A 288,358-nucleotide genomic window follows, 5' to 3' on the forward strand; every position below is an offset into this window, starting at 1 on the left:
ACAAGTTTGGATTTTTCTGGGATAGACATTTGGTACTTAACACCAATTATAAAAATCATCCCAATGGCAAAAAGCACCTACCATTGCCAGGAAAGTATCAGTGGGTTCTATGTACAATCCCTTTGAATCTAAGTTAAAGGAGTGGTTTAGATTTTTTGAAATCTAATATTTGAACGTCTAATGTATACATGTCAGACCCAAAAAGAAAACAAAACACCTACATACACTGCATTGAAGGAACATAGGAGGTGAAAATAGATACGTAGACAATTACATTATAGTAATATGGCAACTTTATCTAAGTTGTGTATAAAACAGGACTCAAGGAGTAAAGCACTTATGTCACTTTGGTATGTTAAAGCAGCGATTTTCAACCAGTGTGCCACAAGAATTTTTAAAACATGCAGTAATACGTGACTAGTCAGGAGCACTGGCCATTTTCCCCTCAGATTGTCAAATAAAAAAAGTGACAACAGCCAACACTGCAGCAGCCTTCTGGTGTGAATGAATAAAAATTATACCAATTTTTTTGTCAGATTGGCAAAAAATGTATTTTTTGGTCAGCTGCAGAATTTTAGTAATTAATGTATGCTGAGATGAAAAAGGTTAAAAATCACTGTTGAAGGTATCAGAGAGGGAGTGTCAACGCTGAGACTTGACGGATGAGAAGGAGTTGGTTGTTACCAAGCTAAGTGAAAGACAATGTGTAAAGGTTTGGTGGCTAAGAGGAGCATGAAAATAGGAAGTTCAAGAGAATGGAAAAGAGTCAGGGATCAAGTTTGAAATATCTAAATAATTAAACTGAAAATTAATCTGATAGGCACATATCTGCTTTCTTGACATTAAACACAAAGATTTTTTTTAGAAGTTTTTTGAGCACAAATTTTAAAAGCCTAGGCAGTAAATTTAAGACTGCTATGTTGAATTAGAGTCAACTCATTCTAAAAGGGTATTAGGAAGAGGGTATGGAACAGTGAGGGCAGGAACAAATGGAGTATTTTTTTCCCAGCAGCCTTGAAGACATTGACCATGTCTGTCTAGTTCATCCTAGTTTGCTCAATGTCTCTTAGTGAATGTTAAGATAGTATGTTTTGAATTAAAGTATTAAACAATACTTTAATAATCAAAAAGAAAAATCACATCTTGTATCCTTTTAATTAAAATAATGCTTTGATAATCATATCTACAAGTAAATCTTTTTGTTAGCCTCAAATTATTGTCAGGGTAGACAGAATTTTTATAGCCGTTGGTATATCTGGTTTAGATTGCATAACCAGTATTCAAAACATTGCACATAAACTATAATGGACGTTTAGATATAACTTGAGCAACAAAAACGATAATGATAATTCCTCTTCCAGGCTTTACATATCTTTATTTTATTTACATTGGCTTCAATTTAGGGAGAAGAACTTCTACAGAAGTATCACAAGGGGTCGATTTAAGGGAGGACTTCCACTGAAATGTTCATGCACATTTTTTGGAAATAATAGTCATGATAGTAATGTCCTTGGAAAAAAGTTTTTAATATCAACATACTCAGAATACATTTTTTATGAATACAATATGCAGTTATTTAATATATATTATAAAATAATTTTAGAAAGTTTTCAAACTTTCTAAATAGCAAAAGAATCCCATTTTCTGGCATAAAATTGAACCATTTTCTATATATTATACCAAAATTAAAATTTACCCATATTCTAGCATTGAGAAATAAGATAAAATACCAACATTATAAAGTGTACCTAGAAAAGATCAACGATGACTTCATAGACTATTCTTACAATATATATATATAAAATTTTATATTAGTTTTTTGGGAAACATGACTTGTCCTATTTTAATAACATGATTTACATATTTAACAGAGGGCTGTAATGCAGAATAGAAGATTTGGAGGCTGAAGACCAATGTTCAATCTAGAACTTCCTAGATTACTAGCACTCTATCCCTTCTGCCCGTTGGCACAATGTCTGAATGAATAAGTTACATCAGCACAGATTTCTTCAGCTATAAACTGGAGAATCCACCTACCACACAGAATATTTGTGAACAAGAGAACTCATGGGTGCCATAGTGCTTTGTTAACTTTAAGACGCTGAGCTAAAATGTTTTTAAAGATCTGAGTTCACAGTTTGTTATTTTGTAAAAATATCAAATGTCAAATACACTCCAGTACTTGGCTTTGATGTAGTATTTTATTTAGTTACATTTTCCTATTAACAAAGATATCGTTAACAACAAATTTGTTCATTGTTCGTTTTAAAGGGAAAAATGTCGTACAACTCATTAAAAAGACACTGTATGCAATTCAGGCCAACATCAGTGTCCTTTTACTTCCTTTGGTTAAGTCATTAGAAATCTGTTTGTTTGAAAAGTATTTCATTATAAGAAGGTCTGAAGTTTATGTTATCATTAAATTCCAATGCAACATCATTTACCAAAGCACTTCACACATATGTCTTTTATAGCATTTATCATATTGTATAATAAATAATATTTTTTCCCCTCAGACTTTGAGCAACTTAAGGGTAGAAAATAAAGTCCAATTCATCTTTATGTCAAGTTACTAGCCTTGGGCCGGTTCTTTATAGAGGTTAGTGCCTAAGTAGACATAGAATGAATGAACAGAAGATATGGGTTGTGTCCAGCAGAGGACAAAGAGCTATTATAATTCTGATTGGTTTATATTATATGGTCAAAGTGATAGTTGTTTTTTTCTATTACAAGACTAGTTTTAAGGTAGACATATGTATGTTAATGAAAGAATTTGATGCAGATAGAGTTTGGAACATGTTTTCAGGACAGTAACATGAAAATGACATGGGGAAAATACCAAACATTTTTTTTACTTTAAAATTACTGAGTGGTAGTTTATTCAGTGGTCTCAAATAATAATGAACGGAGATTAAGTAACTTTGCTAAAAGCTTGTTGTATTTCATAATGTTCTATTTTTGTGATTTTAAAAATGTTATATTAAGATACCAAGATATTATTGTAAATGGGAATTAGCCTACATTAATTAGTGTTTTGTTTTGTATTGGGGAGGAGTGGTGAACCACATGAGAGTCTGTATTTGGAAAGCATAGTTTTTATGTTTAAATGATTATTTGCCTAATTTACTTTGAGGTATAAAGTAGATATGGTCAAAGTGTTTGCTAATGATTATGACTAGGTATTGGTAAAAAGATAATTTGAAACCATCTTAGAAAAACAACATGTAATGACAGTTCCAAGGAGCTAAATCTAATTATTTAAGATAAAATGACTAACAAGGTTTACAATACAGGGTGGGCAAATGTAGGTTTACAGTTGTTCATATGGAAAATAATACAATAATTAATAAATAATACAAAAATAAATTGTTTCATGTACTCACAACTGTAAACCTACTTCTGCCTCACCTTGTGTACACAAAAGGATTTTCATAAATATTTAAGTGCCTTGTAATTAAAACAGACTTTTCCTACCCTTGCCTTTGTAAAATCTACTTGCTCAGGAGGCATTGCTTATTCAAAGAGGGTGCTAATAATGTAAAAAGACTGTTGGTAGGGTCCAAGCATAACAGCAATCTAAGCCCTAGCCGAGTAGCTCAGTTGGTTAGCATACAGGCCCGATATGGCGCCAAGGTTGCCGGTTCGATCCCTGGTCAGGGTACATACAAGAATCAACCAATGAATACACAAATAAGTGGAACAACAAATCAATATCTCTCTCTCTCATCAATAAATTAAAAAACATTAACCCAGCAATCAAAACAGTTGGGGAAAAAATTTGTTTTTTTTAAATCATCAAGTAGCATTTACCTTATAGGAAAGATTTATAGCAGTTTATGATTAGGCATATGTTACTTTCATATGGTGGTGTCAGAAAGCTTAAATCAGGATTGAATAACTTTGTATGATACATTAATAAAACTTTGCATGATTTGATCAAAGCTATTTGAAGGAAAGTATTCTTATTAAACGTTTATCTGGTGAAGTAAGGCAAATCCTTTAATTGGTCAAGTGGCAACTATAAGAATAGTACTGATATTCCATTTTGTAAAATAATTAGCACTTGTATAGCTTTATTCAGAGACACATGTATTTTTGTAGAGAACTATATTTTACTTCCCTTATGCAGTACGGTTGTTCTATTCTACTCTCACAAAGAAACGAGATAAACAGCAAGCTGAGTGGTTGAGCATTGACCTATGATCAGGAGATAGAGGTTCGATACCTGGTCAGGGCACGTACCTGGGTTTGGGGCTCGATCCCCAGTAGGGGACATGCAGGAGGCAGCTGATCAATGACTCTCTAATCATTGATGTTTCTGTCTCTCCCCCTCCCTTCCTCTCTCTGAAATCAATAAAGATATATTAAAAAAAAAAAAGCAAAGCAAGCTGGTGTGTAAGATAAATCGATTCCATTTTAAGTTTTAAGTTGTAAAGCTACAATATGCTAAGTACTGTTTTATAATTAAATTCTACTTTAGGTTTATGGGGGGGAAAAGCTTGAAAGTTTTGGTATCAATATACCTGAAGGCAGAGGGAGTTTCCTAACATGGAACTTAATTTGCTTAATACATCAATTTTGAAATTCCAAATGTATTGGTTTTATTTTGAGTAAAACAGTAGTATACAAGTAGTATACAGTTATTTTGTTTAATTAAAGTAAAAGCCAGATCTTGGTCTCTGCATTATTTCACAACATATTTTCTTAGAAGGTTGATATAATCGTTAACAGTTTTTACTAGTCTGAGGTACTCGAGGCCTTACTAGCCTGGATGACTCAAGGGTACTTCACATTCAAAAATATTTTCAAAATACTTTACAACCCATTTTAAAAGATAATATTCTTAGGACGGAGGGTCATGATTAGCTCACTTTTACTGTTAGAAAGGTACAGAAAGTTTAAATAAAAGAACTTGCCCTGTACCTCAGGCTTTTTAAAAACAAAGTTTCCAAATCACAGTGTCAATAATAATTAAATTAATATAAAATCTAGCAATTTTAAAGTCTTATTTAATGTTGGTTAACTCCTACTTACCATCTTACTTACAATGTAGTATCTCAACTTTGGTACACAAAAACATTTTTTTTGTTATATAAACACATTACTTGTCATAGACGTTTTTAAAAGTTGTTTAAAAAGGCAAAACCACAACATATCTTGCAAAATTTCCTAGCAAAATTTTAAAGTATGTAATTCTCATGTAAGGCACTTCCATGCTTTTTCAAATAAGTTTCATAAAGTTTTCCATTTTTGTAATCAAGTCTTCATAAGTTATACAGTAATGTTACTTCAAGTAAAACTTTATTAAGTGCCCAATTTTGGCATTATTTCCTTAAATATCTTTACCTTGGAATAAAGGATGGGCATCAAGATCTACGCAGGCTAATCTTAAATGAAAGTACTCTAGATTGGTTTTAGATTTAGAGAATTGGTAACATTTTATCTTGTTGGTCTTGTTCAAGAATCTGGAAATCCTCCAAAGGAAGACTGCTTAAGGCAGTTGGTAAAATGTGTTCGGATGTGCCCTTAGGTAATATGTTATTTGCTTCTAGATTCTTCACCAAGCATGTCGCTTTGATCCATCTTCGAGTTGCTCTGCGTTCTTTTTGTAGGCAAGTTTTCATTTTCCTTCTTAAACTTGCTATTTCTTTTTCTAGTTTAATTATCCTCTTTTTTGCCTCCATAGGATTCCTAAAGGCGTAACTGTGTTCAAGTAGCACTTGCTGACTACTAATGTTTGATTTTAAATTAGATGGTCCGGTTGGAGTACAAATGTTTTTCTTCAGAAGATTCCGTGACTTGAGTTTCTGGGCCAAATAAAATTAGAGGGTTGTACAGAAATTAAACAATATCACAAATAAATAAATTTTGTCCAGGTTTGTGTAACAGTATTTAAACTGCTCTTTTAAAAACTGATTTTAAAAGACAGAAAACCTCACCAACCCATCTCATGTAATCATGGATTCACGTTTCTAAACCAGCTGAATTAAATAACTCCAGCCACCTACTTCTTTTTGTTTTCCCTTTACTGAGAGATACAAACATTAGTTTGGAAACAGACAATGGACTTCCAAGGTCTCGTCCAAATTATTGATTTTATGGAGACTTTACATATCTTTTGCAATTTGCTCACCAAGGCCAATATAATGTATTTAGACATTTGGTTTATGGGATACTGACTTGATCTCTTTTTTAGGTAAATGTTATTTTCTCAGTATTTCAGACCTTGGGTCCTACTTGATAAAAATATATCCCCAAATATCAAACTCCTGAATAGATTTAGTACTTATTAATTGCTCAGTTACAGCTTCCATTCAAGGCTTTAAAATGTAGGCAGACATTTTTGCCCAAATCAGAAACCTGAGGACCCTTTTTTCCTTTTTCACTTTCATTCAATTAGTCATTAAGTCCTATTAATTTGACATCCTATATATCTTTATCATGAATCACCTCTCTAGTATTCTTTTTTAAAAATTATTATTAAATTTATTGAGGTGATATTGGCTAATGTGATCACATAGGTTTCAGGTGTGGGTTTCTATGTTTTAGGACCTGTATATTGTGCACTGTGTGCCCCCCACCCAAAGTCAAATCTTCTCCGGGCACCATGTATTAGGCCCCCTTCACCCCTACTCCCCTCTCTAGCATTCTTAATGCTACTCCCCACATCAGGTATATATAGTATCTAGCTTGAACATGTTAAAAACTTCTTTATTGATTCCCACCACATCTGGATCCTCACTAATCTGTATTCTGCCAGCAGAATAATTTTTCTACCAGATTTGATGTTTCTATACTGGCTGAATTCCTCCTTGCCTCCCCATTATCTAAAGAAAAAGAAATCTTTATATGGTATACTATGCTATTTAGGATTTTACCCATTCTGCCACTCATGATCTTGACTTGGACTCCAGCAATACTACACCACTTGTAGTTCCCAACTATATCATAACCTTATAACTTTGTGCCTTTCGTTCATTCAACAAACATTTATTGAAACACACAGGAACTTATTTATGAATTCTTGGGAACACAATGGTGAACAAATTGGACAAATATGGTTCCTATCCTCACAAAACCTACAACTGGCATGCCCTCTGCCTAGAGGAACTGGCAGGGACACTTTTTTGATCTTTACATCCTTAGCATCTGACTTAGAGTCTCACATAATGTAAAGTTCAGTAAATACTTGTTGAATGAATAAATGATCAAAATATCAAAAGTAAGGTATGCTTCAAGTTCAGCAAGTAGCTGAGTGTCACTGTGCCAGGCGCTATCTGAGTTGCTGAGGATCTGGAGTGAACAGGACAAAGTCTTGCTCTGTGGAGCGTTTCTCGTATCCGTGATAACCTGCTCTCGTATCCGTGATAACCTGCTCACCACAGTCTTCCCCACCCAAATATTAACTCATGCACACTTACAAATTCTTCTGTCACAAATAACTCAAGAAAAGCGGTTTTTCCTCTCAGAGGAAAAGATGCCCGTCCTCCTTTTCAAAGTTAACCTCTCTATTTTTGTTCATCCTACCCCTTTTTATTTTTTGGAGACCCTGTTTTTCTCAATTAGCTTTTTCCTTTCTGATCAGATCTTCCTCATCTATGTAAAATATTGTTTTAATACATCCATCCTGTACCTTAATTCTTTCCTTCCTTTTAAATATCACTTAGTAACATTTGATTATTTTGCATTCACCCTTCAACCCACTGGCTTTTGTTCTTATCATGCTATTGCAGTTGTTCTGCGCTGGGTCAAGAACCCTCTCCTAAATTCCAAACTCCAAGCTCAAGCCCAGCCTAAATGCTTGAGCTCTATGAAGTTTTCTGTTATACCTCTCTCTGAACTTACATTCTTTGGTATAGTTCTGGTATTCTTTGGGTGAAGTGTTCTTAAATAACTTGGCACACGTTTTGTATGTCATCTTAAAATCAGAGCAGAGTGATGCTAGATGTTTCATTACTCATGATTTCTCAGTTTTACCAATGGTTCAGTTATTATCAATTATTATTCAGTTATTATCAAATATTATCAATTATTACTGATAATAATTGGTAGTAAAGTAAAATTACAGTATAGGAAATTTGGATTAGGGAAAGACTTGAGCTCTAATACTGGCCTGCACCTTTACTGCACAAGAGGGAATTTTGCGACTTTCTTGAGGCATATCATCATATATGAATTTCAATATATTCTGAATTGTTCCATTTTATAAACAAAAAAAAAAAGGTTCTAAAAATGGGGTACAAAAAGCAACATTACCTACCATAGACTTTATATGAGTACAAAAATCAAAAATGGTTGGAACAGCATCCATTTTAAGTCGTCGGGTTTGTCCTGTTAGGTCAAAACAGGAGGCTTCAAAATGCTTTGAACAAAGAAAAGTGTGTTTTCCTGGCACAAAATTTTTGCGCCTAACCAGACGAACCCATTCTTTTCTTCTTTTAGGATCCAAAGGAAACCTTAAAAAAAAAAAAAAAAAAAAGGGCATCTCAAATTCCAACTAGCATACTTCTGGTCGTACCTAAATGATTAAAACATATTTTAAGTGGTGATGATTTAAAATGTCCTCAATTTATATAAAAATTTTTAAATTTCCAATATCCAGACACTGGAACAGAAACCAATTCGTGCTAATTTTTCTAAGTTGTAAAAAAATTAATAAAAAACTGACTTGAGTGATTTTATATTTCGGTGCTTTAAAAAGAGATCTTTTTTCCTACTCTAGTCCTTAACATGGGCAGTAAAAATAAACAAGATTAAATTGATCTAGGCCCTGGCTGGGTAGCTCAACTGGTTAGAGTGTCATCCTGATATGCCAAGGTTGCTGGTTCAATCCCTAGTTGGGGCACAATAAGAATCAACCAATGAATGCATAAATAAGTGGAACAACAAATCGATGTCTCTCTCTCTTCCTCTCTCTAAAATAAAAATAAAAAAGACTAAATTGATCTAGATTAAGCTTGCATAGAACCTTATAAGCAGGAGTAACTTCACATTGCACATATACATGGTCAAGACAAATCAAATTATCTACAGATTAAATTTTATCAAGGAAAGCCTAGATAGATTCTGGTATGCCTTCCTCTGTGTTCCCTCATTATGATACCACACTGTTTTGTAATTTTTCCATTTTAATAAATTTTCACAGAAAAGTAGATTATAAATTTCCTGAGGCCAGGAATCATTGTATTATTTTATCTTTTTGTTTGTTTGCTAATCCTCACCCAAGGATTCACTTTTTCCATTGATTTTTAGAGAGTGGAAGGAAGGGGGGGAGGGAAAGAGAGATACATGGATGTGAGATACATTGATCGGTTGGCATGTGCTCTGACCAGGGCTGGGGATGGAACCCACAACCCAGGTTCATGCCCTTGACTGGGAATCTTACCGGAGATCCTTTGGTGCCTGGGCCAATGCTCTGGCCACTGAGCCATGCTGGCCAGGGCTTATCTCTTTAACACTTAGTACAGTGCCTTGCAACAGTAAGGAATCAACAAAAATTTGCTTAATTAAAATGAGACAGAATATATAAATTAATAACTCACTGTATTACTTCCATGTAAATAGCACATATATATGTACATATATATGTATATTAAAAAACTATATACATCTTTATTGATTTCAAAGAGAAGGGAGGGGGGAGAGAGAGAAACATCAATGATGCAAGAATCATTGATTGACTGCCTCCTGCACGCCCCCTGCTGGGGATCAAGCCTGCAATCTGGGCATGTGCCTAGATGGTGAGTCAAACTTCAATCTCCTGGATCATAGGTCGATGCTCAACCACTGAGCCATGCCAGCCGGCCTAAACAGCATATGTTTTTTAAAAAATGATCTCTTAAGCTATGTAGTACAGTAGAAATCATAATTACAAAAAGTAAAATGCTGCTGACAAGCCCAGCAGGAATGCTTTTCCTTTCATATTTATTTCAAATATAAAATATACTAATATGTATCCAGTTAAGGAAGAGAAAAATATAAGGGACTGTCAAAAATTTTAGTGGTAACTGTGTTGACTGACTTGGAAACATAAGAATCAACATTCACATGTAACAACTTTGCATTCAGTTCTTTAAGATTGATTACCTTATCCTTTTAAGTATTAATTATGAACTGAATAGTGTTTAAAAAGAACCATTCATGTTAGAAGATCATGTGACTCAGAAGTCCCTAACTGAAGCTTCACTAGGTAACAGCTTTGGTTGTATCAGATATCTGGGGTTTTCTCAAATGACCAGCAGTGAGGGGCACAAAGAGATGAAAGCCCAGATTTACTAGTAAATACCTCCAATCTCTTGTCCCTATCCCCTCAACCCCAAACATATCCTGATCTGAAGATACTAGCATTTGTATGTCACTCTACAGTTCATGCTTTCATATATGTAAGTTTTTTCTATTTCATTAGAAACCTCTGATAAATGTATCTACTCTACTTACCCCTCACCTATTAATAAAATGTATTCTCATTTCAAAGATCTCTGTTCCAATATTCAATAGTTTGGAAGTACTTCCTGTGACCTAAGCTAAAAAAAAATCAAGCTTTACTTTATAAACACTAAACTTACTAATTTTTCTTGTTGGGGGCCTCAATAAAGACTCAGAATTTACAAACTAGGTACTATAACTGGATTATCATTTGTATAAGACTCTTCAGAAATATGAAGCTTTCAGATATTTAATGTTTTTAAGCTCTTTTTAAAACTACCTAATTATGAAATCAGTGCCTCGAATTGAACCTTAACTTGAACAAACTTTATTTCCTTCTTTAAGACTCAATTTAGGAATCCTATCTTCCTAAAGAAGTTTCTCATGATCAGAAGACTAGGTTAGATGTTCCTATATGATATAGGACTAACATCACTGTATTCTAATTGCTTGCTTTTCTTCCTTTTTTGAGAGAGGAGAGGAGAGAGAGAAACATCTATCAGTTGCCTCCTGCAAGTGCCCCAACTGGGAATCGACCCCAACATAAGGCTCCAACAGCCACATGGGCCAGGGCTAATTGCTTGCCTTTCTATCCCCACCACTAGATCATTAAATTTCTCCTAGCTGGGAACTGTTTTCCACTATATCCTGTTAAGTAAGCACTCAATGAACTTTTCCAAGTGAATCAATGAATAAATGAACTAATGGGGTTAGCTTAGCATTACTAAATAATGTTTAGTTATCTGTGTTTATGTAACAGTTTTATATTTGATTTTGGATAATGCTTTTATACAGCATCAACCATAACCATATTTTGCATGTGTTGTTTGGATTTTTCTTAGTATATTCAAAGGGTGGTAGATATTAGCTCATAGTTGAATTTAAGTAATAATAAATCATCCTGTAAATATTTAAAAAATAACATAGTGGTAACAGATAGATATATGTTTGTCTGCACCATAATAGAACCAGGCTTTCAGAAACATTAGATGTTTTGGAAAAAAATCACTCAACATTTTAAACAATGCTATTTTGCTTGGTTGGGTCTTTAATAAATGGCTGAATGCCTCTTATATTCCAAGCACTGTCCTAGGCACTGTCCCAAGCACTGAACACATAGTGGTAAACAAAACTGACCTACTTTTATGGTATCTACCTTCTACTAAGGGTATACTGTAATGAGGAAGATAAGAGGATTGGACAGCTTGATGCAGAAGAATGGCTGACAACATTGTCTCTCAAGTCAAATCAGGGGTTAATCTTGGTTCCTTTACATAATTAACAGCTAGGTAACTTCAGGCAAGTTATGCAACCTTTTCAGGCCTTAGTTTTATTATCTATAAAGGTACCATTATAATGGTATCTAGTGTGGTTCTAGGGATTAAATGAGACAGTTTATGGCAAATGGTAAATAAATGCTATTTGTTAGTATAAAAGTAATTACGAGGTCAAATGGCACCATAAAACAGGAATAGCTAATCTAGTCTGGAGGCTTTAGGATAGTAGGAATTAGCTAGGGGAATTAGCGTGGGAATAGTGAAGAATGTTATGACATGAAATGATGCCAGAGGGCTTTCTAAGTTAGAGTAATTTTGAACTTTATCCAAAATGGCATTGGTAAGCCACGATAAGTCTTATTTTATAGAGCTGACTGTTAACAGAAAGTGTTTTAACTGGCTGTTAAACAGCCATTATTAAAAATTAAATCATGTAAATTTACAATAAATTAAAAACAAAGGTAATACTAAAAACCCATTACTTCTTATTTTAGTATTATCAATACTTTTTTTTAAGTTTTTTATTGATTTCCGAGAGAAGGGAGAGGGAGAAATAGAAACATAGATGAAAACATCAATTGGCTGCTTCCTGCATGCCCCCTACTGGGCACTGAGCCAAAACCTGGGCATGTGCCCTGACTGGGAATTCAACCAGTGACCTCCCAGTGCATGGGACAACGCTCAACCAAATGAGCCACACTGGCAAGGTATATTATCTATTTTCTTAAAATTATTTATGTCTGGTATATCTGTATGGTAAATATGCTACATAGAATAGTGTGGCACTGTACATTTCTTCCCAACTTTATGATGTCATGTTGGTAGTTTGAAACCAGCCAGGGTAGGAGTATTTATATCATAGAAGTAGGGCAAATACTACAAATCAGGGCTTTCCCCTTCCCTGGAGATTCTGTTGTTAAGCATTTGGCAATACATTATTGATTACAGAAGAGAAGTTTGGAGTACAGGAATGGAAGTAGTGAACCAGCTAAGAGGTTGATATAATGATCCAGTCAAAAGGGAATGGGGAGAAGTCAAGGAAGGATGACCTTCCAGTTTCTGGGTAGATGTTGTTTTCATTTACTGAGAAAGGGCTTATGGGAAATGGAGTAGTTTGAGGGAAGGGCAAGCTTATTAGTACAGTTTGGATATAAATCTGAGGAACTGGAGAGAACAGGGAAATACTGAGACACTTGGCCTATAGGTCTGGAACTCATTAGAGAGTTGGACTGGAGATAATTGATTTGAGAAGCATCAACAAGTAATGTTAAGTGAGACCACAGGAACAGCTGAAATCTTTTTAATAAGGCCACAGAAGTAAGTGAAAACCACAAAATTAGTGTCAAGTAATTCAAAAGTAGAGAGTATTTCAAGGAGGAAATGATCACACGCCATGAAAAAGGAATGTAGGAGTGACAACTCATGTTAGCAAGAGCAGTTTCAGAAAACTATTGGTGAGACCTAGTCTGGAAGGGCTAAGAAATAAGAGAAATGAAGACAGTTACATTTAGGCAACACAAGTTGTACATGAGAATAAAGGAGGCTACCAATGTCTTAGGAGAGGAGTTAATTTAATATTGTTTGTATTTATAAAATAGAAATGTATTGTGAATAATGTTATATGGAAAGGAAGTATGCATGCTTCTGCATCACTGTGCTTCTCTTAAACATTCAGTATTATTGGTGCCTTGCCTTTTCCTTCTCTCATCTTCCAAATCAAATTATCAAATACAGTAGTATCTCCTCAAATATTTCTCAGATCTGTCCCACTTCTTTCCATCCTGTCATTACTACTATAGTCGAGGCCACTGGATGTCTCCCTTGTTTTATGACAGGCTCCTGTTTTTTCTCTATCAAATCTCACCTCTTCTAGTCTACTGCTGGTTGTGCCAGCAAAGAAGTACATTGTATAGTTCAGTTGACACTATAGCAGAATTCCCTGTGAAAGAAACAATAGGTAAGTGAATGTTCTTTAATAAGCTTCTTTATCATCAAATTCATCTCTTGATGATGCTTAACCAGCACTTTAAATAACACTATTCTCCACACTTCAACCAGAGGACTTTTTAATATGCACATTTAATCATGGCATTCTTTTAAAACCCTCCACGGCTTCTTAAGTACTAATGGATAAAATAGAAAATTCTTAAAGGAGCATATAGGACCAAATCTATGTCACCATTTGGTCTCATTTGAAATTTCACATCCTTTTAGAAGTGTTCTTTGACTTTACAAGGCTAAGTTAGTTCTTCCTGAATGTCTTTTCTGTAGCACTTATCTGTAATTATGTTTGTCTTTCTTTCTCATGACATGCTAAACTCCAGGAACATAAGAATTTTCTGGAACCCTATCACGCAAATAAGAAGTCGGTACACATTTGGTGGATGAATGAATAAAGCACTACATTTGCATGAAGTAGTTGAAAACAGAAACATCACAAAGATTTTTTTTTCAGTGGCAACTTTTAATAAGGGAGTAAACTTAGTCATCATGAGGTAGGGAAAAGGTCAAGGATATGATTTCCCACATTCTAAGATTGTATTAAGTTGTGAGGTATATAAAAATCAGAACTGTTTGCACTTAACCTTTTTTAAAATATGTTTTTATAGTTTTGTTTTTTTTTTTTTAGAGAGAGAAAGAGGAAGGAAAAGGGAGAGAACATCGACTGGTTGCCTCCTGCAGGCACCCTGACTGGGGATTGAACCCAAAACCTAGGTATGTACCCTGACCAGGAATGGAACGAGCGACCTTCCTGTGCATAGGACTATGCTCAACAGAGCCACACCACACCCTCCAGGGCTGCACTTAACTTTTTTAATGATTCTTTTTTTCAGTCACATGGCAGGCAGTTGCAGAGAAGGTAAACATTTACTTACTGTATATCATATAGTGTTCAAAGTACTTTCAAGAGTTCTGATTTGAGAGAGCTAACTAATTTTGATTGTTCTTCCTGCAAAGGAAGGGGAAAAAAGAAACTAGGTTCTTTTTATTACTCTGTTCTAGTAAGAACAGAGCTTATCTTTTGCATTTTCATTAACATCGCTGAATTCCACGATTATCATCCGTGATGACTCAGTTCCTCCGCAGAGTTACTCTGTGCGACTATTAGAAATCTAATCCTTCCCTTGTCAACTCAGCTAGTAAGGATTTCCTGATTTTAACGGGAACACAGTAGGCTTTAAGGTGATTGCCGACTTGAACAGAAAGATACCTTACGCGTCATTCATGTCAAGACCCGTCTAATACCTGGAAATAAAAGGGTAGAAAATCAAGGTAGCCTCCTGTCACTTTTACAAGGAGTAATCACCGTACAGAACTGGGATTTCTTTTTATAAAGTGAGTAAATCTTCCCCGAGGGGAGAGAAATATTGGACAGATTTGAGAAACACACAAAGGGAAAAGACTATAATGCTTCCCTGCTACCACCAGGGTAGTGAAGTTACGAGAATTAGCAGAATTCCCGGGTTCCTTCCACAAAAGCAATAACCTGGCAGCTCGCGCCCCCGCCCGCGCCCCCGCCCCGGTTACCTGTGGAAGCTGACGTTAATGTGCTTGTTGTAGGTAGCAGCACAGCCCGCCGCGGCGCAATTGGTCGGCATCTCCCTTTCCCCCTCATTCGGCGCTGTCGTGAGCCCGGTCTGAGGCGCCGTCTGCTACGCTTCCCTCGGGCGGGATGGACAAGTGAGGCGGGGAGAGGCCCCCCCAGCGGAGTCGTGGGAGCGGGGTGGGAAGAAAGGGTGTGTTTGTGTGTGCGTCGGGTGGCGGGGGTCGACCTTCCCTTTCTCTTTATTAATATGGCGGACTTGAGACAGCCGAGCCCTCGGTCCCGCAGCTCCAGTCGCCTTCTTTTGCCTTCACCAACATGGCGGGCACAACCCTACTCTCTCCCTGGCCCCCCAAAAGGTAGCGGGACTACTGCGTCTCTTTAACAGCCGTCCTCGGACCAATTAAAAAAGAAGAGGTATTACCCACCGCCCCGCCCCCCATCTCTACGATACTGTCTCCGGGCCGAGATTAAGAACAGGCCCGCCCGTTTCAACACGCACCCAGATATTCCAATCCAGAGTCTAAGGTGGGTGTGAGTTGTCGGCTAGAAGGACAAACCCTAAGACAGGGAAGAAAAACTACAAATCCCACTGAGAATCGCGCGGTCTTAATAATTATCGCGGGAACTGAGAGCCTTGTTTCCGGTGTGCCGCAGGAAGTGACGTCGCGGGCAGAGCCACTTTCAGGAGCCCTTTTCTCGCGAGGCGGAAGAAACCCGCTCGCGGAGGAGCAAGGGGGCGCTAGGGTAGGGAACTGGGTTGCGACAGTCCGGCGAGAAAGAGCTTGGGTGCCGGGAAGTTGGGGAGCAGAACCCGCTAGGTGTCCGAGTAGGGTAAGGCCGCACCAACCGGGTCCGTTAGAAGAGAAGGGACCGAGGAGGAAGCTAATTGTCGGGCGGTTCCCCGGACGGAGGGCTAAGGTTGTGTGGAAGGCGCTGCCCCCGGGATGGCGACCGCAGATACTCCGGCCCCAGCCTCCAGTGGCCTCTCACCCAAGGAAGAAGGGGAGCTAGAAGATGGGGAGATCAGCGATGACGATAATAGCCAGATACGGAGCCGGAGCAGCAGCAGCAGCAGCGGCTGCGGGCTGTTACCGTATCCACGACGAAGGCCTCCTCACCCGGCCCGGGGCGGTGGATCCGGCGGAGGCGGTGGCTCGTCGTCGTCGTCGTCCTCTTCTCAGCAGCAGCTGAGGAATTTCTCACGCTCGCGGCACGCGTCGGAGCGGGGCCACCTCAGGGGACACAACAGCTACCGACCCAAAGAGCCGTTCCGATCTCACCAGCCCTCCGTGCGGATGCCTTCGAGCTCGCTGTCCGAAAGCAACCCCCGACCGTCCTTCTGGGAACGGAGCCACATCGCCTTGGACCGTTTCCGCTTTCGAGGCAGGCCTTACCGGGGTGGGAGTCGCTGGAGTCGGGGTCGTGGAGGGGGTGACCGAGGAGGCAAGCCGGGGGGCAGACCACCTCTGGGGGGAGGACCGGGATCCGGATTCAACGGCAGTCAGAGCTGGCGTGAGCCCTCCCCACCTCGGAAGAGTTGTATCCTTAACGTGGCGGTCGGCCCTGGGTGTGTCACTAAAGTTTCCCTTTAGCGTCATTACTAGGTCTTTGAGATGAGTAACTTCTCTGAACCGTCAGAGCCGCTAATTTGTTACTTAAAGTAAGTTTTTTGGTAATAATCCCATGTGTCACACTGTAGTGTTTTTAAAGATTGTTTTATTGGGTATATTGTTTTTTAACATTACCGTGTCATGGTTTGGGGCCAAGCTAGTGGAATCTAAGACTAAAATCAGATTTGTAATAGTACATCAGAAGCCCACGTTTCATTAGCATTTGTTTTTGCTGGTACAGGAACGTTATATGTGAGGTCAACTTGGATTGTTAGAGGGGGCAAAATACATAGTTACAAACAATTTGGGGAATAGTGTTCTTTTATCATATTACACTTTGATACTGTAAATTACGAAATTTCATTCTGCCTAATCCTACCGTTTCTGTTTATGATTCTGTTTTTACCTTTCTTGATTTATTCTTAGATATTGGTGTCTTTTAAAGTGGGGGGGGGGAAAAAGACCATTGTTGGTATTACCTTCAGCAACTCTGTTAATTGAGAGGTTTTAAATTCATATAACTTCTTGGAAAACTTTACCTTCTTAAATTGTGTATTAGTTCACTTTTTTGACATTTTATAATTCTTAGTGCTGACAGATGTGGGTCAGAAAGAGAAGGATAAACTTAACAGCATTTTAATTTTAACAAATTGGAAGCCACGAGGATGTATGGGAAGGTGGAGATTGTGGCGAGGTTAAGAAGGAAAATAGCAAAATATCTGATTTTTGTTCCCTCTAACCTTATTAGTTATCTTTAGTATTCCTGAGTTTACTCAGGACTTAAACTGAAAAATTAGTCATCTGACGTTTTGCTGTTTTGTGATGGGTTGGTAGAACTATGCCTTGACTTATTCCATGATAACTACATAAAAGTGGTTTACTAAGCACTTTTATTACTGGTTGCAATTTCCATGGTTTAATGATTTTTTAATGTAGTTATTATATATGAAACTTACATATAATGACATTTGTTTGGAAGACGCTCAACATCATTTTTATAGTTTACTTAGAACCATATGGTCTTTTTCATATGTCATGATATAAAGGGGGCAAGAAATGTAGGTTTAGGTAAGAAGTAGCAGCTTCTGGTGCTAGTGGCGTGTAAAAACTTATTTCTGCAACCAAAAGTTGGGTTAGGAACATTCCAGGAATATGTCAGAGAAAATCATTAGGTATTTAACTTTTGAAGTTGGAAAATCTCTGTCTAAGATATTTATTAACCAAGGATTTGTTCATTGTCAATTCTGAATCTAAAAACAGAAAGGTATTTAAGCACATGTATGTATATTTTTTAAGAAAAGATGAAACTTGTAATTTGTATTGGAGAGACAGACTTAAATAAATAATTAGTTTAATTTAAAATGTTCAAATTGAAGTATGTAAAAAGTATTATGGGAGCTCAAAGTTTATTCTTATGTTATTCTATATTAGAGAAGAGGGTGACGAATGGTTCGCCTACCTCCTTCCTTTACCTTCCTTCTGTCCATTTAATATCAATTTGGACTGTCATATACCTTTATTAATTGCTAAGTTCATACCTTTTTATTAATAAATGGATATGAAGTTGTGGGGAAAAAGTACAGGAGGATAACCAGTCTGATTTCTGTAGTAACTTATCAGAAATAAGCTGTCTTGATGTTTTCCTTTTCACAGATGCCGCATTTAAGAAAAGGATGCTTGTTTTGATCCTCTGCTCATTGTTTTTCTCGTGAAGTATCACTAATCTGTCCTAGAGGTGGTATTCTTTTAAGATTTTGTAAAGGAAAACATAGTTCTCAGGCACTTTTGTATAATGTGAGCAAACAAAATTTGTAATACGAAATTTTATAAATTCAAATTTATTTCTTTTTTAAAAAACTTTATTGTTTAAAGTATTACACATGTCCTCCTTTCCCCCCAGTGACCCCCCCTTCACCCTCTCATCCCCCCAATTCAGATTTCTTTAAGACCAAGATTGAACTGAGTTTAATTCATATTTCCATTGTTGATTATAATAATGACATTTTTATTTTATAAATGTTACATTAAGAAAGAATAAGAGTTTTTCTGTGGCTCATTTCCATAATCCAGAAGTAAAGCAGCATAAGTACAGGTGGTTGGTGTTTTTTTTTAACTCCTTTCTCTATAATGATTAAGGTATGCTAAATGTAGCTTAAAAGAAATAGAATAAGCCAAATCCTATTGCTTTTCTTTTTTAAAAAAAAATATATATTTTTATTAATTTTAGAGAGAGAGGAAGGGAAAGGAGGAGAGAGAAGGAATCATTGATGTGAGATATGAGAGAGTCATTGATCAGCTGCTTCTTGCATGCCCCTTACTGGGGATAGAGCCTGCAACCTGGGCCTGTCCCCTGACTGGGAATTGAACCCATGACCTCTTGGTGCATGGAACGATGCCCAACCAACTGAGCCACACCAGCCAGTACCAGTACTTATTTTCATTTTCATTCTTTTTTTTTTTTTTTTAAATTGATTTGAGAGGAAGGTGGGGAGAGAGAGAAACAGTGATGTGCTTGGAATCGAACCCACTACCTTCCTGGCCTACGGGATGCTCCAGTCAACTGAGCCACGCCAACCAGGGCATTCTCATTTTTAATTTTTCTTAGTGTACACACTTAGTCTTAGCATATGTCTCCTTTGGATGACTACTGTTTTAAACTTTCAAATCTGATGAGAGCTAAAATACTAGGTCAGTGTTTCTCATCAGTAGAAAGTCATTCTATTTTCACCTGCAGTTGTAAAGGTTGACAGTTCTTTTTTTAAACCAGATTTCAGCTAGAAATTGCATCCTGACCAGCTTAAAATGAAATCCTTTAAGTGTTTGCTTTTAGTTGTCCTTTATAGACAGAAGTAGATTTCAGTCCTGCTGGGTAGCTTAGTTGGTTAGAGTGTTGTCTTGCTATGCCAGGGTTGTGGGTTCGATCCCCAGTCAGGGCACATAGAAGAGTCAACCAATAAATACGTAAATAAGTGGAACAACAAATTGGTGTTTTTTCCCTCTCTTTTTCCCCCGAACCCCTCGCCTCTCTAAAATCAATAAAATTAAAAATTAAAAAAAATAAGATTTCATTTAGCCTTGAAGATTAGTCAGTCAAAGTTATAACTCAGTGACTTTACCTCATTTTTCTGTCCTTTAGTTATTTTATTTCTTAAGAGTATTGAATCTTTTCCTTTTACAAATGTTTCCAAGGTTATGTTATTTTTAAAAAATTACTAGTGTCATGCCTTTATTTATTTACTTGTTTAATATGTTTTTATTGATTTCAGAGAGAGGAAGGGACAGGGAGAGATAGAAACATCAGTGATGACAGAGAGTCATCAATCGGCTACCCCCTACACCCCCCCTACTGGGGTTCAAGCCCACAACCCAGGCATGTGCCCTGACCAGGAATCAAACCCTGAACTCCTGGTTCATGGGTCAGTGGTCAACCACTGAGCAACACTGGCCAGACAGAGTTGTGCCTATAGATAGCTCCATTGAAAAGTGAGATGTAAATGCAGATAATTACAGAACTTATGTACAAAGAATACATATCAGTGGGGTGGGGTAGCAGATAATTTTTTGGCTTCACATAGGTGACATTTGAATTGGAGTCAATTTGAAGAACTGAAAAACCTAGGCACAAAGCTATGCATGAATTGTGATGAACAGGAAGGGTGAGATTGGAAAGGAAGTATGGGTCAAATCATGGAGGCATTGTATGAAACTAGTATTCTTTCAAGAAACTTGGCTCTGAAGAATAGAGATCAGAGAACCAAGTATTTACCAAAACAGTTTTGCTAGAACCATTAAGATTTTCAGTTGTAATGCTTGTTTAGTTTCTAAAATATATGGTATTGATACCCATTCTTGAATTGGTCATTAGGGAAGTTTAAAATGTTTGCAAGTTGCTTGTCCTGTAAGTTACTAAACAGAGAAGAAACATTTGGGAACTGTAATGCTATATTCTAGCTGATTCAAATGATCATATTGTATTAAAACCACATGAGGTACTTGTCTTTTCTCTTGTTAATTTGTAGGCTGGAAAAGTGAGGTGTAACAATTCTCATGTATAAATTATTTTGAATAAAAATTGTAGGTTGGAACTTTGTAGCCATTTCCAAGAAAAGTTGTGCTGTGTTTGTCAGTATGTTAGAGACAGAAATAACTGAGATAATTGGTTTAGGGGAAAATGTTTAGAAGATACTTTTTGAATACTATTTAAAAGTTTTATTTTTTATCATATAACTACTTTCTTTGTCTTAGTTATACATGTGTTGGATGTTGGTATAGTTGATAAGCTCTAAGATTGTTATGTATTAGGTTTTTAAGTAAATGTTTCTTATTCATAAATCAGTCTTAATAATTGTCAGTATTCATTTTTTATCTCTTATTTTTAAAAATTTGACACATGAGAAGAAAGTAATTAAAAACTTTCCTCCTGATTATCTGAAGTGTAAATTATCCACATCTGTGACAAACCATTCAGTTTCTCCCCTCTTCCTTCAGAAAGGAATCTAACATCAGCTCATTATGGGCTTTCCTGATACCTATAGAAAGAAGGATGTTATAACCTAACCAGATGGAATACCTGTGGATACTATGGGTAATAATTGACACTAGTGATTTTGTAAGTGGACTATTTATATGGATATTTGTTAAATTTGAAATGTGGGCACAGAATGAAAGTGGGCATTAGTAGCACATACATTAAAATGGAATTTAGTAATTTAAAAATATCACTTCATCTTTCTTGAAAAAAGGGAGATAATTCATCTGTTATTACTTAATGTGTTTTTGTTAAATTAACTGGAAAATTTTTGGAAACTGGTTTCCTTAATATGCTGTTCAGCCAAAAGTTTTGGTAGATCTCCATCAAGAAAAAGTTATTCATCAAAAAGTGAAAACTGTGGGGAAGAAACTTTTGAAGATTTACTTTTGAAGTATAAGCAAATACAGTTGGAACTGGAGTGCATCAATAAGGATGAAAAACTAGCTCTGAGTAGCAAAGAAGAGAATGTGCAGGAAGATCCAAAAACATTGAACTCTGAGGACCAAACAAGCACTGATAATGTCAGTATTACAAAGGACTCAAGTAAAGAATTAGCTCCTGAGGAGAAAACACAGGTCAAAACTTTTCAGGCATTTGAATTAAAACCACTCAGGCAAAAATTGACTTTACCAGGAGATAAGAACCGATTGAAAAAAGTTAAAGATGGAACAAAACTTTCCTTGAAATCTGACACTACTGAATCCAGTCAAGGTAATGGAATTAAACACTTCAATTAAGTAATAAGATTATTTTATCTCTAAAGGGGTAATGACCTATTTTGGTGGCATGCTTCATTGATATGATTCTAATAATTGTGAATTATTCTTGCACATTCTACACAGTCACACCATTGAATGATGATGTTTGTTTCATTCCAATCTTTTTTTTTTTTTTCCTTACTTGCTGGTCAAAACTTACAGTACAATTTTTAGTATAAGTAATAGTGAGCACGTTTGTTCCCTAACTTAAAGGGAATGCTTTTGACATTTACCATTAAACATGGTGTTTAAGTTTTTGTAAGTATTCCTTGTTGGGTAAAAAATGTTTTTTTCTTCCTTCCCCCTTTTGCTTGTTTGAGATTTTCAGCATGAAATGGATGTTAAAGTTTATCAGGTCTTTTTACTTCATTATTGAGAAGAGCATTCATCTAATTTTTCTCCTTCAGTTTATTAGTGTAGTGGATTATGTTAATTGATTTTGTAGGGTTAAACTACTCTTGTGTACTCGAGATAAATGCAGCTAGTTCATTGATATATCATTTTTATGCATCATGGATTTGGTTAGTTAATTTTTCTTTTTGTAAATGTATAGTTTATAATACAGTAAAATGTATCCTTTTTAAGTGTGAAGTTTTTTTAGTTTTGACAAATGCAGGCAGTTGGATAACCATCACCAGCCTCCAATTAAGATATGGAACAGTTCTATTAACTCCCACTGATTCTTCAGTCCCTCACTTCCCAAACCCTTAGCCCACCTGTTAACTGCTGATCTCTACTGTTCTTATAGTTTTGCTTTTTCAAGACTGTCATATAGCCCTGACTGGGTGGTTCAGTTGGTTGGAGTGTTGTCCCATATACCAAAAGGTTGTGGATTCGATTCCTGGTCAGGACACATACCTAAGTTGCTGGTTTGATTCCTGGTTGGGCTTTATACGGGAGGCAACAGATTGATGTTTCTCACATTGATGTTTCTCTTTCCCTTCCTTTCTCTCTAAAATCAATAAAAACATATCCTCTCATGAGGATTAAAAAAAAAAATTCATATAAATGGAATCATATAGTACATTGCCTTTTGCTTCTAGCTTCTTTCACTCAGCGTAGTGTATTTGGGATTCATCCATGTGGTTGTATATATTAGTAGTGTGTTATTTTTTGTTGTTGAGTGTTCTATTGTATGGCTATGCTACAGTTTGTTTATCCATTTCCTAGTTGGAGGGACATTAGAGTTCTTGCAGTTTCGGGCAATTTAAAACCTTCATAAATAAAGGTTTGCTAATGCTTTGTTTAGAATTTTTCATCTAGGTTTAAAGACTAATTTTTTACCCTTCTTTTGCTCTCCAAGATTTAATATAAGGAGGTGATGCTCAAAATGAGTTGGGGAATAGTTCACTTTTTATTTTCTGGACTAGTTCAAGATTGGAATCATTCCTGGGATATTTGATAAATCTTGCTGATTAAAGGGTCTGGATGCAGTTTTTTTCTGGGAAGATTTTAAACTACAGTGGTACCTCGGTTTTTGAACGTCTCTGTTGATGAACATTTCGGTTTATGAAGGCCGTAAACCCGGAAGCAAATGCTTTGGTTTTCGAACACATCTCCGTAGTCAGATATGCCACACGGCTTCCGCTGAGTGCAAGATCCTGAGGCCTAGCTGTAGGCTGTGTTGATCCCTCGGTTTTCGAACGTTTCAGAACTTGAACAGTCTTCGGGAACGGATTACATTAGAAAACCGAGGTACCACTGTACTGACTGTTCATGTTCTCTATTTCTGGTTAAGGCAGTTTATGTAAACTATTTTTCTAGTAATGTGTCCATTTCCTGTAAGTTGTAAAGTCTATAAAAAAATTATTCTTAAGAATCTCTTTCCTGCTTTAAAAATTATCTGCAGCATTGATAAACTCTTCCCCTTTTAAAAAATTTCCCCAGAAATAAGTCCATAGCTCTTAAAACTCATTCGTTTTCAGCCTCTTTCCTGTTAAGATCATTTTGGGCTATGAAGTTTCAACTTTAGCTACATCTGTTTGCGACATGTAAGTTTTTAAAATTCACTTCTAAATATTAAAAAAATTTTCTTTCTTTGACCCATAGGCTATTGGGAGTGTTTAACTTCCAAACATGAAGGTTTTCTAGCTGTATTTTTTGTTACTGATTTCTAAGTCAATTACATTGTTGGAGAATGAGATCTATATAATATCAGTCTTTTGAAATATTTGTATAGGCTTGCTTTATTTAGCATATGATTGAGTTTTAGAACTGTTCTGTATGTGTTTGAAAGAAACATATGGATTGTTATATCAAGGTTTTTTAAAAAAATACATCTTTATTGATTTCAGAGAGGGAGAGAGAGAAACATCAGTGATGAGAGTCATTGATCGGCTGCCCCCCACACGCCTCCTACTGGGGATTGCGCCCGCAATCCTGACATGTGCCCTGACTGGGAATCAAACCATGATCTGGATCATAGGTCGATGCTTAACCACTGAGCCACGCCGGCTGGGCTAGGTCAAGCTTTTTATGTTGTTCATATATCTTCCTTCACTTTTTGATCTGCTTGATATATTACTGAGAGGTTTGTTAAAATCTGCCACTATGATAGTGGTTTTCAGTGTTTGCTTTAAGTACTTTGAGGCTTGGGAATTGACTCACACTATTCTCATTATTATGGAGTTACCTTCTTTATTTCTATAATGTTTTTGCCTAAAAGGCTATTTTGTCTATATTTTTAGCCATACCATCTTTCTCTTGATAAGTATATATGCCTTGTATAGTATTTTTCATTCTTCCAGTGTTTCTGTATCCTCATGTCTCAGATTTCACTTGTACATAGTATAGAGCTAGGTATCATTTGTAATTTAGTCTGACAGTCTTGTCTTTTAACTAGAACATATAGTTCATTTACATTTTTTCATGGTTACTGATACTCGAATTTTCTTTGTTCCTTTTTTCTTTCTTGACACTCTTGTTTTTTTTTATATAATCTTTTTTACTTGTTTGAAAGTTAGTAACTAAGTTTCTGTTCTCATTGGTTCCTCTAGGAGTTATAACATGAATTCTTATCAATGTTTAAAATTATTCAGGGTCTTTACCCTCTCCCTGATATACAAGGACCAGAATTTGTCTGGCTTTGCCCATCTATTTAACACTTTCTTGGTTCACTCTTCCTTCTGTATCTAGAGTCACTTATGCTTCAAATACATTAAAAAAAATTTCCTTTCGCCCTGGCCAGTGTTGCGTGGTGGTTAGAGCATTGGCCCATGCGCTACAAGGTCTTAGGTTTGATCCCTTATCAAGGGCATGCATCTGGGTTGCAGGTTCTGTCCCTGCCATCAATGTGTGTCTCACATTGGTGTTTCTCTCTGTCTCCATCAGTCCGTCCCTCCTTGTCTCCCTTCTACTCTCTCTAAAAATCATTGGAAAAAATATCCTCAGGTGAGGATAAAAAAAAAAAAATTCCTTTAATGTGTGTTTGCTAGATGGAAAACTTATTTCTGTTTGCCCCCTTTTAAAAAGAATTTTTCTAGGTTTAGAATTCTAGGTTGGTTAATTATATTATCAACATATTGAAGATTTTTTTTTTGGTTTCTGTTGTTGATTTTGAAAAGTCAGCTATATTAATAGTTTCTAGTTGGAAGGTAGTATCTTTTTATGGTTGCTTTAAAGATCTTATTTTTGTCTTTGGCATTCTGTAGTTTAACTATGATGTATTGATCGTAGTTTTCTTTTTATTTATCCAGTTTGGGATATGTTGTGCTTTTTTTATTGGTTCTGGAAAATTGTCATCTCTTAAAATATTGTCCCTTTCTCTTTCTTTTCTGACACTGTGTAGATGTATATTATATTAAATCATCTCACTTTATCTTCCATTTCCCTTCATTTCTCTTACGTTCCCATCTCTTTATAACTCTGCTACATTCTCGGAAATGTCATTTGCTATATCTTTCAGTTCACTGATTCTCTTTATCTGTGTCTGATAAGCCTTAAGCTCTCCTGTTGAGTTTTAAATTTCAGTTACAGGTTTTATTTTATTATTTTTATTTTGTTTTCATATCACTTGCCTCCTTCTTTTTAGTTTTCTTTCTCCCCACTTATTTTTTCAAATGCATCTTTGTTTCTTTAAACATGTTAACCATAAGTTTGTTTTGTTTTGTTTTGTTTCTCTCCTTTGCCTGCTGATTTCTTGTGTCTGAGGTCTTTGTGGGTTTGATTTCTGATGTTTGCTATCTCTGCTGGTTCTTGTTTTTGGTACTTTCTTTTCTTGAACACTTGGTGATTGATTTTTTTGTGTTTTTTTTTAAATGAGGTGCTCAGTTTTCTTTGAATTTTTTTGGTGGGAATTTTTTGAGGCCTGGCACAAAGGTGGATTCCCCAGAGAGGATTTGCTTTTGTTGCTGCCAGGTACTTGAGTAGACTTTAGCTCTTGGACCACTTTATATTTGAGGTTTTCAGGGCCATTCATATAGTGTAAATTTGGTTGCAAACCTGAGTGGTGACTGATTTTGGTTACACATTCTTAGGGACATTTTTTCCCCCCTCCCCAGCTTAATACTATGATTCCAGAAGACAGTTTGAGAAATATAATCAGTGGGCTAGAAAAGACACATATAAGTGTCATAGAGTATAATAAGGAGTTGTGTATGGAAGGCTGCAGTAACAGAGGAGGATAAAAGTCTCCTCTTGGATTCAGGAAGTTTTCATAGTTATGGAAATGTTTGAAATATGTCTTGAAAAAATGAGTCTTTTCCACTTGGGAAGTCAGATGAACCGAATGAGCAGATGAAGTCACAGAACTTTTAAAGGATATTGGATTATGGTTGCAACGTGGGCTATATGATATGTTTCTAGGAGTGGTTGGATATGAATTTATGAAAGGATAGGTGAGATTGGATTACAAAGGGCCTTGAATATCTTTTTAAAGAACTTTATTTTATTGTAATTTATTGATATTAGAGAGGAAAGGAGAGAGAGAGAAAGAAATATCAATTTGTTGTTCCACTTATGTATGCATTCATTGGCAGTTTCTTGTATGTGCCCCGTTTGGGGATCAGACCCACAACCTTGGCTATGGGGATGATGCTCTAACAATCTGAGCTACCTGGCCAGGGCTTGCTAAAGGATTTAGAGTTTCTTTAAATATCAGGCGGGCAGTCAGATATTTTTAAGCAGGAAAATGATGTGATCAGATGTCTGTTTTAAGAAAATAACTGACAGCTGTGTAAAGAATTATTGGAGGAAAACTAAAAAGAATAGCACTTCTCTAAATAAGTTATATAGTATTTCTACTTGTGCATTTTCTCCAGTCTTCAGCAAGACTCAGTTCTGCAATCAAACCTTTAAATTATTGGTCAGCGTTTTTTTTCCTCCAATTTCTTCAACTCTTCTAAACCTTCATCATTTTTCAGGCTTTTTATCTCTATTGTCAGCCTTGGAGCGTGCTCTGTTTCAGGTGATCGCATTCAACTTCCAGCTTCTTACTTCCTGATTGTAAACTTATGTCCATACTGATTTTCACTTCAGTTCCTCCACTCTGAGGAAGGGGTGTCTTTTTTTATTCATTTTTTTGTCTAATAATTATTACTATTCTAGTGTTCTTTGAAGTATGATCAGTTTTGCTATAATGTGACACATGCATTCCTAAAAATCACTACATTGCAAAATTGCACAATAAAAAGTACAGGATTTATGAACAAAATGGAATTAGGGAAACAGCATTCAAAAACTTTGTCAGTGACACATGAAAAAAGTTAGGAACCTAATAAAAATGGTAGTGCAGCTGTATGTTAAATGGGTTAAAAAAAATGCTTGAAATACTACAGTAAATGTCACTTTACTTTGAAAAAGACCTAAAGTGTGCATGTGGAAGTGGAAGATTTTCAGCTTATGAATTACTGTAAAGCAGAGCAAGGAGATTGGACAGTAAACTATTACACCAGATGTGGATGAGTGTGGCTGATAACATACATGGTAAACTGAAGTAGTCGGTAGATGCTCAAAGTTTGGGGAGGTTTTGTATTCCTACATGGCTTGGATTACCCGGGGTTAGTTTTCTGCATTCTCTTAGTGTTTCTTGGGGACAAACCGCACTTAAGCAAACATGAAATTTGTGTTATGCTCAAATTATTTTCTAAAATATCAGTCATGTTGCAACAAATTCACATTTCCAAAACAAGCCTTATAGCAGAACTGATGTGATTCAAAATTTGGTGGTTGCCTCCCATTTTCTTTGTCTAGGGTACTTGTTTAGTAATTTCTCTATTTATTGAATAAATTGCCTGTTCTTTTACCTGTAGGTCTTAAGCAATCAAATTAGGTTGTTTGGAACACTGACAGATGGCATTATGAAGGGGGGAAAACTGGATTTGGAGTTTAGACTTCATTTGTGTCATCTTGTGGAAAGATTCTCTTAGTTTTCAACTTCATCTGTTTTAGCTACAAAAATGTATCTCAGTGTTGTTGTAAATGTACTGTAACTTTATTGGGAGATTTGTTGAGCAGTTATAGAATAGGTAATATGTAAATAAGATTTTGTAAATAACTTCTTCAGAAATCTGGCCCAAGGCTAGAATTCTAGAAGTATGTGTGGATGGATTTAATTTTGTTGATATTTAACAACTTCTGCTGATGCTTTTCTAGGTAGAGGACCATTTCTTTAATGTATAAATCCAATGCAATCTCTAAATGTTGAGTTCATTTCATTTAGAGGTCTGAATTAATAATCATTTTATTTTATCAGTATGTATTATCTATTTGGGAATGAAGCTTTGCTTGTTATCTATCTCTATAAATTCTGTTCTTATTTGAAATAATTATTTTTAGTTTTGAAATTGTTTTATCAAAATGGGCTTTTAATTTATTATTTAATACTTTGAATCACTTGCCTTCTAACTTTTAGAAATGAGGCCTGTATGAGAAGTTCAGTCAGATTTTCATTTTCTCTAACAGCAATCTTTTGCCTGAGAGATTGAGAAAATGAGACCCTTAATGAGACCCTTTAGAATAATTAATATTAGACATTATATAGCATTTTGTTTTAAGTTGATTGTAGCTTTCTTTTAGAGTGTTCAAAGTATGCTGTTTTATTTTAAAGGATTAGAAGATAAGGAACAAAATTTAACAAGACGACTTAGTGCCTCAGATATTCTATCTGAAAAGGTAAGATACTGCTTTGTGTGATTGGATAGCTCTGTAAGACTGACTGTTGTACTGCTTTACCCTGTTCTTTAGAAAGGAAAATTCTGTCTTCCTTTCCACTAATTTTCTTTCATCATTACTATATCTTTATTTGGACATAAGTGTAAAGATAAGAAAATCTGGAGACACATCTTAGAGTATTTTTCCACTGGGTTCAATTAAATTGTGTTTAAGTCTTATTTATTTCCTTAGATGATCTTTCTGTTTTTTGAAACTTAATTTTTATCCAGATAATTTTTTTTCAATTTTGAGGGGATTATCCTGTGTGGGAAAGCTTTTGGAGTTAGACAGACCTGGACCTGGTAGCCAATTCTAGCTCCTCCTCTTAGCTGACTGATGTTGTGTGAGCCTTTGCTTGCATCTGTTTTTCTTCTTTACAAAATGAGTTTTGTTTTTAAATCCTTACCTGAGGATATTTTTTCCATTGCTTTTCAGAGAGAATGAAAGGGAAGGAGGGAGGAAGGGAGGGAGGAAGGGAAGGAGAAACATTGATGTGAAAGAGACACATCTACTGGTTGCCTCCCACACAAGCTTGCAACCAAGGTATGTGCCCTTGATCAGGAATTGAACCTGAGACCCTTCGATGCAGGGGCCAACGCTGTAACCACTGAGCAACACTGGCCTGGCTTTACAAAATGAGTTTCATGTCATCTGTTCTTTGGGTTTGTTGTGAAGTTATGCAGGATAAAATATGGAGGCATCAAACACTGTGTTTGACATTTAATGGGCCCGTAATAACCCAGGTCTTTTCTTTGTTCAATTAGAGATCTGAAATAGCTGCAGTTTATTCAATTAAGATTTCAGCTAGTTTTTATGAGTAAATGGTAATGATGCAAAGATCCTAGGAGTTTTAGGAAAGAGGTGGTTCTGAATTTAAAGATGATAATATAACAGATACACACATATGCACACGGAATACGTGCATGTACATGCATATAGATGTGTATATGTTTTTTAATACCTTCACAACTTCATAAAGTAAGTTGACATTTGTTTTACAGGTAAGGTAAGATTTATATGGGTAGATTAAGTGACTTGCCTATATTACATAGGACTTAAGTGTTGGAGTAAGATTCAGTGCGCTTCTTGCTGATCAAGTAGCTGCTTTAAATAGCATATAGTTTCATGATAGAATCAGTGGTTTCTTTCTTTAATTCTAAAAGGAGTAGTTGCAAAAAGTAATCAAAGACTCAAGTCTCAATGGAACAGTGATGATAGCTTTACTTTAAACTCTCTAGATCAGCACTGTCCAAAATGGAATAGAATTTTCTACAATAATGGAAATGTTCTTTATCTGTACTCTTTAATGTGGTAGGTGTTAACCACATGTGGCTGTTAAGCACTTAAAATGATTAGTATGGCTGAGGAACTAAATTTTGTATTCAGTTTTGGTTATTTAAATTTAAGTAGCCACATGTGACTCATTGCTACTATGTTAGACAGTATGGCTCTAGAACTTTAGTACCAAGCAGTAGAATTTGGTATGTTTAAGTGATTTAGAGTAAAAAAGAATCATGATAAATTTAAAACTCATTTTTTACATATATTTCCCAATAGTGGAAAGGGTAACTATATCCTGGTTTGGGTAAACTGAAGTACTATTAGTTCAGTTAGGGATTTATGATAGTTCATATAAGGATGAATCCCGTTGGTACAGGATCTACTGTTTTCTTTATGCTTAATAATGAATTAAATAATTTAATTGGGTTTTAGGAAAATGTAATTACAATTTATGTATTAGAAAAAGTTATTAGATTAAGTCGGCTTTGACCTTTTTGAGTCTTAGACTTTTGATTTTCCCCTCTTCATACATAAAGGAAAAATGTGTACAATTTTGCATTTAACTTTAATGGATAGGGAGACCGAAGGACCAAACCCTTTACCTTCTTTCCCTGTAAACCCATATACTCCAATTAAGAACTTCTGTTTAGGTTGCCTGACATTTTCAGTTTTATTTTATCGAAAATGTAGAGAATTTAATTTGTAAAATTATCATAAAAAAGGTAGAATGAGAAAACAAGTTATTTCAATTGGAAAAAAGTTCTCAAACATTCACTCTGAATCTATCTTCCTATTGTAGCTTCTCTAAAGAAAAGTCTTGGGTGTTTAAAGTATTTTAGATATTCAGATAAATATCTATAGGTTTAGAACTTGTAATGTTCAAATATAAGCAAATCTTTACATATTTTTCCTTCAACACTATAGGATTATAAAATATATATATATTTTAATTTATCTTTATTGTTGAGAATATTACAGATGTCCCCTTTTTATCCCCACTGATCCCCTCAACCCTGCATCCATCCCACCCCCAGACTTTCCCCATACCAATGTCTGTCCATATAAACATATAAGTTCTTTGATTAATCTCTCCCCACCCACTCCCCCATCCCCGCCTTCCCTCTGAGATCCCTCAGTCTGTTCCATGCTTCTGTGTCTCTGGATCCACTTTGTTCATCAGTTTATTTTGCTTATTATATTCCACATATAAGTGAGATCACATGATACTTGTCTTTCTCTGACTGGCTTATTTCATTTAGCATAATACTTTCTAGTTCCCTCCGTGCCATGCCAAAGGATAAAAGATTCTTTTTTATAGCTGCATAGTATTTCATGGTGTAAATGTCCCACAGCTTTTTTATCCACTCATCTACTGATGGGCACTTGGGCTGTTTCCAGATCTTAGCTATTGTATATTTTTTAAAGTTCGCAAATTTGAATCTTGACTTTCAATGTACCAGTTCTCTGTATTACTTGTAAGGCTAATAAATAACCTGATAAGCACTTTATTCTTCATTCCTTATCTTTCCTGGATTGAGTTTTTTTTTTAGTTCACTGGCTTCGTTCAGATTTTCTTTCTTGTTTGGGAAGCCCAGTTAAATACTAATCTCTAACTCTTAACTTTTTTTTTTTTAGAATAGCTTATTGATTTTTGGAGAGAGAGACAGAAACATTATTGTGAGAGTGCAACATTGGTCGGCTGCCTCCTGTACGACCTCTACTGGGGATCGAGCCTGCAACCCCGGCGTGTGCCCTTGACCGGGAATTGAACTGGCAGCCTCCTGACGTGCATGACAACGTCCAATCAACTGAGCTACACCAGCTAGGGCTCCTTTTTTTTGTATTATCCTATTTCATCAGTTGTACCCTTCCCCTCAAACCCTACACATGAACATATACACAGATTGATCTTCTGTTTGTATTATAGGGATTGAATTAGGGTCTAGGGCTATGGTAAGTAATCTTGTTTCCTTATTTTATTTATATTTGCCATTTAAATATTTGCCTTAAAGCTAACTTTAAATTTTGATCACATAAAAGATTTGACTTGGTGAAATGTTTAGAGTCAGATAATTTAAAAATTGTAATTATTTTTTTTAAAAGAAACTTGGTGAAGATGAAGAGGAACTATCTGAACTACAACTTCGTCTTTTGGCTCTTCAGTCAGCCAGTAAAAAATGGCAACAAAAAGAACAGCAGGTGATGAAAGAAAGCAAAGAAAAGTTGACTAAGACGAAAAATATACAGCAAAAAGTTAAAACCAGTACAAAAACACATTCGACCAAAAAAGTTAGCACTACAGGTGATTATTTTTGTTAAATTCTTTTAAATGATTTTATACATCAGTATCGTGTCTAGATTTTAATTCAAAAAATTTCAAGTGTGGAGAATTATAGGGCTTTGAATGGAGGGCAGTCCTTTGTAAACAACTGAGGAATGTCTATATGTATGACTTAATGGTACTGAAAATAATTTTGAAAGCTCTTGCTTTCTTTTATCCTTCAGAAAATTCTAACTAATAGATACTGATGTTTCTACATTTTTCATTTAAAGCTAAACAAGCATTGAGGAAGCAGCAAACAAAGGCATGGAAGAAATTACAACAACAAAAAGAACAGGAAAGACTGAAAGAAGAGGATCTGCGGAAACAAGCCGAAGAAGAAGAGAGAAGAAAAAGAGAGGAAGAAATCAGAAAAATTCGAGATCTCTCAAATCAGGAAGAACAGTACAATCGATTCATGAAATTGGTTGGTGGAAAGAGGCGGTCAAGAAGTAAAGTAAGGAGTGCAAAAATATAAAAATCAAAACACTACTCAAACTTAAGTGTCCTTATTTCATAAATTCAGTCAACTAAGAAACATAAAATTCTTATGTTTGATACAGCTTGTTTTAGAAATAACTTTTGGGGAGGAGGAAAGGTAGGTTATAATTGAGAATGAGTCTTTTATGGCTATAGATATTAAAAACAAGAAATAAAACTAAAATGGTTAGCTAATCCTACATTTAGCTTTTTTATCATTTTCTAGTTAGAAGAAAGTAAGATTAATAAATTGTAGTGAGGACTTATTCTAAAAATGGCTGCTACCTAAGTATAGGGGAAGAATTTCATTAATTTTTCTTTATTTAATAATGTAGAGTTAGAAGTGTATCATGATTAATTGGTATATTTTAAAGAAAGTTAAATCAACATATAATAGTAGCCTTAGTGGCTATTTAGTTATCAAGCATTTGTGAGTCTTTAGTATATATACATGATTGATAATGACTGAAGGACTAATTATTTTCTATGGATGTGTCAGGAAGTATATTGGAAATTAAATATTGAGCTATCTAGTGCTATTATCAGTGCTAATTTTCAGAATTCTGAGCTTTGAGACTACATTTGTAAATGTACTAATGAAGAATAGAGGGGTATTAAGAGTAAGACCTCTATAATTCTAGGGAGTCAGGAGTTTTGTTTGCTTAAGCAAGGAATTTGTAAATAAGCTTCTAAAAAACACTCTGATAGATTCTTCATTTAGAGAAAAGTATTGTATTTGCACATTACTCTTACATCCATCTGTGTAGGTTTTGCTAGTTTTTCAGTTTGTTATAAAACATCTCAGTGAAACATTGGAAGAAGTAAAAAAAGAAACTATGCAAATACATCAACCAAGAGTTTCTAGTTTTTTTTTAATTCTCACCAGAGGATGTATTTTTCATTGATTCTAGAGAAAGAAGAAGGTGGTGGTGGTGGGAGAGATAAAGAAAGAAACACTGATTAGTTGTCTCCCATATGTACCCCCACCAGGGATCAAACCCACAACCCGGGTATGTGCCCTGAGCGGGAATTGAACCCACGACCCTTCAGTGCATGGGATGATGCTCTAACCAACTGACCCACACCGGCCAGGGCTCGTCTAGTTTTTTATACAGAGAGAGGCCATAAGTATTAACAGATTTTGATGTCATCTTATTTTATAGAGAAATAGGTGATTAGTTGCTCAGTTAACTGTGGAAGATTTCTTCTGCGTAGATAGTCCCTGCTAGCTTCCATTTTCTATTTGACAGTTGTCAGCCACCTGTCATGTACATTGAATTTCCCAAATCAGATGTGATAGGCAGGTCTAACTGGATCACCATGAGTTTTGATACTGTTTCCTAGAAAATAACTATTAATTGTTTTATAATTTTTAGCCTAAGAATGGTCTAAGAAAATGCTGTGAAACTAAATATCCTGTGTAATTAGTCTTCAGATCCTGACCTGAGACGATCCTTAGATAAGCAACCTACTGATAGTGGAGGAAGCATTTATCAATATGATAACTATGAAGAAGTTGCTATGGATACAGATAGTGAAACCAGTTCTCCAGGTACGAGCTAAAACTCTTAATTAAAACATTTGCATATTCATAATTATTAAATAGAAAATGGTCATGAAGCTACCTAAAACCTTGAAAGAAATATGTAATGAATGTGAGATTTGTTAGTGAATTGTTCATCCATAGGCATCATTTGGTGGTGTAAATACTTGGAGAGAAAATTTGGAGAGCAAATGTCAAATATGTAATGTTAACCTTTACTTTCCATTGTTTCTTCTGGATAGCATATAAATAGAAAGACAGTGTTTAAGCACCTAACTATTTGGTCTAAAAAGTGAAGATTTTAAAAGCAGATGAGAACACTGCTTTAAAAAAAGAACAAACCTTTGATCTCTGAAGTATCTTTAAAGCCAAGATATTTTGAATTTTAGTCAAAAGGATCTTACTTGCTTTTAGGCTTCCTTTTTCCTCCTTCCAGTGATGATACTTTGTAGGACTTTGGAGATGGAAAGTGATACTAGCGGCATCTCAGGAAAGACGGGTTAGAACTGGTCAGGGCTGTACCTCAATTAGATTACGTATTCTAAGATGTGACTGTAACCTGGAGAGCTAGAGACTTGCTTGAGTTGATAATCAGGAGTGAGGGGCTGTAAGATAACTATTCTCACTAATTAAAACGCATGAGACTGAGGCAGACAACCAAATGCAGTTGGCATTCAGAATTGAAATACTTATTTAAAAAACTATGTTTCGTTTATTTCTCCCTGTGGTTATAGTGTGAGACCAAATCAAACTAAAATCCTACTTTAGTGTGTGTAGACTAGAGACAAGGCAAAGTCTGATAGGGTAGGGGTAATGCATATTGTTTTTAGGCTCGTGTTTGATAATCCTACATGATAAGTTTTGATTAAATAATTTAACTCTCTTTGGTCAGTTTTTCATTTTCTTATTTCTAGGGTCTTAGAGATGATTCATAGTAATTCCCAGCTGTTGACAATATTAATACTCTGTATTTCTGTAAACTAATGTTACGATCCATACTTTTAAGAGTTTTGTAAAAAAATTATTATACAGAGGATGTATTTTCTACTCTTTGTCAGATTTTAACTTTTTTTCATATTTACTACAGATATTTATATTTTTAAGAAGTAAAATGCTCTAAAGGCCAGTGTATATTCAAATGGGCCACAAGTCAACCCCATACATGTCATGTGGGTAATGTCCATATTGACTTGTGAGACACCCGGGACAAAAAAGAAACATTAGTTTTTCCCTAAGGTTATATAATTATTGTGTAGCAAGAGTAGTTGGAATCTGCCATATTTTACTGAGTCTTAAAAAAACCACTGAAGATAAAATGCACATTTATTTTTATCTGCTACCAAGGAAGAAGAAATGCTAGTAATTTAACTGAGATGCATCAATAACTATTCCAAAATTATTAAAATGGGAAAAATGTACACTTTATTGATTAAACACAGTAGGTAATTGTTTTCATTTCTAGTCCTACTTGCTTCCTATACAACTTAAATAGTCAGTTTCTTCACTTTCTTTGATCCACATGAAGGGAAAAATGGAGTCATCAAATCACTGTTTTACTTTAGTTCAGGCACTTTGGCAGTTTCAGGGGAATTTTTTGTTTTATTCCTTAAAAAGTATATTTGTAAAAAAAATAGTGTTTTTAACCTTTCTTGCTCTATTCTGTGCTATTATCATTAGATGAAAATTAGAACAAAGTGAAGAATTTTGAGGGACTAATGTCAGCTTAAGGAGATGGCTGACTTTGTGGTTACATAAGGACAATTTTAAATAGGTGGAGGTGGTCTCTTGGAGATTAAAGATTTTATTAGAGATTAACAAAGTCTAATTTGCACTCTACCTAGATGCATTTGTATTTCTCCAAAGGTACCATAAATTTAATTCATTCATGTTGAAGTATTTCTGTTACTAAAATCTTACAAAATTTTTTTCAGCTCCTTCTCCTGTGCAACAACCATTCTTTACTGAATGTTCATTGGGCTATTTTTCTTCAACACCATCTATTTCTTTGCCTCCACCTCCTCAGGTTACTGTAAGTGAGAATTGATATTATTTCTAAGAAAATTTTGTTGCTTTGTGTCATTTCTAATTTATTTTGAAAAACTGGCATTGTAGTTAATGAATAAGGTTAGGGTTTGAAGAGAACTTTAAAAAAATCAGAGTTGTTTACCAAAATTAATAGCTATGAAATCTATGGACTAAGCAGTTGATTAGATTTTTTTCAAAAGAAAAAAATAGAATGTGGAGAAATCACAAAGTCAGAGTTATTTCTAGATTGAGAGGTCCCAGAGACCAAACTGGAACTTTGTCAATAGGTTAGAGGGAATCTTGCTGTTTCATAGTTCCTAGGTAGATATCTGGTGTACTCCTAGAAAGATTAAGATGAGGGAAATAGTACAACAAAGAGTGGGAGAGAAAACATTTTTCTTTCTTGAACTGTTTTAAAAGCCAAGAGTGATACTGGAAGGTCTTTGAAGCAAAAATATATATAAACTTGGGAATTTGGGTAAAATTAGTTTTCTTTATAGATACTCTCTAACAAGCTGGTTCTCAAGGATTTAAGTGGGTAGTGGTGAGTCTTTCTGACGTTTATTTCTTAAGATACTCTGTATTATATATTTTCCAGAATTCCTGGTTCCTTATTTTTGATTTGTAATTAAATATCATGCTCTTGGTTTTTCAGTATCTCTATGTGTTTTCAAGTAGTCATCTAGAGTGATAGAACTTATAAAATTTTTATATCTTTTAGATTGTTAAATAAAGATAATAGGAACGGAGAAGTTTGTATAATTATCTTGAAGTTCATAAACGTTTCAAATATTATTAATTTTAAAAACTATTCTTTTCATGGCCGAATACTGAATTCTGGGTTAGCTTTTGAGATTTACAATGTACTTACAGCTAAAATAATAATCTAAAGCTTACCTTTTTCCAATTTAATGATGCTCCACAGATAAACATTTGCAATTGGTAAAATTTGCGTTGTAATTATTATTTCTTCTTTTTTTAAAAAAACTAGTCTTTGCCACTTTTGAGCCAGCCTTACGTGGAAAGCTTATGTGTTTCTCTTGAACCTCTACCTCCTGTACCACCTTTACCACCTCTTCCACCTGAAGATCCAGAACAGCCTCCAAAACCACCTTTTGCAGATGAGGAAGAGGAGGAAGAAATGCTGCTTCGAGAAGAACTACTTAAATCTCTAGCCAATAAAAGAGCTTTTAAGCCAGAGGTAATTTAGATGCCTGAACCGCTAGGTGGTGCTCATGAGCTTAAGTTTTAGGCAGCCTTACTCTTTTCTGCTTATTTGGAATTCATTGGATTTATATGTGTGTGTTATATACACACACACACACACACACGTATATATACATATGTACACACACATCTGAATGTATGTGTGTATATGTATGTATGTATGTATTTATTTATTTATTTAATTCCTCACTGGAGGATTTTTTTCCCATTGCTTTTCAGAGAGGGTGGGGTGGGGGGAGAGAGAGATAGAAACATTGATGTGAGAGAGAGACATCAATTGGTTGCCTCCTGCTTGCCGACTGGGGCTGGGGATTGAGCCAGCAACCGAGGTACATGCCCTTGGCTGGAATTGAACCCAGGACCTTTCAGTCCATGAGCCAAACTGGCTAGGGCTCATTGGACTTTTATAAAGTAGGGATAAGTCTGGTACTAATTTGCTCAAGATTTTTAAAGATGATAGAATGTCTTTTTCTTTTAAAGTGTTTGATATCTCTCTCTTCCCTATTTAGGAAACATCCAGTAATAGTGATCCACCTTCACCTCCAGCTCTGAACAATTCACAGCCTGTGCCAAGAAGCAATCTGTCAATAGTCAGTATTAATACAGTATCTCAGCCTAGGATACAGAACCCAAAGTTTCACAGAGGACCTCGTCTTCCACGAACTGTGATCTCGGTAAAAAAACAAACAAAATGTTTAATCATACTGTTACTCAAACAGCCTGGGAGAAAGTTGTATGTAGTTCTGCTGTCTTGTTCCCCACCTCCTTGTTCATTTATATACACATACAAAGTCATATGTAAATACAAATTTATTTTTTATTTATTGATAGTGAAATGGGAGCAGCTTCTTCACTTGAAAAATGGTGGAGTAGTTTATGATAATGTTTTTGGGGAAGTATTATTTTCATCAGAGTGGTATGCTTTCCTCTGCCTTTCCTCAGATTTTTCCTATATAAATTATTCCGTTCAGGTTTCTATTCTAGAGTTAATTTTAGCAAATTGTATATTTTTATTTTACCCGTCTTTGTTTATACTTTGTTCATATTTTTCCAATTAATGACTGTACTTTAAGGATTTATTTATGGTGTTTATTAAGGAGATTGAAATGACAATTTTTTTCTGCCTTGTTTTCTAATGGCTTCAAAGTAAAATAAGTGGGGCAATGCCAAACTGAAATTTTGCCTCTGTTAGGTAAACCAACTTTAGTCACTTACCCTCTTTATATAACTACAAAAGCCAAAAAGTTTTTAAAATAATTATTTAGAATTACTTATTTTTACCTTGGTTGTAGGAGTTAATTTAAGATGATATTATGGTTCTTTATAGAAAGTTGGAGAAAATAAAACTTAATAAGGTGATCATAGTAGTGTCTTTAAAGATTGAGAATATAGAATATTGCATGTTTTTGGCATGTAATCAGTATTGCTAGAGTGGGACAAAGTCAGTTATGCAATGTGTCTAGAAGGAACCATAGACTGTCTACTTGGAGCCCATTATTTTTATGGACTGAAATTTCAAGAGTTTAAGTGACTTGTTCAATGCCATGCAGCTGATTGTGGTAGGGCCAAGAAAAGTATAGAGATACTTTTGTCATCAAGGGTAGCAAATATATTGTCTTTGCAGCTTCCAAAGCATAAATCAGTGGTTGTAACACTGAATGATTCAGATGACAGTGAATCTGATGGAGAGGCTTCCAAATCAACAAATAGTGTTTTTGGTGGATTAGAGTCCATGATTAAAGAGGCAAGACGAACTGCTGAGGTGAGTGCAATAATGAAAGATAAAAAGAAAGATAATTTATTGACAGCCATTAAAGTTTATTCTTTTTCCTGAAAAATTAGACCTCTTAGAGACATTGATTTTTAATATATTAAATGGTGGATATATTTTACTTGTATTATTAGGACTTTGTATGATAGAGTGAAGCATGTATAAATTTATATAGAGTTAGCTATTGATCCCCTTTATTTTTATTTTCAATTGACTAATCCTATTTTCAAAATAGTGGATAATTGTCTTCTGTACTAGGGAAATTTACTGTTTTGAAATTGTGTTATATTACCAGAAAACAGTTTTTATTTAAGTGTATGATCTAAGTGCTACTTTTATCCCTATTCTTACTGCAGCAGTTGTTTAGGTATGATTTAGTTCAATTATTTTCAAACTGTATTTCTTGACTTCCTAGTACATTATCTAGTTAATTTGGTGGTTAACAACCAGCTGGTGGAGGGCGAAGTGTGTAAAGGGCGTCAACTATATATGGTAATGGAAGGAAACTAAACTTTGGGTGGTGAGCACCCAATAGAGTATGCAGATGTTAAATTATAATGTGGTATATCTGGAAATTGTATGTTATTAACCAGTGTTACCCCAGTAAATTTAATTTAAAAAAGGAATAGAAAATAATGAAGATAGTTATTTCTAAATATATAAATGCACACTAGGTTGCAGTGTAAAATATATGTCTTAGTGTGGGATAAGTGAAAGCTGTTGATCTGGTTGACTTCAAATGTTTTCTAGCAAGCTTCAAAACCCAAAGTACCTCCAAAATCTGAAAAAGAAAATGATCCCATGCGAACACCTGAAGCTTTGCCTGAAGAAAAGAAGATTGAGTATCGATTGTTAAAGGAAGAGATTGCCAAGTAAGTGGCATTTTATGTAATTTGCTTTAAAGATATGTGCTGTTTTCAGTACTTAACTAAAGTTGTATACAGTTTATTGGCATTGGGAAATGAAAAGTTGGTGATTTTATTCAACATACAGAGTTAATATTTTTACAACTCACACAGGAGGGGAAGCCAGATGATCATCTATAGACTTGACTACAGTGATGCACTGGGATCAAAACAGCTTATAATAAGAGAAAAGTGAATAGAAAGGAGAGCTACACTATCATCTTTGAAAGCCATCTTGGGTCATGCATATTGGTCATCATTGTTATTATTAGTCAATATGATTAATATTTTTACTTTATGTTATGAAATAGAATACATCTTCAGAGGAAAATAATTTCAGTTTATTCTTTGGTATAATCCACCTGTCTTTATTATTTTAGTCGGGAAAAACAGCGTTTGATTAAATCAGATCAGCTGAAGACAAGTTCATCATCTCCAGCCAACTCTGATGTGGAAATTGATGGGATTGGCAGAATAGCAATGGTTACTAAGCAGGTTTCAGATGCAGAAGCAAAACTTAAAAAACATAGGTGAGCCTCGTCTGATTAAATACTGCATGTATCTAATGTACCTATGTTAGAGGGATTTCTTTTGTGGTGTATGTCAGTACTAAGTACACTATATGATTACAGATTCGTTTATACTTGGTAGAACTTTATAAGGTTATCATTTTGGTGAATTATACATTTACATAAAGTAATAGTATAATAGTTTAAATAAAACTACCAAGAGTTCAAAGGAATTTTTCCCTTCAGATTCATACATGGCTTATTTGTAATTTTCTTTAAAACTTCTGGCATGATTTTTGAAATACCTTCTTTGGAGGCATATTTTTATTGTAAAAGGTGGATTTGATTGGTGGGAATAATCATTACCTACTCTGTTTAATAAGACACATGGCCAAATATGGTGGTGTTATAAAGTGTGAATATAAAGTTGAGGATCATAAACCTCTTACATGTTTTGTGAAATTACCATGTTGTTTAAGTGGTGTTTCATAATTTTGAGAACATGTGTAAAAACTCACACATCGGCATGTTAAGATTAATATGTTGAATGATAGAATTTATTTGAATTCATTAGCATATTTTTGGGTTATTTATTTTACTGGGGTATGATTAACAGGTAACATAGTTTTAAGTGCACAACATAATGATTTGATAATTTGTATATTGCAAAATGATCACCTTGTAAGTCTAGTTAACATCCGTTGCCACAAGTAGTTACATAATTTTTTTTCTTGTGATGAGGGCCACTAGCATTTATTTGATAGAAAAAATCACATCATTTTATGGATAGACATTCTCCACTCCAAACAATAGGATATCATTAATTGATGGAGAGCAAACTGTTTTTAGGTAACATCAATACTTCTGAGCTTTGTTCTGTGAGTCTCCTTTTAGGTTTAAAAATATAAGGGGGAGGTTCTGTGCAGAGATGTTAAGACTTTCCCTGTCCTGTTTTTGTAACTCATTAACTAGTTCTTAAAATTTAAATCTTGATAGTGAAAAAATGATTACAGTGATGAATTAACTCCTTTTTAAAAATTTATCTTTATTGTTGAAAATATTACAAATGTCCCTCCTTTTTTCTCTCTCCATTGATCCCCTCCATCTCACATTTGCCCCACCCCCAGGCCTTCTCCATACTATTGTCTTTGTCCACGAGGTTATGCATTTATGCATATAAATTCTTTGATTAATCTCTCCCCACCCACTCCCCCACCTCCACCTTCCCTCTGAGATTCCTCAGCCTGTTTCATGCTTCTATGTCTCTAGATCTATTTTGTTCATCAGTTTATTTTGTTCGTTGTATTTCATGTATGAGTGAGATTATGTGATACTTGTCTGACTGCCTTATTTCACTTAGCATAATATTCTCCAGATCCATCCATACTGTCTCAAAGGGTAAGAGATCCTTCTTTTTTATAGCTGCATAGTATGCCATGGTGTAAATGTACCACAGCCGTTTTATCCACTCATCTACTGATGGGCATTTGGGCTGTTCCTAGATCTTAGCTATTGTAAATTGTGCTGCTATGAACATAGGGATGCATAAGTTCTTCCTAATTGGTGTTTCCGGTTTCTTAGGATATATTCCTGGAACTGGGATCACTGGGCCAATTGACAGTTCCATATTTAATTTTTTGAGGAAACCCCATACTATTTTCAATAGTGGCTGCACCAGTCTGCATTCTCACCATATAATATATAAATAATTCAGTGGTTTTTAAAACAAGCTTCAGTGCCCAGCTGGGCGTGGCTCAGCAGCTGAGTGTCGACCTAGGATCCAGGTGATCAGGGTTCAATTCCCGGTCAGGGCACATGCCCGGGTTGCGGGCTCGATCAATGACTCTCTTATCATTGATGTTTCTCTCTCTCTCTCCCCCTCTCCTTTCCTTTCTCTGAAATCAATAAAGATATATTTAAAAAAATAATAAAAATAAAACAAGCTTCAAAAGTTTATCGATCTATCCCTGGCCATTGGGTTCAGTGGTTAGAGTGTCAGCCCTTGCACCAAAGGGTCGAGCATTCGATTCCGGGTCAAGGGTTGCAAGTTTGATCCCCGCCTCCGTTGGGGCACATGTGGGAGGCAGCCAACCAATAGATCTCTCTCTTTCCTCTCCTCCCTCCCTCCTTTCTGCTTTCTGAAAATGGAAAAAAATATCCTCAGGTGACGATTAACAATAATAAAGTTTACCTATCTAGAGTTAATTAAGGAAAAAAGTGGAAATTTACAGCCTTATTTTTAACATTACAATCACCTTGGTATTATTCTTTATTTTTTAAATCATGAAAAAAAATTAATTTTGAGTGTTTTTACAAGGTAACACATCTCAGGGAGATAGTGTGTCTTCACTTCTGAATGATATTTGTGCTATCATATTTTATTACTTCTGTTATTTTATACATTACTAAAAAAGACAGGATGCTGCTAGCTGAACTATGATATGCCATAATGTTGAGACACATCCTGGTATTAGAGATCTGAAAGATGTGCTTTATAGATGAAATACTGTAATGAACGTAAGTTTCTAAAATTATCAATGAGAAGTTGTATTGTTTGTTTTAAAAGTAAGAAATTAAGTTACATTTATTTAGATTTTATTTCTTTAATAACTTTCATAAACAAATGAAAAGGTTTTAAAAATTCTTTGTCTTTCTACTCTCTATCGTTTCTATCACATAGTCTCTGTCATTATGATTCATTCTAGATGCCATTTGTTGTGACTGTTGAAATATGGTATCTTTCTGGGAAGAATGCTTTTTTTTTAAACCATAATATTTAGTAGTTGAAAAGATGAAAGTTTATATCCATAAATTTGTCTTTTGTCCTGTTTTACTTCTCAGTTCCAACCTTTTATCTGTATATTGTTTTAAAATTACACTTCCTTTTCCCCTTCTATGCTTGCTTTAGATAAAATGAGTTAGAGATTTGTAAGTTAATTAAATGTGCTTAATTATATTTATTAGATGTTTATTTGTATGTTTATTAGCATTATAAATGAAGCTAAACATAGCATTTTTCTGCCTTAAGTCCTCATTTTTCAGGAGTCATACAGGGTCAGATTCAGCCAACATTAAACGTTTACTATTAATAACATTTCAACTATAATTCATATTACTTAGATTTAAATGATTTAAAAAAAAAATCAGACCCATTTTATAGTTACTTTTATAAAATGTAACAGTGTCTATTTGAATACCTGTGTGATTGATGAATATGAAAGTATTAATCTTTTAAAATTCTCACCTGTGTATCCTAAATATATATTTAAAAATGATCTGTACCCGGGCTGGCATGGCTCAGTGGTTAGAGTGTTGGCCTTCACACTGGAGAGTCGTGGATTGATTCTAGTCAAGAACACATACCTGGATTTCAGGTCCCATCCCTGCCCTGAGTTGGGGCATGTGTGGAAGGCAACCAATCGATGTGTCTCTGTTATACTGATGTTTCTCTCTCTCTCTTCATCTTCCCCTCTCCCTTCACTCTTTCTAAAAATCAATGGGAAAAAAAATCCTCAGATAAGGATAAAACAAAAAGAGCTACTGCTTTGTAAATTTTTATTCTGATGGTGTTAGTCCACACTTGTTTAGAAAAATATTAATGAGGATTTTGTTACTTTTTAATTAGGATTCTATTGATGAAAGATGAATCTGTTTTAAAGCATCTAGTACAGCAAGAAGCTAAGAAGAAAGAATCTGTTCGCAATGCAGAAACAAAGATTGCAAAACTTACAGAACAGCTTCAGGCAACGGAGAAAATTCTCAGTGTCAACAAAATATTTTTGAAGAAGCTTCAGGAACAAGTAATGTTCTTTTTTAAATTAAAATATTGTAGTCTCATGTTTATTACCCATTTTTTATGGGCCAAATTTTTAATGAAGTAATGTTCTCCCTTGGGACATAATATTGGAATATTTCTGTTTTCAGTTGAATACCCTAAAGCTGCTATGTTAAAAAGAAGTTATTTCCTCTCCTAAGGTTTACATTTACATTTTCAGAATTATCCTATATTTTCAGATTCACAAAGTGCAACAACGTGTTACAGTGAAAAAAGCTTTGACTCTCAAGTATGGAGAAGAGCTGGCTCGGGCAAAGGCAGTGGCTAGTAAAGAAATAGGAAAACGTAAACTGGAACAAGATCGCCTTGGAGTAAGTTATTTGTAAAAATATTTTATTTTTGGAAAGCAGAACATTTTTATGAGGGTAAGAGATGTAAACTAACTCAAGTTTGTTCCTGCACATTCAAAAAGAATAAGATTAAAGCTTTGTTTTCAAATGATAGCCATATTTTAGAACCTTGCTTATTTTGTCTTAACTTTGTGTTTTTGGTTTTTATAGATCATAGATTAGCAAAACTGTTGGAGACTTATAAAACTCTGTTTTATTCTCGTTATTTAGTTTTATAATGTTGGCATTATATCGTAGGGATAGCACAATTACCTTACCAAAAATTGTTTATAAAATCATAGAGATATAAAATATTTATATCATTTTTCCCCCACAGCCAAACAAAATAATGAGACTGGACAATTCTCCAGTATCAAGTCCAAGAAAACATTCAGCAGAACTAATTGCTATGGAAAAAAGACGATTACAAAAGCTAGAATATGAATATGCTCTGAAAATTCAGAAACTGAAAGAAGCTCGGGCCCTTAAAGCAAAGGAACAACAAAATATTGCTCCAGTTGTGGAAGAAGAACCTGAATTTTCTTTACCTCAACCCTCACTTCATGATCTGACTCAAGATAAATTAAGTCTGGACACTGAGGAAAATGATGTCGATGATGAGATTCTGTCTGGTTCAAACAGGGAACGAAGAAGATCCTTTTTAGAATCCAATTCTTTTACTAAACCTAACCTTAAGCACACTGATACACCTAACAAAGAATGCGTAAACAAACCTAAGAACATGGTAGAAAAACCGGAACTTTTTCTAGGGTTAAAAATTGGTGAATTGCAAAAATTATATTCAAAAGCTGACAGCTTAAAACAACTGATTTTAAAAACCACCACAGGCATTACAGGAAAGGTTTTACGTGGCCAGGTAACTGAACATTTCATATTTCTTTAAAAATGAGGCATTCACCCTAGCCTTATTTGCCTTACGAAATTATTTTCTTTTGCAGGAGATTGCTGTGGATGTAGATTTTGTGACAGCACAGAGTAAAACAACAGAAGTGAAGCCATGCCCTTTTAGTCCCTACCACAGCCCTCTTCTAGTTTTTAAGTCCTACAGGTATAAAAGAAAGATTCAATGAACTTCAGTATTACTCCTGTGTTTTGATAGTTTAACTTTGCATATTTGATAATAATGAAAAAAATTAAATCATGGTCACAGAAAAATGAACTTGTTCTTTTAGGGAAAATAAAAATTAAGTATTTGTCATACACAAATCATATCAGGAAGTAAGGTTTAGCTTACACTTGGGTTTATTAATTCTTATCAAATTCTAATTTCTTGCTACTGGTGGAATTGTGAGTTCTGGATTACTGCCTGTTAGAGATTTTAGGAAAAAATGAGTCCTATGAGAAGTTTTAATTTTTGTTTTTTAATTTTAATGTTACTCTGTGTAAGGAATGCATTGGCTTTCATAAAATTGATTTACGTATTTCAGATGATTAATTTTGTGGGAGGTTGTCTTTGTCCAGAAGTTGTGAGACTGTTAAATGGGTGTGATTCAATTATAAAATTATAAAGCACCTACCAGGTAGCATAGACCTTTTCCCTAGTTTTTCTGTTGGCTGGTAATGTGTGTAAGAAATACTAATATTATATAGCATATTATTATGTGGTGTGAGAACACTATTTTTAAAATACAGAATTTTTGGGGTTTTGTTTCTTATTTCAGGTCTTTTATGTTCTGGGTATAAAAGTTTGTCACTACCACTTGATATTCTTTTTTTTTTCTGGAGTTAATTTTGTTACTAAATATTAGATACATAGTATGCTTAAAAGTATAGAAATTTTAGTTGGGAAGGAAAAACGAAAAATTTAAAAATTTTCTAGGGTATATTTATGGAGCATAATATGTCCACTGTTTTTTTTAGATTTAGTCCATACTATCGAACCAAGGAGAAACTTCCCCTGAGCTCAGTGTCATACAGTAATATGATTGAACCAGATCAGTGTTTTTGCCGTTTTGATTTAACAGGAACATGTAATGATGATGATTGTCAGTGGTGAGTAGTTTTAATTTGTGAACATTTTATGATCTAAAAGTCAGTCTTGGTTATTTGGGCTTTGTTATCTTACCTTTTCTTTTATCTTTTATTTTAGGCAGCATACACAAGACTATACGCTTAGCCGAAAACAGCTATTCCAGGACATTCTGTCATATAATCTGTCTTTGATTGGTTGTTCAGAGACAAGCACTGGTGAAGAAATTGCTGCAGCAGCAGGTTATTAAAGACCTCTTGTTCCCCAAGTGAATATTTAAATTTAGGCAATTTAAAAATTTAATGTTCAGTTCCTTAAACAATTTTTTATTTATCTTTATTGTTGAGAGTATTACAGTTGTCCCTGTTTTTCCCCATTGACCCCTTCTACCCCGCCCCAGTCCCCTGCCCCAGGCCTTCACCACACTATTGTCTATGTCCATGGGTTATGCATATTGCATATAAATGCTTGGTTAATCTCTTCCCACCCACCCCCAACAATATTCAGTTCTTAACATCTTTTAATTGCTATCATAATTCAGTACATTCACCTATGACACTTCATCTAGATCTGCTCTGTCCAGTACAGTAGTCACTAGCCATATGTTGCTATTCAAATTTAAATTTATTAAAATTGTACTCCATCAAGTCACATTAGCCACATTTCAGGTGCTTAGTAGCCACTATTGAGGTCAATAGCTCAACATGGTAAGGGCTTACCAGTAGAACAGTGCATATATAAGACATTTCTATCATTGCAGAAAGTCCTTTGCACAGAGCTTATCTAAACAGTTTAGTTTAGAGAATATATAAACATTTGTATAGAAATTTTAGTAATGAGGAGAGTTGGATGTTAAGATGTATGTAGTTTCAGATTCTGCAGTGAGTTAAAAAAGACTTCATATACTTTGATGTTATAAAAAACATACATTATCATCAGACATTATGAGTAAATATTGTTAAACTTTTCCCTAGATTTAGTGCCAGATATTAAAACAAGTCTTTTGGAAGTAAAGGAATTGGTGTTTATTAAATTTAGTGTTATCACAACCCAGAATGATTGTAAAGTCACTGATCTAATCATCCCCAATTTGGGACTTTAATTTTCACTTATTTAGTTTGTTTCAGGAAATATATATTTTTTCAACCCAAATTGGATACATGATGTGGTAAGATTTGCCATAGTAGTTAAGATGATATGGGTCTTGCCCTCTAGAAGCCATAGGTGTTTTTCTTTTTAATTCTTAAACTATTCTTCACGTCATACTCTTTAATTACCCTCTTTCCTGAAATCCATGTTTTTTATACTTTTTGTGAAGATAGCATTGGTCTAATTTCAGAAAAATATGTTGAGAAACTTTTTGGAGTAAACAAAGATCGAATGTCAATGGACCAGATGGCTGTTCTTCTCGTTAGCAATATCAATGAAAGTAAAGGCCATAGTGAGTATATATGTCTCTTTCTGTCTTTCACAAAAGGATATTGTAGTTTCTTTATGACAGCAAATTTTCTGGTATTATGTTCTCAGTATAAAATAAATAAATAAATAAATAAATATGTGTGTGTGTGTGTGTGTGTGTGTGTGTGTTATTTCTAATACAACAGAATGAATTTAGCTCTTTTTGAGTGTTATTTAGGTAGCCTTCAAAACTATAAAAACTAGGTGTATCAACTAAAAGTCTTTTGCTGTCTACTTTAGCACCTCCGTTTACAACCTACAAAGATAAAAGAAAGTGGAAGCCAAAATTTTGGAGAAAACCTATTTCAGAGAATAGTTTCAGTAGTGATGAGGAACAGTCTACAGGACCAATTAAGTATGGTAAGAAGTAATTTATTATGCAGGAATCATTAAATTGTGATGTTCCATTTTAGTAATCTTTTGGTGTATCTACTAGCCTAGTTTTTATTTTTCTATTTCTGTTTCTAAAAAACAGTTATGCCATTTGGCATTTAAGGCAATTTTGTAGTTCTTCATTATGCAGGACTGCCTGTTACGCTGCAGGGCATTTTGTATTCATGGTCCGTTAAATTCAAGGATTACTTTTTAGTAATCATGACAGCTTCAAACCAACTGCCTGGCTTGTGTCTTTTTGATGGCAGATGGTCTATTTTATTTCATCTTTAAACTTAGGTTTTCTGACATGCAGTAAGTAGTCTCACAAAACGAGTGAATAAATGAATGAACAGAGTAATATGTGAATGAGTGCCTGTTGTCAAGCACATCTTACATTATAATTTTAAGTTTGCATAATTTAATGGTTTACTATTTGTGGATTAACAAATACCTGATAGGTGTATGCTGTCTTGTGCTTATTTACATTAATGTAACACTTTTTCTCTAATTTAGATGTAGTATAATAAATCATCTTCATAAATTTTAACTTTCTCTTACAATTTAATGAATGTGAATTATCAGATGATGGCACTTACCGTAAAGTAGGGAGACCATACTTCTACTTGGCCCAACAGAGTCTTAGTTTATTTATACCTGTTGTCCTGGTGTAATATTTAGTAACACCCCCTTTCACTCTTAGAAGTGTCCTGGTTTGGACAGTAAATTATAGCTTTGCATAAAGCTATGAACTACTGCATGTCATTAGAATCTTTAGATGTTTAGATTATTTTAAAGACGAGGCCATTTTGTTTTCTTTTGTCTCTGGGTAAGAGAAAGTATGAAACTAATGATGTCTTTTTATAGCCTTTCAGCCAGAGAACCGAATAAAAGTTCCAGCTTTGGATACAGTTGTGACTCCAGATGATGTCAGATACTTTACAAATGAGACTGATGACATTGCTAATTTAGAAGCAAGTGTGCTTGAAAATCCTTCTCATGTACAACTTTGGCTCAAGCTTGCATACAAGTACCTGAATCAAAATGAAGGGTAGGCCCACTTCTAATCTTTGTGTAAACTATTGCACATTTATATTTTTGTGTTTGAGGTTCATTTCTTCTGTGGTAATCATGTTTCCTTCCTAGTATCGGTGGAGCCTTTGTTTTTTGACAGAGCCAGAAGCACTTTATTGTTTAAAAGCTAATAGAAAAATGTTTAAGATTAGATTTTGAGTTGTGTGCATGGCTCAGTGTATAGGTAATAAATTAGCTATAGTTTTAAACTGTAGTAGGCTCTTATTTCAAAGTAGGATTAGTAAAAACAATAAATTCTGAGTGGTATAAGGATTGATTATTAGGTTTTTTAAAAAGAAGTAGTGAAACAGGTTAAATTTTTTTGTTAATCTTCACTTAGAGATTTAAGCCTTGTCTAAGATCCTCTAAATTTTGGTGAATTGCCTTTTTTTCTGCATGTGGTGTTACATGTATGCAAATAAGGTAAATAGTATTTTATCTCACAAATGACAGCTCTTCTTGCATAAATGCATTTTCTAACTCCTACTTTTTGATAAATTTACCAGAAATAATCTTGTTATCAGGAATAATCTTTTATTATTGTAATTTTAAAATTATAGTAATTCATGTGTTTTTTTTTAATAGACTACTCTGGTTGTCTATCTTAGAACTTGGTATAAAAGCTTTTTTAATAAGGCAATGCTGCAGAATGCTAATACAGCTCACATACCTGAATATGGTGCTTATTTAAGGTGCCCTGTGTGTCATTTCCATGTTAATGGGATAAGTTACAGTGTTTTCTTTTCTGACTCATTTACTGAGTGAAGGCCAAAGAACTGTACATTATTTTATGAATAGGATCATGAGAGACAATTATCTTCTCCAAGAGATAGCAAGCCCTTGACCGTTGAAAAGAACTATTATATTGAAAGCTTTGATATTTTGTACTGGCAGTAGCTGGCCTTGAGGGAGAATTGTTTAACTTTTTTTATTCCCAGACCAGTGTAAATCATAAAAGGTATTGTGAGTATGGACATAAAGCACATTTGAAGTTGATAATTTAGTGGTTTTATAACACAGTAGTTTTATCTGGTAAATGCTAACTGAGCATCCATTTAAAAAGGAATTGTTGAGTCTGGGAAATGAACTGTTTTGAACAGATGTGACAGAAAATCCTAATCTACCTCTCTTTGTCATAGGTGACTAGTTTCTTGGTAGATTCTAGTAGAAAATGGAATTTAAAAACTGACTCAGTAGACTAGCCCAATTTAAGAGTACTTTCAAACATTAAGAAAAAAATGTTCCTGCTTTCCTTTTAAACATGCAGGCTATGTTCAGAGTCCTTGGATTCTGCTTTAAACGTTCTGGCGAGGGCTTTGGAAAACAACAAAGACAATCCAGAAATTTGGTGCCATTACCTCCGATTGTTTTCTAAAAGAGGAACCAAGGAGGAGGTGCAGGAAATGTGTGAAACAGCTGTTGAATATGCTCCCGATTATCAAAGTTTTTGGACTGTGAGTAGAAAAGATAACATAGTCCTCTGTGTGTGTTCATAACTCTTTGGATCATCTTAAATGTTGATATTTAGCTTAATAGATCATATGCTTTATTTGCATATAGATATAATACCTTTACTTGTGGTGTCCAGTAACCTCAAAACCGCTTCTCTGAGTCTGGATTAACTTAGACACTAAATAAGACAAAAATATTTAGTGAAGAGGTGATTGTTGTTAATTTTGTTGGTACAGAAAAATATATAAACATTTTATACTTACCTATTCTTAAGCAGTAATTATTATTCCTCACCCCAGGATATATTTTTATTGATTTTTTTTTTAGAGAAAGGAAGGGGTGGGGCATCGATTGGTTTCCTCCCATACTTGCCCTGACTGGGGAATGACCCTACAACCTAGGTATGTGCCCTGACCTGTAATTGAACCCCTGACCTTTTGGTGTATGGGAAGACACTCCAGCCAACAAAGCCACCAGGCCAGGGCTCTTAAGCAGTTTTAGTTTGGGCAAAGTTTAGTGAATTTTGTGCAAAGCATCTTAAAAAAATTTTTTCTTTAGAATTTCTTGTGCATGTAAAGCATTTATATGAATGCCAACAAATATATTCTCTGTCCACATTATTTATGGGAATATTCTTAATCTGTAATTCATACTAATAGTGAACTTTGCCAAGATGCAAAAATTTGATGGCAAAATAGGGTCTCCCTCATTCTCTGAGAGGATGGGATGTTTCCTACTCAGGTTTAAACTTAAAGCTATAATTAATCCACTTGTAAAATAAATATTTATTAATATCTGAACTTTTACTAGTTAAACTCAGAAGCTGTTAGATTCAGATAAACTTGCAGATAAATCTATTACTGTCAAATTATCACTTTCTTGCTTACTGAAATTCAGAACAAATAGATTTGTATAACATGGTATCTCTTAACGAATAAACTTGCCACTCTAACTTTTATTTGCCTAACACAAGTACTGAATAGATGTGGACAGTGAAATATGCTTGATTTTTGACCTGGAGCCTTGTACCAAAGATAATGCTCTTCTTGATCACCACAAGAATATTTAGTGCGTAATATTTTTCCTTAAAGTTGCTTGGTCTTTAAATGGCCTTTTAATTTCTTGATTAAGTCTTTTAAATTATTTATTTTGCCACATAGTTCTAATATGAATGGTACTTTCAAAAATTTTGTACACACACCTAAGTAGTGTACATTGTATGTGATCGTAAATGTGTGTTTTTGGAGATACATCATGATCTTGCTGTCATTTACTTACTGATTCAAGGAAAGGAAAGATAGAATTGTTTCAGTGACAGTTCTGAGAGTGTAACAGTATTGTTCTAGTGTTCATCTGATTTCACTTTCCAGCTTGTGGTAGAAGGGGAAATCTAGGTTATAATACTGGAAAATGAGTTTATGTATATTTATAATTATCCTTTTTGTAGAAATTGAAGATTTGATATGAGACAGTTTCTTAATGAGATGTGAAAAATCTGTAGTTTTACAGTTTGTTCTTATGAAGCAGGATTAATTGTATGAAACCCCTTTGGGCAGTTTCTGCACCTAGAAAGCACCTTTGAAGAAAAGGATTATGTATGTGAGAGAATGGTGGAGTTTCTGATGGGAGCAGCCAAGCGGGAAGCATCAGATATTCTGTCCTTTCAGCTTTTAGAGGCTCTTTTGTTTAGAGTTCAACTGCATATATTTACTGGACGATCCCAAAGTGCACTTGCACTTTTACAGGTAAATAGCATTTAATTATACTTTGTAGAGAATTTTAAAAAGGTCTAAAATATAGGTAGCATTGTTCAATGATAAGAACACAGGCTTTAGATTTGAATCCTTGTTTTACCATTTACTAGTAAGATGTGTGAAGCTGAGTAAGTTTATGATTGTTTTCTCATTTACTTAGTGGGGGTAATACCTTCTTTAGCGTGCTTACGAGGTTTTAATGAAAATAATGTATGTCCAGTACCCAACAGAATAAACTTCAGTGTTTAAACAATAAGGTAAAAAAATTAGTTCATTGTGAAAATCTATATGGGTGTGGAATTTTTGTTTGTTGGTTTATTTTTACTACTTTATCTTATCAGATTTTGAATAACAAGACACTTAAAATGTTCAAAATAAATTTACTCTTTTTTCATTAAGTATGTTATGAACCTTAGCATAGTAAAAGTTCTAAAAAGTTTTTGATTAAAAAAATTGGTGACTGAGAATTTTAACTTAGGTATTTAAGAACTACTCTAAAGAAATACAGTTGTTTATTCTTTGTTGCCTTTACCTTTGAATCTTAGGAATAGGAGTCGTTATTTTAAAAAACACTGAGATTTTTTTATTTACCTAGAATGCATTGAAATCAGCTAATGATGGAGTAGTAGCTGAGTACCTTAAAACAAGTGATCGGTGTTTGGCATGGCTGGCCTACATACATCTTACTGAATTCAACAGTCTCCCTTCAAAATTTTATGATCCATCTAATGCCAATCCTTCAAGAATTGTTAACACGGAACCATTTATAATGCCATGGCAAACAGTTCAAGATGTAAAGACTAATCCTGATATGTTGTTAGCAGTTTTTGAAGGTAAGTGTAAATGTTTATAAATTATTTAGAACATCAACTTATCCCTTTTTTTGGTTCTTCATAATTAAGTGGAACAGATTTACATATTGCAAGTTGTAGTTTTATACTTTATAATGTTTTAAAGATTAAGGATTAAATCAGAAAAGATGGGCATTGGCATCTGAAGGCTAGGAACTGTAACTACACTACATAATTAGTTTTTTTGATTATGGCAAAGGATATCAGCTAGGTAAGTTGATTATATAGGTTTGATGAGTTGATTGAATTATAGAATCAAATAATTCTTTTTTAAAAGCAGTTCATCAAAGTGAAAGTTAAATATTTTATCTTATTTTTCAAAATTAATATTTGATCCATCAATCAATGAATTTGATTGTTACTGTGTACTAAGTAATGTATCTGCTGAGGGACACATATAAGGTATAAAGCCTATTCCTTCTTGCTAAGAAGTATATAGCCTACTCCGAAGATAAAATCTATACATTTGACATAATTATTAACAAATGAGGCCAGATAATTGTGTCTTAGTATGTAGTCTAAATTCTATGCCTATTAGAAGAGATTAGGATCTGTGATTGATACAATTATATGGTATAGGCCATAAACTCAAAGGGAAGAGATTATTGTGGGCTGGTATGATCAAGGTAGTCTTCATAGAAGGATTTAGGACTAGATTTTGAAGCTCAACTATGATGTGAAATGGTGGCCCTCTTCAAAGATAGAACCGTTGTCTTACCTCTATATTTTCCAAGGGCCTCTAATGTCTGTCTGTGTACTACATGCTTTGTATAAATGTTTGTTGATAAACCAATAAAGAAAGGAAGAGAAAAAGAGACATTCCTTTAGGGGAGTTAAGTAAACAAAAAGCAGCAAGTAGATAGGAATTGGTACATTGGATTTGAAGGGATATATGAATAAGGAATAGTCCCCATTAAAGAGTTTTGTGCTGGAGAATAGTAGGAATTAACTTTTGTATGTGGAATGATACCAAATTTTCAAGAACTTTGTATTAGGCTTGATGGCAATAGAGGTTCTTTAAGAAGGAAAAAAATGTGCCAAAGACAAATGATGCTACAGGTAGGAAAGCCAACCAGAAACTAACTCATTCCTGTAACTGAGGTACCAAAAAAGTAACCTAGGAGAGAGACAGTATTTGTTAGAGACATTTGAAGTTAGCACATATAAATGCAGGAGACAGATTAAATGTCAGGGAAGAAGAGAAGAAATAGTCAAAGATGAATTCAGGGTCCTGAGACTGGGAAAAGGGAAATACATTAATAGAAAACTGGTAAATTGGAAAGACTGATTTTGGTAGTAGTAGTAGTATTTGTGAATGGTAATTGGTCATTCAATTAGAAATGCCTGTTGGCAGAAGGAAATAAGGAAGGTAAGGAAGTGGACCTTAAAGGTGGACAATTGTGGATAGAAAAATGGATTTGAAAATTAATTAACATAGAAGTTACTGTATTACAAAGTGCTTTACAATTTCTAATGTATTCTCTCAGTAAATTATTCAGTAGTTGAAACTATGAGGTATTTCCTCTGAGGAAATGTGCAAAAGTATAGCAGTGCCAGGCTGGTGTGAATCAGAGGTTGAGTGTCAACCTATGAACCAGGAGGTCACGGTTCATTTCCTGGTTAGGCACATGCCTGGGTTTCGGACTCAATCTCCGGTGGGGGCATGCAGGAGGCAGCAGATTGATGTTTCTCTCCCTCTTCCCTTCCTCTCCCTCTAGGATCAATAAAAACATTAAAAAAAAAAAAGATGATGGTGAAGCAGAGGGACAGGCCATCTTCTCCTATTGGTCTTTCAGAGTTTAAAGAACAGTCAAATAATTCATTTTATGTTTGATTTATGTTACTGTGATATTTTTGGATAGATGCGGTGAAAGCTTGCACAGATGAGAGCCTTGCTGTTGAGGAAAGAATAGAGGTCTGTGTTCCACTTTACACAAACATGATTGCTCTGCACCAGCTGCTAGAGAGGTAAAACTTAATTGACAAGCAGTTAACCTTGTGTTAAAAGTTGATTTTTAAAATGTGTATAGACATGTTTTTTTCTTGTTAAGGTATGAGGCTGCAGTAGAACTTTGTAAATGTTTATTGGAATCTTGTCCCATGAACTGCCAGTTGTTGGAAGCCCTTGTTGCTTTATATTTGCAAACAAATCAGCACGACAGAGCCAGGGCAGTGTGGCTTACTGCATTTGAAAAAAATCCTCAGAATGCAGAGGTTTTTTATCATACGTGCAAATTCTTCATCGTGCAGGTAAAAATGAAATGACTTAGAATGTTTAAATATGATGTTTTTATGTTTCACAATTTCTTAAGATGTTTCAGGCATCAGCCTCTCCAGGAAGCATTTCCTTGTCCTTTTGCCCTTTGCAAACTGTGTTAGATATTTCTTCTCTCTCTGCTATATAATACCCTGTGCATAGTTCTACCATTACACTTATTAAATTGCTTTGTAATTTTGTTTATAGCTGCTTTATATACTATGTTAAGAACTCCTTGAGGGCAAGGACCATGTCTTACTCAGATTTGGAGCCCCAACACCTAGCACAGTGCCAAACATATAATAGAAGCTTAATAGGGAATTGGTAGCTGCAACTTGAGACTGTGGTGCATTGGGTGTCAAGCTGTGTAATGGTTAGTTGAATTTAATTTGGAAATCAGAATATAGAAGTTATCTCTACCCCACCTACTCAAAAAACCTGATCTAATTAGTGAATTTTAAAGGGGTTTTTCCTCCCTTTAATTAAAACATTGTAAGCCTAATGTGTATTCCTCCTTCCTCTTTTTAAAATAGAACCGAGGGGATAATCTTCTTCCATTTTTGCGGAAATTTATTGCGTCCTTCTTTAAACGAGGGTTTGAGAAGTATAGTAACTTGGATCTGTTTCGGTAAGTTTGTAGAACTCTTGATTTGCAGAGGAATGAGAGGTAGTATAATTCAGGGGAAAGATTACAGATCTTTTGTGTGGATTGACTACATTTTAGACTGATTTTTAAAAAATACTTGAACACCCTCTTAGACTGTTATGAAGGCAGTAGAATTTAATAGAAATGGAAAGATGTAAAATGCTTTATATTCTTTGTATTAAAGACACTAATGTCCCTGGCCAGTGTGGCTGTGGTTAGAGTGCCGGCCCTGCATAATGGAAGGGTCTCGGGTTCGATTCCCAGTCAAGGGCAAGAACCTGGGTTGCAGGTTTGATCCCTCACCCTGTTTGGGGAGCTTGTCAGGAGGCAGCAAATCAGTGTGTCTCACATGGATGTTTCTTTCTCCCTCCCTTGCTCCCTTCCACTGTCTTTAAAAAAATCAGTGGAAAAAATATCCTGGGGTGAGGGTTTAAAAAAAAAGAAGGAAAAAAAAAAGACACTAAAGAAGGCTTATATTAACACCATGGTGACTCATTCTGCTTTTAATTTATTGTTGTTAATTTTAGCACGTAATACTATAGCATTGAATTATCTTGAGATAATAAGTGATTTTTTAAAAAATGAGTTTTAATTTATTTGATTGGTAATCTAAAGTGGGTTCAGATAATTTGCCTTAAAAATTAATAATTTGCCTTATACCTTTTTAATTCTAAAGAGAACTGCTCTAGCCTATGAAATATTGTTGAGTAAGAAGCTTTATATAGGATTCTTTCCTCAACCATCATTTTCTCAGTAACTTATGTAGAGCTCTGTATGCTTTGCTTTTGTTTCGCAATGAGTTCTTTTTCTAACAGCAGATCATGAAGAATGATTTTTTTTTTTAAAGTTCTCTTCCCTTCTCCATCATCATCTCTCTGTAGTGATCAGAAAACTGTTTTCCTAAGAGCCAGATAGTAAATATTTTAGGCCTATAAGCCATATGGTCTGTCACTGCTGGTCAGCTATGCTGTTGTAGCAAGAAAGTAGCCATAGACAACATATAAATGAATGGGTATGGCTGTATTCCAGTAAAACCTTATTTATAAAAACAGGTGTAGTTTGCTGATCCTAAATAGCAGCCAAAGGAAACTATTTTATCATGACATAGTCTGTAATTTTATGTTAGAGAGAAGGAAGGCCTAAGTTGAATATCTCCTAAAAAAGTTTCTTGCGGAAAAATAAGTGAAGATAAAATCTTGGTTTTATATATGCAAATGCAATGCTTGCAAATATTTTTCTTTTCTTAGGTGCTCCCTCCACCCACCCCCAATATACCCATGTTATATAAAAATATTTTCAAAAAAACAACCTACTTCTTTTTAAGTTGCTGATCCATTCACTGTAGAATATTTTGTGAGATCGCAGTTTTATTAGAGATTTGGCAAAAAGATTTCAGGGCAGTATTTTTTCCTAGACATGAGTCTTTACATCTGTCCTCTAAAATAATAGTTTACTGACAGTGATTTCAGTACTCATCCTGAAATTCTTTCTGCTGTGCTGTATCTAGATTAATAGCTTAGAATAAATTTCAAAAGAATAATTAAAATGCAGGTTAGTAGAGAAGAATTAAACTATTCTATAAGGAATTTAGAGATTGTTCAGCTTTCCCTTGCTGTTTAAATTAGATTGCTTTATATCTCAAACTCTGACACAGGATAAATCCAAAGCTGAACCAAACTTCTCAGAGACTTGCTGATTTTGGTCTCCTCTTGGACATGGAGACAGTTGGCTTAGCTTAAAAAAAGTTACCAGTTTTTGCTGTAGTAACTAATCAAAGATCTTCAGGTCATCTTTTTTTTTTTTTTTTTTTTAATATGGTTTTATTGATTTCAGAGAGAGGAAGGGAGAGGGAGAGAGAGAAACATCAGTGATGAGAGAGAATCATTGATTGGCTGCCTTCTGCATGCCCCACACTGGGGATCGAGTTGAAAACCGGGGCATATGGCCCTGCCGACTCAGCAGTTGAGCATCAACCTAGGATCCAGGGAACCACGGTTCCATTCCTGGTCAGGGCACATGACCCGGTTGTGGGCTTGATCCCCAGCAGGGGGTGTGCAGGAGGCAGCTGATCAGTGACCACTCTCTCATCATTGATGTTTCTCTCTCTCTCTGAAATTAATAAAGATTATATTTAAAAAAATAAAACTAAAAACAAACAAAACCTGGGCATATGCTCTAACTGGGAATCGAAACTTGACCTTCAGGTTCAGGGGTTCACACTCAACCGTTGAGTCACACCCGCTGGGCCTTCAGATCATCTTGATGTCAATTTATGAAGCAGAATAAATAAGTGTCAATAAACATTTGAAAATGGGTTGCCTCCAAATAATCTTCTGGTTGTGTACTAAGTCATATTATTTTATTAAATTTTTTGTGGAAATAGTCATAATTCATAATTCACCGAGAGTTACAAGAAAAAGGTATCCTGTGCTTAGGTTTTTTAGGTAATGCTAAAATCCTTATTTACACTGAGTGTGCATTTCTGTTAATTTAGGAAATCTTTTTTGAGTCAATTATTAGGAAAATGGCAGTAAGATAGTTTTGGGCATTGTCATACCTATTGATATAAAATTTTAAGTTTATATATATTGACAGTTTATTAATAGAAGTCATGTTGTCTAGAGGTTCAAAGTCTTATTTTTTAAGTTCATGTGTAGAAATTATAAAACAAAATACTAGGAACTCTAATATTTACCCAGTGTTTGATTTTATCATTTCCTTTTCTATGTAACATTTAGTATAAAGGCAGAAAGAGCTAGATGTTGTAATTGTCATGTGTTTCAAGTCAATTTGAAGGTTAGTAGATAACCATAACAGTTAACTTGGGGATTTAATTTACTGAAGTTAGCCCAGGGATAGTCTTTATATAGATTAGATTTGAAGTGACCTCTTAACTTAGTTTTCAGTTGAGAAAACTAATATCCTTAGAAGGTAAGTGATTAACTCTGTGATAATATAGCTAGTTATAGCCAAGTTGGGGTGATACCTGACTTCTACATGTCCCATATCTTCCCTTTCTTATAGCTCTTCTCCCACCCACTTTTCTCCAAAGCCCCCATACAGCCTCTCTAATCCATTAAAACTTACCCCTTGAAATAATTTTTAAATTCAATCTTTTTAATCCTCATTCGAGGATATGTTTATTGATTTTTGAGAGAGACAACTATGTGAGAGAAACATCTGTCGGTTGCCTCCCGTACGTGCCCTGACGGAATTGAAACCATGACCTTTTTGGTGTATGGGACGACACTCCAACCAGCTGAGCTACCCAGCTGGGCAAGATATATATTTTTTTAGATATTAAGTTTTGTAACTTTTAAAGAACTTTTTTTTTTTTTTTTTTTTTTTAACAAGAAAGCACAGATTACCCTGGCTGGGTAGCTCAGTTGGTTAGTGTCATTCCTATAATGCCAAGGTTAATTTTAGCAGGTTTGATCCCCGTCAGGGCACATATAAGAATCAACCAATGAATGCATAAATAAGTGGAACAACAAATTAATATGTCTGTTCTCTCTCTCTCTCTCTCTCTCTCTCTCTCTCTCTCTCTCTCTCTCTCTCTCTCTCTCTCTCTCTCCTTCTCCACCTCTCTCTCACTCTGTCCCTCTCCTCTTGTCTCTCCCTTCCTCCCTGTCTCTAAAAATCAATAAATAAAATAAAAAAAAAAACAGATTTTGTGGGACAATTTTAAATATTTGATTGTCTCATTTGTTATTTGTTTTTAAGTTTAACTAGATTATTGTGGTTTGTTTAATTTGGGGGATAGAATTAAAAAAATCATTTTAGGAAATGAGTTATTCGTCTAGGTATAAAATAATAAACATTCAGTGATGCTAGAGATGTGACCAAAGCAGTGTGGTATGCATGTAAAAATGAAGTCTCATTACCTTATGAAAATTTTTGAAGGAAATTTAAGTGGAAACTGAGGTTTTTTTAAATTTTTATTTTAAAGTATTAGTAGTTCATGTATGCATAGACATAATTTCAAACAGCATTTTCCCCCCCAGGTATCTCTTGAATATACCAGGACCACTTGACATTCCAGCCCATTTATGTAAAGGGAATTTTGATGATGAGATGTTTAACCACCAAGTTCCTTATTTGTGGCTGATTTACTGGTGAGACATTATCAACTGTGGAGAGAAATGTTGCTTACTAGGCTTGCATTTGTTATTTATTACTGAATTACACTGTGCTAAAATTAACCTGATGTTAAACTAATTGAAGCAAAATTGAAGGGATGCTAAGGTCTATATATTATTAAAGAAGAAAGATCAAAAGAAGGATTCCATTGTAATAATACCTGTAATGTTTAAAATACACTTTGTCATTCCTTTACCTAATAGAATTGAGCTGTAGACATACAATGTTTTCCTTCATTTTTTAAACAGCCTTTGTCATCCTCTTCAATCAAGTATTAAAGAGACAGTGGAGGCATATGAGGCAGCATTAGGGGTGGCCATGAGATCTGATATAGTGCAGAAGATTTGGATGGAGTAAGTTTAGTTCCTCTTAATAAGAATGGTATTTGAAATATGGGGATATGGTGGGTAAAGGGTGATGGGCTTTCTTGGTGAGAGAATTACTGGCTTAGTTATTCTAAATTATAATATTTTTCTTTTGGCAGTTATCTTGTCTTTGCCAATAATAGAGCTGCTGGATCCAGAAACAAAGTCCAAGAATTCAGATTGTTTACTGATTTAGTGAATAGATGTTTGGTTACAGTCCCTGCCCGATATCCCATTCCTTTTAGCAGTGCTGATTACTGGTCCAACTATGAATTTCATAATAGGGTAAGAACTTCTTTTTCTTTAGATGTTTGCACAAAAGAAGGGGACTTAAAAATGACAGCAAAACTCCTGTTTATATCAAGAGAGCTTTTCCTAGGACCACTTTCCTAGCATCTAATATTCTCTTTTTAAAAAAAAATTCATTGGGGGGGGGGGTGACATTGGTTAATAAGATTATATAGGTTTTAACTGTACAAATCTATGATACTGTTATTCTTGATCATGTTTACTACTGATCTCTTCTAACTCCAGAAAGAGCCCTTTACGGTTCAGTTAAGATACATACCTATTATGCTATATTTAAGAAAATTTAACATGAAGCAAAATTGAAGAGATGTTAAGGTTTAATACGTGTTAAAGAAGAAAGATCAAAAGAAGTAATTGTAATTATATCTGTAATGTTTTGCTTCAATAGTTGAAAATTTTACTGAATGAAAAATTATGTAATTTCACAGTGAATAAGAATGGGTTACACAGTGTAGCAGCTTTTTTTGTTAAAATTTTGTCAAGGAAATACAGCTATTCATACAGCATAAAAAAAGCTAAAGTCAGATGTTGTTTAGAATTTTAAGAGTAGAATCTGACTAATGATAGATTTATAAAATTCTGTGAACAATGCAAGGGTTTTTGTTTTTAAATTTTCAGAGGCCCTTTTCATTCCTTGTGGTGTAGGCTAATATAGACTAAAAGCTTACTGTAAGCTAAAACATATACATGTTTTATTTTGGGGGGCAGGGTATATTGCTAATCAGGATAACCAATTATTATGCTTTGTACTTCTATGCCGTTCTTTATCCCAGGATCTCAAATCACTTTATGGACATTAAGTCATTTACTCACGGGCATTCCATAAGCAAGATGTGGCAGGTATTATTAGCCCCATGACTTGCCCAGCTATACAGCAAGTAAAAGTAGATTCAGGAATGCAAACTCGGACTCCTGGCTTTTTGTCAGTGTTCTCAGTCCATGGCTGTCATTACTAGACCATATTTCCTAATTCATGTTCAGGAAATCACTAATAAAATTAATGGTAGGAACTGTAACTCATATCATCATACATTACTATAATTTATACATTCATGTTTTAAAGACCATTTTGTTTTTCTCATTAAAGCACATAGTTAATTGGATTTTTCATCTTGTTGCATTTACTTTTCTCCTCCCCTCAACCTTTGCAGGTTATTTACTTTTATTTGAGCTGTGTTCCAAAGACCCAGCATTCCAAAACCTTGGAACGGTTTTGCACAATTATGCCATCTAATTCCGGACTTGCACTGAGGTAGGAAAAAATAAAGTTCTTTTGGTTCTCAGCACAATAGTGTAGGTTTTTCATATAAAATGATTCTTAAGCTTGGTAAAAGCAATCTGTTCTTATACAACTTTAATATTAGAGTTGTTAAGCTACGTATTTAAGTCAGTATAAAAATCTGATTACTTCAGGAAACTGCAGGTTACAAGGGGGGGCATATAATTCAGTAAAGTTCATCTCTGTTTCCTAAGCATATACCATCTGTTCTTATACACGTATTACAAGCACCAAGAATGGTTTTACATGGCAAAGGAACATTATTTAAGAGATTTTTAAAGTGTTACAGAGATAGTAGCCAACTATATACAGGGGTAGGCAAAAGCTTAGGTTTCAACTTATGAGTACGTGAAACAGTTTATTCTTGTATATAATCACAGTCTGCATGTCTTTTTTCATATGAACCAGCTGTAAACCTACTTTTGCTCACCCCTGTATATATTTTGGTCACTGACTTATTTTCAGATAGGTCAGTTGATTTCAAATATTAGCATGCACCAGGAATGAAATGCAGGTTCCTGAACTTGAGCTCTCAAATCACATTTGAAAAACATTTATCTAGGGATTTCATACATTCAATTAGAAGATTTTTAAGCATTTTTTTGGTAGTTTCTCTTTTCTGATAGAGAAAACCCATTTTTACTCTTAAGAATTTTACTTTTTAATTCAAAAAGCTCTACCCTACATGCTCATACTTTGGCTTCTACTTGTGCAGTCATTCTCACTGCATCACTTGTGTCTTCTGTTTCTTAAGTTTGTTTTATTAATCAATCATAAGATACCTAAAATATTTATCAAATATTCCATTGTGTTTCAAAGTATTTACATTCCATTTGGCATGTATGCGGGAAAATGGTGTAAGAGATTGAAAAACAGCCCTGGCCGGTGTTGCTCAGTTGGTTGGGTGTTTTCCTATGCACCAAAACATTGTGGTTCGATTCTAGGTCAGGGCACATTCCCAGGTTGTGGGTTAGATCCCCGGTAGGGGGCATTGCAGGAGGCAGTAGATTGAGGTTTCACGCCCACTTCAGTGTTTTTCTCTCTCCCTAAAAATCAATTAAAAAAATCTTTCAAAATTAAAAGTTTGAAGGCCTGAGGCTTTGACAAAAATAGTCAGCGTTTTAGAATAAAAATTCTTAGAAAGCATGCTAATCTGTAGAAACTAACTACAGCTATTTGTATACAATGTGCAACATCACCTTTGGTAAAACTCATGAAATTAGGTGAAACAGGAAAATGTTGTTTTTGACTAGTTTCTGTTACGATAAGTGTTTTGGAATATTTCTGTTGCGATAAGTGTTTTTGGAATATAGGTATTTTAATTGTTAGTCTTCCTGGTAAAGGTCCACTTCTATATTTTGATACTTTTTATTTCCTTGTCTTTTTTTCAGAATAGAGAACTTAGGTATTAGTCATTGTACTTAATACATTTTAGCTCAAAAAACATTCACAATTAAGTATACTCTGTTTAATAAAGAGAGAAAAATACCACACAATTGCATTAATGTATCAAGTCATTATTTTAGAAAATTTGGGGGAGGGGTCACATGGAGTATAGTTTGGAGAGAATGCTTTAGTATTCTCTAGGACTACCTGGGCCTTATTTTAGTTTGTTGAAGATGGCGTGGGTCTTGACTGGACCTCTTGCTAGTTTGCATGTTCCTGTCCCAGGATAATTTTTGTAAGAGACATTCTACAAATACATGCTGAATAGTGTTGATGGTATTTAACTGACCAGAAATTGTACCTCATCAAACATTCTGTTCATAGAGCGTATTTGAGGCTCCCTACACTTGCAGTGCTTTGTTCATTTTCATGAATATACTTTGCAGGTTACTTCATCATGAATGGGAAGAAAGCAATGTTCAGATTCTGAAACTTCAAGCCAAGATGTTTACATATAATATCCCAACATGCCTGGCCACCTGGAAAATGTAATGCAACAATCATGTATATGTTTTTATAGCTATTGCTTTTATTTGTAAGGTTTGCTCCAGACAGGTAAATCTTAAATGACATCTATTGTTTTGATTTTTTTTCCTGGACAGATTTTAAATTTACTTTTGTTTTTGGCACTTGCTGAGATTTTACACTAAGAATGAGGGAGTGCTCATTAACAGTTGCTTCTAAACACAAAAGAGATAGAATTATAATTTTCCTTAAAGGAGAACATTTAGATAACAATTCTGTTATCAAACACGTAAATCTGTTACACACGTTTTAAGACCATCCCCTTTTGAAATTCGAGATTTCCTTTCCTTGTAGTGTGATGTTCCCTCTCTTCTTAAAGGTGATAGTGCCACGTATTTTTTACTAGTAATTATGAATATTTTTCTTGAACGTTATTTATGTTCAAAACACTGGTCTGCTTTATTCTTGTAAAGTTGATAAAAATTGTTGAATTTTTCTTTTCACTATAGGTTACCCTCCTTGGAAGTTTAGCCTGTTACTTTCAGGAAGTTTTGTACTCAGATTCCCACAGTCAGTATTCTGCCAGTGGTAGTATCTCATTTTGTTCAAAGATATATAAATTTTTCTTTTCCCTTTTCTATATTCCTTTTTTTTCTTAGAGCCATTGCTGCTGAGATTGTTTTAAAGGGACAAAGAGAGGTAAGCCATAATTGACTATCAGATGGGTCACTTTTTTTAAAAGCTGTTCTGCCCCTTTCATTGAGTTCTCAGTTTAAAAGGAATAAAGCATAGGAGTTAACATTCCAAGAGCTCTAAATGTTTGGCAACTCCCAAACCCAATGTAACCATTTGAATAACCATAATAATTATATTATGAAGTATTGTTTCAATAGTTAGGATTATGAAGGTGTTTTCATCATGTTTCCTGATGGAATTGTGTGTATATCTATCTTATAGGTCCACCGTTTATATCAGAGAGCCTTACAGAAGTTACCTCTTTGTGCATCACTGTGGAAAGATGTAATGCTTTTTATCTTTTATTTCATCTTGAAGTTTCCTATAAATTTTCTGCATGTGCCATATCCATTGATGTGGTAATGCTCAGAATCTAGCTAAGTCTTACCCCTGTGCTTCCCTGTCTTTTACAGCAACTCTTGTTTGAAGCTTCAGAAGGAGGTAAAACTGATAACCTGAGAAAACTAGTTTCCAAGTGCCAAGAGATTGGAGTCAGCCTAAATGAGCTCTTAAATTTAAACAGTTACAAAACAGAAAGCAAGAATCACTGAACACTGGGTGCACAGTCAGTTCTAAGTCCTTATAATAATTGCCAAAATTATTTGAATGATCCTTCAAGATTAGGCTGATCCCTGGCTAAGGTCTGTGTAATGCAGACACACATTACTGATCATATCAAGTCCCCTACAATATCCTACCCTCAAAATCGGAAGCAATGAACGTGACCCTCTTCGGTTGGATAAATGAACTTCCTGTTTGGTCTGCCTCTAGGCCCTGCCAGATTCTCATAACATCATGTACGTAAGTATAGTTCTTCAAAGTGACTGACATATATTTTAATTTTGCTTTGTTTTTGTTTTTATTTTTTTACTTTTCCCCTTTTATGTTGTGCTAGTCCTGATTCACTTGACACTCTGATGCCTGAGAGATTCTTGTTTGGGATTTAATTTCTAGGGCTGTGTTTACAGTAAAAAGCAGGCAGTCCCTTTTAGTTCTTCCTTTTTAAACCTTCTGAGATTCTTCATTTCAGGATTAAAACTTAAGCAGTCCACCTTAAGGAAAGTGTAACTGCCATGGCCACAAGTTTGCTAGTTGCACTTGAATGCTCTAACAGGGTCGTTTATTGCCCTTTCTACGTTCTGGACTCCTTGCCGAGACTGTTTAACTTGAAGATTAAAGAAACAATTGCAAATGCCAGTGCATCAGAACCTAAGAGTGGTCAAATATTATGTGCAATTTTTTTGTAATGAAATTTTAATTTATAATAAAGTTTAACAGTTTAAAGAACAGTTAATATTTGAACTGCTTTGTATTGAAATACTACTTTATAGTATTAAAATTGTTTATAAACAATATTTTTAATATAAGTTAACTTATTAAAAAATGTTGCTGTCTTTATTCACTTTCACACCCTGTGGGAAAGGGCTGAAGTAGGAGATAGGTATATTCACTATAACTATATCAATACTTTCTTATTTTGAACCTGCTGTCCCATAAAAACTCTTCCAGTGACTTTTTAATTTACGAGAAGATGGTCCTTTTCTCTTCTGAGCATAGTGAACAAATAGGTTTGCACTGACCACAGTGTTTAGAAAGTATCTCCCAGCTGTAGTTTGAATGATTTTCTTAGTGACATGCTGGCTTGTATTGAATATTAAGATGGCCAAATTATAAAGGAGACCTTGCTTTTTGTTTTGTTTTTAGCTTATATTGGGTTGTTTGCACCCTGTTAGAAAAATTGTTAATGACACACACATGCACACACTGTAATAAACCTGGTCCTACAGCTATAGTGCAATCTATTGCAGAGCAGCAGCTCCATGAAATACTAGGCAAATTTGTACATCTCTACACTTATGTGATGCTCAGTCAAAATAAAACCATGTTTGAGGTCCTTCTGTGTGTCTACCAGACATTGCATATTTGGCTAATAAGAGCTGTTTGGATATGTCAAGAATGGAACCCATTTGTCTAGTGTGTTTCATTAAATTAAAAAGAGGCTAATTGTTTTTTTCTAAAACCAAAGACATTTGGGTGGAAGATGGTAACCTCAGAGGGGTATTCCTCCGTTGTATGATTTAACTATTTAACCTTGAATGCTTTTCCTGCTCTTATTATTTGAAAACCATTTTAGGTGCTTGGAAAAATATTTCCAGTCTTTTCCCCTCCCCCGTATTCTAACAGTTTTGATGTTAGCTGAAATGTTGCAATAGTTTTTTGGAGACAGTGCTAAGTTTTGATTTTTTTTGTATATTCTAAAACCTCCCATTAGTTTCTTTAATAGTTCCATCAGCAGTAACTTTCGACCTTTTTTGAAAAAATAACTTCCATTGGTAGTTGCAACCCCCCTTCAGCCGTGCAAGCTGTACACTGTAACAACTCCAGGGGTAGTTGTACACAGTTAAGCAGACAGAGCCCCTAGCATATGTTAACCAGCTGTTTCTTTTTTGATCACTTGTCATATTGTTATTTAAAATCATGAAGCTATCTTACAGAAATTATATTGCCTTAAAGGGGCCTCTTATGTCACCTTTCCTTCCTGTCATTTTACAAACTCACTTTAACCTACACAGAAAAATAGCAAACACTGCTTAGGAGTGAAGTTTATGTTTCTGTCATCCTTCCATATTCAACAAGTAATAATTACAGTATTAAATAAAACTCGGGGTTAAAGTTGATACAGTTATTGTAGTAGCATGAGTACAATAGTTAACATGCTATATGACTGAAGTCTGTCTTTGAGCAGAGAAATAGAGTGAGAAAAGATCAGTCATTGAGGGCTACAGTCCTTCACACTCCACCATCCCTGCCACGGCAGAGAAAAAGCACAAAAGAGGCATTTTAGACTATGGGATTTATCTTTGATAAAGGAGGATTGTGGTGTATTTTTATGTGTTTTTCTTCATTTTAGAGAACAGCCTAATATTTCTATTTGCTTTTTAACGGAAAGTGGACCTTGTAACATTGTTGTCACTGGATTATCTAAGGCGGTTTGCTTTCAATTAAAGGGCGTATAAACCTACATCATAAAGCAAGCTAGAATCTCCAGGTGCAACATCTAAGAGCTAAAAGCACTAAGCAGACAAGCAAAAGGTGATTAAAGCTGACAACAAATGTAGAGGGACTTTATTGAAGATTGTAGTTCAAATATTTATTTTTCAAGGTTGTTGAAAAGTAGGAACATGTGGCTATAATACAAAGCAGGGCCAATATTGTTGCTTAAAGCTGTCTCATGTTCACAGATAAGTCATAATTTCCTTAAGTATGCTTTCCTGTCTGTGTGTTAACATTAGTGTGAGGGAAGAATGGGGAAATACAATTTTAGTGACCTTTCAGGTTTGAGGATTATGCCCCTCAGTACAAATTAACAATAATTATTCAGTGTGTTTTGGAACAAAAACAATTTAAGAAAAGGCAGGCTTCTAAGGAAAAAAAAATTTTAATCCTCACACGATATTTTTCCATTGCTTTTTAAGAGAGAGTTGAGGGAGGGAGAAGGGGGTGGAAAGAGAGAGAGAAACATCAATCGGTTGCCTCCTGCAAGGGCCCTGACTGGGGTGGGGGATCGAACCTGCAACCTAGGTACGTCCCCTTGACAGGGAATTGAATCTGGGACCCTTTGGTGGGAAAGCTGATGCTCAAACCATTGAGCCACACCAGCCAGAGCAGGAACATTTTTGGTACCGCTGCTTTTTTCCTCATGACTTCACAGTTTTATAGTCTATATTTTTCCAGGCTGTGGTACTTACTAATGTAGATGGTAAAACTGAGTTGAAGAAAGTATTTTCATTTACTTCTTTTTTGGGGACTCTCTTCCATATACCACCAGAAAGTCCCCTCACTTTCTATAGGTTTTCTTCAGTTGTGTGCTTACTATTTCAGGGGGCAGTGAAGAGCCACCTAAGGACATGCCGCCCCACCCTGCCCTCATTCCCATCTACCACTCCCGTCACCTTCCTCAGTAACAATAGCTACGCAGTACTTCTTGTACACTACTTGATTGAGATGCCTGCAATAAATGTGAAACATTTCTCATTTTTTTCCTCCTTGACATCTTTGAAGTAGGTAATGGAAAGCTGTATCTGTCTTTTAGAGATGGTAAAATGAGTATAGGCCTTGTCTCCACTTTTCATTTAGTGGCCTTCACAAGAGGGACCCCAAGCACATTTTCGGAGTCAGGTGTTTTCATTCGAGGATCAGTTTGAGCCCTGCTAGACACTTGACACAAAGGTGAATAAGGAGGTCCCGAAATCTAACAATAGAAGAGTACATGCAAGGGAGCATCTCCAAAGGGGCCCCACATTTGGGTTGGAGGTTGGGAAAGCCTTACTGGATGAAAGTGAATTACTGCCTAAGACACAAAATAGGAAAAACTGAGGCCAGTAATACATTTTCAAAAACTATTTGCCACTTACACCTGAATATTGTAGAGTGGTTTGCATATGTTTAGAAACCTGTACATTAAAAAAAAAGTCCCCCAAAACTTCTTTGGCTAATTCACTTACAACTGACTGACTGTAAGACATGATGACAGGTAAGACATGCAAAAACTCTATAGCAGCTGCATCTGTCCAGAAGAGAGACCTCTTGGGGCATGCTGAGCTTGGAAGTGCACATGAGCATGACTGGGTGGGAGGCATTCATATCAGGCCCCGTTTAAACAGCCTTGATGTAGAGAGTGGTATTAGTAGCAATCTGATGGCTGCTACTAGTTTTCTTCCCACCCCCCCAACTTCTTGAGTAATGCATGAATAAAATGCTACTTTCAACATTTACTAGTACCTACAACTTTTGCAGAGCCCTGTTTCAGTCCCAGTCAAAGCTACCAAGTTATAGTAGTATTGTCTTTAAGAGTCATGGCTATTTTTCTATCTATGTAGAAGCCACCTGGAGATGGCTCAGTCTTGAGTGCTTTAAAACTGATTTTTCCAAATGACACATTTTAGCCCAATACAAGAAATTTTTAAATGTTGAACTCAGTAATGCCAGGAATAAAGTAGTTCAGTTGGGGAGCAAAATAATTTGCAGGAGCTCATAGGAATATGTGCTTCCTGGTTTCATCAAGAAGGAAGATTCAGCCCAGCCCAGGGCTTTCAGTTGAGTGTAGTCCTGTGCACTAAGGTCCCTGGTTGCGTTTCGGGTCAGGGCACTTGCCTGGGTTGCGTGCTCAATCCCCAGTAGGGGGCGTGCAGAGGCAGCCAATCGATGTTTCTCATTGCTGTTGTATCTCTTCCTCAAAAAAATTGAGACATTAAAAAAGTAAAGATTCACAACTTCTGAGGCCAGTTTGATTGGTCTTCAGTGATGAGACTGGTGGGTCTGGATTTTTTCCTTCAATGTAAAAATACAACATTGCATAGAAAATAGTGAATAGGATGTTAAAACTACATGAGTCAGCTGTATCACACACAGCATAGAACAATGAGTGTTTTATTTCTATGCAAGACTAATACATTTTGGAGGCCACCCAAAGCATCAATGAATATGACTTTTCAAGGGCCATATTCTATGAATTAAAGTCTAAATCCAAACATGAAAACTACTTGCACAGCTGTTTGAAAAGAATACAGTGCACTTGCCCTTTCCTTGGTAATTTGAAAGCTTCAAGATGATCTACTCAGTCAAAATCAGAGATGGGTTTACTATGTTGTTTCGTCAATCAAGCAAATTAAATCTTGCAAGTGTTCTTTACCTAGTGATGTAAGCCTTATGAAAGAATGATAGCCAACAGCCTAAGGGGGGAGAACCAATTAGGAAGAGTGATAGAGGACTGGGAGCTGTTTGCGTTGATGGAGATAATCAGGGCATCTGCTGCCAAGACCAAAACAAACACTCAACTTGGCACATTGTACAGTAAAAAACGAGACTGCCTGTGGGTAGTGTTGGCACTTCCTGCTGTCTTGAAATGGAGCTGCAAAGAAATAGTTTCAGGAAATAAAAGGATTGTGAACCAATGTGAGTAATGAAAACATCTAAAAGATCTGGATATTAGATTTAGCTCCACTAACTAGCTTTGTAATCACGACAGGCTATTTCATTGCTCCTTGTCTGTCTCCACATCTACAAAATACGGAAATATGTGCACTGACCTCAGGGGTGTTGAGGGATCATATAAATTATCTTTAAAAATAAGTAATACTTTTAGTTTCAGGTCATTTTCCAAGGTTTTGAGAGCAAAGAGGTGCTACAAAACAATGTTTTGCCTTTTCTGGGCATAATCTCATTACCACCATTCGGAGCCTAACAACCCTCAAGCATGAGTTAGTTGCTAACTAAGAAACAGAATGGAGAACACTGCTATCTAAATTCAGTGGAGCATTCCTGGTGTTACTGTCTACAATAACAGGTAAAACTATCCATTATCAGCCCAGCTGGCTCAGGGGTTGAGTCTTGACCTACGGAACGAGCTGACGGCTCAATTCCCGGTCGGCACGCGTCCAGGTTTCGGGCTCAGTACCCGGTAGGGGGCATGCAGGAGGCAGCCCTTTGATGTTCCTCATCGATGTTTCTATCCCTATCCCTTTCTGTCTGAAATCAATAAAAACATATTAAAAAACAAAACTATCCATTAGCAGATGGCCTTAAAACTTTAAGTCAAAAGGGATCAATGTGAAGGTCTTACTGTAATGAGGCCCAACCTGGCAGAAGCTCTGGTCCCAGCGGTGGAAACGTAAAACGATGTAGAGCAGAGGATACTCGGTAGTACAGGGGTGCCTCGGCTTTCGAATGTGACCCGCTCCGGAAGACCGAGCTCTGAAACGTTCGAAAACCGGGGATCCGCAGCCGACAGCTGGGCCTCAGGATCTTGCCCTCAGTGGAAGCTGTGTGGCATGTTCGACTTCCGAGGCGTGTTTGAAAACCGAAGCATTTCCTTCTGGGTTTACGGCGTTTGTAAACTGAAATGTTTGCCAACAGAGACGTTTGAAGACCGAGGTACCACTGCATTCACTTTGGGTGGCTGATTAATGAGGTACTCATAAAAGCAGTGTGAGCTGGTGGGGGGTGGGGAAGACGAGTTACGGGTCGAAGTATCCAAGAGTAAAATCTGGGGCTTCCAGTGTGTTGCTAGGACTAACAAAAAGGAAAATGGCAGTGGCTTAAACAAGTAAAAATCCAAGTAGGTGGGCTAGGGCTGACGGGTGTGGCACTCCATGGTGATGAGACCTGGGAATAGTCTAGTGGCTCTGTCCTGTGTGACCTCCATTCTCCAGAGTGCTGCCACATAGGGCTCTGCTGTTCAGTCCTGCGTGTGGGTAAAAGGCTGAAGTCCCAGGGGCTGAAATTGAGCCCATGGTCAGCATATCAAGCATCCAAGGGCACGGTTGAGTTGGCCTGGGGGGGCCTTTTTAAAATTCACACTAAGGGACTACCCGGACCCCGAGTTCTGTGGGGAGGGTGGGCCTTGATGTGAGAGAGAGGCATCAATCAACTGCACGTGCCCTGACTGGGGCGGGGAACAAACCGGCAACCCAGGTACCTGCCCTTAACTGGGAATCGAACCTGGGACCCTTAGGTTCTCCAGCCAACCCTCTAACGACTGAGTCACAGTGGCCAGGGCAGGAGTTTTAAAATTTGAGGAGTTAATCAGGTAAGTATCAAACACAGGTGAGCTGCACATCCCTTCAATGAAAATGAAACTTTTTCTCCACTTCCCTTCCTCAGAGTGCTCGTCTGTAAAATGGTGTTAACCAAATACCCACAGTATACTTCCCTGTCAATCGAGGAAGCTTCTTTACTACACTATCCTGGTCTCTCAGCCCACTCAGTGACTTCTCCCAGGGGAGTAGGAATGATAAATCTTCCTGACGAGTTTGGGAAAGGATCTGGCCTGCTTGGGTAACCCCTATTCTCTTTTGTAAAAATTTGGGACTAGGAGCTGTCAATTCTGCTGCTCCATGGAATAACTATAGAGAGCCTGGTCTCCATGTGGGGAGGCTGTGGTCATCTAGAGCTGCCAGTATCTTGGGAAAGAAGGTGGCTAACTCTGGAAAGACCCACTTGCTGGGGTATTTAAGCCACAGTCTGCAATTAGAAAATGTGACAGGTTGATCATGTCTTATTTTTTATTTTACCTTTTATTTCTCACTTCTTTAGAATTCAGGCCAAGAGAAAGGGTGCTGCTTAGTGGAACCCTTCAAATCCACTATGAGGTTTGAGCCTTCAGCAATGTAGTATTTTGAACTTGGCAAATGACTGAAGTTTACAGAGGCTGTGTCCACAGATAAATGAATGTTTTTACGCAGATCGCACTGGTATTAAGCAAGTCTGGGGCATTTGAAAGCTGAGAAAAGACCAGGTCTTTTGGAAAACATGGAATCACAGAGCCTTCTAAAGGTCAAATTTGCAGTCCCCAGTGCTCCCAGTCAGGCGTCTTCAAGGAACTGTGATTTCTGAAGGGGGGGGCACTTTGTGAAGGTGTAAATAAAACTGCCTAGAAGATACCCAGCTGATATCTTCCCCTGAGAGGACAGCCATACTTCTGGTTGTTCACAGCCCTACTGGTTAAGCCTAAAGAATTGAATTAAAAGAAGAAAACATAGTGAAGGATGTGGGGAGAAATCATGTTCCTCCCTCCTGATGTTCCTCCATGTGTGGGGAGCTCTGTCATAGTAAAACTCCTGGGAGCATCCACCCTCTCACTGACTTTTCCTGCAGAGAGGCTAAGCAACATATCGGAATAGAATTTTGGACAGCGGAGGTAGGCGTTTTAGTTGGAGAGGCTTGCTCGTGAGTGACAATAACTTCAACAAAAAGCACTTCACTCTAGCTATAGTGAAAAAGGGAGTCAGTTGAAGGCATACGAGCAACATCATGGACATCTCTAAGAACAAGACAGTATGACCAGGCTACCCCAGGAAATGGAACTTTACAAAAAATCCATCTTTCATGGGGCTGTTTGCCTCCTATTTTTTCTGCTCACTGTATCTTTTGTTTTTCCCTGCAGAGTGGCTATTTCTGCTTCCCAAAACTTAAAAAAAAAAAAAATCTGATAGATGCTTTAACTTTTTAAAAATTGATTTTAGAAAAGGGGGGGAGGAGAGAGAGAGAGAAACACTGATTTGTTGCTCCAGTTATTTATGCATTCATTGGTTGATTCTTGTATGTGCCCTGACTGGGGATCAAACCAGCAACCTTGGCGTATCAGTACGACACTCTAACCAACTGAGCTATCCGGCCAGGGCCTCCCCAAACTTAAATATACACGTAAATTTTGGCTTTTCGTGGTGTCAGTGCTAGCTAAAATTCTGCTTGATTTTTCAGTTCAAGCACCCATCCCATCATCAGCTGGCTTAGACTGTCTTAGTGTCCTAATTCCAAATCCTTTGGCAATAGTGTCTGATTGACCTGGATTAAGCTAAGGAGAATTTAACAGGGGTTGTGGCTGGTGACCAATTGCAAATTTGGGGCATGCCCAGGCTGGACAAGTACCTCTAATCTGTCTCCTTTAGTAAGAAAAATCAAAATTAGTCACATATACAGAACAGGCCAATCAAGAGCTCCCAGACTTGTCTAAAAGATCCTTGCCCATGGTTGCCTGCAGAAGGAGGTGACCCTGGCTGGTTCCTTAAGATGGTCATGGTTTTGACCATGTGACCTTGACTTCCTCCTATCACCACCATCATTAATTGAATCAGAAGGGGTCATGTGGCCAAGAGATAGCCTATCCATTGTCTGGGCAGTGGCCTGAGATGGCCTAGCTCCCCAAAGCTCTGCCCTATAGGGACACTGATCAATCAAATTCTTTCCCTTCTAGAGCTGGAGTGGAAGCTACAGAAAAAGGCAAGGCAATAGTAGTGAGGGTCCTAAAGTGAAACCTTGGAGAGGTGGGGCCCTTTGAGGTGACAGTGGGCTGAAGTAATGAATAATACCAAGTTATAAATAAACAAAGCTATGACTTAGAGAAAAGCTACGGAACAGAGTTGGTCAGTCAGTAGCAACAGAAGTGGTTGAAGCAAAAACAGAGAAAAATCGGATCACTCTTGTGGTGAGAGATCCATAAACTGAAGGGATATCAACAATGCTCTATTCCTAGAGCTAGCCTTCCAATTCTCCAACACCACACTAAGGTCCGGAGGTCAGTTTTACTGTCCCTGTGTTCCCTTGAGACTCTTGTTCTTATTGCCACGAGTATTCTTTCAATTACTCTTCACTCTCTTTCATTACTTATGATCAAGGAAGCCTAACCAACCACAGTTACTGAATATGTTGCTTCAGTATTCTAGTATCTACAGCCTGGGTTTCAAAACGGGAAAGGAAGAAGAAAGACAAAAAGTGAAGTGAAAGACAGGTGTATAAGGATTTGAAACAGCTAAAGAGAAAAATTGACAAGTGGTGTGTCAACTTGGCTATCCATGCTCTTTGGGCTGGTACATTCTGTGACTTTGTGCTGTGACTGTTGGGCTTCCTTGGCCCACTTCTACTCTATAACTTTCTAAATAAACGTTCTCTTATATTTTGAGTTCTTGTCTCTGAATTCTTTCTTTGCCTAACTCAAGAACTGAGGTCCAATTTCACAGGTAACACTATATAACCTTAGAGAGCTGATATTGTCTCATCAGTAGCTACAGGGAAGAATCAGAGGTGGTCAAGAGCTGAAGTCTCTAAGAAGGGGTAAGTAAGTTCAAGGCCCAAGTCTTTATCTTTCACCATCACTGAATGGACTGACTGAATGCCCCTCACTCATGACATAGCTTTGTGCTCTAGGTTTCAGGATGTTGATTTAAGATTTTACTGCCTTTCTCAGCAATTTACTAAATCTCTAAAATTTCTTCTACAATTCTGACACTAATTCCAATGTGTAGATCCTCCCACTACCTCTTCAGATGCCAGTTGCAAGTCCCAGGTTGTTACCTGTGCCTCTGACAAACTGGCTATAGAAGGGATGTTCTAAAGACCCCCTCCTTGGGTTCAATTAATTTACTAGAGTGGCTCACAGAATTCAGAGAAACATTTTACTTAATAGATAGTTGGTTTATTATAAAAGGATATAACTCAGAAACAAAGAGATGAAAGAGATGCATAGGGCAAAGCATGGGGAAAGGGCAGGGAGCTTTCATGCCCTCTTTAGGCATGCCACTCTCCCCACATTTCCACGTGTTCACCAACTGGGAAGCTCTCCAAACCCTGTCCTTTAGCTTTTTATGGAGGCTTCATTACATAGGCACAAATGACTAAATCATTGGCCAGGAGGTTGCGGGTGGGATAGGGTGGATAGGGGAAGGGGTGAGACTGAAAGTTCCAACCTTCTAATCACAGGATTGGTTTTCTTGGCAACCCTTAGGTGACCTAGGGATTTCCCAAAATTCACCTCATTAACACAAGAGACACCTTCATGGCACTCAGCACTTAGGAAATTCAAAGGGTTTTAGGAGCTCTGTGCCATGAATGGGGACCCAAACCAACTATGTGTTTCATGTTATCCATCATAATATACCTTCCAAGAAGATTAACACAATAATTCATTTAAAACATTGAGAATTGAGAAGTCAGCCATTATATGATCTGGCTTCTCACTCACTATAATGGACTTCCTTTGGTATCCAAGACATCTGATGGATGAATCTTGCTTAGATGAAGCTCGGCTCTGCCTTCTTGACTCATTCACTAGCTGGTTCTTGTTCACCGAGAGAGTAATTCAGCTTACTCCATGGCTGCCTCTCAGGTTCTATTAAATAAAACCCAAGTTTTAATCCTAGCTCCTCATCTTTGACCTTAGGGGTCACTTGCTACTTTGACTCTCAATTTCTTCATCTGCAAAATGGCAAATCCTGCTTTGCTCATGTCATAGGGTTGGTGAGAAAGGGGAAAAAGACAGTAGCCATTTATTAAGTATTTACTACGTTCCAGGTGCTGTGCCAAGAACTTTACACACACTGAGTTATTAATACTCCCAACCCTATGAGAATGGTGGTATTTTTACTGAGAAAGTTGAGACTGGGTAGATAGTAGGTAGTAAGGTGGTAATAAAACTAGGATTTGAATGCAGGTCTGTCTGGCAGCAAACCCTTGGGCTTAACCATTTCACTATTTGGCCTGCTATGAGCTGGTACTTAAGAAAGCACCGAGTCAATTTCAATGATTCAAATATTTCAAATGTTTTCCTTTAGACTTTTTTTCTTCAGGCGAAATGCTTCGTTTTTTTTCTCAATTATTTTTTGGTGAGTTATTTCCCTACCCCATATCATTCGATTCACTGTCCTCATGGAGTGGCATGTTTTCAATGTCCCACTTAAAATGTAGTAACCAGAATAGGAAGTCATGTCCTCATGTGACTAGAGTTGGAAAACCCACATTCCACAATGCTTCCCGGCTCATCACATCTATTTTCCACCAGTTTTTGAATCCAAACAAGCTAAAGCGTTGTTATCATCTTACCCAACTGGCTTCAAGGGTCAGACACACTAGAGCTTGTGTTTGGGATGAATGAGTCACTGTAGAATCTAAGGTCAACATCTTCAGAAATGTTCACAAAAAGACACTGAAACAGGGGTGCCGTTGCAGAGCCCCTGACCGCTTCACTTACAAGGAAACACAACCATAACCTAACTACGTTAGGGCCTCTGTAGCCTCAGAGAGAAAATTGTTGGTGTTTAGTGGCTTGAAGGGACACAGTCTCTTTTCTTGACAGAGTTGACTGTAAAGTAAAACTTTCGAATTCTGAAGAACGTGAATGGAGCTAGAACGATCACAGTGAGCCCAGGCGAAGCTAGTAGGCCCCCGAGCTACATGTAATGATAAGATTAACAACAAAAAAAAGCAATACATTGTTATTTTTTCAGATGTTACAGCTTTTCTGGTTCTAAATGAACAAGGTGTTGCTAATTTTATTACCTTTCACTGCCATGTTTTTCTATTTTTGGCCAAAACAAAATGAAAAGATGTTTTCTACTTTGTATAAGAATGGTTTTCTCCAGTAACACTTGTAAGAAAAAGAATACATGTAATAACAGCCACTTAATGTATTTTTATATTAAAATGTCACTCAAAGAAGTTTGTTGTAGGTAACATATGAATAGTGGGACTAATAATGATGGGTTTTATTGATGGAACTGGTCGCATGATAAAGCAAAGGTAGCTCCGTTTTGAACGAGATCTTAGTTTATTTAGTAGGTGCCTTTCCTGAGAGAACTTTCTTGACCTCTGTGTCTAAAGTTACGAGCCTTCACTGTCATGCTCTTCCCTTTCATTTCCTTCATGTTTCTTTCAGATATTTCCTTGTTTATATTTGCGTATTGTGTAGCTCTCACCCACTGGAATGGACATTCCAGGCCTTGTCTTGTTATTCCACGTTCATAGAACACTGCACATGGTAGGCACGCAATTTGTGTTGACTGAATTAATCAATTCACTATTCCTCACCTGGGGATGTTTTTTTCACTGATTTTTTTTTTTAGAGGGAGAGGGAGAGAGGGAGAGGGAGAAACATGGATGGGAGAGAGACACATGGATTGGTTGCCTCCCACACGTGCCCCGACCGACGGACCGGGCCTTGGATTGAGCCTGTGACCCTCGTGGGGGGAGGGCTGAGGCTTTAACCACTGAGCAACACCAACCGGGGCAATGAATCCATTTTTGAAAGCATAAAAAATTATTAACCACTTACTCTAGGCTAGTCCACTAGTTTATGTTCTTTAGATTTTTTGTTTTTGCTGTTCTTTAGTCTGTCAATATTTATATCTTTTCTCCTTCTCACTGTAGATTTATTTATTTGTGAGTGTAATTTCAGTCATTCTGATTTACTGTATTATAGTGGAGAACATTTAGTAGACAGTTAACAGAGCAGTGTTTGGTGTGAGGTGTATTATAACTAATTTTGCTAATAAAGTAACAGAGGTTGGGGATTTTAAAGAAAGAAGTTTGAGTAGATTTGTTTTTTTTCCCTTTGAAAAATTAATTCACTGATTTTTTTTCTTGAGTGGGAACAAAAGGGGTGGGCTTCTGGAACATGTTCCTAATTTTGGGCACCCAAAAGCAAGTATGTTGAGAGGAAAAACTGAACTCCATTGTTCTGGAGGCAACTTTTGTATTTGCTGCCTAAGAGGAGTTAGATTAGGAGGAGTGAGACTGTGTTATAGTCCCTGTTTCAGCTGGAGACAGACCAAGTGTGGACTGTACAGGACTCCATTGGAAGCCTGTTAACTAGGGTAGGTTGAAGCATGTGGTTATATCTGATGGATGGGTGGGAAACTCAGCACTAGGTGCGCCGAGGGTCCTTAGTAAATATGGGTTGATCTTAATAATAAGGCTGGGCCTCCAACCAGTACTTGATGATTTCATTTTATAACCTGTAATGGCAGATCAGGAATCACCACTGAAGCTGGGAGGGTCTGGCCCAAGGTGTGTAGAAAAATCACTTCATATCGTATGTTTGGAAGATACTGAAGGGGAACAGTGTGTTTCTTTGTGCCCTGGGAGTCACATGTCCTTATGTTTTGACCTTGACATGGTCATGTAATATTTTTTAAAAAAAATTTTTAATTGAATTTATTGGGGTGACACTGGTTAATAAAATTATGTAGGTTTCAAGTGTACAATTCTATAATACATCATTTGTAGAAATATATATATATTTAATTTGCAAGTACATTTATTAAAGTTGGGGACAGTAAAACAAAGGGCTTAGGGTAGAAGCAGCAATAGGAGAACGCCTAGGTGAGGCTGGAAAGTGAGCCCAGGCAGGCTGCTGTTAGCTCACCAAAAGGTCAGAGGAAAAAGCAACATGTTTTCTTTAAAGAAAAAATTTATAGAAAAGTCATGTTCATATTAAATAATTTTAAGATTCATTTGTTATTTATGCATTTCTATTTTTTTTCTTTTTACATGGCACAAGAAATAGGTTCTGGCTATGAAATCCAATTTTCACGGAGGACAATCAACCTCACTGAGTCGTTTGTCACGACAAAATGGCTTATCAGCCACAGTTAAAACCGTCCAGGGTTTGGTAAAGGTATTTTGTTTTGTTCTTGTGAAAGATTTACTTCTTAAGGAAGTCCAAAATATCTAACATATTGAAGTGTAAATACTTAGCAAATGTATTTACACATCAAAAATAAAAAACACTTAGGAGACCATATATTTGCCTATAGGCTCAATAAAAGATTTAAAAATATTTTGTTTTATAGTCACATATTTTATTACAAGTTTCTTAATTTTATACCCAATAGAAAAGTAAGTTTGGAATCTATTTACAAGTACTATACATTTACATATATTATATACAGTTACTGAATTTAAAGAAAATCGGCAGAGAAACCCAATATATATGGAAGAATATGCCACTGTACATGGTTTATTATCATGGTTCTTTGTATTACTGAATCTTTACTGTAGTAATAAATACAGTTCTATTATTTACACATCTTATAAAACATCTTATAAATGTATTTTTTTTTTCAATTCCAAGTTAAAACATCTGATCAAAATAAACATGCTTATATAAAAATAAATCAACCTAACAGTCTTTTGGTTTGGATGTATTGAAGCTAATGTATTATAATAAAGTTACGAATTAATCCTTTGACCTTTAGTATTTAATAATTTTGCCTCTTAAAATACCTAACACATTTTAAATATGGAATAACCAGAGAAGTCATGTTCCGGACATCAAATGGGTTGATCCAAAGACAACACAGCTAAAACCACGCTAAATAAACAGGATAATATGTTACCAAGTCTCTGTTGAGTCCAAAGTGATTTCAGACATCATTCCTAGAGCTACTAGAGATACAAGTGTGGGAAGTTAAGTCGGTGGATTTAATTTATGTCATGCCTGCATTTGACCATTTACCTTAAGATGTACCTCAGTCTGAATCAATTGATAAAACCTCCTGTGAAAGATGTGCACTCATCCAGGAGAAAGAAAAAAAAAAATTCCCAGGTTGCTTCCCATCTTTACTAGGTACGTCCATTGCCGGCAACGGACTTTTCTTCTGAGTCTTGGGCACCAAGGAGTTAAAAATGAATGCGACAAGGCAAACCTCACCTGCAGAGGGACTGCCTTTGTGGCAATTTAAGGACTTAAGTTCATTTTCCTTTCCAAATATTTGTAAGCAGTTTTATTCCACCGAGGATGGAACCACCTAGAGCTGATAAATAAAATCCGGCGTTTCAAAAAAATGACATGAATGTGAGTTAATAAAGCCTTATAGTAGCCATTCATGGTGTGTGTGTGAGTGTGTGTGTGTGTGTGTCTGTGTGTGAGAGAGAGAGAGAGAGACATGGAAGGATCCTTTCTGAGGAAAGGCAGAGTAGCACTAAAACATCTCCATGTGGTCGCTGGTCATTAAAGTGAAATCCTATTGGCTACAACCTTTACCTGTTGGAACAAGTAAACCACCGAAGTAAGGGCCATTTAAAACCCTTATTTTCCTAATATCTCCAACCACCTTTTAGCTTGTAAGGCGTTTGGGGGGTTTAAAACCCCTTTTTGTGAGTAAGGGTCCCCCTCTTTAGACTGGTGCGTTGAAAAATAATTCCGTTGGAATCATGGAGAATCTTTTTTGAACATTTCAATCTGCCTTTTTTTTTTTTTTTTTAAGATGGGCTTACCGAAGTAGCACGACTGATCTAGCTCGTTGCTGAACAGGTGACACAGAGCAGCATCTAGACTTACTTTTCACTCTCCAGTCTCAATAGGTTTTCAGCTTTTTCACAGAGAGATTTAAAAAAAAAAAAAATCAAGTTTCCACTCAGCTCTTTCCAGCCGCTGCTCAGATAATACTCAACCTCACATTTTGGGGTTCCCCATTTTGGAAACCGCTCTCCCTCTTAGAGACACGGCACAAACGCCACGGACGAGAGATGACAGCCCTCGGCGGCCGCGCGCGCTGCGGGGGCCCCGCCCGCGGGCGGGCCGTGCGCTCTGCGGGCGCCCGCGGCGGGCACCAGGGCCTGCGTGGAGTCGCAGGAGCGCTTCTCCGCGTCGTCCGAGCTCACCGACAGCAGGCTCGGGCGCCTCGGCCGGGCCCAGCGCGGCGCAGGCTTCCCCAGCCCCCCCAGGTCCTCCTTGAAGTGGGGGTTGAAGAGAATGTACAGGAGGGGGTTGAGACAGGCGGGCAGCGGGCCGGCCACCAGGAGGATGAACTTGGTGACCTCGGGGCTGACGAAGGTGAGGTTCAGCAGGGAGGCGAAGGCCAGGAAGGCCACGGGGCAGTAGAGCGCGCAGTCGGTGAAGAGCAGCAGGGCCACGTGGCGCACCATGGCGCAGTCCCAGGCGGCCTCGGCGCCCGGCCTGTCCGCGCCGCAGTAGAGCTGCGTGTAGGCGACGGTCATGGCGAGGAAGCACAGCGCGTTGAGCAGCACCAGGGCCACCGCGTAGCCGGCGGCGCCCGGCTCCCCGGCGGGCAGCGGCAGGCAGAGCGGCGAGGCGCTGTACTCGCGGCCGCCCAGCAGCGGCACCGCGGCCACGGCGAGCGCGAGCGCGCCGCCCAGCGCCAGGGCGGCCCTCAGCCCCGCCGGGGCCGCTCTCGCGTGCGGCTTCCCCCGGCGCTTCCCCGAGCAGCCGCGCTCCAGGGCCGCCAGAGTCAGCAGGAAAACGGACGACTCCGAGGCAAAAATGGACAGGAAGCCCACGACCTGGCAGCCCGGCCCCTGCTCCCACCACGCGCCGTGCCGCGCGAAGCGGCCGAAGGTGAGCGCGTCCACGCCCGCCAGCGCCGCGCTCGCCGCCCCGGTCAGCAGGTTCGCCGCCGCCAGGAGCCCGATCAGCAGCTTGATGGGGGACACGCCCAGCGGGGCTCGGAACACGGCGCAGGCCACCAGGGCGTTACAGGTGAGGGCCAGGACGGCGATGGTCCACACGCCAATTCTGATCAGCCAGCTCCCCAGCAGGTATTCGCAGAGTTTGAAGGGGCCTAGAGGTCCAAGCAAGAAAAAAGACCGGGTATCAAATGACGGCTTAGGCTTTTGCCAAGTTACCTCTTTGTTTCTCTTACGGGGACACCGAGAGAGAGTGGCCCGTAATAGCCACAGCAACACTGTTTCCCTGTGGCGCGCTCCATGCGCTGTCTGCAGCCGCGGTCACGGCCGCCTCTGCGCCCTGCTGCGGTCGGCACACCAGGCGCTCGCGCCTCCAAGCTCTCCACAGAGACATGCGGCGGGGCGACTCAGACCACGTCGTTAGGGCCCCTGAACACAGCGGCGCTGGGCCCAGGCAAACAGCCAGGTCTCCTGGGCTTTTCATTATGGTTTTGTTTTTTTTTAAATTTTTTTATTCTGTAAGCAGAGAAGGAGAATCCTACGGAAATACCTCCTAACAATAACATTAGAAGAGGAAGTATGGGTAGTCTGAAGGCATGTTTCTTGAAAATCGTGTTTTAGGTTTAGAATGGCATTTTATGTTTGAGAGCAAGGGACATTCTAATTGTTGAAAAGAAAACGTTAACCTCCCCAGCTGTCTTTGTTTTCCAACTGGCCCACCCTGTTTCTGGGAATGGGACAATTTATGAAGTCCACGTATACAGATACTTTTTACTTATATATATAAACTGTTATTTGTTTTAACCAAATAGCTATTTAGGGAAGACTTAAAAGAAATCACTTTCAAAAAATCAGTGATTACAGGAAGCAAGACTGTTGCATACTAGTTCAGGCTAAATTGCTAATATCGTTTGTAAAAGTTACATATGCTTCTAGCTACAGTTTCCATTAACCTGAATCAAAAGTCTGCCCCCAAAATCTTATTTGTGAATGGAGACCAACTCCAATCCCATGGGGGGGGGATATGGAGGAGCCACAAAGGTGGCCCAGATTTTGCTTTGAAGTGTAGCTGAGCCAATGGTGGGAATTGCCGCCGAGGCAGTTCTGGTGTCTTTCTCACCTGGGGAAGGCGAGCATTGCACCGAATGAAGGGCTTTCAGGTCTTCCTCAAAGTCAAGCAGGAAATCTTCAAGATCACGCTCATCTGTAGGAATGAGAAGTCCTGGAATGATTAGTTCTGTCTCTCTTTTCAGGGGACCAAATACCAGGGAGGAGGTTCCTGGATTACCCTTGAGCATGAAGTGTCACGAAGGAAATGGAAGGTCGGACATCCTGCCCTTTTCTGGGCTCTGGCTTTCTTGCAAACTACTATAAAGTTGCCTTTGGATGTTCTACTCAAGCCACGATATGATATAGTATTCCAGGAAAACTAAGAGGAAAGGAAAATAACCTTGGACTCCTGGTCATAACATTCAAGCTCTCTCATTCTGTTCCTGTTCCCTGGAGCTCATGATGGCCCCAAATTGCAATGACCTAAATTAGAGAGAGGCTGTGGGCCTCTCCAGTGGAAGAACCATTTTAGCCAATTTTCTAACACTTACATAGATAGCTCCAGTGCAAATGTTCGGGGCTGTGTTCTCTGATAGTGCTTGGGTTAGTAAAGAGAAGTTTTGTGATCTAACACACTTTCCCATAGATGCTGATTTAATTGATCTGCTGCGGGGCTTAGGCATGAGTATTCTTTTAAAGCTACCATGTGATTCTAGGCCCAGGGTTGAGAATCACTGTCCTTGAAAATAAACTCCATGAAGAACCTTGTGTCTCTAGTTCACTGTGTACCTCTAGGCCCAGAACAGTGCCTGGCACAGAGTAGGCACTCTAATTGTTCTACCTTAGGTTTTAAGAGCATAAACTAAAGCAAGAACAAGTGCAAGGCACATGCTGTGGCCTAAAACAAAAAAGCAGAGGGTCAAAATGTCAGCTCCTCAAACTGATGTGTGTGCAGGAAGAAATGTGAACGTTATGTGCAGACAGACTGAATCATACTTGCTTGGGAATCAACAAATCATTCAGGTCCAAAGGAAGAAAAGCCAGTCTGTTTAGACTCTGTGCAAACATGCAAAGTTGGCTGGGGAAGGAAAATCGGGGCTGCCCAGAGTGCCTCCTCATTACCACAGGTGTGGTTTGAGGTGCATTGTTGTCTACATAAGTAAGGTCTCACTTTAAGGAAAGCCAAGTGCTTCACAGACATTATCTCATTTCACCTTCCTGACAGATACCCCTGTGAGCGTAGGAGGGGAGAATGTTTTGGAATTAGTTAGATAAGAGGTTGGATTCTTAAGCCCTTTTGCTGAAATATGGAAGCATCTAAACTGCCTATATTCTCCACATAAGAATGGAAACGGATTCTATTTTCTGGAGAAAAGAACCCAGAAGCATGTTTGAGAAAAGTAACCCCAGAGATGAGGCCCTTTTCAAAGTTTATCGATATCAATATTAATAATTACTCCATATTTATACAATATATGCTAAGGAAGATCTAATAAACATACGAATTAACAATGCACTTACAGAGAAGATGAAGTTTTAGAATGAATGCCTAAGGAGATTTCTCTTTCTCTGGGAGTTTTTAGAAAGTGGGACAGACTCCCAACTTGTTGGGGTGGTTACATAGGGAAGTGTCTGGAGTTCAGATGACCTGTCTGATGAGTTTTCAAGACCCTTCCAGACACAATTTCATCACCGGGACGGCTGGTCTTACCTTGAACTTGAAACAATCCAGCGTCTTTCTTAGGAAGATCGTCTGTACTGCTGTTGTCACCTTTATTCCATTGATTGGAAATTTTATAGACGTTCTCGCACACTCCAAATGCACAGCACTGGTAAGCGTAAGGCATTTCTATAACCCTTTAAAGGAATAAGTCCAAAGAAAAAGTAAACTGTTAAATACGTCTTCATCTGCTTTCACTCAATAACTCTGGTCTTGGGTTTCGGCCTTAATAAATAATCTAAAATATTAACTATGTGCACAAAGATGTTTATCACAGTGATATTTATAATAATAATGGCGTTATTAAAAATTAGTGCTATGAAATGCTACTAATTGCTAATTATTGCTATGAAATGCTACAAATGCTACTAATTATTTTCTCTACTTTTGTGTTTGAAAACTTTCATACTAAAAAGACCAAAAAATGACTGCTAGGAAAATTGTTAGCACCACTAAAAGGTGCTTATGATATGACAAAATGTTAAGTGAGGAAAACATAAAAATTAGCATCTGTTCTATGATTCTAACAATTAAAAATGCATTGGAAACAAAGTCTGGAAGGAAATAACATAAAAAGTTGGTTAGGGGGTATTTTCAGATTTTTTTCCCTCTTCTAATTTCCAAACTCTCTTTTGGTGTTATGGTTTTAAAAGTATATAAAAAGTGCCCTAGCAGGTTTGGCTCAGGGGTTAGAGCATCGACCTGTGGACTGAAGGGCCCTGGGTTCAGTTCCTCCCAGGGGCACATGCCTCAGTTGCTGGCTCGATCCCTAGTTGGGGGCACATGCGGGAGGCAACCAATCCATGTGTTTCTCTCACGTCGATGTTTCTCTCTCTCCCCCTCCCAACTCTCTGAAAAAGTAATGGAAAAAATATCCTCGGGTAAGGATTAAAAAGAATAATAATAAAAAAATAAAAGTATGTAAAAAGTACTTTGATTAAAAAAGTACACACATCTATATAATCTTTCAAGGGACTTCCTTTTTGATAATAAGCGTAACGGGTTTTAAAGAGCATTACTTCCTCAAGCAAATATTAATTTTGTATGTTTTATTAGAATACATACACAAGCCAGATGAAATAAAAATATAAACAGAGTACAATAATGTTAGAATGTTATTTAATTACATGTCCTAGTTTAGATCCCATGGATCAATGGTTTTCAAACTCCTTCCATGAACTCAGTGATTCCGGGAGGCATCTTTGAGAAAAGGAAATGTGGTCAGGAAGACCCTTTCTCCCACCTCGGGACTTGTCCTAACAGTGCCCCAGGGGCAGGGGACTTGAGGGCATGAAATACAATTTGAAAGAGTCCCATGACCTCATAAATTTTGAAAACCACTATAACATGTCTGTTATTTCACATGACCACAAATGTATCTTATTAGTTTTAATGACAAACTCACTTGAGTTCTGGAAAGTTTTCAGATGATATCAAGCTCTGTAAGGCATGATTTCCTGTTAATTTTAAGTGAGTTAAACCATGTAACCCAGTTACAGGAAAAGACGACAGGCGGTTGGACGATAGGTCCCTGCAAAACATCAAACAACAATTGGCTTTTAGTCCGTGTTAGCATAAAATGTTTATGTTAAAAAAGCAACTTAAAGATTTTTATGCTGTTCCATAAAAACTTCTAGGCAGAGTCCTCGCTTGTAACAGTAAAAGTAACCATTTTGGTTTTAGCTCCTGCTACCTTTTCTTTTTACAATCAGAATTGCAGGGGGGAAATGTTGTTATCGCATCCAAATTGGAATTTCTATATTCAAGCTTACTTTTGCTAGAGGAGGGATATCAAGAATGAAGTGGCAGGTGCTGCATCTAATTTGAAAAGCGATGCTGCCTGGATAAGTTAAGGGTGAGGGGGAAAATGTTGGGGGCTGATTCCCCTCCTTTCCCCCTTAACTTCTGTCTGACCGATCCCTTCTTTTTCTGTTAGACAAGGGAGGTAGAGGAAAGAGCAAGAGGCGGAAAGGGAGGGAGAGAAAGGGACAGAAAGCTTTTCTATTAGTCAAGATGGCCAACTATAAAATGAAAGCCCTTTAGAACTGAATTGACAGTTCTCATTCCGTTCCACCTGATTGCTCAGCAAAAATGGAAAACTTCACCTCAATAATGAGAACCAACTGTCACCCAGATCTTCAGTTATCCACATAATGACCCACGTGGCCTGGGACGGGGAGGGGGCTCCTCTCTGCTCTTACACGGCTCTGGTGTCGAGGACACCGAGGGCTGGGCAATCTCTACACTGCGGACTTAGACGGCCCCCAATTATTAAGATGCCTGCCATAAACAAGTAATAAAATACTCACAGCTTTCTTAGAGATGGCAAAGTAGAAAATGCATTGGGGTGAATAATGGCAATTTTGTTCCAAGCTAAATTCCTATTTAAAAGAAAAAGTGAGAGGATTACATAAAAAAAATAACCGTGTGAAGTATTAACATATATGTTTATTCTTCTAACAAAAATTAATTTTCATTCAGGGCAGGAACAATTAACTTATTAAAACACCCTTCAGATAAAGATATTAAGACTATCAAATGATTAAAGAGAGAACTTTAAAGCAACGTTGTTAAAATTAATCAAGGAAAATTATTCAGGTGGATATTTTAGTTTTTACTCTCTTCTTGCTAAAATGTTGACTTTAACATGGTTGTAAAATTTTATTAAGGCATTTCTAAGATGAGTGGGTGTAGGAGAGTGGGAAGAGACAGAGGTTCTTCATCTGACAAGCAAGTACATTTTAAGTTATAAAATGTCCCTGGGTATGTAATGAAGTTCAACAAGAATTTGTCTACATTGCCAGTGTATGCCAGGCCTTAATAGAAACAGAGATTCTTTCAAAAAAAATTCCCAGTAAAGGAGACATGGATTTAAATCCTTAACTGGGAAAGGAATAAAAAAGGGGGTTAGCATATCTTGGAAATAAAATCCTTTGATAACAAAGAAAATCTACAATTTATGGAGAAACGAAATTCCCTAACCCCTCCCCTCCACAGACATATATATTTATATAATGAAATGTAGATAATTTCACAGGCATAAGGACTTCCACATTTTAAAAAAGGAGCAATGAAGTGAAAATTTGTATTTTTAAAAATGCCTAACTAAAAAAGGTAATGGAAGTGTAGACATTTGAATAAATTGAAAGTTATCAGAGATCCAAGATCCCAGGACCTCCTCCAGGGACCAAACTGAAATTACAACTAAATTATAGAACAGTCAGCCTGAGTAACCAACTGAAGATTAGCTGAAGAGAAGTCTTATAACCAAGGATTTACAGAAGAGTCCACATCAAGACTGGAAGGAAGGGCAGAGAAGTGAAAAGGGCTGGCCCTGCTCCCATGGGCAGCGACTGAGAGTCTGCTGGTCTCACCCTGACAACTCCCTGAGGCCCTAGCCCACCACAAGGGTCCACAAGCCCCTGGCAGGTGGCAGCTAGAGTTGGTATACCCTGAAGCTTTTGCTGAGTGGCCCTCACACCCAGCCCTGGTGCTAAGTGTGAACCTTTATCAGCCTGGTGAACATTCACCCCTACCTGGTGACTCACTGAAGACGTACTTCACACAACTCACATACCACCAGGGGCTCTTTCAGTGACTGCGCCTCACAGGTAGAGGTGGACCTCAGAATTCTGAGACCTGCCCCTAGGCTCAGTGCTGGTAGAAGCCAGCCTTGGTGTTCACCTTGGCCCCTCCCATTCACACCCAGGCCCCGCAGAGGCAGCCATAAACTGTGGATCACCTCGTAGCTCCAAACAGACAGCCCAGGGCCCATTACAGGCAGCACCTGACATTGACCTGCACCAGAATCCCTCCCAAGAAGCTCCAGAACCAGCACACCTGGTGGAGGGCTTCAGACCACATCAGAGCACAACTCAATTAGCTCCACAAGCGGCACATCCACAGGGAGATCTTGGCAGGCACCAGACCCTGCTGGAATGAATTCCCGTTCATGGGGTCAGGCCCCTCACACCAGCTTGTCAGAGTCAATCCTCATAGTCAGCCAGCCTGAGGGTCAACAACCCCACCCACGAATGGGCCAACAGCAATCAAGACTTAACTACAATAGGAGGGCTCACATAAATTACACAAGGGACATTCCTAGAGCACCTAGTGCAGGTGGGCAAGGAGACTGTGCACTGAGCCCCACAAGGCACCTATTACATAAGACCACCACCCCAAGACTGGGAGACATAGCAATTCTACCCAACACACAGAAACAAATACAGAGAGGCAGTCCAAACGGGAAGACAAAGAAACATGCCCCATGTGAAAGAACAGGAGAAATCCCCAGAAAAATAACTAAATAAAATGGAGGCAAGCAAGCTACCAGATACAGAACTCAAAGCAGTGGTTATAAGGATGCTCAGGGAACTCAGGGGAAGAACGGATGAGTTCAGTGAGAACTTAAAGAGACAGTAAGCATCAAAAAGGACATAGAGTTCTGGCCAGTGTTGCTCAGTGGTAGAGTATCCCCAAGGGTCGTGGATTAGATTTCCAGTCAAGGGCACATGCCTGGGTTGCATATTTGTTCCCTGGCCCCGGTCGGGGCACCTGTGGGAGGCAATTGATCGATGTGTCTCTGTCATATCAGTGTTTCTCTCTGTCTCTCCCCCTCCCTCCCTTCCACTCTCTCAAAAAATCAGTGGAAAAAATATCCTCGAGTGAGGATTAACAACAACAACAGAAAAGACAAAGAAACCATAAACCAGAACCAGTCAGAAATGAAGAATACAATGTTTGAAATGAAGAATACACTAGAAAGAATCAACATGAGGTTAGATGAAGCAGAAGATCCAATGAGGAATTTGAAGACAAGGTAGCAGAAAACACCCAATCAGAGCAGCAAAATAGGAAAAATAATTTTAAAAATTGAGGATAGTTTAAGGGACCGCTGGGACAACATCAAGTACAACAACATCCGCATCATAGAGAGAAAGCAAGGGACTGAAACCCATTTGAAGAAATAATGACTGAAAATTTCCCACCGAGACCAGTCTACCCAGAGGCTATAATTTAAAATTGAAGGAGAAATAAGGAGCTTCCCAGAAAAGAAAAAGCTAAAGGAGTTCATTATCACCAAACCAGTATTACAAGAACTTTTAGAAACTCAGAAGAAGAAAGGAAAAAAAGAGAAACATAATTATAAGGAATAAAATGGCAAAAAAAGGTTCCTATCAATAATCACTTTACATGTAAATCAAAGGACTGAATATCAAGAAAATAAGACCCATATATATGCTGTCTAAAGAGACTCATCTTAGAACAAAAGACACAGACTGAAGGTAAAGAGATGGAAAAATGTTTCATGCATTGGAAATGTAAAGAAAAGCTGGGATAGCAATACTTATATAAGACAAAATAAACTTTAAAACAAAGAGACAAAGACGGACATTATTTAGTGATAAAGTGATCAATGCAACATGAGGACACTCTTATACCCTTATGTAAACATTTATACCCTCAACATAGGAGCAGCTAAATATATAAAGCAAAACTTTGTGAACATAAAGGGAGAGAGAGACAGTAACACAGTCATAGTAGGAGATTTTAACACCTCATTGACATTAATGGATAGATCTTCCAGACAGAAAATCAACAAGGAAACAGTGGCCTTAAATGACACACGAGATCAGACAGATTTAATTTACATCTTCAGAGTATTTTGCCCCAAAGCAACAGAATATACATTCTTTTCAAGTCCACATGGAACATTTTCTAGGCTAGACCACATGTTAGGACACAAAATAAGTCTCAACAAATTTAAGATTGAAATCATGTCAAGCATCTTCTCTGACCACAATGGTATGAAACTAGAAATCAATCACAAGAAAAAAACAGAAAAACATACAATATGAAGGCTAAATAACGTTACTGAAAAATGAATGGATTAACAATGAGATCAAAGAAGAAATAAAAAAGTACCTTGAGAAATAAAAACTCAACAACCCAAAGTCTATTGGACATAGTGAAAGCAATCTTAAAAGGGAAACTCATAGCATTACAGGCCTACCCTAAGAAGCAAGAAAAATCTCAAATACACAATCTAACCTTACACCTAAAGCAGGGGTGGGAAACGTCTGGCCTGCAAGCCACATACGGCCTGTGAAATTATTTGGTTTGGCCTTGTCAAGGCGACTGCAGGCAGGACTCAAAATTCAATAGATCTAAGAGCTTTTTTCATAGCTAATTTTTAAGTCGATAATTTTGTATGGCTCGTGAATGGTGTTATAAATATCCAAATGGCCCTTGGCAGAAAAAAGGTTCCCCACCCCTGACTTAAAGGAACTAGAAAAAGAAAAACAAACAAAACCCAAAGTGAGTAGAAAGAAGGAAACAATAAAGATCAGAGGAGAAATAAACAAATCAAAGTCTAAAAAAACAAAACAAAGAATCAATGAAACCAAAAGCTGGCTCTTTGAAAAGATAAACAAGATTGATAGACATTTAACCAGACTCATCAAGAAAAAAAGGGGACCCAAATAAATAGAATCAGAAGAAGAGAAGCAACAACTGACACCAAAACATACAAAGGATTATAAGAAAATGTTATGAATAACTATGTGCCAACAAATTGGACAACCTGGAAGAAATGGATAAATTCCTAGAAATATACACTCTTCCAAACTGAATCAAGAAGAAACAGAAAATCTGAACAGACTGATTACAACAAATAAATGGAAGCAGTTAATTAAAAAAAACTCCCAGTAAACAAAAGTCCTGGGGTGGATGGCTTCACAGGTAAATTTCATAAAATATTTAAGTAAGAACTATCACCCATCCTTCTCAAACTATTCCAAAAAATTCAAAGGAGGGAAGATTCACAAGCTCATTTTACAAGACCAGCATTATCCTAATTCCAAAACCAGATTAAGGCAGTACAAATAAAGAAAATTATAGGCCAATATCCCTAATGAGCATAGATGCAAAAATCTTCAACAAAATATTAGCAAACTGAATCCAGCAATACATTAAAAAGATCATACACCATGATCAAGTGGAATTTATTCCTGGGATGCAAGGTTGGTACAATATCTGCAAATCAATTAATGTGATACACCACATAAAGAAAATGATGTATAAAAATCACATGATCATATCAACAGATGCAGAAAAACATTGGATAAATTCCAGCACCCATTTATGATAAAAACTCACAGCAAGTGGGAATAAAAGGAACTGACCGCAATATAATAAGGGCCATATATGACAAAAACCACAGCCAACATCATACTCAATGTGGTAAAACGAAAAGAGTTCCCTTTAAGATCAGGAATAAGACAGGGGTGTCTACATTCACCACTCTTATTCAACTAGTACTGAAAGCCCTGGCCACAGCAATCAGACAAGAAGAAACAAAAGGCATCTAAATTGGAAAAGAAGTAAAGCTGTCATTTTTTTGCAGATGACATGATACTGTATATAGAAAACCCTAAACATTCCACCAAAAAAACTACTAGAACTAAAGAAATTCAGTAAAGTAGCAGGATTCAAAATAAATATGCAGCTATCAGTTGCATTTTTATACACCCATAAGGAACAATCAGGAGGGGAAACAGAAAACAATCCCATTTACAAATGCATAAAAAAATACCTAGAAACAAATTTAAACAAGGAGGTAAAAGACCTATACTCAGAAAATTATAAGATACTGAAGAAATAAATTGAAGAAGATACAAATAAATGTAAGCATATACAATAGGAAGAATTAACATCACTAAAATGTCCATACTACCCAAAGCAATCTATAGATTCAATGCAATTCCTATCAAGATATCAATGGGGTATTCACAGAACAAAAAGTCAAAAAATTTATATTGAACCACAAAAGACTCTGAATAGCCACAGCAATCTTGACAAAGAACAACAAAATTGGAGGCATCACACTACCTGATATCAAACTATACTACAAGGCTATGATAATCAAAACACCATGGTACTGGCATAAAAACAGACACATACATCAATGGAAGAGAATAGAGAGCCCAGAAATAACCTATGCCTATATGGCCAATTAATATTTGATAAAGGAGGCAAGAAAATACAGTGGGGTGAAGATTCACTAAGTGATGTTGGGAAAATCGGACAGATACATGAAAACAAATGAAAGTAGACCACCTTCTTATACCATACACAAGAATAAACTAAAACGGATTAAAGGCTTAAACATAAGACTCAAAACCATAAAACTAGAAGAAAACATCGGCAACAAAACTTCTGACATTTCTCTTAGTAACATTTTTTTCCTGATATATGTCCTTGGACAAGGGAAACAAAAGAAAAAATAGACAAATGGGACTACATCATGCTAAAAAGTGTTTTTTCAGCTATCAAACATTTTATTGAGTGTATTAGACATTCCCTCCACCGTCATCTTGACTGAAACCCTAAAAAGTGTTTGCACAGCAAAGGGAACCATCAACAAAATGCAAAGACAACCCACTGCCCTGGCAGGTGTGGCTCAGTTCGTTGGAGTGTTGTCCCGTGTGCTGAATGGTCTTGGGTTCAATTCCTGGTCAGGGCACATACCCTGGTTGCAAGTTTCAATTCCCAGTTGAGGCACATTCGGAGGCAACTGATTGATGTTTCTCTCTCACATCGATGTTTCTCTCTCTCTCCCGCTTTCCCTTCTTCTCACTCTAAAATCAATAAAAACATATCCCCTGATTATAATTAAAAAAAAAAGTGAACAAAAGAAAATCCACTGAATGGGGGAACATTTTTCACCAAAGGTACATCTGACAAGGGATTACTATCCAAAATTTATACAGAACTCATACAACTCAACACCAACAAAACCAAACAATCCAATTAAAAAATACCAGATGACCCGAATAGATACTTCTCCAAAGAGGACATATAGATGGCCAATAGACAAATGAAAAAATGCTCAATATCTTTAATCATCAGAAAAATGCATATTAAAACCACAATGAGATATCACCTCACATCTGTCAGAATGTCTATCATCAATAAATCCATAAATGACAAGTGTTGGTGAGGATTTTGAGAAAAGGGAACCCTCATCTATGGTTAGTGAGAAGGCAGATTGCTGCAGCCACTATGGAAAACAGTATGGAGAGTCCTCAAAAAATTAAAGATGAAACTTCATTATGACCCAGAAATTCCACTTCTGGGAATACATCCAAAGAACTCCAAAACACTATTTAGAAAGAATATATGCTCCCCTATGTTCATTGCAGCATTATTTACAATAGCCAAGATATGGAAGTCACCTAAGTGCCCATCAATAGACAAGTGGGTAAAAGGTGGTGGTACATATATACAATAGAATATTACTCGGCCACAAAAAAGAATGAAATTCTCCATTTGCAGCAGCATGGATGGACCTATTATGCTAAGTGGAATAAGTCAGTCAGAAAAAGATAAATGCCAAATGATTTCACTTATGTGTGGAATCTAAAGAACAAAATAAATGAACAAACAATTCAAACAGACTCATAAGCACAGAGAACAGACTGATGGTTGCCAGAGGGGAGGGCGTTGAGGGACTGGGTGAAAAAGGTGAAGGGATTAAGAAGTACAAATTGGTAGTTACAAATAGTCATGGGGATATAAAGCACAGCATAAGAAATATAGTTAATAATATTGTAGTAACTATATATGGTGCCAGGTGGGTACAGGAAACATTGGGGGAAGACTTTGTAAAGTGTTATTGTCTGACCCTTTCGCTGTTCACCTGAAACTAATACAAAATAATATTGAAGGTAAACTGTAATAAAAAAAATAAAGATATTTATTCTAAAAAAAGGAATCTGAATCTGCACTATTGGACTTTCCCTTTTCCATATATGAAGCCCTTTCTGAAGCCATATCACTCTTTTCCATTCTGCAGGAGAAAAGCACTGAAGCAGTGGCCTCAGACATGTCACCACTGTGTGAACTTGGCACCTTAACATTTCTGAGCCTGTTTCCTCAGTGAGACTATAGAGCTAATACTAACTGTAATACTAATTCAACAATATTAAAAGGTTTTCTAGGAAGCAAACACTTGTTTAAGGCACAGAGAACACAGCCAACTTCATGGAATTCTAGTCTTCGTAGACTTTTAAATTGGAATTCAGGTTGAGTGCGGCTGGTTGGAATGGACAGGACTTGGTTTCAAGATCATGGGTTATCCCCTTAGCTTCATTATGTTTCCTGACAAAGTGTTCTAATAAGATCGTATAATTCCTACATCTCTCCCCTTGTACCAACAAAATTAAGCGATGGTGTAGTCATTCTCCTGACTGGAGAAATCCTTAGGGAGGGAGAGGAAGCTGTCAGTGGGACAGTGGGTTATTATCTTGGTGTGGAGTGGTTGCTATAGTTGCTGGTATTGTAGTTGTTGCTTTCTAATCATCTTGCCAGTTTGTGATTAAGGTAATAATGTTATACTATGCTGACGTTCTGCTTCGGAAAAAAATGTAAATAGATATTTTCAACACCTGGACTATTTTTACAAGTAGATAATTATCTCCCTCCACCTGCTGGCTCGGTAGGGCAACAGAGCCAAGGCTGTTTGCTCTCATGGAAAGTTAGAACACAGCTCACTGTGCTGCTTTGATTCTTCCGTAGCAGAAAGGTAAGTCTGCAAAGAGCTGGAAAGTGCGTGTGTCTGGCAAGTAAGAGAAGCAGGGGTTTAAATGCACAATTTCCAAAAGGAAGCTTCACTCATCTCATTATAACTGATTGAAATTGAATGAAATTTTATTTAGTAAAGATGTGTGTGGAATTACTGGATGAGTATGGGGCTAAATATTACATGTATATAAATTCTGAGTAAATTAAAGTACACAAGGGAAGGTTTGATACTTAAACTCATTTATTGTTACTTATTTTTAATAAACAAAACCATATCCCTTTTATTTCTTTTATGTAGGTTCAGAGTTACATATATAGTAACACTTTGAGATTCAAAATTATATTTCTAAAAATATAAAATAAGAAAAAAAGCTCACATTTTAAATGTGTTTTCCCCTGAATTGTGTTATTCTGTATTTTTTATTTTTTAAATATCTTTATGCTGCTATGTATTTTCCAGGGTTATATTCCTACAGTAAGCATTTACAATTTTTATAATGAGAAAAAGATTGCACAAATAAATAAAAGTAATATATATGACTATTTATTTTTATAAATTACTTTAAATTAATTTATATGAATATTTTCAAAACAATGTGAACCCTCAAGATAGGCTTGGAATCACCTGATCTAGTTTCCTAAACTCCAGTCACTTGTACATGAACTTTGTGCTTTTTTTTGCCAAAATCTGTGTATGACCTTTATCATATATATATATTTTAAATCTTTTCTTTTTTTCCCCACTTCAAAAGCTTAATTAAAAATGAAATGTTATATCCCAGTCCTACCTGGAAAATGATCATAATTAGCCATGAAGAAAAGGAAAGCATAAAATAAATATAATTAACATAGTAATATTAAATTCCAGCCAAATGCTATTTCTTACTCAAAGGTTCTGATCCTGAGGTTCATTTTTTATTTAAAAGGAAAGATTAGCAGGAGTTTGAGGGGGTTAAAGATAACCTCGCATCATACTGTGAGTTTCTTTTTGTAATAATTAAAAATGCTGCCTGGCCGGTGTGGCTCAGTGGTTGAGCATTGACCTATGAACCAGGAGCTCGTGGTTCAATTCCCTGTCAGGGCACATGCCTGGGTTTGGGGCTCCATCCCCAGTGCAAGGCATGCAGGAAGCAGCCGATCAATGACTCTCATCATTGATGTTTCTCTTTCTCTCTCTCCCTGCCTTTCTCTAAAATCAATAAAAGCATATTAAAAAAATGCTAAAGTAGAATTAAAAAGGGAATTATATTATGAAAGTGTGAATCTATATTATGTAGTCTTAAAGCCCTGCTACTTACAAACATTTCTATGCTATTCTGTCTCCCATGCTTTGGGAACTGTTAGTCTAAACCAACTCAGGCAATGGAGTATTAACGCCTTCTAGAAGATCTCCAGAGTTGAAGAGTTCACAATTTTTTTGTTCATTACAATGACTATGGAGGTTACCATACATCCCAGTTTAATCCCAGTCCAACTTTACACTATTGTCCCAGTCTAAACATTAATCACAATCCCTTTGACACTCCAGTGTGTCCTGATTTGGGACAATTCACTATATAGAAAAATGAGCACCTGCTCTGCACCTGGCTCTGTGGTCATGACTGGAAATACAAAGGTGAGTGAGATAGTTCCCAGCCCCCAAGAACTCAGGAATGGAACAGGGCAAAGAGGGGAAGGGAACCACTTAATGACAATACAAAGTGATGAGAGTCACACACAGGGCTAGCCATATGCTGCTGGGATCACAGGGAAGGAGGACCAGATAAATGAAAGGAGCACCGCAGGTTCCTCAGTGGGAAGGTCAAGGTCTGCTAATCAGTGCTGTAAGAGCCAGAGTCAGCTCCACAGCGGCAGGCAGAGCTTTCCCTTTTAACAGTGTTTTAATTTGCGTTCCCACGTGGTCAGGGGACTGGTGTGGTAGGGATTAAAGTGGGGAAAACAAATGCAGTTTCTAACTCATATTCTTCATTGGTTCTAAGGCATAAGAAAACCTGCCCTGCCTGGTGAATCTTGTAATATGTAGAAATAGATAAAAATGCTGACTAGCTTTAAGACATAAATCAGATCATGCTATTTCCTCGCTTAAAGCCAACCCTTCACGGGTTGGTCATTGTTCTCAGAATAAAATCCACACTTTCCCATGGCCCACAGGCTCTGCCCTTCCTCGGCAGCCACACCTCCTGCCATCCTTACTCTAGCTCACTAAGCTTTGGCCACCTTGAAAAACGCCAAGTTCTTTCCCACTTGAGCGCTTGCCTTTACCTTGGCTGTTCCCTCTGCCTGGAGAACTCTTCGTCCAGTACTTTGAAAGTCTGGCAAATACAAAGGGAAAGCCCACCTGAGAAGGACACCAGCACAGAGGGAAGCAAGCAAAGCCAGGAGGTCTGGAAAAAAGACTCCTGATGATGCCACAGCGCGCTCAGGCCATCAGCTGCGTGAGGATGGAGACCTCCGCTGCTCCGCCCTCGGCTGAGCCCTGGTGTCTGGAACCCGCAGCAAGCTGGGCGCTGGCCTTTTCCCTCCCATTCATTGCTGTTGGGAGTTCCCGTAATAAAGTCCAAGTACTACATCTACACGCTTCTCAAACTGGAGGAAGCACAGCCCCGGTTCTCTGCAGAGATGACCAAAATAGAGTTTATTACGAAATTTGGAATAACGACTTTACTAAGAACCCACACAGACATGGAAGAAAAGATGAGCGGGGGAGGGGAGAAGGGCTCCAGGAAAAACAGGCCAGTCTCTCCCTCAGGTGGGAGCTGAGGGGTGGACCCGCAGCGAGGGCGGCCTCTCCTCTTGACTGCCAGGGGGCTCCAGGCCATCCTCCAAGCTCAGCAGGTATTTTGGATAAGGTGCTTCTGAAAGCCACGGAGATGCTGGATACCCTCCTGATGTGAATCCCGTGCAGAGACTGCTGTGACAGTTTGCACACCTCCATCACCCAGTGGACCAAGTCCTCTCACGCAGGGATCCTCGCACAGTGTGTATTTCTGGCACCGCTCTCACCCACAGCTGTTTGTATCCAGCCTCTGGCTCATCTCCCACACCTGGAGCTCAGCACCTTCAAGTCCAGCATTTAAAATGCAGGGAGTGTAGCTTGACCTCCCTCAGAGTCTTTGACAGTGGCCCTGCTTTGGCCGTCCACAATTTAAAAAATTATATTGGCTTGACTCTTGTCCTTTTGAGATGCTGCTTGTTAGTGGACAGCCCACAGTATGAGTTTTAGTAGGGCGCTGGATACCCTCCTGGCCGTTCCCTGCCCGCCCTGGCTGTGGCCAGAGGGAGAGGCTGGGGTTTCACCATCAGGCTGACCAGAGTTGAGGGAGTTTTCATTGTTGGTTCTTTCTGGGGCTACACCACCATTGCTGCTGCTGCTCCTGTGGGTGAAGGGGGAGCCCTCAGGGCCATGCTGGAGGGTGGGGTTGGGGGAGGGAGTCCTGGACTCCAGGCTGGCTGGGGGGATGGTCATCCTGGACCCCAGGCTGGCTGGGGGGATGGTCATCCTGGACTCTAGGCTGGCTGGGACACTGGCAGGCTCTTTGGTCGTCTGCCCTGATGGCTGAGCTCCCTGGGTTGGGAAAGGACTGCAGTTATTGGAGTCAGGGGAGGGGCAGGGCCTTACCCTAACGGTGCGGCCCTTCACCTTGGTTTTCGTGGTACTTAGGATCAGGTATGTGCCCATCACTTTGTCGTATTTTCTTCCTGTTACTGACTCCTGGATCCTGTCCTGTAGGAGGCAGGAAACCGCTTCTAAAGATCTACTGTCAGCAAGTACCTGCATGACCTCAGCCGAGTTAGTCACTTATTTCTCCAAATCTCCACTTTATCCTTTGTTAGAGAGTCCGACATCCTGTAGGGATTATATTTGCTCAAAATCCTATGATTGGTGTAGAGTTTCCTCTTTGCTAAATGTTGGTAGTTTTATATGCCCCTCACTGGTCTGAAGCAAAATGAAGTGATTTTAGAATTGAACTCTGAGCTCTAGGTACTACATTTCCCCCCATAGTTAAAGGTGATTTGGCCCCTTCACTCACTATCAGAAATTTGTTGGGGCAACAGTCAGTACATTCAAAACAGGAAGAAGAAGGTCTTCTGGTTGGGTTGTCTGTTTATGCTCAATCTCAAGGAAAGTGATTTCCAGATAACGCAGTGAGTGTTAGGATAGGCCTTTGCCACCCAGACTGATTTTCTCCAGAGACCTTCTAGGTCTTAGATGCACAGGTCAGGAGACAGCAGGTTGTTACCCTAGAGAGGCCCATAATCAGCTGCCTCCTCCTTCCCCAAGTCCTTTGTGGGAACCAATGTGATAGTGATTTAGTAAAAGCATAGCAGATAACAACCCTTTTTTTAATTCCTGGAAAAAAACAACATACCCTGGAACTTTCATATGAAAAAACTTTTTTTTTTTTTTAAGTTCTAAATATAAAACATACTTCCAGGTTTCATTGCATTTAACTTGGTCTTTTGTTGTTGTTGTTGTTAAATATGTCTTTATTGATTTCAGAGAGAGGAAGGGAGAGGGGGAGAGAGAAAGAGAGAAACATCAGTGATTAGAGAGTCATTGATCGGCTGCCTCCTGTGTGCCCCCTAATGGTGATCAAGCCCTCAACCCGGGCATGTGCCCTGACAGGGAATTGAACTGTGATCTCCTGGATCATAGGTTGATGCTCAACCGCTGAGCCACACCCGGCTGGGCTAATTTGGTCTTGATGCATGTATCTCCCTCCCTCTTTTAGAGGCATTTAATCCCTAGGGTCAAGTACCTTCAAACAGCCATGATCTCAAACTGACATAAAACACATGTTTTTTAAATAAAGGAAAAAGCCTGTTATAAGTCCCTCTCTATTCAACAAGTATAACTTCTTTAGAAAACTACAAAAGATGCCCAAATAGTCCTCTTTTTTAAAAAGTTAATTTTCTATAGCCACAGATCTGCAACAAGTTCATTTTGAACAAAAAAGGGGGGGTGCAGAAGAGGGGCTCTAAGTAGAGAAATTATACAAAGTTGTTTCTTATTTTTGAAGGAGGCAATAAACTTGACACATAGGCAATCACCTTGATGAGCAAACTTGTATAAAGTACCTGCTTTGTGCTAGTCATAATTCTGGGGCTCATGAAGATACAAGAGTACATGAAGTATCATAGTTCCTGATATGGTGTTCATGATATTACCTTCATTATTTTTATATATGTTTGAGGATTATCATAATAGAAAATATTTACTGATATCCAGCTTCCAATATTATATGACTAGAAGAAAAATTTATATTATATAGATAGCATATTATCTATAATATAAAATTATTTATTACAAAAATATGTAATAGTGGTAGATATGGAGCTACCTGTAAGTGGTACGGTAGAAGGAGAAAACATGCTGGCTTAGGAATAAAATGACAATAAAAAGGAGGTTCAATGTGGGACATGGTGAGATGACCATGGATCTTTAAGCATAAACTATCCTGAATGTAGCTGACGATCCCTTCCCAAATCGATACATCTGAATTATAACACCCTCAACTCCACCCACTTTATCAAGAGAATTAGAAATTGCTCCAAGCAGGTCTCGTTTTAAACAATAGGTCATAGCCCGCCGGTGTGGCTCAGTTGGTTGAGAATCATCCCATGCACCAAGAGGTCACCAGTTTGATTCCCAGTCAGGGCACATGCCCAGGTTATGGGCTTGATCCCCAGTAGGGGGTGTGCAGGAGGCAGCCAATCGATGTTTCTCTCTCATCAATGTTTCTATCTCTCTTTTCCTCTCTCTCTAAAATCAATAAAAACATATTTAAAAACATGACTAGAAGGTCAATAGGTCATAGAAATAACCTTTTGAGTTCCTGTTGGTCACTGACCAAATAAGTTCCTAATATTAGAGACATTAACTTATAGTGAAGAAGGAAATGAGCACGAAGGGAAAAACAGAGAGAGAGGAAGGGAAAAACAAGACAAAACAAGATGAGAAAAAAGAACCTGCCTTAGGCTGTGATAGCCATGCTCCTATCACTGAGTCAGAGATAGTTAGAGATGGATGAAACTTCCCTGACCCTCGGTCTCTGTGCAGACTTGCCTAACATAGCGTGATCTAGTTGCATGAAAGTTTTCTGACATGAGACTCATTTTCTCCCTGAGATCCAAAGAACTCAGTGGAATGATTCTTTGTGATCTGGTTGTATCCCACTGAGAAGAAAATTAACCTACAAGACTGCAGATGCCAACTGTCACCTTCACCTGTATTAATCAAAAGTGAGCACTTTGGCTCTGAGTTTTTCTAGGGAAGTGACATTCCTATTTATTACTCATCCAATGCTTGCACCTACAGCAAACTGACCCACTGAGAATGAATAATGGCAAGTTGAAATATTTGTAGATTTTCTGAAAAAGCAGGAAAGAAAAAAAATCAAGATGAACTATGACTTGCCCTTTGGTAGCCCTCTCCTTAGCGTTATTTAGTAGATAGAATATATACAGCCTTTGCAGACCCAAATTAATGAACAGTTGGATAAGATGATAAATGGGGTGGTGGTCTCTTTTACATTTTAGAAATAAATTATTTAATTAATAAACCAAAACAATGCTAAATACATTATTAAATATCTGCATAAATATTTTATGCAAATAATGATTGCATAAAACAATACAGTGAGTCAGTTTATGGAAACAATAAGTAGAACTAAAATACTGGACAACAATTGCAATGATATTTGGATACAGTCATCAGCATTAAAGGTTTATAAGTAGATAAGTTAATGAGAATTTTGGTTATTTTTAAGTAGACATAAAAATAGCTAGAATTAGTATAAAAATAATAGACCAAAAGTAAATAAATAAATAAATTAATGATAACATTTCTCTAAAGGAAAACTTGTCTTTTTTGTTTAAAACACTCAATTTACATAAATTGATGTAAGCCAACTTTTCAGGAACAGATTCACCACATACACTATATTCATATGTCACAAACTACCAGCTGCCAATGGCATGTCTTATATGTAAAGTGCTCCTGCACATGCCACTTTATATAGAAAGTCTTTTTTTTTTTTTTAAATATATCTTTGTTGATTTCAGAGAGAGGAAAGGAGAGGGAGAGAGAAAGATAGAAACATCAATGATGAGAAAGTCATTGATTGAGCCAGCAACCCGGGCATGTGCCCTGACTGGGAATTGAACCCCGATCACCTGGATCTTAGGTCGACGCTCAGCCACTGAGCCACACCCGGCCAGGCTATATAGAAAGTCTTAAAGTCACCTCCAGCCAGAAGCTGACTTCATGAAGGTCAGGAAACTTGGAGAAAAACCAAATCTTTGGGGGCTGGAGAAGAGGTTTAAAATGTCACTTTTAATAGCTATCTTACTCAAAATTTATTGTCATGCCCATTTTAATTATAAAAGATCACCAATAGAACCATCTTTTGCTTCTGCACAAATCAACTACTCAGTTCCGTAATGATAATAATAATAACAACTCCCATTTATTTAGTGTCTGTCAGGCTCTCAGATAATAATGACCATGTAATATATCATAATGCTTACAATAAGCCCATGATGTTTGTTTTATTATTACACATGAGGAAACTGCGGCAACACAATTAAATTAAGATCAAGATGATTTTTAAAGTAAACTTTTGGGAGGAGATTCTTAAAGGTGGATTTAAAATGTTTTGAGGAATGGTTTTATTTTATGAGGGTATAGTCTCTTAAGTATTAAGAAAAACTTTAAGAAATAAAAGGTTTTTAACAATATACCATAGTTTAAACATTGCATATGGTCATCATTCATCAAAATTACACTAACATCCAGTTTCAGGATGGAAACGTTACAACTGTCACCAAAAAAGAAAATGTTACTAAGTTTTTCCCCCCATTTATGGTTAATACAGGGGGCTTTCAATTATAAAATGGAATTTAATATTTATATGTCTTAGTTGTTTGAACAACAGAAGCATTCTGAGGACAGTTGTGCTCAAACCTTAGCTACTTATTAAAATGTAGATTTTCAGGCCCCACTCCAGAGATTCTAACTCATGAGGCTGTTGAGGACCTGGAATCTGCATATTTTAAAGTCACCTCCTGGTGATTCTTAAACATTTTAAGACACACTTTGAAGAGCTGTTAAGACTTCTGGTCAAGATGGTGGTGTTGGTAAATGTGATTCTTGAATACTCCCATAACCATATCAAAATTACAATTAAACTACAGAACAACCATCATTCAGAACTGCCTGAAACTGAGCTGAATGGAAATCCTACAACTAAGGATTTAAAGAAGAAGCCACATTGAGATGGTAGGAGGGGCAGAGCTGTGGAACAGGCTGGTCCCACACCCACGTATGGTGGTTTAAAATCGGTAGGGATATCTCTCCTGTGGAGGTACCCCCTGAGGAGTGAGGGGTCCCAGAACCACACCAGGCCCCCCAGGCCAGGGTTCCAGAGCCCTGAAGAGAAGTCCCTATAACTTCTGGCCGTGAAAACCAGTGGGGATTGTGGCTGAATGAGAGGACTGCTGAAGTCCCAGGCAGTTCCTCCTAAAGGGTTTGTACACAGACTTACTCTGACTCGCTCCTTCTGTGCTCCAGTGCTGGTGCAGCAGTTTGAAAGAAACTAAGAACTTACAGGGAGGAAACGAATTGTCCAGCATCAGGGCAAAGGCTGGGGGGAGGGGGGAGGGGTCCAGCTTCCTGCCAGACAAAAGTGCTGACAGAGGCGATTGTTCCTTTCTGAGACCCCCTCCACCCCAGGAGCTGGCAGGTGGGTACCATATCCGAGTCTCCATCAGCCTGGCTCACAATGTTCACCTTCCCTGGTGATTATCGGAGACCTTGTCCCACCCAACTGGTGGGCCCTCACAAGACATTTTTAGTGGCTTTTCCACACAAATGGGCTCTCTTGTCTCATGCTTCGGACTTTACTAAAATCTCTCAAACAAGCAGCATCTGGCCTCCATGTGCCTGTACCTCTGGCTAAGTGACCCCTGGTCCAGCACTAGCAGCATCTGGCCTTGGTTTGCAGCTTGGCCACTCCTAGGCACCTCCAAGCCCAGCACAAGTAGCAGCCATCTGCAGATTGCTTTGCAGTTCATGCAGAGTGGCCCTGAGTAGGGCACAGGGAGTGGATGATCTTTCATCTCCTGGGAGGCCCCAGAGCCAGCACACCCAATGGACAGCTTCAAACCATACCATATTACAGCCCTACCACCTCCATGAGTGAGGCACTCAAGGGACGGACTCCATGAGCACCAAAGCCCCACTGAAGCAAGTCTTGCTCTGTAAGGTTGACTCCTGGACAACAGCTTCTCTGCTGTGGTCACAGCTGATCCTTGAAGCTGATCAGCCTGGGGGTCAATCCTTTCCAGTGACACCAACAACAATCAAGGTTCAACTACAACAGCCGACACCACGGGCACACACTGGAGTCGCCAGCGGTTAGTTACCTACAAGGGAGCTTCCATAAGACTGTCAGCTGATTTCTTAGCAGAAACTTTGCAGGCCAGAAAGGATTGGCAAGAAATATTCAAATTGATGAAAAGCAAGGACCTACAACCAAGATTGCTCTACCCAGCAAAGCTGTCATTTGGAATCGAAGGACATATAAAGAAAATGCTAAAGGAGTTCATCACCACAAAACCAGTATTACATGAAATGTTAAAGGGTCTTTTTTAAGAAGAAGAAGAAGAAGAAAAAATGTATAAAACATGAACAATAAAATGGCAATAAATACATATCTATCAACAATTGAATCTAAAAAAAATAAAATAAATGAACAAACAGAACACAAACATACTCATATATACACAGAACATTTTGATGGTTGCCAGATGGGAGGGGAGTCCAGGGAGTGGGTGAAAAAGGTGAAGGGACTAAGAAGTACAAATTGGTTGTTACAGAATAATCATGTAAATAATAGTAAAGTATAGCATAGGGAATATAGTCAATAATACTGTAATACTATGTATGGTGTGAGACGGGTGCAAGATTTATCAGATGATCATTTAGTAAGTTATGCAATGTCTAATCACTGGGGTATACACCTGAAACTAATATAATGATGTATGTCAACTATAATTGAAAAATAAAAAATGATTAAAAAAGAAAAGAAAAACTATTTAACCACTAAAGAAAAAATGGGCAGGAAGAATTGTGTGGCCATTCCATCTTTGTATTCAAAACAATCCCTGACAATTTCAGGCCATAAACAGAAACACATTTTGTCAGCTACTCAACTTCCTCTTTATCAAAGTTTCAGGTCTGCTGACTGGCAGAGAGCAGATTACAAATTTACACTTTTGAATTAATTTCTGGAAATGATCATGAGCAAAATATTTGTCTTTTTATCGCAAGTTCATTCATGAAGGCCCAACAATATGCATATACAGTGAAAATAAATTATTAGGAAAAGACCCGAAAAAGAAAGGAAGTGCTTCATGATAGGGAAGGTGCTGGGAGGCAGTACTCACAGAGATCGGAGGCTAAGCAACTGCTGGAAAGTGTCAACCTTAATTTCATAGATTTCATTATGTCGCAGGTCTCTGAAATGACAGAGTTCCAAAGATTGATTTCAAAGTCACTGGTTTCAAAGATTAGTCTTCAGAGAACTTTTACAGAGGAATTACCTGCCCTCAATCAAAGAAACACATGAAATGTGACTATCAAGTGACATTTTAAAAAAGTTTGTTTGCTTTAAAAAAGAACATTATAAATTATACACTTAAACAAGTATTGCTTGTCTCTCCTTCGAAGCAGCTAGTTCCTTTGGGTGAACATAAAACTATATTCCAAATGCCATCCTCACTCAAACACTTTGAGGATACCTATCCTGGCTCTGCCTTCTGAGCCTTTCTTGTATTTGAGGGTCTTCAGAGTTTAAAATCTACCTTTCCAAGATCAATTATTTTTTCTTCCTGAATTGCCCAAAAGCATTCAGAGAAAAATTAAGTGGGAAAGGATAGATGGCTAACACTGTTTTGATCAAAACCAAAGTATGGCCCTGGCCAGGTAGCTCAGTTGGTTAGTGTCGTCCTGATACGCCAAGGTTGTGGGTTCGATCCCTGGTCAGGGCACATACAAGAAGCAACCAATGAATGCATAAATAAGTGGAACAACAAATCAATCTCTCTCTCTTTCTCTCCTCTTCCTCCCGCTCTCTCTAAAATCAATCAATCAAAGATAAAAACAAAAAACACCAAAGTATTACTATAAAGCAATAAGGCTGATGTTTTATGGAGGTGGCAATTTTAAGAGAGGAATTCTAAAATGTTTCATGTGTAAGTAGCATTTTTGGCACCTCAAATATGACAAATATGGCACCGCCTCTAAAGATGACTATTGTGAAACAAACATCCCAACAAACTCAAGTCCCCCATATTAAAAAACACCACTTATTGGATATGTAAGTTTAGCAAAATTCCAAAGCTCAAAGTTACTTCATTATTACACCAAGGTCAGGGAAAAAAAGAAAAGTAAAAGAATAGGTGGTTTAGTTATCGTACAATGCATGGTAAATAGTATTATCAATATTTCCCAGCTTCGCAGCCACTCTACGCAGTCATATGCGTGTGTGTAAGAAGGGAACACATCAAATGTCTCCCCTGTGAACCGCAGGGTAATGAAATCAGTGACCCCTGGAAATGTGAGTTTAGGATCTTATTTTTTGCTAGGTGACTTAGAGACTCTATAGACGTACATTTTCTGAAGCTTTTGGCAGACTGAAAAACTGGGTAAATCTTCCAGCAGGTTGTAAGATAGGTCTCTGAAAAACAGAAGGCACAAAAGGGAAAATCTGTTATGTATTAATCGTAAGGAAACATGCTCTGCTTCCCTTTCCCCTCCAAGATGATAGATCTGCCAAAGGCCGACACTGAACATTTCTCCAGCCTGACACGGAGCAGGTAGTCACCAGTATTATTGGATTAAGCAGAAGATTCAAATGTTTACGAAAATGTAACTGTTATACTTCTTTAATTGATTTAAATAATTTACCTAATAAATTTATTTATATTTTGTTAGTGATGATCTACAATGGTCTAGCTATTATCTTACTGAAATGAGTACAAATCAAATGAAATAACTGTGCCTTTATTTCTAAGAGCTGCTATATTTCTACAGCTAAAAGAATCACTGTTGGTTCTTTTCTAATTAACTAAAATAAAACCCCAACAACAATTCAAAACATAGCATTAACTTTGAAATCAATCACTATGGGAAGGGCAGGGGGTGGAAATCTAAGAAAGTCTTCAGCCAAAACTCAACAAATTACAGAATAACAAAACCATCTGGATATACTTAGAGTAAAATATAACTAATCTAAAACAAGCCATGGTAATTTGCAGAAAGCTTAAAAAAGAAAGCTGGTAGATAAAGTAACATAGATATATATGTAAAAAAATCTTGTTTCATATTTTAGAAGTTATCAGCTAATCAACACGTTTTCATGCCTGATTTTAATTCTTAAAACCAGATCACTGCTATGCAACTAAAAGAATCAATACTGTTTTCTAAGAGGCTTTTATGTTATTTTATTCTTTAATTGATCATTTTATCCTACATTTATTGAATAAATGGAATTTTTATAGAAATATAATTCATTTACTACACATAAATAGTTCAGGCAAAGCTGTTTGCAAACAAAAATTTGTAGTTTATATTAGAGGTTTCAAAGACCAAACCAAATAAAAAACAAAATAACAAAACCGTATCTCCCACCTACATATAAATATACCTGATTAACAATATGATATGCAATTTTGAAAAGTGAGTGAAATAAAATGGACACACATCTTATCAAAGCTGATAATAATCTGGTTCACTCATCTCCACAGATTTCAAGGGGACAAATCCTTCCTATATACCTCTTAGTAGAGGGTATGTAAAACCTTCTTCTACATAGAGACACAGTATCACCTCCTACCTAACTTCCACCTAATGATTTTCATGCTTAACACTGATCAAGCACTTCTTATATATAGATACCATGTTTATAGCTTTACCTGAACTATTTCATTTAATCCTTGTGGTCACTCTATGAGGGAGACACTGTGATTATCCCCATTCAATGTGAAGTGACTTGCCTAAGATCACTAGCTAGTAATTGGGGACAACCACACACAGCCAAGTAATTCCCATGGAGGTGAAGTAACCTGGGGGTGAAAACACTCATGTACAGTGAAATTTCCTCACGTAACAAGGTCCCAGTGGATGATTCGGCCTAAGAGGGGAGCTGTCAGACCTCTACTTCCAGAACCTAACGTAGACTGTAGTAGAGGCCAGACCATGAGTTCTAGTCTTAACTTCAACTCATTCTACTTGGTGACACACTGGCCAAAGCACTGACACCTTTCTCAGTTCTCTCCTTAAATGAGAAGACACCTGCTTTGCTGATCTTGCAGAGCTGTTGTGAAGGACACATCAATATTGTAGGTTTGAAGTGCTTTGAAAATGGCAAGATACTGCCATTCATGTATTTGTGTTTTCTCAGGCCTTGCTAGTTTCAACTTGAGGAAAGAGCAATGGTGCAAAGGAAGCGAGAAACAAGATGACGAATTAATGCTGCCTGAGAGTTTACAGTGTTCCCAGTGCTGGTATAAGTATTTGACATGTAGTAACTCATTTAATCCTCATGATGATCCTCATGGAAATAATTACACCGCTGTTTTATAGACTGGGAAACAGAACAGAGGAGGAATTAATAACTTGCTCAAGATACTGTACTGGTATATAGAGAGACTGGACTTGAACCAGAAAAACACACCCCAGAGCCTCTGTCAGTAACCAATTTGTCAGTCAGCCACCATTTATGCAGTTCTAGACCTGGGTGGCTTGCCATTTACTGTGTGGCATAGTGGAGACAGATGCAATTTAAATACTGGCTCCCTACTTATTAATTACAGGATGTGAAATCCTAGTCATATTATTGAGCCAGTTTCCTCAAGAAATAGGATAATTATACCTATTCTGGGCGTGGTAGGCACAATTCTAAGATGGTCCCAAGATTTCCACCACCTGCTGTACATACACAAAAGTACATACACTTTTGCCTAGTCATTCAATCAAACTGCTTGTATTTAAAATTTGGACTCTGCTGCTTTCTTGCAGTGTGACTTTGACAAATGCACTTAACGTCCCTAATTCTCAGGTTTCTCATCTGACCTGCACCTCCTGGGGCAATGTGGGGTGAAGAAGCGGAGACTAGCTCTGCCCCTTTCCTTCAAACACGAATGCCTGACTCCAAGGCCATCACTAGGGGTTACTGCAACCCCATGTCACTGAGCAACTGAGGTCCGAGGCGCCGTGGCCGGCTGCAAAGGGGAAGGCAGAGCCACCACAGCTGACGGTCCCATTCTTCCACTTAACATCTGTAGTGCTGCTCGTAGTTCTGCTGATAGGTAAAGCCTAGTGGGATCACAGGCATTCACCGGCAGCCGCAGATGGCTACTATGAGAGAGCAGGGCCATGGCAAAAGACGGGGCCCTTTCATTAAGTCCCAACAATGTTGAGGGGATGACAATAGGCTGGAGTGGGAGTTGAGGGAGAGGGCTGAAAATGGAAGGTCAAAACAAAGCTCTTCAGGTTCCTCTAAACTACTCTTTATACAACCTAAGAGGCAGAGAAAAAAAGCTCCAAGCCAACAGAAATAACATATGCAAACAGTTTAACCATCAGATGAAACATCAGAACATGGCATCCACAACTACACCGGAAGGATGTTTGGTTGCCTTTATCAAGGTTTGAGTGCATTCGATAGCTTAATTTTTTATTTTGGCATCCATGTGGGTTTTTAATCTATTTTTTTTTCCCTGCTCTGCAAAGCCTTTAGAGGGGGAAATGAATTTATTTGGGCTTGTTCATATCCATTTCTGGAAGGAAATGTGCTCCAGTTGGAACTCTAAGGGGAGACCGTTTGGGGTGCAGAGACGAAGGGTGCGCTGCCATCATTAGCAGGCTCCTAGCAGAGGCCTGCTTCCCTGGCCCAAAGCGGGAAAGGAGGCCTGACCTTCTGGAGACCTGTGAGGAAGGAACTTTCTCCCCTTTTAAAGGATCACTGAAATAATGTCTGCCACTTCACCCCTAAATGGAAGCTGCCTGTTTACACAACATTATTGCCTTACTGATACGCACAGCATTTGGAGATTAGGTAACTGATCACACACAGTTCGAGGAAGAGATGAGATCTGTGCTCCAGTTAAAGTCCTGTTGAAACACAAACCAAACATAATTCTTTTATTCAGGCTTCACGCAGTGACACTGATTCACTGACATTCAGACTGATCAGGCTTTAAAAGCAGCGTCTGTTCTGGTCAAAGTCAAGGGCCTTCTTAAGCACTTACAGACTCTCCAGGCTCGCAGTTCCAGTTAAATCAGGAAACTCAGTGATCTGTGAGGCACCATTCAAAGTCCTAGAAAGAAGGGTACATGAGTATTATTGGGAGAAGATTCTAGAAAGGGGTAATTTTTATTCCCATTTTCAAAGCACCCAACTTATAATACTCGTTTGGTTTTACAGAAACCCTACAAGTGGAAAGTGATATGTAAGAGAAAAACTCACAGTGTTCTCAGTTCAGGTAGATGTTGAAAAGCGGATCTTCCAACAAGCTGGATAGGGTTGTCATAGAAATGTCTGAAAAAAATCCAAACACCAATGTCTTAGTATAAAACTTGAATGGCAAATGAATTCTTGTTCAAACTTTCAACGAGTACATTAAATGTATTAATGTAATTTTGATTATACCACATTACATAACATTCCTGATTATGTGGTTTCAGGCAAACCTCAAAAGTGTTTTATCTCATATTACTAGACTTTTGGTAAGAAATCTATACTATATAAAGTTGGAAATTTCTGACAGCAAGGCAGATATGAGTGATAGTTACTGAGGAGAAAGGCATGTGAACTGATTGTCGACATTACTTAAAAATCTTCCTCTGCCTCCAACATCTGTGCACTATCCATTGAATGGCAAGAAGGTAATTCAAGGTGCTGGCAAGCATATCATTAATTAAAGAAAGGTGAAGCTCTACGTAGCTACATGAAAACTGTATCCTCTGATCACATCTTATCATAACACACAAAAGGAACTCAAATTATTTGAGAGAAAATGAGCTATTCTGGATTTTTTTATAATGTCAGAATTTTTTGGAATTAATTATTGTTCTAAAAGGTGAGACATTATTAGAACTTAAAATATTTTGTTGTACGGATGTTTTCAATGTAATGGTATTTGCACTGCCTGGTGAATGGGGTCCTAGAAATAGTTCTGAGAGGAGACATCTTTCCAGTTCAATGAAATTCAAAAAATACGTATTGGTGTCTACTATGCTCAAAGTATGAGGGTAGATACTGCAAGGCTTGAGAGGCTGATCCATTAAGGAGGCTGTCGTTGGGCAGCTACCAAGCATCTGGCATTATGCTACATGCTGGGAGTTTGAAGAATAATAACATGTCCTTGCCCTAAAGAAACTTGGAATAAATTGGGATAAAACAAATAAATAAGATTATTTCACTTTCTAGCTGACAAAGCGTTTTCAACTGATCTACCCAACAACTTAATAAGACCATAGTGTAGACACTTATTAATAGGATTTTCCTTATTTCTGGAAGAAACTGAAAGTCAGATACTTTGGCAAGTTCATGACTTCCCAGAGCTTCAATTTTCTAATTTGTTAAACTGAGAAAATACCACTTAGTTGTAGGGTTTGTGTGTGCAGTGACAGAGCTAATGCAGGCATAACACCCTGCACAGTGCCTGGAATAGAGTTGTCACCTAACAAATCTAAGGCCCCTTCTGTACTTCTACCTTCTGACCTCTTTTTTCCCCTTGGATTTAATAATCTGTAAGAGAAAGAGCTAGAGCTGAAATATAGCTTTTAGGGTTAAAAAAATGGAATTTTCCTCATAATATTACATTGTCCTTTATCTACACTATATGCTTATATGTTCATATGTATGTACACCGGGCAGATATGACATACACACTTGTATACATAAGGCAGAAGTATCACAAATACAAATAAGGAGCTATAGGGATCTCAGAAGGGAGTTCCCTCATTAGGAAAAACTTCATTGAAATGTCATTTGAAATGGACCCTGGAAAACAAAATTTCAATATGCATAGTGAGGGGACAGAACCATAGGAGCAAAGGAAATAAGGAAAGATTCATTCTGTGAATTTAGCTTAGTTTGTCTGGGTCATGTGTAGGGTATTTGAGTAGAGCTTTGGGGAGCTGGCCAGGAGGATTGGTTTGGGCCACATGGAAGGCTGTGAAAGTCAGGGTAAGGAGTGTGCACTTAATGTAAATAGACAATCCTGAGTCTCTGTAAGTTTCACAGCAAGAGGGTGACAATATGGATGCTGTGTTTTAAGAGAGATGACCCTGCCAGTGGTGGAGGCAAGGAGATGAGCCTTAGACGGATAAAGATCTAGAGGTAATGGCTGGCAGAGAGGTTGATGGCAGCTGGGATGAGAGGTTAGGCATAGGATGGGGACCAGAGAGGTAGAAATGAGGCCTGGGTAGCCTTTGCCTTCACAGAAAGTGGGAATCGGGGAGGGGGCATGGATGGGGGTGGCAATGACAAGAGACGGAAACAAAGGCAGAAGCAAGAAAAGGAGAATTTCAGGGAATTTAGTCAACATCAAATATTGGATAGGAGCACTAATAATTTGGGGGGCTGTTAGTGCTCCTTAAGCGGTATTAGCATGTCAAAAGAGTGATTAAAAAAACCCCAGTCCTGCAGCTGCTGGGAAAAAGCAGCAAAGGCAATGCAACTTGCCAACCTCTTACTACGTAAATATTCTCTAATGAGGACTAATGTTTACTGGCAATAAACTTTAAAACCCTTAGTTTTCCAACATACTGTCAGAACATTTCAGGAATGATGAATGGTATTATTATTATTATTTTTAGTTGTCAGGTCTAACTGGGACTCCAGGTCATTTGTGACAAATGCTACACAGTCCCAGAAAGCCTCTCAGTCAAGTTGGCACAGGATGGATATCTGCCAAAAAGTGCCCCTAGAGTCATGTTCAACAGCTGTCCTATTCTGTTCCTCCAAATTCAAGACCTCTCACCCATGACCTCAGTCCAATCCTATGTCCCAAACCTGCCAGGTGTCTTTTAACTAAGAGCCAGCCTAATACTAACATATTTTCACCTTCCTATATATCTACATATGATCAATCTTACATCTGTGCTAAATGTGAAATATAGAATTAATTATACATTATAGTTGTAAGTCGGTTTTGTGCTTTCATGGTACCTAAATCCTCACATACACCTTTCTAGAGCATATACTTATTTCTGGAATTACAACGTAGCTTGTAATCGTATAAGTGCGACTCAGTGCGTGGGCTTGACAATGAATGGATATACAGACAGCATTAAACAGTATTCCCATTCCCCGCCACCAACTCAGGCCGGAGGCTATTGTAAAGGACTCCTATTTGTATGTAATAATTTATATTTCTAGTATACTTGGGTTCATGTTTTGAATGACTAGGTGACCCTGACATTGATACTTTAAAAAATCAGTTTTATTCCTTAGAAAATAGAGAGAAGCAAAGCATTTCCTAAGATCACTGTGAAGTGAGACGACGCATCTGAAGATATGAAGCACAATGCAGTGCGTATCGAAGGCCCTAGAGAAAAAAGAATCTTTTCTATTATTTCAGCATTCAGCTAAAACCTGGCAAAACATCTCTCTCAATACCTCTCTATATAGAGTCTTACATTGACTGAGAAAGACCTTGGGCACGTATAGAACATTCATTGTGTTATATTTAAAGGAGCAACACATGCTCTATTTCAGGATGGAAAAATCAAAAAGAACTACAACCACTTACATTGTAATAAGAGAAGGGTTGCCTACAAATGCCTTCTCAGGTATCGACTTGATATTGTTGCTGTGAAATCCTCTAGAAAGAGAACAAGAAACAATTTATAGAAAATCATGTGCGGGGTAAAATTATTTAACAGTCCTCCGCCCTCCCCCCGTGGCAATAACCAGCACCTTGAGTAACTGGAGGCTCAGGTGAAATTCCTCTAAGCATTTTGAAACTTATGTGCCCTCCCTCCCTTACTCTCTAGAAGGAAAAGAAATCACAGGCTGTCATCTTGAAAGAGAAATAAAGAACCTGAAAATAATAATTGTGTTTTATGGAAACTTACAATCTAATGTTATATAAAGAAAATTCATCTGTTACTATCTGATAGAGCACCATTGTGACAACTTGAGACAGAGGGAACCATCTTCGGTTATGATCACCTTCCCGCCCCCATTTGAATTAGAAGAGAAAATTGACTTCAGCTGCAATAAAGTATCGATTTAAGTAATCTCCTTCTGAGGACAAAATTTCCTGAGCTGAAGGAAGGTGCTCAGTGAGTCTGTAATACATTGACTCTCCTCTGTCAGTGCTGTTGTCTGAATGGCAGAGGGGCACAGTCAAAGACCTGTGGGTCCTGTGTGGGCCTGTGGCTGGGTGAGAGGAGGCCACAGACAACGGTGACTTCCCAGTTAGCCGCAAGCCGGCTTTTCTGAGGCAGAACCTCCTAAATTTTTTTTTTTTTTTTAATACACAAGCCCCGCTGTCTACCTCCTTTTGCTGTGTGTCTCATTTCTCTCTGCCAGGAAAATAGGCTCTATGCTTATTTTCCTTTCCAAGTGTTAGAACATTGCTTACATAGGTTATTTTTAGATAAAATGAGAAACTAACTATAGTATGCGAAAGAAAATATATGCAACCTAATAGCTGAAGGTTAGCTCTATTTTAGTAAAATTGTGGGTTCTTTAAATTAAATAAGATTCATAAGTATTTAAAGAATGCGAATTAATGCATGTGAAAGCATCTAGCACTGTACTGGTACACCCATTTTATTCTATAAGTCTATGCAGCCTAGTAATGTTCTTCAAAATGCTCAGCAAATAACTGAATTACATTACAGTTCTGTACAAATCTATAAAGTATATAAACATTGGGAAAATACGTGTTAGGAAAGAAGTATGTCTTAGAGAAATATGCATATTTTTTCTAATATTCATATATTAGAGAAATCCATTATAAATTTAAAAAGATGATCTGATGTTGGCTGGTGATAGAATCAACTAAAGTATATTTCAAGTGTACTTAACTGTCACTTATATGAATTGACATTTTCTTTCTAATAAGTCACATTATTTTAAAATAAATTCACCAAGAATAGATTCTCCCATTAAACTTGTCCTAAATACTTACAGTTCTTTAAGGTTGGAGAGTGTCCTGATTGCAGTGGGGAATTCATCAAGGTTATTATAATTTAAATCTCTGAAAGTAAGTAAACAGTATTTTCAGTTTTTCATTTACAGATTCATATACATTTACCAGGAAAGTTAGCATGCTATGTAAATGGGTCAGTATCACTGATGAAAATTCTCATTCCTTCTTTTTATGGAGAGACTTGCTCGGCTTGCTGACCACCACCATTCCGCAAGTATCTGCGTTAAAATGGTCATTAGATCGATCATGAGAAATTTCAAAAAGTCAAGGCTCAATGGCACAGGGGCATTTCAAAAAAGGGAGGGGACATGGAGCAGTGCTGATGTCCAAGTAGGAGGGATACCTGGCCAGTGCTGGCAGCTTGCTAATGTGGCTCTTCCCCTGAGCCTAGCTCACTAAGCTGCCAGACTGTGTGCACTGCTCTGGGCACCTGAGTGAGTCACATGCCCTTTCTTGGTCCCACCGTCATTCTCTTTTCCCCCCATGCTTTTTAGAGTATGGCCTAAGGGGACATCTTGGAGACCTGCCTTGTCCCTGACTCCTGTGGAGTGCCTGTATCCCTCACAGCCTGAGGTCCAGGATGACAACCTGCTCCTGGAGAGGTTTATATGTGCAAGGTACTCTCAGGAAGGACATTAGGCCTAGGATTTTCTCAGGGACACAAATAGTGATTCAGATCAGAAGTATGATGTGTGTTTTTTTGTTGGTCTGTGAGGCAAAGCTCTGTATTATTTTTCAGGTAAAGAGATGGAACAGCCAAACAATCTCAAATCATTAATTTCTCTATTTGTTATGACACAAATGGCTTTTCAATTCCATTGCTCACAAGAGCTCTATAGATTTACTCCACCTTCTAGCTACATCTCCGTATGAAAAAGTAATTGCCTCCTGGTCTCTGGGAATGGCAGATTTCCCAGATGACATAGAAAAACCTTTTGGTCAGGCAATCAGATGTGGTTAGATCTTCCTCTGTGAAAAACTGCTATTTAATTTTAAGAGAGAGATAATTTAACTGAGTTAAACATGAATCAAGATTCCTACTTGTATGACACAAACCATCCTTAAGCTATACTGCAGGCAGGAAACTTGTGTCTTTTGTGGACATAAATTTTCTTCCTGTTTGTAAATCCCTCCAGATGCTCTGTTTTGATTAAAAAAGGATTGGGCCCTTATAAATTACTTGGATTTCTAGTGAGGGAAAGGAAAATGTTGGGAGTAACCAACTGATCCTCCTTAGCCCAGGGCAAGGTGAGGGGAGAAGGGGACAATGAGACTCAGGAGTTTCTCCTGAAATGTTTTATTCTGTAGAATTTATAAGCAATCCTGGGTCCTCACCTCATACATGGGGGGGGGGGGGGAAGAAAGGCTATTTCTGAAAATGCCCATCTTGTTTTTGTTCCTGTTGAGTTGAAAAGGACCGAAGGTGCTTTCCATTGCTGAGTCCCCCGCCCAGCCCTGTGTAGATAAGGGAGAAGTTCTACTTTTTCCTAGCAGCTGATGGAAACTGCTTGCCTATGCCATTAAGCTGACATCAAAGTCCTGCCTGGGCAAGTTCATCTTGGCATCTCCTTATGAGGATGACTCTTCCCTTCTGGGAGGAAACAGAGTGACTTAAGTAACCCTGGAAGGAGAGCTGTTAGTGCTGATTGCCTCAAGAAGACCACCAACGACAGATGGTCTGGAAGGAAATGAGAGGATCCAGACCTGGTTAGAAATTAAATGGATCATGTGCAAATCGTTAAGCTCTGTATGTAAATGAAGAATGGGCTCCAAGGCCACAGGAGAGGTGGTCTTTGGTCTTTTCCTTCTGCAGTCCCGGTGGGAGCCAGCATTGTAGATTCAGTGGCCCTGTGTGGTTTATTGCACTTGAGTATTCAAAACATGGGGGGTGGGGGCACAGCTGGAACCACCTTCCTCTCCCAGAACCCTCAGGACCCTCGCTGCCTGTCACCCCACCCTCATTATATCTCTCCCGCTCAACAGGGCAATGAAGAGCAGTTCCTCACCTGGGAAAAGGCTCGGCCAGGGTGTGGCCCATAAGAACTTCTCCAAGTGGCTCTGGAATACATTCTAGGCTATGGTAGCTGGCTGGGCTCTAATTTTATTCTAGGTAACAACGCAGAACTAAATTTTTGACGAATTCTTTGGAAGTAGAATACAGCAGTAAACGTGGACTTCACAGTCCAATGGGAGAAGGAAGCAAATCCCAGTTATGCTATCGACTAGCTATGTAATGTTGGGAAAATACTTAATAGCACTAGACCTAAGATGGGATAGTGATGCCTGCTCTCATAGGGTGCTCGTAGGATTAATTGGAACAAAGTATGCCAAATGCTCAGTGCAATATTTGACCATAGATATACTCAATACATGGCAGCTACCATCACTTTTTAGTCTTTGGATTTGCTTTCAGCATGAACCCTTGCTGTTTCCTCAGGGGGCACCTGTTCATCTCGGGTTGGAGCCTGGTCTGTATCCTCTCATTCAGTGGGGAGTGAGCCTGAGTCACAGCACAGAACTGATCCCTGACAGAATACACCTTCCCAAACAGTCACTGCTCAGTGGAAAGCATCTCCTTTAGCTTCTAATGATTCTAACCAATTTATCACTCTTTTTAGATCAAGATAAAATCTTAGTTTTGTTGCTTAGCTTTGCCAGGTGTGTGTTTGGGTGTAAGATAAAGCCACTGTGAGTATCTCTTTAAAGCTCAGGCAATTGCCCAAACCAAACAGCAAGTCTGACTTTAAGGCTATTTTGATCCCTTCAGAATACTCATGAAAACACTGAAAAAAGGGAAACAAATAAAAGGTCAACTCACAAAGTCTCTAGGCTGTGGAGCCCATCAAAGCATTTCTTTCCCAGAGAGTGGATTCTATTGTTATGGAGATGCCTGCAGGGGAACATTACAGTCAGGAAGGCACCCTGCACAGAGAAACTTAGGCACAACATTCTGATGCTTAAATCCAAAGAAACATATACTAAACAATGCACTAATTATATACAAGAAATGCTTTGTTTAATTTTTTTAAAAAAGGCTTCATATATACCCCATTCACTCTTACCATAGATGATTCCTTTTTTATTTTTTAATTTTTATGTTTTTATTGATTTCAGAGAGAGGAAGGGAGAGGGAGAGAGAGCTAGAAACATCCATGATGAGAGAGTGTCATTGATTGGCTGGCTCCTGCACGCCCCATACTGGGGATTGAGCCTGTAGCCCAGGCATGTGCCCTGACTGGGAATGAAGCTGTGATCTCCTGATTCATGGATCGACGCTCAACCACTGAGCCATGCTGGCTGGGCACCACAGATGATTCTATACCATAGAATTTAATAAGCAGTCACAGTTTTACTTTCTGGGTTTGAAATATCGGGGAGTGTCTCATAATATGAGCAACATGATTGATAAAAATAAATTCAGATTGTTTAGTGTAGTTGCTCAGCATATTTTCCCACATGGGTTATTTAGCATGGCTTTGGGATGTGGAGTGATAAGCAGAGATACTGACCGTCATTGAAAACGCAGGATGGAGGAAAGGTCCTAGGGTACTAAGCACATTTTCTTATTGAAGCTGATGGCTTATAATGGCTACATTCCCAGGGTAGGGCCACAGGTTAACAGAAAACAGCAATTTCAACTACAGAAAAAGGTGATCATATTTTTTGGCTGCCCAAGGAGATTAGTTATCTTGACGCAGGATTAGTGTGTATAATTATCACCTTTGGCTCAATGGTGATTCAGTGAGGTCAAAGTCAGTGAGAGCAACTGTGTGCATAACTGAAAACTGGACCAAGTCCCAAAGAGATTTTTGGAAAATTAGTTTAAGGAAGAGAGCATGAAAAAGAAGAGCTGGATCTCTCTAAATGCATTCTCTCTAGTGCAGCAATTCTCAACCGGTGTGCCGCAAGAATTTTTAAAACATGCCACACCTGACTCTTTAGTCAGGGGCACTGACCTCTTTTCCCTTAGACTGTCAAATAAGAAAACGACAACAGCCAGCACGACAACAGCCATTTGGGGTGAATGAATCAAAATCATAACTATCTTTTTGTCGATTGACGAAAAAAGTTGAAAATCGCTGCTCTAGTGGAAGACAAATTAAAGCTATCCAACTTCTGGTATGTCCATAGCATCATCTTTGTAAGTGAAATTCAGTTTAGAAATTTGTTAATATCACCAAAAATTTGTTATTTTTTCAGACTAATCTTCTTATTCTAATAAATATACTTTGGGTTCATGTGGGATCTATATAATATTTATTGGAGGATCTTCTACATGCAACACATGGGGAAAAAGGTTGAGAGGAACCTAAAAAAGTGGATAAATGCTGGCCAGCTCTCACAGTAGCACACAGCACAGTGCAAGAGACAGACATGCAGCCAGGTAAAGCAGGATGATTGGAGGCTGCGGTGGGCGGGTGGGAAGCGAAGGGAGAAATGGTGCAGAAGAGGCCTTGGTCAAAGTTCCTCCAGGAACTGATCTTACAACCTTGCAAGCAGCTGCTATTTTCCTGTATCAGAATCGACTGACATATTATACACGTGGGCCATATTGCTACACTCTTATAGAACACTGATTATTTTTCAAACTACTACCTGAGAATCATTTGGATTTACTAAAATAATGAAACCTAGACCTATGGGGGTGGGGGAACCATTTACATACATAGCTCACTGTTGGGGTCACCCTTGCTTCTCTTTCCTTGGTAGGGGTTCAAGAAGTATTTATTAAGTAATAAGAAAGGCATATTTCAATTTGACCTGAATTATGAGTGATTATCAGAAAAAAGGCATTTTTACTAACTTCGGTCACTGAACTTATTGTGATTACTTGTACAATACACAATGGGCAGAGGTCATATTTTATTACCTTTGAAAGTCCAGCAATGTTTGGCACTTAGCAGGTGGTCCATAAATGTTGTTTCATTGTTTTATACAATTAGAACACTTCTGAGTTGTTCTGGGGAGGGATTCAGGGAGTTTTCCACCCTTAAAATGTCCCTATTCAAGGTTTGAAGGGCCAGCACTTTAAGGTCAAGGTCTTACAGTGAATTTAGAAATTGTTAAAAGGGAGAGAGAGAGAGAAAAAAAAAAAAATCAATAGAACTTACAGAACTACCAGGCTGGAGAGGTTTCCAAAGGCATAGTCTGGTATGTGGTGTATTTTGTTCAGGGCCAAGGTCATGGCCTGCAGTGCCGATAAACTTCTGAAAGCCTGCACAGGGATTTCCGTCAGAGCGTTGTCATCCAGCCACAGGTGCCTGAGGGAATGCAGGCCACTGAAGCAGCTGGGGGGGACGTAGCTGATGTGGTTGGCATCCAGCCGCCTGGGGAAGAGAGCAAGCAGGAATGGAAAAGAGCAAAGCCCAGGCAAACGTGGGCCTTGCAAGAAAACCCTCCATGTGCTGATTAACATGAGTCAGACAGGGCTCGGGGCCCTCATGATCCGCCGATGTCTGGAGAATTTTGCTCTTTTGGTGGGCTCTTTCTTGCTCAAGAGGAGAGCGACTGCTTCTCAGGTCCCCATGGTGTAAAATTCCACGCTGTGCTTGCCTTTCAGGCTGTGGAGAGCAAGCTTTCACGCACGGAAGTTGCCTCCCCTCAGGTATAATGATCCAGGTGAGGATCTTTTAGTTTTCCTTTCTGACACCAAGAGAAAGACACCCTCTCCCCTCCCTCCCACCCCAAGCTAAATACAGGCCTTTGTATTTCCCGGACTGTTTGAACATACTGAATATACACTAATCCACTAGTTTGTTTATTAAGCTCTGGGAAAAGATTGTTTCAGTGTTTGAAAGGAATGGAGTAATTTTTAAAGGCTGTTCCAGGCCGGAGAGCCTAAAAACTGCTGGCTTTCTTGCCCATCCTAACCACTGGCATTGGGCAGATATTTGCTTTTCCTGACATTTTAACTGAATAATAAAGTTAACAGCATTCCCAGCTTTTGCTTCCTTTTTCCACACACCATTTTTTTTTTTTTTTTAAAATGGGAAAAGACGTCTAAATATAGATCTGGTTAATGAGCTGTTACAACTTTAGAGCCAGCAGAGGGAGTGCAATGCATTTATTTCGCCCTAATCCAACACAAATAGCAGCTGTAATTACAATGTCCTAACTTCTTGTTGAAGTGACCAGACAGATAAATAATTAACATTGTCAGGTGCATGAACGATAGAACCACCTTCACTCAGCTCTGCTTCCAACAGCCTCACTCATTTCTTTCTGTTCTGAAGGCTCACACATTTGTTTGCATTTTCCAAAGCTGGGATTAAAAAAGAAGAAGAGCTGCGTTTTAAGCAGCCCATGTATTAAGAAGGATTAGAAAATCACGAGTGGATTTTGAAAAATATTTTAGGAAGCATTTAAGACTAAACAGATGTCGGAAGCACACCAGGATCAGGAAATAATCCCCCGCACACCAAATTTAAACAGTTTAGAAATGGACAGAATTCTCTGTGGTAGGGAGCAATGGCAAGGGCCTCCTCACTTTTGGTCACCATGTCACTTCACTCGTCCTCTGGCTGCTACTTCTGACTGAATGGGAACAAGTGATGTCTTCAAGGCCGTGGGCTGAGTTTTGATAGTAATGGAGAGAAGGTCACTTGGACAAATTTTATGAGTTTGGTGTCACAGCCCACTCACGGTTAAATTTCCCATGGAGCAACTGTTACTGTAGGCAGCAGAAGCCCAGCTTCCAAATATCTCAAGGGTCTGTCAACGGATGGAGCTGGGAATGTTTAGGAAAACCCAACACCATCTCTTCCCCTTTCTCCAGCAACAACATGCTCAGGCCGTGTTCAAATAAGGTGTAATTTCATCAGGGGGTGATGAGGGGACTGTTATTGTTCAACTAGACATAAAGCACATATGTAAACTCTCCTTAATGACTGTGCTGATTAAAGGATGAAGACTTTATTTAAATAGTATGAGCTTCCGCGTTTTAGTTGACATGCTGTCTGATTATTGCCAGTCGCTTAGGCATCGAAATGACTAGTGGCTTCCAAGAGTCCTGAAAATGAGGACACTTAAGGTTGAGTGCAAACCTTGGGCTACACTTGTAGAAAAGGCTCTCTCAGCATTGAGTCATAGGCTTGTCTCCTTTGATATTAAAGATACTCCCGAAGTTTCTGCTGGATCTTGAAGTGACCCTTGATCACTTTCCAATGTTAATAAGCCCATTTCTCTGGATAGATATCTTTTATGAATTACTTTTCTCCCCCCAGAACAAAGATGTAATCTGACCTCTACACTGTAATCTTAGAGCAATTTGCTGTCTGACATGAAATGACTAAGACAGGGCAATTCTTCACAGTCCTAACACTCCGAGTACTAATACTCTCAGATCCGATACTCGGGTATTCTGAGTGCCACACTAAAACGTTTCTTTACCCAAACAGTTTCATATAAGAAGCTCCCAATATATGATACTCCTTCTAAATACAGTGTTTTGAAGTCCATGTCCACCTGGCCTCAGTGGTTCAAGTCTAATTCAGAGTATCGTATATTGTTCACATTGAGAGGCAGTCTCTGATTTAATCTTAACAGGAGATCCCCAGGCTGAACCAGCGCATGGAATTAATTATCCAGCCAGTCATACAGGTGGTTCTTACAGAACAAGGTTAAGACTGTGGACAAAGCAGCTGGCAGGGCACAACTTGTGTCTATTCTGTGAGCAAACAAAGAGCTCATATTATATCAGTCTGCTCTTTTGGGGCAGCTGGACATTTTCTATTCATATGCTTGGAAAATGCAATATTTAAGCAGTGGGGTATAAGAAAAACAACACTAGACAGAACATGAAAACACATAAAAATGTGGTTCTATAACATTATCAGAAGCAGCAAAATAATTATATTGTATAGCTCCATTTTAAGTGTTTCTTTGTTAGTATTTCTATTTCATGTAAGTCACAATGTGTGTATGTGTGTATGTGTGTGTAGGCAGCTCTGAATCTGTGACTTAGTGCAGAGATTTGGGATAAGAAATCTTGGGTCCAAGTCAGTATTGTAACTTTGTGAACATGTCCAGGTCAATAGACTCAGCTTTCGCAACTGTAAAATGGGGACGACACCTCTCTGTCTTATAGAGTTGCTTACGATTAAAGAAAATAATACAATGGAACTTTGTAAACTATAATGCACCTTAATGACCTTCAATTATTATAACTTGAAGCTGGTTAACAGTTTGTGTTTTTGTCTTTGGACCATCAATTCAGAAAACAAAAAGGTAAACTCAAATTTTGCCTTAGTCAAAAGTCAGTTAAATTCTAGGTTGTCAAGAGAATTTCGAAGTCGTCAGAGAAATGCAGACAACTTTCATCTCTCATAACAGAAATAATTAAGAGGTTCTGTAGTTATACTTAAGAGAAGCCACCTTTATTTTTCAGCCTTCAGTATAGTATTATCATTACGAGTGTGTGTGTGTTTTACTCCTGATACATTACTGAATATATCATCTTCTTTCTAAAGGCAAAGGAGAAGTGGTGACACGCGATACAGGTCACATTCTCATAGACAGTTCCTAGCAGTGACGTTGGCATTTAAGCATCTGTCCATCAATAATGTGATAGAGGCAGCACAAAACCCGCCCGCAGTTAGATGCTGCCTGCGGAATAAAACACCTGAACAAGGGGTGGCTGTGGAAGGACCACTCTGATCGCAGCGTGGAGGGGGAACTGGTGGGAAGGGGCCAAGGCAGCGGCAGTGATCAGGGTGAAAGGACAGCCATGGAGGGGAAAGCGATATGACGGATGCTAAGTAAGCGAGCCCGGCAGAACGTGGGACTCGCCAGATGCGGCCAGAGGAGGCAAGGGAGCTCTGATCGCTCCATGTTCCATCCTGGGCAGCTGGGTGGGTGGAGCCCATGTGAGAGCAGGGATGAATGTTACCCAGTGTTAGATAAACTAAAAATAAAACAGAACTGCATGTTCACTGTGAATGTAGTTCTTTAATATCAATGCATCCTATGTGATAAAGAGCTAGGAAGGTAACAAGCAAAGAAAAAAAAAGCCTTTAATATCAGGAATGGCAAAAAAAAAAAAAAAGTAATCACTCTCTTACCTTTTGTCTGAAATTTATGCATAAAAGATGAATTGTACAAATTTTCTTTTTAAAAAGAAATATTTTGACAATCTGCTCCACACCCCTGAAAGGAATTTTTTATTTCTCAATGGTATTATTGTAGGGATTAGAGAACCTATGACCTCATTCTTGCTATTGTTGTTCCAGAAAAATAGTCCTTTACATGTATCTTTCATACGATACTTTGCCAATGTTTCACACAAATGCATGTCTTTGTTTGAGAATGTCTTTGATGAGCCATTAACTACAAGAAAGAAAGAGTTAGTCAAAAGATAAGCCATTTATCTTGGCTAAATTCTTATCTGAGGTGACTGTAATAATGTCAATTATTAACATGGATGACTTGAGAAAAAAAAGCCAAGGTGTGAAGAATGTTGCAGCTGCTGGTATAATAGCATAGGAAGGTTCTTTCAATAAATGTGGGTTCTTTTCTATTATGAATCATGGAATCTTCATGACTGACATTTTTATATTTGGATGAGCATTTCTCTTCATAAGTTTAAAAGAAATGACCAATTCTCTTGTATATACATACGTACACTTGGTGAATAATTCATGAATAGTCAAAAGACCACAGTGATTTAGTTCAGTTATAAAATCTTAAAAAATAAAAGCACTTTCGATGATTATCTTACTTTTGCAACGAAATGAAATCGTGTAGTTCCAAGCTTGTGTTTAATACAATTTGACACTTCCAGTCAAGATGGAGGCATAGGGAACACAGCCTCCCACAGCCGCATCAACATTGCAGCTAACCTACAGAACCACCATTCAGAGCCGCCCGAACCGGGCTGAACGGCATCTCACACCCGGGGAACTAAGGAGGCCACGTCGAGCGGGGACGCAGACTGGGCTGCTCACACCCCCCCACGGGCTGGATAGAAGTCCGGAGGGATATCTCGGCTGCAGAGGTCCCCTCTGAGGAGTGAGGGGTGCCAGCTCCCCACCAGGCCCCCGCCCAGGGTCCCAGTGCCAGGAAGAGAAGTCCCCACAACTTCTGGCTGTAAAACCCGACGGGGACTGAGGCTGAGGGCTGCTGGAGTCCCAGGTGTTCTTCTTAAAGGGCCAGCACATGGGCTTACGTGGACTCCCTCCCTCTGAGGTCTAGCACTGGGGCAGTAGCTTGAAAGGCACTGGAGACATATGGGGAAGAACCAAATTGTCTGGCATCAGAGCGAGAGTGGGGGGGGGGATAGACAGCTTTCTCCCAGACGAGTGCTGGCAGAGGCCATTGTTCCTTCGATGAACCCCCTCCCCCCAAGCGGGCAGACTGGAGACATATCTGAGACTCCAACAACCTGGCTTACACTGTTTGCCTCACATTGGTGATTCCCTGGGGCCCCACCCCACCCAACTTTTGGGCCTACTCAAGCTGTTTCCAGTGGCTATTCCATTGAGTGGCCTGTCTTGGCTCATTCTTCAGATTTTCCTAAAATCTCTCAAACAAGCAGCAGCTGGCCTCAGTGTGCCCCATACCTCTCACTAAGTGGCCTCAGGTCCAGCACTAGCCGCAGTCTGGGTCTTGGTTCAAAGCTTGGCCTCACCTGGGCACCTCCAAACCCAGGAAAAGTAGTAGGCTTATGCATATTGCTCTGTAGCATATGCTGCGTGACCCCAGGTAGGGCATCAGCAGTGGCTGACCTTGCACCTCCTGGGAGGCCTCAGAGCCAGTGCACTTGGTGGCCAGCTTCAGACCACGCTAGATTACAACCCTACCACCTCCACAAGTGACACACTCAAGGGGTGGACTCAGTAAGCACAAAAGCCCCACTGAAGCAAGTCCTGCTTTATGGGGTGGGCCTCTGCACAGCTGATCCTCCACGGTGGTCAGTGGTGACAGCTAGTCCTTATAGCTGATCAGGCTGGAGGTAAACCCCTCCCAATGATGTGCCAACAGCAATCCAGGCTCAACCACAAGAGGAGGATGTACACAGCCCACATGAGGGGGAGCAACTAGGTGATTGGGAAGGCTGTGCCAAAGTACCCTGCAGAACACTTGTTACATTAGGCCACTCTACCAAGCCTGGGTGACATAGCAGCTTTGCCTAATACATAGAAGCAAACACAGGAAACAGGGAAGATTCCAAAACGAAGAGACAAAGAAATGTCCCAAGTGAAAGAACAGAACAAAACTCGAGAAACAGACCTAAACAAAATGGAGATAAGTAATCTACTAGATGCAGAATTCAAAACACTGGTTATAAGGATGCTCTATGAACTTCAACATCATTAAAAAGGACCAATCAGAAATGAAGGATACACTACCTGAAATGAAGAATAATTTATAGGGAATCAAGAATACAGTAGATGAAAATGAGAACCAAATCAGTGATTTGAAATACATGGAAGCAAAAAAACCCCACCACCCAGTCAGAACTGCAAAAAGAAGAAAGAATCCCCCCTCCCCAAATGAAGATAGTGTAAGGAGCCTCTGGGACAAATTCAAGCATACCATCATTTGCATAATGGGGGGGCTGGAAGGAAAAGAGAGAGAGCAAGAAATTGAATACCTATTTGAAAAAATGACAGGAAACTTCCCTAAATTGATGAAGGAAATAGACATACAAGTCCAGGAAGAGCAGAGAGTCCCAAACAAGATGAACCCAAAGAGGCCTACATCAAGACAGATCATAATTAAAATGCCAAATGTTAAAAACAGAGAGAATCCTAAAAACAGCAAGAGAAAAGCAGTTAGTAACCTACATGGGAGCTCCCATAAGACTGTCAGCTGATTTCTCAACAGAAACTTTGCAGGCCAGAAAGGATTGGCAAGAAATATTCAAAGTGATGAAAAGCAAGGACCTAAAACCAAGATTGCTCTACCCAGCAAAGCTATCATTTAGAATTGAAGGACAGATACAGAGCTTCCTAGACAAGAAAATGCTAAAGGAGTTCATCTCCACCAAACAAGAATTACATGAAATGTTAAAGAGTCTTTTTTTAAGAAGAAGAAAAAAAATAAAAATATGAGCAATAAAATGGCAATAAATACATATCTATCAACAACTGAATCTAAAAAACAAAATAAACGAACAAGCAGAACAGAAACAGACTTATAGATACAGAGAACATTTTGATGGCTGCCAGATGGGAGGAAGGTTGAGGGAATGGGTGAAAAAGGCGAAGGGATTAATAAGTACAAATTGGTTGTTATAGAATAGTCATGGGGATGTAAAGTATAGCATAGGGAATATAGTCAATACTATTGTAATACTATGTATGGTGTAAAATGGGTGCAAGATTTATCAAGATGATCTCTTACTCAGTTATGTAATGTCTAATCACTGTGATGTACACCTGAAACTAATATAATAATGTATGTTAAATGTAATTAAAAAATAAAAAAATGATTTAAAAGAAACAATTTGACAGGGCACCTTAAGTCTTTGCTATGGTGAAATTATATTATATTGGAACCAATGGATCATTTCAGTTGAATTTGTCAGGAGATCAGTATAATAATACTATCAGGGTAGAATTTTATCTATATGAACTCTTCTAGATTGAATTCATACTGATATATACAAAGTCTTCATTATAGTATGAGTCACTTTTGTTGTTAGTATTGTTTTTTTTAAAAAAAATTATGGAGTGGCCATAATGTGCAATTTTAATGAAATGTCCCACCCATATCCTAGGACGATATTAAGCTTATGAATATATATATATATATATATATATATATATATATATATATATATATATACACACACATCATGATTTCTTATATGGGAATTTCTGCTTTTATTTTTCTAACATTGTTCATCTTATTTGTTGGTAAACTTAATGTAAACCAGGAAGAAAAATTGTTCTTTAGGCTTACCTCTGAAAAGGTAAAATAGTTTTTTTCCCACTTCTCCAACTTGGGAAGAGATAAAGTCAGCAGGTTCACTGAAGTGCAGTAATTTTGAAACTAGTCAGCTGGCTTGACCAGCAGTCAGATGAAGCACCAACTGAACTGAACTTCTGTCTCTCTGGCATCACTGGGGAGTGCAAGACTCCAGTGAGAAATATATTGTACAGTCAATTTACATTAGGTTGCTCAGTTTCTTAGGGGTCACCATTGCTGTGAATTTTATAATGGAGATGATGTTTAGCCAAAGTAACATGAGCATTAACTTCTTCAGCTTCATTTTTCCTCATAGAAAACAAAGACCATCTTTTTGTCAGTGGCACCATTAGTCTCTTAGGTACCACCAGGGTTTGAAACCTGGGGGTCATTTTTGAATCTTCCATTGCCTTCCAGCCAATCATTCACCAAGTTCTCTCCATTTATCTGCATCTCCGAGACTCTCCATTTCCACTGTCTAGTTCAGTCTCTTATCTCTTCACACCTGTATTATTGCAACAGTCTCTGAGCTGGTCCTTTTGCCTTTGATCTCTTATCTCTTCAATTAATCCTGTAGGCTGCTGCCAGATCAATCTCTCTAAAGTTGTGCTTTAGGTCATTTCCCTGTTAAGAATCCTTAGTTCTTCCACATTACCACTCCTTTCACCCAAATTTCCCATTCTGATATTCAAAGCTCTCCATCCACCTTATCTTGCCAAACTTCTCTCTTATTTTTCTGACCCAGTCAAGTCTTTCTCACAGTTCTCTGGGCCTTGTGTTCATGAGCATCCCCTACCTCCTGCCTATCCAAGTCACATCAACTTAATATTATGGTTCTTCCCTGAACCCTACTTTTGAAGTAGAAAGTCCTCAGCTAAGACAATGGGAAAGTTAATTCTTGTAGATAGATCAATCCCAAACTCCCTGAAGAAACCACTAGGGTCTAACTCTCAGCTCCAAGAGGGCAGATAGGAAAAGCCAGGGTATAGAGATAAGAGTTTTCAGCCTGGAGATCAGTGAATACAGGCTTCGGTCAAAACTACGGGAGATTAGCTGGTCTTGAGCAGCAGTTTAGAACATCACTTAGAGGTTAAGGCTTCAGTTCAGCAAGTATTTCTACAGTGCTTTCTTTGCCTAGGTGCTGTATCTGGTGCTGGAGGTCTACAGTAAACCAGGAAGACATGGCCCCAACCTTTATGGGACATGTTTTTTACACAGTAGTCAGATAATCAAATCATTACAATAAAGTGTTGGGTGAAGGGAAATGCACGAGAGGAGGACCTAACCTGAATTTCACTTTTCTTTGAGATTCAGATCTGGATTTCAATCTATGTGTAATCTTTACTTAGTCATTCCTCTTCAAACACATGTGTTTAAGACTGAACTCAGTATCGCCCACCCCACCCTCCCCAAATATAGTCCTCTACCAGTGTTTCTTATCTCAACGATGGGCTTCAGTAATCATATGGTTATATAAACCAGACACTCGGTAATTATCCTTAATACCTCTGCTTCCTTCATTCTTCATAGCTAATTCATTGCCAAATATTAGTAATTTCATCTAAATATTTCTCAAATCCATCTCCCTTTCTACATCTTCGTTGCCCCAATCCTGACAAAGTTCTCCTTTCTCCCCTAGACAACTTTAGTCATCCAGATCTGATCTCGCCCTTTCCTGCCTAAAATTCTCCACTGGATGCCCACTGCTTTGACAATAAGACTAGAATTCTTGACATGTTCCTAATGGCTTTCAAAAGAGCTGGACCCCACCTGCCACACTAGGCTTCTTTTTCACTTCTCTCCATCTCATTCTTTCTCCTTCAGTCACAGTGACTTTCCTTCTGCTTTTTTTTTTTTTTTTTTAATATATCTTTATTGATTTCAGAGAGAGGAAAGGAGAGGGAGAGAGAGAGACTGAAACATCAATGATGAGAGAGCCACTGATCAAGCCCACAACAGGGCATGTGCCCTGACCGGGAATCGAACCCTGATCGCCTGGATCCCAGATTGACGCTCAACCGCTGAGCCACGCCTGGCCGGGCCCTTCTGCTTCTTGATGTGCCGGGTCTCCCCATGCCCCTCACCCTCAACCCCTGCCCTGCTGCAATAATTGGCACATGTAGTTCCCTCTGTCTGGAATGCTTGTCCTTCTTGTCTTAGTCTAATCAGCTTTTGCCTTTGCAATAGAGACAAGATACACTTTCTCACCTATAGTTTCTTCATCAGGAAAGTGGAGTCAAGTTCTACCTCACAGGTAATGAGGGATCGGACAACCCAATGTGTAGGGAAACACTAAAAAGAAGTGACCAGGCCGCACCATAAAAAATATTGTTGCCTTTTCTTCTTCAATGTATTTATTTCTGTCCCGCAGCATTACAACTTTCCTTTCCTTTCGTAAACCTTCACAAGCATATGTCTAGAGGAGCATGTGCTTCTGTCAAGCTCCTTCCTTTCCCAGGCATGAGTGTCTGTTGTCTGCAAGGGGTTCCCTGAGGGAAGCAAGAGAGTGTGCTGGGAAAATGGGCAGATCTTGGAGCCAGGAAGATAAGAATTGTCATTCCAGGCTCATTAGCCTGACTCCACTACAAGCCATATGACCTTGAGAAGGCCAAGCAACCTCTCTGAGCTTTTTGCTTCCTTACTACTAAGATTGCTAAGAGGACGAAGTGGGGTGGGGTGGATAACAGTGCTTAATAAATACTGGGGCTGCCGCTTTTGCAGCCATGGGGTTTAATCAGCTCCACAGTCCCACTCTGTTCCTGCAGGGTTCCCATACTCTGCTGCTTCCTGATGAGCCTTTTCACAGTTCACCACAGACCCCATCTACCCTGAAAAGGGGAAACTCTGCTCTTTCACGATTTGCCTTCCCATAGCAGCCACCCCTTAAGTTCCCCGCAGAGTTTAATCTACTTTCCAAAGTTAACTTTCATTTCACCTGACAAGGCTAAAAGAAGTTTACTTTCCTTCTCATTCCACAACATCTACGCTCTCTTTTAGGTACCTGTCTATCTGACATGACTGTCACCTATATGATTTACCACAGTCCTGGCAGACAACTCGATGTAGGGATCTTTCATGCATGAAGCCTTGTATGAAGTAGTCATATATATATTTTTCATATATGATTCTGAGGATAAAGCTCTAATTTGAACTCTCTTCTTATAAACATTGTGGAAAAAGGGCTTTGTCTCTGAAAATAATTTTCTTCTAATGTTTAAATGAGGTGGGGGGACAAGGCAAAGCTTCTCCTCATAACAACTCATTGGTTCCATGAAGTGAACTGTTAGTGTAATAGATAAAACCCCCGGCCCTAGAGCTTCCAAGTCCACTTTCATCCCACAAAATATGTTGGCACTTAAATAATAAAACAAAACAAACCAAAAAACTAGGGTGTATTTTTATTAAGTAGGCTTATAATTTCTCTTTCTGGAGAGTATTTGGTGGGAGGAATAGTGTCACTAATACTAAAACCATTACTTTTTTTTTTTAAACCCCTTTGATCCTTTAATCGTATCCTCTTGGCTACCTCACCTTGCTTTCTTTTTGTCTGCTCGCACCTCTTTGTCTTCTGTTACTTCCTTCCCATTCTTTATCCTGGGTGGGAAACCCAATAGGCTGCTGGATGTCAGCAGGGAGAGCCACTGGTTCTAGGCTTGCCTTCCTTTCCGCTCAGCACCGTGAGTGCCCCCCTCCCTCCTCGCCCATCCCTCTGGCCTACTTCCTCGCTGGGCTGCTATCAGCCATGCCCTCCTATGGGCAGTCTGGGGGAAGTTACTGACATTTCACAGGGCCCAGGGGTGGGGTCTGTAGCCTTGAAACTGATATCACAGTAAGGAGCATGGGCAGATCATGTTCCAGGCAGGAATTATACATTCTTCTTAGATTTTAAAACATAGTCTTATACTCTGAAGGTGAATATTAGCTAATTGGAGAATAGAGATAGTACTAAAGATATGTCTCATTCTCCTTTCATTTTCTATTTACCAAACTATTATTTTTGTGAGTATGCATACTCCACAATTAGCTTTGGTAGTGCAGGCTTGGAATAAAAACCAACGTGTATTAAATAATACTCTGGTTAACCAGATATGCCATTTCCTTTGATCATCTTGAGCTTTACTAATGACATGCCTGAAGATCATTAATGACGATCAGCAAATGAAACAAATATATTTTTTTAATAGATCAATTTCTTAACTATTAATACAAGGTGTGAGGGCATGGGAGGGTTAAGTTTTGCGTTTCCATCAAATCGCTGTAATCTGACCCTAGTCCTGAAATGACTATAATGCCAAACGTTTCTTGGTGAAATACAACTCACTGTGAATTCTGATTACATTTCCTATTCCCTTCCAAAAAAACAGAAAGGAAATTAAGTTATGTTTGATTACATTACAAAAAATCCAATTGGTGTCTGGGCAGTCGTGACCATGTCAGAAGCCGAATGTATATATTGTACAGGGGCCCGCTCTGGGCTACTAGGCTCTAGCACGTGGACTGGCCCTCTGATTCTTTAGCTGAGCAATTTGTAAGCATCAGGAGAGAGTTAAAAGAACACAAATGTACCTAACTTTTTTCATTATGAACAAAGCAAAAATATCTTTTGTTTACGCGGAATAAATGGAAAATTACCTCTCTTGAAACATGAGTACAATCTGTTTCTTCCTCACAGCAGAGTTACCAATTTCAATATATCAAGTTTCTTAAACTTTGCTCAATGAAGCCAAGTCTATATGAGTGGAACAAAGTATACCAATGATCTATTTCAGTAGTTCTCAATCATTTTTGGTTTGTAGGCCACTTTGTTAGTGTCACAGAACACTAAAAAAATTTGATTTCTCAAATGCATTGGCCATACAAATCACCTGAGGATTTTGTTAAAAGGAAGCTTCTAAGTAAGTAAGACAGAGATGCGGCCCAAGGTTCTGCATATCTTAGGAGGTGCTGATGCTGGTGGGCTGCGTTTGGATACCAGGGTAATACAGCAGGTGGTCTCCTAATGTTACCTGCTCTAGGCTGTCAGTAGAGTTAATAGGCAGATGTGAGCTGTTTCAATTAAACACCAACAAGGCAACCCTGTAACATTTATTTCATATTCCAAGTATGTTATTAGTTCACACTGGAATGCAAACTATTGATTTTATTATTATTTCATGTTTAAAAAGAGTTCAGAGAATATCTACATATCATCTGAAAGAATGATGCAGGACATCAGTTTTCCCAGTCTTCATCTAGGAAGCTCTTAACTATGTAATTAAATCAGTTAGAAAACACTAACATTCATATTTAATTGTTCTGGGGTGCAGCCTAGGCTTCGGGGCTCTCCAGATGATTCTTCTCCACAGCCAGGGCTGAGAAGCCCCCCTTCAGAAGTTACAAAGCCAGGCAAGTATTCAGGGTGATGCACCCATTGTCCTGAGCAAGGTGGAGTGCTCCTTAGAGAGCGCATGTATAATATAAGAAAAATAGTAACATTGAGAAAAATAGAGTGAATTCAAGAGAGAGAGAAAAAGGGAAGCATTGGGTAAAGGGTGAAGGTCTAAGGGATGCCACAGTCCAAGAAGAGCTGGGGAACTGAACGGAGGCCTCCCGGGTGTTGGCAGCATGGATGAGACGGCTCTCTCCCTTTGTTACATTGACACAGAAGCAGCACGAAGGCTTAAGTACAGGTGGAAAATGAATGGAGAAGGAATGCATGTTTGGAATGGTCATTGGACTCCAAACTAATGCTTAAAGGAAGCAGGAGAAGTACTATGAAACACCTTGAATCTGGGACAATAGTAAAATTTTAAAGGGGCTCACTGTTGCCCAAGCCTGCAAACTGGGTGGGAGGCTCCTTCAGTTGGTACGGTTTGATGTCTGGGTGGTTGGCGGTTAAGTCTATGCTTTTTGGGGTCAAATTTTAATCCTAGTATCAAAGCAGCACAAGAAACGTAAGTGAGAAAAAGTGGCACAGCAGCAGGCACCGCCAGCATTCAGTGCCTCGCGTGGCCTGCGCGCCAGGCGAAGGGGCCCAAACATGACATAACCAGCCCTGCGGTCCCGCGCGCGCCGGGCCCGGGGTCTATCCAGATGCCTCAGTTTGGATGTGATAAGTGTCATACTAGAAAGTTAACCCTTGGCTTTTTTACAGGGAGCACATACTTATAAAGTTTCAAAGGTAATTGTTTTTGTGAACCAGAAACCAAATTCAAGAGACACCTGGTGAATAGTAAATATCTAGACGGTAAGAAACTAAATCTGAACACCTTTATCAGAGAGGCACCACCCAGCTGGAGCGAACAAAAGATTCATGGTTTTCTCTTTCTCAAAGAGTTCACTTCGGTGTGTGTTCTCGTTGTGATCTTCTTTCAGCTGATAGTGGCTTTTGGTTACACACTCTTATCCTTCTATCTTCTGCCTGCCTCCCAGCTGTTTAAAGTTCCCATTGGCCACCGCTATTATCTTGCTTTCAATCCAGCCACGGGCCGTGGCCTTGCACAGCCCACGGGAGAGCGGTTTGCTTCTCCGACCGCTTCTTCCCTTCAGGAAAAGGCTCGCGCAACAAAGGGGAGTGATACTGTTCTGTCATTAAGGAGCTCCTGAAAATGCAGCAGACCTGTCCCATGCCACAAAGGGGCCCTTGTGGGCTTGTTTATCTATAGGATGGTGAAAACCTAGGAAGTCACTTTGTTTGCCTGGAGTGAAAAGCTTAAAATGGTCTCGAGCCCAGATTTGCTTTCATTTAGGGGGAAAAAAAAGATCAAAGGAAGAAAGTATCATCTCCAAATCTCAAGTTCCTCCTTCTCTCATGTCACCTCAATAAAAGGCATTAAGCAAACCATGTGTAATTATTAACCGGTGGACTTTTTACAGGAATTTTCAACTAGAGTCTGCAATATTTATTTGCCTTACTTATGCATTTATCTTCCTCATCATTCTAGATCAGAAGCCAGTATTTTGTTTGACAGATGAGGACCTCCAGTGTGAGCAAGATGAGAGCATATATCACACACGTGTATACTGGAAATCATGCACTATGTTGTAAACACTTACACATGCTGATGAGAGAGAGATTTACGGACCAAATAAATAAATACTCGTGGCATAGTCTTGCCAAATAATCACTGTAAACAACTGCTTACAACCCAAGCTCCAGAACATCTGATAACTAATTTTTATTTATTCAGAGGTTTTAAACCAGTGGATGGTGGAAATTCCCAATGGAAAAGTTGTGGATTCAGAGTACGGAACACTATCAACACTACTGCTGTGTATGTTTGTGTGTGTGTGTCTGTGTGTGGTGTGTGTGTTTGTGCATCTTTGTGTGATGTGTGAATCTGAGGGGTGTGTGTGTCTCTGTGGGATTGTTTATATGTCTGTGTGTAGTGAAGGGGAAGCTCTTGGGTTGTAGGCTTGTGCAGTAAGACTTTAAGAAATACTATTAGATCTTAGGTTATTGATTTGAGAATCTCTGATGTACATACAGAACTTAAAAAAAATTAAGTCTTTATTTGACTCAGCAAATTTCATTACAAAGCAGCAATTTATTCTAAAAACAGAATAAACTGAAGATGTGGAGATGTTTAGATGTCTAGATTGTGACACTTATTTTTCTAGATAAAAAGAGAAAGTAACATTCCTGATCTGAATTCAGGAATTTCAAATTACAGGGGAGTGTAGGACGAGATCCTGGAAGTATACGTTTTGTTCTGAGATACCAGCATATATAAGAGGCTTTTGACTGGAGGTGTTATGATTAAGCCTCTGCCCTGAAACCCCAAACTCCAACACTAGTCCCTCTCACACATATTGTTTAATGAGGATGTGAAGAACTGCTGCTCTAATGGAAACTCTCTTTCACAACTTATTTAGGTAGGGCTCCCAACCAAGGAATTTACTAAAATGGTCACTTGAACATTTCAATGTTTCTTCCCAAATTGATCCTGAGGACATTTTGCAATTTCATCTATACTTACAGGGATTGAAGGCTTCGCAAATTCTGTAGAGCTTCCGTGGGTACCTGCCTTAGGTGATTATTCTGCAGCATACTGCACATTAAAAACAAATAAAGAAAAATATTAAAGAAAGTTAACAATAATTAACAATAACTGGCCATAGCAGTGTCAGGTACTGCTTTAGGTGTCAGGGAAACAGCAGAGCGTCAGACAAACTGTTGGCCCTTGTGGAGCTTAAATTCCCATGGGGAGTGACAGATAATTAAAACTAACGAATGAGTATATAACATGAGACAAGTGATAAGTACTATGAATTAAAAAAACCAAACACATGGATTTGGGATAGATAGTAAAAAAGAGTGAGATTTTTATTTTAAAGGTGCTCATGGAAGGTCTCTCTTAGGAGCTGATATTTGAGTAGAGACCAGAATGGAGTCAGGGAGCGAATCATATGAATATCTGGGAGGAGCTACTGAGGAACTGGGAAGAGCACCTGCAAAGGTCCTGAGGTTGGGGCTTGCTTGACTTGTTAAAGGAGCAGCAAACAATCAGTTGTGACTGAGGAGGAATGAGCGAGAGCAAGAGATTGGGAGAGAGAACCTGCGGTCATCTCGTGGAGGACTTGCAGGCCATGATAAAGCTTTGTTTAGAGTGTGATGAGAAACTCTTCCTGAGGGTTTAAGTGGTAAATGATGTGATCTTATTTATGTTTTTAAAGGATCACTCTGGTGACTGTACAGATTAGACAAAATGAAAATAAGGATAATAGTAGGAGGCTATTAAAGATCTCCCTTTTTGCTCACGGTCATATTTTGATATAAATTACTTTTTTTGTGTGAAGTGTTTGCACTTTTGCTCACCTACATTCAACAATTCTTTTCAGAACATGGGGATTACAGAATGGAAACACTTGACAACAATGAAATAAAAATATATCATTGTTAATGGGAAAATAGCATGGAAAAAATTCCCATTAGATTCCTTATATTTTGCCACCTTATTTATAAAATAACACAATAATTATGCAGTCACTCCCATTCCCCTGAGTATTTCATGGTCCATGTAAGCCAGAGGCAGAAGATTGTTTTAGGAAAGTAGACATTTTACAGAAATTTTTCTGCTTATTAGGTCACAAACTTATATTTGGATTTCAGAAACAATTTGCCTGGTTCCCTCAATGTCACATTTGAAGCTTCTGTTCATTAGATGACTAGCTGGGACACAGCTTGGTGTCTAACTCTTGAGGAATATTTGCTGACTGTACCAGTTCTCAGGTTGTATTGGTGTCTGGTGTGATTAAGGTATGGTTGAGAGCATAGGTTCTTGAATCTGAATACCTCTTCCCTGCCACCAGCAGTGCGGCCTGAGCCAAATCACCCAATCTCTCGGTGTCTCAGTGACCAGTAATTATACTCCCCTGCCAGGATTTATTGTGACCTCCAATGAGTGAAAGTACATAGAACAATACCTGCCACATAGTAAGCATTCAATAAAAGTTGGCCCTTTTGTATGAAGTGATAAACTCCTTCTTAAAACTAATGATAGAGTGAGATTGTACTGAATGTGACATTTTAATTGAGGAAATAAAATCAGCAGCAACAACAATAGTAGCAGCAACAAAACCTATGTCAGTGCTTCTCAAACTTTAGGGTTCAGCAGAATCCACTGGAAGGCTTGTTAAGTCAGTCTGCTGGGCCTCACCCCAAAGTTTTCAGTTCAGTAGGTCTGGGCAGGGGCCAGAGAGTTTGTATTTCCAGCAAACTCCTGGGTGATGTCTGTGCTGCTGGGCAAGGCACCACAGACTGAGAAGCACCCTCGGCTATGCTAAGTATTTCTGACAGAATATTTTCACATGAACTTGAGGCTACATTGAGCTTGGAGATAAGTTCTAAGTTTTTAAGTCTTGGGAAGCAGATCTTTTAACCTTCCTGACCCTTGTCTTTTATCTGTACAATGGGAATAGAATAATATCTGATTAATAAAGTGTTTGATGATTAAAATTTAAGGGTGTTTATTATACTTTCATATATGCAAATATGAGCTCACATACAAATAAGATGTAAAAAATACTTGGAGGTCATAAAATTTATGCTTTTCTCACCATGGCTGAGAGTCTGTTTTCTAAGGAATATAATTGTTTCACTTGCATTCCAGTAGTTTTGCTCAAGTTAAACTTGAGTTCAACTAACATTTTATAAAATGGGAGTCTCAAAAAATATATTAATTCCTTACAAACAAAGTCAAGTTTTAGGGAGATCTCACACTTCACTGACCAGTTAGGGAGTTGAGAAAATTGTAACTTGAATCCATATGTTGCATAATTTACCTGAACATTAAAAGTTTACATTTCTATGTTATTTTATATTTTTCCAAGCAGTTTTAATATATTACATAATTTTAACTTCATAGAAATGTTTTCTAAGTCATTCATTATTGAGTGATGAATTTAATAATGATAAGATACAGATAATGAACTTAATGTCTAATCTTAGTAGTAGTGTGTTACTGGTACAAAGTGTGTAGTAATTGTTCTATGCTTTGCTAACCAAACAGTGAAACTATTAAAATGTGGTCTTCCTAAAATATTGTAAAATCAGAGAAGAGGATAGGAGATATTTAGATGGTTTTCCTTCACTGAATAGGTGCAAACCTTCTCAGTGGCTTTATATATTTGGCCTCAGAAAATGGAACTTAAACAAGCTTTATTAATGATAACTCTTAAAGCTACTCTTGACTTACCTCCCAACAATTTAATTTTCCAACTACTTCCACCAGTAAAACACCAAAAATATAATTAAAAAAACACACAATTTAAGTCCTGATCTTTCCCTAAGTAAAGAACTTGTTTAATTACTTTCAAATGACAAAACAAGAGCAAGTTATCTCCACTACATCCTTATAAGTCTCCAGTGAGTTAATTAGAAAATTCTATTTTTGTTTAAGATATTCCAGTGGGAGACGAAACAATTAAAGGGTTTACAGCACCATGGAGTGCAATTAAAATAGAAAGCGTTCCCAACCTGGCTGCTGATTTCTTTTGCAAATGCTCTTTTATTCAATACACTGAATACAAGCAGAATGTGCATGAACTGAATATGGGTTTAGCCACTTATAACTTCATTTTTTTCATTCACATATGGGGAAGAAAAGAAAATGAAACACTTTCTCTAGAGACAAAGGATGACTTCAGTTTCTTAATTTCTTTCCCTGAGGAGCTTTAAAATACTCACTATTCCATACAACATCCCCATGCTACTCTAACAGTACAATTTTTTGGTTACCTTTTTTGCCAAAAGGACTAAATAAGAATATGGACAGTGAGCGAAACAGAGGGAGATGAAATAATATGTGGAATGGGGACTTTGCAACAATTGATGGCTTGATTCTTACACATTCCCTCTGCCTAACTGTCCTGTGTTTAGGTATTAAGTAACTATCAAGGCCCTGTTCTGGGCCTATGTGGGAATGAGAAATTCTGGCTAATTGTGACCTTTCTATGGTTAGCTTTACCCATTGCCTCTACGTGGCTTTGGTTCTGGCAGTGGGTGGCAAGAAATGAGCCATTCCTTGACCGAAAGGCCTACACAAGAAAATGAACCTTTGTTGAGGATAGTCTGGGTCAGAATTCCACTGGACTGAGTAAAAGAACCAATAACTTATTTTTTATGAAGGTCAATATTTGCAGGGATAATAATTTTAAACATTAGTGGTCTTCTAGAGCTCACAGTAACAAGTTTGGATATAAAACAGTCCAAGCCAAGGACAGCTGTTGCTGTCTTCATTGTCCATCTCAATGGACTGTGTTACTATTATCTTTCTCTTCTTTTACCACATGCCCTCCTAACCCTCCTTATGCTGGTCAGGGTCCCAGACAGATATTACTTTTATTTTATCTTTCTCACCATGCTACAATACAATCAGTTATTTCTTTCTTCCTATGACTTTTGGATTTTATAAAACATTCGAGAGTTTCTATGAGGGTAAGGACAGGCCTGTCTTGTTCAGTATTTTGCCTCTAGCACTGTGGTTCTTACCCTGTTGGACCCAATTCTCCCTTTAATAATAAGTATTTTGTAATACTTCATCTACTAAACTTAGATAAAATTCATAAAAATATAACCTATCTACATACATCATTTCAAAGAGAAAGGTCAGCATAGTGTACTGCTTTGACTGTATTATAAAGAAGAAATGAAAGAACAATTTATAATGAAGTGATAAATGTATCACTTTATACATTGCTATGCTCAGATGTGACTGCCCGAGGAGACATTTTTCTGAATGAGTCAGATGTTTGTCTCTACTTTTAATGAATAAAGTTGGGTGTGAGATAAATACCATGATCAGAAGCTACCTTGTACAAGAACAAGAAATGAGAGTAGAGGGCAAGACGGATGCTAGAATAAGAACTGGAGTTAAGATGTATCACAGATGACACATATATTATAAGGAAAGAAGGAAATAACCCTTATTTAAATAACTATAACGTTCCAAGACAAATTACAGACGTAGTGGAGAAATGAGGAAATGTGACATTCTCACAAATGAACATGGATATTCTCACAAATAACTGTTTCTTATTGGTAAGAGTCATATCAAAATAATTATCTTTCAGGACAAGATAGGGTTGAAATATTGCAGAAAACATTTATCCTATCTCAAAATTCCATCATATGCTGAGGGAGCACTGGTCTCCGGCACTTCAAGAGGCCCTGGAGAATATGCCATCCCAAGAGAGGCAACGGAGAATCGAGGCTGAAATGGAAAGAAGTGTGTGTGTGGGGGGGGAACTGCCCACACAGAAGTTGGATACAAGAAGAGTTAGATTTTTAAAAAGCAACAGGACACCCCCAAATAAGTCAATCATTATATAATTGTCACAATATAGATTTTGCTTCAAAAATTTTAAAAGGACATAGTACAAAACATTTATAAAGTAACTTTTGTTGATAAAATTCAGTGAAAGCTCTGTGTTTCATGTTTCCCTGCTAATTTAATGATAATTATTTTTAAGAAGTTTTACATCTCCATGCTTCTATATCTTTGTTTTGTGGTATTTGGGGAATTTGTTCTACTGGTGCCAACAGCTTTTTCAGCAAAATGTGTGGTTAGAAATCATATAATATCCAGAACAGACAGGATGCAAAAGCTGAATTAATTATTCAACAATTTTGGGAGAATATATTTATTCCATTTAATTTTTCCTGTATAAATTATAAGTCTTATGCAGAACTCCCTGGAAAACCTTTCAGTATTTTTAGTTATGAAAGTATTACTGATTTACGCGTGGCGTGGAGAGACGGTCAGAAGCCAAGTACGATGCGGTGGATAGAAGTCTTCATGCTGGGCTGGGCTGCACAGCAGAGGGCAGCTCCCTGCATGTCTCTCATCTGGAAACCAAGACGCCCTCACAAATTTCCAAAACTCTATCGTAGGAAGAGCCACTGTGATTGAGAACCATTGCTCTGACACTGAAATACTTCCAAAATATCTGACAACTGAATTTGCTCCTTAGTTATTGATCTTTAAGTCAGCAAAGTAAAAGGAAGAGCGCACATGATTTTCAGGGGGCCTTGCTCCTCTCGAATCCTCCCCACCTTGACAGTGATGTAGCTAAACTGAAAAGTCCGAACATGCCACTCCCTTGCTTACATCTCCCTTCGCTCCTCACTGTGCCTAGAACATAATGCCAGGACTCCTTCTACTTCTCCAGGCTCTTTTCCAGATACGCTCCCCCTTCTCCTACCTGCTCGAGCCGCGGCCTGCGTGGAGGGGCCTGTCCGTGCCGGGTACTTCCTGCCACTGTGTCTCTGCGCGTATTGTCCCCTCAGCCATCCGCCTCATTTGTCTGGGTAATTCCTAGTTGTGCTTCAAGATTCAACTCCTAGGCCATCATCTCTTTGGGAAAACATCTATCTCTCCTAGGAAGCTGAACCTTAATCATCAGACAGGACTAAATTCTACAGTGGCCTACCCACAGTCTAGACACACTTTCTAGAAGAATCAGAGGTGAGCTATTTGTCTGTCTTGGACCCACTATCTTGATCCCTCAATCTACCACTAGATTATAAGCTCCTTAGGCCATGGACCACAAGTATTGATCATTGTATTTCCAGCAGTAATTTGTTTGATGCCACTTTGAGTATCACACTCCGCAGGCTTTGCTGAACCCTTGACTATGGAAGACCGGAGACTGCTTAGTTGGGAGAGGGTAAATGAGTGTCTAACTAAACACCACATTTCATTTTTTTTCTGGTGGAAAAAGTACATGTAAAAATGACAAGCCTGAGAGATAACCTATGATTTTCATTTTTAATTCATATTAATCCAAAGCTCTCTGAAGTGCTGAGGCAAAATATATTGTAGGAAGCAATAAAGTGTGTACAGAAGTATTCTGGGTAAATAAAACCTGCGGACAGGTAGAAGCCCACATTTTTTGTTTAGAATGCAACAGAGAATCCATTAATAAACATATAGCATTAGGTCTACAGCTTCCAAAATGAAGAAACATGGACAAGTCCAGAAACCCCTTGTTCTCACTGTATCATCAATCTGGATCATTTATTCAACAAAATTTCTTGAGTGCATACTATGATTCCGGCATGTTCTAAGAGCTGCGATAGACCAGTGGCCAAGAAAAATAACATCCCTAATTTCATGGGCATTTAATGTAGTGTGATAAATTTAGAAATAATTAGAGCCCTGGCTGGTGTGACGCAGTGGTTAGAATGTCCGCCTACAAACTGAAGGGTCTTGGGTTCGATTCCCTGTCAAAGGGATGTACCTGGGTTGCAGGTTCCATCTCCAGCTGGCAACCAAATGATTGTGTCTCTCATATCGATGTTTCTCTCTGTCTCTCTCTGTCTCTGTTTGTCTGTCTGTCTGTCTCTCTCTCTCTCTGTGTCTCTCTCTTCCCTCCCTCCCTTCCACTGTCTCTAACAACAACAACAACAACATCAATGGAAAAAATATCCTTAAGTGAGGATTGAAAAAAAAGAAAGAAATATGTAATTTGAAAATTTAAAATGTTATAAAAAAATTCATACTAAACTTGAGTAATTCAAGCATGAGAATTCAAAAATGTAAAATTATAATTCTATCTAATTATCATATCTAATGTATATCTAATTCATATTATATAATTTATATGTATTCACATTATATATTCACAATTCACATATAATTATAATGGCTGGAGATATATTTTACACGCAGACAAAGATACACATACACACACACACTCTAGCTCAGTATATCTGATTTACATTTTGTTAAGTGAATTAAAATGATTAGTTTCAGTATAATCAATTTAACAAGTATCCAAAATACTTAGTGGTACATAGGTTGACGCAAGAAATACATCACCTTGTTTGTCTTATCCAAACTTGATTTATGTGATGCGTTTAGAATGGCTCCAAATATTTTGCTGTGTTCATGGAGACAGAGGTGTATTGAAGTTGGTGCTATAACTCAGAATTCTACCACATAATGAATTAACATTAGGATTTGGCAATATGACAATTTAAAAATATTTCTGTTTAATAGCAAAAATAATTCAAGTATGAGGGGAGCAAACCCAATCACCTAAGCGACCAAAAATGGTTCTGCTGTTGAATTTGACCTTCAACAAATTTAATATTTAACAAATATTAGATTTATATAAAACTGCTTTTTAAATAGCCTATGTTTCCCCAAGGTGAATAAAATATAATTTCCATTAATCAGAAATATATCAAATGTTATATCAAAAGTTAGAGTTTATAACTTTTATCTCAAAGAAAGGAAATAAAATCAGGGTATTTTCTCTGAGATAAAATTTTCCTGTTATGACTTTCAACTTGCGTTACCTATTTTCTCTCCCTGGGTGCCCTTTTTCCCCTACACAGAATAAACTGAAAGAAAATTAAGCAGTGGGCGCTAGAAGAAGGAGCTAGTCAATAACAATGAGTTTCCTGATGAACAAATTGGGGAGTTGGACATGAAGTAATAGGAAAACCCACTTTTACAAGTCTCAGTGAATTAACATTTCTCAAACAATTACCTGGGTATCTACAATCACTAGGCTTTTTCACACCTAGTCACAACTGTAAAATAAACTTGGTATTTTTTAGCTGATCCTTAATCATAAGGAAACAAACTCTAGGATTTATCCCCTTGGTGAGCAAAATGATTCAAGAAACTCTCTTCAACTTCATAGCACAAAGGGAAATGGAAATACTCTTAAGTTTGAGTTAATAGGTTGGTTATTTAGAGGCAAACGATTTTAGATATTAAAATCAGGAAAGGAGAGATGAAGTTTTTTCACACACAAATCCAGCCAGGTGTAATACTGCTCTATGGTACCAAGGAAGGCAGACTTGAATTTAGATGAATTATCCCATGGCTCCAAACAGCTCATTAGAGGAACTTAGTCTTTACAACTTAATTAGCATCCACTTGTCGCTACAGTCAGAAATATAACAAATAACACCCGGTTTACTTACAGAACTTTAAGACTGTAAAGGCCAGCAAATGCTCCCTTGGGAATGGATGTCAAAGCGTTTCCGGCGAGACGTCTGTGGGTTTGAAGGGAGAGGAGAGAGTGAGCACAGTTCTTTTCATGTGGAATTCATTTAGCTGTTAAAAAATACAGTACAATTATGTTCAAACCACAAAACAACCATAAAAAACCTTGTTTGGTTATAGTTTGTGAAAAATTTCTGTAAATTTTCAAAAAGCTGGCAAAAGAAGTGCTTAAGAAGAAGTAGAATAAATTCCCTATTTTGCAGAAATCATTTAATAGCTTACACACACTATATACATAACTCTCATTTAACAACTTTTTTATACAAAAGCTAGGCAAGGGGAGAGGGAGCAATGGGTTATTATTAAGATAAGCGGGTGGGAGAAAGCTCTGCTGAGAGGGCATTTCGGCAGAGGCCCGAGCCAAGCAGGCATCCGTGTGAAAGAGCAGCATCGTCACAGGCCTGGGTGGGGTGTGCCTGGTGGGCTGGAGCGGAATGACCAAGGGAGAGGATGACAGGAGGCGAAGCTGGGGGGTGTCCAGGGCCATCCCACGCAGGGCTTTGGAGGCCATAATAGGACTTGGAGAAGGGGCAGTGATGTGACCAGATTTGTGTTTTAAAAGATGCCCTCTGATGGGGCCATGTTTTTCTTGTTTATTTGAAAAAAATTAAAATTCCTTTAAATTTTCTATTAGAGTTTATATTCAATGTTATTCTGTATTAGTTTCAGGTGTACAGCATAGTGGTTAGACAATCATATACTTTACAAAGAGGGGAGCTTTTTAGAGGGGAGTGTAGAGGCGAGAGTGGAAACACAGAAACGACTGGAGTTCAGAGGTGCTGGTGCGGGCCAGCCGTGGCAGAGGTAGTGAGAAGTGTGGGATTTGATGTGGAAGAAATAAAAATCCAACTGGTGAAACCACTAGGGTCAAGGGGAAATGTAGGCTGCCAAAAAAGAGCAACATTTTATACTATGGTTACATTAGAGACAACCCACAGGCATTTGATTACTAAGCACCATACATAATACTGAAGTAATGAATTGTGTGTGACCGTGATATAAAAGAGCTGCTTGTTAAACTAAGAGACTCAGCCTTGGTTGATGATCACAGACAGCTTAACCAATCAGACTAAACCAGCTAGTAGCTGTTTAGGTGCAGCCAAAAGGTTCCTAACAACCCTGCTCACAGTCCTGACTTCAGCGGCACGTTGCTGAGTTCCGGGACGTGGCCTTGGGCCGGGGACGTCACTCTTCCTGCTGCTGCTGCGTAAGCAGCTTGATGGCTTCTGGGACAATGGCTTCGCAAGCAAAAGGGAGAGAGTAAAATTTATTTATTTATTTGATTAGTTTAAATTAATGTTGGGGTAAATAACTTTCTGTTACATTTCCTGAAACATAACTCCCTTCCCATGAATTGTTTCTCTCTTCTGGGCAAGGACTTTGAGAGCCCTAAGACCGTGTTCAGAACTAATTTGGGGAACCAGTGACCTGTGTTATCAGGGGAGTTTGTCTTCAAGCAAAGGAATTGATGTGTTATTGGCTACTTGCTGGGTTGGTGGAAGATGTACCTCATTGACAAAAACAATTTAAGGAAATCACTGCCTTCTTCCCCTCTTATTTCTTTGTCATGGGGGATGGTTTTAGTAATTTTAAACTATAGGAAAAAACACTTTCAAATGAATACACAAACAGTGAGAATGCACACAAATCTTTCCTGTGACAATTTGAACTAACAAATCTCTGGGCAACTATGTTCTGACCCTAGAGACCTACATACAAATTGGCTGAGAAGTTGTTGTTTTCTCTCTGTTTCTAAAATTGTTTCACGGGATATCTCTGTCACTGTCTTCATTTCTACAATAAGATACAACTTAAGAAAAAGCTTTTATATCATATTAAAAAAATATATAAGACCTGCTCCATCTATAAGACCCATATTATGTCACAATTATTAGTTTTACTGACTTAACTGCCATTAAAAAGAAAAAAATCATTAAGTAGACACATTCCTCTTCAAATGATTAGATGCTTTAGTGCTGTAACAACCTACAAAAACATTTTTTTGAGAATCTATGTTTCTTTGGATCTTTAGGGTAATTTGGATCTCTAAAGGAAAGTAATCTAAAGGTTATTTATTTATTTATTTATTTATTTCTTAATTTATCTTGTAGCTTCAATTTGTGAAATGGAGGGACAAGAGCAAAGGAATCAGATGTGGGCCCTGATTCCTCCTCTTTGGACATTGCCTGGAGAGAGAGAAGTATGTGTGGATAAAATGGGGTGAGCACTGAGAGCAGAAGGGAGTGCTTGTCCATGCTTTCTGATCGGTACCCTTGTGTAAGGGACAATGGTCCAACATGGGCCCCCGAGGCCGAGTTCCAAAGGCAGAGTAGCATTTTCAGAGCCAAGCGAGAGGGCCAGGCCAATCCCACCAGCCCTCCCAGTCAGTTCTTGGGGGAACTCCTTTGACTTCTAGCTCTTAGTTGTTTTGTGTGTGTGTTTTTTTCTTTCCCTTTTTAGTTTTCTTTCTTCTCATCATGAATTTGCTGAGACTTAACACAGCCACTTTACTTCCCTGCATCTCATTTCACTTATTTAAAAAAAAAAAAAAAAAAGGTTTCTTCCACTAAGGTCTTTTTTCTGCCTTAAAACTGTTTTATGTTACATGTGCATTTCCTGCTTACCCGTGTTCTTTCCTCTCTCACCCTCCCTCCACTTGGCTTTTTTCTTCTTGTTTATTGTAAGATTTCTTTATTGCACACCACTAACATTTTATTTTGTTTTTAAAGTATTTAGTAAGACCGTAATGAAGCGGATGTGAGCAGCTAGTGCTCTGTGGGTGTCTGTGGTGACAGCGTTTGCTTCTGTGTGTGGCAGGGAAGGAAGGGAGGAGAGGCGCGTGGTGGGCAGGGCAACTTGTGGTCTCCGGTTCCTTCCATTTATTTATTCTTTATTTATTTATCCTCACCTGAGGATATTTCTTCCATTGCTTTTCAGAGAGAGTGGAAGGAAGAGAGAGAGAGAGAGAGAGAGAGAAACATCGATGTGAGAGAGACACATCGATCGGTTGCCTCCTGCACTGGCCCCAGCCAGGGTCTGGGGACAGAGCCTGCAACGGAGATATGTGACCTTGGTTGGAATCAAACCCGGGACCCTTCGGTCCCTGGGCCGACGATCTAACCACTGTCATACTTTATATCAGGAGATGGATCAGAGATTATTATTATCCACACTTTGTAGATAAAGATACCAAAGCTCAGGAAGGTTTTATGTAAAACAAAAAACATTGTTGCTTTCCAATTTCATGTAAATGTAATACAGTCTTGTCTTATGGAGCATGAAGCTATGTAACAACAGTGCTACTTAAATAATCAGCCGAATGAACTTGCATATGATTTAAAAGAAGACATTTCAGATTACTTAGCAAATTCATGGTGGCTCCTAGAAATTACTGCTTTATTTTCCAACTTTTACAAAGTACATGAGGGCACATATCCTAGATATGCTAAATTAATTTGTTCTAGAAATTTAGTGAGAGTTCACATCAGGCTTAGTGGTAGTCATTTTCCCTCTTTTCCCCTTCTGAAGATCTGGGTGACCTTTGTCTATTTCCAGTTTTCTGGTACTATTTTCCTTCTCTGTGATTTTCCAATATTAATTTCAGTTACTTTTTCTGAATTTCCTTTCACTCTTCTGTGTTATAATTCACCTAATTATTGTAAACTATCACTTAAACATAAAATTTCTGAAGTTTTTTTTAAAATTTTTATTCTCTTCTGGTGTCAAAATACTCCCATTTGAAAAAAAAATTCTCCTAAAACAAAGTTAGCAAAAACCATAATATTGTAATTAGGGACATTCAAAAGACAGTAAAATAAAATTTAAAAAACCAAACCAAATATAATAGTCAATTAGGATAGGCTATTCATGATTCTATTCAATTGATTAAGTGCTCTTGTTGTTTCTGGGACCATCACATTTACAGGTTTGGCTTTGGGTTTATCCACACAGAAGCCAAGTGTCTGGGTCGTCAGAGTGAGACACAAATAGGATGGACTCAGTGTCAGCTGTAACCTACTGATCTTGCGTCTGCTGGCAGTAATGCATCATTGTTGTAACTGACCAAGCCCACCTGTGGTAGGTTTTCTTTTATAAGATGCCCATGTGAGTCAGAAGGGCCCAGATACTCAAAGTTTAATCCTATGGAGTTCATCTCTGTAAGGTTTGCTAAAGCCTACTTAGCAGCTTGGATACAAAGATTATGACATTCCATCAACTCTTTTTCTTCCCACTGAAGAAAAAGTGTCTTTCCTAATATGCCTCAAGAAATTGCAACTTTCAAAAACTGTGGTATCTCCCCCCCCCGCTCCTCAATGAGTTAAGCATATTTAAGAGTTCAAATTCAGCCCCCAAATCTTACTTTCAAAAACAGTGTATTTATGACCTATCCATTTTGTTTTCACTATTAAATAGGATAAAAAAATTTAGATTTCAAGATTCAAGGGCTAAGCCCACTGGACTAAGTAAATGAACTCTTCAGGTCAACAGGGGGGATCCTTTCGTGGGCATATGACCTTATGGTATTTTTAACCACAGACTAATGAAGTTCAATTTTCAACTCCTTTCTGAAGTCTTCCTTAATTACCTCAGTCACAGTCAACTTTCCTTTAGGATAGATTCTATATAATGCTATCTATAAAGGTTAATTTTATACTCTTTTGAATGCTGTCTACCTGATTCGATTATAGCCTCCTAAGGTCAAGCATCTTACTGCCTTCCTAGAGTAAGAAGCTGAATCAATATTTATTGATTGATCATTTGCTTTTGTTTCCAAAGACAGTTGGCCGTAGTGCTACAGTTGCTTCAGGTCTGGCATAACTATTCCAAGCTGGCAGCCAGGTCATATTACATAACAGGCCAGGAACAGCTGGAGAACACTCCTTATGAAATTTAAATTCATCAGTTTCTTTGAGCCCTTGCAAAAGCCACGCACAGTGCTTCTGGACATATACATATTACCTACCTTTTATTAAACTATACATAGGTCCTAGGCACAATGTTAAGTACTTTCTCTACATTGTGATCTTTAATTATTATAATCATTTTAAACAAGTGACATGACTATTTCCCTTTCACAGATGGGAAAGTGAGCCTAAGAGAGGTCAAGTTATTTGCTCATGCTTACATAAAAAAGTTTCCACAAGAGAATTCAGTTCAACATAGCATTTTGGTTCTAAATTTTGGGTGTTTAAACATAACTTTGGTTAAAAGTAGGTTGGCCTGGAGCTTAGGCTGGTCTAAAACAGGGATAACACAAGGACACGAATGGCTGCATCCTTTATTATCCATAAGAAAACTGTGGCTCACTGCTTTTCATTCAAAGTCCTCCTCCCGTTGGCTTCCAGGTCCCGTACAACCTTACTGCTCTCACCACTGACTGGTTGTCTCACTTTCTTTTTCTTGCTAGCTTCTATTTAGTTTTTAAAATTTTTTATATGTTTTTATTGATTTCAGAGAGAGGAAAGGAGAGGGAGAGAGAGAGATAGAAACCAGCTGCTTCCTGCATGCCCCCTGCTAGGGATCGAGCCTGCAGCCTGGGCGTGTGCCCTGACCAGGAACCGAACTGAGGCCTCCTGGATCCTGCCTTGATGCTCAGCTGCTGAGGCACTAGCTTCTCTTTATATTTTCATCCTTCAAACACAGATGATCCTTAAGTCTCTGTCCTCACACCTTTTTTATGCCTTAGGATCCATAAAAAATTCAGAGCCCCAGGCCCCAAACCAGATTTAGTGAATCAGCTTCTTGGAGGAAGGTTAGGGAATATGCATTTTAAATAAGCAGCCCAGGGCGATTTTAATATGGGTAGAGAAGCACACTGGGAAACAGAGTCTATACCCTCTCTCAAGGTCCCCATCTGCCCCAGCACCTTCCACAATCACCTCTTCGTAAGATTCTCCATCATTATCTCTAGAACAGGCTCATCACGCTCCAGACTCACATTCTCACTGTGTTATTGACATTTGCAGTTGGATGTCCTGCTAGCACCTGACACTTGTTATATCCAGAACCAGGCACCCTCTTGCCTTCAAAATACTAGTTGTTCCCTTTGAATTTCCTGTTTCTATTGACTGTGCCTCTTCGGTCTCCTGGCATCTACTCTCAAAGCCTTACTCAGATCATCTCTGACCTTCAGAGCTCCCTTTCAGCGCCTACATTCAATCAGCTGATGAGTCCCTGACTGTCTTCCTCTGCTGTGATGCTTCCATATATCCCAGTGGGTCTCAATTCCCACCACCCAGGTAGACTTAAAAAAAATGATGTCTGGGCCCCCACTGAGACCCATTAAATGTAATCGGAACCTCTAGGAATAAACCCAGTTAATTAGTAGTTTTAAAAATGCTTCAGGTGATTCTAATGCATATTCAAGGTGGGAAACTCTGAAACAGTTCACACACAGTCTAATATTGATAAGTTAACCTAGAGACCTTCATGGTCTCCATCCCCAGAGTCAACGATTTAGTCATTAATTAGGAGAGGTGATTAGTTAATGGATTTTAACAGTTATACAAAAGAGATAATAAGAATCTGAACTAGGTGGCGACAAAATAAACAAATGGAAAGACCGTGTAGAATGATAAGCTTTAGGACTTTGAAACTGGCTGATTTGGAGGGTGGGAGAGAAAGAATGACAGACATGGTAATCACGAGCTTGGATAATCAGAATGCTGTTGGCAAGCAGGAAAGGCAGAAGAAGCTTTTGAGGAAGCTTCTGTCATTGGTTTTCAGAGAAAGTGGAAGGGAGAGAGAAACATTGATGTGAGAGAGACACATTGATTGGTGGCCTCGCAAGCCCGCAACTGAGGTACATGCCCTTGACTGGAATCCAACCTGAGACCCTTCAGTCCGCTGGGCGACGCTCTAACCACTGAGCAAACCGGCCAGGGCTAAATGCCAATTCTTGCCATCCTTCTCTTGCATCCCCAACCTGCTGAAAAAACTCTGGTGGAGCCCAGCAACGTGTGGTGTAACGAGCACTCCAGGTAATTCTCAGAACCACTAAGAATTTGAGAACCACTGTCCTCGAGTAGTGGTCCTAAAACTTTATCATGCATCAAAATCACCTGGAGATCTTTTAAAAAGGCAGTTTCCTGAGCCCAATCCCAAGTTTCTGATTCACTAGGATGGGGTGGGACACAGAATTTGCATTTCTAACAAGTTCACAGGTGGTGCAAGGCTGCTGGTCCAGGAACCATACTTCTGAGAATCACTGGTCTGTCTAGCAGTCAAAGACAAAAGAGATCTGAACCACAAATACTGATTTTGGGGTATTCTACATAGCAGAAATAGTTCAGATTTGAGGTTTCCTGCTCAGACAAATGCAATTGTCTCCTAACTGCTCTACAGCCTCCTACTGGGTCTCTCTGCTTCCATAATTCCCCAATATATTTTGCCTACAGAAATCAGAGAAATTTTTAAAAATTATAAATCCTATTTTTTCAATAAGCTGCATACAACCCTCTCCAGTGGCTTCCCATTGCTATTATTTGAATTTTGTATGTTGTCTGATTGGACCAACTTGATGTGGGCCTCTTCTCCAACCCCATGCCATGTCACCACCCCTCCTTCTCACTCTGCTCCAGCCACACTGATCTCTCAGATCCACAAACATGTCACATTCTTTCCTATCTCAGGGACCCTGCTCACACTGTTCCCCTGCCAGAACCACTCCACCCCAGCTCTTAGGGCCACCGCCCTTTCCCCATCCCTCCTGATCTCAGTTTAGATGTCACCTTCTTAGAGAGACTTTTCCTCCTGTAATCCCTTGGTAATTAACTGTGTTCGTGTCCTTCACACTCTCATCACAATCAAACATCATATGTTTATTATCTGTCTCCCCCACTAGGCTGCAAGCTCCCCCAGGGCAGGCATTTCTTGAATGAATGAATGAACCGTGGCAAGTCCTAGTCACTCTTATCTTCGCAGGGGCTCAATAAATACATGTTGAATGAATTAACTGAAAAGTACTGAGAAAAGATACAATAAAACTAAGTGCAGAAATTGGGGGAATGTCTACATTTTATAGGAGTTGGGAGTGGAGAAGAAAGGATGCTAAAGGGAAAAAGAACACAAGGCAGAGAGGTAGGGCACATACAGAATAGTGCCCTGGTTATTGCAACAAAAATGTTTATATGTTATAAAATTTATACACATGCACACATGTATACACATACACACACATATTCATGTACACAGTCATACACACATATATATGCACATACATACACACAGGTATCTAAATGCCTATAGCTTGTATGAATAGACATTTGGAAGCGAAGCAAAATAACTTCCATAAAATAACACTAGAGAAAAAAAGAGTTTCAGAGAAGCAGCAGCATTTATAATCAATTGCCAGATTTGTGAAGACAAGAGATTAAGCGTCGCCAAAGCCAAGGGGCAGGAAGATTATTCATGGGCATGAAGGTGTTTTCATCTTACTAACACAATCCAATGCGCAAATTACAGTTCACCAAAGTTCTTTCATCATTTCATTTGATCCTCAGAAAAAAATGTCTCAAAAGACAGGCAGGGCAGCTCTCACTCACTATTTTCAGCAATGTGATGAGGAAGGAGAAGTGACAAGCGTAGAGTGTGCTTTCAGGAAGTTCGGTGGTATCTCTCATTACAAATTTCATCTGCAATAATAGATACCTACTATTTATATAAAGATTCTTCAAGGCCAACCATAATATGAGCAAACAGGGCCAGGGAACAATAGTAACTTAGAAACAGACCTCCCTAGAGCGTCTCATGTTCCCTTCCTAAATCAAGTACTTGATTCCAATAGCATTAGAATCTGGGAATATTGTAAAATACTACTTGTAAATAAAGAACTTAGACTGTTTAAAATGGTAATGACTCTTTTTGTTTGCTTGTTAATCCTCACTGAGGATATTTTTTCCATTGATTTTTTTTTTTTTAGAGAAAGTGGAAGGGAGGGAGAAAGGGGGAGAGAGGCAGTGAGGGAAACATCTATGTGAGACACATCATTCGATTGCCCCCAACTGGGGCTAGGGATCAAACCTGCAACCCAGGTACATGCCCTTGACCAGGAATTGAACCCGTGACCCTTTGGTTCACAGGCCAAGGCTCTAACCACTGAGCAGCACCGGCCAGAGCACAACTCATTTTCCATCTGGTTTAATCACACTACCAACCTAAGTTTAATGGAACTGGTAGATGTCAGCATTAGGGACAATTAGCTCCTAACATCTGAACCACGCTCTAATGGACCAAGTGCACGACCTTTTATGTGTCCAAATAGAAAACATTAACATAAAGTCCCTAGTAGAATTGAATAACTAGAACTGGGGGAGATACTGTTGGAGAGAAAAGCAATTATTGCTCAGGATGTTAAAATTTGGTAAAGAACTATCTGCATTGGTTGTCTATATCTGTTAAAACTCATAGCTAGGAATAGCTTTTCCATCACAAGTCCTGGATACCTGGGGTTACTGCAAAAGCTCATGAAACAGGAAAAAAGGAAGTTACAAGCTTCTTGACAGCATTTTCATTTCACTAATACAATTCAATATATAAGTTAGTTTACCAAAGTTCTGTCATCATCACTTCATTTGACCCTCAGGAACACCTCAAAACACAGGCAAGAAGCTCTCTTATCCCCTGAGCCCAGGGAGGTCAAGTGGATGGTTAGCTAGTAAGTGGCGGAGTCAGGACAGCAAGGCGTCCTGGGGCTCTGCCTCCAACAGCGCAGTCTCACCGCACTCTGACCAGACAGGGCTTGGTTTTTAAAATTGTTTTTTCCTGCAAGAGAAAAGTCCTCCTTCTCACGTCAAACCAGCAGGACATTTTGCCTGTGCATGTCTGGTCACCTTGTAGATTTATACAAAATAAATAACAAATGAGACCTGAATGTGCCCAGACATGTGGCACAGGTAGTAAGTGTTCCAGAAAGTCAGGAGAGGGAGAAAGAGACAAGTAACTGTGACGGTTTTTCTTCTTCTTAAATATTTGCTGTAGATAGTCACATTCTTCAGGGTTGCAATGCATTTCTTTACACATTAAGTCAGTGAATATCTCTAGAGCTTTATTGAGTCTTAGAAGATTTTATTTTATTTATTTATTTATGTATTTAAGACTCAAAACAAATTTTATTTAATTTTTTCCTTTATATTGAATCTTCTGGGGTGACACTGGTTAACAAAACTATACAGGTTTCAGGTGCACAATTCTACAACACGTCACCTGTACACTGTACTGTGTGTCCACCACCCCAGGTCAAGTCTCCATCCATCACTATTTACCCCCCCGATACCCTCCTCCACCTCCCTCCCCCCCCCAATCACCACACTGTTGTCTGTGTCCATGAGTTTTTAAAAATATGGCCCTGTTGATAAGCTCCAGTGATGAATGAGGAATGAACCACGGCTGTCGACAGGGTTTAAAACATAATTAAATAAGTTAAACTAGGGAAATGATATACAAGGTGGCGCAAAAGTAGATTTACAGTTGTGAGTAGGCAAAACAGAGTTTATTCTTGTATCATTATTTATTAATTATTGTATTATTTTCCATACGAACAACTGTAAATTTACTTTGGCCCCATCCTGTAGCACTAAGAGGAAGAGTGGTAACTTGGATTTATTAACATTGATTTTTAAAAATTGGGTTTTGGGGTGGGAGTTTTATTAGTATTATTGACAGTCTTAGTAGCAGTTTTCTATTTAATAGATAAAGAGATAAAACATAGAGATGAGCTGAATAAACTGAATGAAAGAATACTTTCAGAACAATGCCTTAATTGTGATAACAAAAGATATATACTCACACACACACAGAAAATGACAGCCGTCTAAATGTCTGTATCTAGCTGTATGGTTGGTCATTTGTTAGTTCAGGGAGAATACTATATGAAACATGCTGCTTAATTATATGCATGTATATGTAACAACATTAATTAAGGTTTTGTCACCTGTTGAGCAATGCTGAATTGGTAAAATTCTATACCTGAAAATTTTGATGACACTTTTCTCATAGCCAATAACCTGGATATCCGATCTCTACCTGCTAGGTAGATAGTTCCTGGCTACTTTTTCTCTCGCTCCCTCTTTTTCATTCCCCACATACACACAGACTCGTGTGTCACACTATCATTACGAAACTCAGTTTAATCGACGCTTCAGTGTTCCTCCGTGCAAAGCACTGTGCTAGCACTGCCGAGGAAAAGCAGAGCACAGGTGAAGCACACACAATTCCTGCCCCTCCTTCTGCCTTCTGAGTCTGCCTTTGAAAGTGGGTTTGAATCTTAGCTCTGACATGTTCCCACTCCATTTTCTTGGATAATTTCCTCATTTCCCTGTATCTCAGGTTTTTTGTTTTTTGTTTTTAATCTATGAACTGGAAATCATAATAATATCTAACTTTACAGGGTTGTTCAGAGATTCAATGAATAGTATGGGTAAAATATTTTGCACAGTGTAAACTACAATTGTCATTATAATGATATTCTTTCAAAGATTTTATATTCGAAAAGAGAACGTAGACTTAAGCATAGCTAGTCTAACAGAAACAATTAGTGACATAACAAAGGCAACCCATAAACTTAGCCTTGGGAATAAAGGAATAAACCAAGCAGAACTGATCATTTTTCCAGGTCCTATAAATACTATCCCCTTTCCCCACTAAATAAATAATGATGTCTTCAGGACATCACTTAGATGCAATGCAGAATTATACATGGGAAAGTGGTCTTTAAATTCAGCAAGTTGGCCAGCTCAGCAGAGGGAATTCAAGAACAGAATGAGAAAGTGGAATGAACAGCGTTTTAAAAGGTGTCCTCTACTTCTGACATTCTATTATTCCATGGTCGAGATACTTGATGGAGTTTCCAGAGATATACAAAAAGACAATTCAGAAAAACAGCATTTTCAAATGGTAGTTCCCTCTCTCTCCTTTTTCCTGATTTTTCTCAATTACCTTTTGAAAAACTGGCCTTGGAACAGAATTAACATTCACCTCTTGAAGAAAGAGGAGTTATTTTGAGTAAGTTGGGTCACTGAGGGAGGAGTTCCATTAAATAAAGTCCTTGGAGAAGTGAATTATTTATTGATTCAGTTTGTGGTATAAAGTTGAGGCGTTCCTTTTGCCATTACATATTATAAGGAAATTAAAGGGAAAAGGTTATGAAATGCATGCCTTAGAAGTATGGGGCTAAAGAGGGCTAAGTATTGTATATTAATTTTGGTGGAGGTGGCAGGATGAGAAGGGTGTAAGTGAGAAAATAATCCTGATGTTTGAAATGTACTCAAATTAATTTTTAAAAATATTGGCTAATGACAACTAAATCTGTTACTTTTTTCCTAAGGCAGCTAACTTGCATAAGAGGCTCCTTTTCCGTGTTTTGCTTTCTTATTAGTTCATCATTCTTTCATTCATCAAAAATTTATTACTGATTGCATACCAGCTGTGACAAAGACAGACATGATCCCAACCTTGATGAAGGCTGAATTTTAGTCACGAGAATGGCCAGAGATAAAATAAGAGAAGAAAAAAGAGGCTCCTGGACAACCCAGAGTGAAAATCCATTCACTGAATGATTAAAACTGGCTGTACAGTCTAGTAATCTAAGCTTCCCCAGTAAACCTTTCCATAACAACGTGGGCATATTCAGCCTATTTAAGTATTAAAACAATAGCATTTGTTAAAAATATAATGCTTTCAAAATAAATATAGCTAAACTAAAGGGGAGAAATTTGAGAATATTATCCTCTTGGGGAAAAAAAAGATTGATGTAGTGTAATTTGGTTGTGATGGAACATTCTTTCCACCTCCCGTAGCAGATCGTGTGGTGCATCAACAATTTCAAATACTCCCCATATTGGACACTGACTTTAGGGTTTATTTTTTAAAAAGTATGTTTAAAAGAGGTCATTGTCTAGACAATTCCTTTAATCAGAAGTTAGAGGATTTACTCAATGAATGGTGCCAAACTTTCTTCATGAAGACTACCATGGTACTTCCCTTCCTTAGTCCCCACCACTCAAAAGGGTAAGAGCATCAAACGAATTTTTAAATGCAGATTTTTTGGTTTCTACAGTTCTTTTTCATCTTCTGGAAATTGATTACAAGACTTAATCAAGATTCCTCTGTGTATCATTAACCAATTTAGCTTCCTTGTTTTTAATTTTATTTTATTTTTCACAGTGAGTTTGGGAGAGCCCGGTTTTCAGTCTGCTGTGGATTTCATATTTTTCTGCTCAAGCCTTGAGGGAAGCTAAATTTAAAAGTAGGAAAACAGTAATTAAAAGTGATCAGGACAAAAAGCTTTGGTGCTATGACTTGTGGACTCCCTGGCCCAAGCCGAACCAAGCAGCAGTTTTTGGTTTTGATTATAGCTTTACTTACTATTTTAATAAACATGAACCAGTATTCAAGCTTTTAATATCCTGCTGCTTAACTATTTCCAAAGAGCCATCCAGCTCCTTTAAACAGCCTTTGTTTTAAAATTTTAATTTGTTTGGCCCGGTCTCACCTTAGAATGCCGTAGCCTCATGGTAAACTCTTTTATAAGTTGATTTCCAGAATCCCAAGCAATTCTTTTATTTCCTCCCCCCAGCTAAGTGCTTCCTCATGTGCCAGAACTGTTGGTGCTGACAGCCTTTCTGCCGTGTTTTATCTGGTTCCCACAGCAAGCATGAGAGACAAACACAAGAATGCGTCCAGCGCGGCCTGGGCGCATCGGTCCGGCCGCGGTACTTACAGCTCCTCTAGGAAGCGGAGGCCGTGCAGGGGGCTCGGGGGCAGCTGACTGATGTTGTTCATACTGAGGTCCCTGGAGAGGAAAACAGACAGCGTGTGAGGAGCAGCGGATGCCACCGCAAGCAAATCCAGCTGTTCGATTCACACATCTTCGAGCCGCAGAGCCCAACGAACTCATTCTTTCGCTTGACAGATGAATGGCTATTCTGCATCTTAAACATATTCCTATTCTCCCACCCCACCCCCACCGCCATGGACTATCAAGTTAGAGACCCTAGGAGGAGCTTATATGGATTCGAACCGATTTAGGCCATCCGCGGGCATGGTTGCAATTCTTCATGTTTAAAACTACGTGACTAGGACAGCAAGTAAAGACATAACTCAGTGCTAGACATAACTCAACTTCGTGTCTTGCTTTGCATTTTGTGACAAAGAGAAATGTCTTCACCGTGCAACCCTGGAAGTCCGGTTTCTCTGGGACTATAAGCACCTTGTAAAAACAAATGTTTTGATTCAAAGAAACTTAAAAAAACAAAACAAAACCAAACAAGACAAAAAGCCTATTCCCTCCTTCTAACATGTTCCTTTTACAGGTTCTCAGATTGCATTAAATAAGTGAAATGAACCATAAAACAAGGGTGTAATGTGATCCTGTTCTGTAGCACACTTCCTGCTGGGCCTGCACAGTAGTTCCTGGCACAGGAAACAACAAGCCACTCTGGGCAGAACTCAATCAATTTTTGTTTTAAGCAAAACTCCATGTAATTAGATTTTATTCTGCTTTTACTTTTCTGTGTGTGTGTGTGGATGTGGATGTGTGTGTTTTACTGTGTCCCACATAATCCCCCAGCATCACTGGTATATGCCATCCATATCTCAGCTCCCCAATGTCTGACTGCTGTACAGATTCTAATCAAGACCAGCTAAGACCGTATATAACAGTCAGCTGAAGGTTGACTTTAAAAAAGACTTGTTGCTCAAACCCAAAGATTCAGAAGTGACACCATTATAATCTCAGACCAGGTCTACATACTTAAAATTTATCTTGCAATAACACAATGAGCTTCATATTTATTCTTTTTATATTGATTTAATTGGCATATAACATTGTATTAGGTGTACAACAATATTTGATATAGGTACATATTGTGAAATAATTACCACAATAAGTTTAGTTAGCATCATCACCACACATAGTTACAAAGCTTTCTTTTCTTGTGACGAGAACTTGTAAGATTTACTCTCATAGCAACTTTCAAAGACACAACACAGTATTGTTAACTATAGTCACCATGCTGTACATTACATTCGCAGGACTTATTTATCTTATGACTGGAAGTTTATATCTTTTGACCACCTTCACCCATTTTATCCATGAGCTTTTAAAAAAAATCTGGATTTTTCCTCATATTGAAGTGGCCACATCCATTGCACCTAACCGGCTGATTTCAGTATTGATAGCTTGATTCCTTTATCAAATATTAACTTTTAATCAGTGAGGCTAAAAATTGAGGAATTTCTGTCTTTAAAAAGTTACCACTGGAGGCATTTTAGATCTTGCTTCCCTGCAATTGTCCTCAGGTATGGCTCGAGTAAACTCTCATATAAAAAAAAAAAAAAGTCACTAGTATGGACAAGAAAGAGAAGATATTTTGCTAAATGTTTGGAGTGTGGTAAAAAAGCAGAATTATGAATTTTAATGTTGGTGAGCAATAATACAGCGGAGTTAAATGCTATATTCTCAAGCTAAAACTAAACAATGCCAAAAATACAGACTAAGAAATTTCTATTGTCCACATTAAAAAAAATCAGGATTTTTCCATCATTGTCTAGATAAAAGAGCCAAATAACTGATTAGCATTTTCAATTTTTTGTGTGCAGATATTTCTCTGAAGTAGTAAAGTTGTTTAGTTCCCTGAACAGACATGGGTTAAACTAATCAATGCGGTTTCTGGATTCCTCACAGTGACTATGTAATCTCTGCAAAGACGTGATATTTCTCAGGGATATTAATTTACTTTTTAATCGATATCCCACTTACTTCCTAAAAAGGATCAAGGTGGTTTGCTTTTGGAGCGTGTTTATTGGTAACCTAGATGGAACCAGCCTCAACATCAGGACAGCTGGCGCGGAGAGCACGGACCCTCCTCTCCTCTGAAATACTGTGCGATGTGCAAATAAGTCCGGGACAACCATTAATCTTGTCTATGTGCAGAAAGCTCGAAACAGAACAAGGAAATTTACACATTAAGGAGATCCTTAAGCACTCCGCAGTATTTATTCCCGATTTCAGTTACCTGGAAGTGAAGCTTATGTAAGCATTCACTCTCAGGGTTCCCACCGGAGCACCTCTGATGGGAGAGCAGCAGAAAGGGTGCAGGTGCTGTCAGGTAGAGTGTCTTGGGTTTGAATTCAGGCCTCTCCATTCACTAGCTGCACCATCTTGGGAAAATGAACCTCCCTGTGCAGGCCTCCTCATATTTAAACAAAGGTGTCTCTACATTAATCGTCTGAAACCCTATGATTAGCTGTTTCCAATCAGAAGAGAGTGACTTAATTTTCTGCTTAAAAAGAAGACTACTGCCCGGCTGGTGTGGCTCAGCAGTTGAGCAATGACTTAGGATCCAGGAGATCTCGGTATGATTCCCAATCAGGGCACATGCCTGGGTTGTGGGCTCCGATCCCCTGTAGGGGGCGTGCAGGGGGCAGCCAATCGGTGACTTTGTCTCATCATTGATGTTTCTCTCTCTCTCTCTCCCTCTCCCTTCCTCTCTCTGAAATCAATAAAAATATATTTAAAAAAAAAAAAAAAAAAAAGGAGAGTACCTCCCTTTCCCAACAGGAATTAAAACCTTTTCCACATTACTTGATATTGTGGTTCCTCGTAGAAAATGAGCTGGTACCACTAAACCAAAACCTTATCACCTGTTTTCGAACACAGGCTGTTTCTTTTAAAGAGTTTCCCAAAATGCATAAGCCTATAGCAGAAAGCAACTTTTAATAATGACAATAGGCCTTTAAAATATTAATTCAAAATGAGTAAGGTAAAATTTATTCTCATTCACTTTTTCCTTCTGTGTGAATGAAAGACCAATTTTTAAAAATTTCTAACTCGCTGTGGACTTATATTGTTATAAAATATAATAAAAATTTATAAAAAGTGAAGTAAAAACACAAAATAGAAGCCTCAATATTTTGTTACATATTCAGTAGAGATTATTCAGTTATTATAAAAGTTTCTAAACTTTTACTCTCAAATTCTTATCTGTTGTGAATCAGTAAAAAACAGCCATGGACAGGACAGGTCCTCAGATAACTCTTTGGTTGTCAGTGCTTTTCTCGCCTTCATGTCAAGAAGGGAGAGACATAAATTACTGGAGTAATTGAACTCAACTTTGAGTTAAAAATGATAGAATGAGAACAACCTATCTACTCTGTGCAAAAACATACTCATTCTGACTCTTAAATTATTTTTAAGCCTTTCATTTTTCTATAGTATTTGGTCTTTCTGGAACACATATATCCTTAGCAGCAGATGAGGGGGTCTTAAAGTCATTTCTAAGCCTGTGCATTATTCACTTCTTAGACTATTATTTTAAAAGATGGCTCTGTTTTGTAGCATATTTTGCCCTTGATTGAATTTCCTAAAATTAGTGAAGCAACTGAATGGATTTCTTTAATTTTTTCATCTTTGCCAAGATGTTGGAATTAATTTTGAAGAACTGGTCATGAGGTAAAAAGATCTCAGAAAAAAATGGATGATTCATTGTGCCAAGATGGTCAAATGTGTTAAACTATTCTGCCCTGTCTCACCCTGTTCTTGTCTATACATTAATGACCACATCTAGTAATCTAGAACAGGGGTTGCAAAGTTTTATGGGAGATATTGACTATATATTGAAATCACCTCAGGGAGCTTTAAAAAATATTAATGCCTGGTGCCTGTCCAGGAGTGGCTCAGCAGCTGAGCATTCACCTAGGATCCAGGAGATAGCCGTTCAATTCCCAGTCAGGGCACATGCCCGGGCTGTAGGCTCCATCCCCAGTCTGGGGCTTGCAGGAGGCAGCCGATCAATGACGACTCTCTCATCATTGATATTTCTATCTCTCTCTCTCCTTCTCCCTTTCTCTCTCTGAAATCAATAAAAATATATTAAAATATATACATATATTAATACCCCTCCCCCCAGAGTTTCTGAGTTAATTTGTCCAGTACAGGCCATGGGATTTTTATTTTTAAAATTTTTATTTCTTTTAAATTGAATTTATTGGGGTGACATTGGTTAATAAAATTATATAGGTTTTAGGTGTACAATTCTATAATACATCATCTGTATATTGCATTGTGTGTTTACTACCCCAAGTCAAGTTTTCTTCCATCACCATTTATTTCCCCTTTACTCTCTTCTACCCCCTCCATCCCCCTTTCCTTCTAGTAATCACCATACTGTTGTTTGGCTATGGGCCGTGGGATTTTCAAAAGCTTCTCAGGTAATTTGAACGTTCAGCCAAGGCTGAGAACCACTGCACAGGAGCAACTGTAAGTTTCTAGATGAGTGCCCTGAGCTCTGTAAGTCACTTCAAATTTAGGAGACTTAAGATGATTGAAGATACTGTTTCCTATGACTAGAGGGCGCCATCCAAGCAGATAGTAGCTCTCTCTTGAAAATGTTTTTGTTGCTTGCAGCTCCATTATTTTTTCTTCATTTGATTAATATTAATTGAGCATTAATTGTGTGCAGGTCTAAAAACACAATGGAGAATGAATCCAAGTCATCTACAACTTTTCCCATTCCCACCTCCATAAGACCCTCAGTGTTAATTCTACCACAGAGCTTGCTTTTGGATCTGGCCTCTCTTCTTTCTTCTTGGCTGCTACCTTTGGTCAGGTCCTTGTTATACTGATAACTGCTTACCATGTCTCTTGATTCTAGGCCATCTTATAACCATGGCCAAGAGGTTGCCCTGAAAAGTCCATCAGCTCGTCATTCCACTCAAACCCACTGTTAGCCAATAGGAAAGACATGCCCTCAGGTGGATGATTTGGAAAAGAGCTCCTCCTCTGGAGGTGTGTGTAAATTTTAGAAAAGATCTTTCTTCCACAGAAGTAGCCAGAGTGGGGTGAATGCCTTGGCAAGCAGAGCTTGGCCCGGAGTTCTGGCCCCATGGAGGAGCTGCTGCTCAGCTGTAGCCATATAGGACTCACCTGTCTGAGAGCTTCTGCTGGCTTTAGGCCTCTTAGAGGAACTAATGCCCAAACTTCTTAGGCTTTTCATGATCTGGCCTGATATTTGTTTCTACCTTAATTTGATACCACTTGTCTCTGTGCAATATGTGCTCCAGTTACACTGAAATTCTTGCTGTTCCTCTTTGCATCTCTCTGTCTTTACACATGTGATTCTCTTTTTCAAGAATACATTAGTCTCTCTATTTCCAAATTACTACTCCTGTGCTCCCTTGCCTCCCTCTCCCATTGAAGATCTAGCTTAACAGACCCTTGTGTTTCTGACACAACCTCTTATCTTTCTAGCTTAGTTGTTCTCTATTTCAATCCCTAGTCCTTTGATACTTCCAGTATCAAAGGCTTGTTTTAGCCTAAGAGCCTAGCTTAGATCATGCATTGATCACCTGGATCACTATCTCACCAACACCTTCAACTCCCTAGGCCCCATCTTCTGTTTCACTCTCCTGGCAAAACCCCAGCTCTGGAAAAACACCATCATTCTTTTTCTCTGTTACTATTCCAGGGAACTGAGTGATACTAGAAAATAAAAACTCACAAATGTGCAGATTAGTGACTATAAATTCATGGTCTTTGTGGGTTCTCAACACTGCCGCACAATCCTGTTATTTGTTATTGCTCAATTTACTCCCACAGGGACCGTTGCCAACCTTTACCACTTGCCTCAAACCTCTTAATCGACAACCACCCCCATTATGGGTCACCTTCCCTCTACTTCATGGAAATAAATGGAATTCTTCAGACCACCAAACATGTTATAGGCCAAATTCCTGTTCTCTTTTATAGTTTACTTACTGTACCCATACTTTTTTCCTCGCTCAGTCCAGCTCCTGGATCTTGTCCCCTCTAGGATGCTACAGCACATTGCTCCATGAGTAATTCCTTTGATTTCCTGTATTTTTAAAATCTCTTCTTCTTCCCTTTCAATGTATAAACATAGTTAAGTCTTTTCCACGACTAAAACTAAAGGAAAGCAGGATCTTTCAATTCCTTGTCTTCCTTTACTTGTTACCCAATCTTTCTCATTCCCTTTGGGGTTGTTTCTGGTCTATAGCTGTAGTCTCCACTTCCCATTTCCTTTCCGACCATAACGCATAAGCTTCCATCTCTACACGCCAATAACACTGCTCTTGCCAAAGAAACAGCGGCCTCCATACTATCAAATCTAATGAACACATGACTTACTGGGCCTCACTCCTCATTAGATGCGTTCTTTCTGGAAACTCTGTACTCTATTGTTTCCAAGTCATCATTCTCTCAGGATTCTTTTCATATTTTCCCAACCTTTCTACTTTATAGACTCCTTTGTGGAAGTTTCTTGTATCTATTCCTTAAATGTCAGCGTCTTTGAAGTTGTGCCCTTGGCCTAGTGTTCTTCAATCTCTACCTTTTCTTCTTTGAGGTTATTAGTTACTCTCATGGGTTTAAGTATCACTTAGAGGCCCAAAACCTTCTAAATCCATATTCCTAGTCTTAATCTCTCTCCTAAGTTTCAGAATCGTATCACTAACCTTCTGGGTGTGTTCACTTAGCAATCTTACAGGAATGCACCATGTCCAAAATGGGAAAAATTATTTTCTATTCCAAACTTGTTTTCTTAGAGGTAGTTTCTAGTTAATGTCACAACTGTTTCCAATAAAAAAAGACAAAATCTTGGATACTATCCAAGCCTTTTCCCCCTTTTTCACCATCTTTTCCTATCCCGTTTTTTCTCTCCTTACTCTGCCCTGCTGCAGGCCCTCACCACCTCTGACCCAGTCACTGGAAATTGCCTCCCAATTCTGTGGCTGGCTGCTACCAGTCTTACGCTTTTAGTCTCACCTTCCAAATGGCAATGAGAACTATATATATAAAAAAGTTCAGAATTAACCAATTACTACCCAACTAAAAACCTTTCCAAGTGAAATACAGATTTGTTAGTATTGCCTATAAGCTCCATTGTGCAGCACACCAACCCTTCATCACCCAGGCATATTGACTCTAATTCATCCTTCAAGATATGAGGTAAGGTGTCATCTCCTCCAGGAAACCTTCTCTTACCTTTAAGCTTAGTGTAAGTGATTTGCTCTCTGTTCTCCTGCATCACTGCACACATTTAACAGCATCATATTGAAATGATATGTTTATGTGTCTATCTCCCACAGTAGGCTGTGCTCATGATCGATGGCCTTTTTTTTTTTTAACCGCAGTCCTTCTAGTGTCTAGCCATGCCTGGCCATGTAGAAGATATTCGGTGAATGTTGAACCAAACTCTCTTCTACTGCTTCTTTTCTGTGAGTGAGCAAATGATCTTACCCATTTTTTAAAAAAAGATCCTGTTTCTTAGCATATGGCTACACTGCTCCTAAGTGTGAGGTATATAAGCCTTCTCATATAAAAAGTTTTGGAAAGAAAACCCACTTTGTGTTGTGCCCACCTTCCACAATGATTTTTGCTCACAATTAGAGTTGTGGTTTCTCTTTTCAGTATCGGTTTTCTGTCCTAGGGCTTCCTCGAAGATTCTCATTCCTTAAAAGCTCCCCTCCTGCCCGACCGGGGGTGGCTCAGGGGTTGAGCATCACCCTAGGATCCAGGCAATTGGGGTTCGATTCCCAGTCAGGGCACATGCCCGGGTTTCGGGCTCGATCCCCAGTAGGGGGTGTGCAGGAGGCAGCCGATCAATGACTCTCTCATCATTGATGTCTCTCTCTCTCTCTCCCCCTCTCCCTTCCTCTCTCTGAAATCAATAAAGGTATTTTTTTTTAAAAAAAGCTCCCCTCCTACCCCCAGGCTCACTCACCAGATACCCCGCTGGGACTGCTTCTCACCCCTCCTCCTCCTCTCCTCTCCCTCCTCTTTCCTCTTTTTTCCTTCTTTTCCTGCTGAAATGTCTTTCTATCGTTTCAAAGGTTCGTTGTGGGAGGGATGACTGCAGTAGGTACTGAGCCCCCCATCTTCAAATCCAGCCACACTGTCGATGTTTGAGACTCAGTACAGGAATCAATGAACAAAGAGGCTGTTTCTTACAGTATGACTATTAAACAAATGGTGAAAACAACAAAAAAATGGTCCTTTAATCTCTGCCACAGCTGAAGACAAATATTTTCTTCTTTAGCAGCACAGTGCAATTCCTATTTCTTCTAAGTACAACCATTTAACACTTGTCTTGGGAGATCCAGCAGCATTTAGCTTTCTGCCAGACACCCTTGTTAACAATGGATCCAGGCTGGAGCCCTTCCAGCACTTTTTAATTGATCACTTTTCAAATATGCTTCTGAAGATAAGCCTTCAAAAGGAAAGGTGCAGGCTTGAGAAGCATTTTATGATAATATGAATAATGTTACTTCCAGGTACTTTTCTCATGTTATTGTTTTTAACTCCAAAACAATGTACCTTTGAAAATTAGTTTTTACTGAAGTATAAACATATATGGGAAAATGAATAAATCTTAACTGTCCAGCCTAATGAATTTTCAGTGTGAACAAACCCTGGTATTCAAGACACAGAACAGTGCCGTCGCCTCAGAAGCTCCCTCCTGTTCCCTTCCACTCACTACTCCCCCTCAAAAGGAACTAGTCTGTCCACTTCTAGTACTTTATATTAGGTTTTGCTTGGTTTTGCCCTTTCTATAAATGGAATCACACAGTGCATGGTTGTTTTTTAAAGATTTTATTTTTAGAGCAGTTTTAGGTTCACAGGAAAACTGAGAGGAAGCTACAGAGATTTCCATACACTCCCTTCCCTGCATGTGCATAGCCTCCCCGTTATCAGCATGGCTCATCAGAATGGTATGTTTGTTACAGCTGATGAACCTGCTGACACATTATAATCGCCCAAAGTCTGTAGCCTACATTAGCGTTTACTTTTGGTGTTGAACATTCTATGGATTTGGGTAAATGTATAATGACATGTATGCACTATTATAGTACTACATAGAGTATTTTTATTGTTTTAAAAAACATTTTTATTGATTTTTAGAGAGAGAAGAAGAGAGAGGGAGAGAGAGAAATATTGATGTGCGAGCAAAACATAGGCTGCCTCCTGCCTGCCTCCTACAGGGGATCAAGCCCACAACCTGGGCATGTGCCCTGACTGGCAGTCGAACTGGCACCCTTTCGGTGCATGGCAAGACACTTAACCAACTGAGCCGCACAGGTCAGGATCAGAGTATTTTCACTGCCCTAAAAATCCTCTGTGCTCTTTGTCTATTCATCCCTCCCCTCTCTTACCATGCCTCTTAGCATTCACTGAACTTTTTACTGTCTCCACAGTTTTGCCTTTTCCGGAATGTCAGATACTTGGAATCATACAGTATGTAGCTTTTTCCGATTGTTTTTCCCCCACTTAGTAATACAAAGCATAGCTTTTTTTCTAGCTCATTATGTTTATGAGATTTATCCATGTGTGGTTCATAGCAATAGTTTATTTCTTCTCAATGCAATATAGTATCTCATTTTATTACTATACCACAATTTATACATCTACTCAACTGTTTGGTTGAGTATTTGGGTTCTTTTCAGTTTGTGCCTATTAGGAATAGTGCTGTTATAAACATTCTTAACTATGTCTTTTGTTGAACAAATTATATGCGTGCATTTTTGTTGGGTATAAATGTAGGAGTGGAAATGCTGGGTCTTGGTCCATATATGTTAAACTTTAACATGTATTAGATCCCGCCAAATAGTTTTCTAAAGTGGTTAGATTGATTCGTACTTCCACCAGTACTGTAAGAGAATTCCAATTGCCTTACATCCAATTGTTTCCATTTGTTATCACCAAAATTGGTATTATTTTTCTTTTAAATTTTAGTCATTTTGGCTAAATTACCATGGTATTTCACCGTGGTTTTAATTTGCATTTCCCTCATGTCTAAGACAGTTGAGTATCTTTTCATATGACTTTTGGCCATCAGGATACCCATTTTTTACAAGTGCCAGAAGAATATTTTGTCTTATTTCATGACCTTCATATTAAATGTAAAACTTACTTGTAACAAGTGGAACTATACACTGATATGTGAAGGACAAGCTAATAATCCTCTCATTCTTTTTCTCTTGCAATTATCCTTCCTGAGGTTTCGAAGGCATTCTTTAAAATAGCTGATAGTGTAATAATAGTTAAGAGCTTATATTCTGGAGATATTCAGCCTTAGGCTGAGTCCTGGCTTTGCTATTTCTGAGTTGAACATTCAGCAAGTTATTTAACATCTCTGTGCTTCAGTTACCTAATCTGTGAAATGGAGATGATAATAATAGTATCTGCTTTGTGCCAAATGATTGAGCTAATATATAAAAAGTACTTAAAATAGTACTTGGCATAGTATAAGCACTGCATATTTTGCTATCATCATTATTATAACGGAAACTCTTAATGTTTTGACAAATTAAAACTCTTACTTGTACAGACATAACAAGAGTAGAGAAATGTTAGCTAATTGATGCTTATGGTCATCTTGAAAAATTAAAATTACAGGATAATTTAAAAAATGTTTAGACAGCTGACTTATGTTCTATTGGTCCCTTTGTTAATAATTTTTTAAAATATATATATTTTACTGATTTCAGAGAGAGGAAGGGAGAGGGTGAGAGAGAGAGAAACATCAATGATGAGACAGAGTCATTGATTGGCTGCCTCCTGCACTGGGGATCCAGCCCACACACCAGGCATGTGCCCTGATCGGGAATTGAACCGAGGTCTCCTGGATCATAGGTCGATGCTCAACTGCTGAGCCATGCTGGCTGGGCTGTTAATAATCTTTTAATGGAAGCTTTGAAAAGACAGAGCCCCAAAGCAAAGCTCATTTAAAAGAATTACAGCATCATTCTCATGTCATGGATAGAAATTGTTAATGTGACTGGGCATTCATCTGCCTTGTTTATAAAAGAGAAGAGTTAGAGGTAGTTATTGGTGGGGAGATCACTTATCTAAAAATCTTATGTGCTTAGAACACACCCCAAAGAGAGAAAAAAGCAAGCAGACAACAGAACAAAACAAACAAAAAATAACCATAGCAAACCAAACCCTTTTTGAACAGTCAGAAGCAAAAGCCATGGAGTTCGTCATGAATGTTTATGCACTTTTCTCAGAGGAAAAGGTCCCAATGAGAAGTGAACTATTTTTCATTTAGGCCATCTTGGTGGGTTTTTTGTTTTGTTTTGTTTTGAAATCCATAGCAACAAGTTACCAGTGGGAGGCAGACTCAGTAAGGCTGGTAATGATATGGGAATGCAGACGTAAGAACTATAATAATAATGATTAATAATAATAATATCATCATAAAACACACAGGTCTTTGATCATTCAGTGTCATAGTTACAGATATTTCAAAAGCTTTCAGCCTATTTGGAGTTAATTTTTTCCCCAAGAGAGTGTAGCACTTTATACATTCTAGAAGACTAGCCAATCACCAAAAATCATTATAAAGTTTAAGTATCTAGGAGCACTTAAAGGTTCTGTCTCTTCTGCCTTTTTCTATTTTCTGTGAACAATTTCTAGCCGTGAACTTGTACCTGTGCTACAGATCTGTATTTCTAACAGCTTCCTTTCTTAACTTCTCCATGTGGTTAATCGACTAGTCACCTAAAATGCAACACATTATAAACTGAACTCATTTGCTCTTTTCCCCAAACCAGCTTTTTCCTTTGTGTTTCCTTATCTTGATTAAAGCGTTACCATTCTTTCAAGCAACCGAGCTAGAAACTTAGGGCTTATTTTGTTTTACGTTGTCCTATCATTCATCTTCACTCTCTTCTAAATGGTCATTAGTCCTATTGATTACATCTCTGAAATGTTTCTGGAATAATAACTAACATTTATCTGACACACACAAACACACACACATAGACACAACCTAACGAATCTTCAGATAACAATACATTTTATAGATGAAGAAACAGAGGCGCATAAAACTTCAGCTTTCTCAGGTTGATACTAGCAGTAAGTGGCAGAGCCAGGGTCTGAAACAGGTCTGACTGACTCCAAAGTTAACGGATCAGCCACTTTGCAGCTACACTGTATACTGGAATCCATGCTTTAATTTTCAGTTTTTGCTTCCATAGCTTAAATTTAGGTCTTAATATCTGCTTGACCTTTTTCTGCTCCTAAGAAGAGCCAGGCATTTAAGGAGGTGCCTCAGGGAAAGCCTCTCCACTTCTCTAGACCTTTGCGGCCTCTCCGGCTGCTCTTACCTGTTGGCCAGCCCCTTTGGAGTGACCTTACTCAGACCACCTCTCTAGACCATCTACTCTACTTCCACTTAGCCTCTGAACATCATCTTTGGGGTTCTGCTTAGCTCAATTGTCTACAGTCCCTGGTCCATCTCTCCCATAGCCCCAGATTCCAGAATTCCAGTAGAAACTGGGGTTTCCTACTTATCTCAGAGGGTAAATCAACAATTGAAATGAGTTCTTAATGGTCCTCCTCCCTGCCTTCATTTTCTCTGCTTTCCCAGTCCCTCTTGAGTTATCTTAACTTTTCCCCTAAAAGATAAAAGAGCTAATATTTTATATTGTGCTTCCTTTTTTTTCATTAACAATCCTCCATTTTTAAAATTTTTTTTTGGTTTAGAACTTTATAGTTTATATATCACATTCATACCCACAAATTTCCCCAATTTGTCTTAGAAATGCAGAAATGTTGGAACATAATTTACACTATATTTCCAAAAAGTTGCTTTGAAACCAGTGAAAATATTTTTTTCTCTGTGAGATATTTAAACATGGATATTTGCATAGTCCTAAGATTGTACTATAATTCATAATACTGCTGTTCACTTGAGTAACAGATTCTGTTTTTCTTTATGCTTAAAAACAAAACAAAACAACTGGCTTTGGACCTAGAACAGGGTTTCTCAACCTTGAGCCTACTGTTATTTGGGGCCGACGATTCCTTGTCGTGGAGCTATCCTGTGGATTGCAGGGTGCTGAGCAGCGTCCCTGGCTTTCCCCACTAGATGCCAGTAGCCCTTCTCCCCACCCAGTTGTGACAACCAAGAACTTTTCTAGACTGTTATGGGCTGAACTGTATTCCCCAGCTCTCCCAAAACAATCCATATGTTGAAGTCTTAACCCTATTTGGAGATAGGGTCTTTAAAGAGGCAATTAAGTTAAAATGCGTTCATTAGAGTGGGCCCTATAAGGGCTAGTATCCTTATAAGAAGAGGAAATCTGCACATAGACAAGGGCAGAGGGAAGACCATGTGAAGACACAGAAAGAAGACAGCTTTCTACAGACCTAGGAGAGAGGCTTCAGATAAAAACAACTACGCTGATAACTTGATCTTGGAAGGCTGGCCTCCAGAACTGTGAGAAACGGCTGTTGTCTAAGCCACCCAGTCTGCTGTGCTTTGTTATGGCCGCCCTCGCAAACTAACGCACAGACATTGCCAAATAAATGTCCCATAGGGTCAAATCGCCCCTGGTTGAGAAACACTGAGCTAGTGTGCATGAACAGGGAACTGTTAATTTTGCCTTTTGTGATGACAGAAAATGTAAGTTGCCAATGATTTCTTTTTCTTCAAAAGAGAGACTTGAGAAGGACCTTTACTCCATGCTCCTCTCCCACACTGAAATACCTTTTAGCAGATAATTTCATTACTTTGGTACTGGACAATGAAAATATAAATAAAAGGCAGAGCAAAAGGCTGTAAGATATAGTGTTTATACAATTCAGGGAATTACTCTGGGATTGTGTCACTGAGTCTCTTAAATAATTCTGGGCCTGTGGCTGTGCTTAATGGTTCCATGATAATTACCCTGAAAAGACCTCCACTGCAATCTTTAAAAAAAAAAATCTTCCAGAAGATTTCATTAAAAGAACTAGGTCTATTTTATTTCACTCAAGCAGAAATCCCCATTGCTGTCCCTGCTCTGTGCAATAAGCAAGGTGCTAAAGTATCTTGCAGTTAACATGGTGTGATTATGGGACCCTTTCATGACAACAGGTTGGAATCTTTCTCTCCCATCCACATTCCATCTAATATCCTGAAGCACATGCAAAGGCACTGAGTTATTGTTAAAAAAAGTGAACCTGATCTATCATCCTACCCTATGCCATGGGTTCAAAAGGCCTTTGCCTGTTGCCCAGCATCTATAGAATGGAGCCTAGGTGTTGTTATCTAGCTGTGGGATGCGGAAAGGAAAATAGGTTATAGATTTGGAAAAGAGGCCAGGGTCTCAAATGACGGTTCTGTCACTGTTGCTGTTAGAACTTTTCACTTTGATGCTTTTGTGGCCAGAACTTTCTAAGGCTGTGTTGTAACGCCTAGTTCATGCTGCCATGGTGAAGATTAAATGAGATAATGTAGGTGCACGCCCACAGCTCAGTGTCTGACCCTAGAAAGGGCTTCACCGGCTGTTGGCTGAAGTTCCCATGGTCCAGTCCTAATTCCCTGGATTAGGTTTACCACTCTCTAAACCTTTCTAAATAGTCTATATTCCAGCCACACCAAACTGCCTTTGATTCTCCCAACGTGTCCTGAGGTTTTGCCTTTGAGATGGACACGGGAAGTATATTGCCAATGAACTTTCTGTTCAGGGAAGGGCTGTGGAGGAGCCCGGTCCTGCGCTTCCCTGCTGCAGGCTTTGCTGGAGCTGCGCAGGCCATGGCACTGCGCGTCGAGGGCCTGGCCCGCGGCCGCATGGGGAGGAAGCAGGCGTCATCTCCCCCCGCCGCATCTGCCGGCCTAGATCCCCCTCATCCCTCATCCCCAAGGCTCTCCCACTTCCTGCTGCCACTCCTGCCCCCTCCATCGAGGCTCCACATGGCAGCCAAACGTAGCTTTCAGAACAGAATTAGATAATTCCCCAGCACTGCCTGCAATTCCCCAATAGATTCCTGTTTGCCCTTAGATTAAATCCAAATGTCTCAGCGTGGCTGACAGGCCCTGACTGATCTGGCTCCTGCCTGACCCCCATCCTCAGCGGGACTCACTGTCCCCTAGCTCACAGGTGACACCTGCGCCCACGCAGTTACTCCTGCACCCCAAGTGCTTTCCCTTCTTGGGCCTTTTCCGTGCACTGACTTATGCCCACGGCACTCCACGTGCCTCGCCCTCCCTTCCAAAGGCTGACTCCTCTTTCTTCTTAAATATCGCCTTTTCAGATACGTCCTCTGGAACTTCCAATCCAGAATAGGCCCTTCCCCACCTTTCCCTGCTCTTCTTCTTGCCCCCGCCTCCTTCCCTCCACACGCCCCACCCGACTCCCCACGCCCCACCCGACTCCCCACCACCACTCTTTTCACTTAGAACAGTTCGTGGTCCCATCTTCCTTCCCTGGGTGCCCCGAGGGCAGGGGGTGAGGCTCTCAGCACGGCCTCTGGCACGCGGTGGGCGATCAATACATGCTTTTGTCGAGGGACCGGCCAGCTAATGAATGCTGCATTCTCCCACACTAGTCCTTTCCTTTCTTATTTCTAGGAGGGTTATTTTTACTAAGGATGTTTTTGTGTGTCTTGGAGGATAGAATAGAAAGCAGGTTAAAGAATACTAGCCCCGGCAGGTTTTCTAAGTGGTTAGAGCATCAGCCAGTGGACTAAAGGGTCCCGGGTTTGATTCCAAAGCAATGGAAAAAAATATCCTCAGGTGAGCATAAAAAAAAAGAATACTGTCTTCCTTGTGTTCCCTTCATACAGTTGGCTAAAATGTACTCTTAAAAATAACTCTATTATGAATACTAATCTATCAAACATAGATTAATGAATAGGAAAAATAAAGAACTCCTCTCATTGACTAACTTTTGAGTTACTTTCTAGTTGAATAGGGAAGATATAGAAACATGATTGTATTTCCAAATTAAATAGAGAGGGCATGGACTTCATTCCTATTTTGCTATTGAATAGTATGTAAGACACATAGATTTTTAAACTTCTCCCTAAATCAACTTTTTTCTCCCATTTAATGGAAAAATCTTTGCCATTCTTACCTCAGTGGTACGGGGAATGTGAATGCAATATTTATATAGCATATTCTGAGATCCTTCGAAGTGCCTACAATATACTTAATGAGCTCTTGCTATTTTTGCAATGTTTTTAAGCATTTTAAACTCAAAACAAAGTAGTAAAAACAGAAATGTAATTATCTGAGAGAACAAAATGCTACAAGATAGACCCTGAATTGAATTCAGTTACCCAAGAGTTTGACTTAAACATCCTTTCCTTTCAGCTAAAATAATCCCACAAACATTGGCTTGCATTGGAAAGATGAGAGACACAGCATTTCACCATGTTGCAGCAGCACTTTTTGGTTATGCCATGGAAATAATTTTCCAACTTAATGTTTGTCTGCATTTCGGTCTGGGGCCGACAGACCAACTCTAAAGAGACACTATTCAATTCAGATAAACTGTTTTCCCATTCAATTTAACTAAGATTCCAGTAGAGGGAGCAGAGTCAACAATTAAGAGAGAGATTTTAAAAACTCAGACATTCAACAGTGAAAAGATCAAATGCTGAATTAATTTGAAAAATATGTAATTTTAGTAACATGGTTTATCTACTTATCTTCCAACTTTTTGCTCTCACAAAGGCATTTGTCTGCCTTTCCTTACATCTGCTATGAGACATTCATTTATATGGTTATGAGCACCTCAAGAGCCAATAAGTCACTGATGAACTTTTAAAAACAACCAGAGGAGTAATCATTCATTGTTATTGGTTAATGAGTTACAAAGCTTAAGGAAATGAAAAAAAGTATAACATTTAGAGTCTTTTAGACCAAGTCTGACTACATATAGAATCAGAAATTCGAAATGTCAGTGTAAGCTATATCAAATGTATAATTATTAACTGAGAAACGATGGAAGAGAAAAAAAATGGGAAACCTCAAAAAGGAAAGCCCATGCTTGTATCTTTGCAATGAATCTTGTTAAAGGAACTGAGTCTTGTGTGGGAACTCAACAAGTGCATGCTGATGATTAAGCTAAAAGAGTAACAAAGGCAAGGAGTTGGACCAGCCATGAGGAAGTGAGTTTACAAATCTTACTACAAATTAAACAGTAAGAAATAGAGCTCTAGCGCTCATGGAAACTTACTTTAGTTGTCACATTGCCAATTCCAGCTGCCCTGGAGTTGGGTATTCACAGCTTGTGTGGCTATAGGTGGCAGTCCTACTTACCGTGTTCTTGGCAGTTCAGTGTCATGAAAGGAGGCCATTATAAAAAAAAATTCCCAGGAGAGCTGGTTGAATTAATTATCAGTGATAAGATAAGGAGTTTATCCACTAATACAATAGTGTGTAGTCTTAAATGTGTTTTCAAAAATATGATACTTTTTATTCTTTTATTTTACTTTTTAAAATTAAAAACAATTTAAATTTTAAGTCAAAGTGATTATATATGTATATATATTTATATTTGTACTTATATACATAAGTATAATTTATTATCTATTATATATATATAGTTTAAAAAACTATAAGCTTTATAGTGAAAAAACAAATATAAAAACAAAACAAACTTACTAGGCCCTTGCCCCACCCCTTCCATCTCTGACTCCTACTTCCCAGAGGCAACCACTTGCACCTCTTAGTCCAGAGTCTCTCAGGGTCACTTTCTTTATAGACTACAACTTTCTAGTCTTCTACCAGGGTTATTATTTGTGGTGGGAGTTTGGGTGGTGAGGAGACAGTTGTCTGGCTGTGTGAGCTAAGGGAGATGTTTAACTACTTATTTTTAAGATTTTTAAATGATCCTCCTTATTTTCAACAATACTTGGACCTTCGAAAGTATCCCTTTCTAAGGTTTTACATAGGAATTGGCTTACTTCTTGACTTACCCCATGTCATTTCTCTGCTAAGTCATGTCACAAATTTGTTAACACATCCTGGGCATTATAATTATCTTTCCTGTTCTCTTTACTTTTTGTTAATCATCACCTAAGAGGAAGGTGAGGAGGGGAGAGTGGAAGGGAGGGGAGAAAGGAGGGATGGAGAGAGAGAGAGAGACAGAGAGAGAGAAACATCAATGTGAGAGAGACACATTGATTGGTCCTCCATGTTTCCCAACCGGGGCTGGGGATGGAACCTGCAACCCAGGCAGGTGCTCTTCACAGAGAACTGAACCCAAAACCCTTCAGTGCATGGGCCGATGCTCTAACCACTGAACCACACTGGCCAGGGTGTCTCCTGCTCTCTTTGTCTTTGTAGGTTTCTACTTTTTAAATTACTTTTCTGCCACTTGAGGTAAACACGTGTTTAATCTGCTTTGTGTTTCTGATATTTTTCTTAAGCTGAAACCACAATACCAATTATTCAAAAGTCTACTTGTTTTAGGTATAATGCTTTATTTTTACAATCCATACCAGCCTGATTAAAAATAGCCATGATTTTTTTACATGGCATTGTTCCTAATCATACTGAGGAACTTTAGCCCCCAGTAAATTTCCTTCCCAAATTATTATGGAAGTTCGAGCCTTGGTTGGGATGACTCATCTGTATGCCAAGAACTAGTTTTTTTTGTGTGGTTTTTTTTTTACCGTAGTATAGTATCTGCTGTTGACTTCTTTTTGCTGTTGACTTGACTTGCTGTGGTGATGTGTTAAGATGCTATCAATGATCAGCCAATGATGCCTTAGATGCTCAACCCAGGCGTTTTCCTTTCCACTGGAGACTAAAAAGTATCTAGTGCTTTATTGGTACCACCATCACCAATGCCACCACCATCACTAATGCCACTGCTCTTGACCCAAATTTTGCAGTTGTGCACTTTAGATACTTCTTAGGAGGGTCCTGGGTCCTCCATGTAAATAAACCCGTCTTCAGTCATGCTTGAATCCCAGAGTAGTGACAGCTTGGGCACAAGTTAAGTAATTTACCCAGAGTGATCCCACTTATAAGTCTGTGTGCCTCCAAAGAACATGTCTTAATACTGCATGCCCAAAAAGATGTCAACACATTTTCCATTTGCTAGGGAGGGCATCTTGAAGGAGATGAGATTTCAGTAGCTCTTTTAGTGTCAAAAGAAGAATAGTAAGGCAAGGTGAGTGTTCAGAGGGAATAGTTGGGAGTTCCAACTGGTGGGCTTGGGTAACTTTGCTGTCCATTTACTGATCTGGCTGTTGACAGTGTTGTATTATTCCCTCATTAATATGTCAGTCTCATCTAACTTGGTGCTCAAAGAGAACAACCTTCCTAGGTAGAGCAATATCATGTTTCAATCACGGACATATTGATGATTTTTCTATATTATTAGTATGTCCAAGCTAACTCTCAAGGTCCCAGGGTGGGAGTAAAATGACCAAAGAGGAAATGAGATGTACAGAATAAAAGTCTTCATTTTCTAAGTAAGATAAAAATGATAAAAGCTTCTTAGTCCTATGCGATCCAATATAAGACCAACCTTCCCATAAAAACTCTCCCAGATCTTAGCTGGTTGGGAATTAATCTCTTTCTCCACGAAACTTTAAAAAACATTCTTTTCACTTACATTAAATAGTCACAATGCTTCTACTATCACAGTGTTCTAAGAGGCACCTACCACTAAAACAGCCTTAGAGAGATGTGTTGGCTGAGACAAAGGGAGGGGTGAAAGAAGGAAGAGCATTTCTGGTAGGAGGACAGCACGCATGAAAGCATCAGAGCATAAGAGAGCAGGCTGTTCTCCAGAAACTACAAATAGATTGGCATAGTTGAATGGTAATTGCTTGTGTTGCAACAGGACCCAACACAAGGCCGGAAAAGCACCAAGGGCCAGAACCAGACCAAGCTGACCTTGTATGTCATGTTGAGAAGCTCAGACTATCCTGGAGGCTCTGAGAGCCACTACAGGATTTTAAGCAGAGATATGACATCATCTTTGGATTTAGTAAATCTCTTGGGTGTTAGTTTTTCTCTTTTATTTAAAGACATACAAAGGGAGTGGTATATTATTTTTGGAGACCATGTAGTATATTTTAGTTCATTTATTCTCTTTCCCAGTAGCAAACATTGAATTTTTCGTCATTTTTGTGCATATTCCATATTAATTTTGAATTAGACACACCAACAGGCTTAAATTAGAACAATTCTTCACACGTTCCTTCTTTTGTGGTCAAGCAGTCTTCCTAGATGCATTTTTAGGAGACTTACATGTCTGTAGCCTCAGACTGGCTGTAAGAATCTTCTTGAACCCTCTTGCAATTCTAATTAGTCATAGATCAAAACAATAATGTGGACAGATTAAAGCAGAAGCCCTCATGCTTTATTTCCTAATATCATCTGTCTCTGCTTTGAAAAGCACACCAACGGAATCTTCTGCATCTGTACACCCCAAAGGCAATTTAATCTCCCTTGGCCAACATTAAAGCTTTAAAGTAACTCTATGCTATGATGTATTTTTCCTTCTTTTCCAAGTTCAAGCATTATATCATTCACTTTTTATCAGCCTCATTCTTGTAGATGGTCAGTTGCCACATTGTTTATAGTTTTTAACATTGTCTGAAAGAAACCTTACAAGCTTAAAGTTAAGCAAATTGATTTTGCCACATACCGTCATGTGAAACTGAACATAAACAAGGACATAATCTAGAGCCTAGTAAACACATGTTGCTTTGTAATATTTTTACTAATCTAGTGTTTTAAAATGCTTTGGCAGTAAACCACTCCTTTACATATCTTAAATGCAGAAGCAATTTCTCCCCATTTACTGGATCTATTTTAGAATAAATTTCCCATCTAAATTCAATCTTATCATTAAAAGGCCTAATTTTTTCCATGTTAAAATTTCATACAGAAATCTTTTAAAAAGCTTATTCTATACTTTAATGCCTTCTTAAAAAGAATTAAAATGTGTCTTGATTATTCGTGGCTGCCATTTGGAACATCTTTTGAAACTACTGAGTGAGATCTGCAGGATTCTTGCACACCGAATGAACGCAGAGAGATTTATTTTATCTTGGGCGGTGTAATTTGGGAATTTTTTCTCCTTTGCAATGATTGGGCTATCTGTTTGTAAATCCTGCAGTTATCAATGAAAAGTGAGAGACTTGGTGTGTAGCTTTTATGTAATTGCATTTATATTCAACATGCACTCAGAAGATAAAAATCAAGCTTATCACGATTGTATATGAAAGAAAACAGGCTATGGAAGAGTCAAAGGCTCCTTTTTAAAGAGGGTTTAGCGCGTGGGATTGGTACAGTAAGAGTCGATGCTCAGAGCCCTATTACATTTCTTGGCTCTGTTTTAAGAGGCTGAAGTTGCTAGAAGACTGACTCCAGCGAAAGCGAGGCCCTGCTCATGCGCCGGAGGGGCACAGACTCTCTAATGGTCACAGATGAACACAAAGTGTATCGCTTCAGGGTCTAAAGAGAAATCTAACTGTTTTATAATTTCACTTGTTTCATGTAACACCAGTAATCTGTGAAACTGAATAATCACTTTCTGAAAATTAAGAGTGACTTAGGTTATCACCACAAACTTACCCCTTTTAAAATCAAATCTTGAAAACATTTGTAAATGAATTTAACAGATAGGGCAATGGAAATTATTCATTTTTCAGTCTCTTTTGGGAAACTCAGTTTGTCATATTAATTCATTTAAAGTGCATCCATTCCCCATTCAACAAATAACATTTTAAAGGGTGTTGAGTAAATGCTAATTTATAAACATGTTATGTAATTTCCCTCCAAATCATAACTCACTCACTCATTTATCGAATCAACCAACATTTGCTGAGAACCTTCTAGGTGCCAGACCCATGAAAAGTGCCAGGAATGCAAAATCCAAGATATAGCCATTGTTAAAATCTTTTAGACTACATTGTAATCTCTTTGAAGCCAGAGATATAGTGATAATTAAATACTCAAATATGACTATGCATATATGTGAATTATTTATAATACAGTACATGTAGGTTGAAGCTTCAACCTATGGATTCATTGAATACTCTATTAGAGAAAGAATTTAACCTGAAACCATGACCTTTGTTCCCAGATGTTCCAAGTGAATCCTGCGATCCACTTAGGATTAGTTTTGCATTGTCTTTTTTGATCATAGGATGTGCCTCATACAATCAAGTCGTGCTGTGGTATGCATATGCCATGTGCAACACATTTTTTGCTACTGACTACAATGATTGAAGTCAGATGTTGTAAGCACTTGTTTAGCCAGTATTCTTAATAGTGTCATAATGCTGGTGTTGAGAGACAAGGATCACACCCTTGCGGTACAGACCCCCCAGGCCTATCCTTTCTTAGATTATATTTATTTAACAGCATTCTTGAGCCAAAGGCTCTGCCTGTTTTCCATTTCAAAAGAATATTTCTTATTGTGAAATCTCAGACAAGACAGGAGGGCCTGTTGTGACAATTTGATGTGGGAGATGTGTTTAAATAAGGAAAGCACTGTGGAGCCCATCGTCTCCACTTGGGCAGTCTTCTCCACGGGTGATTACCGTTTGTTGAGTATGTATATGTGGGCACACTTGCACATGGGAGAACCTGGTGTGCCAGCAAGGGCACTGGCCTGGGGGTCAGATGCCTTCCATTCTGCCACTGATAAGGCATGGAAACTTGAGCAAGTTACTCGTTCTGCATATCCATTTTTTGTGTGTGTCTATAAAATGGGGATACTAATAGTTATAGGGTTGTTCTGAGAATTAAATTGCAACAAAATGTGCATATATGCATGCATTTTATTGTGAACTCTTCTTAGTATATACAGGATGACTTATTAACCAAAAATATCATACATGATATAGGCATATCACTATCCGTGAAAGAACCAAGACAGTTAATATTATAAGTATATTAAAATGTAATATTTTCCCTCATGGTTCAGAATATATTACATAACCTTTTAGCATAATGACAGCTAAATTTTGCAGTGCTGATATTCACAGGCACTGGGGTAGGCATATTCAATCTTCACAATGATCTTTTGTGGTGGGCACTGTTATTGCCTCTGTTTTACAGAAGAGAAACTGAGTCACAGAGAAGCGAAATACCTTGCCTATAACCACTAGCTGGTAAATTATGGAGGATTCAAAGTCAGGCAATCTGACTTAGAGCTCTCACTCTTTTTTTAAAAAACTTTACAGTTACTGATATATAATTCACATACCATACAATTCACCAGTTTAAAGTGTACGATTCAATGATTTTTAGTATACCCACAGAATTGTGAAACTATCACCAAAATCTAATTTTAGAACATTTTCATCACTCAGAAAGGAAACCCTGTGCCCATTAGCAGTCGCTAACAGATGCACTCCCACCCCCTTAATCCTAAGCAACCATTAACCTACCTTCTGTCTCTATAGATTTGCCTCTTCTGGACATTTTGTACACAAGGTTTACTTGTGTTGTATTCCATATCAGTACTCCATTTCTTTTATTGTCAAATAATATTTCATTGTGTGGATATACCACATTGTATTTATCTAATGGACATTCGGGTTGTTTTCATATTTTGGTAGAGCCCTCTGTTTTATCAATGAATGTAGGCTGCATTATTTATATGTCATTTACTGTGCTATTGTTAAGATTTTGGTTATTAACTATCTTATTTGTTTGCCTTCCAGGTAAAAAGAATGTGTTAATTCATCAAACATTTATTGAACAAATACTGTATTCCAGACAAGTGTGTCAGAGACCTAAACAAAATTCCTGCCCTCATGGGGCTTATAGACTAGGAAGAGAAGATAAACAACTTAAGAGGCACAGAAGTGATAAGTACTCTAATAAAGATGTAACCAAGGTGCTGTGAGACCTCAGTGGAGGGGCCCTAAGTCAGCCAATGGGAGCATGGGAAGGGCGGGTAAAATTATGGGACAGAAAGTCTTCCTTGAGGGATGGCCTGGTGCTGAAACTCGAGGGATGAGTGAAAGTGAGTTAGATGGAGGAGACTGAGGAACACAATCTAGACAACAGGGACAGCGCGTGTCCTCCAAGGGCGCCCAGTGTGTGCGGTGCTGTAGTTTGCCACAGGGTGCGCATGGGGCAGTGGAGGCGGCTGAACTCGCCTGGGGACAGGAGTGGAAGGAAGATTATAGTGAAGTTTACAGGCCATGTAAGGAGTTTGAATTTTATTTCAAAGCTCTGTGTTTCCCAAACTACTCCTTATTTTGCCATTTAAGGATGGTAGCTGAACTCTGCATATATACATATACATATGTGTATATATATGTATATGTATATATGTAGATTACCTTTAGATAGATATTTAGATATATAGATTAATTAACTCAAATTACCTAGGTAAGTTCAATAAAAATGGGAAATTTCTATCACTACCTATAAATAGAAAACCAGTTTATCAGTGTCAGAAGGAAACTGTTAAGGTATATACAATGAAAACCAAATGATGCTATTAAATTCTAGTTGGATTCCTAGTTAGATCTGCAGGTCAAGCTAAGCCAGAAGCCTGTGTTCCCTTTGATAAGAAGGGAGTGTGGTGGACATAAGAGAGGTGTTGAAGACAAAGTCGCCCTCACTGAGGCTCTCACTGGTGAAGCCAGAAAGGTTGGAAGGGAACTGAAAGGGAGTAACCACTATGCAATGAGATGGCCCAGATTCCGTGACCGAGAACCAACACTCAGCCATTGCCGGTGGTACATATGGGTACCCCAGGAGACACCGAAGGCATTTTGGCAGAAACATGTATGGCATTAGAAGGACATTTCTAGAAAGATGGCCCTGGTGATAAGCTGGAGAATGAACTGGAGGTCAGTCGGCAGAGAGGGGCCCTTTCAATAACCCAGGTGACAAAGGAGGCACAGAGGTGGGCCACTTTGCTGGCATGTGTGTGGTGCAGTGCCACTCTGGCTATGGGTGAGCTTTCTTTCATTAGATTCTAACTTTTAAAAGAAAAAAAACAGGAGAGTGACTACTAGGCTTTCCCACTGCTGTGGAGAGGGATGTGAGGCTCATGTGTCCAAACCCTGCCTTCGTGGCCTTTCATTGTCCCCAAGGCAGTTAAGTGGCAGCATTTCCTCCTGGGCTGGGGGAGGTGTGGCCGACTGAAGTGAGCCCCGAGAGCAGCCCTAAGCCCCCATGTGCTTATCCTCTCAGCTTCCGCTTCGCTGGATTTTCTCAGTTTCTCTGCTTTGACCTCACCCCCAACTCCTGCCCCTCTCAGCTGCTTTGTGTCAGTGTCACTTTCTGTCGGATCAGTGTCAGGGACCCAGGGAAATGGGCAAACAAGGCCAGAGCATGCTGCTCCTGAACCCACTGGGGCCTGGGCAGCGGGGCAGCTGGGGTCCCGCAGGCCCGCCCAGCAGGGGTGACTCACCAGCTCTGGGGATCAGGGAGACAGGCGGGGCCCTCCAGTTATGAAATCACCCAAGGAGCTCACAGAAGTGAGTAGAAGGATGACAAAGTATAAAGCGGGGCCAATTCTAATCCCCATTGTGACTAGATAATATTTTTAAATTGCATTCGGATTTTTACCCTGTGAAGAAATGTTTTGAGTGTAATCTCTTTGGCAATGTGTCACTTGTGAGGCTGAATAAAATTTACCTGGGCCAAAAACCAAGGGCAAAATGCACAGAAGAATGAGTGTGGAAGGAAAACGATCCCCATATTCATTGAAATCTGATTAATAATGTATCTGTGGCTCTGATATTCTAGAAGCCTAAAATAATCTATATATTGACATACAATCTACAAAAGCAAACACCTTTCAAAAGCATTAACCGTATATTTGAGCAATGTTACACTAAACTTTCATTATTAGAGGCCTATTTACAGCCCCTATATCAATAGAAAGGTAATTGAGAAACATACTCTATATGTACAATTGTCTGGCAAGAGCTGGTTTAATTCTCACTGACAAAAGTATACAGGTACCTTCTGAATATAGAAATCTATTAGAGGAAGGCTTCTGGTCTTTTTCTGAGTCACATGTTTTAGAAATTCAGCAAAGATATAGGGACAGCAGGGGGAGGTAGGAAAGAGAAAACTCAACAGGTTCACATACCTAAAAACTAGAGGCTACCACAGAGATCCTTCAAAGATGTCTTTTTTAGTGGGAGGATTTCCTTTAAAGCCTTTTCAAAAGCATATGGCTGGCTTTGAAAGCTTAAATGGCGTTTGTCAACCATCAGTAAATCTTTAAAATTGTTTCTGCAAATAGGCCAACTCAGTTTCGGCTTTTCCCATTAATCCTTAGGTAGGACCACTGAAGACTTTTTCAAGGCCCAGAGAATGCCTTGATTAAAAGGCTTATTCAGAAGGGAAGGCTTTAGCATTCACCTTGGGTACATAGTCCTTTCTCTAGGGTATTCATGGGCTGTTATTTCAACTCTGCAATTGTGACCCAAACAAGACATTTTTTGCCACAAAGCTTTGAGTAGAGACATTCTTTAGTGAATTACTGAAATCTTGCCCTTCTAGTTGTCACAGCTTGTTATTTTTTTATCAAGTGTAATCAGTTCAAATAGGAACCTTCAACTGACAACTTTACAATTGTTACTATTTAAAACAGAGATCTTATTTTATTTTTCCAGGTGTACCGGTAGTCCTGCTCAAACTACATGTACCTGTCTTGGGTACTGTCTTACTTACCAGTTTATTATTTATAGCACTTCTGGCACTCAAACAAGTCAAGATAAGTGAAAGCTAAAGCATTAAAAATATTTAATTGCCATTTTTAACTTTCACAATGTGTAGTGAAATGAATCTGCTTATTTTGTATTACTATTACATAATGTTCCTTGGTTTATATAATATTAAAAAATATTTATCTCAGCTTTATAGAAATGCCGTGAGAATTAATAAGAATTCAGATAAGGCTCTCTGGGAAATCTCTGGATGTAGTGATGTTATACAGTTTAAACAATAAAATACTTCTTTGGAATTTCATGAGGTTAAAATACACCTACTTAGGGATTTCACCTGAAGTTCATCCCTAGTTCTTACAGCATTTTTGTAGAAATGGCATGAACAGAACAAGTAGTTTTGAGGCACAATATTTAGAATTAGGGCAACTAAAATTACTATCCATGTCATTCTTGTGCAACCTGCCAAGTTGGCATCAATTATTCTAGTCTTTCAGTTCCAACGAAAAATATCAGCTTTGATCTCTACCATCATTCCAAGATATTTTTTGTTGTTATTAATTATCACTGAAGTTACATGCAAATTACTCTGTCCTTAGGAAGCAACACTATTAACTGGCAAACAATCAAACAAACAAAACCACTTTGATTATCACAGGAGAGATCATGGTAATCAGAGACACAGTTGAAATGACAGCCAGCTAGGCCTGATGCAGATGTTAAAAATAAAAACAAATGGGGACTGTCCAGTATCTTCAGTATTGAGTCCCCTGGCATTTCTTGTGTCCTCAGTTCTTTAGGCCAAATTCACTCCAAAGGTACTTCCAAACCAGTGAAATCCTGAACACTTCTCTCTTAATTGTACATTTACATTCACCGCCTTTGAAAGTAACTTTTTTATTAATTAAACCCTTATCCTTCTGAAGGTAAGTGAAGTAGTCATCACAGCTGATATTCAGGTGAAGTTCACATTTGCAAATTCTTGGAGTCTCAGGGAAAGCATAGGCTTTGAAATCAGACAGACTTCTTTTCAAATCCCCTCTCTCTACAATTTATCAGGTTTGTGACTTTGGACAATTCCTTAACTTCTCTGATCTTCTTTATTTATAGAATAGAAATAACAAATCTCAGTGGTTTGATATCAGCAGTAAATAAGATAACATATGGGAAGTCTGGCACATTAAAAATGGTGGCTACTTTTGCTAAAAAAAGAGATAACAACAAAACCTGCTCTACATTATTTTCCTTTTTTGCCTTCCTCACACTCCAAGTACTCAGACCCTGCCCCAAATAACTATTTTGGTAACTCTCATTATCACTCCAGATTCACGGCAATGTTAAAATCAGTTGTATTCTCCTTATTTTCAAGGAGGACATGTTGCCAGTTTCACTAAATAATATCTCCCCAAAGAGCCACAGTTACGTTCCTATCTCCTCAGTTTCCTTAATTTTGGAAAATCTAGACTGATAACCAGACCTACATACCCAAGAAAGTCCTTTTAATTTTTCAGTTCCTTATAATTTTCCAGATCTTTCTTAGATACTACTCATAAAAAGCCAGAGCAGACAGAGGAAAATATTAATCACATGTAGCATTCGTTTTATTTTCTTTTTGGCAGGTAACCCAAATGCAAAATAGTATCATCATGAAGAATCAGAGATGCAGAACATCTTTTTGTATTACTTTCTTTTGGTCCTCAACATAAAGGCTAATTTTTATTTAATCTGCTACATTTACTTTGCATTTCTTCATTATCTTCCCATTTGGTTTATTCATTTTTTATTTTTTTAGAAAATATATTTTATTGATTTCAGAGAGAGGAAAGGAGAGGGAGAGAGAGAGAGAGAGAGAGAAACATCAATGATGAGTCACTGATCGGCTGCCTCCTGCACAACCCCCGCCGGGGATCGAGCCCGCAATGCGCCCTGACCGGGAATCGAACCAAGATCTCCCGGATCCTAGGTCGATGCTCAACCGCTAAGTCATGCCGGCCGGGCTTCCCATTCAGCTTAAAGGTGTTAACACAAGATGATTTTTCTCTGCATGATACCCTCATTTTATACCATCTAACATTTTACCAAGTAAGAAGTCCTGAATTACTGCAAGCTCAGTAAGAACAAATACAAAGTTTTAAATTCTATTTAATAAAATAAAATCTTTGCTAACATGAAATGAAGGAATGTTAAGCCCTTTCAAGGTTGATGATACAGAAGTAACATAATTTCATAATCCGCCTTGCTCCTTCAGTTCTCCTCGATTCATAAAGAAGGATTATACCAGTATATTTTATCCTGATTAAAAATACAAACAAAACTCTGTTCTATTCACTGGATTAATCCTCATAGCAGTCTGTCTAGATGCTTTAATTCATGACTTTCTACTTCTCCATAGAGGCTCAGGAATCACTCAAGTACGCCAGCCATCTAGTTGGTGGCAGCCTGCCAGTCCTCCCAGGTGCAGGGCTGGATAAAAAATTATCTCATCCTATTGAGTTCGGACAGTGTGCTAGACATTGTGCAATGGAAAGGAGCACAGAACAGGTGCAGTTACCGCCTTTCAAAAGTTCGCAGTTGAAGACCAACAAAGCATCTTTGCTGCTGTTGTTTCACTGCATCATTTTTATTTAGATTTTTCTGAGTGGTTAGGAAGTGGCCATTTGGTAACCTTGGTGCTGTGGATTACGAGATTGCTTGTTTCCTCCTTGCCAGTTAGTCAGTTTATGTTAGCTGAAGAGTGAGTGTTAAGGTAAGTTTCTAACAGAGCAACTGAGAAACATACTTGTGCCAGGTGTTATATGGCGGAGGCTTACCCTATGGATCAGGAGAGTGTACATGCAGGAAGAGAGGCAGTTTACGCAGCTGGTTGAGATGAAGCTGGGCTGGCATGGTAGTATTCTCAGGCTTTTCTGTAACTCCCTGAGGAATCCTAGGAGACAGGGTTTTGTTTGAAAGACAGGTAGAGGAAAGCCAAAGAGCATAAATTCTTTGGGAGAGTAGAAATGCACAAACATATACACATATGATTAAGATAGAAAAGGAACTGGCTAGACAGTTAAAGGAGCCCATGGGACAGAAGAGAAAGCGGAGGCAGAGGAGGATTCAAGTCTGAGATAATTTTCAGGATACTATTGGGGGTTGGTCATTCTCAGAGCAGCACTGCCTCGTTTTGGCAAGTCCACTCTGATTACTTTCCTAAGAAACATGGCAGCCTTGCTTGTTCCTCCCTCTTCCAGACTAAATTGTAGGGGATGCTATGGTATGTTGCCCCGATGCCCCACTTCAGAGCTGAATTGCTCATCCCCACAGCTGGCTTGGGCTCCAGCGGAGTCGTCCTGCTGAGCAATTAAAGTGAGCCTGCTTGCTCAAGGGCACACTCTGGGTGGGGGCTGGAAAGAGGAGACCTACATCCGATAACTGGCCAGCGTAGGGTATGAAGGGACACTTCTAAAGGACCACTCCAATGTCAGAGTTCCCTGTGGGCTTGGCTGAGGACTTTGTTGCAACCTCAGCTCAGTTCAGCTTCTCCCTCAGCCCAGTCCTGCCTCCTTCACTCCCCTCTCTCCCAATAGGTCTGATCCTGAGGGCATGCCCCCCCCAAAAAAAAACTTTCTGTACAGAAGTACCCCTTTATCTGGGGTTTCACTTTCTGTTGTTTCAGTTACTCAGAGTCAACCAAGCTCCAAAAACACTAAACAGAAAATTCCCAAAATAAGCAATTCGTAAGTTTTAAATTGTCTGCCATTCCGAAGTGTGAGATGAAATCTCACACTGTCCTGTTCCATCCTGCTGGGAAGGTGAACCATCCCTTTGCACAGTGTCTCCACCCTGTACGAGCTCCCCACTCTCTCTTAGTAGCCATCTGGGCTAGCCAGTCCACTGTCACCACAGTGCTTGTATTCAAGTAACCCTTATTTTACTTAACAATGGCTTCAAAGCCCAAGAGCAATGATGCTGGCAGTTTGGATATACCAAAAACTCAAAAGGAGCTTCCTTTAGTGAAAAGGTGAGAGTTCTGGACTTAGGGAAGACAAATTGTATGCAGAGGTTGCTACCATCTAGGGTAAACACAAATCTTCTACCCATGAAATTGCCTACTTATAAGTTCAGCTTTATTATAGGTATGTAGGTATAGGGGAAACGCTGTACAGAGTTCGGTACTAGCAGTGGCTTTGGGTATTCATTGGGGTCCTTGGAACATATCCTCCATGGATAAGGGGGCTACTGTACTCAAACCTATACTCTGAGCTTTCCTTTCAGGATAGTTTTTCTTTTCTAACTTACACTTCTGTTTTCCGAACATAAAAAAATCTCATGGCAATTTTTAATGTTCAAAGTATTTCAAATTAAGTACCACCACTAGGATTAACCAAAATAATTATGATATTCAATGTACTTATTCAAACAACATACATATCCTCACACTGTCTAGCCTGTGGAAACTTACTCTAAGAAGGACCTAGGACTATTTCCCTTCTGTCTACTCAAAGGCTATCATTGTAGCTTCTATAATTCTATAATTCTGATTTTTCTAACTTGGGTCTTCATTTTTCTCGCTTCTGTTCTATCTTCTGGATCAGCCTTGAGCCATACCTCTCCTACATTTATGTTAACCTCCCAGACAGTTATCATCTTCCTATGACATTACTGAGTGTGCTAAATGATACCTATTTCTGAATGTTCCACATACCCCTAGCTAGACTGTAAACTTTGGTAGGCTGAGGTTGTATTTTTTATATTTCACATTTAGTTCAAAGTTTATCCTATGCATAGCTCCTGGTTCTCCATTTCTCCCATCTTTCTTTCTTCCTCTCACTCAACAAATATATATATATATACATATATATATATTAAATATATCTTTATTGATTTCAGAGAGAGGAAAGGAGAGGGAGAGATAGAAACATCAATGATGAGAGAGTCACTGATCGAGCCCACAACCCGGGCATGTGCCCTGACCGGGAATCGAACCTCAATCGCCTGGATCCCAGGTTGATGCTCAACTGCTGAGCCACGCCCGGCCGGGCTCACTCAACAAATATTTACTTGGCACCTATTGTGTGGCAGTCATTGTGCTAGGCTCAGGGGATTCTACAGTAAACAACACAGACATAGTTCCTGTCTCTCTAGAGTCTTACATTGAGATACTTGTCATGGAAAAAGGCATGAAATTTATCAGAATGCAAATAATTAATTATAACTTTAAATGTTGTAAAGGAAAATGATATATTTTGATGCAATAAACCTGATTTAAAGAATCTTTTTTAAAGCTAGTATTTAAGTTCACTATATAATAATATATTCTGGAAGAAGCTTTTATAACACTTTGGCCAAAGACTGACACATCAAAGGGCCATCAAATCACTTCTTAAACATTGCTTTGTTTTTACCTATGTCAACAAAGTCCCCCAAACACTTTTGGCTTAAAAACCAGACAAGCTCAAAAACTTTTATATGATCACTTGATGTATTGAAGGTTACACATGTATATTACATATACAAAACATTATAATTAATATGTGCTACAATTTATTCTGATCACCTACAGAAAAATAATAAGAAATGCAAGAGATACTAATCTCTATAAGTAGAATGATCAATAACTTATGCTAATATTTCCTTCAGTACTATGAAAATTGGTTTTGAAGTTACTTGAAGCTACAGTTAGAGATTTGAAGATACTTGAAGCTACAGTTAGAGATTTGAAGAGAGGGACTTAAATAATCGTCATTGTTATCATCATAGTTGACATTTATTACTTGCTATGTGTTAGGTGTTGTCCTGAGTATTTTGTAAACTCGATTTAATTTTATCTTCCTCTACAGCGCCTACTATTACTGTCTCATTTGACAGATGCTCAAAGTCACACACCTAATAAGTGACAAAGCTAAGATCCTAACCCAAATGTTTCTGATGTGAAAGTCTGGGAAAAGAGACTATGCAATCAGAATTTACTCTAGGTTGCTGCCTAGAGCCAGGCGTGCAGCTATGCATTGCACAATTCCTCGAGTTGTGTGATCCCGTGATCTTGATAACCTGAGGCACTATTCATAAACAGATGCCCAGGTTCACCTCCAGATCTACCAAGTCAGAATCTCTGGGATTATATCTAGGAGTGTGGACTTTAAGAAAAATCTCCGTGAGTGATTCTGATTTTTGCTCCCGTTATGAACTATTGAACTAGAGTATAAATGCATTCAAATATTATGGAACTTTACCTAATCTATCATTAAGTGGCTAAATGTGCAATAACCATAATACTGTAACCAGATTTTAAATAATATGTCTATAACAGTTGAAGTTTTTAAAGTACACTTTTGCTTATTTGCTAATTTTACATTAACTTGTAAGTGTATTATCCTTGGTCCATGGCACAATTAATATTAAACATTCAAGGCTCTTATAGCCCACTGGCCTCCATCTACGAGCTCAGCTACCTTTACTTACATTTGCCCTAAAGAGTGGTTGACAGATGAGAGAACTAAAGTTATCTGGGACATTTTGGTGAAGGGCTTTGAAGCCTCGGGTAAAGATGTTGGACTTGAGGCACTGGACTGTGTTAAAGGTGAATCTTTAAAGAAGATGCGGCAGAGCCAAAGCTGGCAATAGGAAGACAGAATTGGCCAAAGTGCAAAGGTAAGCCAGGGCGGTAGGGGAAAGAGTGAGAAGTTTGCAGTGGCCCTAACAGGACTTACCTGATGTGAACATACCACTCAATTGGCATCCATTGGGTGGGACAATTCCTCCTGGCCATGGAAGAGAAGATGGCACTTGAGAAGAGCCTGAGGAGAGATTTTACACATGCCGGACGGGAAAGAGGGGCTGGTAAGAGCAGAAAAGCAAGGAGTAAGTTAGGGAAATGGGGTCCAGTCCAATCTGCATGAGGAATAGGAAACTTGAAGGGAAAGTATGGAAAAATAAGTCCAAAAGTAAACTCATAGAATTTTAGAGCTAAGAGGAGATTTAGCTTTAAATGAATCTGCTATTTCAACTTGCTAACGAAGACACTAGAGATAAAGAAATATTAAATGACAACTAGTCGGAGGCCAAGCTGACACCAGAGACCTGTCTCCAGATGCTCAGTCCTGCAGGATTCCTACTGTTGGAGCACAGCTGGGCATGACTGGAGCTGACTGTGGAGACGTCCTGTGCAGGGCAATAGATTTGGAGCTCTGCAGTCCCTGGGTGCTGCTGAAGCTTTCTGAACAGGGGCGTGACATGATCATTATGAAGTTTAGAAAGATTAATTTGGCAGCAGCTCCTGTGTGAGGTGAGAGTGAAGTAAGGAGAGCAATTAGGAGGCTGACCATATGTGTGCCAGACATAGATAATAGGCTTTATTAGCCCCATTTTATAGATAAGGAAACTGAGCTTTGGACTGTGGCCAAACCCAGGTCTGGCAGATTCTAAGATGTGTGCATTTTGAGGCTGGAACTGTGGAGAACTCGCCCTGCTTAGGGTGGAGGAGGGGATGGTTGGCAGAGTCTCACACTGCAGAGTAGTCTGGGATGATGGAGGGCTGAGAAAAGACCATTTGGATTTGGCAGTGGGAGGTCATTGGTGGTGTTTAAGAGAGAGTGAGTTTAGTTGAATGGTGGGGGTGGCAGGCTGATTTTCAAAGGAATGAAAGAGTGAGTGGGTGGTAATGAAATTGTGGCAGTGAGTATAGCCTCTTTCAAGAATTTTGGCAGCAACTGGGAAGAGAAAGAAGGGAAAAGAGTTTGAGGAAATTGCAGAACAGAGAGAGGAATCTTCATTCCAGCCATAGAAAACATTTATATACTACTTATATGTGCCAGGGAGTGGGGACCATGATTATAAATAGACTAAAGAGGGAGAAATAGAGGATGCTACAGTGGTAATTATCTTTAAATAGAAATCTCTTTATCCGGTCACATACCAGGTTACCAAATTTCATACAGCATGGAATGATACCAACTTTTTAGATTTCGGACTATTAGAAGAAAATGAACTGATAATTGTCTTCATCTTCATGTCTTCCCATAGCACCTTGCACAGCACCCTCTGAGTAAAATTTTTCTGAATGAATAAACCATGGGGCCCGGGAGGTAAATGGGAAATCCCGGATGGGGGAGAGCTTTGGGAAAGAGGCAGGACACATCCCTTCTGAGACCTGAGGGGAGGGGAGGTGGAGTGGGGAGGACTCATGGGTCATCAGGAGCTTGGCGGTCCAGATAAAGCTACACTGTGGATTCCAGCTGCAGTGTTTACAACCAGAAAAGGTGCAAGAGTTGAGATTAAGGCCCCACATGGGAGAGACTCGCAATGAGAATGGGTAAGAAGCGATTCCTGGGGAAGACTTGTCATGATTCTGTTTTCAGCAGAGACAATGACCGCTGAAGACCCTTAGAAGCGAGTGGGATTGAGTTTCAAGATACAGCAGAGCTGAGAATGCCACCCAGGGACCGTTCATTCATTTATTCTTATTCTGGGGGATGGGAAAGGGTGTGGAGAAAGAAGAAAATGAATCTTGTTTTACAAGGAAATGGAAGTGAAGTCTCAGGCAGGTTGGAATGGAAGCGACTCTGTCAGGGAGGAGGAACTGGAGCTGGCTGACTCCTGATAAAAGACGCTGGTTATGGAGGAAGCTCCCAATCTGATCCCACTTCCACTTTCCACTGGTGTCTGGACATGCAATGCCTGTGCACTAAACATGCTTGGAGGCAGTAACTTGCATGCTAAGCATTCCTTGCTGTGTATAAAGTTAACCCAGGGTGATATTTGCACTAAAATGGATACTGGATGGATTCATTCATTTAGCAGATGACAATACAGATCAGAAAAGGTAAATGGTATCCTTGAGTCATGTAATTAATCAATTGCAAGGCAAGATTAAAACCCTGGGCCTCAGAGCCTTGGTCTAGTGCGGGGGATCCAGTCTACTGTGGAGGGATTGGTCTACTGTGGAAGGCCCAGTCATTTGAAGGAAAGCCTGAATAGAGACTTGATTTGGCAGGTGTCAGTCAGGATTTGAGCTGCACTTTAGCAAGTTTCTCCACACTAACCTCTCAGTTTGGTCTCATGAATTCCTGCGGCCATTCAGATGCCTTTTGCATTCTTTCTTCACAGCCCTCTCACTCCCAGCGGCTGCTGTCTCACATTCAGCAAACCCGAGCATTTTCATCCACGTGGGTTCACATGCCTGCGCCCCTGCGGGTGTGGTGGCTCCTGCATTCTGAAGGATGTGCTGCCTCCACATGGGGAAATCTTCCCCAACCTTCAAGGGCAAACACGACCCTCTCTGGGAAGTGCTTTCAACTCCAGGTGAAGGGGATGGCTTTCTTCTCTGTGCTTCCATAAGACTTGATACCAACCTCTATTAATAATAATAGCTAACCTTGCCTTGTATTTACTACCTGCCAGGCACTGTCCTAAGTGCTCTCAAGAAACAACCGCATGAACAACTCTATAAGGAGTGTTGTTTTACAGATGAGGAAACCGAAGCCTCAGAGGAGTTAAATTATTTGTGTAGGGTGATAAATGGCAGTGCCAGGATTCCAGCAAAGAGCGCCTGGCCCTAGAATGAGGCTGTTACCCATGACACTGCTTTGGTTTACTTGTCTCTCTTCTTTAACTAAATTGTGAACATCAGAGAGCAGAGGCCATTCCTTGATTCATCTTTGTTTCTTGGGCTTAGTCCAGAACCTGTCTGATCGTAAGTACCGAGTAAATGTTAGGTGTAATTAAAAGAATGAATAAATGTGTACCCTTTGGTTTAACCAGCTTCCCCTTGTGAATAGACATTGGGCGGGTCTACTGCGAATGAGAGGACCAATGGAAAATCTTGCCTTCTACTTCTTGGCTCCCTATCTAATCCAGGGAAAACATACAGGTCCATATAACAAGATTACTGCCTCTTCTTTTCAGGCTATTATTAGGAGTACAAGTAAATAAGTTCATAATTGTGTTTTAGAACAACTGAAAATTGTTATGCCCAATAAAACTATAAGGTAATAAAGCAGAAGATATACTTGATGAGATCAGAAACTGCAAAGCCCTTTGCCATACAGATGTTTAAGAGAATTCTTAGTAAGTATGTTTAGGTCAGATCACAAAGGAAGATCCTGCGCCTTAGGAGTAACGGTGTTAAGACATACCCCCCACAGTACCAGATACTTAAGGGGTCCTCAGCATCATCCTGTACATCACAGTTGCACACTGCAAAGAGGATAATTCAACCAGTGCTCGGACTTAAATGAGAAAGTCTGTCTAGAATTGTTTTTCCCTCTCCTTTTTCTGGCCAACTCCAACTGCCCTCCAAGTTTCAGATTAAATGTCACTCCCTAAACGAAGTCTTCCCTAGTCACCAAGACCAGGCAGATTCTCTTTTAGTGCACGCCCATTCTCATTTGGAGCCCTTTCATAATCTTAATGTTATGCATTTAAATAAGCATTTGCTTAATGTCTGTCTTCCCTGCAAAGACAGGGATTTTGTCCACCTTATGCACTGCTATATTCTCAGCATCTAGCCCAAAGTAGGCAATCAATAAACATTAATTATGTGAATGAATGAATGAATATGCAGAAACATGAAGTTGACACTGTTAACACTGTTGACACTGAGGTTGACACTGTTGAAGATCTCCTCCATAGCCACAGATTGAATTCTTAATCTTAATAGTTGCCATCTTTTCTAGACCTCTGACAGTTAACAACAAAATGAAAACAGACTTATTTGCAATTTTGAACACTTACTATTACTAATAGCTTTGCAAACAATAAGAGTTAAATGTTTGTTGACTGCAGCTTCCTCAAAAGAGCAGAAAGACATGAGAAAAGGTAAATAAAATTATTTTAAACAATTTTAAAAACAAGACAGACTAGTGGTCCTAAACTCATATTTTCTAGTTTCCTGTGGAATCATTCTACAATAATAGTTGCTGTATAACCTTGAAACTTAGTGAGCTCCAACCACACAGAGAGGTCCTTTGAAAAGATCCATGTAGTTTAAAGACGCATTGAGTCTGACATGAAATGCACACTTTGGTATCTAAGAACCCAGCAAAGGAGATTAGCAGCCAAAAAAGCAATTAAGTTTACAGTAGGGTTACAGATACCATATCTAGTACAACGGCCAGAAAAGGAAGTAATGCCAAGGTCACATCAACAAGAAAAAAAGTTAACACTAAATAGATTTTTTTTGAAGAAACAAAATCCCATATTCCAAAATCTTTCCTTCTCATCTAATAACTACATGTGTTTGGGTGTTTAGAAAAAAAAAAAAAAAAAAAACAAGACAGGAGGACACGGCATTACTGAAGTTGGTAACTGGCGCAAAAACCTGTGAGCCAGGCTGTGAAATGTAAGCATCTGTGGAGTCAGGTTCCTGATCAGCTTTCGCAGTCTGATCTCAGATCCTTCTCCAGCGCATCCAGGATCGGAGAATCCCAAGCTGCCGGCGCTTGTGTGCTTTAGGGGAGCAGCGGCCGAGGGTTCGAGTAAACACATGCAACTACCCCAACAACTTAAATATGACAACTGAAATGCAGAGCTTCTGGAAGAACCAACAACGTTCTAAAACCAGGCAATAATCGCACCTTTTCACACGAAGGTAAAGGTGTCCCCACAAAAGAACAGGGCTGCATGACACAGGCACCAATTATAAGCCGCCCTTTGGTAGTTCTGTTTAGTTACATAGCAGTGTGGGTCCCAGAATTTACAATGGTTGTGCAGCCCATGAAACTATCTTTAACCGGAGTTCCTCTTCTGTGTCAGTATCCTATTTTGAACTAACAATGCTCTCAGATGAGCCGAAAAGATGTATTTAACTCCCACCATTACAATTTCTGATCCTCTTTACTTTAGCTCTTTTGAAATAACATGAAAGCTTTGGCTTGCTAATTACTTTTATCCAGCCCATAGAAAAATTAGTTTATCTTCCTGATCAAAGCAAATTAGGCAGATCATGGCTGATTAGAATGCAACAGTAAAATCGCCATACTTTCTTTTCCATCCCCTTTCTCTCAGAAATAGGGCCTGTGTCAAATATGTAGGTATTTCCCACGGCCAGGCCGGACTCTGTTTCCAACAGGGACTGGGGCTTGGACAATGGTTCTTACACAGACACTAAAGTTCTTTAGTTCAGTCATTGTGTTCGAAAAGAACTAGTAACCCCTTAGCTAGCATTTGATGAAACATCTAGATTTACATATTTCCTTAATTGCATTTTTGAATGTGAGTGAGATTTATCTGACCAGAGTTAAATGCCTCCTTTATTTCCCTACCCCAGGCAAAATTCAACTCCACGCTCTTTAAAAAAAAGTGAGGTAGGGGTGTATGGAATCTTACTCAGTTCCAATCTGAACAAATTTTAGGGTTTCAATAAGTGAGGGGGGGAGTTCCATTACCACAGACAGGGAAGATATACCTTTACCTTTCAAAGTGGAAACGTCAATTTCTAAAGCTTTGGCTTACTCAGCTCTTTCAAAAAGGCTATTTTGATTTTAATAATGAATGCTATTCCTTGTTGCCAAATTCCCCAAGTCAGTTGCTAAAACGTTCCGAAATTATTGCTGTCCTTAGGAATTTCTTGCTAAAATTTCTGTTATGTGACTGTAAAAATGTAAGAGTTAGGTTTTATTTTCTTTATATATTTACTATAAATTAACAGTAAATCTTGTATTTAGCTCCATTTAAACCTCCCTCTGCAGCTGCCCATTTGAAAAATAAAATGGTTGCCTTCTTTCACTTCAGTGGGCACAATACAAAACATCCATTGAGCGTTCCCTTTATTGCAGCTGCCAATGCCCAGCCGACTTTTAACAAACCAACCAAGCGGAATCACAATGCAGCTGCAACATTTTATGGTATTTCTGTTGGTTCTCTTTTGAGACTGAAGGTGTTAATTAGGAATCAAAGAACACAACCCTGCCAGCTTTCTTTCACAAACCATACCCTGGTCACTGCAGTTTTCAGAAGAAAAATAAATCTAATAAAGGGATAAAAATGTTGTTTGTCACACCAGTAAAGTGTACTTAAGACCCTTTGATCAAAAGCTTTTCTGTAGTCTTGTCAGATGGGCTGGAAATATTGTATTTTCTCCTTTTCTCTCCCTTCTTCATGCAGACTTCTCTGAATTTTGAATTTAATTTAAGACTAGAAGGAAAAAGTACAAGCATAGTCATATGTAGGATGCTTTATAGGTGATAACTGTCTCAGAGAGTAGAATCATTTTGCTTCTTAGGAAATTTTTCATATCCAACAGACCATTATGTTACAGCTTCACGCAAAACTGGGCCTTCTATTAGCATATATATGATATTCTAACCATAAGTTCTCAAGCTTACACTTTACATACACAGCTGCCGATACTCTATTTAGTGTAATGATTATTTATTACATAAATCTCAGTGTTTTAGAGGATCCTTTTTTAGATACACAGAATAAGAGTATTTTCATAAGCATAAAATCACCTATATATATACACACACACATAAACATGCACATATAATATTAATTTATCAAATAGTGTGTCATTTTTGTATGTTTTTTTATACCTCTTGAGTATCATGCATTCAAACTTCACAGCATGAAGTCATTACCTTTAATCTTCAGTCAAAGTTAAAAGCTTAAAGTAACTTTATGAAGTTAGCACTGCTGGGAATTAGTCAAGCCTGCTAGCTTTCTCAGCACGAGGTTTTGCTGCTAGATGCACAAATCATGCCAAAATCCATTAATCCTGCTCGAGAGGGGCAGAAAGAAGGTCTGCTTGTTGATTTAATGTTAATGAAATGAATGGGCTCCTGAGGCTACCTACAGAGGCCCTCTAAACTGTAAAACAAATAATGTCATTTTAAGTAATGCTTACTGCAGGAGGGTAAACAATGCTCCCAGATTGGCTGCACAGAATGGTGTGGGTGTGTGGAAACCTCCTTTTTTGCTACACCTGCCCTGTTACAATACCCACAAACGTCAAGCTGATAGAGTCATGGAACAAGAGAATTACGAGACTTCAGAGCATGCGCTCACCTCCTATTATACAGATGTGAAAACTGAGGCAGGGAGGTTATGCCTCTTGACAGAGATACTATGGCTGGTTGGTGGGGTAGCTAGATCTAGCTTAGAGGTTCTCAAAACGTGACAGCACATTGAATTTGCCTGCAGGAGTGAAAAAATCATTCAGATGCCTACATTCTTGCCCTGGAGATTCTGATTTAGTTGGTTTGGTGTGTGATCAGGGCCTTGAGGTGGTTAACATTAGATTCTGGTTGGAGCTAATGTACATACAAGTTTGAGAACCATGGATCCAGACTTCTAGCACACCTCTACTCTGAATGTTTTGCTTTTGTAATTAGCACTAACTACTGTACTCTTAATTACTTTCCAGTTCCTAGGAGTGTGCCAGTTGCCTTATCATCCTAGGGTTAGCGTAGGTAGATGTATGTATTTTGAGGTTGTTTCCAAAATGAGTTTCTTTTACTTACATATATACGTACAGGGATGTGCCCATGTACGTGTGTGTGTCTGTGTAGTATGTGTGTGAGTGAGTGTGTAGACCCTTTGAAGGCCTGAACTCTACCCACTGGGAAGCCAACCCCACACCAGAGACAGTAGCCAGCTTATCCTTGTATTCTTTGTCCTGCAGGTCACCTCACCTTTGAGTCCCTCTTGACACTTTCTAATTTTTTTCTTATTTGCCAGTCTCCTCTGGGCTGTCACTGTCCTCTTACCCCCTCTCCACCTGGAGAACTGGCTATGCTTGAGAGAGGATCTTCTGACCCTTAATTTGAAATCCTTCAACTTTTGCTGCCTTCTGGTCCTTCCTGGTTTAGTGATTATTTAAGCTGTTTAATAAAGCTGGGCTGATAGATCCCACTACTCTAATCTGTGCTGCTGGATAACACGTAATAAAGGTCTCCCTGAAAGTGCTTCAGTTTTTGTGTTAGGGCTGTAAAATTAATCAGCTTCCTACTTTGGTAATTCAGTAGGCACTTGAGAATTCCAGAATCATATTTTCACATGTACTAAGACACAAATGTGTTGCTACAGGGGAGATTTCCCTTGTCCCTTTCAGACCTGTTCTCTTGATTTCATTGGTGATGGGCCGTACAGCTGGCCTCCGCTGTAGAGGCGTGTGGAGAATCTGTGGCGAGGGTGACACAGGGCTCATCTGCAGGATTAAAAAGCTATCCAGTCCAAGGGCCACCCATCCATCTCTCCTCTCTGCTAGGGATCACTGGGACGCCTACTGCTCAGATACAAGCCCAAGGAGTACTTGGACCCCACTATATAACTTTGAGTCCCCTATCTCACAGATTCAAGTCACTGGTACCTATTGTTCCTCAGGAAATAATTTTAGCTTTGTTGTCCTCAACGACTGCAAAGATTCTTCCTGTAATTGTGTTGAACCAACTGCTTCTTCTTCCTATTTTTTGTTAATCCTCACCAGAGGATATTTTATTTTTCCACTGATTCTTTTTTTTTTAGAGAAAGTGTAAGGGATGGAGGGGGTAGAGAGAGAGAGCAAGAGAAACATTGATGTGAGAAGGCACATCAATTGGTTGCCTCCCACATGAACTCCAACTGGGGGCTGGGATCAAACCTGCAACCCAGATATATGCCCTTGACTGGGAATCGAACCCATGGCCCTTTGGTGCACGGGGAGATGCTCTAACCACCTAGAAACACTGGCAGGGCGAACCAACTGCTTCTTCATCAAAGAAATTCCTCATGAAAATTCAATTGTTTTGAATGTATTTTCAGAGAGACATAAGCCTATTCTTTAAATCAGTTTGTTCCTTAGAATAGAATTATTTTTTAGTTAATATAAAAAAAATGACCAAACACATTTTGTGTGTGTGTGTTAAAAACTTGTTTTTTCCAGAGTGTGCCTTTGGCTCTGAGGAAAGGTTGGATTCCCAATCTCTTCTCAACTCTCTAAGTCCACCATCTCTCACCTGCTGCTATGTGTAGCAAGTCAGCAGCTGAGACTGGAGCTTCTAAGAGCCAAGAAGTTGCCAGACTGAAGTTTACCTCTCTATGCACAAAAAATCGTGGAGATGGGTAAGATGAAAAATGAGAGAATAAAAAACAATTTAAATCTAGGACCACAAATTGTGGGCCATTCATTAAGTTGTGCCTGAGGAATGGACTTCTAACCCTGGGCCACCAGGCCACAATCTGTGACAAAGTGTTCACTCAGTAGTCAGCCACCCTGGAGGTTTGTGCAATGTCTACACAATGTTATACACCCAGATGAAAATCTAAAACTTTGTTTGATACACAGAATCTTTCATCTATTTGATACCAAGGATCAGAGATGAAAATTAGAATATTTTTACTTAAACAGACCCTGGGTGATACCCCGCTCACTTGAAGTTGCCCCTACTTGCTTCCCCTATTCTTTGATCAACTAGGCACCTCTCTGCTGTTCTCTAACTTGTTTTTAATATTAAAAAAAAACCTTGTTTCAGGAAAATTATTTTACAGTTGTAAAATTTCAGGGCAATTAATTTAAATATTTTGGGAAATAACAGTAAGAGCAAACAATGTTTGGGTTTAGTGTTAAAGTAACTGTAACATCATCACCAAAACCACAATAGCACTTAACAGTTAATGCTCCACATATGAGGTTCTGTGCAAAGTGCTTTACGTGCATCATCTTACCAATCTTCACAACAACCCAGTAAAGTGGGTGTTATCATTATTGCCAGTTTACAGGTGAGAAAACCAAGGCACAGAATACCTGTCAAGGTCACTCAAAATAAGGCTGTAATCTTTGTCAAAAACTGTTCTTATCCCCTAAGTGGGGATAGTGATAACTTTTTTACTTGTTTGTTACAAAGGTCAAATGAAAAACTGGGAGTAAAAGTGTTAAAAACACTATTTGAATTTTTTTCTATCGTGAGAGTTTACAAACAATGCAGTCTTCTAAATTTAGAGGGAAGGACTTCTTTATCACCACATTATAAGATTATACCAGAGGTTATATCAGCTCATCTACTCTGTTACACACTTGGTGGCCAGGAAAATGGCACCTTGTATCTTAGGTTTGGGCAAAGTACGAGTCTTACATAGAGTTTAGGGAAACAATAGTGCCTCCTAGAGTGAGAAAATGATGCTGATTCTCTCTCAAATGTGGCCATATCCTCTTTTGAAGTTGCCCAGGCACAGACATCTAAAGTGTAGGTTTTAATATTATTCAGATGTGGTATGGCCAGTAGATCAGGAGGCAACTGCTATTGAAAAGATAGTTTGTTACAGTTCCCAAGAGTAGGGGACGCATCAGTTTGCAGGGCTACACGGGAAAGCACCTGGGTCTGTCAGGAGGTAGAAGGAGTGGGAGAAAAGCAGGGGTAAGAGCCTTTATTGTGGTCTCCATAGGAAGCAATGGACAGGGTAAACAGGCTTAGAATCAGCTAGTTTGAATCATTTCAGAAGGCTGTGGGTGTAGGGGCTGTCTCAAGTTTTCCACTATCTGGCCCTTGGGTTATTAAGACAGGGAATATTGACCTTAAGTGTAAGAGCTTTCTACAAGAGCCTGATAAGGAAGGTGCCTGGGGGTGTAGACTTTGGTTGGCGGGTCTGCATATGAAAGGTGTGCTTGCCAGGAGCCCTTGCTATCGCTGGGAATTAGCTAGCTCTGGGAGGGGCAGTCTCTTCTGGGTCCGCAAGGCCCCAAGACAGCAAAGCATCATAAAATACAAAAAATTAAAAACATGATTAATATACATTAATTCTGTGTTTTGATCTAAGTCCAAGAGAGACTCTTTTCTTCTTTGGTCCAAGAAAATAGATAATTCAAGGGATATATTTTATAGTCCAGTAGTAAGAACCATAGTAAATCAAGTATGGTGATCAAGTGTGGTGAGTGTGTGACAAGTGGGTTCAGTGTGATATGGGAGCATCGAAGACAGTTTTCTAAAATGGTGGGTGACAGACAGTGTTCTGTGATGTTTGAATTGAGTACAGAGAGACTCATAGAAGTCAGCAAATGAAAAATAAGAAAGGCATTTCAAGCAGAGACCAACACATGTGAATACCTGGAGTCATGAAACATGGAAATTGCAGGAGGTAGTTTGATATGGCTGGAGAGAGAGTATAGGGGGCTAGAGAGTTTGCAGTTGAGGGTGAGGCAAGAGAGGTGGGCTTTGTGGATTAAACTGAGGAGTTAAATTGTATCACAAAAGCCATAGGAAACCATTGAGAGATTGACTATACGAGAGACAAGACCAGAGTTGCATCTTGGACAGACTAGTGGGGTGATAGGGAGTGTGTGTGTCTTGGAGGACTATGCCAACAAAGACAGGAGACTGTCACAGTTATCCTGGAGAAAAGTGAGGAGAGCGTGGACTCGTGCAATTTCAGTGCTAGCAAAGAAAATACAAGAGCTATTTATGAGACCTAAATTTAGTCAAATTAAGGGTCACAAATAAAATTTAAATTACATTAAAGGCATGTTAACCTACCATGAACAAAAATTTGGGAAATTTATTCCTCAAACTAAGTTTGATTGTTCCATTCTGCTCTACAGATTTTTAGGTGATTCCAAGTACACTTTATCTGTATCTAGGACAGATCAAAAAAGGTGGTAAGGTTAAAATTCAAGCACATACTTAGATATGAACATACATAACCTAGAAGAGCAAGAGGATATTTGGAAACATCTAGAAAAGTAACAGAGTTTTAGAATTCATTTGAGTATCTGGCATTGGAGCAAAAAGTTGACAGCAAAGAGCACTGGACTGGGGTTTTTAAGACACTGGGGTTCCAATTCCATTTTTGCCAGCTATCTGATTTTGAGAACGTCATTTACTTCTTCTGAGCATGACTTTCATCATCTATGAAAGATGTTGGATTAGGTGAGTTTCAAGGTCCTTTCCATTCTAAATCCCATGCACTGGGGCAGACATTGCATTCGACTCATCAAAAGCTTCTGCAATACCTCTAAATGATTTTAATTCCATTTATTTGGGCAATTAGGGCAATGCCCTAGCAATTGTGATTAAATTTCAGTCTTGCACTGTGTAATGTGACCTTAGGTGTATGGCTTAGTCATTCTGGTAATTTGTTGATAAAAGATTATACTTTGAGTTCTTAAGAGTAGAACTTACTCTAAACGTAGTTAGCTATTAGCTCAAGTTCTGAACTGCCTTTATTATAATTAATATAAATCTACGCAAATTAGCCTTTCCTTCTCAATATACAATGACCTATGCTCTGAGGAGCTTCTACATCTAAGGCAAAGGGAGCTTCAAATTACTATGTAAGTCATTTGGGACCTGCCCATAGCCCTGCCCATAGCCGCCCAACACTTCTCACGATTATAAGAGCCTGGGGAAGTGGACTTTAAGCTGCAAGGGGGGAAGCTGGAAGGTGGAAGGTGGATACTTGCTGTCAGCTAATCATGTTGCTAAAACTTTTGAGATCTTCAAATGAGATATGCTTACACCCTGGGAGAATCTGGTTTAACTAGGATTTCCTTTTGCTACCCGAGCTTGAAGACTCAATGAAAAAAGATCTTGAACTTCCTCCTGTACTCTGTCGCCCTGAGCCCCAGAGAACAACAGCTGCTGGGGAACAGGGGCTGTGGTGAGTTGTCTCCCACCACAATGATAGTGAAATGGCTCCCCCGAGTTAAAATCAAAGACCCCAATTTCGGTGCACTTAGAGTTGATACTTTAATCCCAGACTCTTCTTTCTAAACTTCCCTTCATCTTGTAGTTTGAAGCCCTGGGGAGAAAGTGTCTGAGATAAGAAAAATGCATCCTTCCAGTCCTCCTCTGATGCTATCTAGAAGAAAGGGATGGGGAAGGATTAGGAGAGACACAGGAGAAATGAACCATCTGGGGACAGGGCGCCCAGCAGAGGTCTCAGTCTCTCAGTTCTGCCTGCACTGTTCCTTGGAGAGCAGACTCCCTCGGTTAGCCTTACCACTTCTCTTGCCATCTTTTTTTTTTTTTTTTTTTTGCTGGGCTTTATTCTTTGGGCAGTTGACACTATAACAATAATAGAGTAGGCCTAATGCCAAATGCGAGCCCGTCTGCTAAGGGTCTCATCAGGACAGCAAGGATGAAGAGAGGGCAAAGAGGAAGATGTCTTTACTAGAAGACTCCAAACTGAGTCTATAGATTGACTGTGAGATAAAGGTTTATTGCAAAAGTCGCGATATATGTACAAAATAGATGATTAAGGAATGTAACTCCCTCCATGGGAATTTTTTACTTGTTTTTTATAACCAAATAATCCTCACTGTATATGCGTACAAAAAGTGAAAGCTTATTTTTGTGCTGATAGATTTAAAGACCAATTGATTATGTAACAGAGTTCCTTCAAGTACCTCACAAGAAAATTTATAACTTAAGAACTTCGAGTGCCATGTGGTGTTTTGTGTGTCGAACCAATAAACTCATTAAAATAACACTGGGCAAACCCAAACACAACACAATGAAAGCTCTAACACAGCCCACATTAACCAACCAAGTTTGAAATAATATCTTTGTTATGTGCTAAGGTTAAAAATTCAGCAAATTCTTTATATTTTTTCCACTTGAGATCATGTGTGGTTTTTTTACTTTCTTGAGAACTACACTTTTGTGGCTTTTTGATCAAAGGAAGGTTATTTTTGCAAATAGATATCTTTTGTAGAGGTTCCTGTTCTACGTCATCAAGCTTTCAAGAAAAAAAAGAAGCACAAAAATATTTACTAGTTTTTTAGTAAAACATAAAAATTCTTAGGTTCTCTTCTTAGTGTGGACTTTGGGAAGGAAAGTATGCATGTAAGGTGAGTCATCACAGCTTGTGAGAGAGAGAGAGAGAAAGAGAGAGAGAGAGAGAGGGAAGGAGGGAGGGAGGGAGGGAGGGAGGAAAGGAGGCAGGAGGAAATAAAGGAATTTGGCTGCAAAACTGAGTAACAGTTTAAAACATTTGGCTTCCAGTTGTGAAAGATGAGCGACACTGGGGAAAAGGCTGGGCTAACAAGGGACCACTTGAGGAAACCTTAATCTCCGCTGGCAGGCTGGCGAGGAAGGTCAGCTCGGTGCATGCGTTCTCAGCTGGAGCTGGGCTCCCTTTGCCAGGACAATTGTCTTCTGCATTTCAGCTTCTGAACTGAACTGAAGGTGCCTGCACACAGCCAGCTCAGCCTCTCCCCTCAAAAGGGTTGGATCTCCACTGTCAAGCCATGTCAATGTTATGTATCATTGCCACTGAGCAAGTGGCACAAAAGAAACTCTTTCTTGCTGGGGTGTTGGTGTGTGTGTTAGTGTGTGCATGAGATCATTTTCGTCCCCCTTGACCACAGTCCTTGTTAGAAGATGGAACAAAACTCCTTTTGAAGGCAAGACGGATCAAATGGATACGAAAATAATGTGCACGCGTTACGAAATGAGGCTCTTGAAAATTAGGGATTGCTGAACAATTTTAAATTATTAATGATAAGTTAATAGGAAACGAGATTTGAGAGAACTGTTTTAAGAAATTTTAGAGATTGTATTTCAATATCTCCTAAATTTTCTAAACATCAGTACTTACTTGATGAGGGGCTATTTGTACTGAATATAATTTATGATTAATTGGCCACCTATTTGTTTTTCATGGTAACTTTGTAATATAGTAAATGTTTAGCAGTGTTAGGTTTACAACAACAGTTGAAGGGCTGAAAAAAATTAAATGAATAGTTAAGGAAAGTTTCTTCTCTGACTTACCAAGATTTCTAAATTACAGAGAAATCTGTATTGCTGCCATATTTGTTAAACTATGCATTTTATATATATATATATATACACACACACACACATATATATAAGATATAATTTCTTAGGTTCTCTTAGTATAGACTTTGGGAAGGAAGGTATATATGTAAGGTTAGACATTACATATGTATGTTATGCAAAATATATTATATATGTAAACTTTGAAATAATTCTCCATTTCTAATTAAATAAATGACAGTATGGAGAAGGCCTTCCTGAAATCAATTCATTTCATCGCATCAGTTATAAAGGTGGATACAAACTCAAATAACATTGACTTAAGAAAGTTCATGTCTTTTTAAATGGAGAAATAATTCCAAAGAATGCAACTACTTAGAAAAAAAAGTAGTTTTGTTCTGGACTTGGAAGTTATCAGTCAATTGATCGCTCTTTATAATACATGGGCAGCTACCACAATTTATCTTTATCTTGGAGACAAGAAAAAGTGAAAAAGTATTTACTAAATTTGAAATCTTGGCCTTAAGCTATATAATATAATTCTCATTTTATTGGAAATTAAAAACCACATTTCCCAGAGCCTCATAAATTGTGCTCCTGAAAGGAAAAATGTGCTGAAATATTTCAGCACCAATTACATTTACTTTGAGGCATAACCTTAACTTAGAAGGCTGGTTTTCTTGTGTTTCTGGTAAACCGGTCCTGAAGATAACTTCAAAGAAGTTCAAAAATATTTTGAGCAATGGAAATGTCCTTGGAATAAGTTTACAGGCCCCCCAAGTTAGGAACGAAAATAGCACCTGTGTTAGAAGGTTGTTATGGGATGGATATAAGATCAGTAAAGTACTTAGCACAATGCCTAGAACACAGGAAGGAACTATAAACAGCTGTTATTATTATTGTTATTAAAATAATAAAGTAATTTAGATATGTAAATTCTGGTGTGTTTGTTAAAATAAACAACTCATTGCATCATTTAAGCTGAACACAGTTTAATTGTATTTCAAATGGGGCTGGGCCATAATTGTGGGACACCAGGGGCCTTGTGTTGTTCTGTTACCTTGCAGATAAGTAGTTCTCTGTCTCTGACCTCTTCTAGGCACTGGAATTTCAGCAGCCAGTTCGGCCAATTCTATTCAATTCGGCATTACAAATGTTTACTAAATACCCCTTAAGTGTCAGACACTGATGTGGGCACTGGGAAAGAAAGTGGAAATTTCCTCCCATGGAAGAGCTCACAGTCTAGGGAGGAAAGAGAGCCCATCATCACAGCCTGGAGTTTCATTCCATCTGACTTTAAGGAAGATGCATTCAGGGACACGGGTTGGTTCCTTCGAATGCTGTCAAAGTGAACCTCGGCTTCTGCAATCCCAGGTTTAAGCACTGAGATAGGGGTAACAGATGAGGGTATGGGGAAGGACTCCTGCTTAAACTACCAATGCTAACACTCAGTCAACAATCTTTTAGCATTATCACTGGATAACCTGAAATCAAATGACTAATGTTCTACTCACCAGTTTCAAATAAGACATATCCATTGGGCTCAATCAATGTAACAAAAAAATTAACTGGGAGAGGTAGGAGAAAAGGCCAGGGATTTCAAGAATAGGCCTGCTTCCTACCACGCAACTTCTGGAGAACAAAATTAATTTTGAATCATGAAAATTTTTATCAAAACTTCTACCTTATCGCGTGAAATATCTTCTTTTCCCATAGATAATGAATTCGACAGGTGAAATTGAGCATGTGGTTGGTATCCATAACAACTGATTTAAAGTGTGAATTGACACTGACAGATCTGGGAATAAGAATTCTAGTAGGTTTGAATTCATGAGCAGATTTAACACAAAATTTTACTAAGATACAGCAAAAATAGCAACAGGACTAGACAGTCAGCTTGTTTTCTTGGTATGTGTATATCAGCTGTGGCTCTAACGCCAGTCTGATGCATCTCTCTACTAGGAGGTTCTATAAAGGAAAACATGACAACAGGAGTGAGGAGGTTGAATTTCAAAGAAAGGAATTTGTCTTCTCCAGAAAAATTCAGTTTACCAGAAATACCCACTTGTGGGGTGTTTACAAGTAAAAGTACCATTTAGCATTATTCTAAATTTATATAAAACCAAACAAAACTAAAAAAAAATTACTTGACAAAATTGCTCTAGAGTTCACTGCTGTTTCTTTCCCTTTCCTTTCTTCCCTTCCCTTCCCTTCCCTTCCCTTCCCTTCCCTTCCCTTCCCTTCCCTTCCCTTCCCTTCCCTTCCCTTCCCTTCCCTTCCCTTCCCTTCCCTTTTCTTCTTTCCCTTCCCTTCCCTTCCCTTCCCTTCCCTTCCCTTCCCTTCCCTTCCCTTCCCTTCCCTTCCCTTCCCTTCCCTTCCCTTCCCTTCCCTTCCCTTTTCTTCTTTCCCTCCCCTCCCCTCCCCTCCCCTCCCCTCCCCTCCCCTCCCCTCCCCTCCCCTCCCCTCCCCTCCCCTCCCCTCTTCTCCCATCCTTCCTTTTCTCTCTTACTCTTTTTCTTTCTTTTAAATAGATCTTAGACAGAGAAGAAGTGGTGGGGAGAGAGGAAACAGAGAGAGAGAAAGAAAGAGAGAGAGAGAGAGAGACAGGCAGACATCGATGTGTGAGAGAAACATCGATCAGTTGTCACTCTTATGTGCCCTGACCGGGGACCAAGCCTGCCGCAATCCAGGTGTGCGCCCTGACCTGGACCTGAACCTCCAGCCTCCTGGGTATGGGAGGACGCTCCAACTCACTGAGCCACCTAGCCAGGGCCACTGCTGTTTTCATTTCTATCTTATGCCATGTGATCTGGATTAATTGGAAACAAATTTATAGCTAAAATGACTTAAATATATGAATTTAATAGAAGAAATATAAAAATGCTACTAAGGTAGGTAGATATTAAGTATCAGTTATAAAAGCAGAAATATTCTGCAATGTCTTTAATTTTAGATGATAGGTTTATTGAGTTAACTGCTTACTTGGGTATCATATCTATGCTTTTGACAGCTATGTGTTTTAGAAATGAGAAACAATCAAGTAGTTCTGATTAATAAAACTTAACTATGACAAGCCATAGACCAGTTTTGTGTCTCTGAACTTCTTTAAATACATCCAGTGGGACTGGTTCCATTACCAAAAATAGTTTAATTTAACTACAAAGGCTATTTTTTTATTCCAATCTCCTAACTCATTTGTGATCGCTACCTTTGGTTGCTTATCAGAACTCCTTCACTTTGAAGGAAATGAATAAGAAGGAAAGAGACTGAAGACCTGATTGAAGATCATGTTTAATTGTATGTAAAAATTCATTCTTGTCACACAAACTCTGCTATGTATATGATGAACACATTCAGTAAAATATTCATTTTAAATCCATGCTAAAAAATTGTTTGAATCAGAGCCACTACTGAAAAAAAATCACTCAGACTACTTTGGTCAATTAGTTACAATAATTGTCCCTATAATAAAAGCATTAATAATTTTTAAAAAACCCATGGGAATCCTGGAAAAAAGAAAAAACTTGATTAAAATGCAGAAAAATCATTGGCATCATTATATTTTAAATGAGTTTTAAAAGTAGGTTGTAGAGCAAACTACAATTTTGGAATTGATATAAATTTTAAGACTGTTTTACCTGTCAAGGCTTTTGTAACCATTGCTAAAGTACAAACATTTTCCTTTATTTAAAATACTTTTCTTTGCTTGAAGGGAAGCAGAAATATAGGAAACCATTTTCAAAGGTTTAAAAAATGTTTTTAAATACTGAAACTGCATTTTAAATGCTTAAAACATATGTATGACAACAGGGCCATACTTAATTCAACTAACTGAGGTTTTTGATAGGTTCTTATTAATACCCGTTTTACTAATTGTGTGTAAAATTAAATTTTGTTCCAAAGTTACATATGGAAAAGTAACCAAGCTGCATGCATTAAATTAAAAAACAAATCTTTCTTCATTTCCTTTGGTTCACTTGACATAAATTTGCTGGTGGATGAAATGCTCGTGTCCTTAAGCAACAGCAAAAAAAACCCCTCTGTTTTCATTTAAAAATAAAATGGCTGTTGTAGATCAATAAAGAAAAGCATATTTACTCTCCTAGGGTGTTCATTAGAATTTAGTTTTCTATTTGGATGCCGCACTAACTGAATGAAAGACACATCAAAGTAGCATAGAGGAGCTTATATTCAAGGGTCTATTTGAACATATTTTCCAAATGTTCACATTTGGTAAAGTAAGATAACTCACCTATAATAAGGTTAGAAGCTACTTCATTTCTGATAAATGATGCCTGGTAAATTGAGATGTATTAAGCATCGTCAACAATTATTGTCTGCTTTTATGTCTCAACCTTGGTGTTTTCCTTATTTTCTGCTGAATGAACTTTACTTAGAACTTTATTTGTAAAATCAGAGCCCGTAACGACTGAGAGAGAGAGAAAGAGAGAGAGGGAGGGACAGAGGGAGGGAGAGAATTAAGATTGAGATTTTCCAGTGTTTCCACCATGTTCTGTGGTCCAATTACAGATCTACTGGGCAGTGCAGTTCAGAAAGAAAAGAGAGGTACTATTAATGTTGGCTTAACATTTAGCTTTTCTGGGGAAGAAAGAAAGACTATAAAGCTGCACATAAAGAGCTCTAGTCTTCAATGAAGTGAGTTAGGAACTTCCTTTACCTAGGAGCCTGACTAGCCAGCTCTCAGATTGTGGTAAAATCTATTTGCCAAATGTAAGCAGCTGGAACTTGCCATCATCAATCTGTGTGAAGGAAATGAAATGCTTGTGCTTTTGTGGGGAAGGGAAGAAGATTAAGCGATAACATTTTGACTCAAGTAAATGGTGATAACCTACTACAAACAAAAAAAGATAGTAGTCTGGCCTTTTACCCACGAGTCTTTACACAGGGCAACTTTCTCATCAAAGCTTAATTACCGCAGGGCCCCCGTGGTGTGGGGCTGTAACTTAGTGCTCCCTTTCACGAGCAGAGGAAGCTATTTCTTAAAATAAGAAAAACCAGTAAGACACATGCTTATTTATTTGAATATGAGTAAATAAAAAATTCTTCTTTTAGGTTATGAGTGCACAAGGGAAGGTGGAAACAGATAATTCTAGGTGTAACCAAAAGAGGGCACCATCTACCCTTAATGTCTGCACAGATTTCCTATGGTTTAAAAAGAAAAACACAAAAAAACTCAAAGCCCTCAACCCATGAAGGAAGAGTATCCCATGGGCCTTGGCACTTTGTTTTCCATAAGGAGACCAAATTCTGAAATCGCATTATAGGAAGAACATTAGTTTGGTTATGTACTTCAGGACTGATTTCTACATTGTACACTCACTCCCTGAAATGTTCACCAGGAGAAGCAAGTATGTAACAATCACTGCGACACTTTTCACAGACACCCCCGAGTTTAAGAACCTTTCCCCTTAGGCCAGGGTACAGACTGTCCTCAAACAGTGCGAGAAGATTACAATTTATTAATGGTACTTTAACTCCAGGGAGTTATCTGCAACCACAGATAGCTTACAGGGGCAGTCAGACCTCCTGAGCACACGCACGATGCAGTTAAACGTGTTTGCGGTGTGTGGGAAATGATTTGAGGCAGCATTTCACGCCACATTTTAGTAATAGAAGCCTGACAAACGCTAGTTGTTTCAAGTGGGAAAGAAAAGCATCCTGGTACTATTCATAAATTTTTTTTCTGTATTCTTAAACATATCTTAAAATGAGTGTATGGTTTTAATAGGGAAGTGTTTGGGGGAGGGGGGATCACACACACTTCTCTTGTATACAGTCAGTTTCTTCAGGGTGATGGCAAAGAATAGTTCTAAGCTCTTATGGGAAATTGCCACAGTGCTCTCAGAGATTCACTATATGGGAGAGCACATTGTTCTTGGAACAACCGAGTTTCACGGTGAAAGCAGAGAGATTGGGGCTGAGTCCTTAGCTCTGCCGTTCAAACAGTTGTTCAGGAGGAAACGTGAATTCTTAGAGAGGGATCACTTCGGCGAGTAGATCTCTATCGCTGTGAAAATCTCACTGCCACAGGCACTGAGTGCGACGGAAGGAGACGGGGGGGGGGGGGGGGGGGGACACACAGATGATTTTATCACCCTTTGAGGTAAAGAAAAGAAGTTGCCATAGTTCAGTGGCAGAGGAGGAGGGGATTGCCACTTACTAATATCAAAAATCTAGCAGGATGGTTCACCTCTTTGCATATAAAACAAGTAAAAATAGGTATATTCCTTCCCCAGTCTGTCTCCAGAAAAAACAATCACTATTTAGGGGAAGGCATTGTGCAAGCCTTTTCATGTTTCTTCCCCTCCAGAAAACAACTGAAATGAGGAAAGAGCGAGTTCACAAACATCCCAACTGGCGGCTGCCAAGGTACATGAGAGACGCCGACGCCGCGGCCGCGCGGGCTCGGGGTGGGCTCGAGTTAACGCCGAAACGTGCCACCTGGAGGCTCCAGTGCCCCCTTCTCCAGAGTGGCTCCACCCTGGTCTCTCTGCCCGGAGGAACCGAGCCCCCGATTCTCCTTCGGAGGAGGCAGCGCGGTCGCCTGGGTCCCCGCGGCGTCACCCCATCCACCCAGCCAGCCACCTGTTACCCTCCGGGCCCGGGCTTTCCAGAGACAAGATCATGAAACGCGCCGCGGCCTCGCTCCGCGGCGGGGGCTTTAGAGGTTGTGCTGGGGGGGGGGGGGGGGGGGGCGGGCAAGAAGGGGTGTGCGGATCCTCCGGGGCTGACGAGGAGCTCGGGGTCTCCGCGTGGGTGTCCGCGCCGCACGCCCGCCGCCCGCCGCCCGCCTCCCCCCTCCCGGGAGCGGAGATGGTTAAAGATTACAGAGCGCGGGCCGGCGCTTCAAAGGGCGCGCGGCGGCCAAAGGCGCAGATAACGTTCTGGCAGCTCTAATCGCGCTCGCGGTTGCCACATTTTAATCACTTCATTAGAAAGAAAAATGGATAAAAGAAGGAAAGAAAAAAAATGTTTCATTACGCGACCGTGCCAGGGATGCCGAGTAAGTTCCTTTGGCGCTGGGCTGGCTGCAGTTCTCCTTTGGGGAAACTTTCTACCGCCCGCGTCTCCGAGGAGCGCGCCGGGACGCGGAGGGGAGCGAGGGAGGGGAGGCGAGGCCGCGGCCGCCACCAGCCCGGCGGCCCGCCCTGGGTCCAGGCTCAGGGGCACAGATGCCCACGCGTGGGGCAAGTGCCTGCACTTGGGCGAGTTCGCTCTGCGGCTTGTTAGAGCCGGACCGGGGAGCGGAGCCGGGGCGCACCGGCGCTTTCCCGGGGCTGCGCTGGAGGTCGTTTCTCCGCCGGCCCAGAAAGTGCGGCCGCGCTACCCGCTGAGACACGTGCATCTCCCCGAGGCCCGAGATGCACTCTGCAAACTCTCCCGCCCCCTCCGCAGCAGGCGGGAGCACCGGGGCCCCAGCCTGGTCCTGAGCTAGCCTCCCGCCCCCCCCGTCCCCATCTCGGAGCGGATGGGGGCGCACTTACAGGTAGGAGGTGAAGACGCTGAGGTTGGAGGGCAGCTCCGAGAGCCCCAGGTCCGAGCAGTCCACCCTGAGCAGCATCCTGCCGTCGGGCTCGCACTGACAGTGCGCGGGGCAGCCCCGGAGCAGCGCGCCGGGCCTCGGGGAGCCGCCCCCGGCCGCCAGCTGCAGCAGGACGGGCAGGGACAGGAGCACGCGGACCCAGGAGGTGCCCATGGTGCCCGGGCGGGGGGCCGAGGGCCGGACGCGGTCGCAGGGCAGCGTCGGGGTTGCTGCGGACCGTGGCGCGCGCGACGCGGCCGAGCGGGCGTGTGCAGCGAGGGGCGCCGCGCGCCTGCCCCCCGGCGGGGCGCCGAGGAGAAGCGCCGCGGGGCCGGACGGTGCCCGCCGCCGGCGCGCGGACCTCGGGAGCGGCCCTGGCTGCAGGCGCTGCGGGCGCGGGGCGCGGAGCTGCAGCCGGCGGCCTGCTCGGCGGGGAGCAGCATCTCCGCTCGCACGCTCGCATTTTAAAGCGCTCCAGCACGAATTGCGCGCCCAGTGACGTCAGCGCAGCCCGGCTTCCCAGGCACCCCCTGCCAGGCCCCGCTTTCCCTCCCCCGGCTCCCGCCCTCCTTTCCCGAGTCCGGGGCTGGGAGGCTGCAGGCGGCGCGAGGCGCCCGCGAGTTCTCCGCGCTCCGACTGCGCCTCGGGGGGCAGGGGGTGGGGGTGGGGGGCGGATTCCCGCGCTTAGCACCGCGTGAGGCGCTGGGGACCCCCACCCTCACTCCTCCCATCCTGGCGACCCAGATCCAAGAAGAGCCCCGAGAGACCTGCTTCAGAGAGACGCGGACGGAAGCGCAGGGACCGAAGGATGCGGCACGCTTCCTCCAAGCCCGCGTCAGATAATGGGTGTAATACACGGAGGGCTTAAAACAAAAAATAAAAAGGACTAAAATCCAACACCAGAGGAGGAGGTGTCCCCAGGCGGACGATGGGTGGTCCTGTGCGTCTTAACCCCGCGCCTCGCTGGCTCCCCTTTGCCCTAAAATCGAAGCGCTGGGCCAATGGCTACAGGGACGCAGCCTGGGAGGCGCAGCGCGCCCAGGCTGCCTCCCAACTGACCCTGCGACGGCGGAGTGACGGTATTTCCAGCGTTTTAGGATCCCCTGGAAGTCACCTTGAGCAAAACGTTGCGGGAAAGGCGGAGCGACGGCCGGGCGCCTTTGCTCCGGCCCTTCCATCCTGAGGGTCCCAGGGTCCTCTAACAAGTGCCGCCCGGCCCAGGTGAGAGGCCCTCGCTCCCAGGATCCGGCTCGGGCCCCTGCAGGGTGCGCGTTCTTGCACACTGTGTCCCACCTCGAACCTGCAGGAGACGGGGCGAGAAGGCCTCGGTGAGCCAAAGGGAAAATCAGTGTCTCCAGCCCTGAGGGAGTGAGTGGCCGAAAGAGGTGACGGCCCAAGCCTGCCACATCAACTCACAAAAATGCACCGTTTCCACTCCGGGGCACGATGCCTCCTGGCTTGATGAAAGCAGAGAACCCTTCTGGCTTTCAATGTCCCTCCTAATCTTCTTCCAATTAGCCTGTTCTGATGAGTTTCCCATATGAATTGCTGAATTTCACAGTTGGGAAGATCTCCCCTCCCTCCCTTTTGTGTGAGGTACGTTTACCCTCCTTCGTTTAAGAAGTGATTCTCAAACCTGGCTGATGACGTGTGGAACTGATCAAAATATATATAGATTCCTGCACCTGAATTAGTATTCTGGACATGCTCTTTTCTTGGGTGAATCCCATCATTAGTAAGTCTGTGATTCTCTGGATTAGTCGGAGAGAGAGAGAGTAGCTAAGATTTATAGACTCCATCTTCCTCATTTTGCAAATAAAGGAACTCCGGCCCAGAGAGTGTGGAAAATTTGACAGTAGCTGCTGAAAGCTGTGAGTTAACCCTGGTTTCTGGATATCAGTGCGGTGCCCAGTGCTAGCCTGTTCCTTCGCTTTTCTCTGTGCACCACATCCACTACCATTCCTCTGCTTACTCTCCCATTATTCATGCTTCGCCCAGCCATTCCTTCCACACTTACAGAATGAATCCCACTGAAGGGTATGTTATAAATACCACATAGTTTAACTCTAAAAGTTTCATTTTGCCAACTTAATTGACGATTTTGGAGGCAGGAACTCGGCCGGTTGTCTTTACCAGCAGGACTGAAACTATGAGCTCACGGTAGTGGGAAATCAACAAATATTTATTGACTGATTGATTTATCAACACAGGCATCCAAATATGATTGTGTCTACCATCTAAGGACTTTCATTTCTTCGACTTCAGGGCTGCTAAAAGGAGCATAGCACTTTGTTTGTGGAAAGAATCAGGCAGAACTAGCTTTGAACCAAGGCCCTGCCAGTTTCAGGCTATTTAATCAGAAGCACAAATAAGCCTATCTCAGTCTCAGTTACCTTTCCTGTAAAAGGGGGATATTATTCATCTTCATGATTCTAAATGTTAAAATGCCTGGGACTTGGACTGTAGAATAGTAGATTTTCAACCTGTGTTGGTGCCTTTCTTTTCAGGAATTGAAGCCCCTTAATAAATTCATGTACAGCAGAGGGATTTCCAATTCAATTAAGTGGGGGACACCAGGTGAAGTGAACATCTGTTATTTATTTATTTTTTTTGCATGCCCAATATTTCTTCTTTCTCCTTTTGGTAAGAGTACTCTGCATTTTTCCTATGGGAAACTACCTCCCAAACCTTAGGTGATTCTGGTAGGGCTATCGCTCCTGTGGCCCTGCCTCCCTACCCCTGGGTATGTACTTATGTGACCCAAGTAGAGTAAGATAGTCATGGACCCTGGGGTAAGAAGGTCTTCTCCTCTGGCTTCATGAGCTCTAAGGACAAGGAAATGTGGAGCTTAGGGGGTCTGCCATTCTGCCTTGTGGAAAAAGCTCACCAGATACTGAACACTAGCATTAGAATGAGAGAAACAAGATCTTCAGGTCATCTTTTAAACACCTGGAGCTGAAGCCATTTCTACTCCATTAGCTGCCAATTGGATGACCCAATCAGTTTTGTTTAGTCTTGTTGCTTGAGGTAATGAGTGAGGAGTTAGCTGTGATCACTTGCAGTGGAGAATGCTCAGTAGTCCTGGCCTGTGTGGCTCAGTAGGTTGAATGTTGTCTTATGCACCGAAAGGTCTCCGGTTCGATGATTCCCACTTGGATCCCTGGTCAGGAGGCAACTAATCAATGTTTCTCTCTTACATCAATCTTTCTCTCCCCCTCTCCTTCTCTCTCTAACATCAATAAAAAACATATAATTAAAAAAAACCCACAACACTCAGTAAAAACCTGAAAGCACAGGAAGCTTGAACGCTCAAGGCCTTGTAGACCTTAAAATATAGAAACTCAAGGGTTGAAAATAACAGTGGTTCAACTAATGGTGATTTTATTGCCTGAATACATGTATGTTAATCACTTATCTTAGCTAATAATGATGAAAACACAGCAAACTAGATTCCTTACACACACACACACACACACACACACACACACACACAAGTCTCAGATTGCATGATGACCATCAGCGTTGGTCAGCCTTTTACGCATTCACATACTCTCATAACAATTTAAGAGGTAAGTATTATTCTTACCTCAAGTTGAAGGGTAAAAATGCAAGTGGTTTTCCTAATGGTGATGAATTAGTCAGTGATGAAACCAGTATTCTAACCTGAGTCTTCTAACTTTAAGTTCTGTACCTTTTCTAAATCTCTTGAGAACTCTAGGCACATATAGACTTAACTGGATAGGATTTTGGGCTTATTGTTATTTTATTAAGAAATTCACATATTGTTTGTAAAGAAAAGTGTAGTATTTTTGGACTGCATTAGAACCAGTTGGGGAGAGAATGGTGATTTTTAAAAATGTAAACAATAGGGTCAAGTCTGCATATATTGAAGCTTTTTTGCCCTTAATTATATATATTTCTAGTTTCTCTCAGCAACCAGTTACTCACAAGAATATATGTCAAAGGAAAACAACCTCCTGACATGTGATAGTAAGTTTAATAAGCTAAAGTAGATTCATTTAGTATTTTGTCAAGTTGAAACATTCTTATTTATGATTTTGGAAGGTATCTCAGTGTTAATGAGCTGTTGTGTAATGGAATATCTTATGCCAGGATTTAAATCACTTTTTACTTCTTAGACTCTTAGTTTGCAAGTTCCTAAAATCGATTCTGGTAAAGGGCAGTCTGGTACGTGTCTACTTTCTGGGCTTGCTAAACGGATGATTTCCTAATTCTTTAATCTTTGATAAAAGTCCAAATCTAAAAACATTCATGGGCACCACAAGAATTACTAATAAGCTTAGTTGAAGCATGCCAGGATAATTTTAGTTAACAGGTAAGTCAATATTTCTTTTACAAGTATAGTGAAATAGTGTTTACACAACTGGTGGGCTATTATGGACTTATTTAACTTGTTTAAAAGAGTATAGAGCCCATTATTTGCCCTGCTCATTTTACATTCATGATATAATCAGTCTTATACTGAATTTCTTAACTTCCTTTCACTAACAAAGTCTAATTAATTGAGAAGGAAGGAGGATTTAAGAATAAAGATCTATTTTCTTTCAGAATTATTTATTTTGCAAGAAAGCATTAGTTCAGCTAATTCATTACTTTGAAATAGCCTATTATATAAAATCAATTGGATCTGTCTTTCATATTATCCAACATAAAGGAAACCTTTAAATATACCCATATGCTCAAAACATGCCAAAGGAAAGGATAGCGGGATGTGATATTATCAATTCTTTAGCTCATTTTGATCCCCTTGTCTTAATTCATGTGTGATAATGAACATGGTTCTTCCTGAGAACATGTGTCCAATCAGTCTCACATGTAAGCCATGGGTAGGTTTTCTTTTAGGAATAAAATTAATGAGAAAGAAACAATAAAATACTTGAAATTAAGTCATCTTTCTGCTTATTCACATGCTTTATTTAATTCTGCCAAATATTGCCTTAGTATCCAGACAAACTCTTCCACATGCCCAGTGTAATGAATCTTTTTCTAGTCCCTTTAGAAATAGACTTTTAGAATTTTTAACCATCTACCGTGTCCACATGCTCATATTTAAATGTCAGGGCTTGGACAGAACATGAGCCTTGCTCCAGAGTGGCAAGGGGCTAACAAGTTCCTGTTTGCAGAGCTGCTCCCCCCAGGCCTGTCTCTAGAGGATATACAGACTTACACCCCTCATCTGTAATGCAGAGATCCTGAGAGCTCTGAGAAGGGAAAGGGTTTTTGAAACAAACTTGGTGGTCCAACAGAACTGAATGGATATGATTCTATTTATAGTCTTTCTCTCACTTCACGTTAATATTCACTCAGTTTGCTGCAGAAATGTTGATGTGTTTGATTGTAGGGTGCTGCCCCCAACTCCATTGCAGGTTTCATATAATATACAGGATAGTTTTCTCAAAATGTCCTATTATTAAATTCTCCAAAATTCTTCATTCTGCAACATCTGTGACCCTAATGTTTTGGGTAAAGGGAGTACGACCCGTAAACATCAAACCTTGGAATATTTATCTCAAACAATACTCAGAAGAAAAAGACAGAAAAAAAGAGCATTAGAGCTCCTTGGATGAGGGAAGGGTGGAAGTACCATCAAGAGCAGAGCCCAGGGGAGGGAGAAATGAAGTGGTCGGCTCAGGTGAATAAGTGGCCATCACTGGACATGTTCTCCTTTGCAGAGCACAGGACAGAACTTCCTGACTTTTATTCTGGCCACATATTTGTGAAATGGCTAGTAGAAAACATTCAAGTGTAAGGACTTAGCTCTCTCACACACTAGATAATAAATAACAATTGAATGCATTTTTCAGAAAAGAAAAACCAGACGTATTGAGAAGGAATAGTAAAAGCAAGGAGAAGGAATTGTACAGCTCACCTAGAAGAACACATTTATAGGTTTTGTTCCTTGGATATACAGGATTTATAAAGTAAAATAAGCAAATGGGGAGAACACTATTTCCCAAAATGCTTTATTTTGATAAGTCTGGTGTATTTTACTTGAGTATGCATAGTAGCATTTCAGTGTGATTACAATCTCATAAAGCCAGGCAAAATATATTGCACAAACATTGTGCCTCTAGTCAGTGAGTCATAATAAAACATTGTCCAGATTGCTGCAATTAAAATTTACAGAAACCTTTTGTTGAGTGTTGTTAAGTTTGTAGATTAATAAAATGAGTCTGTTTGTTTTAATTTTTCTTTAACAGGGCTAACATTTTGATTTGAAGTTTCATAGATTTTTTTTCTCTTTTGCATAGATTTTGGATTGGTACTTGGCAGAAAGAAATCTCATTGCAGCTTCAAAAAATACATTCTAAATACATTTTCTAAGAGGCAATCCCCTTCATTTCCTTACCAACCTCAACTCTTCCCCCTACCCCGCACATTCTCTCTCCCACTCCCGTTTTCTCCCTCACTTTCCATTAGGATTTCTGGGAATGGGTGCAATGGCATGAGGGTGCTAGGTCACCTATGAGACGGGCAACATGACACAGCAGTATTGTAGTCTTGGGTTCTCACAGACCAGGGTTCAAATCTCTGCTCTCGTCATTTATAAGTTGTGGAACTTGGAGCAACTTCGTCTCTGAGGCCCAGTTTCTTCATTGGCAAGGTGAGATAATTGTACAAAGTTTACAGAACTATTAGAAGAAGAGCTAATATGTTCTTGCACTAAGCATTTTTTTGTAGCAATAAGGGGACATTCCATTCTTTTTTAAAGAGTTGTTGCCTTAAATAGTCTATTCAGTTCTACAGAGATAGGAGAACTGAAAAGGCAATGGTTCTCTCGTTTTTTGTTTGCTAATGACATGGGTACTTTGAACATTTATGGTGGTTTCACATGAAAGTAGAATGTGTCATAAAATTTTGAGATCACCTTGGTTCGGAACATTTGCGAGTGAAACAGTCTGAGTTACATTTAGCAGGCCTCAGTTTCCACTTTCAGTAAAGTGTCAATTCCCGGTTTTAGTTACAATATATTTATTCAAAGGCATCTACTGCACATCCAATAGAAGCCCCGCACTGGGCACATGGTGATAAATACATATTGTTACTGGACAGGACAGGGCTGAATGCTAAGTAGTTGCCAGACGAAAGATGGCTCTGAGATGACTTTATGAGAAGGAACTTTATTATAAGCCAGCAATCAAAGACACACTGGGGATCTTTCCAGGAGTAGCGTGTTCCCCAACAAAGCACCTAATCTATTTTTATCAGGGGAAATTATGCGTAAACGGAGGTAGACTTTGTCATTGCGCATATAGGTGGGGACATGCCAGCATGTCAGGGACATTCAGAAAACATGGCTATACATACATCACATATTCAAAATGGCAGAAAATCTCTGCCGCTGGGTGGAGATTTTAGTGTTATTATGAGGATATAACGAGGAAAGGTCACGAGGAAGCACTGGAGGGTCCTTCGGTCTCAGGATGTTTTAGTTCTCAGGCACCTTCAGCAGGTTCGCCCCCCTGGTCCTGCAGACATCCTGGGCTTGTTCCTGAAAAACAGTTCCAGCAGCCGAGGGCAGGGCTGAACATCCCGCTAGGCCTTGATCTTTTGTGAGGCTTTCGGCAAATTAAAAGACAATACCACACAAACCTTGTAAACTTTAGAGTGACCTCAGTGGGGCTGCAGGTTAATCAAGACAAAGTTACAAACTCTAAACAAAAGTTAATCTATGCGAGGCTGCATGTATAGGGTGGGTTACAATGTGGCACCTGCTTGCAAGCAGTTCATTGTTGAGTTTGAGAAGACAGACATGGAAAACATAGGAAACGTGCAGTATCTGAAATACAGGGATGAAAAACCTGCTACGAGGATAAAAAGGGCAGAGCAACTAGCTGTCTCGGAGACAGACTTCATAGAAGAGGTGATGTGTGGAGAGGATTCTTGAAGGCGCAGCAGGAGCTTGTTAAGGGGCGAGGATGCAAGGACATCCCTGGGAGTCAGAAGGGGGCAAAGTGCAATTTTTCCACAGTGGTTAGCGTGGCTCTAGCGTAGGGCGAGCGCGTGGGAGGCTTGGGAGACTGGCATGCGTTGGAGCTGGTGAGCTAACAGAGGCAGAGGGGTTGTGAGAATGGTGTTGTAGGCTCTGTTGGAAGCTTGGGCTTGACCTGGGTGCAGCAGGGGGCCAGGGCATCTTAATGCAGGGGACTGACACTGTCCTATTTCGTCCTTGGGAAAAGAGAGCTTTAGTGTCAGCGTGGGGGCTTGCTGGAGAAGTCGGAGATGAGTGGTAAGAGCAGGACTCAGGGGTTAGCACTCATTTCAGTATGCAGATCCGAGCAAGAGGCGAGGAAAACGACAATCAGCAAGTAGCAGTAGACACGGGGAGGAGGGAAGTGTTAGATTCCTGAGATGTTTCCGGGGGCAGAATTGGCAGAACTTGGTGTCTGTGGTGGTTCCCGGGGACAGAGTGGCTGTAATGTCTCTATTGCTTCTGGCTCGGAATACGAGGTAGATGGTGATTATTTAACTACAAAAGAATTGTTACCAGTTTTAAGTCCTTATTTGTGCCAGCTGCTGTGCCTGGTGACTTAAACACATTAAAAAAAAATTTATTCCTATCAACAACTTGTAGGGTAAATATAGACATCTTCTGTTTACAAATAAGGAAATAAGGCTGAGAGAAATTAAGCAACATTTCCGAAGTCCACTTTTCCACTTCCCGGCAGAGCTGACATTGAATTTGTGGTCTGCCGGGCTTCAGAGCCATGCTTCTGAGCCCTGAAAAGGGAGCAGGCTTTGAAGAGAAGATAGTAAATTTTTTAACAGTGGACATGTTGAGTGTGCAGTTGAGAGGTTTCCAAAATCATGCAGGGTGCTGACTATAACATGTACCTTCGTAGCTTCCACCTTTCTTGATGTGGATTCTTTGATTTGAGCCAGATGTAAATTCTTGATCACAGGGTGGATGCAGTGGCCTCTTTGTTTAGGTTGCTCTCTCCCAGTGTTGAGCGGGATGCAGGGCTCTGAAAAACCCCAACTCAGGAGCTGTGCCAGTGTCCTAACCAATTATGATAGCAAATCATTTTGGAAAGTAATCTCTAAGGTTCTTTATTCTCCTCAGTCATTTTCCAATCACATTATAGCTGAAATCTGATGCATTTTGAAGGCATACATGTCTCTTCCCACTATTTTGTTGATGGTACTGAGCTTCATATAGTGCTATCCTAAGTAATTAAAAAAATATATCTCCTTTTATAAATTGTTTTTTCTCAATACCTTTTGTATCATCACTTCACAGTATAATTTCTGAAGGCATTTTACAAATGTTTGTTTATGAGTCAGCTGCGAGAGAAATACATGCCAGTTGTAGGATCACTGGAAAACAAACAGGCATAAAACAAAACAGAAAGTCATGCACACCCCTTGAAGACAAGCGCTGTTAACATTCTGTCTCCTTTCAGCCTTTTTAGTGTGCATATATTTTTACCTAATTGTTATAATTTTTCACTTATAATGAGAAAAATAATATGCCTCCTCATTAAAATCTTTGTCAACACCAGTTTTAATGCCTTCATGATAGTTTATTCCCCCATCCTACAGATGAAGAAATTGAGGCTCAGAGAACTCGAAAAGCTCCCTAAATGTGTTGCAGATTTGACTCTCTCTCGCACAGTACGTGACCTCTCAATTTGGCAAGGAAGATTCCAAGTTGGAATAAACTGGGGTGTAGCACAGGGGACGTTCTGTAGAAGTTCACAGGGCTGTAGGAGTTCGGAGGCAGGAGGGAATACGTCTTGCTGGTGGGACCACAGAGGGTTTTAGGGAGCAGGTTGTATCTGAGATGGGTCTGAAAGGCTGGGCAGTAATCTGACATTGGAGAAAGATGTTTCCAGGCCAGGGCACAGCATGAGCAAAGGGAAGAGGGCAGGAAAGCTGAGAACCTACCTGGGAAGTTGCTATTAATTCAGTTTGGTTGACTTTTAGGCCTTTAGGAAGTTCTGGCCAAGGAGAAAGCTATAAAGTGGAAGATTAGGAGAATTAGAGTTTGGCTGCTTTGTAGACTGATGCGTAGGGAAGGAACTAAGTCTTAGGAAGCTCCCTCTGGAAGCAGGGGGCTGATTGCAGGGAAAAGGTGACAGAAAGGTCTGATTCAGTGTGTCCTTATTGAGCACAAGGGTGTGCAGGGTGTACCAACCAGAATATAACAGATAGTTTCTAATCTGACTGGCTGGGAGGAAGATGGTGCTAAAAATAAGCAGATTTGGGGAAGAGAAGTCCAGATCTGAGCGTGTTGAGTGTGGGTGGCCCGGGACTCAGCTGGGTCTTCAGGCGGGTTCTTGGAAGAGAGAGTAGGAATCGATGTCCTTACTTTTGGGAATTTGGTCGACGGAGTGGTCATGGTAAATGTTGATATTGAGAGGTGGTGGATATAAGTGTGGGAACTGATGAAATTGTGGAGGAAGAGATTGTAGATAAATATCTTGCATTTATTCAGCACTAAGTAGTCATCAAGCACTGTCCTAAACATTTTACAGGTCTTATCTCATTTAATCATCATGACAGGCACTATTGTAGGTCCTCCCATTTTATAGATGAAGCAACTCAGATCCGAGATGACACAGCTAGAAAGTGTTAGATCTGGGATTTGACCTCAAGCAGGTTGACTCTAAACCTATGCTGTTAGCCCTACTTTATACTAGTTTTCAGACAGAGAGCAAAAAGACAAATCTGAGAAATATCAACACTTAGAGGAGATGAGTTAGCAGAGAGCAAAAAGGAATAGTTAGAAAGCGCATTAGAAAGAAGCCCAGAGAGGCTGTGGCCAGGGGATAGGTAGGCACAGCATCGAACACTACAGGCATTTATATCTGTTCAAAGGAACATCATTGTTGGTATGAAGCAGGTGTCAGGGGAACATCAAGGCTGCATCTACTTGATTTGAAACAAGACTTTGTTTAGTTACTTAGCTAGGAAGAATATTCAGAAAAATATGATTATTAAGAAACTAGTACCTGGTTGGTTGATAATAGTCTGTATCTACATTTAAATATTCTTAGTTTTCCAGCACTGAGACTAACCAATAATCAATGGAAATTTGATATAAGCACACACTCTAATAATTTGGAATAGCTGGAGGAATAACTCATTGGAGGGCAAGAGAAGTCTGACTCATATGCTTTTTGCTGAAAAGAAATATGTTTACTAATTTAGAGTGTGAACCAGAAAGAAAACTGTTACTGTAATTAAGTTAACAAAATTGTGTCAAATTAAGTAGTGCCTGAAAGAATAGTTACAAATGTCTTATTATTACTTCATTGGTTTAATGAATACATTTGAATTTCTAAAACCACTTCCCTCAAGACTATCCTCTTAATGCAATTTGATACAAATTTACTGACCACTATTATAGATTTAAGCTATGCTAGGCACAGAGAGTGCTATAAAAGGGGACATTTATTTATTTGTTGAATAAATATTTATTGAGAACTTGCTCTGGGCTTGGCACTGAGGATATAATGGTGAGTAAAATGGAAATGGTCCCCGACTTCCTGGAGCTTCTGGTCTAGTGGGAGTGACAGACATTGATTAAAAACAGACACTCTTAATTTTTTTTTTTTTTTTCACAAACTGATCTGAGTGCTGAGAATGATCTTTTGGGCAAGATTTACCAATGAGAGAATGAAATAAAATGGCATGCAAAAAAAGCTACATTTCTTAGAATGGTTTTCCTGCCATTAATTTGTTTAGCAATCTCTCTTTTCATAGATAAACACCATTCCAGACACTAATAAAATTATAATTTTTTTAGTAAAAGGCGAAAGATTAGCTCGATCTAAAGAGAAACCAGGGCATATAAATTATTATCATCTTAAATTAATGGGAGTATAGTTTTACTTTTTATCTGCCTTTTCCCCCTCTTTCTCTTTCTCTCTCCTCTGCATGTGAAGCTGTATAACTGTGATGCTGGCCTGTTGACTGTAGGTTTATTCTAGTGGCAAGCAGACAAAGAAAATAGAGCAACAAATCGTGTTAACAAATGAGGTTTAAATGCCCCAATTTCAAGGCTGACTTGAGTATTATAAATGGTGTGTGTGCAAGCTCCATCACTGGGCTAGGTGGATATATAAAGTAGGGGAGCTTGCTTTAGATACTTATTCAGTTGAAATCTTTTAAGAACAAGATCAGTGTGTTCTGCAGTGTTAAAAAAATCTCCTGAGTGATCACTCCAGTGCCAAGTCACTGTGGACAGTGAAATTGTTAATTGACACTAACGTTGACTTCTAATGTTGGTTTGTATTGTGGGTTTGTCTATATATGAAATGCCAGAAGAGGTTGTGTTTTTCCCTGAAATTGACAGCTTTTGACAACTTGCTTTTTATTTCATTTCCAAATGCTTTTCAGCCTTCACACGGAGAGCCTGTGCTCCCAGCCCAGGATGGAACATGTGGCAGAAATCTGGCAGGTCTTTTTCAGAGGAAAAGGTGTATTAGTTACATAGAAAGGAAGAGCGAATATCACAGACTTTCGAAATGGAGAAACATATAAAAGGAGAGGCCACCGAGCAAAGAAAAATAAACAACTTAGTTTATTCTGAGGTGTAAATGAAAAATATATACAATATAATTCTAAAATTAAGTAATTTTCCTTAGAAACTGTTGAGATAGGCAACTATTTTTCACTCAAAACCATTTAAAATGTAAAGTTTTTGTTTATTTTACACGATGTGGGTAAGACAAAGGAAACGAAAAGAGTCAAAAAAGTCTATGGCAGAAGAATATTAAAAAGAGTTGTTCATTTGGTGGTAAACTTAGAATAGTAAAAGAAATAATATTTAGTTACTATCTCTGGCTAGAGCATAGTTCTTATGTCCATTTACTGACCAGAGCTATAGGATGGCTTTTTGTAAGAATAAAATTTTTTTGACGTCCGAGAGGATAGTAAAAACAAAAACCAAACACTATAAAAAAAAAAAAAAAAGTGGTTAATAAAAAATGTTGGTGGAATTTCTCATGTCCTGTAATTTATTTTGCTATTGGCTATTTCACTTAAGTTATAGGTTCTAGGATGGAGAAATGGCTTGTTTTCATTCTATTGAAACTCTTATGAGAGAATGGAGGCTGTTCCCTGATTTCTAATTCAAATTCTTATATATATCAACTATAATTCCAAAAAAACCACTGCTTTGCACAATGCACATCACACATATCCCCAAAGAGAAGCAAGAATGGAAATCCTTTAGAGAAAAAGAGCAGCATGTTACTGTGGTTTAAATTTTAGTTTGATGTATAAACTAAACTTAGTGAGGCACTATAAAAGGAATGTGTTTGCCTAATGGGTTATATATATTTATGTATGTATATGTATATATATATACACAGAGAGAGAGTATTGGATGCTAAGGGACCAACTATTTTGTGTGCTATAGTAGATTTAGTTTCATAAGCAAGTTTTTAACATTTAAAAATTAATCTATTTAAGTGCCAAAAGCCTTAAGGCTTTAATTATATTTAGGAGGTTAATTAACATCTATTCTTGGCCTAGGAAAACTATCCCTTCATTCTTTTCACTTACTCAACCAATAGTTATGAGTGCCTGCTAGGGCAAGATGCTGTTCTTGGTTCTGGAGACACAGCAGGTAAACAAAATAGACAAAAATTCTTTCCCTTTACATTCCAGAGAGAGTTTACATTCTAGAGAAGCAGACAAGTAACAAATAGATAACTAAAATATATAGAATGTCATGTGGTAATTAGCTAAAATAAAGCAGAGATGGGGAGGTGAGGAGTGTGAGGGCAGGGAGGGTGAGTGCAGCCATGAGTAGAATGTCCCCGGGAGGGTTCACCGCGAGGTGACATGGAGTGGAGGCCTGAAGGAAGTGGGAGAGCGGCCGTGCAGGCATCTGCAGAGAGGAGCTTTCCAGGCAGAAGAAGTCGCACATGGAAGGCCCCTGAGTGGGCTGGGGCAGGCCCGCGTGTGGCAGGGACCGCAGAGATGCTGGGGCTGCTCCAGGGCACCCAGGAGGGAAGGGGACCTCAACAAGGCCATTGGAAGGACTTCAGCTTTTCCTTCCAGTGCGATGGGGGGCCTGGAGGGTGTGAGCCCGGGAGCAACTTGGTCTCATTGTCATTCAGAAGAATGACGCTGGCCTGCTAGGTGGGGAAGAGATGAATTACAAAGAGGCTTGAGCAAAAGGCCGGGGCTGCTGCAATCCGAGTGATGGCGTGGCCGGGTGGTGGTGGAGGGATGACAAGTGGCTGGATTAGGGGTGGGATTCTGGGTACGTTCGGAAAATAAAGCCGACAGAATTTGCGGATGGATTGGATGTGGGGTTTGTGGGAAGGAGGGAGCGGTCAAGGAAGGATTCAGGGTTTTTGACTTGAGCAGCTGGAAGGACTGACTGCCGTTAATGGGGATGGGAAGACCGTGGGGAGAAAAGGTTTGGGGGGAAAGAGAAGAAGGTTGGACCTGGACATGTTCATTTTGAGAGCATAGTATGTGCCTGGACGGAAACACTGGAAATGTAGTTGACTATATAGATGTCTGGTGCTCAGAGGAGAACTCCAGGCTGGAAATTTAAATTTGATAACTGCTAGAATGTCTTATGGCTATTAAAAGCCATAAGGCTTTTTAAGATCGTTAAGAGAGTGAGTTCAGACAGAAAAAAGAAGAGGCCCAAAGACTGAGCCTGAAGTACTCTGAAGACTGTCCTATAAAAGGTTAACTGCAGACCAGCAATTTTCAACCCTTTTCATCTCATGGCACACATCCACTAATTACTAAAATTCTGCTGCACACAAAAAAGGATATTTTTTGCTGGTCTGACAAAAAATAGGTGTAATTTTGATTCATTCACACCAAGTGGCTATTGTGTTGGCTGCTGTCATTTTTTTATTTGACAATCTCAGGGAAAAGATGTCAGTGCCCCTGACTAAATAGTCAGGTACCGCATGTTTTAAAAATCCTTGGAGCACACCAGTGAGCCGCAGCACACAGGCTGAAAATCGCTGCTGTGGAGGATGGGCCACGGGAACATTTGCAGTGAAGCAGGAGGAAAATCAGGAGAATGGTGCTCTGGAAGCCATGGGAAAAAAATATTTCAAGTGGAAATGAGTGATTGAAAGTAAAATATGCTTCTAATAGACTTATGCAGAGAAAGAACTGTTGATTGGATTTAGCCTCCTGCAGGTCATTACGAATCTCAACAATTTTGATGAAGTGATGGGAACAGAGTGTACTTGGAGTGAATTCAATGAATCTATTTGAAATAGACATAGAAGTGATCTAATATATTTGAAAATATCTGAGATAAAACACTCAAAATTATTCTCTATGCAAAGTCTTAAAATGCACTTTCAGATACTGAGACAAAATACAATTGACGTATTCAACACCTGCTTGTGCCAGGCATTGTGCAGAAGTGTTTTACATGCCTGATTTTATCTGGTCTTTTCAATAAATCTATGAATTAGGTGCTGTTATCTTTATTTTAAAAGTGAGGAAAGTGAAGTTTGCAATGTCTAAGGGGTTTTTCTAAAGTCATGTAATAAGTAAGCGGTAAAGCTGAGGCACTGGAAGTATTTTCATTAATACTCTTAACCTGAACAATCATTTTGTTTCCAAGGTATAGCTATTGTTTTTGGAAATTAGTAGTCTCTTTCTTTAGAAACTAAGTATCATCATTCCATTTTGTTCATTCCATTTATGGAATGTGTCTTTATTTTTCCAATATCTAGCTCTTCTACAATATGGAAACTATAACCAGTTGCTTTAATAATTATTTGCTTTTTTGATGTAGACAGTTAGGCAAAATATTTCAATTCATTGAATAGGTAGGTGAACATGGCCAATTGTGTTAAAATGTAAGTAAAGAGAATGTCATTTTCTAGAAAGATTTCTTTTCTGTAGAGGTTTATTTTGAGGAACTTGATTACATTTTTGGAAGTACATTCTTAAAATAACCATATGGGAAGCCACTGAGCATCGAACATGCTCACTTCATGTCTACAGCTTCTCCATGAGGTAGACATCATTGTCAGCTACATTTTACACACGGGGAAGAGGCTTGGAGAAGTTGGGTAAATTGCCCAAAGTAACAGAGCTTGTAAGTGGTGGAGTAAGGATTGACCCTATATCCTCTGAAATTACATTCCACGCTCTTTCCACTACAACATGCATATAAATTTTGTTAATTCCAAAGCTCGGCTTGAAATATTATATCTTTCTTCATCTGTGTAAAATTGATTACCCTCATTTGATGCACCATTGTAACTCTAACAGCTGGTGCAACAGGGGCCTGCAATTTTAGGAAGCACGTATACATTTTTTAAATTAGCCATGTTTTCTCTGGGAAACATGTCTGTGGATTGATTTTTTTCCCTCTCTATTAAGATTGGTTGTACATACCCCAGAGAGGGAAAAGCAGCATTACTTTTGGCTTGGTTATGCTTTTGGTAGTTATTGATCCTTTCTGAGGATGTAGCTGGGATTGTTGTTGGTAGAGAACTGGAGTGAACACAGGTTCGGGAGCTTGCGGTGAAAGGGGCCCAGAGCCTGTCATTGTCACGAAACTGAGAAGCTGAGATGTGTAACTGGATCACTGTGGGTTTGATGAATATTTTTTATCAACTTTTAAATCCTTTGGGTAGAGATAAGAAAGAGTAAAACTCAACTATCCTTTATTTTCTCTAAAGAAATATTATTTTTCTAAAGATACTATTTTCTGAAGATACTCTTCTGTCCTCGCTGGATATCCGACTGGGTGCAAGGAGTGGGTAAAACTATCGTTTGAGCTCCCTCTGCTGGTGGTGAGCGATGCTTTAAGCAGAAGACGGATGAAGAGAGAGCAGGTATTGCTGAAGGACAGGCATGAAACCAATACCTTGACCATTTCTACCCACTCTCTGTGGTAAAAGGTAGGAGGCACATGCTCTTTAGTAAAAAATTTTTAACAGCCATATTGAGATATAATTTGCATGCCATAACATTCCCTTCTTTAACGTTTACAATTCATTTTTAGTATAGTTATAGAGTTGCACAACCATCACCACAATCTAATTTTAGAACATTTTCATCACCCCCCACCCCAATAAACCTTTCATTCATTAGCTCTCACTCCTCACTCCTGATTTCACCACTCCTTGCCCCGAGCCCCTGGCAACCACTCCTCTTCTTATCTCTATAGAGTCACCTATTTTTGGAAATTTTGTGTAATTGGTATCATATGATATGCAGCCAATATGTGACTGTCTTATTTCACTTAGTGTACTGTTTTAGATCTTCACCCATATGGTAACATGTACCGATATTTCATGGCTTTTTACTGCTGAATAATATTCCATGTTTTTATAGACACATCACATCTTGTTTATCTGTTCATTCACTGATGGACATTTGGGTTATCGTTTCCACTTTTTGGTCGTTGTTTCTACTTTTTGCCACTATGAACATTAGTGTATAAGTTTTTATGCGAACATGTGTTTTCAATTATTTTGGGTATATACTTGAGAGTGGAATCAATGGGTTAAACCTAATTTTAACATTTTGAGGAATTGCCAAATTGTTTTCCAAAGTGGGTGTACCCTTTACATTCTTACACACGTGTTCTTTCAGATAGGTTTAAAAAGTAGTACTTAAGAGAAAAAGAACGTAAATTTAATAAATGTCCTTGTACTTATTCTGCTCTTTTACTTAAGTACTTTTACATTGCCTCCCCTTACATTTTTATTGTTGTTCAATCTATCACCCCTCCTATACTACTGTGAAATCTCTCTAGTTTTTGCCCATGTAGAGATGGATGGTGAGATGATGTCCGAGCTCCCACTCAGCTCAAAAATATTAGATCAAAATGAAAAAAAAAAGTCCTCTCCTCATCGTTAGCTTCCTCAGTGACATTGCTGTAAAGTCCCTTCTGGAGAAGTGTGTCACAGTGGCTTAGAGAGCTGCCTCGGGCATCAGACTCTCTGGGTTTAGATCCTTGGTCTACTGCTTTTCATTGCATACGTTTGGGCAAGGTCTTAATTTTCTAAGTCTCATGTAAAAAATGGGAACAATAACGGTAGTAATTTAATAGGGTTGTTATGGAAACTAAACGAGACAAAGTGCTTCACAAAGTGCCAGATACATATATAGGGAGCTCTCAATAGTTATCGGATATTGTTATGAGCCTGCCTGGCAGTGGGGCTGTAAATAGGTCTGTAGGTGTAAGTCCTGGAAGAAGATGGATACTTCATTAAATAGGGGCTCCTCCATAGAGCTGGAAGTGGAAAAGATTGTACTGACCTCTGGATATGCAGAATCTTCTATCCATACCTCTGTCTTCAGAGGCAAAGTGCTTGACCTTGGCAAAAATTCTGTGGCACTAAAGGGCTGAGAATAGAATAAAATAAAGATTTTGAACTTCTTATTAATTTAAGTCCCCTAAAACTTTTGTGAAGGCCACTTACCCGATTTAAAATCTCATAAAAACCATGGGCCCTGTCTACATAAAATGTTCTTATGTGCATATTACTAAAATTTGCATACATTCTCAGGGTAGTTACGTACCAATGCGGTGAAGGCTGTAGAAGTCCATGTTCATAAGTGCTGCATAAGATGTGAAGGATTATTTATTTATGTAGTCCCCCTTTAGGGATTCTGAAATTCTTTGTTTTTACTTAAAATATTTTCACTCTCATTCTCAGAAAACCCGGGAAAAATGCATGTTAATCACCGTGCTTGAACTACTAAAATGGCCAATTCATTTTTCCCCCCTCACAGTTTTGAAAAAAGGTTACACTCATGGAATTTAGGGAAAGATAGTATGAGTCTTAAATTCGTGGCACAACAGAGACAAAAAGAAAATGATGCTCAGAGGACAGTGCACGGCTCCCAAGTATGTAAAGATCCTTGAGCTCAGCTGCGAGGTTGCTAGGCCTGTGTGGGTGAAAGCCTTGAGCATTTTGTACATGGAAACGAGGAGAGCAGAAGGGAGGACATGATGGCTTTTCCCCACTCTGGAATGGGTGTGGGAGGCAACCCTGAGGGGAGGACTGTGGTCCCTTCTGAGGCTTCCAGAAGCCTTGGGATCTGTGCATAGTCCAAAATCTCCTCCCAGATCCTGGAGCTTTGTCAGATTCCCTGGGACAATGAAGAGAGAGGGGGTGGGGAGTGCCTAGTGCTCTGAGGTTCCTTCCTTGTGGGCTGAGGAGTTCCTAATTTAGAACTAATTTAGATAGTGCTGAGATTCAATACGGAATGAAGGCACTTTTTAATTTTTACGTAGGCGTTCACAGGGGAGGATGATACCTCCAGATTTCCCCCGTTCTTCCCTTCTCTCTGGCCACCATTCTATTGCCCGCTTCACTCTTCTCTCTCCTGCCCCCTGCCTCCCCCAGCCCTGGCCCTGCATGTGCGACGTGAGACCTGCTGTTCCCACACCTGGGAGCTCTGGTTGGAGTCACTGTCTAGTGTCGTTCTCCAGAGATGTGGCCAAGTTTTAGATCTTCACTCTTTTTGCCCACAAATTTAAAATGAAACTGTGAATTCTAAATCAAGAAGCTACATCTCCAATATGGGAGCTGATTGAAAACGTTGTATAGTCATTTATAATTTGGATTTTTTTTTTTTTTTTTAATGGCTAGATACGTTAACTTTACTCTCAGGAAATGGAAAGTTATAAACTGCAACTCTGATTGCTCCTGTGAATAAGAAGATAATAAAAATATTTTATTTTATTTTTTCATGAGGTCTCTTTGGGCCTGTAATGCAAGAGGCATCTCAAAGTTTGGATGGCCCTTAAAAAGAAAATGCCAAGTATGTTAAGTTGTGCACTTCGTTTTTAGTGCGGAGGAATGGACCTCAGATTCAGTGAACTAACGCAGTTCTGAGCTCCGGAGAGTATTTGCATGAAGACACTGTGCTTGCTGTGCACTGGCTGCTTTTCCTCCTGGAAAGCTTTGTTCCTCTGTGAAACCGAAAATCCTGCCATTGCTCTGGACTCACAAGACCCTGTTGATTCAAACAGGGCTCCCAGAGGTGGAACAACAGCAAAACCAAGAGACTCAATTTACTGAGCTTGGGTTACAGGAAACATATTTAATAGCAGACAGTTCCTGTTTTCATTCTAAGTTTCTACAGAATCAGATTGTCTTTAAATAGATGCTGCTGCTATTGGGACGAGGTTCAGTTTCACATCCCCGAAGAAATAAAGAGTTTTGTGAAAGTTCACTCTACCTCTGCCTCACATATAATGGGACCAAGTCAAGCCCAAAGGATCGAGATGGATATCATGCTAAAACAGTGATAGAATAACAGCACGGAAGATGTGAGACACATCCTTTTATAGACTCTTTAATGAAGCCCTCAGTAGCCAAGGGGTAATTGCTGGTGGGCGGACGTGAAAAGGGACTGTGTTTGAGAGCAATCCCATTTTGACTGGCTTGGAAGCATAATACAGGTTGGTCTTAAAGATTTCTGAGGAAAGAAAGAAGGGGAAGTAGTTTGAGAAAACTATCACCTACGATTGATCTCCTTGTTTGGAACGATCCTGGATTTGGCAGGATTCCTGCAGTTTTGCCTTGAAAGAGATGAACTCTGACCTAACAGTAATAACGCTAATGCTGCTGCTGGCTAATATTTATTGAGCACATAGTATGTGTTTTAGGTCCTATGCTTTACATTTTCTATATATGTGATCTCATTTAATATAATTACAGCTCAAAGTGTTTGGATTAAAGCCTCCATCCCGGATGGCTGCCTAGTCTGACAGTTAAGGGAAGGTACAGGGTTTTAGCTCTTCTCCCACCACTAATTAATTGACCTCAGGTTATCTCTGAGTCTTGATTTCTTTTTTTTTTTGGAAATGTATTTTGATTATTATATATTTTTTTCTTAATTTTATTTTTGTTTAAAATATTACACATGTCCGAGTCTTGATTTCTTAATCTGAAAGAAGGCACAATAAGGCCTCATTAGTTTTTGTGAGGTTTAAATAATACAGACCAGCAGCAGAGATGAGCAACCCTGCAGTGTGAATACAGTGAGATGTGGGTGGAGAGCACCGGGAGCAGCTTACAGGAGGATTTTCTGCTCTCCCAGGACTTTGGGGACGCAGGACTTCCTGCGGGAGCTGCCTCTAAGTGGAGGCCTGCAATATGGATGGAAACAGGTCGAGACCAAGCCAGGGGAGGGCGTGCTAGATGGAAGGGTCAAGGTGTTCTTGGAGAATTGCGTTACTGCACATCTGCAAAGGCAGGGAGAGGAAATGCTGAGAGACATGCTGGAGAAAAAAGCAAGCCCGATTCCTCAAGGGCCTTGGATGGCATTCGAGGAAACCTGAACTTTCTCCTGAGGGCAGAAGGGAGCCACTGAAGAGTTTTAAGTAGGAGAGGGCCATAATTAGATTTGCTTTTTGTGACATTCACTCTGAGATTAAAGATACTATCTGTGGCTTTCTTGAACCCACATTTGAGCAAATACTTGACCTTGACCTCTTCAGTTTGGGGAGTGTCATCAAATGAACTAACAGACATTTGACTCTTGCTGCTCTAATTTCTGTTATAGTCTCTTATTGCTCTGAAATTTTTTTTTTTGATTTTTAGAGAGAGAGAGAGGTGTCGATGTGATCAGCTGCCTCCTACATGCCCCCTACTGGGGATTGAGGCCGAAACCAGGAATTGAACCCGAAACCTTTCGTGCATGGGGTGATGCCTAATCAACTGAGCCTCACTGGCCAGGGCTGAATTGTTTTCTTATCTGAGATAAGTGGGGTGGTTCAGAAGGTGGAACAGAGCATCTCTGCTCACAGACATGGCTGTGGTCCATGGTATGGGCCACACGAATACTTTTTTTTCTTGAGTTGCCTACAGTTTGTGGATTATATACTTAATATATTAAATGCAGCTGAAATTAAATCTTGGGTTGACTTTCAACTTCTTTCTTCTGGTTTGCAACCATTTGCTGAGAATTAGTTAAGCAAAGCAAACCATTTTCCAATGTTAATCTAAGTAAAACAATAGTAAAGAACATTTGTAGACACTGTCTCTTCTTATTCCCAACCTGACTGCTCGTTATATGAAATCCAACTGCATAAGTAATATTTTTTAGAGGGAAGGGTTACTGGTGCTTCTGCTCACTTTGAATAAAAAATTGACTTTATTTTATTATTACAACCTTATATTCCCTGAAAAGTCCAAGAAAATAATCTTTAAAAATAAAATTAGATAGCAATGTGTTTCTAAGTCATATATTATGACATGGTTAGCAATTACTATATTATAAAATACTTATCAGAATAGCAACACTTGCACAGTTGCAAGATTAAAGTTAGAGATGACAAAAATAAAAGGTCACATTGTGACCTTTTGGATTTCTGGTGAAGCAGGCATTTAACATATTGAAATCAGGTGACTTATTAGAACTCCTTATGTTCTAGTTTTGTGGTAAAGTTAGAAAGTTGTTAATATATCCACAAATAATAATATGCACAAGGTAAAAATTATAATTTAATTTTAAGAGAAATTAAGTGTCAAAGGACTGTGACAAAACTTTTATTTGAAAGTTTTAAAACATTTTAAGAAAGAAAAATCTGTAAAATGGAAATCAAATGTATTTGCTTCGAGTCGTTTGTGAAGTGGCTTAGCACTCTTGGAACACTTTATGTTTTACTAAAGCTGTTAAATCCCATCTGGTGTTTGTAAAGTCTTTTACTATCCCCTGCTGGGACAGGCAGATATTGGTTTGCATGACTGTGTGTTCCCAAAATATTTTTAAAAAGTATCTAGTGGATTTCTACCAACTGTAGCAGGATGATAGAAGACCACATTTCCATTATAATGCTTTCAGGAATGGAGACAAATGTCATCAGGTCACAAAAGATCCATCAGTTTTACACTGTGTGACATTTAGGGAAGAATGTGAATGATTAGTGGTTTTTAAAAGTTGTTTGGAATTCAACATCCTGTGTAGATATTAGCTGAAAAATATTTATAGGTTCTGAGTCAGTGAGATGCAATTTATTCCCCCATGGAAGTCATTCTAGATTGTGTGGAATACTGCCTTGAACCTTAGTCATTCCAATATATTTCCTGGAGGTATCACTATTGTCCATAAACAGGTTGTTCTGCCTTCTTCAGTGATTTTTATTGTATTACGATTGCCTTAAATCTCTGGAAATCAACAAGATCTTTGTATGAAGAGAAAATAACTTAATTCAGCAAAATTTTATTGAAAAACTCCTATGGCCAAGGCAGTCTAATAGACACTGGGAAATAGAAAAAATTAGACATGATCCCACCCTTTAAACAACTTATGGTCTAGGTGGCGAGTCAGATAAAAACAAGCTAAGTTTCAAAAATGAAATATAATAAAGATGTTATACTAACACTGATAAAGGAGTGGTTAGATTTGACTAGCGTTTCAAAAAAAGCACTATAGGGGAAGTAAAACAGGCCTTGAAAAATAAATATAATTTAAATGTAAAGGACTTGGTAGTTAGAGGTCAGTATATGTAAAGTAGTAGTAAGTTATAAAAATTATTGTATTCCAAGATAAACTCATGTAGAAGGCAGAACGTAGTAAAAAGACTTTGTGGACGGACACCCGAGTGTAAGTCTAGGCAATGCTCAACACTTAACAATGTCTCAGGCACTGTTTTAAGTGCTGGAGTTACAATGCTAAATGTAACAGGCAAGGTATTGAATAGCGTTTTAGTGGAAGGAGATGGGAAGAAGTAAAAACAAGAATGAATGAAAAAAAGAAAATAGACTTGGCTGGTATGGTTCAATGGTTAGAGCGTTGGCCCTCACACTGAAGGGTCTCAGGTTCGATTCTCGGTCAAGAGCACATACCTGGGTTGCAGGTTTGATCCCCTGCCCTGATCAGGCATGTGTGGGAGGCAACCAGTCCATGTGTCTCTCACATTGACATCTCTCTCTCTCTTTCCTTTTTCCTCCCTTCCACTCTAAAACTCAATGGAAAAAATATCCTCAAGTGAGGGCTAACAACTACAACAGAAGGAACAAGAAAATAGCAAGTAGTAATTAGTACTGTCATAAAATAAAACTGGGTGGTGTGATAAGGAGATGAGAGTGGGCTGCTTTCAGTGTTATGAGAAAAGACCCATCTGAGGAGGTGACGTTCCAGCTGAGATCTGAATAACAATGAACTTCCCATGTGAAGATCTGCATGAAGAATTTTGGAACAAAAGCCCTATGGTAGGAAGAGTTTAGAGTGTTCCAGGAATAAAATGTCCTTATACTTAAGAGTGAGAGGAGAGAGGAGCTTGAAGTTAGAATTCTTGGCAGATCCTCCAGGGTTTTGTCTACAAGGTAAAATAATTTTGATTAGATTTTAAGTATTATGGGGAATGACTGAGGTGTTTAAACCAGTTTGTTTTATTGTTATATTTTACAAGATCACTTTGACTGGGTTGGAGTATGTAGTGAGCAAGTGTAGAAACGGGAGATGACTTAGGAGGCTCTTGCAGTAGTCCAGGTAAGAAATGATGGTTATTTTGACTGGTAGGTGTAGTAGAGATAAACACGTGTAAATTTCAGGGATGATATATATGTTAATCAACTGGCATTTACACAGTGAATTGGAGGTTTGGAGGGCAGACCTCTTCATACCGCTAAGCCAGGTCCCCAGTTATCAAATGTCAGTGATAATACCCAGCTTACTGGGTTGTTGTTGTAAGAATGAAATCAAATGAAGGAACCCACTTGAAGTATCTGGTACAAGTGAAGGCTCAGTAATTTCTAGTTACCTTTTCTATATTAAATAACAACTTTAAAGAAACAGTTCCAAAAAAGGAGAGGTGGGAATAAATTATACATTTTTCATTACTCCAGATGTCAATATATGTAGTGTTTAAAAACATTCGCACTTCATGTTTTATACAGAACTGATTATGAACATGATTATTTTATGCCTGTGTTGGATGTGCTCGCAGCCAGGACATGTTCTGTGAAGGCAGCGACTCCTGGAAGGAAATGCAAGTGGAGCCATGAGTGTGGCGCGTGAGATTCTACCTTGCAGAGCGCAAGGCTGTGGAGTGTGAGCTGTTTCCTGTGCACCTGCAAGGATATTCTCATCAAAGACATGCATGGGATGGTTGAATTGGACCAGATTATGATGCCCACAGGACTTGATTCAACCCTCAGTTACAATGGGACTCTCATGTCACTCTAGTAGATGGTTCTAAGGCTTGGACCTACAATAGAATCATTTCTTCAGTATGTACTATGTGGCATACTTACCAGCTGGTCAATGTTGACATCTTGGAGGCTTACCCATCTTCTGGCATCATAGCCACATTTATTGAAAGCAAATCGAACCTCCAACAGTCTTCCCCATCTCCAACCCATAAAGTGATCTCAAATGAGGTGACTGCAAGCTCTGAGGGCTGAAATGATTTTATAAAGGCTTACTATAGAATTTCAGGCATTGTGGCATATTGGAGATGCCTAAGAGGCAGTTTCCATCATTAGACCAATTTAACATCGAGCCACTGAGTTATATCTTACAGCGGTTGGTGTAAAGAGGTGGAACCTCAAATTGTGGTGAGGTATCTAAGAACAGTTCATCAGTGCATAGATTATGTTTCCAAACTAGAAAGCACTAGGAATTGCAACTTAAGATGTAAAATAGAGAGGCACTAATTTACATTTTTAATTAATATTTATCGAGTACCTAATATGTGTTATGCACTGTTCCAGGGGCTGAGGAAACATTAACAAGCAAAACAAAGTGTTTGCCATCATAAAGCTTATATTCTAGTGCAAGAGACAAAAGATAAAAAAGTTAATGAATGCATTTGTAATATAATGTAAGGTAATAATAAATGCTTTGAGAAAAAAAATAATAAAGCAGCATAAGAGGACAGAATAATAAGGGTTCTATTTTAGATAAAATCGAGAATGCTTCTCCAACAGGTGACATTTGAGCTGTGTGAGTGAGAGCCACCCATTGGAACACTTGGGGGAGCAGAGGAAACTGTAGGAAAGTTCCTAAGCTGGGAGCAAGTAGGGGCACGGAAGCCAGTGTGGAGTGGCAAGAGCAAGAAGACGGTTTTGGAGAGAAAGCCAAGGGCCACGTTATGAAGGGCATGTAAACCAAGAGAAGGTATTGGAATTTTTTGAATGTGATAAAAAGTCACTGGGGGGGTTAAACATGGAAATGACAAGATCTAGCATGTTTTTAGGCTGTAATGGATAGGAGTGGAAGCAGAGTATTGGTTATAAGGCAGCTATAGTAGTGGCCTAGCAAGGTGATGGTTTATGAAGGATGGGATCAGAGTGGTAGCCATGGAGTTAGTGAGAAGTGATTGGATTTGGAATGTATTTTGAAGGTAAATTCAACCAAATTTGCTAGTGGTTTGGGTATGGAATGTGGAAGAAAGAGGAGACTCTAGATTTGGGGTCTGAGTCATGGAGAACTCTGAGGAGGGTAATCAACAGCTCAGTTTCATGCTTGTTATTTCAGATATTCAAGTATTGATGCCAAGGAGGCAGTTGGGTACAGCATTTTGAGTTTAGGGAAGAAGTCAGGACTGGAGACAAGTTTGGAAGTCATCCATTAATGTATGTGATATTTGAAAAGATCCCCTAGAGAAGGAGCAGAGAGAGGAGAAGCAGCTTGAGAACTGAGTCCTGAGGCATTCCAAGGCTGAGAGAACAAGCAGGGGAGACCAGTAAGGAGAAAGGAGGCCCAGGAGATTGAAGTCATGAAAACCCAGTGAAAGAAGCTGTTTCAAGAAGAAAGGGGGTGGTCAATCAACTATATTAAATGTCTGTAAGAAGTCTTGAGGGCTGAGAACTAACCATGGACTTGGCAATAAAGAAGTCACCAATGATCTGCACAATAGCAAATGTAAAGGTCGCCTTCCTGTGCCTCACTCCCCAGACTCCAGAAGAAATAGTAGGATGTAACTTGGATGAAAGGCAGAGGGACAGCCAGGCCCTAACTAAAGAACTAGTAATGGGACTAGTGATCTTAACCACAGGGCTGGACTGAGGGAAGGGAAGTAGGTAGAGGTAGTATCATTGGTTGGTTAGGGAGTTAACATGTTAAAATGGTTCCTCCATTTGTCTATATTTTTCTGTATCTCAAGATCTGATCAATGATGTTTCCAAACATGTATGGAACTCACTCATTTTTCTCTTTCATAGGATTTCTTCCAGCATCTTTTCATTATAATCTCATGTTAATCTATTACTTGTCTTCAAAAAGTGGTGAATTGTAATTACATCTGGGGAACGTGATGAAGAAGTGGTTGGCTTCTTTGCTCCTTCTGGTTTGGAGTGCGATTTGTGTTGGTTTTTATGGACCGAGAAGAGGAATGAAATGAATTATGTGTTAACAGGGCCTTGGACTAGGAGTCAGGTACATTGAGTTTTAGCCATTCCCAACTCTGCCAACTTAGAGTACAAAGTGCACACCAAAGATAGTTTTTAAAATGAGGAAAATGTATTATAACATAAGAACAAGATTTTGAGTTAGGGTGGCTCCAGATTTAGTTAATAGTATTTATTATCTCATAAGATTATTACGATTATCCTATGAGGTAATGAAGTTATCACCCATACTTTATAGATGTGTCAGCCCAGAGGCAGAGAGGTTAATTCATTTGTTCATGGTCACAAAGCCCATAAACGATATGCAAGGCCTTACTCTCATAGGCTGTATGACCCCAGACCTACTCTTAGTTGCCCTAATGCCTCCTTTGGCTGTTCACTCGGGATGCTTTCTATTACATTGTTTGCTTTGCCTACTGATACCAAAATTAAATGAAAAATAGATGTTAACTAAACTTCATTGTGGTGATCATTTTCAAATCATTTCATTCTAGATCTGAAACTAATATAATGTTACATGTCAAGTATACCTCAATAAAAAATGATTAAGTGGAAAACCATGTGGAAACTTGAAAACTAATAATCACAAGTAGACTACCAAGTACCAGGTTGTGGTAAGAGAGAACTGATCCTTGATCTTATGAACTGAGAAAGGTTTCTGTTTTTAACGTGCACTGAGAGCTTTTGGACACTAGAGGACACTTTGCAGACTGCATCCTTCAGGATACAGCAACTGCCTTCACAAGGCTTAAAATGTTAGGCAGTACCATGTTTATGGCCTTAGAAACGGGGGTCTTCTGGCTACTGCTAAGACTCTGTGTCATAGACTCCTAGTGGCTATGTTGGGGCTCTACCTTTGTCTCAGGGATGCTCCCTGAATGGGCTTCCTCAGTCCCTTAGGGCCTTCCCCTTTTCTTTTTTTTCTTTGACTTATTTTTGTTGTTCAAGTGTTACAGATGTCCCCCTTTTCCCCACTTTTGACCCCCTCCACCCTGCATTCTCTTCACCCCCCATACCTGCCACACAGTCTTCCCCTTTTCAACCAAGGTACCTATCCTGTGGGTAATGCACCAAACATACTTTCTAATTAGGCTAAATGTACCCAACTCCCCATTGGCCCGTCTGTTTCAGGTAACTGCCTATGTTATACGTTTAGTTAAACTGAATTATTTTCATTCATTCTTCTGATCCTGCTTTTGAATAGTCACAATTATTTAACTAGTAAAAAAAAATTCTAGGATTGGCTAGTGTTTGCTTTTTGTGCAAGTCTAGATTTGTCCATGTTGATATTAGTAAAATTTCTAAAAATGGATCTTTAAAAAAGGGTTTTTTGTTTTTCCCCCCACAAAGTCCCCAACACATATGGGTGCTTAAAACACCACTTAATGATGAAATTGATTACTCTTCATAGTTGAAATTCAACAAGACAAATTATAGGCAAGAATTACAATGTTTTCTGGGTAACTGACTTAATTCCATCTACAGATTCAGAAATATACTTGCCGTATTCATTGTGGAGAGAAAGGCAGAGCGAAGAAGAACTGGGGTGCACTTTAGTGGGTGGAGATGTGAGGTGCCTGAGGATAGGAGGGGAGAAGTCATGCATTTTTCAGCCTTGCAACTGGGCCAGGCTGGAGAAAGGAGATTCTCAGGTCTAAGGTAAGTTTTTAAAATAAATTACCTTCTTTTTGTTAAAAATTTCGGCAGTTTTATATTTAGAGTGATTAAAGATATGGTGTTTATGAAGTTAATGATTGGGACACTTTGTGAAGATAAAAATATAGATTTAAAAATGTATTTATAATTTATGAAGTCTACAGAAACCTATTACGGTAGATATTATATACATTTTTTCTTTTAAATTTATTCATTAAACAAGACATTATTATACCTTTATTCTTAATGCCATTTGTCTTTAAAGGGGCCTGAACCTTCTATTACCTGTATCTACCATCTCTATCATTGCTTTTGCAAGTCATCTTGTCTCTTCCCTTCACCAGACTCTTAACTATCATTTATAGTAAACAGAGGATTAGGAGAAGCTTCTTATTGCAGACACCTCACTTATGTACTTGTTTGGCAGGAGAGTTAACTTGCACACCCAGGCCCAATAGTTAGCAATGTGTTGTTTCCTTAGGTAAGAGGCAGGTATCATGAACAGATAGGAAATGATTCCTCAGTCTGTTTGACATGATTACAGGCATCACAAAGCATTAAATCAGATAGTAGGTAAATCACTGCTTTTGGATTTTCTTTCATATCTTCTGATTAGTTCAAAAGAAAATCTTAGTTTGCTATTAATTTCACTTATAACAACTTTCTAACACTTGGAATCTCTCGTTTTAAAGAGGGGAGCAGGTCTTATACTCAGGGTCTTGGTAGGTATTTGTGTAGCAGGAAAGACATTTTTCATGTCCTTTTTTTTTGTACTTTTAAAAGGAAAGTTCTCATTTTTAAAAGAAGAGTTGACTTTAAAGAAAAATGTAAGTAACTAATAATACGGAAATACAGATTATATGTAAATATCTCAAACATGTGAAAGTAGTACCTGACCGATTAGAGCTTGTGAAATATTGATGTAATTGGTAAGAGTGTTATGGGTGGGTGCTGTCTGTGTCTCCACCTGTTGCTGATGGAAGTGGGATTCTTGGGGTGCCATGGGAATAAGAATTTCCCAAGGCCTCCATGGAAGGATGAGGTATTATGGAAAGTTTTATTTCTGTGGAATTAAACTCTTGGATTTCCAAGGTCCCATTTTCCTCTGTCCAGCCAGGGAAAAAGTCCCATTTTGTGTTCAGCAGAGCTAGAATCAAAGCCACTGCCCAGAGTTCCTGCTCCATATTTGCACAGTCCAGTCCAGAGTCTGCCAGCTTAGCTCATGGTCCCAGCTGCAGTCCATTGTGTGTAGGTTCCTCATGGTTTAGGGCCAAAGGCTATGGAGGCACATGGCGAGTGCAGGTCACAGAGCAACCAAGAAACAGGAGGGTGAGTGGCAAGAGAGAGAGAATTCTTTGGAGGATTTTACCCTTCCCAGATTTTGCACACTGCAGTGGCTGCACCCTCTAGCCAATTATCTTTGTTCCTAAGTTAGACTGACAGGTAAGCACCTTCTCTATATCACCCAACTTCATTGCCCATGTGCCCATTTTCCCCTTTGTTGGATTCTTTTCCCCAGTGAGCTACAGGGAATGAAGTAGTGACTCCCTTGGAAGTATAAAGTTACAGCTTCCTGGTACTTGTCTTATATGTTATTTTGAGAACTAAATGAAATTTTTGTTTTTTTTTTAACTTTTTATTATATAAATTAAAACAACCCCAAACAGAATAGTATAATGAACTCCCATGGGCCCATCATCAAGCTTCAACACTTAACCAATATTCTGTCATTCTTGTTTCATGTACTTCTATCCATTCCCTATCCTTTCACTTTTTACTTTTAAAAGTTTTGGGGGATATAACTTACATATATTGAAATGCAACAAATGCAGTCATGTACATCCATGTAAAAGTCACAACCAAATCACCATGTAGAACATTTCCATGTCTTCAGAAAGTTTCCTCCTGTCCTGTGCCAGTCAGTCTCGGGTCTACACCAGGCAATTATTTTTCTGATTTTCATTTTTTTTTTTTTACTTTTTAAATTTATTTTTATTGTTGAGAGTATTACAGGTATCCCATTTTCCCCCCCAATTGATCCCCTCCTCTTCCCTCCCACCCCCTTCCCAGGCTTTCACCCCATTATTAACTGTGTCCATGGGTTATGCATATAACTTCTTTGGTTAATCTCTTCCCACCCTCCACCCCTCTTCCCTCTTTCCTCTGAAATATGATCGTATCTTGCATGCGTCAATGTCTCTGGATCTATTTAGTTTATCAGATACTTTTGTTCATTAGCTTCTTCTTAAAGAAGACCCTTCAACTTTTCCTGTAGTGCTGGTTTGGTGGTGATGAACTCCTTTAGCTTTTCCTTGTCTGAGAAACTCTTTATCTGACCTTCAATTCTAAATGATAGCTTTGCTGGGTAGAGCAATCTTGGTTGTAGTTCCATGTTTTTCATCACTTTGAATATTTCTTGCCACTCCCTTCTGGCCTACAAGGTCTCTGTTGAGAAATCAGCTGACAGTTGTATGGGTGCTCCCTTGTAGGTAACTAACTGCTTTTCTCTTGCTGCTTTTAAGATTCTCTCTTTGTCTTTAACCTTTGGCATTTTAATGATGATGTGTCTTGCTGTGGACCTCTTTGGGTTCCTCTTGTTTGGGACCCTCTGTGCTTCCTGGACTTGTAAGTCTATTTCTTTCCCCAGGTAGGGGAAGTTTTCTGTAATTATTTTTTCAAATAGGTTTTCAATTCCTTGGTCTTTCTTCCCCTTCTGGCACCACAATAATATGAATGTTGGGCCTCTTGAAGTTGTCCCAGAGGCTCCTTATACTATTTTCATATTTTTGGGTTCTTTTTTTCTTTTTGCTCTTCTGGTTGGGTGTTTTTTGTTTCCTCATGTTCCAAATTGCTGATTTGATTCTCAGCGTCCTCTACTCTACTGTTGATTCCATGTACATTATTCTTCATTTCAGTTTCTGTAGCCTTCATTTCAAATTGGTACTTTATTATGTTATCGATTTTTTCAGTTATTTCCCTAACAGTCTGCTTAAACATCCTTATAACCATTATTCCGAACTCTGTCTGTTAGCTTGCTTGGATCTATTTCATTTAGTTCCTCTATTAGAGATTTCTTCTGTTCTTTCCTTTGTGGCATGTTTCTTTGCCTCCACATTTTGGCTGCTTCCAGGTGTTTGTTTCTATGTATTAGGTAGAGCTGCTATGTCTCCTGGAATTTGTAGAGTGGCTTTGTGTAGTAGGTGTCCTGTAGGGTCCAGTGGCTCAGCCTCCTCAGTCACCTGAGCTGGGCCTTCTAGGTGCTCCCCTGTGTGGGCTGTGTGCACTGTCCTGTTGTAGTTGAGCCTTGGTTGCTGTTGGCGGCCCTGGGAGGAACTGACCCCCAGGGCAATCAGCTGTGAGGACCAGCTGCAACTACAGCCAGAGAGCTGCTGTGCTGGAGACACCCCTATGGTGCAGGATTTACTTCAGTGGAGCTTTGGTGTTCACCAAGTGTGCCCCTTGAGTGTCACTCGTGGATGTGGTAGGGTTGTAATCCAGCGTGGTCGAGTCTGAGCACCAGGTGCACTGTCTCTGGGGCCTCCAGGGAGCTGCAAATCAGCCTGTGTCAGTGCCTTGCCCAGGGCCACCCAGCAGGAGCTACACAGCAAACCGTAGTTGGCTGCTATTGTGCTGGGCTTGGAGGTGTCCAGGAGAGGCCCAGCTATGAGCCAATGCAGCTGCCGCTAGTGCCAGGCCTGGGGCCACTTATCAAGCTGTATGGGGCCCGCTGTTGCTTGCTTGAGAGATTTTAGGAAAGTCCTAAGCCTGAGGCTCCAGAGGCCACTTGCACAGAAAACCCCCTGGAAATGGCCTGGACGAGCCTGCAGGTGGGGGGGCGGGGCCTCGGGAATCACGGGGCGGGGCCAAAGGTGAGAGTCAGGTGCTGGCGATTCAAACATGGCGCCTGCCTGCCGGCTGTGTGCGGGGAGGATTCGCCAAAGGAGCCATGGCCTCCGCCAGCCCTTCTGCCTGGGAGGAAGCCGCCCCTCCAGCTCTCGCCCGGATCTCAGGCAGGTTAGTTCCCCCCCGAGTGTCCCGGGTCCTTTCAGGCTGCTGCCCGGCGCTGGGCTCAGAGGGAGCGTCCGAGTGAGTCTGTGCCGGGCCCTTTAGAGGAGCTGCTGGGGCTCCCTCAGCCTCCACGACCCTCAGGGACAGTCCCGCTGGTTTCACAGCCCGGAGTTGTGGGGACCTCTCTTCCCGACCTGGAGCCCTGGGCTGGGGGCCTGCTGTGGGGCTGGGACCCCTCACTCCTCCGGGAAACCCCCACCGCCGAGATTCCCTCCCGGGTTTAAGCTGCGGCACCGGGTGTGGGCCCGCGGCCCCGCCTCGGGGATTCAGCCCCGCTCCGCCCGCGTCTCCGCCCCTCCTCCCGGTCTCGATGCTCCTTCAGCTCCCTGGCTGTGGGGCTTCTGTGCAGCCGGATCTCAGGAGGCTCTGAGTGACGGTGGTTCTGTATTTTAGTTGTCATTTTGATGTGGTTGCGGGAGGCGGCGGGCGCAGCTGTTACCTACGCGCCGTCTTGTTTCTCCCTCAGGAAATTTAATATTAAGTTCTTAACACATTGTAAGCATTCAATGAATGTTAGCTTCCTCTACTTATACTACTATTTTTATTGCCACTGTTACTTTTATCTGTATTTTGGGTCAATCTCATAGAACTATTGAGTAGAAATTAAAAATTACCAATAATAAGGGTTTAGCTTCGTCACCATAGCTTTATTTTTATGACCGCTGTAAGGCACTCTACTTCCCTTTAGATAACTTAGTGACTAAAATGTATTTAATTTTGATTGATAAGGTTAATGAGACTTCTGGGGATAGTAAGAATAAAGTATGGGGGTGAATGTTGGAGCAAGGGAAATTTAAGAAGGAAAACACAAATCAGTATACTTCTTGGGCTGACCTTGAGGAACTGAGAATCTAACTAATGTAGGAATCCAGAACCATTGACTTGTAATACTCTTTATTCTCCCTATTCTAGGTACCTAAAGTAGTCAAATTCATAGACAGAATTCCTAGATAACCTCATCCCCATTTTTGGCTTTTATTGAGATAGCAAAGGGGGCTGTGAGTCATATCCTTAATCTTTTCAAAGAATTTTTTGTGAATGAATACTTTAGCCTTTCAACTTTTCCAAGACACTAGTAATACACACAAATGAATACTTGATTGAGGTATGACTGATATACAATAAAATTAATAAATATTAAGCAAACAGTTTGGTGGATTTTCACATGTATGTGCATCCTTATAACCACCACCCAGATCAGACTATAGAACATTTTAATTCTCCTAACATTCCTTTGTGTCTTTTCAGTCAATACCCTCAGCAACTCCCCAGAGGTAATGATTATTCTAATCTTTATCACTATAAATTAGGTTGGTCAGTTCTTGAACTTCACATAAATGCAATTATACTGTATATACTCTTTTGTGTCTAACTTCTTTGGCTCAAAGTAATATTTTGAAGCTCATTTTTATGCATACACATACACATGTGTGTATCTTTTTTCATTGCCAACTAGTACTCCATTGGCTATATTTTGAATGTGAAGCCAACAAGATTTTCTGATGGATTAGCTGTAGAATGTGAGGAAGAGGAGAATCAAAGATGAACTGAGATAAGGAAGACTGTGAGGGGAACAGGTTGGTAGGTGGGGAGGTTAGGATATCAGGCACTTAATTTTGAACATATAAATCATGAGATGTATATGAGATGTCCAAATGGAGATGCTGAGTAAGTGGTCGCATATATGAGTTTGGAGTTTAGAACCAGTGGTATAAACTCGGACATCCTCAGCATCTTGATGGTCTTTAAAGCCCTGAGAGTTGAAGTGATCAATGTATATAGAGAAGTCTGAAGATGGGGTGCTGCAATACTTGAATTAATTGCTAAGAGATGAGGAAGTTGAGGAGGAACTAGCAAAGGACACTAACAAGGAGCAATCTGTAAGGTAAGAGGAAAACCAGTAGCTTTGTTACTCTGAAAGCCACCTTAAAGTCCTATGTAGCATATAACAATGCTAAATAGTTATTTTATATTTAATTTATTTTTAACATAAAAGTCATTTTTACGGTTCTTAAAAACTTTATGAACAATTGCATTAAAAATATTTCTAGGAATACAACTAATGAACTAGTGGCTATTATAAAAGTGGTCAACAAATTGTAACAGTGATAATTTTGAAATGACTAAGGACCTGTTAATCAATATTCTTTTATGATGACTATTTACTTTGGACTTCGATTTGATTTTTGGGCTTTGTTAGTCCATGAAACTGAGCTTTTCTCATAAGAAAATTGGCCATGGTAAGCTACACAGGAAACAGATTATAGACCTGGAAACCCAAGAAAAATATCTCAGATCCATACAACATCAGATAAAGGTTTCTAAAAAGTCTTGTAATTCCACACAAACACACCACCATGTGTTTAGACATCCCTCAACTTTTAGAGAGAGTAGAGAGTTTCTCTCTAAATATTACTTTAAAAATTAGGCTTAAGCTGGACTAAACTTAAAAGATACCTTGTATAAGCCAGGTCTAGGCTGATTTCCACCTGAATATCAACTAACAGTCAGCCAAGTGACATCACAGTTCTGAGTTTCTCCCAAGCAGTGATTGTCAGTTCTGCTCATGTCATTGCTGGCTTTGGTCTTCTAATAAGAATAAATGACTCCTGGAACCAAGCAGCTAGATACCAAGAAATTTCTTTCTTTCTTTTTTTTTTTATGTGACTTTAAGCAAATTATAACCATAGAACCTTATACTACTTATGATACGTCTATGGAGCTTCTGATGCTATTGATGAGAATACCATGTGTGCTCGTCTGATAGTATAAAGCTGCAAGTGGGAAATTATACACTATGTCACACTCTCCATCTTAAATATTTTTCAGATTTCTCAGAGCTGTTTAACACAATGGTGTTATGTGACCCTCCTGCCTTCAGAGAGGAAATTATATAGAAAATGACTCTCAGCAGATTGACTGATGACTTGCTAATGATGACATTGTAACCTGTTCTAACTGGAGATTTGTCAACAGCATTTCAGATGGCTGGCCATTCGGTATTGTGGTCTAGTTACAGCTCCTGGTTGGGTTGGTTGACAAATGCTTGCTATTTTAAACTGTTTTTTTTTGAAGTGGGTGAGTGATGGCATTAAATTCCTTGAAAGAGTCCCCCCCCTCCCATTTTTAAACATGATTGGAAATTATTTTATTTATTGAGAGTGAGGTTATGGACAAATAAATAAAAATCTGAGTAGTAAACTAATCAGTGTCTAATTTAGATACAATTAACCAACAGATGCCTTTTTCTTTGGTGCTCTTTGCCTTCATTTTCTGTGAGTGTGTGTGTGTGTGTGTGTTACCTGTATGTGTTTTCTTAAGAGTAGTTCTAGAGATGTGTAGAACTGCTTTCTTCTATTAAAACATTAATATCGAATAAGGAATTAACAAGGATTTTTTTGCATTTCAAGCTGTGGGAACTCAAAACGCATTAAAAAATAAATCCATAGTGAGTTATGATTAGATTATTTGGTTTTACACTGTAGGTCTTGTACTTTTATAAGGTTAAAGTGCCTGGCTCAGAGTAGATGATTAATAAATATTTATTGAATTTAATTGGACAATCAAGTAGAGCTGGCCTAGAAAACTCATCACCATTAATCAGTTTTTTTGCTAGTTTGTTTATTAATTAATTCATATATTCACTTATTTTGTAGTTGATGTGTGCCATCTATAGTCGAATGTGCCAGATCCCATGAGGAAATATAGGAATTTGACGTGGGTCTTGATTTCAAAGGATTTATAATTTCAAGTGGGAGATTATATATATGCAAGGATGCAGAAAATGAAGTAGAAAATTATTACAACAGGAAAAGCTATCTGAGTTCAAGGTTTATAAGTTCTAAGTTCATAGACTTTTGGAACCCCAAATGGGAGTAAGCCCAAGCTCACCTGTGAATATTTACTATCTCTATTTACTTGTTATAAACTGTATTAAAATGATGTAATAGAAATTTTATTTAATGAGATATTCTACTTCTATAATACAAAGGCTATAGTTCCTAGTGAAATTGAAACAAAATCTACAAGAAGTTGGCCAGTGTTGCCTATTGTCTTGTAATAATGAATGGTCTCTGAATTTGCTATAGGTATTTTCACCCACAGGTAATTTATATTTCAAACTTTTGATATTGGGAATTTTAGATGTGAAAACATGGTGTCTTTTTAATTGTTTTTTTTTTTCTATTCTAGAATTTCTCTTAAATTTAATGCCAAAAGAGCAACGCTTTTCAAAATTAAGAAGTTCAATTAAACAGGTGGCTGTTACTATGATTACCCTGAATGCCTTTGTAGGATGTTTTTAAGGCTTTAATATAACAGAAACTGTAAGAGCAATAATAACTTCATATTTCATCATAAAACATTAAGTTTTTAGAAAGATATTCAAAATGGTTGTACTAGGGAGTAGAATTGTGATTTTTTTTCTCTTCTATAATTTTGAACATTTTAATATGGTTATATTAAAAGTAAAACATTCAATTTTGCTGCAAAATAGAAAAGAATCTTATAATAAATATTGCATATGTGTATTTTTTTATTACTCTTCAGCTTTAACTATATTGACATTTAAAACATTATTTGGTTGATTTAATTCTATCAGTAGGAGGGCATTATTGACATTTTCTTCCTTCTTCTGGATTCCGTTACATTTCTTTACTTATGAGAAGCTTATACATTAAAACTACGATCCTTTGTTTTCCTCCTTATTTAGCCCATTATGTGACTTAGAACTTGGTGTCATGAAGACCTGGGTATAAATCTTAGATTTGACATTTACAATAAGCAGAGATGATATTTAAAATACTTAATAATCTGGAACTCATGTTCACCAACCAGTCTGTCTTCAAGCCCTTCTGCTAACCAGCTGTTAGCCTTTTAGTTGCTGTATCATAGTGCGAGTCATGGGTCCTAGAGGAGAAGCTGGAGAATCAGGGTGAGGAGGAGGGGTTAGTGGAACTTGTGCTGCTTGGGCAGTGAATCCTTATGGAAGTAGTTAAAAAATTTAACACCTGATAAGAATGTGTCATTGTATACTCATTGAATCTTGGCCCTGTCTATAAAGTTAATTTTACTTTCTTCATTTGTAAAATAAGTAAAAAGTACATATTCACATAGGCTCTACCTGCCTCATAGAATTTTTGTGAGATTTAAATAAGATGTTGTGCAATAATAATTATAGCTTTAAGTCAGGCATCACTGTGAGTGTTGTAGTCACTAGAAGATACAATTTTCACCAAAATCTTATGAGTTAAGTATTATTATTATTCCTATTACAACAATCCTATGAGTTGACATGTATATAATTCACATTTTACAGAAGGAGAAAGTGAATTTAGTGAGATTAAGTAATTTGCCTACAGTCAGATAGCTAGCTAGTTTCTGAGTAGAGATAGGTTTCAAACACTGATCATCCATGAAGATATGAATGTAAAAACTGAATATTTGATAGTAAAAACAGTTCCATTAGTTACACACCTCATATATAGTGGTACAGAGCTTGAGTATCTACAGTTCAAACCGTAAATTATTTTAATTCTTTTATAGATGGCTACTAATAAATACTGTTACACTCTATTCCCCTGGTCAAAATTTGGCAAAAGGAAATGAGCAAACGCGGGAGGTAAAAGCACAATTAAAACTATTTTAAGTTGGAAAAATGTGTTCAAGCTTTTAGTTTAGTTTGGAACTTAGTGTTATATTGGCAAGAGATTCTGTCTCTCAAAATGAGGTTTTCAATTTCTTTATTAATAAACACACCATTTGAGATTGTATTGTCTAAGTGGTAAATCTGGTAAAAATGTTCAAACATCACACTTAATGGAGTAACTTTAGAAGCTTTCCCTTTAAGGTCAGTAATGAACAAGGGTGCTTGCCATGACCCTTTCTGTTCAACAAAGGACTGGATGTCCTGGCCAATGACATATGAGAAGTAAAATAAATAAGAAATAAGACTATAAGGGAAGAGACAAAATGGTTAGTATGTGTAGATGATTTAATTATTTACACAGCAAACCCAAGAGAATCAATAGACGAGCTACTAAAGCTAAACTGAGTTCAGCATGGTTGCTTGAGCACAAATCAATAAGTAAAAATCAATAGAATTCTTTTACACCAATAGCCAGTCAGAAAATGTAATAGACCATAGCATGACATATAAAATAGCCTAAAGGAAAGAAAGAATCTAGGAACTGACGTAAAAATGTAAAAATTATTATGAAGAACATTTTAAAACATTTCTAAAGGACATAAAAGTAGGCCTGACTAGGAAGAAAGAAATACCACACTCGTGGATGGAAGATTTAACATTGTTAAAGATGTAAATTCTTCCCAAATTAAAACAAGTTTAATGTAGTTAGAATAAAAGACATAATTAAATATCAAATCATGTATTTGCATAGAGTTCCCTGAAACTAATAAAAAGTTATTTGACATTCATACCTCAATTAAAAGAAACAAGAATAAAAACAAACACATTAAAAAAAAAACCCAAAAGAAGTGGAATGGGCCCATACAAATCCACACAAAGGTAAAATAATTCTTAAAAAGAAGAGTGATGTGGGGAAATATCTTACCAGGTATTAATATATATTACCAAACTATAGTAATTTGGTGTGATACTGGTACTAGAAATGCCAAATAGACAAAGAATAGAATAGAATTTAAGACAAATCCATGTGTACATGAGAGCGTAGTGAATTGTTTGTAGATCATTGAAGAGATGGTAGACTATTTAATAAATAGAACTGTGAAAATTGGCAAAACATTTGGAGAAAAAACAGGGCCCAAACTCATACAACCAAGTAATAAAAAAAAAACACACCTCTTATTGAAATAGAGATTTTAATAATTTCTTGCTTTATCTTTATATGTTCTATTTTTGTATAGAGTTCCCATCTCTTGAATTTAGTCATCTTATTTTTTGCATCTTTATAAAAAACCAAATTTACTGATTCAATTTTCTATAGTAGCCTACTGTAAAATTAGATGCTGCTATGGTGATAAGGATTTTGAATAAAGCAATATTTATATACTTTATATTATTCTTCATTCAGAGATGCAGTATATTTTTACTCTTGCTTGAAACACAGATAAAAGATTTTGTAATGCTGTCTCCCATTTCTTTCAGTAAGTCTGCTTAAAGAGAAATTCTTACCTAGTGCTTCAGATCCCAAGCCCTCTTTAAAGCTTAAACATAGTCTTAAGTTGAGTGATCTTTCTAGTTTTGCAAATTCCCACAGTGGGGATGCAGGGGTTGATGTTTCCCTAACATCTGAAGCTAGGAATTTTGTGGATTGCCATTCAGATCTTTCCGATCCTAACAAAAGAGGAATGAAACTTTTTGGTTGTCGTTGTCATTGCTGGTTCCACTGCTGCTGGGCTGAGGGAATTAGGTGTGGCTCCTTCCCTTCAGATCTCAGTTCAAATGCCACGTTTTCAAGGAGGTCGCTGTTGACCCTTTTATGTAAAATGGTCTGTCTAGTTTGTCTCTCTCTCTGAAGGGTTGGCAAATTATGTTCCACAGGTTAAATCTGGCCCACGGCCGGTTTTTGTAAATAAAATTTTACTGGAACACAGCCATACCCAGTCATCTACGTATTATTGTCTATGGCTGTTTCTGTGCTGTAATAGCAGAGTTGAGTAGCTGCAACAGAGGCCGTATGACCTGCACTGCCTAAAACATTTACTATGTTGCCCTTTGCAGAAAAGATTTGCTGGCCCCTGCTCCATCTCATCGTCCTGTTTGTTCCTTTATGCCATGTGTTACCACACTTGTAATGGTCTCATGTATTTCTTTGGTTATTTATTATCATATCCCCAAAAGAATGAAAGTCCTCGAGGTCAGGTACTGAGTCTCCCTTGTTTATCTCTGTATCTCAAGTACTGGCACAGTGTTTGGAACACAATACACACTTAATGTTTGCTGGATACATAAATGATTTAGATAGATTTTAAAATGTTGTATTGTTCTACTCACTTCACCAGGGATTTGGGAGCAGAATGGGGGTGGTTCAATATATTTTGGTTCAGTTAACACATCAAATTTGAAGTAGGTAACATGAATATTTAGAGTATGAAATAAGTTTAGGAAGGAAGGTTGAGATGAGTAGCTTGAGAGATATGAGAAAACCAATAGAGAGTGGTGCAAGGGCAGAAGGATTTTAATAGCAGGGAGTAATTTTGTCAAATGCTGTATATAGAGAGAAAATAAATGAGTCTTGAAAATTGCTCTCTGGATTTAGCAACAAAGAGACCATTGTGCCCTGGCCGGTGTGCTCCGTGGTTAGAATGTCAGCCAGCGCACTGAAGGGTCTTGGGATTGATTCCCAGTCAAGGGCACGTACCTTTGCTCTCTCTGAAGAAAAAAAAAAAATCAGTGGGAAAAAAGACCATTGTGACATTGGCAAGTCATTGGAGGCTGCATTAGTTTGCTAGGGCTGCCATAACAAAGTACCAAAAATTTAATGGCTTAAAGTAACAAATATTTATCCACTCAGTGGAGGGAATAAACAAGTCTAGAGGCTAGAAGCCTGAAACTGAGATGTCAGCAGGGCCATGCAGACTCCAGGAGATGATCCTTAGTTTCCTCTTCGTCGCTTTATGTTATTGCTGTTATTAATCCTCACCTGAGGATATTGTTTCCATTGATTTTTAGAGAGAATGGAGGGGAGGGAGGAGAGGGAGAAAGGGAGAGAGACAGAGAAAGAGAAACATCAATGTGAGAGAGACACATTGATTAGTTGCTTCCTGCACACGCCCTGACCGGGGCGGGGATCTAGCCTGCAACCGAGATAAGTGCCCTTGATCGGGAATCGAACCCAAGACCCTTCAGCCTGGGCTGACGCTCTAACCATTGAGCAAACCAGCCAGGGCTTCGCATGGCTTCTTATAAGGACAGCAGTTATTGGATTTAGGATCTATCTATCCTAATCTTGTATGGCCTCACTTTAACTTGAATTCATCTGCAAAGACCCCATTTACAAATAAGATCACGTTCACAGGTACTAGGGAGTAGGATTTCAACATATCTTTTGGGGGGACACAATTTGATGCACAGCAGTGGTAGAAGTCAGATTGCAGGAGGCTGAGAAGTGAATGTTGCAAGGAAGGTAATGAGTAAAATCTTTAAAAAATTTGGTGGTGAGGAGAAGGAGAGAAACAGCAGTAAGAGAGAGACACAGTTTAGGAAGATGTTTGAATGGCTAAAGGAAAGATTCATTAGAGAGGAGAAATTAAAATGTATAACGAAAAGAAAATGTGGACATAATGAACATCATGAGGCGGCCACATACTACTGTGGTGGAGACCGTTACTTCTCCCTCAATATCCATTATTCCTGTCTCCGCTCCCCTTGAGTTTTTTAGCTGGGTTCATAATTGTGCATATTAAGAATACATTTTCTAAGCTTGCTTTGCAGCAAGGTGGGCCTTGTGATTGGGTTCTGGTCAGTGGGAGGAAAGTAGACGCATTGTGTGTTGACTGGAATGCATACACATTGGCTGGAGCGTCGTAGTTATCTTGGACCATGTGGCAGAAGCCATGTGTTAAGGATGATGGAGACAACACATCAAAAGGAGCCATATTTCTGATGATCATGGAGGCATTATATTAGCCCCAATTTTCTTATGTAAGGTCTTAATTTTTGCAAACAGGAAATACATTTCTATGTTATTTAAGCCATTATTATTTTATGCTTTCCTTCAGTTGAACTTAATTAAGGTGAACTTAATTGTGACTGAATACAAATCCAGGGCATGATGTGGAGATCAGGCAGAAGAGATTCTAATTCACTGAGGCAGGAGGTGCTGATGGAACAATGGTTCTGGGTATAGATGCCTTTGTAAGCAGATGGTACGTAGTTTGGAGAGTTCCTGTCCGAAGGCATTAGTTTTTCTCTGGAAAATAAGAGTAGATTTATTTGTTGAGAATAACAGAAGAGATTTTAGTAGAGCAGGTTTGAGGTGAATAGTGGAGATTCAACAAAAATCATTGTGAGGCATGAGAGAGATCTGACAAGTAAGGGTTTGGGTGTCATTGAGGTTAGAGACCACGTAATTATAATAGTGAAGCGCATCCCTCCTGTAGTGCTCTGTGGGATGGAAGAAGGTTCACAGTAGAGGTAGCCAGATTAGACTTTCGCTTTATAAAAATGAGTAAAGGATAAAAGGGTTTTGCAGCCACATTTCAGTCATCTTCTGTTTGACCTTTCTTGTATGATAGATAGACCGTAGACACGTACCAATATGCAACAACACAAACTTCAGCTGTAAATGGAGCCAATTTGGAAGATTTGGCCCTTGAAGAAAGTTTCTGAACACAATAGCAGAGTGTGTGGGGACGTGGGTGGGTACTGTTTCTGAGCACGTTGACAAGGAAGAAATGCCCTAACATTCCAGAGGCTATATCTCAATTGCCAGCTTTAAGACAAAGGTAAATAAATCTAATTGGGCAGCTAACTCACTGCTGCTCTGTGCTCGATTCTACTCAGTTTTTAGGACTGTTGTGCAATAACACAATGTAGGGAGAGAGTGCAGCCAGCTCTGCTTAAAATTTTTTTTTTTTTACCTTAAAGAAGTCTTTATTTCATCAATATTTTGTTTTGGTTTATTACTGTGATAAAAGAAAGTATCATTTAGAGATAACAGGAAGCATCTGAACAAATAGTGATGCAATCAGCATGAAATCTGCTATGGGTTTACTACTAGACAGTTTTCAAGATAATTCTGAGTTTATGTTATATCATTTAATCTATAAGTTACACTGTTAAGGTAGGTTTTATTAGGACTACTTAACTCACAGATGAGGACATTGAAGCTCAGAGAGGTTAATGATTTTTCCAGAACACGTAACTAGCAAACATTAGAATCGAGTTCTGACTCTCAGGTCCAATGGATGCATTTGACTGTGTTCATCCTCAATATGATGATTACTCACAGTATGTAATTAGTCTGGACAGCTCCACTGTGAAGTAGGCAAGGTTTTCATTTTCCATGAAGGTTCTCCAAGAGTCTGAGGCTTTTTCAAATTATTATTTAAACCTTCAGTTTGTGGTTTGTGGTTGTTAGTTCAAGGCAACATATCCACCTAAAATGGAACCTCTCTTCTCTTGAATTTGCTTTATTTTCTAAAGCCTATAAATCTTAAACTCCTGAAGATCATGCTTTGAGGCATCTTTGAATGAATAAAATAGATCACGTTCATGTTGGCCTCTAGAGGTCACAAATGCAACAGAATCTTGTTCCATTCTCTTCGAGAGTGTTTTCAACAGCCCACAAACCACTATGGTTTTGATGCATGTGTGTGGTCATTGTAATGCTTAAAGTTCTAATGGTTGCATTATAAGAATGAGTTTGCTTACAAATATGTTCTGAACTTTACTTTTTAAACCAGTGTTTTCTGAGGATGCTTATCCTTGGAGAATAGGAAAAAGCAATAGAAAGATGCTTTTGGAATCTCTGCAAACTATTTTTAAAAATGCAGAAAGTGAGGCCATACTATTCTGAGAGGACCAGTTGGAATTATTTACTATTGCTTTTGGATTCTGGGTAAATCAATGTACCAGTGAGAAGTAAAAACCACTTATTTTATAGATATAGGCAAAATTATTTTTGGAAAATACTGTTTGTATTTTGTGTATAAAAATAAGTGGAAAGGTATTGTTAGTTTCCTATTTACCTGAAATAATTAAAACATAATTGAAATTGTTTAAAATATCATGAAAACATTTTAAAAAGCAACAAATTTGGCAATCAATACTGCTTTGAATTTTTCAATATTTGAATTTTATAGTGTTTTTCTAAAGTCTCTACCACTTATTTAAAACCCACTAAGCATTGTGCTAAATGCTCTTTAACATATTGCCCCACTTATTTCCACAACAACCCTATGCAAACCTTTCGTCAAATTTAAATATTGATGCTTTTCATCTGCTTGTTTTTGTCCTTAGGAAATGTTTCCAACTCTTTCCCATTATATATTAGTCTTGAGACAATAAGCATAGCTATTTTACATTCTAAGTGCCATTTAAAATGAAAATATCTGTCAATCAAACACATACGTCCTCACTGAAAGACGATCGAAAAAAACAAATTCAGGTCTATATAAGCAGTTTATAAACATATGACTATTCTTGCCATATCAATACCCTACTTTTTGCTTACTTTGTGCTCCCTAGAGATTACGTAATAAAGCCACTTATTGCATGATATTGCATGATACGAATTATAATAATGAATAGCAAATATTCAGTAGTAATACCAACCAGGAAACAATGCTAAAAATTGCTCTTCATGTCATTTTTTACAGAAGAAAAGGTAAGCATCAGTGAGATATACAGATACCAGGACTGTCTTCTTCCTCCTGAGCTTGCGCCTTCAGTGTGGAAAGCGGGCCTGGGCTTTGGAGTTAAAACAGAGCTGGGTTTAAATTCTGACCCCATTATCTTGGGTGGTTAGTTATCCTCTCTGAGCAGGATTTCCCTCTGTGAAAAGGGGTAATTATGGACTCTTAGTGAGAAGCTGCCAGCATGGCCCTCCTGCGTAGACCTTCTCTTTACCTTCCCCTGACAGGCAGTCATTAACTCCTTAGCGCCACAGGAAAGAAGGAAGGAAACAGCTGTGAGGCGGAGTCGTCCCTACTCCCCACTACCTTCTCCACTTCCTCCCCAGCGCATGAGTCCTATTAACTCTCAGCAGTCACTATTTTTTAATTAGATGATTGGAAATGGAAGGGGATCATGGTGACTGCTGGCTGGCATCTGGATCAGTTGGCAGGGCAGTTTGCATTGACATACACTGTGAATTAAGGGTTTTGTACATGATGCCCTAGGGAGGGTCTCAGAACAAATCTTCAAGTACAAAGCACAACAAGCGTGCAATATGATTTGTAAAGTGGACAGGCAATGTAGCATAAGAGTTGTGAAAACACGTTCCAAAGCCAGACCACCTGGGTTTAAATTCCACCTCTGCCACTTGCTAGCTGAGGAACCCTTTGCAAATTACTTAACCTTTCTGTTCCTTAGTTTCTTTGCCTTCAACATGCTGATTATTAGAGTCCTTACCTCATGGGCTGTTGTGAAGGTTTCATGAGTTAATGTGTAACTCTTTAGAACAGTACCTAACAGGTTGTAAGCACCACACAGGTGTTTACTGCTGTTGTAAACGATTACAAAATAAAGCAATGCAAACTTGGCTGCCTAAATTAACAAAAGTTTAAATTAGGGTCATTACAAATGTCATTAATATATAGGCCTTTCCTTCCGCACCTTGAATTTTGATCCAGGTATGTGGGTTTGAATGAATGAAAACAACACACAGTTGAAATCAGAGTGTAAATTCCAGGAGATGAAATAGAGCAGAACCACCACATTTATGGTTTTCATACTAAACTTAAAATGAATCCAGGTTTGCTAAAACTGGTACCTTTGTTTGGTTTGGTTTAGTTATATTTTATTTTATCAATTGTTATTTACTATTTTTAACTTTTATTGAATTTATTGGGATCACATTAGTTAATAAAAATTATATAGGTTTCAGGTGTACAGTTTTATAATACATAATCTGTATATTGTATTGTCTGTTACCACCCTAAGTCAAGCCTCCATCCATAGCCATTAATTCTTCCCACTGCCCTCTTCTACCTATCCCTAATCTTTTTTAAAAAACATTTTAATTTTTATTATTATTATTTTTTTTATTGTTCAAAATATTACAGATGTCCCCTTTTTTCCCCATTGACCCCTTCCAACCTGCACCCACTCCCACCCCAGGCCTTTACCACACTATTCTCTGTGACCATGGGTTATGCATATATGCATATAAATTCTTTGGTTAATCTCTCCCCATCCACCCACCCCAACCTTCCCTCTGAGATTCGTCAGTCTGTTCCATGCTTCTATGTCACTGAATCTTTTTTGTTCATCAGTTTATAATGTTCTTTAGATTCCACGTATAAGTGAGATCATGTGATGTTTGTCTTTCTCTGCCTGGCTAATTTCACTTGGCATAATATCCTCCAGGTCCATTTATACTGTCCCAAAGGGTATGAAATCCTTCTTCTTTACAGCTGCATACTATTCCATGGTGTAAATGTCCCACTCATCTACTCATCTACTGATGGGCACCTGGGCTGTTTCTAGATCTGAGCTATTGTAAATTGGGCTGCTATGAAGATAAGGGTACATATGTTCTTTCTGATTAGTGTTTCAGGTTCCTTAGGATATATTCCTAGAAGTGGGATCACTGGGTCAAAAGGCAGCTCCATTTTTAATTTTTTGAGGAACCTCCATACTGTTTTCCATAGTGGCTGCACCAGTCTGCATTTCCACCAGCAGTGTACCAGGGTTCCCCTTTCTCCATATCCTCACCAGCACGTGTCACTTGTTGATTTGTTGATGGCAGCCATTCTGACAGGTGTGAAGTGATACCTCATTGTGGTTTTAATTTGCATGTCTCTGATGATTAGTGACCTTGAGCTTCTTTTCATATGTCTCTTGGCCATCTGTATGTCCTCTTTGGAGAAGTGTCTATTCGGGTCCTTTGCCCATTTTTAATGGATTGTTTGTTTTTTTGGTGTTGAGTTGTATAAATTCTTTATATATTTTGGATATTAATCCCTTATCAGATGTATCATTGGAAAATATGTTCTCCCATTCAGTGGGTTGTCTGTTTTTATGCCAGTACCATGCTGTTTTGATTCCTATGGCCTTGTGGTATAGTTTGATATCAGGTAGCATGATTCCTCCAACTTTGTTCTTCATTCTCAAGATTGCTGTGGCTATTCAGGGCCTTCTATATAAATTTTTGGAATATTTGTTTTTGTTCTGTGAATATGCCATTGGTATCTTGATAGGAATTGCATTGAATCTATAGATTGTTTTGGGTATTATGGACATTTTAATGATGTTAATTCTCCCTATCCATGAACGCAGTATATGGCTTCCACTTATTTGTATCTCCTTCAATTTCTTTCTTCAGTGTCTTATAATTTTCCAAGTATGGGTCTTTTACAACCTTGGTTAAATTTATTCCTAAATATTTTTTTATTTTTTATTTAATTGTAAATGGGATTGTTTCCTTAATTTTTCTTTCTGATAACTAATTATTGGTGCATAAAAATGCAACTGATTTCTGGATATTCATTTTGTATCCTGGTACATTATTGAATTCATTTATCAGTTCTCATTGATTTTTGGTGGAGCCTTTAGGGTTCTCCATATACAGTATTGTCATCTGCAAATAATGACAGTTTTACTTATTCCTTTCCAATTTGAATGCCTTTTATTTCTTCTTTTTGTCTGATTACTGTGGCCAGTACTTCCAATACTATGTTGAGTAAGATGGTAAAAGTAGACATCCCTATTTTATTCCTAATCTTAAGGGAAATGCTTTTAGTTTTTGCCCGTTGATATAATGTTGGCTGTGGGTTTGTCATATATGGTCTTTATTATGTTGAGGTATAATTTCTCTATTCCCACTTTGCTAGGAGTTTTTATTATAAATGGGTGCTGCATTTATCAAATGCTTTTTCTGTATCTGTTGATATGATCATGTGCTTTTTAGCCTTCATTTTGTTTATCACATTTATTGATTTGCGGATATTGTGCCAACCTTGTATCACATTTATTGATTTGCAGATATTGTACCAACCTTGCATCGCCAGAATAAATCCCACTTGATTATAATGTATGATCTTTTTAATGTATTGTTGGATCTGGTTTGCTAATATATTGTTGAGGATTTTGGCCTATAATTTTCTTTCTTTGTAGTGTCTCTATCTTGTTTTGGAATTAGGGTAATGCTGTCCTTGTAAAATGAGCTTGGGAGTCTTTACTCTTCTTCAGTGTTTTGGAATAGTTTGAGAAGGATAGGTGTTAGTTCTTTGAATGTTTGGTAAAATTCACCTGTGAAGACATCCAGTCTAGGACTTTGTTTGCTGGGAGTTTTTTGATTACTGCTTCAATTTCACTAGTTGTAATCTGTCTATTCAGATTTTCTGATTCTTCCTGATTTGGTTTTGGAAGATTATATGTTTCTAGGAATTTATCCATTTCATTAAATATGACAACATATTGTCTAATTTGTTGTCATATAGTTGTTCATTTTTTTTTACAATCCTTCGTATTTATTTGGTGGCAGTTGTTACTTCTTGTTTCATTTCTGAATTTATTTTTTTGGGTCCTCTTTTTTTTACTTGATGAATCTGGTTAAAGATTTTTCAGTCTTGTTTATCTTGTCAAAGAACAAGCTCCTGGTTTTATTGTTTATTTATTTTTTTAAAATCTATTTTATTTTTTCTGCTCTAATCTTTATTATTTCCCTTCTTTTTCTTATTGGCTTTGTTTCTTGTTCTTTTTCTAGTTCCTTTAAGTGTAAAGTTAGATTGTTTGAGATTTTTCTTATTTTTTGAAATAGGCCTGTAATGCTATGAATTTTCTTCCTAGGACTGCTTTTGCTGTGTCCCAGAGATTTTGGGTGGTTGTGTTCTCATTTTCATTTGTTTCAAGCTATCTTTTGATTTCTTCCTTGATTTAATTGTTAACCCATTCATTGCTTAGTAACTTGCTATTTAGCTTCCATGTCTTTGTGCACCTTTCTCTTTTAGTCCTGTGATTGATTTTTATTTTCACACCATTATGGTTAGGGAAGATGCTTGATATAATTTCAATCTTCTTAATTTATTGAGACTTGTTTTGTGTCCTAACATGTGTTTTATCCTAGAAAATATTCTATGTGCACTTGAAAAGAATGTATATACTCTAATGCTTTTTGGTGGAATGCTTTGAAGATATCAATTAAATCCATCTGATCTAATGTTTCATTTAAGGCTGCTGTTTTGTTGTTGATTTTCTGTCTGGAAGATCTACCCACTGTTGTTAACGGGGTATTAAAATCCCCCACTATGATTGTTACTGTTGATCTCTCCCTTTATGTCCATCATGATTTGCTTTATATATTTAGTTGTTCCTATGTTGGGTACATAAGTGTTAACAAGGAGTATATCCTCTTTTTGGATTCATCTCTTTAGCATTATGTATTGTCTTTTTTTTTTCTTGTTATGACCTTTGTTTTGACATCTATTTTGTCTGATATAAGTATTGCTACCCCAGCTTATTTTTTCATTGCCATTTGCATGAAGTATCTTTTTCCATCTCTTACTTTTAGTCTGTGTGTATCTTTCATTCTGAGGTGGATTTCTTGTAGAGAGCATATATATGGGATTCGCTTTCTTATCCATTCTGTTACCCTATGTCTTTTGATTGGAACATTTAAGCCATTTACATTTAAAGTGATTATTGATAGGTACTATGTATTTATTGCCATTTTAGTCTTTATAACTATGTTCCTTTGTTGTTTTTTTCCTTCTAATTCTTACAGAAGACACTTTAACATTTCCTGTGATACTGTTTGGCGGTAATGAACTCCTTCAGCTTTTTCTTATCTGGGAAGCTCTTTATTTCTCTCTCAATTTTATTTTATTAAAAAAAATATATCTTTATTGATTTCAGAGAGAGGAAAGGAGAGGGAGAGAGAGAGATAGAAACATCAATGATGAGAGAGTCACTGATCGGCTGCCTCCTGCATGCCCCCGACTGGTGATCGAGCCCGCAACCCTGGCATGTGCCCTGACTGGGAATCGAACCCCAATTGCCTGGATCCTAGGTCAACGCTCAATCGCTGAGCCATGCCCGGCCAGGCTCTCTCTCAATTTTAAATGATTGTCTTACTGGTTAAAGTGGTCTTGGTTGTACATCCTTGGTTTTTCTCATTTTGAATATTTCATGCCAATCCCTTCTGGGCCAAAATGTTTCTTCTGAGAAATCAGCTGACAGTCTTATGGAATCTCTCTTATAGGTAACTGACTGTCTGTCTCTTGCTGCTTTTCATATTCTCTCTATGTCTTTAGCCCTTGCCATTTTAACTGTGATGTGTCTTGCTGTGGTCCTCTTTGTGTTCATCTTTTTGCTGTTGTTTATAATCTTCCTCCAAGGACATGCTTAGAGGGAGGAAGGGAGAGACAGAAACATCAATGTGAGAAAGAAACATTGGTCTGCTGCCTTTCATACATGCTCTGACTTGGGATTTAACCTGCAACCCAGATATGTGCCCTGACTAGGAATCAAATGGGTAATGTTTTGGTGCACAGGACTATACTCAACCAACTGAGCCACTCTGGCTGGGCTGGGTTCATCTTGTTTGGGTCTCTCTGTGTTTCTTGAATTTGTGTGTCTTTTCTTTCACTATGTTAGGGAAGTTTTCAATCATTACTTCTTCAGATTGGTTCTTGATCCCTTGCCTTCTCTTCTCCTTATTTTACCCATATGATATAAATGGTGTTACGCTTTATGTTGTCCCAAAGGTCCCTTAAACTATCCTTTTTTAAAATTCTTTTTTTATTTTACTACTGATTGTGTATTTTCTGCCACCTTGTCTTCCAAATCTCTGACTCGACCCTCTGCTTCATTCAACCTATGTTTATTCCTTCTAGTGGATTCTTCATTTGCCTGCTCTGCCTGCTGGCTGTCTGTTAGTCTCAGTCACTGAAATAGCCTCTTGCAGTACTCAAGTTGCATGAGGTAGATTCTCAGTGAGTTAACCTGTTGATACAGGTTTAAACCTCATGCTAGTGCTAGGTGTGAGGCTACTCAGCACGTGTCCCAGAGTATACCCTAGCTGCCACTTGATGAGTGCTCACAGACCTCTGTGGTGGTATCGGGTCTCAAGGAGTCATCAGGGTGAGGCCAGCAGAGTTTATCATGCTCAAACAGACTAAAATTTGGAGGTGGGAATGGAAGTCTCTGCACCAGTTAGGTGAGCAATAGAAAAATGGCCCCCATCCTACAGTCAAACAATTTAGTCTGTCCAAGAGTCTGCTGGAGGCCAAGATCTGCATGGTGGGGCTACTAGGAGTTGAGGGTGGGGGTGAGGATAGTGGATCTTCTATGAGGGAGAGGTGCCTGTCAGGTTGGGGTAAGGTTGAGGAGTGGCCCCCACCCTAGAGCCCCACAACATGGTCTTTCCCGGATTCTGCCCAGACCTCCACAGGCTGGGAATACTAGGAATTGAGAGGGTGGGGCCACTGGAAGCACGGAGAGTGTGTCTAGAAGATCTCCCATGGGGAGGAGGTGCCAGTCAGGCTCATGGGATAGTGGGGGGATTGGCTGCCATCCCAAAGCCACACCACTCAGTCACTGTCACCTCCTGAGCCTGTCCAGACCCCTACACCCCAGCCCAGGCAGCTGACTCCTCAGCATGGCATTATCTCTGCAGGGTGGAGCGACAGAGCATCCAGAGGGTGGGCTATTACATTGGTCCAGGCTGGTGCCATAAGAAGGGGAGTGCTCTACCAAAGAAAGATGGCATCTGCAGCATGGAAGAGGGAATAAGCACAGGGTTCTGGTGGCTTCCCAGTCTTTCTTCATGCAACTTTAGTTCGTTCTGCCATTTCTCCACTGTGACCCAGGGTCAGTGGCTTCAAATGAGGTTTTGTGTGTTGGCCCTTTAAAAGGGTGCCTGGGTGTCTAGCAGACTCCCATCTCTCCCATGTCTCCCTGGCAGACAGAATCCTCACTGGTTTTTGCATCCAGATGTTATGTGGGTACCTCTTCCTGGCTCTGGTGCTCTGGGCTGGACAGCCTGGCTTGGGATTGAGATCCCAGCTCCTTAAGGGGAATCTTTGCAGCTGATATATCCCTCTGGACTCTCAGCCACAAGCCATGGGAGCTGGGCCAGCCCTTTTCACGTCTTCACCATTCCTACCAGACTCGATGTGGCTTCTTCTGTAAATCCTTGGATATAAGATTTCTCTTCAGCTAGTTTTTAGTTGGTTATTCAGGTTGATTGTTTTATATTTTAGTTGTAATTCCAGTTTTGTCCTGGGAGAAAGTGAATGTAACATCCACCTACTTAACCCCCTTCTTGGACCTCTCAGTTTGGTTTAGTTTTAAATAGTAGGTTGTCTCTGAATGACAGCATGCCTTTTGCTGAGTGTTTAAAGATGTGTGATGAAGCTTCAGCGTTTGAACTAAGACCAGGCCAGGTAATTTTGTTATAAATCATTGGCTTGATTTGCAAAATGCAGTTAGAACCTCTGAAAAAGAAGACTGAATTTTGCTAAATCTAATATCGTAAAGACACAGTGACATTATTTACCTTTCCCCCCCCTTTCTTTCCCTGCACACCAATTTAAGAAAGCAAGTTTGAAAAGTAGGTTACAACCTCAATTTAGATTATACATTTGATTGCTTATGGGTAGATAACTTCCTTTACATCTAGATAAATTTTTATATAGATATCTACAGTTGTCTCAACCTCAATACACTCTATTGAAACTTACTTTCTCTCTAAAATTCTTTTGTTTGTGAGGTTACTCTAGTTCCATCACTCACCCAGTTTTCCATCTTGGATACCTTTGAGCCATTGTTTTGATCACAGAATCTTGTTAAATCTCTATCTGGAACGACTGTGAAATCTGTCTCTTTCATTCTCAAGACCGACTTTACCTTCTGCCATTCTTCCCCCTACAGCTTATGCTTGGCCATGTTGGATAGTCTAGACAATTTTTATGGGTTTGGGTTTCAAATCTAAAATTCTGCAACAGATTGTTTTAATATAGAACCTAAGTTTACATTATTTATGGAATTTAGTTTCTCCCTGTAGGGACACCAAAGATCTTTTGTCTTTGTTTCCTGAGTGAGTGTATGTCCTGGAACATAGTAGTTGCTTTGTGAATGTTTATTCAATGAATGAATAGCCCCAAATGGTATTAATTTGGTCATGTACCAAAATGGTTTCATACAAGGTGATTTCAACTATGAAGTAGTTCTAAGAAATAAAATGTAAGCATAATTTATTTGCATGAATGGCTAGGAGAGATTCCAGTTTCAAAAGCATATACATCTTTGTGGGAAGTATATTTGAAGAGAGGTATAGTGAAGACCAAGATTTTCTAACACTCAGAGTCATCAATTAGATCTATAACCAGGTATTTTTTTGACGTGATAGGAAAAAAACCCCAATTCCACTCTGACCTGCCCTCCCCCAAATCTATGGCAGGAATGGCCAGCTGTCCATGAGAGACTTTTGTTCCACCCTCCATAGTGTCCTGTGGTTGCTGGGAAGCAGCTGCTCCACCAGCCCAACCAAGTGTAGGTGAGACCATGTCATTAATTTCTGCCAGTGGATGATAGGAGATATGAGTTACTTTACTTCTGGGCTAAGGAGGTTAAGAAGTTACAGAATAGTTATGGGGATATAAATTACAGCATAGAGAACATAGTTAATAATATTGTAATAACTATGTATGGGGCCAGGTGAGTACTAGAATTATCAGGAGGACCACTTTGTAAAGCATATGATTGTTTAGTCACTCTGCCTTACACCTGAAATTAATATAGAATAATATTGAATGTAAACTGTAATTTAAAATGTTTAAAAGAAGGGGCATGCCTTCTCTTTGGGAACTTTCATATCCACCAGCTGACATTAGGGGACTGCAGACTTCCAGAAAGTGGCAGAGAAAGAAGTTGGAGAGAGCCTGTATCCCGCATCTTTGTTGTGACTTTGTTAAGTTAACATTTGTTAAGTAGAGTCCTGAGATGTCAGATGGTGAGCCTGATTCAACCAAAGACTATGGGGAATAGAAATAGGGAAGTTTATTACTCACAAGTCCTGGAGGAGGTACATTGCACACTCAGTTGCTTTTTGGGGGGGTCAAGGCAGGGTTCAGGCACAGAGAGCGGCAGGACTTGGGGTGCATGCCTTTGTTAAGGTCTGTGGGTAGAGTGCTTTGTGGTTCCCAGGCTAAAGCCCAATTCATCAATTCAAACCAAAAGAGTGGCAGAGAATGCTTATCACAGAGCAGTTTCAGGAATCATATCAGGAACTAACATTCCCTTGTGACTTTGTGGGCTGTTATCTAGGACATGTGTTATAGAGAGAGACTAGTCCAAGGCACTGCACTCCACTTAGCCACACAAGGTGGATGCCACGAAAGCAGTATTATAGAGTAGTTTAGCTAAACTTTCAACAATCATCAAATGGAGGAAAGCCACCTCAAACCAGGAACATGCACACTGGACTTTTACTTACACAAAAAATAGACAATTATTGTATTAGGCCAACAGAATTTTGGGGTATATTTGTTATAGCTGCTAGTATTTTGTCTAACCAATACACTATCCTGTTCCTGTGTGTACAGACATTGACTCTATAATAATATTTCATGTGCCGGCTGGCAATGTGTCTCATAAATTTTTGTTCCCACCATAATACTTCATATAAGGCTGATCAGATTCTTTTCGATTCATAAGCATCTGTGTTTATAAAATTTTGAAGATCAGATAAAATGATTGAAAGCTGTTTTGAAGCAAACATTTCCTATGAAATAACTCTTGCTGTTTTAACAGATAGAACAGTAGTTTGGATAGTAAAACCATCTGACTTGCCTGCTTGTTGTTGTTTAAATAACCTAAACATTACTGAAAATTTTTCAGCTCCAGCTTTGACCTTAAAAAGTTTTTCCCAGAAGCTTTACCTCATACCCCCAACATAGAAGTGACTAGGCCCTCTTTTAAGCTTGTAAAGACATTTTCTATAGTCACTACAACCCTGTATTGCTTTTAGCTGCTTGTACAGGGTAGGTTTACAGTGTGAGTATGCAAAACACAGAGTTTATTCTTGTATTATTATTTATTAATAATTGTATTATTTCCATACAAACAACTGTAAATGTACTTTTGCCCCATCCTGTATATCTGTCTCTCTTTAACTCTACCAAAAGCTCTTTGAAATCAGGCACCATATCATATACATCTTTTTATCTCAACAGCTTAGAAATTCACTAATAAGTTTTGGCCTCTTTTCCTAAAGTGCTATTGTCTTTCATTTACTAGTGAGGACCAAATGTCTCAATTCTTATCTTTATGTATTAGTCTCTCTTCCTAAACTAAGACCATTGAAGTAAATTGTGGTTTGTTATCAAGAGGAAAAATGACTGAAATGAGATCAGTATAATAAAATAATAAAAAATTTAAATATATAAAAATTTTGCCCATATGCAAATCTGGAAAAGTAAGAATGTTTTACTACAGCTACTACATTTTCTAGTGATGGATTCATAAATGAGAGAAGGTGAGTAAGAATCATATGTTAAAGAAACCCGGTACTGTACTTACTGTATATTAACTCACAGTATTTTACTTTATTCTCTTTTAGTACTTTTTAGAGAAGCAGAATGATAAAATAGAAGGAGCACAGTGACACTGTGAGTCTTGATTCTGAAGTGGACTGTATATTATTGGGTAAGTTATTCATTTGACCTTTATGGGCATGAATCAACTTATCTGTGAAATGGGATTGTTGAATCAGGCATTCTAATTTTATGGTTTCATGACTCATTTTGAATGCAGGATGACTAAAATATATGACGTTCATTTAATATATTTTGTCTCGTAATTATTTTATTAAAATATATTATTTAAAAGGGTTTATTGCATTTTAAATGTTTGCAATCACTTTAATCTTGTGGCTTATTTTTCTTTCTTATTTTTCAATTACTAACCTTTTATTTAAATTTTTAAAATTTATTTTGATTTGGTTTAAAAACACATAAAAGTATAGAAAGGAAATATAAATGATCAATTCAATCCATCTTATAGTCCTTTCACCCAAGAAAAGAAACTACTGTTCATATTTTGTTATCGATCTTGTCAGTATTTCTATTGTATAGATTTTATACATTGATACTGTGCTGTGTGTATGTATCACCTTTCTTTTTTGACTTTAACATAATCTTTAGAGCACTTTTCCTTGTCACTGATTTAATGTTCTTTTGTATGGAAGATCCAGAATCTATTTAACCACTTTCCTGGGTTTTCAGTGTAGTTATTTAGTTAGTTTCACAGTTTAGAAAAAAACTCCTCTATAGAGATTTCATTCTCATCAAGCCCTGTTTATAAAAGCTGATAATGAAATAGAGCAAAATGCACTTTGAGTAGAAAAGACTAAAATTCTATATTCTTAATTTTTCTATGCATGAGAAGTCAGGTTGACAGTTGTCATCATCTATTAACTTCCATTTCTCTCTTAATTAAGAGCTCCTTAATTACTAATAAAGCAAAATAGACTGGAAAACTGGAAAAATCAAATAGCATGAAAGCACCTTTTTTATGGGTCAGAAAGTATTTCTAGAAACCTTAAATGATTAGAATGGTTTATGTTCTACTCTTTTAAGAAATTATTAATTCAGTGACACTGAGTCAAACTTATAAGTAACAATAAAGTCATTTATATAATTTTCCTTCAACAGCAGATAGTGTTTAACCACTATTATATTTATATTTCTTGCTAAATAATGATGGATAATGATGCATAGAAAGAGTTATTTGTAAAAAGTTGCTTTGTGTTTATATGTCCCGCAAATGAAGATTTCATTATTTACATTAAAAAGCTATAAATTTTTAAATACTGTTTCTTAAAAAAATGCATCCTGAGCAAAAAGTTATGACAATACATTATAATAAAAGAGACTGGATACTCTGGGGAACCGTGGCATGGTATAATGGGAGGGCACAGTCCCAGGATGTGGAAATTCTCTCTTTTAATCTTGGCTTTGTAACTATTCAGCTACGTGAAATGAGTCAGTAAACCTCCTGGTGCTTCAGATTCCATTCTGGTAAGTGAAATGATTGGAGAGCATAGCCACTCAATTCCCTTTCAGCTCTCAAATTTTTATGGATCTCTGATTATCTTTTTCTAATGTGAGGCAATAGAAACAGATTGTATCAGGAAAATATAGATTTTCATCTATGATACATCGATTGCAGAAATGACCCCAATTCTCCACCTCTCTCTGTATCCATACCCATTGCACTGTGACTTTGAAACTGTTCACATCTTAATTAATAGTCTATTTCCCTACTCCTTGCATTTGAGTTGGACATATAACCTGCTTTGGCTGGTAGGGTGCAGGAGCGAAGCTGTGTCCAGTTCTGAGCCAGGTCTCAAAGGCCTGGTGAGCTTCCAGTCTCCCTCACTAAACCTTGCCACTGCCTGAGAATGAGCCTGTTGAAGAATGAGAGATATTGTTTCAGAAAAGTTGTATTAACTTTCTAACTGATCTCTCTTAGTATATAAACTCTCCCATAGCTAAGCCTAGGAGTCTGTGGAAAACAAGAGCATATGCTGAACTTACCATAGAGAAATCTGTCTTTGGAAACCTGAGTGAACTATTTCAAGTATATAAGATCAGCTATAAACAATCTAGAACCCAGATCAGGAGTTTTGTTGAATCTGCAATAATAAAAAAAAAAATCTTTAAAATCTCAGCAATTAGAAAAGAAAAACCGACCGTCACCACATCGAGTTTTTGTTCATCACCTCACTGTCTAACACGTACGACACTCAGTAAATATTTGTTGTTGCTTTGCTTTTTTAATCAGTAGTGCTCCTCTGTCTGAATTTCACAAGTGTGGTGCAATTTCACATTGTTGCATTGAATTATATACTTAGGTTTCGTAAATATTTTCACATACTGATGTTTGTAATCAAAGAAGGAGATATTTAAGCTGACACACGGTTTTTCTTCAATCAAAACTAGAAACAGTCACTTTATTTTGTGGCTTTATGAAAAGTACACTTCTGTGTGTGAACATCAGCCTCTGTTTTCAAAGATTGGAACAGCTACAAAATGAAAGAGGGTCTGTGGTTGTTAAGACAGATGCTGGGCTTACAGCACGAGTAAATAAGATTTTGTGGCTGGCACCTAATTTTTGGTGACAATCAAAAGGGTGAAAAGAAAACCTTCCCACTGTTGGGAAAAGGAATCTGGGGCCTTTCAAACATCATTAAGCACTGGCCAGATGCAGAATCCTGCTGGGAAGAAGTCTTCTGGTATTGGGGTTTCCATCTGAAACACCTTTAAGGAGAGTACCCGAGTGACGCCAATAGATTCCTCAGCCTGACCTTGTTGTGGAGCCCAGTTATCTGTGTGCTTTAAAAGCTGACTAGGTGATTTCAATAGCCAGGCATACCTGGGCTCAAGCGTAGGACAAGGTAGCTACGACTTTTTTTTTTTTTTTTTTTTTTAAGGGCAGTGCTAATTTTCTGAACTCTCTAGATAATTTTTTTTTTTTTTAAAGAAAAAAAGACATTACAGCAATACTTTTTAAAAACGATACATAAGAGAAAGGAATGCATGTCAGGCACATTTTTTTTCTGACCTGAATATTGACTTTTTTTTTTTTTTGGTTAAGACACTACAGAGGCTTCTGCTTGTGGAATCTAAAAATTTCAAACTCGTAGAAACAGAGAGTAGAATGGTGGTTGTCAGGGGCTGAGGGTGGGGGTGACGTGAAGGAAATGGGGAGATGGTCAAAAGGCATAAGCTTTTATTTATAAGATGAATAAGTTCTGGAGAGCTAATGTACAGCACAATGACTGTAGTTAATAATAATGTATTACATACTTGAAACTTGCTGAGAGTGTAGATATTACGTGTCCTCTCCACAAAAAGGGGGTGATTTGTGAAGTGATGGATGGTAACTAGGTTATAATGGAAATAATTTCCCAATCTCTGTATCAAATCATTGCATTGTTCTCCTTAGTATATACAATTTTTATTTGTTAATCGTACTTCAACAAAGCTGGAAAATCACAAAAAACGTTAAGTGGGGGGAAAAACTATCTAGCTCTCCGTTTATGACAAATTGTGGGTATAAACCTTTTAAGGTGACATTTCTCTATTTAATCAGAGGAAACATTATTTACTTCAGGTGATGATAATTATTTCCTTTATTTTGCCATCTGGGCATCTTATGATAGGGGATATTGTGAAAATGCCTTTAAAATATTATGCTCATCATTTCCTAAGGCTTATTTGCAGTGTCAGGTTGCTTATTTTGTACTGAAAGTTAAAAACCTCCTTTATAGCCAGTAAGCGATCAGCTGTGACAGTTGACTGCAAAACGGGAGAATTCCTGAAAGAGAAGGGAAGATATAAATCCTTTCTGGGAAAAGTTGGTCTGAAAACAAGTTCTAAAAACGCAATAATTTCTCTAGGGATGAAGGGTTGAATTTTGTCAAAACATTGGCTCCCTTCATTTAAAAAAAAAAATCAACTGCCAAAGTCTCAGCTAAAACTACTGAGAGCTGTCAAAAATCAACCAGATGGCAGCCTACCTGCTTTGATGAAGCTGGAAAATGAAAACAATATGTGAGTGGGAACATGCGAAAAAGAAACAGCTCTTCAATGCCCTTGTTTCCACTTGGAGCACTTTTAAAAGGAGCAAATATATGCAGGGCCACAGCCTAAATTTAATGCAACATTTAATGATGTTTTGAACCAAGAATAAATGTCCAGAAGATAATCCAGTGGATAAGTCAAGAATAAAAGGCAGAGATTGATCTTTTGTATGAAATAAAGCTGAGTTTCAGTTATTCAGCAAACGCTCTTCTACTAAGTTACCTCCTGCCACATTGACAGGTGTGAAACACTATATATTTGGTATTATGACTGATCCAGAATAGTTTCTTGGTCATTTAAAATTTATTTTTATTCATTTTGTTTCCAGATTTGAATATCCATTGTTTGCTAGGTGTACAGGAAGAGATAGTTTCCTACCCTCATCAACCATTTCGTTTAGATCAGGACCATCAAACTAAATGGCCAAATCTGCCCTCTCACCTGTTTTGTCAATAAAGTTTTATTGGCACATATTAAGCTTATTTGTTTACATATTGCTTAGGGCTGCAACGGCAGAGTGAGTAGTTGTGACAGAGCCTGAGTGGCCCTCAAAGCTGAAACTAGTTACTATCTGACCTTCTATAGAAAAAGTTTGCTGACCTTGGTCTAAGATGGAGAAAGTAAAGAAAAGGCAGGAAACATCAAACCCAAATATTTTTTAAAAATCCACAATGCCACACACATAGTAGTTGCTAAAAAAGTCTTTTAATTGGGCAGGAAATATCTTCTGTTGGCTAGCTCAAATAGTTATAACACCATGATAGCAAGTCCAGAACCGTGTATGCAGGACAGTTATCTTTACTCGTTATTACAATCTAGTCTATGAACACAGACTTAACTATCAATACCTGTGGACTATGCTGCAGATTCATGATATTGGTTATAAGGGTGACAGATTGAAAGTGTGAGTCAATGCAAAATTTTCAACATGGCAGAACAAATAAAGCATATCCATTTCTGATGCTGGGCTCATAGCGTAGGTTAAACTGAGAAATGGGGAGGAGTAATGGCCGATAGAAAAGAGACTGCAACAGAACAGCAGCACCTCTAAGATAGTCTTTCTGCTCAGTGGAGGTGGCTGACGTCACAGCCAGATCACTATCCTCTTGAAAGAAACTTTAGTTGAGAAAACTCAAGACTTTCATCTTGCGAGACAAAATTCAGCGACAGGGACAAGGTGCCACCTCTTATCACTAAACTGTTAGTTTAAGGGTCTCCAGGATTGCCCCTGTAACCTTGAACCACCTGGAGAAACCTGCTTCTAATGTTGGGCTGGGAAGTAGAGGAGTCATGAGGGAGGATGTGGTGGGACATTGTCATTATGTGAATTTCTTGTCTGCATAGGAGGATGAATCCATCGCCACCTCCATGCTGCCATGATTGTGCATCTGTGGGAGCCCACCAACCCTGTGCGGATACAGAGGAAGAGACTAGCTTGTCACTGCATCACCCAACTAAGCAGAGAGACCCTGGGGTTCTTCCAGATCCAGGAACTTGGGGCTAACAATATTTCTGCCCTCCTATGTCACAGATAGAGGCTAAGCCCACTGCATATGCAAAATACCTGACTATTGATTTTAGAGTGGCTTTGATAAATGGTCTCAATGGCACTGTTTTGGGTTGGGTGAGAAAGTGAGAAAATGAGCAACTCTTAATTTCACTGAATCACCAAAGAATGCAAGATCTCATTTTCAACTAAATTAGCTTTGCTTGTTTATATGTGATTTCTGATATGAAACTTGGGGAAACATAAATTGTCTGTTTTTCTGTCAGTAGGGATGAACAATTCAAGTAAATGGCTTCACTTGGTCCAGGAAAAATCAAGTCAATACTCAATAAAAGGTCTAGAGAGAGAGAGGAAAATAACATCCCAGCAGAATAAATTTATTTAAAATGTTGAAGCTTAGTGGATTAGGCAAACTATCTGGTTTCATAATTTTGGCCCTCAGTCTGGGCATCATGAGCTCATTGCTGTGTTACTCTAAGTTAACTTCCTGCTGTTGTTTTGTCTTAAAAGTTTTTAGTTTTTATTTTTATTTTTTTAAACAAAACCAAACATCCCAATTGACTAAATGTATAGATCTCTCCATTTTCTTCTACTTAAAAAAGGACATGGGGTTAGGGAAATTCAGTTTCTTTCCTAGAAAGTATCTTCATAATAAAATTAACACTATTTAGTAGACAGCTGTGAAGTGTAAATATAGATTGATGTATATAAACAAAATATTTTTCTCCCTCCTGTTCTTATATGTTTATTCTTATTGATGGCTTTTGCTAGTTTTTTTTTTTAGCTCTCTGTCCAATTTAGTTGATTCAACCACCAAGGTGGCCCCAACTTTCCATCCCTCGTAGGGTCAGGGGAAGGACACTTTCTCTGATACTTTTTCCTCTTTTCTAAAATCAGGATTATCATAATACCTGACTAGTTTTCTCAGGAGGATTAATAACACAGTGCACATGAAACACTTAGCAGAGTGTCTAGCACATAGCAAGTATTAAATAAATATTAATTATTATAATGGAAAGTCCAAAATAAAATGTGGCAAACATCTCCCTACACAAACAATGACTATAAACTGAGGTGGGGTGCCCCTTGCTGGAAATCTGAGTTTGTGGTTTTAAATCTCAATATGGAATTCTAAGTGTTTCATTCAGAGACATCTAAATAATTTTTCTGAATAGGAATAATTTCTGTTCTCTTGAAGTCCCAGATGCCCTGGGTGTGGTAGGTTGCTTTGTCCTGAGCATCATGGGTGAGCAGAAACCAAGCGGAGAGGCCTCATCTTCCCAGGAAAGAAGAGCATGGCTTAGGTGTTCTAACCATTCAAGATGGTTTTTACATTATGTCCGGGACCCAGCTAAGAGACATGATGGTAAAGACCAGGGGAGGCTAGGAATCACTCTGGGAACGTATATGTGTACTGTGAGTTAGAATGAGTACATTGTAAAGGGGATGTTATAGTCTGGGAAGGCAAATTATTCACTCACTGTAATTTGATCTGATGACAATGGAGTGGCTGAGTGAGTGGTACCACCAGGGAGCTTTTTAGAAAAGAATGGGGCTGTGTGGTTGGGGATATCTGGGATGCCCACTGTGCTGCATGCTTTCTGTAGGTTATCTTACGGGAGCCTCACAATCACCATAAGAGATGCCTATTATTACTTCAGTGCACAGTGTATTATTACTTCATTCTCACAAATAGAGGCCACGAAAGGTTAAGCAATTCTTCTGAGGCCACATAGCAAGTAAATGGCAGGGCTGGGATTAAGATTCAATTCTCAGACTCTTAAGTTCATGTCCTTTTATTTTATTTTTCAATTCTAAAATACTGCCTGCCTTTAAAATAGGATGAGCAGACAAAAAGAAAAGAACACACAGGGATAATTCATCTGCTAAATACCTGGGATTATGGGGTTGAGAACCAGCCTTGAAGAAAAACCCAAAAGCTCAGAGCACAAGAAACTGAATGGGGGTTTGCAGTTGGGAGATCAGCCAGAGCCTGCCTGGCGCTCTGAAGCCGGGATGGCACTTCAGCCATGCCCTGCACTGAGCCTTTCTACGCCTTCTCCTCCCGTCACTGAATGCAGCTGCCTCTGGAGACTGGGCATGACTTTGGGAGACACACCTTTAGCCAGGGAGCCATGTTCTGAAGGGGACTCAGCTACGAGCTTCCAGCAGGCAACACCATTGGTGCCGCGGGCAGTGGGCTCTGGAAGGTGCAGCACGACACCCACCACATCTCTGTTGGCCCAGGTAACCACCCACCTGCACCCTCCACTAGCCCTTCCTTCATTGCTTCCTTGTGCCTCAGTCCTTCAACTTAGGGGACGGAACATTCACATTGGCTGAGTATTTTGTGCCTGGCACTGTGGTAGGTAGGCCACATAGATGTTTTTGTGTAACCCTCAAAACAGTTCTAAGGCGTAGGAGGAAATTGAGGTGTATTGAGTCACTTGCCCAAGGTGGCAAGAGCCAGAGCTAGGCTTCCAACGCAAAACAGTGCACGGCCAAGGGCCACACTCCTCCCACAACATTGCTGTGGATCATCTCTATTCTATTTACGGTTTTCAAAATTACTGTTTCTAATATCCTTCGGCAGATATCTCTAAAATATGCCTTACCACATAACCTTTTGGAAATGTGTTCATTTTATTTAAAAATATCTACATCATCCCTTTTAATAGGCTGTATTTAATTTGCAGGGAGCTATACAACTTAAAATCTGGTAATCATCAAGGATCTATAAATATTGAGGTGAAGACGAAATAATGTCATTATGTTTATCAGGGGCTCACTAATTTAATTTTGAATCTCTTCATCAAAAATTCTTACAATATAATAAAAACAAATCTTTAGATTGGATCAGTTTCTTAGACCCCATATATTAAGTCATTAAGATTCTGTCTTCCCTTAACTTTCGGTGACGACTTGGGGAATAGCCTCTTGAAAGCAATAACATAATCAAAGAAGTTCATCTGACTAGAAAGGTGGGATGTTTTGTGTGTTTTTTTAAATCCTCATCTGAGGATATTTTTTCCATTGCTTTTCAGAGAGAGTGGAAGGAAGAGAGAGAGAGATCGATAGGATTGATTGGTTGCCTCCTTCGGCCGCCCTCACAGGGGTGGGGATGGAACCAGCAACTGAGGTGCATGCTCTCAGCCTGAATCCGACCCGGGACCCTTCCCTCGTCGGAGGGCCAACTCTCTGACCACAGAGCCAAACCGGCGAGGGCCAGAAGTTTTTTTTTTAAGTGAGAATAGTAAAGTGATGCCAATTTAGGAACGGATAAAAGGTAATTTTCTCTTGATTTTTATTCCCTGTGAATTTTCCCAGTGGTTTTAGCCCAAAAGAGATCATAGTTTTGTTGTTGTTGTTGTTTGTTTGTTTTGTAAAAGAAGTGCCAAAGGGGAAAATGTTTCTTGGTCAAATTCCTTTTTTACAGAGCTGTTGATAGTTTAGTGAATTTTAAACCAATTTCTGGTTCTTTCCTTACTTCCACCGAAATCTTTAAAATGTCTTTGAAAAATGTTTGTGTCAGTCCCACAAATTTTCTTTAAAATATATGCACCTGAAAACTTGTATAATTTTGTTAACCAGTGTCACCCCAATAAATTCAATAAAAGAAAAAAATATATTGCTGGGCATCAAAACTTTCATATCAGTGACTTTTTCCCCTGTTGTAAAAGGTAATGTAATTGTTTAGTATTGTTTGGCCACTAAATTTCCAAGTCCCGGAAGCTACTGGTTTTCTATACACACCTATCAAATCAACCAATCCTGTTTATTACAGAGATGCCTCTGTCGTGTTGCAAAAATCTTATTGCTTCTTTGCCTTCATGGAAGGAGCTATTTTCTGTTTTGTACATTTCCTCACAAAGAATGGATTTAGGGAACAAAATCCACCTTTCAAAGTTAGAGTCATGGTGCCCAACAGAGAAATGTGGCAAAGTCCTAGGCAAAGGTTCACGGCCGGATGCTACTTTTTCTCCCGTTCTCAGACAAATGGCAGAAGGGAAGATTGGTTTCTAACCTAAAATGTGATTTTTCTTCTCAGGTAGTTAATGCTTGCTCCTCACACATGGAGCTAGATTCGTGGACAGGCTCTCCCAAGAATCCTTCTGTGCTTGAGTTCCTTAAAGGTTTAGTTTATAGACTGGTGGCCCAGCAATATAGCAAAAGAACTTCTTGAAAGCTTTCTTTGTTTCGTTAATGCCATCTTCTTCTCCATTCTTTTAGTTTATTCAAAATCAGTAGTATTTTTTCAGCGCCTTACTGTTGAAGCATTTTCCATCAGTACCTCAAAAAAGAGAAAGTGTTTTTGAGTTTTGACCACCCTGATTAGTAAAAACATTGAAGCACAAAATGATTTAAAAGTTTGTATGTTTTAAAGATCAAGTAATTAAAAAATACCCTTTGTTCTTAGTTTTATGTGTAGGAAAATCTTGAGGTTAATTCGCTGACCATGTGGGATAATTTGACTCTCAATCAGTAAATTTAAAAAATCTTTCATAACATAAAAAAGATCCAGCCCTGCCAAGGACAAATGACTGGCACTGAAATTCCTTTGTTAGCTTAAGTCATTGATATGTAAAACAAAAGAAAATTCTTTGGCAGAAAACAGAGGAATGTCCAGATGGTTTCTATCTATTTTCTCATTGATTGTATAATTAAAATCCCCTTTAATCATCAGAAAAATCGAGATAGAATGTTTGTAATAGAACAGTACTGTGTTTTAAAGAAATACTTCTTCTGCGGTAGGTTCACTAGTAATGAAATACTGGGAGCAACTAATTTGTGACTTTGCTATGTGGAGAAAAGATAGTTCACTAACCTATGTGTAGCATTATATTGGTTGTGCCAGATAAGATCAAACGTAATCCATTAAAATGAATCTGAATTACAGGTGATATTTCCTTTTACTTGAAGCGAGATTCACACTTTGATGAATTAAGAGATGGACTAGAAAGCACCAATAAACCAGTCAGCAAATGACTTATAGTTCATACCATTAGCAATCATGGGATGGAATTTATTTACCTGAGGAATCCTGACCTAATCTTGCTAAACTATAGTCTGTGCAATGATGTGCTTCTTGATCAATATGAATAATATTAGTTACCAGAACTACATTACCATGTGTTCCTTCTATATTCCATCTTCTGATCACTAGATTGTATATTATTATTCTAGACATATCAAATGTGCATGTATACACATGCTTTTAGTTGGTGGATGACTATTTTTTAGGTTGAGCTACTACTTGGACTCTTGTGGTGACTTTGTATGACATTATATCTGCATATAGCTATCTCTATCTTATCATCTATATCTATATCTATATCTATATCTATATCTATATCTATATCTATCTATATCATCTCTATCTCTATCTCTATCTATATATATCTATATCTATCTATATCATCTGTCTATATCTGCCTTCTTGATTGATAAATGGTATCAGTAATGATTTTAAAATGCAGAAAACAAATAAACCAATACAAAAATTCTAGTGATTGACTGTTAATTTCTGTTTCTTTGTTTTGTTTTGTTTGTTTTTTACTTAGTGGTTATTTTTAAGGTCTTTACATTGGTCCAAGAAATGAGAAAATATTGTTATGACTTTTTAGGATGCTGATGAGACAAAATAAATAAATGTAGGGCCTCTTTCCAGAAGTTCTGGGCAAAGGTTACAGGGATAAAGTAATGGTGGACCCAGTACTATGGAGAAATCAGTATTGTTCTAGTTGCCGGGGTCAGGGAGGAGTGGGAAAGACTGTGGAGAGGGTTTAGGTTTCTACGGCTCCTGCAAGCCTGTGTAGTTCCCAGTGGGTAATGACTCATAACCAAGGAACTAAAGACACGGGGAGGTAGGGCAGGACACATAGGTACAAATAGCTGTGATGTTTATTAAGTACTTACTATAAACCGTGCGCAGTTGCTAAGGATTTCACACAGATGATCTCAATTAACAGCAAGAGATGGGTACTATCATTATCCCAATTCCATGCATGAGGATAGCAGAAAATTCAGGAATTAGGTAGTTTGGATAATCTGCAATTTAAATTTGGGAAATTTTAGTTGAGAGGCAACCTCTCTGAGCCATTACATTGTTCTGCCTCAAAGTATAAATATATCCCCATTGCATAATCAAGCAAAGGAGCTCATCACCATTCTAATTAGGACTTTGAAAGATCTGTATCTATACAAGGGATCATTCCTGCAATAAACATTGTACGAAAAGGAATTGCTGCCTGCTGCAGTCTACTGGATTCCGTTCTCCCTGAGCCTTGGTGGCTCACTAGGGCGTGATGATCATAGGGAAGATTGGAAAGGGGGTGGGTGGCACTCAGGATTTTGACCTGTCCTGACTTTGTTTGCCAGTGGCAAGAATGCCTCAATTCTTGCTCTATATTTCCGTACCAAGATTTGTTTTTGTGCAGGTTTTGTATGGTTTGAGTTGGCATGCAACTATTTTTTTACTTGATGCATAACTCAGAGCCCTGTAGTGATCCTGCAATGTGACCTATTATTGAGCACATTGCTTTATTTAATTTTCCAATAATCCAAGAAGGCAGGTACTATTACATATCTCATCAACTCTAAATTCCACATTTCCCCCCTCCTCCATATTTTAACATTTCTAAATCAAGATGTCTCTTGCAATTGATGGTGTGTGTGTACCTAGTTTTATTGTCAGTATTTTTTTTCTTAATGGCACATAAAATAATAGCATAGCTTAAAAAAATAATGGTGTTTTGGATGCAATGAAATACAGTATCTCCACTATACAGAGGCAACTGTGGATGTTAAATAATTTCTTCTAGATTACCCAACTAGAAATTGGTTGTGACATATGATGGCTAGTTGTTGAGAAAAACCAGTTTGCCTTTCATTCTGAGCACAGTTGGTCTACATTTTCCAACCTCCCTTGAAATTAAGTTTGGCATGAAACAGTTCTAGATAATGGAATATATATGGATAACTGGACCCATAGAAACCACTCACTTTTCTTCACTTTTTCTTTTCCTTAGTGGGCCAACTGGACACCAATGACCAGAGCATCTCTGGGAGCCAGTTGTTGAAGATGACTGAACTTCTGTCATTTTGACTCATGAATGACTGTGTGGAGGAGAGCTGCCTTCCTTTCCTCACTTTCTCTAGTCTACTGATTGACTTTATGTGAGTGAGAGATAAATTTATATTGTGTTAAAACACTGAACTTTGGGGATTAATATGTTGCAAATAGATTGTTACTTTAATTAATACACTGGTAGAGCTGGGATTCAAACCTTGTCATTCTAGTTCTAAAACCTGTCTTCTTAATAAACATATTTTAAAGTTAGTACTATATTGAATAAAGATTTCCACAGTGAAAGAAGTTTGGGAAACAGTTGAGGAAGTTTCCCAATGTAAGACTTCTTGGAGCCATGCCAGTATGCATTATGCATCTCTAACCAGTGTCATATGCAGGTTTTTTTAATCCATTCATTTTATTTTGTTTTTTATTGAATCTGTTGGGGTGATACTAGTTAACAAAATTATACAGATTTCAGGTGCACAGTTCATTTTAAAAATGAATACAATCATATTGTAGAGGTGATTGAAGAGAAGGGATATTTGAAAAGTTCCTGCATAGCTCTCAGTAAAGCAGACAATCAGAATGTGAGCTTGAATGTGAATCTCTTCTCTTGTGCCCAAGACTCCAGAGGATTCTGACTTGATCCTTGGCTCTTTTTTTATTGGGGCATCCCTGTTGCCACTCATCATACCTGTGAGGAACTTCCCAAGACTCCTGTGGGTCTGTCTCCCAAGACTCTTGAGCACCCGGCCCTGACTTCCCCCAGAATACACAGGAGGTCTCCAAAAAATAGACCCCAGAGGGAGCATTTCTGAATGGTTCTCCCAAGCACAATGAATCAATTTCTTCTCCTTGTATATTCTGAAAATTAGCAGAAAGCCCATGCATATTTCAGAGTTACTTTTTTTTTTTACTTTTTAAAAAATTTTTTATTTTTGTTCAAAATATTACAGATGTCCCTTTTTCTCCCGGTGACCCATTCTACCCCGATCCACCCCCCTTCCCAACCCCTCTCCCCACCATTGTCCGTGTCCTTGGGTTGTGCACATATGCGTATACATTCTTTGGTTAATCTCTCTGCCTCCACCCACCCGCCCTCCTCCATCCCTCTGACATTTGTCAGTCTGATCCACGCTTCCATGTCATTGAATCTATTCTGTTCATCAGTTTATTAAGTTCTTTAGAGTCCACGTATAAGCGAGATCATGTGATGTTTGTCTTTCTCTGCCTGGATTATTTCACTTAGCATAATATTCTCCAGGTCCATCCATACTGTCCCAAAGGGTACAAGATCCTTCCTCTTTACAGCTGCATAGTATTCCATGGTGTAAATGTCCGACAGCTTTTTATCCACTCATCTACTGATGGGCACCTGGGCTGTTTCCAGATCTTAGCTATTGTAAATTGTGCTGCTATGAACATAGGGGTGCATAAGTTCTTTCTGATTAGTGTCTCAGGTTTCTTAGGATATATTCCTAGAAGTGGGATCACTGTGTCAAAAGGCAGCTCCATTTCTAATTTTTTGAGGAACCCTCATACTGTTTTCCATAGTGGTTGCACCCGTCTGCATTCCCACCAGCAGTGTATCAGGGCTCCCCTTTCTCCACACCCTCACCAGCACATGTCATTTGTTGATTTGTTGATGGAGCAATTCTGACAGGTGTGAAGTGATACCTCATTGTGGTTTTAATTTGCATCTCTGATGATTGGTGACGTTGAGCATTTTCTCATATGTCTCTTGGCCATCTGTATGTCCTCTTTGGAGAAGTGTCTGTTCAGGTCCTTTTCCCATTTTTTAATTGGATCATTTGTCTTCCTCGTGCTGAGTAGTTTAAGTTCTTTGTACACTTTGGAAATTAGCCCCTTATCAGATCCATCCTTGGCAAATACATTTTCCCAGACCATGGGGTTCCTTTGTATTTTGAGGCTGTTTTCTTTTAATGTGCAGAAGCTTTTTAGTTTGATGTATTCCCATATATTTATTTTTTCTTTTGTTTCTCTTGCCCTGGGAGATGTATTGTGGGATGTCTGTGACTTTACTGCCTATGTTTTCTTCCAGGACTTTTATAGTTTCATGACTTACATTTAAGTCTTTTATCCATTCTGAGTTTATTTTTGTGTATGATGACAGTTGGTGGTTTAGTTTCATTTTTTTGCATGTACCTGTCCAATTTTCCCAGCACTATTTATTGAAGAGGCTGTCTTTTCTCCTTTGTATGCTCTTTTGATAGCTTTCTATGACACTGACATTGACTGTATGATAGACTTCTAATGACATTAAATCATGGTCTGTGTAAACATGTGTTACTTTGTATAGGGCCATATTCTTTATGGAGGCTGGTAAATACATTTCAAATTATACTTATGAAAAAAATCTTTCTAATTCTCATGATTTTCTAGTGTTATATTTTCCAGTTTAGCCAGTAAATTTTGTGTCGATTCAAGGGGCTTAATTACTATGTAACTTATTTTGTGAAAGTTACTAAATGATATTTTTCCCCCCGTTTAAACATGCAAGAAACATAGAGATATTTACTGCACATGGAACAAGAAAGTCTCTAAATCTTCATCCAAAACCTAGCTTTAGTATTTAAAAAATATCTGTTTTATTTTTTCTTTAAGGATCATGCTATATCCATTTTCCTCTTTAAAAAAATATAAATCCTTTAAAATTTTTAAGTTAGATTTTACATACACTATTATATTAGTTTCAGGTATACAATCCAATTATTAAACATTCTACTAAGTGATCATCCTGATAAATCTCATATCCATCTGACACCAAACATAATTATTAGAATGTTATTGACAATATTTCCAATGCTATACTTTACATCCCCATGACTATTCTGTAGCAACCAATTTGTACTTCTTAATCCCTCCACCTTTTTCACCTGTCCCCACAACCCATCTCCCACCTGGCAACCATCAAAATGTTCTCTGTATCTATGAGCTGTTTCTGTTCTGCTTGTTTGTTTATTTTGTTTTTTAGATTTAATTGTTGGCAGATATGTATTTATTGCCATTTTGTTTATATGTATATTGTTTATATGTATTTAATTTTAGAGAGAGGAGGGGAGAGGGAGAGAGA

At 38.7% G+C, this 288,358-nt stretch overlaps 3 protein-coding genes across 5 annotated transcripts; 1 reads left to right on the top strand and 2 right to left on the bottom strand.

Annotated features, from left to right (window-relative positions):
• Nucleotides 1–1,355: 1,355 nt before the first annotated feature.
• THAP2 (THAP domain containing 2) lies at nt 1,356–15,345 on the bottom strand. The gene is made up of 3 exons (XM_016198957.2): nt 15,231–15,345; nt 8,261–8,456; nt 1,356–5,807 (listed from the first exon to the last, which is right to left on the bottom strand). Exons 1-3 carry the CDS (start codon nt 15,299–15,301, stop codon nt 5,421–5,423), a joined length of 654 nt encoding a protein of 217 aa, XP_016054443.1. The 5' UTR covers nt 15,302–15,345; the 3' UTR covers nt 1,356–5,420.
• Nucleotides 15,346–16,048: 703 nt separating this feature from the next.
• Nucleotides 16,049–67,409, top strand: ZFC3H1 (zinc finger C3H1-type containing). Of its 2 annotated transcripts, XM_016198924.2 has the most exons (35): nt 16,049–16,788; nt 21,691–22,101; nt 29,194–29,258; nt 32,682–32,880; nt 33,132–33,355; nt 34,807–34,930; nt 36,853–36,950; nt 37,938–38,147; nt 38,683–38,847; nt 39,798–39,935; nt 40,695–40,816; nt 41,230–41,379; nt 44,984–45,158; nt 45,373–45,504; nt 45,860–46,399; nt 46,482–46,591; nt 47,404–47,535; nt 47,633–47,754; nt 48,852–48,953; nt 49,211–49,330; nt 50,210–50,393; nt 51,684–51,870; nt 53,425–53,613; nt 54,218–54,455; nt 56,336–56,441; nt 56,525–56,723; nt 57,264–57,358; nt 61,381–61,491; nt 61,765–61,869; nt 62,001–62,166; nt 63,342–63,442; nt 65,302–65,403; nt 66,040–66,079; nt 66,338–66,400; nt 66,529–67,409. In XM_016198924.2, the coding sequence occupies exons 1-35, from the start codon at nt 16,194–16,196 to the stop codon at nt 66,664–66,666; spliced, it is 5,958 nt and encodes a 1,985-aa protein (XP_016054410.2). In that variant the 5' UTR covers nt 16,049–16,193; the 3' UTR covers nt 66,667–67,409. The 2 variants fall into 2 exon arrangements, with proteins under 2 accessions (XP_016054410.2, XP_016054420.2); XM_016198934.2 differs by lacking the exon at nt 61,765–61,869 and having other exon boundaries at nt 16,050–16,788.
• A 13,815-nt stretch (nt 67,410–81,224) lies between these two features.
• LGR5 (leucine rich repeat containing G protein-coupled receptor 5) lies at nt 81,225–216,602 on the bottom strand. 2 transcript variants are annotated; one of them, XM_087814536.1, is made up of 18 exons: nt 216,391–216,602; nt 160,530–160,601; nt 146,731–146,802; nt 138,269–138,340; nt 122,513–122,728; nt 120,220–120,291; nt 117,381–117,449; nt 115,992–116,063; nt 112,700–112,771; nt 112,482–112,550; nt 112,273–112,344; nt 108,842–108,907; nt 107,616–107,687; nt 88,892–88,963; nt 87,988–88,113; nt 86,574–86,719; nt 84,933–85,016; nt 81,225–83,967 (listed from the first exon to the last, which is right to left on the bottom strand). In XM_087814536.1, exons 1-18 carry the CDS (start codon nt 216,600–216,602, stop codon nt 82,883–82,885), a joined length of 2,721 nt encoding a protein of 906 aa, XP_087670662.1. In that variant the 3' UTR covers nt 81,225–82,882. The 2 variants fall into 2 exon arrangements, with proteins under 2 accessions (XP_087670662.1, XP_087670663.1); XM_087814537.1 differs by lacking the exon at nt 138,269–138,340 and having other exon boundaries at nt 216,391–216,512.
• Nucleotides 216,603–288,358: the final 71,756 nt, after the last annotated feature.

This window comes from Miniopterus natalensis, chromosome 2, assembly GCF_054644295.1.
Source record: "Miniopterus natalensis isolate mMinNat1 chromosome 2, mMinNat1.hap1, whole genome shotgun sequence".
Classification (NCBI taxonomy): Eukaryota; Metazoa; Chordata; class Mammalia; order Chiroptera; family Miniopteridae; genus Miniopterus; species Miniopterus natalensis.

Bases quoted from the DNA above. Each gene is read 5' to 3' on its own strand.
- THAP2 (XM_016198957.2), bottom strand. From the start codon at position 15,301: ATGCCGACCAATTGCGCCGCGGCGGGCTGTGCTGCTACCTACAACAAG. The intron at 8,457-15,230 runs GTAACCGGGGCG...TTTTTTTTTAAG, and splicing joins ATTAACGTCAGCTTCCACAG to GTTTCCTTTGGATCCTAAAA. The intron at 5,808-8,260 runs GTAGGTAATGTT...TATTTGGCCCAG, and splicing joins GTACTCATATAAAGTCTATG to AAACTCAAGTCACGGAATCT.
- ZFC3H1 (XM_016198924.2), top strand. From the start codon at position 16,194: ATGGCGACCGCAGATACTCCGGCCCCAGCCTCCAGTGGCCTCTCACCC. The intron at 45,159-45,372 runs GTAATGTTCTTT...CTATATTTTCAG, and splicing joins TGAAGAAGCTTCAGGAACAA to ATTCACAAAGTGCAACAACG. The intron at 54,456-56,335 runs GTAAGTGTAAAT...ATTTTTGGATAG, and splicing joins GTTGTTAGCAGTTTTTGAAG to ATGCGGTGAAAGCTTGCACA.
- LGR5 (XM_087814536.1), bottom strand. From the start codon at position 216,602: ATGGGCACCTCCTGGGTCCGCGTGCTCCTGTCCCTGCCCGTCCTGCTG. The intron at 107,688-108,841 runs GTACGTCTATAG...CTGTCATTTCAG, and splicing joins TGCCAAAAGCTTCAGAAAAT to AGACCTGCGACATAATGAAA. The intron at 86,720-87,987 runs GTGAGTTTGTCA...ATTCCTTTAAAG, and splicing joins GAAAACTTTCCAGAACTCAA to GGTTATAGAAATGCCTTACG.